The sequence below is a fragment of the Podarcis bocagei genome, assembly GCF_964188305.1.
Source record: "Podarcis bocagei genome assembly, chromosome: Z".
NCBI classification, from domain to species: Eukaryota; Metazoa; Chordata; class Lepidosauria; order Squamata; family Lacertidae; genus Podarcis; species Podarcis bocagei.
Genome location: NC_138140.1, coordinates 13,397,030 through 13,640,822, shown reverse-complemented (window position 1 = coordinate 13,640,822; position 243,793 = coordinate 13,397,030). Strand labels below are relative to the sequence as shown.

Here is a 243,793-nt window from a genome sequence, read left to right as displayed (position 1 = left end):
TTTTGGAACAAGAGGGGGATAAAATGAAATTGCAGAGTTTTGAAAAATTAAAGGACAAAGTGCGAAATTGGCTCCATTATTACCAAATAATGGAGGTTTTCAAGGTGGACAGGAAAATTGGCTTCCAGGTGGAAAAATCAAAACTAGAAACAAAACTGATAGAACCCAATACTAAGAATTTGTCAAGAATGTATAACTTGCTGTTGAAATGGAATACACAAGATGAAACAGTGAAATCAGCCATGATAAAGTGAGCACAAGATATTGGTCATAACATTATGTTTGCTGACTAGGAACAGTTGTGGATGAAATTTACGGCATGTAATACCTTAAAGGAAAATATTATGAAAATGATTTATAGGTGGTACATGACCCCAGTCAAGCTTGCAAAAATTTACCACTTTTCTGATAACAAATGTTGGAAATGTAAATAAATTGAAGGTACCTTTTTTCACCTTTGGTGGACGTGCCCAAGGATTAAGGCTATCTGGGAAATGATGTATAATGAAATGAAAAAGGATTTAAATATACCTTCCCTAAGAAACCAGAGGCCTTTCTGCTGGGCATTGTCGGCCAGTCGGTGCAAAAGAAAGACAGAACTTTTATTATGTATGCTACAACAGCGGCAAGAATACTCATCGCAAAGTATTGGAAGACACAGGATCTACCCACCTTGGAAGAGTGGCAGATGAAGGTGATAGACTATATGGGACTAGCAGAAATGACTGGCAGAATCCGAGACCGGGGAAAAGTGACAGCGGAAGAAGATTGGAAGAAATTTAAGAACTACCTTAAGAAATATTGTAAAATTTATGAATTTTAGAATAATGTGGCTTTTAAAACTAAATGGAGTACAGCTGTAAAGATTAAGTGAAAGGAAAGTAAGGATGATAATTAGATACAATCAAGGGTGAGGATTTGCTGAATTAAATTTTTGAAATGGGAATGCAGAAAGGGGAGGTATGAGGAGGTTGGTGAAATCAGTTTAAAGAAAATAAGGTATTGAAATTATACTTGTTCTTTTCATGTTATCTTTGTTTGTGTGTGTGTGTGCATTGTTATGTTTGTTATAATCTGTAAAATTTTAATAAATATTTGTAAAAAAAGAAGAAGATATTATCAAGAATGTATAACTTGCTGTTGAAATGGAATAGGATGAAACGGTTAAATCTGCTATGATTAAATGGGCTCAAGATGTTGGACATAATATAATGTTTGCTGACTGGGAACAGTTGTGGACCACAGGTATGAAATTCACGGCATGTAATGCCTTAAGAGAGAATATTATGAAAATGATATACAGGTGGTATATGACACCAGTCAAGCTTGCAAAAGTATATCATTTGCCCGATAAATAGTGTTGGAAATGTAAAGAAAATGAAGGCACATTCTTTCACCTTTGGTGGACGTGCCCAAGGATTAAGGCCTTCTGGGAGATGATCTATAATGAATTGAAAAAGGTATTTAAATATACGTTCTTGAAGAAACCAGAGGCCTTCCTCCTGGGCATGGCTGGTCAATTGGTGTTAAAGAAGGATAGAACTTTGTTTATGTACGCTACAACAGCAGCAAGAATACTCATCGCAAAGTATTGGAAGACACAAGATCTACCCACCTTGGAAGAATGGCAGATGAAAGTGATACACTACATGGAACTGGCGGAAATGTCTGGCAGAATCCGAGACCAGGGAGAAGAGTTGGTGGAAGAAGATTGGAAGAAATTTAAAGACTATTTGCAGAAATATTGTAAAATTAATGAATGTTAAAATGATGTTGGATTGAAATGAAACGGCTTTAGCAATAAGGTTAAAAAGAATATGTAAGAATGGATTGATAACTAGATGAAAATACGAAGTTATAATATGTTAAGATATAGAATTAAGATAAAAACAAAGAGGGAAGGGATTTGCTGAATTAACCATGTGAACTGGAATACAAAAAAGGGAGGTGTGAGGAGTGTTGTGACGTGGGGTTTGTGATTTCAGCTCTCTTGACATAATATGCTGGAGACAGTTCTCTAGTAACACTTCTTTATTAAAGCAAACAAGACTGAAGACTGAGGAGGGGAAAGCTACATTTATAGGGACAGGGGACTAGCTAGAAAGGATACATTTTGGAGGGAACAATATCAGGCAAGCACAGTCCTGCCTTTTGGAGGAAACCAATAAGACAGAGGATCCAAATACAGCAGCTTAAATGAACCAATAGTAGCTGTACCCTTTGAAACCAAAAGGCAGTTACTTTACCCTAATGCAAATACAGACAATAATAATACAGATATAAAATCCTTTAACTCAATACACAACAAGGAGGTCAGGAAACAAGTAAATGAAATATAAGACATGAAAATATTGATTTGTTTTTAATTGTTTTTTACTTTTCATGTATTTTGTCTTTGTATCTTTATATCTTTTTTATTATTGTTGTTGTTATTTTTTATTTTTTATTTTTAATTCTGTAACTCTCTACTGTCTGTAAAATTTCAATAAATATAATTTTTAAAAAAATAGAGTAAGATGCATCACCAAACCTCTTAAATCCGACATTATTTTTGCATTCAGGTACCTCAAAGCGACTTACACAGTAAAGCAACTGAGGGTGTGAACACACTACATTGTCAAAGCACACAATTTCCCCTTACCACAAAAACCTCTTAAATCCCACATTATTGGCTACACCAGCTCAGTTTCCTCTTCAGCTATTTGTCCGATCTAACCAACATCTGTTAGGATTTGAATGAGTACAAAGAATTTGAACCTGCTGTTTCTGGTAACAGTGATATCATCCCCACAAAAACGGACTGGCAAGCAAAAATGATAGAAGATCAAAATTTAAGATACTGACAGATGTAAAGGAAAGGGGTGGATTTGCCCTGCCAGACTTTAAACTTTATTATGAATCAGCAGCTTTTTGCTGGTTGAAGGAATGGCTGGTTGAAGGAAAACACAGACATTTTGGATTTAGAAGGTTTTAACAATGTATTTGGATGGCATGCATACTTGTGGTATGACAAGGTCAAAGCCCATAAAGCATTTAAAAATCATATTGTCAGGAAAGCTTTGTTTAACGTTTGGATAAGATATAAAGATTTGTTGGAAAATAAAACCCCAAGGTGGCTGTCACCAATGGAAGAAAAAGCTTTGAAAAGGCTCAATATGGAGGCCAAATGGCTGACATATTGTGAGATTTTTGAGCAAGAAGGAGATAAATTGAAATTGCAGAGTTTTGAAAAATTAAAGGATAAAGTGAGAGACTGGCTCCATTATTATCAGATAATGGAGGTATATAATTTGGATAAGAAAATTGGCTTCCAGGTGGAAAAGTCAAAATTAGAAACAGAACTGTTAGAACCCAAAACTAAGAATCTGTCAAGAATGTATAACTTGTTGAAATGGAATAGAATATTATGAAAATGATATACAGGTGGTACATGACCCCAGTCAAGCTTGCAAAAATCTATCATTTGCCCGATAATAAATGTTGGAAATGTAAGGAAACTGAAGGTACATTCTTTCACCTTTGGTGGACGTGCCCTAGGATTAAGGCTTTCTGGGAATTAAAGAAGGATAGAACTTTTTTTATGTATGCTACAACAGCAGCAAGAATACTAATCGCTAAGTATTGGAAGACACAAGATCTACCCACTCTGGAAGAATGGCAGATGAAGGTGATCGACTACAGGGAATAAGCTGAGATGACTGGCAGAATCCGAGATCAGGGAGAAGAGTCGATGAAAGAAGACTGGAAGAAATTTAAAGACTATTTAAAGAAATACTGTAAAATTAATGAATGTTAGAAAGATGTTGGATAGAAACTAAGCGGTTTTCAGCTGTTATGTTCTAGGAGATATAAAAAAAGGAGTATAAAATGGGTAAAAGTTTAATGGTAAGGATTTGCTGAATTAACAAATTGAACTGGAATACAAAGAAGGGAAGTATGAGGAGGTCGGAGAAAATAAGGGTATGGAAGTTATGTTATTGAAAATTAATATGTGTTTTTAATTGCTTATTATTTTGTATGTTTATTTTTTATTTTTGCTTACATTCAAAAAAAAATTTCAATAAATATCTTTATAAAAAAAAACACCAGAAGGTATTAGGAAGGTATCGGCCGGTAAAGAAACTAAAGTTAAGGTACTGACAGGAATATTATCGGGAAAACCATAAACTTGTTGATGTTTGTAAAATAAACTTTTTTTTTTGGTTCACTTTTTTATAAAAAATGATAGAAGATCTACAACTTGCCAGAACAACAGGGAGAATAAGAGGAAATTCAATACCAAAAGTTAATCAAGATCGGATAACATTTAAGGAAGATCTTAAAAATGAGTGGCAACGTTAATCTCCTGACAGACCTAGAATGAATCTTGGAATATGGAGAATGTACATAGTAAAAGTTTATGGGTATTAAACGAGAACGCTAAATAAGAAGAAAGAAATGTGTTTTGCCAGACCAAGTGTAAATAGCACAATGAGAAGATTCGGAAGGTAGCTACCTGCGCCTTCCTCGCCTTCTCTTCCTTCCCTCGATCTCCTCAGACGCGTCCCTTCTTCGCCCGGCGAGCGGAGGCGCCACCTCATTGGCCAGCATCGAGCGAGCGTCACCCGCCCTCCCGCCTCCCTCTCCCAGAAACCAGCTTCCCATTGGTCCAGCCGTGTCCCCCTCCCTTTCCGTCAAACTTAAGAGTCCCGCCGCCAAATTCGCGGCAGCGGCAGCAACAGCTGATCGCTGGCGTCCCCGTGCACGCGTTTCTTCCCTCCGTGTTGAAGTTTGCCCCGTTTGGGGACCGCGAATGCCGCCGGCCGCTTTGGCTTGCTGGTTTCGCTTCTGCAGCCCAGCACTTGAGCCATGGCCGAGAAGTTGCAGCCGCGCACTTTGCGGCTCTCGCCTCCCGGCTTGGGCTTAGTCGAGGGGCGCGGGGAGCGAGGGGCCGTCAGGATGTTGGGGGACATGGATGAAGAAGACGAGGCCTTCCAGCTTCCGACGGGAGGGTGAGAATGCGGCGCCTCTCTGCGTGGGGGGAGATGCGGGGTGTGCGGGTGTCTTTGGGTCCGCGTGAGGGGGCGGGGCTGTGTGAGGGGACCATAGCTGTGTGGGGGGCTGGGGCTGCATGTGGGGCTGGGGCTGCATGTGGGGCTGGGGCAGCATGTGGGGTTGGGGCAGCATGTGGGACTAGAGCTGTATGTGGGGCTGGGGCAGCATGTGGGACTAGAGCTGTATGTGGGGCTGGGGCAGCATGTGGGACTAGAGCTGTATGTGGGCCTGGGGCAGTATGTGGGGTTGGGGCAGCAGCATGTGGGGTTGGGGCAGCATGTGGGACTAGAGCTGTATGTGGGGCTGGGGCAGCATGTGGGACTAGAGCTGCATGTGGGGCTGGGGCTGCATGTGGGGCTGGGGCAGCATGTGGGACTAGAGCTGTTGTGGGGCTGGGGCAGCATGTGGGACTAGAGCTATATGTGGGCCTGGGGTGGGTGTGGGGCTGGGACTGCATGTGGTTCTGGGACTGCATGTGGTTCTGGGGCTGTATGTGGGGCTGGGGCAGTATGTGGTTCTGGGGCTGCATGTGGGACTAGAGCTGTATGTGGGGCTGGGGTGGGTGTGGGGCTGGGACTGCATGTGCTTCTGGGGCTGTATGTGGGGCTGGGGCAGTATGTGGTTCTGGGGCTGCAGGTGGGACTAGAGCTGTATGTGGGGTTGGGGCAGCATGTGGGGCTGAGGTGGGTGTGGGTCTGGGACTGTATGTGGTTCTGGGGCTGCATGTGGGGCTGGGGCAGCATGTGGGGCTGGGGCAGCATGTGGGGCTAGGGTGGGTGTGTGCAGGCTTGCGAAGGGTGATTCCTAGCACATGCAGAGGGGTTTGTCTGCAAATACCTGCTGTTAGGCGCTGAGAGAGAGGCGAAGTTCAGCTGAGCTAGGCGTCTTTGAACCAGCAAGGTTCCTTCTCTCTCTTTTTCCTTCTTTCTGTCTCTCTGCCTCACAGCGTTGCTGGTGAGGATGAAATGGGCGGGGTTTCGTACAGCTAAGGATGAAATGGGAGGCACTGGCTTGCATCCGACTAAACTATGCCTTGGTTACGCCCGCCCATTTCAGTGGACCTACTCTGAGCAGAGCCAGCATTGAGCTGAAACCGAAGTGCCTTGTGTTTTCACTGTTTCTTACATGCTTAGCTTTGGAGCATGCAGTGGCTAAAAAGCTCGCCTCTCATGATGATTGGGTGCGAGCAGCAGGGACCACTTCTTCTGTGCTAATGTTACACTAAGAGAGAGTCACAAAGTGAGCTTCATCTCCAAGTGGGGGTCTGCACCCTGATCTCCCAGGTCACAATTTGGCATTCTAACTCCTGCCCTAAAGTGGGTGCCAGTAACAGGACTGAATGGAGGTGTTTTGTGGTCTTAGATTCCTTCTACAAAAGGAACCCTAAGAAAGATTTCTAGTGCCCTTTACACTGTGACATTTTAGGTGTTCAAAATAAGGGCACTGCACTACTGCTTTTGGCAACGCTGGCAGTGAGCAAAGGTCAGAGTGACATATACCCAGTGGGAGTTGTAGTTCAGAAATTTATGGAGAACTGCAAATGCCCCCCCAATATTCAAAATATAGTCCGGTACCCCACAAGGTTTTGGGGACCATGGACTGCCCCCTGCTTATGACCCCTGATCTATGTCTTCCCAGAATGTCACTCTCCCCAGAAGGAGAAGCCAAGCTCACAATCTCTGTTCCGCTCGCTTCTTTTGGGAGCCCCTCAAACATGCATGTTTTCACTTGTGGTTTTTCTCTAGCTGTTTGGAGTGCTGTCAGGCATTTAAAATGGGCACTTCACCCCTTGCATATTTTTGCTTTCTGTTCTGTATAGCATGGAGTTTGGGTCTAAGGCTGGAGATTTAATGTTTGAAGATACTTGGCCTTAGTATGTGTGTGTTGTTTGTTTCTTTCTTTGTTTTAATCTGCAAGTTTCTAGCTCTCAAGTGTGCGGGGAAGTGGGCTAGGATGTGCGGTAACTGGTAAGTTTCTGCTTCCAGAACAACCCTGAGATGAGATACTTCTGAATGTCTGTAGGGAAAATCACTTGTGTTCAGCCAGGTTTATTCCCTCTCCCCACCTTCCTGGCAGTGAATCTCCGCATGTGGGGAAAGATAAACCGCAAGGGCAGGGCTTGTATCTTTGCAGTACAATAGTACCTCGGGTTACATACGCTTCAGGTTACAGACTCCACTAACCCAGAAATAGTACCTCAGATTGAGAACAGAAATCGTGCTCCAGTGGCGCGGCAGCAGCAGGAGAGGCCCCATTAGCTAAAGTGGTGCTTCAGGTTAAGAACAGTTTCAGGTTAAGAACAGACCTCTTCAACAAATTAAGTACTTAACCCGAGGTACCACTGTAATGGATACCTTTTAAATTTTTGTTTTGTTTACAGTGTCTTCTGGACATCTGTTCCAAAACCAAAGCATTCCAAAACCAAGGCATACTTTCCTATAGAAAGTAATGCAAAATGGATTAATCCATTCCAGACAATTAAAAACAACCCCCAGAATAGCAATTTAGCATGAAAATGACTATCTAATTATACTATTGATCCATAAAATGAAAGCAATAGACCAGGCTGCTATCTGCTAACCAGTATTAAAAACTGGCAGTGATTTACCCATTGCCATTGGAGGGATGAGTGCACGGGGTGTGTGATGGGGGAGTTCCAGTGGCGGAGGGGGGATGGAAAGGAAGGCAAAAGTCATCTCTCTGAGGAGCAAGTTGGCTTCTCTTCCTCCCCCCATGCCAGCCTTTCTAGATCCATCCCCCCACCCACCCAACCCGCCACTTGGGTGTGTGAAGAACTCTTACTGCAGTGGTGGCACCAGCATCCTGTCACGGCAGTCACTTCTGGGTGTGGATCGGTGGCAGCGAAAGCGGAGAAGGCGAAGTCGCTACATCATTAACGACACCCTTCTCTGCTTCCAGATTTCACTGCCGGCACCAACTGAGGGAAGGCCATGCCGCGCAGGCAGGGGGTGTCGCTGCCACCCTCTGGGCCCCTCTGCCACCACTGTCCTTGCAGCATCAGCCACTCCCTCCTCCGCTTTTGGGTGTCGCCCAGTGGTTGGTGCAGCTGGTGCTGAATAAGGGAAGCCCAGGTCAGGCAGCAAACAAGCAGGCAATGGAATTGTGGCACTCAAAACAAAAGTGCACCCCCCCCCCCACCGAAGTACGTCCAGATGCCAAAAAAAGTTTGAAAACCTGAACACTCATTTCCGGGTTTGAAGCATTCGGGTTCCAAGTAGTTTGTGAACTAAGCTGTTCAAAAACCAAGGTACCACTGTACTAGGTTCTATAAAAGCTTGGGTGCAATAATTGGGCAACAGCCTTTTCAGTTTTAGGGACTTTGTAGTTTAGACAAAAAGCAAGTAAGAGATAATATGATAGAAGTTTATCAAATTAGGCATGCCACGGAGAAAGTGGATAGGGAACAATTTCTCTCCCTCTTGTGAACATCTGATGAAGCTGAATGTTGGAAGACCTTCAGGAAAGGCAAAAGAAAGTACTTTCTCACACCATGCACAGTTAAACTACAGAACTCTCGCGCAGGAGGCAGGAATGGCCACCAACTTGGGTGACTTTAAAAGAGGATTAGAAAAATTCAGGGAGGAGAAGGCTAGCAATGTTTTGTCACCGTGGCTGTGCTCACCAAGTTGGTGGCAGCAGGGCTTCTGAACAACTGTTGCTGGAGACCACAGGAGGGGAGAGGCCTCTTGTGCCTGGGTTCTGTTGGCTACTGTAAGAACAGAATGCTGGACTCGCTGGGCCTTTGGCCAGATCCTGCAGGCTTTTCTTTTGTTCTGAAGAGAGGTTATAGAAACTAATAGGAAAAGGAAGGGATTGTCTCCAACTAAGTTCTGCTTAGAGAAGACCCACAATGCGTCTACTCCTTTAGTTGTGTGCATTAATTTCTTATGACAGCTCTGCCAGGCTGGTTACCCCCAAGAGAGACTGGGCAAAGCTCCCCTCGGCAAGCACCCCTAAGTGGGGTGGCCAACATCCTAATCCCTAACAGGATTCTAGTTTTTGAATCCATTACCCTCTGGTCTTTGGGGAAGGCTGCAACAAAATCGCCAACCTGCAGTTGGCTTGCAGATACATGTCTTGTTCTGTTCCTACCCGCTTGCCTCTCTGTGTGAATGAAGTGAATGGTTACTTTTCTCTCTGCCCAGGACCAGGCTGGCCTCTCTCTTTGGACAGGATCAGACAACTACAGAATCTGGAAATGTGCTCTTCCAATACATGCCACCCAAGCAGCCTAAAAAAGGTCAACCAGCTACTGGTAAGTAAACTGTTCACAATGCCTAGGAACATAAGACGAGCCCTTGTGGACCATCTAGTCCAACCTTTGGTTCTGAAGCCCCACAGAATCAACTGGGTTGGTCAACTCCCGAGTAGTGCTGGGGAGAGACCCCTGACCTGGGGCCCCAGAAAGGTGCTGGTGGTGTGTATTCACCACACTGGGGTAGATGGACCCAGTGATTTGACGCCATACAAGGCAACTTCCTGTTCTTATATAATTTTGTGAGAAGGGCACTATATGAAGTATGGGGGAGAAGTAAAATATCAGTAGTGACCAAAACACCATGGTGGCTGTCACCGATGGAATCTATGACAGTTCATAGGAAAAATATGAACAGTGATTGGTTAACATACAAGGATTTAGTAGAGGAAATAAGTAGCAACCCGAAAATAAAGGACCTAAGAGAACTGAAACAGAAGGGAATAACCTGGCTGGAATATTATCAACTAAAAGCCGCCAAACTATTTTTGAATTGGGAAAGAAAGGAGGAGGATATCAAAGAAATTACAGTAAAATGGGAGAGGGACCTGGGACATATGATCAAACCCAGTATTTGGAATGAATAATGGGCTAAAAAATCATGGCTGGCTTCCTTATAAGGGAAGATCTTATTAAAATGTACTAAAGATGGTACTTGACCCCCGTAAAACTAGCAAAAATAAATAAATCATATAATAAGTGCAGGAGATGTAAAGAACAGTTAGGAACATACTACCATATGTGGTGGTCCTGTCTAGAGATATAAAGATTTTGGAATATGATTTATAAAGAGATTGATAAGAACTACATTTAGCAAGAATCTGGAAGAATTTTTACTAGGAATGGTTTCAGATAATATTCCCAAAAACAAAACCAGGTTATTTATGTATGCAATGTCAGCAGCAAGGGTTATTGTGGCAAAACACTGAAAATATAAAAATACACCCACTAAAGATGAATGGGGAGTCAAATTATGCGAGTACTTGGAGCTCGTGAAGCTGACAGATGCAATAAGAGATAAACCTAAAAAGATGGTGAAAGAAGAACGGGAATGTTTAAATAATTATCTAGGGGATAAGGGTACATCAATAAAGACCTGGTTATGTTTAGAATGATACCACATAGGGAAATGTTCCCTGATACCAAGATGAGGGATTCTATGGAATGCAGATAGAGAGAATTGATAAGAAGAATGATCTGTTGTGATCTTGACGGAAGCATACAATGGACGAGCCTTCTTGTGTTTTGGCTCATTCCCCCCCCCCACTTTTTTCTTTTCCCTCCTCCTCCTCCTCCTTTCCTCTTTTTTTCCCTTCCCCATAATGGCTTATGTTCTATGCCATGTACTTTGATATTTTTTGTAGTTTTTTAGCTTTTTCCATTATTGTTATTAATAATTTTTCTTTTGTAATTGTGGTTGTTTATATTTATCTGTATTTGTTTAAAGCAAAAAAAAAGTATTAAAAGAAAAAAAAGTCAACTTCCTGTTTTCCATAAATCTGAGCTACTGGCTCAGACAAGGGAGCTAACTTGGCCTGATATTTGCAAGCAATGCTCTGTTTGCAACAGAGCACTTACCCTTCTCATGTGCTGCTCCAGCTGCAGGTCTGTCTACCCAGAAGCATCCTCCTGCAGCTGCTGCTGCTGCTGCACCCACTGCTTCTCCTGTGCCAACTGCAGCAGTGCATTCAGTCTTCTTCGCTACAGCTGTTCATGCATATTTGTTGTGAGTACTACAGCAGAAGGGATGAGCTGCAGGGTGTTCTTGCTACCAAAATCCTGTGCTCACATCTTTTGCAATCATCTCTCCATCTTGCCTGGCTTGTTTGGGAAGAGGTGCAGCTGAATAATAATAATTTATTTTTTATACCCCAGCCACTCTGGGCAGCTTCCAACCAAATATTAAAAACAGTACAGCATCAGACATTAAAAACTTCCCTAAACAGGACCACCTTCAGTTGTCTTTTAAAAGTAAAATAGTTGCTCACTGCCTTATTGCCTTGACATCTGCTGGGAGGGCGTTCCACAGGGCAGGTGGCACTACCGAGAAGGCCCTCTGCCTGGTTGCCTATAACCTCACTTCTCACAGCGAGGGAACCACCAGAAGGGCCTTGGGGCTGGACCTCAGTGTCTGGGCTGGACGATGGAGGTAGAGCAACAGTGGGGGGGTGTCAATCGGCGCGAATGGGGCATCCCTCCCCAACCTCAGCCTGCCCGCACCTGCCTGTTGTTGTTTTTTTACTTCCAGCCAATCAGGCTGTGGATATCATTGACTCTGGCTCTATGTGCTGGCTCAATTGCCGTATGCCATACCAGTGAAAGCAGGTCCAGTAGGACGCCACCCCCTCATTCTGCCCTCAGTTGGCTCCCACCTGCCTGCCTTCTTACGTCCAACCGATCCAGAGGGCAGGACTTCCTGTCAGCTTCCTCTTCCCCCTCAGTCTCCATGCTGCCATGGTAGAGCACAGCAGGGAGGAGGATGGGGACATCCCTAGACTTAGCTGGCCCTTCTTGTCGTTGGCTCTGGTGCCACCTAGAGTTGGGCTCCCTGCATTCACCCCATTGAGGCACCAGCCAACACTGAACTGAACTGAGGGTAGAGACCTCCTGGGATGGGGAGCTTGTGGGCTGATAAAATGTTGCTGGGCTGCTACCGCCCGCCCCCCACATCGCCCCTCACTGTTGGCCAGATGGCCTGGGCTGATGGGAGTTAAACAACCCCTGGGAAGTCTTTGTAAAGAGCTGCTTAATATAACCCATGGGGTTGGCATGGTGGCAACAATTGTGGGAAGCTAAGAGGTGTTCTCTTCTCATTCCAGTACCAATGGGAAATATGTGAAACATGGCAAGTATGGAGCAGCTGTAGTGGGCAGCAATGCAACCAAGGAGGTAAGAGGAGGAGGTGTGGTGTCTTGAAGTAGCCTGGCTTTCTGCCAACCTGCTGTCCTCCAGATGTTTGGGACTACAGCTGCTGTTGGTCCTAAACATCTGGAGGATACAGGGTTGATGTAGGTTGGGCTAAGGAAATGCTTCCCTTTGTCTGAATCCTGGTTTCCTGATGGTGTCTTACTCTGGAAAAAGCAAAGGTGCTGTTTTGGTTCTTGTCTCTTTCTGCCTAATCAGCTCACAAGGGTTATAGCTCCCATTTTTCTTATTCTGACCTCACTTCTCTACAAAAAGTATTCTCAGCAGGGAAGGGGCTGTCGCACAGCAACACAGCATCCAGTTTGCAGATAGAAGCTCCCAAATCCAATTGCTAGCTCCTCTGGGTAGGGCTGGGGACACTGCTGCCAGTCAGAGTAGGCAGTCCTGAGTTAGAAAGACCAGTGGTTTGATTCAGTCTGAGGCAGCTCCCTGTGCTCTTATGTAACTAGAACCATGTGGACTAGCATCTTGACAAAAGAAGGGCCTAGGGGGTATTGTGTGCGGAGTGGATAGAGGGAGGTGAGACGGTAACTTTGTCGTGGCTTGAAAAATCAATAAACGTTCCCACCACACTCAAAAAAGGAAGGGGGTTTCAGCAGCTTATGTTGGAAAAGGGATTCAGTTTTTCCAGCCTCTGTCCTTTTCAGTAGCTCTTCAGTGGTTTGTTCTGCCCCACTTTGCTATGAAAGGATTCACAGGTGTTTTACAAGCAACAGATAAAATATGTCAGGAAACATATGCGTTTATTCCAGGAAGACTCTGGTATGATTGCCTTGTCCCACTCCCCTGTTGCAGGTGAGGGTGGTGGGGACAGGATAAAACACTGGGCTGTCATTCCCGTTTAGCTGATTGGGCGGAAAAGGACAGATCTCACCCCTTGGTTTCTCCAGGTGTAGGGAGCCTTTGGTTCTCCAGATGTCGCTGAATGACTGCTCCCATCATCAGCCAATGGGTGTTGTAGCTCAGCACCAAAGGCTCCCCACTCCTGCTCCATTGTAACGAAGTCACTCCACATGTAACTAAGCCAGGCACCTGCAACCAAAGCAATTCCTACGATGAACACCTCTGATGTATTTATATGTTAATATGTCATTTGGCTGTTGGGGTGCTGTGGAAACGCTACCTGGTATAAGAAGAGCTCCAGGTGCTTTTGAAAACAGCCAGCCCCGTAGTTTTTGATTCCTCACTTTTGCTCTTGTTTTCTTCTGTCCTTCCGTCTCTTGTGGAATCCAGTACAGAGTGCTTCTCTATATCAGCCAGCTGCAGCAGATTGCGACTGCCAACATCCATGCCTGTTTTGTATTCACGGTAAGCTTTGACGTTAAGACCTGCAAGGACCATGGCATAGGCTGAAGCTAAGCAGAATTCTTTGGTGGTTGGAAATGCACATTGCATATGAGGTCTCAGCTGTGGTCAATTAATTTCAGTGGGTCTGCTTTGAGTGGGGCTAATGCTTGTTGCAGGAGTGCCTGGCATGCTCTGGTCCATGGGGTCACAAAGAGTCGGACACGACTAAATGACTAAACAACAACAACAATGCTTGTTGCAACCCATTAGATTTGAATGGTGTTAGAACCAGGGGGCCCCTCTATGGATAAAATGCTTACATGGAGGCAACAAAGTAAAGGAAATGACATTCTACCTACTGTAGCTAACATCCCTTGGGGTAGCCCTCCACCCCTAAATCCTATAGCATTTTTCCATTTCTAAACATGACACACTACATATGTTGATGTGTGTGTGTGTGTGTGTGTGTGTGTGTGTGTGTGTGTGTGTGTGTACTTAGAGTAGATTCACTGAAATTAATGCACCAAAGTTCATCATGTCCATCAATTTTCATGGGTCTGTTCTGAGTAGGGCTAACATTGGGACACAACCCAAAGTCTTTAGCAATACCCATCAGGAAGAAAGGTTTTTTGAGCAGAGGCTGTCTGCTGCTCAGAATTCCATTTTCTCCTTTCTCTTTCCGCAGGTGCAGCCCAACAACTACTGCACATTTTATGATGATCAGAGGCAGATTTGGTCCATCATGTTTGAATCAGAAATGGCGGCTGTGGACTTCAGCAAGCAGGTGCTAGAGGCGTGCATTGCATTGTGGGGTGGGGGGTGACTGTCCTGCAGACACTGAACTAGTGTTCGTGGGAGGTCAGCTCTCTTGCATCAGTCACCAGAAGCTTTCTCTGCCAACTACTAAGAAGTATCCAGGGAGAGCAAGGAATGGTGGTGTAGCCAGTTGGGGCCTTTTCAGGCCCCTGGGGTCTTCAGCCAGTCCTGCGCTGGGCCAGATTGCATAGGTGCGGATGACAATGCAGGCTAATGACACAAAGGGCCTTGGTTCTTCCTCCTTGCAGCTGTGCATTGCCAAGTATAACAGCAGTCGTTCTCCTGACTCAGTGCTGTGCCAGGATCTTGTTCTCGGAAACGGCCAAGGTGTGGCGACTGGAGATGTCCTGGGGATCACTTTTACAGGCTGGCTGTTCCAGAACGGTGGTCTTGGGCAGGTGAGACCTGGCAGAGGGGGTGGCTGGGGATGATGGGGGTTGAAGTCTCTAGCAGCACTGCATGGTCACAGCTTTCCCACTCCTGGTTTATAGATTGCATACAGCCCTTTTCTCCCACAACCCCATCCTTTTGCCTTTCAATAACATTGCAAGGAAATGAAACAGGAGAGGGACTTGGTGAGGTTCACCCAGCTTGCTTCACAGCTCAATGTGCATTTGACCCCAACCCCAATGGGCTCTAGCCAGTGCTTTTCCATGGGGGTTGCATTGGTTGCTCTCCATAGGTGGGGCCTATCCCAGCCTTGCCGCCCTTTCTCAACTGGGGATGCTGGAGAGGGAACCCAGGACCTTCTTCCTGGGAAGCACATGCTGTTAGGTCCTAAGCTACACCTGTCTTCAAGGTGTAGATCCTATTTCTCAACCATAATTCTACCCAATCTGCAACATGGGAGGCACCGCTAGGTAGGGGATTCAACATAGAAAGCTGCCTTGCATGCATCAGGCCACTGGTCTAGGTTGGCATCGCCCACATTGAGTGGCAGTAGCTCTCCAGGCTTCCAAGCAAAAGCCTTTCCCTGACCTTCCTTGGAGATGCCAGGATTGAACCTGGAGCCTTCTGCCTGCAAAACAGGTCTGTGTCCCTGAGCTGTGCCCCGTCCTTCGGTACTCATTGCTGTTGGCTCAGCAACTGGAGTAGCGGAACGTGAACCTATTACCTTCCGCATTAAAAGTAATTTCACCTCATCGACCTTCCACTTTTGGAACAGGTTTTCGACTCAAATGTAAATAAAGAGAAGTTACTCCGTCTGAAGCTAGGCTCTGGCAAAGTCATCAAGGTAAGATGGCGCTATCTTCCCCCCGCAGTGCAAGAATTCTTTCTTCCACTTCCACATCTAAGCAGAGTTCAGCAGCCCGGGATGTGTGGAAGGCTGAATAGCAGTGATGTTTTTTGAGCTCAAACCCTGATCAAATGGCTTCCTCAAGAACGGCAGGCAGGTAACTGTCCCAGCTTGTCTACGCTTGCCAGGATCTGCTGGAGTGGGAGACCCAAACAGAGTACCTCGATCCCTGCAAAATTCCTCATCCTCCCCTACTGGTCAGTCAGGCTTGGCCTTTCTTTACAGGAGGGGTGGGGAACCTCAGGCCCAGCAGGGACTGAAACTGGCCCTCAGGATTCACCCCAGGCCATGCCCCTCGCCAAGCCTGCTCTGTGGCCTGGACCAAAAGCAGTCCTGGACTTCCAATTTTGCCTCTTGCTGTCCTGGATGAGAGGCAGAGGGGGGAGTGTGAGTGGGTGTCTAAGGTAGCCTATTGTACAAAGGGAAAAATTACATTCGTTGCCCCTCCCGCTTTCCCCTCTAGCCCCGCCCACTCCTGGCATGCTCCTCCCCACCAAGAAGGTTTCCCCAGAGGGAATGGTTTTCATCCCTGCTTTAAACTACAGTACTGTCCTCAAGAGTGCAAGAGATGTGTCAGTATTCCTGTGCCCTGCTCTCGACCAGCCTTTACCAACCTGACAAACATACACACAGATCCTGTGGACTCCAACTCCCATCATCCCCAGCCAGCACATGCTGATTGGAGTTGGAGTCCCAGGTATCTGGATGACGTCAGGTTGGCGAAGGCTGTGTGGTTCTGGCACTTAGCGAAGGTGGTCACCTAAACTTGTTTTTGCTTGGTTCTCCATTTCTGGAACTTGAAGGGCTGGGAAGATGGGATGATTGGCATGAAGAGAGGAGGTAGGCGGTTCCTCCTTGTCCCGCCAGCATTGGCTTACGGGCCTTTGGCAGAAGCTGAACGCATTCCTCCGGACTCAACTCTGGCCTTTGAGGTGGAAGTCAAACGGGTGAGTGTGTCTTCCTCCCAACGTGTTAGCAACCAAGAGAACCTCAGAAGGTTGTTGGGTGGTCGGTCTACCGCCTGGATGAAGTTCTACAAATGGAGGCAGTGGTTGCCTTGACCAGACTCCATGATGCCTCTTTTTTGCTCCCTTAGGTGAGGTTTGCAAAGGGTGCTGACTCCGCCGGACAAAGCCTGGGCCCAAGGGACTCCCTCACACCTTCATCAGCACCACAATCAGAAAGCCCCGCTACAGACCCAGCCTGGCTGACTCCTCCTACTCCCGCTCCAAAGCCAGGGTGAGAAATAAATTGAGGGTGCCCTTAGCTTTGAAGCCTTCCATTCTCCCAGTTGTCGCATCCTAACTCTGTATAACCTCAGCTGCATAACTCAGACCCCATCTGCACTGTACCACCTTGGGATCTACGGATGAAGTCTGGTATACAAATTCAATAAATCACAATAAATCATAAGTTCCAAATAGCGCCATGCCATTTTCAACAGCTGTGGCTTCCTCCAAAGAATCCTGAGGGCCACCTTTTCTCATAGACAACCTGGCAGGGGCCACATTCCAGGGCTGGGCTGGGGCTCCAGTGGACAGAGCAACAGATGCTGCTCCTGCCTTCTGTGCAGCCAGAAAATACACCATGTGGGGCTTCTTTCTGCACACACCTCTCCCTGTCCAGGGAAGCAAGGTGCACTGTCACAGTTCAAGGACATATTCCAGCCAGGCTCAAGCTCCCTTGGGGAGGTAATGAGGTGGGGTAGGTGAGGGGCTTGGCCGAGGCAGAGTCCCAAAGGCCACTTGAGTATCCTACCCCTTAACTGACTCTTCCTACTGTGCTCAGGTTTGTTAACTCCCTTCCTTCTATACTGCAGGGAGCCAGCTGTGCGTACCAAATCAAGCTCTATTAGCAAACATCTAGCGGTAAGTCCCAATTGAAGCCAAATCTGCCTATAGATTGTATAGTTCCTGTTGAATGTGACCAAAGCAATGAGAAGTAACTTGGTCCTCCCATAGAGAGTGGGATCCTTATTGGTGAGCATTTTTTGAGAAACTCAAAAGCTCCCACATAATAAAAGTACCGTATTTTTCGGTCTATAAGTCTATAAGACGCCCCCTATTTTTTGGGACTTTGATTTAAGAAAATGGGGGGAAATGTATCCGTGTATAAGATCCCCCCTAATTTTGACATTATTTTTAAGAGAAAAAGCCTAGTCTTATACACGGAAAAATAGTGTGTCACAGGAAAAGCATATCATCAGTAACTATGAGTAATTAACATTTGATATTGTGCTTGCATAGACTTCTGAGATGGGTTTCTAAGTGGTTTTTTTTTTTTAAATATGCAGTTTTAAAGTTCTTTCATTAATAGTTTTAGAGTGAAAATGTAGCAAGGAAATGGTGTGTTCATGAGGGACCCCCCCCCTTTCTCTTTCCCTGGACAGTTTCAAAAGTGAAACTGATTTCCCGTATGGCGAAGATGGGTCAGCCTATGCTACCTGTCCCATCCAGCACATTTGCACCCCAGCAAGACTCAGCTGACAAGGAGGTAGAGGTGTGTTAGCTTCAATTCCCAGGTTCTTTTCAGTGGGGTTTGTGTGTGTTGGCTGTTGCTGAAATTCAGGTAGGTTGGCAGGATGACTGTTGAGGAACATAGCAAGCTGCCTTATACCAAGTGAGACTGCTCATCCACCTAGCTTCCTACTGTCTACACTGACTGGCAGTGAAGGAGGGGAGGCCCTTTTTTTTAGTTGATTACAAACCTACCTGGTTCTCCAGGGTTTCAGACAGGGGGCATTCCCTGCCTACCGGGTATCAAACCTGGGGCCTTTTGCATGAAACTGAGGGTCTTGCCCTCCCCAGATCTAGTAGTCACCCCAAACTGGTTTTGGGTGTGAATCTTAATTTGCGGGAAAGCCTTGTAAGGATCATCAATCATTTTATTTGTATGTCGCCTTTCCCAAGTTAAAACAATGCTCAAAGCGGCTTACAACGTATTAAAAAAAACCCATAGCTACAAATGTTCTGGCATGCCTCTCTCTCGTTAATGTGGGATTTGAAGCCTCCAGGGTCCCTTTCCACTTCCCAGGAGGGTTAATTGTGCATTGTCTTCTTCAGGAGCCGCATGTCATTCAAGAATTTTCAACCTTCTGTCTGAACGACTACCGTCCAATGGCCCCTCCTCAGTGGGCAATGCAAGGTAAAAAGTGTGTTCCCTTGTTGTGCCTTGGTGATGGTCACCAACTTGGGTGGCTTCAAAAGAGGGTTAGGCAAGTTCATGGAGGAGAGGGCTGTCAGTGGCTGGAAACCGCAGGAGGGGAGAGGGCTCTTGCGCTCAGGTGCTGTTTGCAGGCTTCCCATGGGGGCACCAGCATCTTAAAAAGCAGAGACATCACCTTACCAACAAAGGTCAGTATAGTTAAAGCCATAGTTTTCCCAGTAGTGATGTATGGAAGTGATAGCGGAACCATCAAGAAGGCTGATGGCTGAAGAATTGATGCTTTTGAATTATGGTGCTGGAGGAGACTCTTGAGATTCCCATGGACTGCAAGAAGATCAAACGTATCCATTCTTAAGGAAACCAGCCCCGAGTGCTCACTGGAAGGACAGATCGTGAAGTTGAGGCTCCAGTACTTTGGCCACCTCATGAGAAGAGAAGACTCCCCGGAAAAGACCCTGATGTTGGGAAAGATGGAGGGCACAAGGAGAAGGGGATGATAGAGGACGAGATGGTTGGACAGTGTTCTCGAAGCTGCAAACATGAGCCTGACCAAACTGCGGGAGGCAGTGGAAGACAGGAGTGCCTGGCGTGCTCTGGTCCAGGGGGTCACGAAGAGTCGGACATGACTAAACGACTAAACAACAACAACATGGGGGCACCTGGTTGGCCACTGTGAGAAGAGGGTGCCGGACTAGATGGGCCACTGGCCTGATCTGGCAGGGTTCTTCTTGAGTGCAGTGGCTCTACTCAGTAGAATTTAGTTGGACACAACCCAGAAGCCAGCATGATGATTGTGCATAGAAAGCGGAGGAAATCTGGATGTGTGGGGATGGGGGGAGCAGTGTCCTTCATTTGCTGTAGATCAGCTTGAGCAGAGTCTGCATCTGTCACTGGCATTGTGTTTAGATGCTTGAATTGATCTGTTTGTGTGCTGACTCTTCTGGGCTCCTTTGGGTGGAAATAGAGACAAACATTTTGATGTTGATGATGATGACGATGATGATGGACTGCTTGTATTGAGATGGGCAACGCTGATGCCTCTGCTTTCTTCCTAGCTCCTCATCCAGCTGTGTTGGGGCTCCAGGTGCCTGCTGCCCCCCAGCCACACCCACCTCTTTCAAGAACCCCTCAAAACTGTCAGGTAAGGAGTCCTTTGTAGGCAGGGAAAGGTTCTTTCATAGGCTGCCAGGTGAGCCACAACATCATGCTCTGTTCCCTGGTTTGCTCAAGACAGGGGCATGCGACTAGCAGGCTTGACTAAGTTTCCTCATCCTTTTCTGTCAGTGTCAGGTCTTCATTTGCAAAATAGGGAGGGTGCAGCATAACCATGTAGCCTTATTGGAGTTCACCGATTGGGTCTGCGTTGCTCCGGGACAGGAGGAAGGAAGTCAAAATGACACCGAGGTTGGTTCAAAGAAAGAGTTTATTCTGCTCTCCGGATAGCAGAAGGCACTTGCGTGATTAGTCCCCAGCAAGTCCAAAGAAATGACAAGTTTCATGCAGTATATATATCCTCCAGGCACCCTCTCCCTCCTTCCAACCACATCAGCCTTTGTATGCAGGTTAACATCACATATGTTCCTGCTCTGGTACTCTCAACCATAAAAGGATCTTCCTTCCTGTACTTCTGACCATATCTGGGAAGAGGTAATCATCTCCGGGAACACGCTCTGGTGTTTGTTCCCGGACCTGGGTTTGTGTGTCAGAGTGTGTCCAGGACGTAAGATAAAGCACAGACGTGTCTGCTCTCTGTTCTGTTCTACTACTGGTACAGTGAAGGCCATGGTTGCCGTCACAACTGATAAAGAAGAGGGCTCTGAGCACTTGTCTATACAGCCGGGCTTTTGTTTATGCATTGAGCTCTGCTGGATGAGGCCAATGGCCTATCTCACCCAGCATCCTGTTCAGATGGGGGCACCAGTTCTCAGTGGCTACCTGGATGCCCCAGTGCAAAGTGCACAAACAGTGCCTGCATGCAAGAGCTCTTTCCCCTCCTACAGTTTCCAGCAACTGGCATTCAGAAGCATTCCTTCTTCCAGCCATTAGCTGTCGAGGCCAGTAGCCATCAATAGGCGCCTACCCATGGATTTGCCCAATCCTCTTTTAAAGCTATCCAAATGGTTGTCCATCATTGCCTTTTGCAGGAGAGGATCCCTTGCAGTCCTTGGCCTTTGGGTCTTCTAGCCCTTGAGAGCAGGCTTAAGCAATCCTGCTGTTTTAATGGGGGACCTTGTTGCCGTCTGTTTGGTCAGTGTGACAAGTCACCTGACTCTCCTTTCCCTCCCCCACCTGTGTTCTCAGCCTTATGCAGGGATGCCATATGCTTACCCCCAAGTGAGTGCCGCAGTTTCCCAGCTCCAGCCTGTTGGGTTGTGCCCAGCTCCTTTCCAAGGTATGTTCAAACTGTGCACTATGTAGCTTTGGGAGCTGCTTCCAAACATTAACTTTTTTAAAAAAGCAAACCCCTTTATTAACATTGTTGACAACCCAAAGGTCTGGTAGCAGGCTTGCCATATATGAAGAAAGCAAACAATAAATAATAAGAGAAAGCAATGGTGACTCACCAGGATTAATTAAGACACCCATATTTCCCAAACTGGTACGGATAGGGAATCTTGAGCATCTGCCTCTGTAGCCCAGGAAATGAAATCCTACCTGTTGAGCATTAACTCAAGTTAGAAATCCCCCTGTTCAGAGCATCACAGCCTACTGGATCAGGCCAGTGACCCATGTAGTCCAGCATTTTCTTCTTACAGTGGCCAATCATTATGCCTGTGGGAAACCCACAAGCAGGATCTGAGCACCTTTCCCTTCCTGTGCTTTTCAGCAGCTGGTATTCAGAAGCATTTATTGCCCCCAATTGTGAAGTCGGAACATGGACTCATGGCTAGTTGCCATCAATAGCCTTCTCCTCCTCCGTGAATTTGTCCAATCCTCTTTTAAAGCCATCCAAGTTGGTGGCCATCACTGCCTCCAGCAGAAGAGAGTTGCTCGGTTTAAGTCTGCACTGTGTGAAGAAGCATTTCCTTTTGCCTTATTCCAGCCGTTTAAAAGCTGGGAAGAGGCAGCTAAGTTGCCTTAAAGTCCCCCACCCTAGAAGATTCACGGCTGCTTGTTAAGATGCTCAAGGACAACTGTGTTCTTTTCTCCCTGCCCTTTCTTATTGGTGTGACCCCTCTTGTCCCGCCCTGTCCACTTCTACAGTGGTACCTCGGGTTAAGTACTTAATTCGTTCGGGAGGTCCGTTCTTAACCTGAAACTGTTCTTAACCTGAAGCACCACTTTACCTAATGGGGCCTCCCGCTGCTGCTGCGCGGTTTCAGTTCTCATCCTGAAGCAAAGTTCTTAACCCGAGGTACTATTTCTGGGTTAGCGGAATCTGTAACCTGAACCCAAGGTACCACTGTATTTGCTTCTGCTGGCAGTCTCATTTTGAAACAACAATAACAAACACAACCTTGCAAAGTCTTCTTTCCTGTCACAGCAGCTGGAGACCTTGGTTCATTCCTGCTGACAGAGACCCGGCAGCAGAACACAGAGATCCGCCTGGCCGTTGGGAAGGTGGCTGACAAGATGGACCAGCTGTCAGTCAAGGTAATACAGAACTTTCAGGATAGGAAGCTGCTTAAGAACTGCCTTGCTAGCACTTTCCAGAAACAATAGGAAGGTGTTTTTCTCGCAACAGGCTTTTCCAGTGGGCTGAAAAGCTCCCTCCCCTGAGGTGTTGGTTTTGTATTTTTGATTATTTTATTTCATAAAAGAACTCAAAGCACTTTACAAAAAGAATAAAACAATAGAATTATTAGTAAAAACAATTTAAATATTCAAAAAATTAAAACCAGCGATAAACTAGAAACCTATCAGCATTCTAGAAATCTAAAGAAGCATGTGCCGAAAAGGGTACAGGCGGTTCCCCATTTACACGGGGTTTGCGTTCTGAGGCACTGTGCATGTCAGCTTGCCCCACACCCCTGCAGGGCCAAAACTGGTGCGCCCACAGATGGGGAGTTGCCGGTACAGTGAAGGTGCCTGCCTCATATTGATAGTTGTTGTTCAACTGTTTTAAGGCTTTTAAACAACTTTGGCGTTTTATCTTCATTAAAAAATACATATATCAGGCAGTATATACATTTTCTGAAATAATAAATCAGTCTACCTTCAGGTTTTGCTTCTGTTTCATACTGTTTGGAGAACTGTATCTAGCTGTTTTTATAGTAGGCTTGTGAATTGCCTTTTTAATCTCTGATGGGGAGGGAGGTTTGGGACGAGGGAAGTTGCTTCAGCTAGGTGGTGGAGCACCTTTTTGCATGCAGAAGGTTCCATGTTAGCTCCCTGACGTCTCCAGGAAGGACTGGGTGACTCCCCAGTCTGAAAACCCAGGGAGATGCTGCCCGCCAGTGTTGACAGCACTGAGCTAGTGGTCTGATACTGAGCCAGGTTCCTGTGCTCCCGGCAGTTTCTCTCCTTGGCAAACAAGTGAGCAGCTCAAAGGGCCCAGGCCTGATCTGGCTTCTTCTCTCCCATGTGCTGATGCTTCAAGCTGCGTCTCCTTTCTCTCCCCACATCCCTTGCAGCTGGAGGAACTACGGAAGCAAAACTCTGGCCCCGGTTTGCTGCCAGGCGTCTCTTCTGTTACCATGGAAACCTCTATGATCATGAGTAACATCCAGCGTATCCTGCAGGTAAAGAGCCTGTCTACCTGAGAGCATGAAGACTAGAACCTTGCTTTTACCTTCAGGTGAAGGGTCACAGCTAAGCGGCAGAGCATGTGATTCGCAGGCAAAAGGTCTTGGGTACAGCCCCAGTGGTGTCTCCTGGCAGGGCTGAGAGAGACCCTGTGCCTGAAACCCTGGAGGAGACGCTGCCAGTCAGTGGGGAGCCTTGGGCACAGATGCTGCCCTGTCCTTCCCTGTTCCTGCTCTGCACCTTCCTTGAGTTCTTTTGGCCAGCTGGAAGTGTCTTTGTTGCTAGCCTGGATGTGGAGCAATCGGTGTAGAGACTTCTAGTCTCCTGTATTATAGCCACACCTGTTGCTCCACCCACTTTTGTCCCTAGCCCCGCCCACACCTGGACAGTTGATCCAGAGGCAAGGCAGCCTTTGGACTGGCAGAGGTTCTTTGCCCCTGTTGTAGGCTGCACTGAGCTGGATACACGCAACTATCTGGCTTGAGCTAAGGGAGCTTCCTCTGTTCCAGTTCCTCTAAGGCTCCACTAGCAATTGGGCTTTTAGTATTGCAGCTCCAGACAGTTTCCAGCCCAAATCAGACCAGGGCCTAGTGTGACGCTGTTCAGATGCCTCTTGAAAGCATGCTTGCTTTGGAGGGCTTTCCATCCTGAGATGTCAGTTATGCAGATCAAGTTTTATACCTGCTGAAATGGTGTTGTTTTTTAAAGTTGAGTAGAATAGATGGGCTTATTGTATCAGAGTTTGTGAAACTGATTTTATTCATTCTCAGAGCTTGGATTTCTGTGTTGTATTTTGCTTTTACCATGTATCTTGCTTCCATGGCTTCATGCAGTACAGCTGTCTCACAATTTGCTTACTAAATAAAGTTTACCTAAGAGGCTTGCTAAAGGGGAGCAGCTCCAAACTGCCCATGTTCTGTCCATGACCATGGCGGAAGACCACAATGATTTCTCTCCTCAAATCTGGGTCCCCGAGAGAGGTTGGGGAAGAGATTGTGGCTGGAGATTGTGAGAGTTGTAGAGGCCAGGACTGCCTCTGACACATTCCGTTTTGCTCTTTGTGCAACAGGAAAATGAGAGGTTGAAGCAGGAGATCGTTGAGAAGAGCAGCCGCATTGAGGAGCAGAACAAGAAGATTGGTGAACTGATTGACCGCAACCAACGGTGAGGGAGACTCTTGCTCACTTTTAATGCTCTGTGAGAAACAGCTGGTATTTGTGGCTGAAGCCTAAAGCTCAGGTGGCCTGGCTCAATCCCCAGGCACCCCAAGACTTTTGCCAGTCAGAGTGGACAGTACTGGGCTGGATGGACAAATAGAGGAATACAGGAATATAGCCAGTGTGGGGTAGCAGTTAAGAGGGTCTGTCAGAGTAAGATCTGGGAGACCAGGGTTCCAATCCCCACTCTGCCTTGAAGGTGACCTTGGGCCAGTCACACTCTCTCAGCCTAAGCTACCTCACAGGCTTGTGAAGATAAAAAAGGGAGGAAAACTATATACCAGTATTTGAGCTCCTTGGAGGAAAGATGGAACATGAAATAAGAACTATTCTGATTCTGATATAAAGGATAGAAGCTCTCCTAGGGTGGCTTTTCAAAAGTGAGATCTACATATGATACTGCCTTGATTTATGCCTTGATTCACGTGTGTAAAAAACAATTCTTCCCCCAGCTATGTGGAGCAGAGCAACCTGATATTTGAGCAGAGCAACAGCTCACTGCAGAGGACCATGGAGCACACCCAGGCAAGGGTCCTACATGCTGAACAGGAGAAGGTAAGCCCTGGCAGTGTGGCAGCCACAACAGGAAGGCCAAGTGACTGAGGCTGTGGGGAGGGCAAGTGCTATCCCAGGAGTTTACAATCGCTAGTGCAGGTCACAATTCCCCTTTGCCTTCAGGCCAGAAATAAGTTACGTTTCTGGGCAGCAGCAACAACAAAATAGAACAAACGACTGGCTAGGTATACATGCACATACAGGTAAAAGATTCATAAGCTTCAGGTAATCCTTTGAAAAGCACCTCAGGTTGGCATGACATGAGCAAGCACAATGAATGTCCCCCTCACTTCCTCCTATGCAGCCAAGAAGAAGAGTTTCCACTTCTAGGTAACTGCTGCTTCCTCTGTTGTCTGGACTGAGAACAGCCATTAATGTTAAGCAGAATTAGTTTCTGAAGTTAGCTTATAGTAACAGACATTTGAAGTTGGTGTGTTTGATATTACCCATAGTTGATGTTAGCTGCAGCTCGTTGTCCCCGGCAACACAGTAAACCATGGCTGGGCATAAGTGTCAGGGTTCCTGGCCGCATGAGAGGAGGAGATGTAAGGGGAGAGCATGCAAGTCCAGGTTTGCTGTGGCCTGTTCTTGCTTCGGCATCAGCGTGCAAACCCTGCCATTAAGGGATCTTCCATGCATCTTACCCTGAGGCCACTGGGATTTTGAGAGATATAATCAGCGCTTGGACCACAGAATAAGCAGAGTGCTCTTAACCCAGAATGCCATTGCCTCTTTTGATAAAACTTTCTCCCCTCTTGCTGTTCTTGCTTCTGGTGGTGTTAACTCTCCTCTCCTTGTCGCCGCTTTTCCCTCTAGCACAGGCCGCCACTGGATCACTTGCAATTCCCAGGAACAGCATGCTGTCTACAACAGTGGAGGGAGACCCTAGCCCTTGTGGCTGCTGGCTGTGTATAGCTTTTCCTGCCCCATTGTTTTGTCTAATCCGCTGCTAAAGCCATCTAACTGTTTGGCCTTCATTTTATCTTGTGGGAGAGAGCTCTGCTGTGTGAAGATGTCCTTTATTTTGTCTGTCCTGAATTTTCTGGGGAAACCTTTTCTGCTCTCCATTTTATGCACCTTTGTCGTGCATGCTTTTTGCTGAACTAACTAAAAATCCCAAGGCTTCTGCCTCCCCCTGCTCCTCATAGCCTTGCCAGTAGACCAGTTCTTCTGGGTGTTTCCTGGGAGACTCATTCTTAGCATTTGGGTGCCTCCAAAAGCACAACTCTTGCATCCTCCCAGGAAAGGTCTTGTGGGCTCTCCTTCCCCATATGTTCTCCTGTCTCTTCTGCTCCTTTGCGTTGCAGGTCAGGATCAGCAAGAAGCTAGCGGAAGCCACGGCGCAGATCACCCAGCTCCAGCTGGAGTTGACCTGTCATCAGAAGCAGGAGATAGATCTCCACTCCCAACTGAATGAAGCCCTGACAGAGTCGGAGAGGCAGAAAGCCCAGGTCAGCCGACTGCATGCACAGTTGGCAGGTAAGGGAAGCTGAGAGGAGGTGCTGAAATGGCAGAAGAGCACTATCCAACCACATGCAGAGTAGTTTTATCATCCTAGGAAATTCTTTAGCTTGCGGGTAGGGAGCCTGTGGCCCTCCAAGTATTACTGGCCTTCACCTCTCATGAGCCCCAGCAAGCGTAGCCAGGAATGATGGGGTTGGAGTCCAGCAATCTCTGGAGGTCCTGCTCCTTAGGGCCTCCTGCAGTGTAGCTGTTAAAAACTCAGACACACAATCTCCAAAAAGACTCTTGACTTTAATTCCATCTGTTTAAAAAAGGCAAGCTTCTGATCTCTACAAACTTGATTGATTATATTTCTATGCTGCTTTTTGTTGAAATGAATCTCCAGCTTACAAACAATAACATAATGTAACATAATAGAAAATGGGTTTGTGCAGATTCTGCACCTTCCTTGCCCTGCATGCAAGAGCAGAACAGTGTAAGAGTGAGAAGAAACATGTGATATGTCTTTAAAGTTACACGGAGGCCCCATCCACACTATACAGCAATCATGCCACTGCAGTCAGGCATGGCTTTCTCCCAAGGAATCCTGGGAAGTGTGATTTTTTCCCCAGCTGCCAATACAGTGGTACCTCGAGTTACAGACGCTTCAGGTTACACATGCTTCAGATTACGGACTCCACTAACCCAGAAATAGTACTTCGGGTTAAGAGTTTTGTTTCAGGATGAGACAGAAATTGTGCTCCGGTGGCGTGGCAGCAGCAGCAACAGCGGGAGGACCCATTAGGTAAAGTGGTACCTTAGATTAAGAACAGTTTCAGGTTAAGAACGGACCTCCAGAACGAAGTAAGTACTTAACCTGAGGTACCACTGTAGTTGTATAGAAGTGGAGAGCCCTGCTTAAGCAGCCATTTCCAGCATAGTTTAACAGTCTGGGAATTGTAGTTGGGGGTGATGGCAGACTGGGGTTTCCCACCACCTCTCAGCTCCCTTAACAGAATGTTCTCAGTTCATAGAATGTTTTGTGGGAAGCTGTGAGTGTTTAAAGCATGTAGTGCAGATGGCGCTGTACTTAGGCTTAGCTACAGCAGTGGATGGAAACAAGGACATGCATTGTAACTGGCTCTGTGGCCCACCTCCACAGAACTTCAGAAATCGTCTGACGACATGGAAAGCAGATACCAGGAGGAGAAGCTGAGTGGGAAGAAGTTGGATGAGAAGGTGGCAGCCCTGGAAGAGGAGCTGGCTGATCTCCGCGTTAAGAAGGAGAATATGGAGAAGGTAGTGCCCAGGGGTGGCAAAAGTCATCACCCGAGGCCAGAAGTGGCTCCCTGGAAAACTCTCTCTGACCCTTAGGATTCTCCCAGTGCCACCCCTCCCCCCAGCTTTGCACCCTTGACTGTTCTTGGCCTCCCTGGAAGATGCCCTTGAACTCTGATCATGCGTCTTCTTTCATTCTTAAAGGGAGGATTGAAAGGGACAAGTGGGGAAATTAACGTATGTTGCTCCACTACCATCATCCCTCTTATATCATCTGGGTTATGACACTGCCCTTGAATCCTTGAGGCAAAGGCTTTGGGATATCTCACATAGGGACCTGCGATCCCGATCTTATGTAATTTGTAGCCTGGTCGCAGCTGGAATTCAACGCGGGTATGGCTATCAAATATCCTCATACCTTAGGAATTTGTCTGTACCTACCTATCGGCATTTATTTACCAAAGCCAGACTAAATATAGAGGCATCCTCTATCAGAATAGGCTTTGTTTATGTTCTGCAGACATCGGTTGCATGAACACGCAAGGGACCAACTGATCAATCCCCTACTGGCAAATTTTCCAGGAAAATCTGAAGCCTCCCATATTAAATACCTTTCGGATGACAGGTCAAATGATATTACACTGGCCGTGGCAAAGTTTCTTTCGGAGGTTGTAAGAAACAAAGATCATTATGCCCTAGATAAAACAAATGACTGCCTTGGTTTCTTCCATCTGTCTGTCTGGTTGTTTTAACTGTATCTAGTTTAGAAATTGTTTTGTGGATCTTTGGACCACAATAAAGGATAGATAGATAGATGATAGATAGATAGATAGATAGATAGATAGATAGATAGATAGATAGATAGATATCATTATGACACCACAGTCTACACTGTGCCTCATTTCCAAAGAAACACAGACTAAGTGCCTAGACCCCTGGAGATTGGGGTGGCATTTAGCCCCATATTACTAATCATGGGAGCAGCAAAGAGGGTGAAGCCCAGCTCTCTAGAAATAACAGGTTGTATCTAAGGTACTACAAAGTGAAAGTCACTTAGCTGTGCCTGTGTGGCTGAGTAGGGATTCAAACCCTGGTCTCCTGAGTCCTGGTTAGAGACCAACCATTACACAGTACTTTCATCAGGGGCTGCAGTCGTTTTTGTGGCAAATAATCCCCCCTCCCCTCTACTTGTTCCAGACAACAACTCTGCAGCTGCTGGAGAGTCAGGAGGAGCAAAGGGGGAGCAGCAGCACCGAGGAGGAAGGACCTGCGGGAAGGAAACAGCCAAGTGCCGCACCCCTTTATGGGGATCCCCACAGCAACTCTCTCCGAGAACCAGCACCAGTGGCATCCCCCGCTCCTTTGGCTAATCTGAAGGAAAGCTCAAGCAGTCCTCCATCCACCGCTCTCGAAGGAGCCCAAGACAGTCTGCTTTTTGCAGCTCCTGAGGCTCATTCTTCGGAAGCACCGGTTGAAGAAACACGTGCAGCCTCTGCTTAAACTGCAAGGCCGCCTCTCAGGCTCTCCGCCAGAATTGAGAAGGAGAGGCCAAGCACTCAGGGTGAAATGGACACAATAGAAATAATTTTGAAATAATTTCTTTTTTTTTTTACTTGCATTTTCATTCTTTGGGTCTTTGGCTAATATTTTCTCATTTGCTTCTATTTCCTTTCTAATTTGATCGAGTTTTTCCTCTCTAATTCTTTTTTGTATCGCATCATGTTGTATATAAAAGCCTCTTATGAAAGGTTTGCTTGCATCCCATATCACTCTGATGTATGTTTCTTGTGCCATGTTTATTTGAAAAAATTCCTTCAGAAGTTCTTGTGCTTTGTTCATTATCTTTTCATTGTTTAAGATTTTTTCATTCATTCTCCATCTTCGGTTACGAATGGGATCTGTGCTGGAGCCTGGCCACATCCCAAAAACCTTTGAAACTGGAGATGCCCTTCTGTGCATGGGCACAGCTCGATTGAGCACTTCTGTGCATGACCACGCAGTGAAACCCGGAAGTATACACTTCCAGGTTTGCAACCCAAGTATTACATTGCCCAAAGGTAACATAACCTAAGGGTCAACTGTATTTTTCTGTTGTTTCTTAACTCCATCATAATTGAATTATGGTCTGTTATTGATTTAGGTTGTATTTCTACCTTTTTGATTTTCCAAATTAAATTGTTTGATATCCAAATTCCAGCTATTCTTCCTGCCTATTGCTTGGCCTCAGAATAATTAGTGTATTATTTTTTCATTTGGGTATCTGTCTCCATGCGTTTTTTAAATTTAAATTTTCTGCCATTTGAAAAAATGAATATGGTAATCTCCCTTCTTTTGATATTTCCCCTCTCTCTGTTCTAATTCTATTGAGGTAATGCCTGAGAACCTGAGATCCAGGCATACCCCTGTCACGCAAATATAGTCTTTCACACTTACTCCCATCTCAGTACAAAGGAAAGTATTTACAGCTCCTTGGTCCCTGAGTCAAATCAAATACACCCCTCTGTCTTGTCTGGCTTCATCCCACTATAGGATGGATAGGCATTGTGACTGAGGTGGTTGGATATCACTGGCCATGACTCCTTGGGAAGGCCCTGCATATGTGTCTGTACATCTCGGGGATTATGGTGGGCTCACTCACCCCTCCCCTTATACCTCACTTCCCTGGGTCCTAAATGCCATTGGAACGGAGATGATTGATACAATGAGTGATTTCCGATGAATTTCTAAAGTTTTCCCATTGAGCCAGTGCATAAATACATTTATCAGTGAATCGCTCCCAACCCCTTCTTTCCTGCTCTCAAGAGCTGGGACTCATGATTTTACAGCTTTTAATTGGAATTATATATTGACAAGACACTGGCTTTTTTGCCATCTATTAATTCCAACTCTGGGGAGTCCAACTCTCCCTCCCACCCTACCCCCAACACTTTTTCTGTCATGCTGGAGGAATATGTTGACCTGACTGATATTTTGGGAAATGGTTTGCCCATTTACCCTCTATACAATTGGAGAACTCTCCATTTATAATACTAAACTTGGCATGAGGGTTCCCAGGGTGGGGCAGCAGACCTTATTGCTGTTTGTATGCTGGGTGCCATTTTGAATCAAGATGGCAGACTGAAATTTCAGTTTGAAATGACTTTGCCCGTTTTGTGGCATATCTTCAGCCACAAGTAGAGATATGATCGCTAGATTCAGCTCAGGAGTGCTCAAGGTGTGTTGGTTGGGGGGGTCTTCATTGATGTTTGGATGTTGGGTGCCATTTTGAATCCTGGACAGTACCTGTGTCTGTGATATTAGTGTGGGGGGTGTTAGAGGAGAGGTAGTACCTTTGGTGGAGGACACACCATGCTCCTTCTGTGGTAGTTTGTTCTCAGCAAGCCAGCCAGCAAGAAATCATACGGAGTAAGTGAAGTTAACTCTTTATTAGAAGAAAAAAGGCCTGCTTGCTCCCTTCATCAAAGCAAGGAGTTAGACGTGCTCTTGCGAGTGGGTCAAGTCTGAGGCCTTCTTCTGACATTAGAGCTGCTGAGGGATAAAAATAATTACGCTCTCCGCAGTCCCAAACATGGTTAGAAACGAACAGCTTGCTTTAGTTCTGCTAAACACTTGCTGGGTGTGAACAGAGAGCCAAAACAAACTTCTGTCTTACCTTTCTGGCTCTGAGCTGGAGGAAGATGATGCAGGTGCAGAAACAGGGAAAGATACCACACCCTTGCATCTTTGTCCTTCATCTTACTCCATCTTCCAGTGGTGCAGCAGACTCTTTGTAGCAAGGGCATGTTCTGGTGACCACAAATTTTGAATTGGCTACCCAGGTTACACTAGCTTTACAAGCTCGTTATAAGACATTGTAGAAAAATCAGCAATGCTTCTGTTCACTGATTCCTGGAACTTTCTTGAAATGTAGGCTTCAGCTGCAAACATTACTGGAGCAGCGTGTGGGAATGAAAGGCACACCACTTGTTCAGTGCAAGAATCAACCTCAAGAGATGATCCCAGAGTTGGATTATTTTCTACGACATGTCATGGGTGTTTAGAGTAAGATGCATCACCAAACCTCTTAAATCCGACATTATTTTTGCATTCAGGTACCTCAAAGCGACTTACACAGTAAAGCAACTGAGGGTGTGAACACACTACATTGTCAAAGCACACAATTTCCCCTTACCACAAAAACCTCTTAAATCCCACATTATTGGCTACACCAGCTCAGTTTCCTCTTCAGCTATTTGTCCGATCTAACCAACATCTGTTAGGATTTGAATGAGTACAAAGAATTTGAACCTGCTGTTTCTGGTAACAGTGATATCATCCCCACAAAAACGGACTGGCAAGCAAAAATGATAGAAGATCTACAACTTGCCAGAACAACAGGGAGAATAAGAGGAAATTCAATACCAAAAGTTAATCAAGATCGGATAACATTTAAGGAAGATCTTAAAAATGAGTGGCAACGTTAATCTCCTGACAGACCTAGAATGAATCTTGGAATATGGAGAATGTACATAGTAAAAGTTTATGGGTATTAAACGAGAACGCTAAATAAGAAGAAAGAAATGTGTTTTGCCAGACCAAGTGTAAATAGCACAATGAGAAGATTCGGAAGTTAGCTACCTGCGCCTTCCTCGCCTTCTCTTCCTTCCCTCGATCTCCTCAGACGCGTCCCTTCTTCGCCCGGCGAGCGGAGGCGCCACCTCATTGGCCAGCATCGAGCGAGCGTCACCCGCCCTCCCGCCTCCCTCTCCCAGAAACCAGCTTCCCATTGGTCCAGCCGTGTCCCCCTCCCTTTCCGTCAAACTTAAGAGTCCCGCCGCCAAATTCGCGGCAGCGGCAGCAACAGCTGATCGCTGGCGTCCCCGTGCACGCGTTTCTTCCCTCCGCGTGGAAGTTTGGCCCGTTTGGGGACCGCGAATGCCGCCGGCCGCTTTGGCTTGCTAGTTTCGCTTCTGCAGCCCAGCGCTTGAGCCATGGCCGAGAAATTGCAGCCGCGCACTTTGCGGCTCTCGCCTCCCGGCTTGGGCTTAGTCGAGGGGCGCGGGGAGCGAGGGGCCGTCAGGATGTTGGGGGACATGGATGAAGAAGACGAGGCCTTCCAGCTTCCGACGGGAGGGTGAGAATGCGGCGCCTCTCTGCGTGGGGGGAGATGCGGGGTGTGCGGGTGTCTTTGGGTCCGCGTGAGGGGGCGGGGCTGTGTGAGGGGACCATAGCTGTGTGGGGGGCTGGGGCTGCATGTGGGGCTGGGGCTGCATGTGGGGCTGGGGCAGCATGTGGGACTAGAGCTGTATGTGGGGCTGGGGCAGCATGTGGGACTAGAGCTGTATGTGGGGCTGGGGCAGCATGTGGGACTACAGCTGTATGTGGGCCTGGGGCAGTATGTGGGGTTGGGGCAGCAGCATGTGGGGTTGGGGCAGCATGTGGGGTTGGGGCAGCATGTGGGATAGAGCTGTATGTGAGGCTGGGGCAGCATGTGGGACTAGAGCTGTGTGTGGGGCTGGGGCTGCATGTGGGGTTGGGGCAGCATGTGGGGTTGGGGCAGCATGTGGGGTTGGGGCTGCATGTGGGGTTGGGGCAGCATGTGGGGCTGGGGCTGCATGTGGGGCTGGGGCTGCATGTGGGGCTGGGGCAGCATGTGGGACTAGAGCTGTATGTGGGGCTGGGGCAGCATGTGGGACTAGAGCTGTATGTGGGGCTGGGGCAGCATGTGGGACTAGAGCTGTATGTGGGGCTGGGGCAGCATGTGGGGTTGGGGCAGCATGTGGGACTAGAGCTGTATGTGGGGCTGGGGCAGCATGTGGGACTAGAGCTGTATGTGGGGCTGGGGCAGCATGTGGGGCTGGGGTGGGTGGGTGCAGGCTTGCGAAGGGTGATTCCGAGCACATGCAGAGGGCTTTGTCTGCAAATACCTGCTGTTAGGCGCTGAGAGAGAGGCGAAGTTCAGCTGAGCTAGGCGTCTTTGAGCCAGCAAGGTTCCTTCTCTCTTTTTCTCTCTTTTTCCTTCTTTCTGTCTCTCTGCCTCACAGCGTTGCTGGTGAGGATGAAATGGGCGGGGTTTCGGCCAGCTAAGGATGAATTGGGAGGCGCTGGGTTGCATCCGACTAAACTATGCCTTGGTTACGCCCGCCCATTTCAGTGGACCAACTCTGAGCAGAGCCAGCATTGAGCTGAAACCGAAGTGCCTTGTGTTTTCACTGTTTCTTACATGCTTAGCTTTGGAGCATGCAGTGGCTAAAAAGTTCGCCTCTCATGATGATTGGGTGCGGGCGGCAGGGACCACTTCTTCCGTGCTAATGTTACACTAAGAGAGAGTCACAAAGTGAGCTTCATCTCCAAGTGGGGGTCTGCACCCTGATCTCCCAGGTCACAATTTGGCATTCTAACTCCTGCCCTAAAGTGGGTGCCAGTAACAGGACTGAATGGAGGTGTTTTGTGGTCTTAGATTCCTTCTACAAAAGGAACCCTAAGAAAGATTTCTAGTGCCCTTTACACTGTGACATTTTAGGTGTTCAAAATAAGGGCACTGCACTGCTGCTTTTGGCAACGCTGGCAGTGAGCAAAGGTCAGAGTGACATATACCCAGTGGGAGTTGTAGTTCAGAAATTTATGGAGAACTGCAGATGCCCCCCAATATTCAAAATATAGTCTGGCCCCCCACAAGGTTTTGGGGACCATGGACTGCCCCCTGCTTAAAAAGTTTGCTGACCCCTGATCTATGTCTTCCCAGAATGTCACGCCCCAGAAGGAGAAGCCAAGCTCACAATCTCTGTTCCGCTCGCTTCTCTTGGGAGCCCTTCAAACATGCATGTTGCCACTTGTGGTTTTTCTCTAGCTGGAATCCTATAAGAACTGCTTAGGGATGATACGGGATAGATTTTCGTATCTCTCACAAGGTCATGCAGCTATTCCAGAGGATTGCTGTTGTGCAAACGCAGAATTGCCTTTGGAAACCTTAGCTGTTTAATTCACCCCCCACTGCCCACGCCTTCCTTGGCTGATGCTTCAGGATGGAAAAGAGAGGGGACGGGTAATGACACGAGAAAACAGCAGCCAACATTGAATGGGTGGGAGCTGGAGAACCAACTGGGGCACTTGAACCCACGGCAAACAGAGTACCTTTGGCAGGCAGTCCACGGGTTTGTTTCATTCGGACCATCTGTTTGGGGTGCTGTCAGGCATTTAAAATGTGCACTTCACCCCTTGGTATAGCATGAAGTTTGGGGCGAAGTCTAGAAATTTAATGTTTGAAGATGTCTTAGTGTTTGTTCGTTTGTTTTAATCTGCAAGTTTCTGGCTCTCAGGAGTGCAGGGAAGTGGGCTAGGATGTGGGGTAACTGGTATGTTTCTACTCCTAGAACAACCCTGAGATGAGATACTTCTGAATGTCTGTAGGGAAAACCACTTGTGTTCAGCCAGGTTTAGTCCCTCTCCCCACCTTCCTGACAGTGAATTGTCCCATGTGGGGAAGGGTAAACCGCAAGGGCTGGGCTTGTATCTTTCCAATAATGGATTCCTTTACAATTTTATTTTTGTTTACAGTGGTACCTTGGTTCTCAAACTTAATCAGTTCCGGACGTCTGTTCCAAAACCAAAGTGTTCCAAAACCAAGGTGTGCTTTCCCATAACTAGACTATTATTTTATTTTTATTTTTTATAAAGTTTTTTTATTGGGTTTTAACAAGGACAAGGACAAGGACAAAGAAAAAAAGATATAAAAACACACAATACATTAAACACTAAAATACAAAAATACATAAATACATAAAAAGAAAAAAACGCATATACAAAAGACACAAAAATTCCCTCTTTCTTATTTTATATCTAAAATTCACATATTTTCCTGACTTCCTCACATCTCCCATTCTTGTATCCCTTTTAAGGGTTGGTTCAGCAAATTCATAGCCCTTAATTTATCTAATTATTGGTTTGATCTTAAGTTTTTATCTTGTTACTAGAGCCTCCACAATTCATTTCAATGTCATCAACATTCAGAAATTTTACAGTATTTCTGCAAATATATCTTAAATTTTTCCCAATCTTCTTCCACTTGGCTCTTCTCCCTGGTCTCGGATTCTGCCAGTCATCTCCGCCATCTCCATGTAATCAATTAGTTGCATCTGCCAGTCTTCCACGGTGGGTACATCTTCTGTCTTCCAATGTTTTCTATAAGGATTCTTGCTGCTGCTGTAGCGTACCTAAAGAAAGTTCTATCCTTCTTTAACACCGATTGGTCGACTATACCCAGGAGAAAGGCCTCTGGTTTCTTCAAGAAGGTATATTTAAATTCCCTTTTCAGTTCATTATATATCATTTCCCAGAAGGCTTTAATCCTCGGGCACGTCCACCAAAGGTGAAAGAATGTACCTTCAATCTCTTTGCATTTCCAACATCTATTATCGGGCAAATGATATATCTTTGCAAGCTTGACTGGGGTCATGTACCACCTATACATCATTTTCATAATATTCTCTCTTAAGGCATTACATGCTGTAAATTTAATCCCAGTGGTCCACAACTTCTCCCAGTCACCAAACATAATATTATGGCCTATGTCTTGTGCCCACTTTATCATTGCTGATTTTACTGTTTCTTCCTCAGTATTCCATTTCAACAGCAGATTGTATATTCTTGAAAGTATCTTTACATTGGGTTCTAACAATTCTGTTTCTAACTTTGATTTTTCCACCTGGAAACCAATTTTTTTATCCAAGTTATAAACCTCTCTTATTTGAAAGTAATGTAGCCAGTCCTGCACCTTCTCCTTAAGCTTGTCATAACTCTGCAATTTCAGTTTGTCACCATCTTGTTCTAAAATTTCCCAGTATTTTGGCCATTTGGCTTCCATGTTAAGTTTTTTCAAGGCTTTTGCCTCCATAGGTGATAGCCACCTTGGAGTTTTATTCTCCAAAAAGTCTTTATACCTTATCCAGACATTAAACAGTGCTTTTCTGACAATATGTTTTTTAAATGCCTTGTGCGCTTTTACCTTGCCGTACCAAAGATATGCATGCCACCCAAATACATTGTCATTCCCTTCAAGATCCAAAACATCTGTATTCTCCAGAAGTAGCCATTCTTTCAGCCAGCAGAAAGCTGCTGCCTCATAATAAAGTTTTAAATCTGGCAGGGCAAACCCCCCTCTGTCTTTAGCATCAGTGAGAATTTTAAATTTTATTCTGGGCTTTTTGCCCTGCCAGACAAATCTAGATATATCTCTTTGCCACTTCTTGAAACAGTCCATCTTATCAACGATTTGCAATGATTGGAATAAAAATAACATCCTGGGCAATACATTCATCTTAATAACACCAATTCGACCCAGCAAAGAAAGCTTCAAGTTCGTCCAAATTTCTAAGTCTTTTTTCACCTCTGACCAGCATTTTTCATAATTGTCTTTAAAAAGATTTACATTCTTAGATGACCCCCCAAGTATTTTACCTTCTTTACTATTGTTAAATCTGTCTCATTCTGAAACCTTTCTCTTTCTATCGGTGTCAAATTTTTCTCCAAAACCTTAGTTTTCAATTTATTCAGTTTAAAACCTGCCACTTGGCCAAATTCCTGGATTACTTCTAAGGCCCTCTTAGTACTAGGTATCAGCTCCTGTAATGTCATAACAAGATCATCTGCAAAAGCTTTAAGTTTGTATTGTTTAGCTCCGACCTGGATACCCTGGGTCAACTGGTCCCTTCTAATCATGTTTAGGAGAACCTCCAGGACTGAAATAAAAAGCAATGGGGAAATTGGGCAACCTTGTCGTGTCCCTTTCTCTATTTTAAACTCTTCAGTAACCATGTTATTAACTATCAATTTGGCTTTTTGTTCAGAGTATATCGCACCTATACCATTTCCAAAATTCTGTCCAACCCCCATCCCCTGAAGATTTTTCTTCATAAAACTCCAAGAAATGTTGTCAAAGGCTTTCTCCGCATCTACAAAAATCAAAACTGCTTTAGTATTGATGATCAACTGCAACTTTTCTAGAATATTAATAATATTCCTCGTGTTGTCCGATAAGTGTCTTCCAGGGAGAAAGCCAGCCTGGTCTTTATGTATTATCTCTGCCAAAACTTTTTTCAATCTTCTAGCCAAAATATCAGCAAAAATTTTGTAATCCACATTAAGCAGGGATATGGGGCGGTAGTTCTTAAGTTGTGTCTTCTCAGACTCAGTTTTCAGTATAAGTGTGATGTAGGCTTCTTTCCACGTCTCAGGTGCCTTTTTCCCTTCCATAATTTCATTGCAAACCTCCTTCAAAGGTTGAATTAGCCAGTCTTTCAAAGTTCTATAGTACTTGGAGGTAAGTCCATCAGGTCCTGGAGATTTGCTCAGTTGCATATTTTGGATTGCGCCTTCCACCTCTTGTTCAGATATTTTATAGTTCAAAAAGTCTTTATTTTCTTGAGAAATTTTTTGTAATCCATTAGTATTCAAAAATTGGTCAATTTTCGACTCCATCTGCGGCCCTTGTGTATAAAGCTCTTTAAAATATCTCTGGAAGCAGCTTCTAATCTCCTGTGGCTTCTGAATGTTTTTTCCATCCACTTCAAGGTTAGTTACAGTATTTAGTTTTTGTCTCTTCTTCAGTTGCCATGCTAACAATTTCCTACATTTGTTAGCTGATTCGAAGGTTTTTTGTCTCATCTGCTTAACTTTCCATTCAATGTCCTGGTTTATCAATTTCATATATTGTACTTGATGTAACTTAATTTCTCTCAGGATCTATTGGGATTTTGGATTAGTCCTAAGTTTTTTCTCTCCTTCTGTTATTTTCTCCAAAATCATCTCCTTTTTTTCATTTTGAATTTTCCTCTTTATTGCATTTTGTTGTATCAAAAACCCTCTCATCATAGCTTTACTTGCGTCCCAGATTGTTATTTTTTCCACTGTAGTCTTCAAATTTATCTCGAAATAATCTTTTATAGTTTTTTGGGCCTTCTTGATGATTTCTGAATCTCTAAACAAGGTGTCATTCATTCTCCATCTAAAGGATCCAGTCACTGTTGGTTTCATTTCCAACTTTACAGGGTTGTGGTCGGAGCATGTTTTTGGGCAGATTTCTGTTTTACGGATCTTGGGAGCCATTCTTCTAGTTATCCAGATTTGGTCAATTCTTGTCTAAGTCTTTTGGGCTTCAGAAAAGAAAGTCCCTTCTTTTCCTAGGGGGTTCTTAGTTCTCCAAATATCAAATAAGCCCATATTGTCTGTCATTTCAAAAAAAGTTTTCGGTAGTCTTCCATCTTTTGTCACCACTTGCCTTTCCGACTTATACATATTTGTGGATACCACTCCATTCATATCTCCAAGCATGATAATGTTTAAGTCCATATAGTCCAACAATGTCTCATGCAATTTCTTGTAGAATTCTGATTTCCCCTCATTTGGTGCATATATCCCTATTATCAAAAATTTCTCACCTTGGAATTGTATTTCAATGGCTACATATCTTCCTTGGTCGTCTTTAAATACAAATTTAGGTGATAGATTTTCCTTTGCATAGATCACCACTCCTCTCTTTTTGACCTTGTCTGATGAGATAAATTCTTGTCCTAATCTTTTGTTAATTAATACTTTCCTGTGTAGTCTGGTCACGTGGGTTTCTTGTAAGCATATCAAATCCAATTTTTCCTTTCTCAGCATATGAAAAACTTTTTTCCTCTTGTCCGGGGAATTCAAACCTCGAATATTCCAACTTAATACTTGCAGAGACATTGTGAAGTTATTCTGCTCCTCCTCCAACTGCTCCCAAAGCTTGTTCTTGATCTGTGGGTGGTATCACTTTTGGTTTATCCTCCAATGTTGGCTTTGTTAAGTCCAAAATTCCGGGTTTCGGCCTTGGGTCTCTGTTGTCCGCTTCCTTGTATAGATCTTCCTCGTGAACTTTCAGAAACTTCTCTTTATCCTCTTCGGATTTTATCTTGACCTTTTCCCCTTTATAAGTAAGGGACAACCCCTGAGGGAATTCCCACCGGAAGACAATGCTGTTTCTTCTTAACAAGGTCACCAGGTCTCCGTATTTTCCTCTAAGATCCAGTAGATGTTTTGGGATATCTTTGTAAATTTCTATCCTTGAACCCTCTATTTCCAGTGTTTTTTGATAGTGTAGGCTCAGTATTTTATCTCTCTCTTCTTTAGATCCAAACGTAACCAAACAGTCTCTTACCTTGTTCTTTCTTCCCTCTTTATTCCCTCTGCCAAGTCTGAAAGCTGTCACTATCTTGAAATCTTTCTCTGGATCAAGGCCCCAAAAGTCTTCGAATTCCTGCGAAAGGAATTCACTCAAATTCCCTTCTTCCGATTCCGGAACCGCCCTGATCCTCAAATTGGCCTGTTTATCTTTCAATTTCAGTAGGGACAGTTGTGCCTTGTAGGGACAGTTGTGCCTATTTGCTTGTTAATTGGTTGCAATTTTCCTTCTACCACCAGCACCTTTTCTCTAGCTTCCTCAGCAATTTTCTTTGTCAATTTAGATTCCTGAACCAGTCTGTCGATTGCTTGTGTATTGGAGCTAATAGTTGTGGTATTTAAATCAATTTTAGCTGATAGTTTTTCCAAAGCTCCAAATATTTTATCTAATGATGCGGTTAAATTCTCTTCAGCAGCTGTGCTTTTTACAGCAGTCTGTCCTGTGTCCTCTTTTTCTGTGACAGGAGGTACTACTATTGATTGTTTTCGTTGCTGTTGTCTGGTTTTAATTCTTGTTGGCTGGGGCTTATCCTGATTCATTGCTTTGTTGTTCAAAAGTTCAAGGTCGCTTGCGCAGTTCAAATTCCTTTCCTATGGGAAAGTTTCCAGACCTTGTAATGGAAAATCCCCAGCTATGTTCTTAGTCTCCTCTAGGGGAGCACCTTAGCAACAATGTTTTTTTTTAATTAATTTTTATTGGTTTTTCACCTTTTATGAATACATAACACACACAGAAAAGACAAAAGACAAAAACATGTATAATTTCAGAAAATCCTACTTTCTTAACCTTGTTCCTTGACTTCCCCCCACCCCCCTTCATGCATCCCCATTCCCATAATTGTGTCAGCAAATTGGTATTTCTCCTCTTAACCATCTTAATATTACCTCTTTTATTTAAAAAAAAAAGTTTTTTCTAAGTTGGACTCAAATTCCCTTCCATCGATTTCCCATTTTGTCTTAGGTAAAGGTCAAATTAACTAAACCCAAAAATCCTGAGTGTTTTTAACGTTCTATTTTTCCCTCCCTCCCATCCCCGATTTTCGTCCCTTCCCCAGTACATGTCCAAAATAACAGTTCTTAGCCTGGATTCCTCACGTCCGAAGCTTTCAAGTCTCTTTCAGTCCCTCTCCGCCGGTCTTGTTGGTAGTCCTTTATATTGGTCGTCGAATCTCGAAGGAGTTCTGTCCCCATCAAACCAGGTTCTCTTCCCACAAGGACATTTGAAAACAACTGCTGCAAAAGTTCTGCAGGCCATGCATCTTCAGAGTCAGAGTGAAGGCCCCAATCATATTTCTTCTTTATTTTAAGTTCCTGTATTCCATATACTCCTGGGGCCTCCTCCTTCGTCTTTTGCATCTTTCGCAGATTTGTAGTCAATGTAATCCAAAAGTCTCCTTGCTTATATTCCACTGATGTAAGCTTCTGGTTGGTACTTTCCATCTTTGCTTTCTCTTTTCCTTGTTTAGTCTCCTCCACTTCTTGAGTTATCATTTCCGATTCAGCTGCAGATTCTTTCTCATTCAGGTCCTCAATACATTCAGCAGAGCTGCTTGTTCCAGAGGTCAAGGTCATGAGTTGTTTGTTCATAGCCAGACTCTGCTCTTGTAAGATTCCCACCAAATGAAACATTCTTTCAATTTCCACTAGTAACTTTCCATCCACAGCCATTGTAATGTCACAGAGTTCCCCCTAGAGGGAATCTGGTTACTTAATAATCTTTCTCCAATAACCCTCTAACTTGTTGTTGTTACTTTGTTTCCAACAATTTTAGTTCATTTATAACTGATTTTAATCCAGAGGGATCTTAGATAACAATTTTTCAACTTTAAACTGTCCGTTTGACAGCTTTGACAGCTGTCAAACTCCGTATTCTCTTCCACAAGCTCAAACACAGGACGCTCCCGGGCCCGGGAGGGGGGGTTGTATACAACAGAAAAAAGCTTCTAAAATTCCACTCTTTCACTCCAGCTCAAAATTTCTTTTTGCCAAATCTTGGAAGTTAATGTCTTTTTTAACTCACCCCACAAAGGGTAGGCTCTCCAGCTTAGTTCTTCTATTGTTGCTTTAGATCGTCTGCAAGAGGGGGGGTGCGGACTTCCTTTTAGCACACCTCCCGGTCGTCTCGAATTCACAGGAAAATATTCTTAAAGTCCAATTCCATCTTACTCACGGGTTATTCTTTTTCAGTCCAAATTTCAAGGAAGGAAGTCAGCGCTCTCCAGTCATGGCTCGCGGCTCCACTCAACCGAGGTAGCGATCGACTCTCAGCGCCACGCCGCCCTCCGTACCCTCTCCGCAGCCTTTAAAAAGGCTCTTCGTGGGTCGGGGGCGCTTAAGGCGCCCACCGAGTCTTCAGTCTGCAGGCTTCAGCGCCTGCGGTTTCTAAGGGTCCCCGCGTCGCCGGCGCGGCAAGACCCGTCCTCAGTTGAGCCGATTCCCTCCGCAGCTCGGAGGGAATCCGCCATTTCCAGATCGCGCCAACCCGGAAGTCTCCCCTTAGCAACAATGTTGCTTTCAAAACAATTTTCCAAAGGCAGTCCTGTCCTACTTTCACTTTTCAATAACAGGTAACAGTTACAGAGAGTTCTTCCAATTCCAACTATTTCAGAAAGTCCTTTCCAATTCAGAAACAGAGTAATCTCAAACAGTTACTAATCTTTATAAATGGTGCAACACTTTCTTATTGTCTCTGGCAGTCCAATATCAGGGATTAGGCAGTGGTCTTCTTTCTTTTTCCCCTCTTTTCAATCTCAAGTCCAAAAAATTCTCCTCTCCCCCTCACTCCGGGGGGGGGGAGGGTTCTTACATCAGACATTGAAATCTGAGTCTTTTCAATTTGGTTTCTATGGCTCTAGCTTTGAAAGTCTTTGCTTTGTTTCTATCTACAGGAGCGGAAGATGGACTTCCTTTTTGCGTCTTTCCCGCTTCAGTGCCAAGTTCAAAGTCTTTTTTCCCGATCAAAGGTAGTCCAATCCTTTGATCACTTAATTTAAAAGTCTTACTCATGGGTTGTAGTTTGTAATCCGAATTTCAAAGGAAAGAGTACAGCGCTCTCCGGCAACAGCTGTGTGGCTTCACTCCACGGAAGTAGCGATCGACCCTCAGCACCGCGCTACCCCCGCTCGGCTCCGGAGCCCCTCGCGGTGTTCCCTTGCTAAATGGGGGAGCGCTTCTGGCGCCCGCCGGGTCCCACGGCCGCAGGCTTCTACCGCCTGCGGTTTTTTCCGGGTCTCCGCTGCGCCGTAGCGGTCAGACTCCCAAATTCCACGGAGCTTCTCCTCCCGTTCAGAAGGAGACCGCCATTGCCGTTGGCGCCGCCTCCGGAAGTCCTCCCCATAACTAGACTATTAAAAACTGGCAGTGATTTACCCATTGCCACTGGAGGGACAAGGGTGTGTGATGGGGGAGTTCCAGCGGGGGTGGGGGATGGAAAGGAAGGCGACTAGTCTGGGCAACAGCCACACGAGAAATATGTAAAATAACTAAGCAAGTATTAGACATCACCCCAGAATTGGCCCTACTAAACATCTTCCAAGAAAGCAATGCCCATTTACACCACAAAGAACTCATAACCCACCTATTTTCAGCAGCCAGAAACACCATAACCAGACACTGGAGAGACCTGTCAGGAGTAAGCATGGACCAATGGTACCAAATAGTATGGGAAACAGCCGTACTAGAAAAATTAACCAATAAACTGAAACTGACACGGGGACAAACAGAAGAAGACGCCTTTACCCCGGTATGGCTCCCCTTTATCACGTACACAGCCCAATAAGACAATGACAATAATCCACCAACAGCATATAAATCAATATGACTAACCTGATCCAAAACACCCACCCACCCCACTCACACACGAAAACAAAGATCACCACAGCCAATCACAAGCAAACAACCACACCCTAGGCCAACCCCAACCTCTCTCACCACCAAAGGAACACAAGTGAACAGCACAAGAAACGTTGACACCAAACCCTACATACATTAAGCATAATAGAAACATCACCACCTGACCACACCCCCACCCATCTTCCCCCCTCCACCCTTTTTTTCCCCTCCCCCTAATGTCTCAACAAATGAAACAGATTTGTAAAAATGTTACATGGAAAAAATACGAGAGACATTACACATACTTCTGTAAAACAAGAAAATATTTAATTAAAAAAATAATAAAAAATAAGGGAAGCCCAGGTCAGGCAACAAGCAAGCGAGCATTGGAAGTGTGGCACTCAAAACGAAAATGCCCCCCCCCCCACGAAGTACGTCCAGATGCCAAAAAAAGTTTGAAAACCTGAACACTCATTTCCGGGTTTGAAGCATTCGGGTTCCAAGTAGTTTGTGAACTAAGCTGTTCAAAAACCAAGGTACCACTGTACTAGGTTCTATAAAAGCTTGGGTGCAATAATTGGGCAACAGCCTTTTCAGTTTTAGGGACTTTGTAGTTTAGACAAAAAGCAAGTAAGAGATAATATGATAGAAGTTTATCAAATTAGGCATGGCATGGAGAAAGTGGATAGGGAACAATTTCTCTCCCTCTTGTGAACATCTGATGAAGCTGAATGTTGGAAGACCTTCAGGAAAGGCAAAAGAAAGTACTTTCTCACACCATGCACAGTTAAACTACAGAACTCTCGCGCAGGAGGCAGGAATGGCCACCAACTTGGGTGACTTTAAAAGAGGATTAGAAAAATTCAGGGAGGAGAAGGCTAGCAATGTTTTGTCACCGTGGCTGTGCTCACCAAGTTGGTGGCAGCAGGGCTTCTGAACAACTGTTGCTGGAGACCACAGGAGGGGAGAGGCCTCTTGTGCCTGGGTTCTGTTGGCTACTGTAAGAACAGAATGCTGGACTCGCTGGGCCTTTGGCCAGATCCTGCAGGCTTTTCTTTTGTTCTGAAGAGAGGTTATAGAAACTAATAGGAAAAGGAAGGGATTGTCTCCAACTAAGTTCTACTTAGAGAAGACCCACAATGCGTCTACTCCTTTAGTTGTGTGCATTAATTTCTTATGACAGCTCTGCCAGGCTGGTTACCCCCAAGAGAGACTGGGCAAAGCTCCCCTCGGCAAGCACCCCTAAGTGGGGTGGCCAACATCCTAATCCCTAACAGGATTCTAGTTTTTGAATCCATTACCCTCTGGTCTTTGGGGAAGGCTGCAACAAAATCGCCAACCTGCAGTGAAACATGAGTATCTTTGGGCTTGCAGATACATGTCTTGTTCTGTTCCCATCTACTTGCCTCTCTCTGTGAATGAAGTGAATGGTTACTTTTCTCTCTGCCCAGGACCAGGCTGGCCTCTCTCTTTGGACAGGATCAGACAACTACAGAATCTGGAAATGTGCTCTTCCAATACATGCCACCCAAGCAGCCTAAAAAAGGTCAACCAGCTACCGGTAAGTAAACTGTTCACAATGCCCAGGAACATAAGATGAGCCCTTGTGGACCATCTAGTCCAACCTTTGGTTCTGAAGCTCCACAGAATCAACTATGTTGGTCAACTCCTGAGTAGTGCTGGGGAGAGACCCCTGACCTGGGGCCCCAGAAAGGTGCTGGTGGTCTGTATTCACCACACTGGGGTAGATGGACCCGTGGTTTGACGCCATACAAGGCAACTTCCTGTTTTTCATTAATCTGAGCAACTGGCTTGGTCCCAAGACAAGGGAGCTAACTTGGCCTGATGTTTGCAAGCAATGTTCTGTAACAGAGCACTTACCCTTCTCATGTGCTGCTCCAGCTGCAGGTCTGTCTACCCAGAAGCATCCTCCTGCAGCTGCTGCTGCTGCACCCACTGCTTCTCCTGTGCCAACTGCAGCAGTGCAGTCAGTCTTCTTCGCTACAGCTGTTCATGCATATTTGTTGTGAGTACTACAGCAGAGAGGATGAGCTGCAGTGTGTTCTTGCTACCCAAGTCCTGTGCTCACATCTTTTGCAATCATCTCTCCATCTTGCCTGGCTTCTTCGGAAAGAGGTGGAACTGAACAACCGTGGGGGGTGGTCAATTGGGGCAAATGGGGCACTGCCTCCCAAACCTCAGCCTGCCCCCACCCACCTGGTTGTTGTTTTTTTTACAATGAATCAGGCTGTGGATATCATTGACTCTGGCTCAATGTGCTGTTGATTTCCTTGCCTTATGCCACACCAGTGAAAGCAGGTCCAGTAGGAAGGTACCCCCTCATTCTACCCCCAGCTGGCTCCCACCTGCCTGCCTTCTTACGTCTAACCGATCCAGAGGGCAGGACTTCCTGTCAGCTTCCTCTTCGCCCTCAGTCTCCATGCTGCCATGGTAGAGCACAGCAGGGAGGAGGATGGGGACAGCCCTAGACTTAGCTGGCCCTTCTTGCTGTTGGCTCTGGTGCCACCTAGAGTTGGGCTCCCTGCATTCACCCCATTGAGGCACTAGCCAACACTGAACTGAAATGAGGATAGAGACCTCCTGGGATGGGGAGCTTGTGGGCTGATAAAATGTTGCTGGGCTGCTACCGCCCACCCCCCACATTGCCCCTCACCGTTGGCCAGATGGCCTGGGCTGATGGGAGTTAAACAACCCCTGGGAAGTCTCTGTAAAGAGCTGCTTAATATAACCCATGGGGTTGGCATGGTGGCAACAATTGTGGGAAGCTAAGAGGTGTTCTCTTCTCATTCCAGTACCAATGGGAAATATGTGAAACATGGCAAGTATGGAGCAGCTGTAGTGGGCAGCAATGCAACCAAGGAGGTAAGAGGAGGAGGTGTGGTGTCTTGAAGTAGCCTGGCTTTCTGCCAACCTGCTGTCCTCCAGATGTTTGGGACTACAGCTGCTGTTGGTCCTAAACATCTGGAGGATACAGGGTTGATGTAGGTTGGGCTAAGGAAATGCTTCCCTTTGTCTGAATCCTGATTTCCTGATGGTGTCTTACTCTGGAAAAAGCAAAGGTGCTGTTTTGGCTCCTGTCTCTTTCTGCCTCATCAGCTCACAAGGGTTATAGCTCCCATTTTTCTTATTCTGACCTCACTTCTCTACAAAAAGTATTCTCAGCAGGGAAGGGGCTGTCGCACAGCAACACAGCATCCACTTTGCAGACAGAAGCTCCCAAATCCAATCGCTAGCTCCTCTGGGTAGGGCTGGGAACACTGCTGCCGGTCAGAGTAGGCAGTCCTGAGCTAGAGAGACCAGTGGTTTGATTCAGTCTGAGGCAGCTCCCTGTGCTCTTATGTAACTAGAACCATGTGGACTAGCATCTTGACAAAAGAAGGGCCTAGGGGGTATTGTGTGCGGAGTGGATAGAGGGAGGTGAGACGGTAACTTTGTCGTGGCTTGAAAAATCAATAAACGTTCCCACCACACTCAAAAAAGGAAGGGGGTTTCAGCAGCTTATGTTGGAAAAGGGATTCAGTTTTTCCAGCCTCTGTCCTTTTCAGTAGCTCTTCAGTGGTTTGTTCTGCCCCACTTTGCTATGAAAGGATTCACAGGTGTTTTACAAGCAACAGATAAAATATGTCAGGAAACATATGCGTTTATTCCAGGAAGACTCTGGTATGATTGCCTTGTCCCACTCCCCTGTTGCAGGTGAGGGTGGTGGGGACAGGATAAAACACTGGGCTGTCATTCCCGTTTAGCTGATTGGGCGGAAAAGGACAGATCTCACCCCTTGGTTTCTCCAGGTGTAGGGAGCCTTTGGTCCTCCAGATGTCGCTGAACAACAGCTCCCATCACCCCTCTCCTCTGGCCATGCTGACAAGAGCCAATGGGTGTTGTAGCTCAGCACCAAAGGCTCCCCACGCCTGCTCCATTGTAACGAAGTCACTCCACATGTAACTAAGCCAGGCACCTGCAACCAAAGCAATTCCTACGATGAACACCTCTGATGTATTTGTATGTTAATGTGTCATTTGGCTGTTGGTATAAGAGCAGCTCCAGGTGCTTTTGAAAAGAGCCAGCCCCGTAGTTTTTGATTCCTCACTTTTTCTCTTGTTTTCTTCTGTCCTTCCGTCTCTTGTGGAATCCAGTACAAAGTGCTTCTTTATATCAGCCAGCTGCAGCAGATTGCGACCGCCAGCATCCATGCTTGCTTTGTATTCACGGTAAGCTTTGACGTTAAGACCTGCAAGGACCATGGCATGGGCTGAAGCTAAGCAGAATTCTTTGGTGGTTGGAAACGCACATTGCATATGAGGTCTCAGCTGTGGTCAATTAATTTCAGTGGGTCTGCTTTGAGTAGGGCTAATGCTTGTTGCAACCCATTAGATTTGAGTTGTGTTAGATCCAAGGGGCCCCTCTATGGTTAAAACGCTTACCTAGAGGTAACAAAGTAAAGTAGATGACATTATACCTACTGTAGCTTACATCCCTTGGGGTAGCCCTCCACCCCGAAATCCTATAGCATTTTTCCATTTCTAAACATGACACACTACAGACGTTGATGTGTGTGGTGTGTGTGTGTGTGTGTGTGTGTGTGTGTTCAGAGTAGACTCACTGAAATTAATGCACCAAAGTTCATCATGTCCATCAATTTTCATGGGTCTGCTCTGAGTAGGGCTAACATTGGGACACAACCCAAAGTCTTTAGCAAGACCCATCAGGAAGAAAGTTGCTTTGAGCAGAGGCTGTCTGCTGCTCAGAATTCCACTTTCTCTTTTCTCTTTCTGCAGGTGCATCCCAACAACTACTGCACATTTTATGATGATCAGAGGCAGATTTGGTCCATCATGTTTGAATCAGAAATGGCGGCTGTGGACTTCAGCAAACAGGTGCCAGAGGCGTGCATTGCATTTTGGGGTGGGGGGTGACTGTCCTGCAGACACTGAACCAGTGTTCGCGAGAGCTCAGCTCTCTTGCATCAGTCACCAGAAGCTTTTTCTGCCAACTACTAAGAAGTATCCAGGGAGAGCAAGGAATGGTGATGTAGCCAGTTGGGGCCTTTTCAGGCCCCTGGGGTCTTCAGCCAGTGCTGCGTTGGGCCAGATTGTATAGGTGCGGATGACAATGCAGGCTAATGACACAAAGGGCCTTGGTTCTTCCTCCTTGCAGCTGTGCATTGCCAAGTATAACAGCAGCCCTTTTCCTGACTCAGTGCTGTGCCAGGATCTTGTTCTCGGAAACGGCCAAGGTGTGGCGACTGGAGATGTCCTGGAGATCACTTTTACCGGCTGGCTGTTCCAGAACGGTGGTCTTGGGCAGGTGAGACCTGGCAGAGGGGGTGGCTGGGGATGATGGGGGTTGAAGTCTCTAGCAGCACTGCATGGTCACAGCTTTCCCACTCCTGGTTTATAGATTGCATACAGCCCTTTTCTCCCACAACCCCATCCTTTTGCCTTTCAATAACATTGCAAGGAAATGAAACAGGAGAGGGACTTGGTGAGGCTCACCCAGCTTGCTTCACAGCTCAATGTGCATTTGACCCCAACCCCAATGGGCTCTAGCCAGTGCTTTTCCATGGGGGTTGCATTGGTTGCTCTCCAAAGGTAGGACCTTTCCCAGCCTTGCCGCCCTTTCTCAACTGGAGATGCCAGGGAGGGAACCCAGGACCTTCTTCCTGGGAAGCACATGCTGTTAGGCCCTGAGCTACACTGTCTTCAAGGTGTAGATCCTATTTCTCAACCTCATTTTACCCAATCTGCAACATGGGAGGCACCGCTAGGTAGGGGATTCAACATAGAAAGCTGCCTTGCACTGCATCAGGCCACTGGTCTAGGTTGGCATCGCCCACATTGAGTGGCAGTAGCTCTCCAGGCTTTCAAGCAAAAGCCTTTCCCTGACCTTCCTTGGAGATGCCAGGATTGAACCTGGAACCTTCTGCCTGCAAAACAGGTGCTGTGTCCCTGAGCTGTGCCCCGTCCTTCGGTACTCATTGCTGTTGGCTCAGCAACTGGAGTAGCGGAACATGAACCTATTACCTTCCGCATTAAAAGTAATTTCACCCCATCTACCTTCCACTTTTGGAACAGGTTTTCGCCTCGAATGTAAATAAAGAGAAGCTGCTCCGTCTGAAGCTAGGCTCTGGCAAAGTCATCAAGGTAAGATGGCGCTATCTTCCCCCCGCAGTGCAAGGATTCTTTCTTCCACTTCCACATCTAAGCAGAGTTCAGCAGCCCGGGCTGTGTGGAAGGCTGAATAGCAGTGATGTTTTTTGAGCTCAGACCCTGATCAAATGGCTTCCTCAAGAACGGCAGGCAGGTAGCTGTCCCAGCTTGTCTACGCCTGCCAGGATCTGCTGGAGTGGGAGGCCTGCTCTGTGGCCTGGACCAAAACAGTCCTGGACCTCCAGTGCTGCCTCTTGCTGTCCTGGATGAGAGACAGAGGGGGGAGTGTGAGTGGGTGTCTAAGGTAGCCTATTGTACAAAGGGAAAAATTACATTCGTTGCCCCTCCCGCTTTCCCCTCTAGCCCCGCCCACTCCTGGCATGCTCCTCCCCACCAAGAAGGTTTCCCCGGAGGGAATGGTTTTCATCCCTGCTTTCAACTACAGTACTGTCCTCAAGAGTGCAAGAGAACTTTCAGTATTCCTGTGCCCTGCTCTCGACCAGCCTTTACCAACCTGACAAACACACACACAGATCCTGTGGACTCCAACTCCCATCATCCCCAGCCAGCGCATGCTGATTGGAGTCGGAGTCCAAGGTATCTGGATGACATCAGGTTGGCGAAGGTTGTGTGGTTCTGGCACTTAGCGAAGGCGGTCACCTAAACTTGTTTTTGCTTGGTTCTCCATTTCTGGAACTTGAAGGCCTGGGAAGATGGAATGATTGGCATGAAGAGAGGAGGTAGGCGGTTCCTCCTCATCCCGCCAGCATTGGCTTACAGGCCTTTGGCAGAAGCTGAACGCATTCCTCCGGACTCAACTCTGGCCTTTGAGTTGGAAGTCAAACGGGTGAGTGTGTCTTCCTCCCAACGTGTTAGCAACCAAGAGAACCTCAGAAGGTTGTTGGGTGGTCGGTCTACTGCCTGGATGAAGTTCTACAAATGGAGGCAGTAGTTGCCTTGACCAGACTCCATGATGCCTCTTTTTTGCTCCCTTAGGTGTGGTTTGCAAAGGGTGCTGACTCCGCCGGACAAAGCCTGGGCCCCAGGGACTCCCTCACACCTTCACCAGCACCACAATCAGAAAGCCCCGCTACAGACCCAGCCTGGCTGACTCCTCCTACACCTGCTCCAAAGCCAGGGTGAGAAATAAATTGAGGGTGCTCTTAGCTTTTAAGCCTTCCATTCTCCCAGGTGTCACATCCTAACTCTGCAGTAAACAGGTTGCCACCTCTGTGTTTGAGGCTTTCGGCCTTCACCTCAGCTGCATAACTCAGGCCCCATCTGCACTGTACCACCTTGGGATCTACGGATGAAGTCCGGTATACAAATATAGTAAATCATATGTTCCAAATAGCGCCATGCCATTTTCAACAGCTGTGGCTTCCTCCAAAGAATCCTGAGGGCCTCCTTGTCTCATAGACAACCTGGCAGGGGCCACATTCCAGGGCTGGGCTGGGGCTCCAGTGGACAGAGCAACAGATGCTGCTCCTGCCTTCTGTGCAGCCAGAAAATACACCATGTGGGGCTTCTTTCTGCACACACCTCTCCCTGTCCAGGGAAGCAAGGTGCACTGTCACAGTTCAAGGACATATTCCAGCCAGGCTCAAGCTCCCTTGGGGAGGAAATGAGGTGGGGTAGGTGAGGGGCTTGGCCGAGGCAGAGTCCCAAAGGCCACTTGAGTATCCTACCCCTTAACTGACTCTTCCTACTGTGCTCAGGTTTGTCAACTCCCTTCCTTCCATACTGCAGTAAAGCTCAGGTGGCCTGACTCAATCCCCAGGCACCTCAAGGCTGCTGCCAGTCAAAGTGGACAGTACTGGGCTGGATGGACAAATAGAGGAATACAGGAATATAGCCAGTGTGGGGTAGCAGTTAACAGGGTCTGTCAGAGTAAGATCTGGGAGACCAGGGTTCCAATCCCCACTCTGCCTTGAAGGTGACCTTGGGCCAGTCACACTCTCTCAGCCTAAGCTACCTCACAGGCTTGTGAAGATAAAAAAGGGAGGAAAACTATATACCAGTATTTGAGCTCCTTGGAGGAAAGATGGAACATAAAATAAGAACTATTATGATTCTGATATAAAGGATAGAAGCTCTCCTAGGGTGGCTTTTCAAAAGTGAGATCTACATATGATACAGCCTTGATTTATTATTATTTTTCACATGAAAGGATGGAAAGTATCAAATCATGCAAACATTCACGTGTGTAAAAAACAATTCTTCCCCCAGCTATGTGGAGCAGAGCAACCTGATATTTGAGCAGAGCAACAGCTCACTGCAGAGGACCATGGAGCACACCCAGGCAAGGGTCCTACATGCTGAACAGGAGAAGGTAAGCCCTGGCAGTGTGGCAGCCACAACAGGAAGGCCAAGTGACTGAGGCTGTGGGGAGGGCAAGTGCTATCCCAGGAGTTCACAATCGCTAGTGCAGGTCACAATTCCCCTTTGCCTGCAGGCAAGAAAGAAGTTACATTTCTGAGCAGCAGCAACAACAAAATAAACAAACGACTGGCTAGGTATACATGCACATATAGGTAAAAGATTCATAAGCTTCAGGTAATCCTTTGCAAAGCACCTCAGGTTGAATATGAGAGAACAACAGAATGTCCCTTTAAAATCTAACAGAGTGGGTAAGGGAAAAAATGCACCACATTGGTCTACAGTAAGATCTCATTGGCTGCATTCACATGTCATGCTAAACTGTGGATTGGGATGACGTGAGCAAGCACAGTGAGCGTCCCCCTCACCTCCTCCTATGCTGCCAAGAAGAAGGGCGTGAGAGTTTCCACTTCTAGGTAACTGCTGCTTCCACTGTTGTCTGGACTGAGAACAGCCATTAATGTTAAGCAGAATTAGTTTCTGAAGTTAGCTTATTGAAACAAACATTTGAAGTTGGTGTGTTTGATATTACCCATTGTTGATGTTAGCTGCAGCTCATTGTCCCAGGCAACACAGCAAACCATGGCTGGGCACAAGTGTCAGGGTTCCTGGCCGCATGAGAGGAGGAGATGTAAGGGGAGAGCATGCAAGTCCAGGTTTGCTGTGGCCTGTTCTTGCTTGGGCATCAGCGTGCAAACCCTGCCATTAAGGGATCTTCCATGCATCTTACCCTGAGGCCGCTGGGATTTTCAGTGATATAATCAGCCCTTGGACCACAGAATAAGCAGAGTGCTCTTAACAAAGAATGCCATTGCCTCTTTTGTTGTTTTCTTTTAAATGATATTTATTAAGTTTTCAAAGGAAAAAAAATTACATAAATAAAAAAAAGAAGAAAAACAAAAAAAGAAAAAAGAAAAAAGTACAAAATAGAGAAAAAATATAAAAAACATTTAAAAAGAAAACACATCAATCTTTCCATGTCATATATTCATATCCTTGCTTCCCTGACCTCCCCACACCTCCTTTTTTGTATTCCAATTCAATTAGTTAATTCAGCAATTTCTTTCCCTCTTTGTTTTTATCTTAATCCTTTAACTTAATATAATATAACTTTGAGTTCTCACCTGTTAATAATCCATTTTTCATACACCTAAAACATTACTGCTTAAACCACTTAACTTCATTCTGACATCATTCTAACATTCATTAATTTTGCAATATTTTTGTAAATAGTCTTTGAATTTCTTCCAATCTTCTTCCACCGACTCTTCTCCCTGGTCTCGGATTCTGCCAGTCATTTCCGCCAATTCCATGTAGTCCATCACCTTCATCTGCCATTCTTCCAGGGTGGGTAGATCTTGCGTCTTCCAATACTTTGCAATAAGTATTCTTGCTGCTGTTGTGGCATACATAAAGAAAGTTCTGTCCTTCTTTGGCACCATTTGGCCGACCATGCCCAGGAGAAAGGCCTCTGGTTTCTTCAGAAAGGTATATTTAAATACCCTTTTCAGTTCATTATAAATCATCTCCCAGAAAGCCTTAATCCTTGGGCACGTCCACCAAAGGTGAAAGAATGTACCTTCAGTTTCCTTACATTTCCAACATTTATTATCGGGCAAATGATAGATTTTTGCAAGCTTGACTGGTGTCATGTACCACCTGTATATCATTTTCATAATATTCTCTCTTAAGGCATTACATGCCGTAAACTTCATACCTGTGGTCCATAACTGTTCCCAGTCAGCCATCATTATGTTGTGTCCGACATCTTGCGCCCATTTAATCATAGCAGATTTCACCATTTCATCCTGTGTATTCCATTTCAGCAGCAAGTTATACATCTTTGACAAAATCTTAGTTTGGGGTTCTAGCAATTCTGTGTCTAATTTTGATTTTTCCACCTGGAAGCCAATTTTCTTGTCCAAATTATATGCCTCCATTATCTGATAATAATGAAGCCAGTCTCGCACTTTGTTTTTTAGTTTCTCAAAACTCTGCAATTTCAGTCTATCTCCCTCTTATTCCAAAATTTGCCAATTCCCATCTGACCTCCATATTGAGCTTTTTCTGAGCTTTCGCTTCCATCGGTGACAGCCACCTTGGGGTTTTGTTTTCCAATAAGTCCTTATATCTTATCCAGACATTAAACAATGCTTTCCTGACAATATGGTTTTTAAATGTTTTATGTGCCTTTACCTTGTCATACCACAAATATGCATGCCATCCAAATACATTATTAAAACCTTCTAAATCTAAAATGTCTGTGTTTTCAAGAAGCAGCCATTCTTTCAACCAGCAAAAAGCTGCTGATTCAAAATAAAGTTTAATGTCTGGCAGGGCAAATCCACCTCTTTCATTTGCATCTGTTAGTATTTTAAATTTTATTCTAGGCTTCTTGCCCTGCCAGACAAATCTAGAGATATCTCTCTGCCACTTCTTGAAACAGTCCATTTTGTCCAAAATTTGCAAAGTTTGGAACAGAAACAGCATTCTAGGCAATACATTCATTTTTATCGCAGCAATACGGCCTAGCAGTGAAAGCTTCAAATTTGAACAGATTTCTAAATCTTTTTTCACTTCAGCCCAACATTTTTCGTAATTGTCTTTGAATAGGTTCCCATTTTTTGCTGTCATGTTAATCTCCAGGTATTTCACTTTCTTAACCACTGTTAAACCTGTCTCATTCTGAAACCTCTCTCTCTCAATCGGTGTTAGATTTTTCTCTAAAACCTTGTTTTTTAACTTATTCAGTTTAAATCCTGCAGCCTGACCAAATTCTTGAATCAGTTCCAATACCCTTTTAGTACTAGATTCTGGCTCCTGTAACGTCAATACTAAGTCATCTGCAAATGCTCTCAACTTGTACTGTTTAGCTCCAACTTGTACCCCTTTAACCAACTGGTCCCTTCTAATCATATTCAGCAGGACCTCCAGGACCGATATAAAAAGCAATGGGGAGATTGGGCAACCTTGTCATGTCCCTTTTTCTATCTTAAATTCTTCCGTCACCACGTTATTTACAATTAATTTAGCCTTTTGTTCTGAATAAATTGCACTTATACAGTTTTCAAAGCCTTGGCCTACCCCCATCCCCTGTAGGTTCTTCTTCATAAAACTCCAAGAAATATTGTCAAAGGCTTTCTCCGCATCCATAAATATCAAAACTGCCTTAGTGTTTATGTTCACTTGTAATTTTTCTAAAATATTGATTATATTTCTCACATTGTCAGACAAATGTCTACCGGGGAGAAAGCCTGCTTGGTCTTTATGGATCTCTTCCATTAACACCCTTTTTAGTCTTTTAGCCAAAATGTCTGCAAAAATTTTGTAATCCACATTGAGGAATGATATGGGGCGGTAGTTCTTAAGCTGCGTCTTTTCAGTCTCTGTTTTCCGTGCAAGTGTAATATACGCTTCTTTCCACGACTCTGGTGCCCTTTTCCCACCCATTATTTCGTTACAGACTTCCTTCAACGGTTGTACTAACCATTCTTTTAAGGATCTATAATATTTGGAGGTCAGTCCGTCCGGTCCTGGAGATTTACCTAGTTGCATATTCTGAATGGCACCTTCTATCTCCTGTTCAGTTATTTTATAGTTCAGCATTAATTTATTTTCCTGAGAGATTTTTTGTAATCCATTTGTTTTCAAAAATCAATCTAAATCAATTTCTTTCTGTGGTCCTTGTGTATATAATTGTTTAAAATACCTCTGGAAACAGTTTCTAATCTCAGCTGGGTTCTGTATGTTCCTTCCTTCCACTTCTAAGTTTGTAACCGTATTTAATTTTTGTCTTTTTTTCATTTGCGAAGCCAACAATTTCCCACATTTATTAGCCGACTCGAATGTCTTTTGTCTCATTTGTTTGATTTTCCATTCTATCTCCTGATCCATCATTTTCATGTATTGTACTTGGTGTAACTTTATTTCTCTCAAAATCTCTTGCGACTTTGGTTTTGCTCTCAATTTCTTTTCACTTTCTTTTATTTTCTCCAATATCTTGTCCTTCTTCTCATTTTGGATTCTCTTCTTTAATACGTTCTGTTGTATCAAGAACCCTCTCATAACAGCTTTACTTGCGTCCCAGATTACTCTTTCTTCCACATTGGTATTCAAATTTATCTCAAAATAATCTCTCAAGGTTTTTTGGGCCTTCTTAATCACTTCTTCATCTCTGAATAAGGTACCATTCATCCTCCATCTGAAGGAGCCAGTTGGTGTTAGTTTCATCTCCATCTTCACAGCATTATGGTCGGAGCAGGTTTTGGGCAAAATTCCACTTTTCTTGTCTTTGGAGCCATTCCTCTAGTGACCCATATTTGGTCAATTCTTGTCCATGTCAATTTGGCTTCAGAGAAGAAGGTTCCCTCTCTGACTAAGGGATTCTTTGTTCTCCAAATATCAACTAAATCCAAGTTGTCTGTCATCTCAAAAAAGGTTTTCGGTAATCTGCCATCTTTAGTGACTACCTGTCTTTGTGCCTTGTCCATATGTGTAGATACCACTCCGTTGATGTCTCCCATCAAAATCACATTGTAATCCAAATAGTACATCAAAGTCTCATGCAACTTTTTAAAGAATTCAGATTTCCCCTCATTTGGTGCATAAACTCCTACTATCAAAAATTTCTCTCCTTGTGTCTGTACAGTGGTACCCCGCAAGACGAACGCCTCGCGAGACGAGAAACTCGCAAAACGAAAGGTTTTTTCGTTTTCGAGTTGCCTCGCAAGACGAATTTCCCTATGGGCTTGCTTCGCAAAACGAAGCTTGCCCCGCAAGCTCCGGGGACAACGGCTCTTCCCGCTGTCCCCAGACCTCTTTTGAAGCAAGGGGCGGCATGGAGAAGCAATCTCCCCGCAGCCCCTTGCTTCAAAAGAGGTCTGGGGACAGCGGGGAAGAAGCGATCTTCTCCCCGCAGCCCCAGGTCCGGGGACAGCGGGAAGCGCTTCCCGCTGTCCCCGGACCTCTTTTGAAGCAAGGGGCGGCGGGGAGAAGCGATCTTCTCCCCACAGCCCCAGGTCCGGGGACAGCGGGAAGCGCTTCCCGCTGTCCCCGGACCTCTTTTGAAGCAAGGGGCGGCAGGGAGAAGCGATCTCCCCGCAGCCCCTTGCTTCAAAAGAGGTCCTGGGACAGCGGGGAAGAAGCGATCTTCTCCCTGCAGCCCCAGGTCCGGGGACAGCGGGAAGCGCTTCCCGCTGTCCCCGGACCTCTTTTGAAGCAAGGGGCGGCGGGGAGAAGCGATCTTCTCCCCACAGCCCCAGGTCCGGGGACAGCGGGAAGCGCTTCCCGCTGTCCCCGGACCTCTTTTGAAGCAAGGGGCGGCAGGGAGAAGCGATCTCCCCGCAGCCCCTTGCTTCAAAAGAGGTCCTGGGACAGCGGGGAAGAAGCGATCTTCTCCCTGCAGCCCCAGGTCCGGGGACAGCGGGAAGCGCTTCCCGCTGTCCCCGGACCTCTTTTGAAGCAAGGGGCGGCAGGGAGAAGCCTGCCCCCGCCGCCCGGCTTCGGAACGATGCTCCGAAGCTGGGCGGTGGGGCGGGAACACCTTCTGAAGGCTGGCGGGGGGCAAAAGTCTTTGTCCCCCCTTGCCTGCCTGTCCCGGAGGGCTTTTGAAGGCAGGCGGGGGGGGAGCAAAGACTTTCGCCCCCCGCCCGCCTTCAGAAGAGGTCCAGGACCTCTTCTGAAGGCTGGCGGGGGGCGAAAGTCTTTGCTCCCCCCTGCCTGCCTGTCCCGGAGGGCTTTTGAAGGCAGGCAGGGGGGAGCAAAGACTTTCGCCCCCCGCTCGCCTTCAGAAGAGGTCCAGGACCTCTTCTGAAGGATGGCGGGGGGCGAAAGTCTTTGCTCCCCCCTGTCTGCCTGTCCCAGAGGGCTTTTGAAGGCAGGTGAGGGGGAGCAAAGACTTTCGCCCCCCCGCCCGCCTTCAGAAGAGGTCCAGGAGGGCTGCCTGTCCCGGAGGGCTTTTGAAGGCAGGCAGGGGGGAGCAAAACATTCGCCCCCCTCCCGCCTTCAGAAGAGGTCCAGGACCTCTTCTGAAGGCTGGCGGGGGGGAAAAGTCTTTGTCCCCCCTGCCTGCCTTCCCAGGGGCTTTTAAATCGCCCCAGACAGCGGAGAAGTCCTCCGCTGTCCCGGGGCGATTTTAAAATGCCGCCCGCCAGCATTTTAAGATCGCCCGGACAGCGGAGAAGTCCTCCACTGTCCCGGGGTTTTTTAAAATGCTGGGGGTGGGAAGAAAAGCCCTTGTCCCCCCCCCCCAGCCTTCAGAAGAGGTCCGGGGACAGACTGTCCCCGGACCTGGTCTGAAGGCGGTTTCCCTAGGAACGCATTAATTGATTTTCAATGCATTCCTATGGGAAACCGTGCATCGCAAGACGAAAAACTCGCAAGACGAAGAGACTTGCGGAACGAATTAATTTCGTCTTGCGAGGCACCACTGTATTTCAATTGCCACAAATCTTCCTTGGTCATCTTTGAAGATAAAAAATTCCGGTAATAGTCTCTCCTTTGCACTACCCCTCTTTTTTTAACCTTGTCTGAAGAAATAAACTCCTGGCCCAGTCTTTTGTTGATCAATACTTTCCTGTGTAGCCTTGTTACATGTGTTTCCTGTAAACAAATCAAGCCATTGCCTCTTTTGATAAAACTTTCTCCCCTCTTGCTGTTCTTGCTTCTGGTGGTGTTAACTCTCCTCTCCTTGTCGCCGCTTTTCTCTCTAGCACATGCCGCCACTGGATCAGGGGTGGGACCAGGTGAGGCATTGTCCTTGGGTGTCCTGATCACCTGAGCACTTCCTTATTCCTTTCATACTTTCCAGGTCAACCATTTCATACTTTTAGCAGGGGAAAACCCCACGCCTTCTGCAGGTGTCTCTCGTTGCGAAGCCTCTCTGTGCCTTGGCATCCCAGCTTCAGTGACAATGGGTTTTCCTAAATCAGGGGTGGGGGGACTCCAGGCCCCTGGACCAAAGGCCACCTTCCAAGCCTATGTGCCTGGCCCTCAAAACTCCTTCCAAGCCACGCACCCTCACCAGTCCTACATTGCACCCTCCTTGAGTGCTTTTGCCTGGCTGGATCGGGCCCAAAGCCTGTCTTATTCTCACAACCAGATGTCCCAAAAGGGAATTCTACAAGCAGGATTTGTGCTCACCCCACTTGCAATTCCCAGGAACAGCATGCTGCCTCCAATGGTGGAGGGAGACCTTGTGGGTGCTGGCTGTGCATAGCTTTTCCTGCCCCATTGTTTTGTCTAATCCGCTGCTAAAGCCATCTAACTGTTTGGCCTTCATTCTATCTTGTGGGAGAGAGCTCTGCTGTGTGAAGATGTCCTTTCTTTTGTCTGTCCTGAATTTTCTGGGGAAACCTTTTCTGCTCTCCATTTTATGCACCTTTGTCGTGCATGCTTTCTCCTGACCTAACTAAAAAGCCCAAGGCTTCTGCCTCCCCTCGCTCCTCATAGTAGACCAGTTCTTCTGGGTGTTTCCTGGGAGACTCATTCTTAGCATTTGGGAGCCTCCAAAAGCACAGCTCTTGCATCCTCCCAGGAAAGGTCTTGTGGGCTCTCCTTCCCCATATGTTCTCCTGTCTCTTCTGCTCCTATGCATTGCAGGTCAGGATCAGCAAGGAGCTAGCGGAAGCCACGGCGCAGATCTCCCAGCTCCAGCTGGAGTTGACCCGTCATCAGAAGCAGGAGATAGATCTCCACTCCCAACTGAATGAAGCCCTGACAGAGTCGGAGAGGCAGAAAGCCCAGGTCAGCCGACTCTGTGCACAGCTGGCAGGTAAGGGAAGCTGAGAGGAGGCGCTGAAATGGCAGAAGAGCACTATCCAAGCACATGCAGAGTAGTTTTATCATCCTAGGAAATTCTTTAGGTTGCAGGTAGGGAGCCTGTGGCCCTCCAAGTATTACTGGCCTTCACCTCTCATGAGCCCCAGCAAGCGTAGCCAGGGATGATGGGGTTGGAGTCCAGCAATCTCTGGAGGTCCTGCTCCTTAGGGCCTCCTGCAGTGTAGCTGTTAAAAACTCAGACACACAATCTCCAAAAAGACTCTTGACTTTAATTCCATCTGTTTAAAAAATGCAAGCTTCTGATCTCTACAAACTTGATTGATTATATTTCTATGCTGCTTTTTGTTGAAATGAATCTCCAGCTTACAAACAATAAGTAACTTTAACATAATATAACATAATAGAAAATGGGTTTGTGCAGATTCTGCACCTTCCTTGCCCTGCATGCAAGAGCAGAGCGGTGTAAGAGTGAGAAGAAACATGTGATATGTCTTTAAAGTTACACGGAGGCCCCATCCACACTATACAGCATTATCATGCCACTGCAGTCAGTCATGGCTTTCTCCCAAGGAATCCTGGGAAGTGTGGTTTTTTTTCCAGCTGCCAATAGTTGTGTTGAAGTGGAGAGCCCTGCTTAAGCAGCCATTTCCAGCATAGTTTAACAGTCTGGGAATTGTAGCTGGGGGTGATGGCAGACTGGGGTGTCCCACCACCTCTCAGCACCCTTAAGAGAATGTTCCCATTTCCCAGAATGTTTTGTGGGAAGCTGTGAGTGTTTAAAGCATATAGTTCAGATGGCGCTGTACTTAGGCTTAGCTACAGCAGTGGATGGAAACAGGGACATGTACTGTGGCGCAGGCTTCATCTGTCACTGGCTCTCTGCCCCACCTCCACAGAACATGAGAAGTTGTCTGACTTGAAACGCAGATACCAGGAGGTGAACCTGATTGCGATGCAGTTGGAGGAGAAGGTGGCAGGCCTGGACGCAGAGCTGGCTTATCACCGCGTTGAAATTGAAAATCTGGATAAGGTAGTGTCCAGGGGTGACAAAAGTCATCACCAAGGCCAGAAGTGGCTTCCTGGAAAACTCTCTGAGATCCTTAGGATTATCTCAGTGCGCCCCCCCCCCCCCAGCATTGCACCCTTGACTGTTTTTTGCCTCCCTGGAAGATGCCCTTGAACTCTGATCATGCGTCTTCTTTCATTCTTAAAGGGAGGATTGAAAGGGACAAGTGGGGAAATTAACGTGTGTTGCTCCACCTACTTTTACTCCTGGCAGGCGGCCCCCAAGAAGTGATAGTCAGTGGAGTCTAGTCTATTAGGCAAACAGGGCACTGCCCTCACCCAGCCACCACTGGCTTGCCTTCTTCCTTACAGCCAATCAGGATGTGGCTCTGCCTGTCATTGGACTCCTTGCCTTCTGCCCCACCCACCTCAATGGGCAGGAGCCACCTATCCTTGGAACACCTCTGCTCACTCTGCTGGGTTCTCATGTCTGCCATAGGTCTCTCTGCTTACTGTTTATTACAAGGGCTCCTGAACTGTGGTCTGCAGACCACCACTTAGTTAATGCTGGTTTCCTGCTAGCTTTCCCTGCTTAAAACCACAAGAAGCTCAGGGAACGAGAAGCTGTCACCACAGCAGGAACAGCCAGAGCCTGTGAAAGGCAAGGTCAGTGGGGCTCTCTTAAAACATCTTGATGGAGGGTCTGCGGTTCTAATGTGTCCCACAAGCTTGTTACACATCTGTGCTGTGAGCCAGTGTGATGCCGTTTAGTAATGCAGAGACTGAACTGCATTACTGTATATAGAGGTTAGCGTTAGCTGAAAAAGCAACTCATAAATTACATGTTGTCAAAGGCTGGAGGACCCTGAAAAATTCAATGCAGGCAATTGGGTGGGATTTTACCTTGTATACAATCTGTAGAGAGAGACACTTGACTCCCTGTCCACAGTACAGTGTGAAATGTGGCTTGCCTAATTGGTCCCAAACTTTTGGAAGGGCACCAGGTTGGCAGAGGCAACAACAGTTAACAACAGTTTAAAACAGTTTACAGTCTCACAAATAAGGTATCTCCTAAAAATACACACAGATGTGTTCCTCTCTCTGTAACAAACCGTGAAGTGCTCTTGAAATAACAAGTGTTAAGGAAAGTGGCGGGGGGACAAGCAGTAGAGAGAAATCTTAATCACATTCAGCAAAAGCAATGGCAAACCACACTTCTGTAACTTCAATCGGGAGTTGTTACCCATTGTCCTTTCTGATGTTGTTTCCCTGCCTTCTGACTCTTTGGCATCATCCTGCCCCACGTGAAGATCATCATCAATGAGGTCTTCCAGTCCCTGCGGGGCCAGTTCAACTTGGAGGAGTCCTATACTGGCCAGGAGGTCCTGGGTATCGTCCTGAACACCATCAAGGTACAGCCCAGGGCAGATGGATCCTGACACATGAATAAAATGCAGATTGAGTGAACTGGTCTATCATTTCTCTTCCTTTTTGTATGGTTCCAAATGTCATGAGTTTGGGTGCCAGAGTTTTGGGTGCAAGGTGCCCATAACTACTGGGTTTAGTAAGTGTTAGAATTTAATCACTGCTTGGAGAGTGAAACTGAAAGTCAGACGCTTAACGGCTGGACTCAGCTTCCTGTGGTGAGGAGATTGCTTGAGAGGTGGGCCATTAGAGAACTAATAATGAAGATGATGATGATGATGGTAATGATGAAGATGAAGATGATGATGATGATGATGATGATGATGATGATGATGATGATGATGATTTTATACCCAGCCACTCTGGGTGGCTTCCAACACATATATAAAACATATTCAAACATTAAACATCTTTATAAAATGGAACACTTCACCAATTTGCAGAGGCCATGCTAACCTCTTTATCAATCCAATTTTAGTATACAGTATGTGCTGCAGACAGAAAGATGGGCCATCAGCAAGACAGACACTCTACCAGCCAGCAGATGGGTGAAGCCCCACCCAGAGCTTTGAGATAGTGAGTTTGAAGACAGTGCCAATGTTTTGGTTAGGAGGAAGTTTTAGGATTTCAGTTGGCTATGGTGTGATCAAAAGAAAAAAGGCTTTCAGTCTGTTAAATGCAGCAAGCTGGAGAGGCAGGATCAGAGCACAATGCAGACTGACAGTTTGAATTAGAGGTTGCAGCAATGGGAAAAAAGGGACTCTCTTGGAGTGTATGCTCCATTACAGGCTCAGGTGTAAATAAACTATATATCATTATGACACCACAGTCTACACTGTGCCTCATTTCCAAAGAAACACAGACTAAGTGCCTAGACCCCTGGAGATTGGGGTGGCATTTAGCCCCATATTACTAATCATGGGAGCAGCAAAGAGGGTGAAGCCCAGCTCTCTAGAAATAACAGGTTGTATCTAAGGTACTACAAAGTGAAAGTCACTTAGCTGTGCCTGTGTGGCTGAGTAGGGATTCAAACCCTGGTCTCCTGAGTCCTGGTTAGAGACCAACCATTACACAGTACTTTCATCAGGGGCTGCAGTCGTTTTTGTGGCAAATAATCCCCCCTCCCCTCTACTTGTTCCAGACAACAACTCTGCAGCTGCTGGAGAGTCAGGAGGAGCAAAGGGGGAGCAGCAGCACCGAGGAGGAAGGACCTGCGGGAAGGAAGCAGCCAAGTGCCGCACCCCTTTATGGGGATCCCCACAGCAACTCTCTCCTAGAACCAGCACCAGTGGCATCCCCCGCTCCTTTGGCTAATCTGAAGGAAAGCTCAAGCAGTCCTCCATCCACCGCTCTCGAAGGAGCCCAAGACAGTCTGCTTTTTGCAGCTCCTGAGGCTCATTCTTCGGAAGCACCGGTTGAAGAAACACGTGCAGCCTCTGCTCAAGCTGCAAGGTCGCCTCTCAGGCTCTCCGCCAGAATTGAGAAGGAGAGGCCAAGCACTCAGGGTGAAATGGACACAATAGACACCGCCATTCTGGCACCTCCAAATCCAGCGGTGGATGAGATGGCCCCTGCAATGGAGGGGCCCACAACGGGTCCAGAGGGCAAGGAAGAGAGTGGGGCAAGTCAGCACACTGCTGGCCCCACTTCTCAAGCTGCTGTAGCCGACAAGCAGCAGGACTTGGCTGGAGCCTCACAGCCAAGACCAGCGTCCAGCCCCATGGAAGCGGATTCCAGGTCTGTGCCAGGGCGGGAGGGGGACGGGAACTGTACCTATGATGGGTCTTATGGTACTCAGTGCCTTGTGTTCTGATCTGGGGCTGATCTGGATGGAGATGGGGTTTTTCTGTGAGCCTCCCCAGATGCTCATTTGGGCTGAGGTCGTCTTGACTTGTGGTTTTTGAGGCTGCTGGCAGGAAGAGGAGTGACACTATCTCTCTCTCTGTAGCAAATGTCAATTTGGGACTTTGTCTGGCTTCAAAGAACTGACTATTTAATTCACCACTGCCGAACACACCTGTACCCTACACGCTTTTGACCCAGCTGCTGCTGGGAGTAGTGGTGGGTATCACCTTGTACAGCTCCTCCCTGTGGAAACCAAACTTAAACCTATTGCCATAGCTCACCTCCAGTTTTGAACCTTGGCAAAACCGGATCTTGAAAATAATAATAAAGTGCAATTAAAATAAATTAACCCTGTTGCCTCAGTTCTTTCACTTTAGCAAGGCAAGAAGGGGAGGGGTATTTGCGTGGTTATGTATGCCAAAAACCCACTCACCATTTATAGGGCACCTTAGGTGCTTCACGTACATACACCCGATACGGTAAGAATTAGCACCAGTCCTGTGAGGGAGGCCAGTATTAGTAATCTCTTCGTATTGCAGGTGCGGAGGCTGAAACAGAGTGAAAGTGGCTTGCCTAAAGGTTGAATGGTGAACTCAGGATAGGCACAAGGCAGTGCCTTGGTCCTTATCTCGACTTGGAGGCCGTCAATGTAGCACCTGCAATGCAGGAAGCCATGGCCACTGCAATCTCCCCCACAATCCAGCCTCTGCATAAAGATTTCCCGGGAAGGAGAGCCCACCCCATCCTGAGGCAGGTAGTCCCACCATTGAACAGCTAATACAACTTGAAGATTCTCCCAGTTGAGCTGTAAGCTGTCTGCTACCTCTGATTGCTGGCTCTAGTCTTTCCTACTAGAACAACCAGAACCAATCTGCTGCAGCTTCTGTGATTGAAGGGGAAGCTCTAGCTCCCAGGAGCCACCTGCAGCTCTCCTTCTGATCCCCTTGAATCTCCTCAGTACACCCACCTCACTGGCTCTACTTCATATATTCACTGAGCTGGGATTTTGTTTGCCAGCCTGGAATGAGGCCTGATGTTTAGATAGATGCCACAAAGCAGCTTTTACAGCATGTGAAAGATTACATAAATGCAAAAGTGAACACTTTTTATTTATTACATTACAGTTCTATCCCACCTTCCAAAGGAGCCCAGTACAGCAGACAACAAGGCAATAAACTGACACACAAAAATTTAGAACACCTAAAAACATTTTTTTTTATTAGCCACCTCTCCTCAAGATATCAACATGTGTTTCAGTACCTCCTGGAATGCTGATGATCAGGGAGGCAGGCAAACCTCACACTGGGGATAGAGCAATTTTGGGGAGCCCCTTTCCTGAACTTAAGGAATCCGTAAGAACTGGCCTGACACATCCCTGTAGTCACAACCTACATTTAAAGCGCTCTGATGCAGCAATAGTTATTTCTGGGAACTGTAGGAGACCCATTGTTCTGTTCACAGTTCAACAGTGGGCAGAGTTCCCTGTGAAAAAGGGGTTTGTTGCAAAACAGCCAGGCAATTGCAGCTCTTTCAGGGATCTCCTAACTGCTTTCTGTGGGGATGGGTACCATAGTTTAAGGATGTGCTGTGTAAAGTAGTACTTTATTTTGTATGTCTTGAATCTGTTGACATTTGGCTTTATTGGGTGCCTATGACTTCTAGTATTATGAGACATTACTTGCCTTTTCCCTACATGAAAAACTTGCAAATGCTCCAACTTTTAATGGCAGTTTCCAGTTCTTGCCTTCAGCTGTTCATTAGGGCTTGCAAACCCTGGTACCATACATATACCTAGACAGATGGTCAGATAGCTATAAGTCAAGAGATCATGGCAGGGATGAAACAGCCTCTCCTATCAAATGCTGCCATAGGCTACACTCAACCTGGGCTTATCACATCACCAAAACACCAACCCTGGGCAGGAGTTGCTTGATTACAAAGCCGGTTCCCTCTCCTGCTGCTTAGAATCTGGACCCAGATCACCTTTTCTTGTTCGCTATGCTGTATCTTGGAATTGGGGCCAGCCCAAGACATTTTGGCATCTGAAGCGAACCGCAAATAGTGCCACCCCCTGGCCAGGGAAGAAGGGGTGAGTGAAGTTCTGCATCAGGAATAAGAAGTGGAATAAAGATCTACCTTTGGAACAAGTGGGGGAGTCAAAGCAACCTTACCCAACTGTTGAAGTGGGACTCAAAGGCCATCATGGGCAGGAAAGGGACACTTTCTGAATCACGTTGGCTGGGTGCAGAGTGCAGGATACCCCAGAGAGCAGGAAGGAGTGAGCCACAGCTGTTGCTCTCACCACAGCACCAGCAGCAGTGGGAGATGCATTCCTTGAAGGTTGAATCTGCTGCCTCTGTGGATCCTGATGCCCTAAGCGGTTGCCTCACTTTGTCTCCTGGGCAAACCAGCACTGCTTGGAATGTCCAGGATAATGATGCTGCCGATTCACTCTATATTTTCCCTCAATAGCTGTCTGCCTTTGCTTCTTGGTAGATGAAAGCAAAGCACTTTGGAAGCCAGCTGGGCTCTTTACAATATGCCTTGTGTGACCCATGCAGCTAGATCGAAGCTGGGTTTGCTGGCAGCACCTTGGTGCCATTGCAAAGAAAGTCTGCAATCCTAAGCATACTGACAGCACCTAATGCATGGTAAACCAACAGGGCTCGTTTTGAGTAAAACCATTAGAGATGGGGCTGCTGGATAAAACTTATCTAAACCCCCAAGTAAGTCCAAACTACAATCCTGAGAAAGCATTGGATTAAAAAAAAAGAAATGTTGCTGGAAAGCTGCATACAGATGCCTAAATTACTATTTTTATTTTTATTAATTAAATGTATCCCTCTCCTTTTGGCAACTCAGAGCAGCTTAGAGAATGACTTGCATAAAAACCCTATACATAAGTTAAAACCAGGGGGGAAAGAAAAATACAACACATTAAACCATCAAGCCATTGATAGTTAAAAGCCGAAGGCCTGGTTAAAAAGGAACGTTTTTGTCTGGCACCTGAAGAGATGTAAATATGGTACCATGCTGGCATCTCTGGGGAGAATTGTCTCTGTGTACTAAGACCCACAAAGTGCCTCTTCCTCTTGGCAGAGAACATGTCTTCCCCAGGCTGCCTTCCCAGCCTCCCTACTTGAAGAAGACCAGCGCAAAGAAGACTGAGACAATGAGGAGAATGATGGTCACGGCGAAGCAAAGCCTCAAGTTCTCCACAGACGCAGGAGCCTCAGAGTCTCGGGAGGAGGCTCTGTGGGGAAGCTCTACCAAGACAGGGTTCTGCACTTCTTGCACATGGAACCAACTCCGGAAGCCCGGTCCTGAATGGAAACCCGTTGCTGGATACACCGGCACAATGCCACTGACAGTGAAGATAGGAGAGCCGGTCCGGTAGTTTAACTCCATGTCCAGAGTCAGGACTGAGTCACTGAGAGGCAGGTCCAAGGCACCCGGGGAGTCTTTGCTGTCTCCCAGTTCCTCTCTGTCCTCCAACTTCCACTCTCTCTGGGGAGCTATCTCACGTAGAAGGGCTTCATCGTTCCTCAAGGCCTGGAGCCCCGCTTCCGGCACAAGGGTCACCATGCGGCAAAATGGGCAGACCACGAAGGAGAAGGCCGTGTTCTGGCAGACCAGTTTCCTCAGGCAGGCTAGGCAGAGCGAGTGGCAGCACCACAGCAACTTTGGCACTTGCCCACTCGAAGCCTCCTTGTAGGCCTCGTAGCAAATCCCACATTCTACCATACGCGCTTCTGGCCGCAAATCAATGGCAGGAAGCAAAAGCGCCATCTCCTCTCTTTTCTACTGCCTTTGAGATGGTTTCTTTGCCAGCTCCCCTGCTTTAGGATTCTGACTGAGAACCCCAAGACCACAAAGCCAGAGACCCCTGAGACTCAGGAGCCCTCTGCCTGTCTATCAGCTCAAATAGTTCAGAATCCAGGGAGAGACTCCTTCCAGGTGGCTTTCAAAGACTTCTGACCCAGCTAAATACCAAGGGCAGTGCCCCAGTGTGCTAATTGAGGGCTGCTGGCTGGCAGATAAGGGCGGGATCTTTGTATTCCAAAGTGACACCAAGGCTGAACTTTAATCCTTAATTGATGACTTGTTAACAGAAACCAGCTTGTTTTGTTTGTGAAGGGATCTCTCTCCATGGAGCTGGGGTGGGGTCAGTGCTGGGAACTGGCTCTGAGGCATGCCAGCCTAGGAATATCATTCATTGCTGTTGTAAACAAAAATTGCCCTTTTCCCTTATGGGGTAATCCTAGAGTCCTTACATAGGTTCCCTATTGGTAGGAGAAAATAACAGAGGCCAACCAGAGAATATTGAGAAGCAAAGCAGCTAGTAAGCTTGATCTTTATTGATCTGTTGCAACAGGGTACTCCCCTCACACGCAGGAGAGGAAGAGGACCCCCAAAATTGCTGTGCAAGGGCTTATAAAGACTTTTGAAATTCCCATCCTCTAGATCAAGACCACCCCCAGAAACATTATGCATACATCACAGAAGGGGTGTAACCTAAGACCACCCCTCAGATACATCTCACCTACATCACAGAAATTTAAATGTTGTTTTTCTCTTGTCCTTGTTTATCTCCTGTCTGGCAGGTTACTTGACTGGATTTCCTGGGGAGCCTGGCCATTCTTTTGTAGTGCTAAAATATTTAGTTCCTGGGCCATGCCACAGGCTCACACCCTATTCATATCTTAAATGTGCCCTTAAGACAGGATTTGTGAGGAAAGAGACAATGGGGAGGTTTCCCACTTTGACCTTGTAAAGAAAACATTTACTCAGTTTAGGAATCAAAATGGTTCCAGGTGGTCTTCCTGTGCTGATCTATGTACGTGCTTGGTTGGTACACTTATGAACATTACCATATATCTAAGACCATAAAATTCCTATCACATTGCTTCACAGATTTAAAAAAACCAAGAGCATGCTACTTCCTTCAACCACATGCCCTCCAACATTTCTCCGATGAAAATAGGGACTTCTCATTCCATAATGATAATTTTACTATTTATACCCCACACATCTTACTGGGTTGCCCCAGCCACTCTGAACAGCTTCCAACATATATAAAAGCATCATAAAACATTAAACAAACTTCCCTATACAGGATTGCCTTCAGATGGCTCAGGGGTCGGATAACTCCATCCCCTCCAACATTTCTCCAATGAAAATAGGGGCGTCCTAAGGAAAAGTGGGACATTCCAACATCAAATCAGAAACCAGGATGGCTTCTCTAAATTAGGAACGTTCTGTGGGATGTGAAACACATAGCATTCAAGTAATAATAATAATAATAATGATTTTTATTTATACCCCGCCCTCCCCAGCCAAGGCCGGGCTCAGAACAGCTTACAAGCAATAATAAAAAGAAGTTGAATGATTACAACTTAAAAATAAAATTAAAATACATTAAAATATTGAAACATTAAAATATTAAAATGTAGCCTCATCGCAGGAGGAGAAGGAAAAGAAAAAAGAAAGAGAGGGAGGGAGGGAATCAAATTGGCTCCAAGCCAAAGGCCAGGTGGAACAACTGTCTTACAGGCCCTGCGGAAAGAAATCAGATCCTGCAGGGCCCTGGTCTCATGAGGCCGGAGCCAGAGTTGAAAAGGCTCTGGCTCTGGTTGAAGCTAATCAAACTTCCTTAGGGCCCGGGACCACTAGGGTGTTGCTGTTTATGGACCTTGAGATTCTCCGTGGGGCATACCGGGAGAGGCGGTCCTGTAGGTACGAGGGTCCTAGGCCATGAAGGGCTTTAAAGGTCAAAAGCAGCACCTTAAATCTGACCCTGTACTCCACCGGGAGCCAGTGCAGCTTGAAAAGCACTGGGTGAATATGCTCCCATGGCAGAGACCCCGTGAGGAGCCTCGCTGCAGCATTCTGCACCCGCTGGAGTTTCTAGGACAGCTTCAAGGGCAGCCCCGCGTAGAGCAAATTACAGTAGTCAAGCCTGGAGATGACCGTCGCATGGATCACTGTGGCCAGATCGGGGCGGGAGTTCCGATTTTTTTGTGGCGTTCGTACGGAGCCCCCGGTCGTCTCACGGACTATTGACCCGTACACCACTAATCCGCTGCCACCAACCAGGTCCTTCCTGGTAAAATCACTTCAGTCTCAGTCAGCTTTTCAATTAATAAAGAAGAGTGTATTTTATTTCAGACATAAACAAAACTTTTACAGCATTCCAAACGGTGTTCCTCTTTACTTTCTTACTCTTATGTTCCTCTCTCAATCTCTGCTACCTCCCCAAACTCAAGGACCAACTGCCCTAACTGTCTCTCTATTACCAACTGCCTTTCCCAACCAGCCAACCCATTAAATCCAACCAACTACCTACCCACAACTCCCAACGGACTCTCCCAGAACTCGTTTCGTACAACATTCCTAGAATGAACATACTAGGGGATGCTTCCTGTTTCCTCCTGAGCTGGGACAAACTTCCTCTGCATGTCACTAGAGGTGAGCGTGGCCTAACCTGGACAGGGGAGCACACCTCCTTCTGTTGCTTCTTCTCTATTTTTGTTTCTCTACGTGCGAGCAGAAGTGACTGCTTGTCACTTGGGACTAACTCCCTTATTGGATAGTTACACACACACACACACACACACACACACACACACACACACACTTTTGTAACCTAAGTCTGCCTTCAGGGATCCAACTGTGAACTGAATGAAGTGAGTAAACTACTTTAATAATATTGTTGTGTCTATTCTTTTTAAGAGGGACAATAAGGGATCTTACCAGGAATCTTATATAGAGAGGCTCAGACGAGCCTGCAATAAGCAAACTGCTGTGTGGTGTAGTGGTTATGAGCGGTAGTCGCGTAATCTGGGAAACCGGGTTCGTGTCTCCGCTCCTCCACATGCAGCTGCTGGGTGACCTTGGGCCAGTCACACTTCTGTGAAGTCTCTCAGCCCCACTCACCTCACAGAGTGTTTGTTGTGGGGGAGGAAGGGAAAGGAGAATGTTAGCCGCTTTGAGACTCCTGGAGTGAAAGGCGGGATATCAAATCCAAACTCTTCTTCTCTTCTTCTTCTGCTGTGTGTTTAAAGTGGAATGTTTAAACTTTGCTAAAATATAGAACTTGCTAACACAGGTTAGGAAGGATATCATTAAACAATATATCCTCTCCTACCTCCCTGAACATTCCCACACGTTCCTGGTAAATATGGACACTTGGAGGTTCTGCTACCAGTACTATTTTTCTAGAAAAAGATGTGCCAGAACTCACCATGAGCACCTCCCACATTCTCTTAGAATGGCAATGGTGCCCAGAGGCAGAGCTAGCTGCTCCAGCACCTGGAGCACATGCTGTGAACCCTGGAGCAGGGCTAGCCGCCCACAGGGATAGAGCGAAGCATCCCAGGGAGGCGGCACAGAGATGTCACCCCCCCCCCTCAGGGATGACCATGGCTGTCAACTTTTCCCTTTTTTATAAAATATTTATTAAAGTTTCACAAATTATACAGACAAACACAACAATACAAACAAACACAAACAAAAAAAGAACAAGTATAATTTCAAACCCTTATTTTCTTATAACTTACTTCTCCGACCTCCTCATACCTCCCCTTTCTGCATTCCCATTTCAGATTTTAATTCAGCAAATCCTCACCCTTAAATTTATCTAATTTTTAACCTTTCTTTTCTTTTAACTTAATCCTTACAACTGTAATCCACTTAATTTCTAAACCAGCATCATTCTAACATTCATTAATTTTGCAATGTTTCTTAAGATAGTTCTTAAATTTCTTCCAATCTTCTTCCGCCGTCTCTTTTCCCTGGTCTCGGATTCTGCCAGTCATTTCTGCCAATCCCATATAGTCTATCACCTTCATCTGCCATTCTTCCAAGGTGGGTAGATCTTGTGTCTTCCAATACTTTGCTATGAGTATTCTTGCTGCTGTTGTAGCATACATAAAAAATGTTCTGTCTTTCTTTGACACCAATTGGCCGGCCATGCCCAGGAGAAAGGCCTCTGGTTTCTTAAGAAAGGTATATTTAAATACCTTTTTCATTTCATTATATATCATTTCCCAGAAAGCCTTAATCTTTGGGCACGTCCACCAAAGGTGAAAGAAAGTACCTTCAATCTCTTTACATTTCCAACATTTGTTATCAGGCAAGTGGTAGATTTTTGCAAGCTTGACTGGGGTCATGTACCACCTATAAATCATTTTCATAACATTTTCTTTTAAGGTATTACATGCCGTAAATTTCATACCAGTGGTCCACAACTGTTCCCAGTCAGCAAACATAATGTTATGACCAATATCTTGTGCCCACTTAATCATAGCTGATTTGACTGTTTCATCCTGCGTATTCCATTTCAACAGCAAGTTATACATCTTTGACAAATTCTTAGTTTTGGATTCCAACAACTCTGTTTCTAATTTTGACTTTTCCACCTGGAAGCCAATTTTCCTGTCCAATTTATAACTTTTCCCTTTTTTAAAGGGAAATCTTATTCGGAATAATAGGATTTCCCTTTAAAAAATGGAAAAGTTGACAGCTATGGGGATGACACCTGGGGAAAGCCACACCCACTGCACCCCCCTTCCTCTGTCAGTGATGGTGCCCACCTGAGACATACCAGAACTGAATTCCAGCAAGTTCCAGCTGAAAAAAGCCCTGCTTCCAACATTATAATTATCGTACCAAAGAGCTTCGCAGCTTCTATCTCTCTCTTTCACATACCCCACCTGTCACACACTCCAAACTTACATAACAGCAAAGGTTATTCCCCAGGGTTGCCAGTTCAGGAACATTCCAGACCCTTCCATTTCAGGTGTAACAGGGAGTCCTTGGAGCACCCCACAATCACCTAACCTTGATTCCCATAGGTTCAGGTTGAACGTCACAAGCAAGAGACTTTAGCCAGGTGATAGAAACAAAAGAGCAGCCAGTAGGCCTGATCTTTCTTGTTGCAACAAGACTTCCCACGGCCGCAAAGACAAAGCAGCCAGAAGCCCCCATCAATAGTTACATCCGTATTTTAAAGTTTCCCATAAAACATCTCAGGATGCATCATTAAGACATCATAGATCTGTCACAGAAAAGGTGTGGTCTCAGGTAGAACCTGAGATCCAGGCATACCCCTGTCACGCAAATATACTCTTTGACACCTACTCCCATTCCAGTACCAAGGAAAGTATTTACAGCTCCTTGGTCCCTGAGTCAAATCAAATACACCCCTCTGTCTTGTCTGGCTTCATCCCACTATAGGATGGATAGGCATAGTGACTGAGGTGGTTGGATATCTGTCTGACACTCTTGGGGCAGGATATCACTGGCCATGACTCCTTTGGAAAGCCCTGCAGATGTGTCTGTACATCTCGGGGATTATGGTGGTCTCACTTACCCCTCCCCTTATATCTCACTTCCCTGGATCCTAAATGCCATTGGAACTGAGATGATTGATACAATGAGTGATTTCCGATGAATTTCTAAAGTTTTCCCATTGAGCCAGCACATAAATACATTTATCAGTGAATCACTACATTTGGTATTGACACTTTGCCTTGTTTTCCTTTGTTGGAGACCTGGGGCCCAGCGGGGAGTCAGAGACGCCTGAGCTGAGCTTCCCTTGCAGATGCAATGCCTTTGCAGATATGTTGCTGTTGTTTTCTCTTGACACTAGAGGATTTGGTTTGACAGGTGAAAAGGCAGAGAAATACCTCAATACCTCGTGTGTGGTATGTGTGTGAGTGAATTGTTTGCTGGTGTGCAGTGGAGACTCTTTATCTTTGTCTCATGGTGTGGAGTCGCAAGGCTTGTGAAGGGTGGGAGGTATCTCACCCCCCTTCCCATTTCCCACTAACACAGGGCCCAAACCTGAGATGCAAAGGCAGTCCCTGGTGATGTCACGAGGTGTGCCCTGGAGATGGAGGTCAATTGAGAGAGGAGAGCAGAGGAAGGCAGGTGGGGACAGGCTGAGAGCAGTCTGAGGTTGGTGGGGCAGTGTGCCATTTGGCCTCATGAACCTGTTTCAACTGCTGGAAAGTTAAATCACATCGATTGGGCACAAGCAACGAGGAGCATTCCAGGCAAAAAAAGACACACCCCTTAAGTAAGCATTATTCTTTTGTGGCTGACAGGAGGACGTTTCCCAGCTGCAACTGTTGTACTCAGTGGCTTGGCTGGAGGACAACTTTAGCATCTTTGTGTAAACAGCAGTGAGGACCTGAGGCAAAGGGCAGTTGGTGGTGTTTGGCACCTAAATAAAGAGGACAGTCCAGCTTCCCAACCAAGCGTGAAAAACTGGGAGAATGTGGTCAAGCAACTTTGAGGCAGCTTCCCAACCCCTTCTTTCCTGCTCCCAAAAGCTGGGAGTCAAGATTTTAAATGAAATTGACAAGACACTGGCTTTTTCTGTCATCTATTAATTCCAACTCTGGGGAGTCCAACTCTCCCTCCCACCCTACCCCCAAGACTTTTTCTATGTCATGCTGGAGGAATATGTTGACCTGACTGATACTTTGGGAAATGGTTTGCCCATTTACCCTCTATACAATTGGAGAACTCTCCATTTATAATACTAAACTTGGCATGAGGGTTCCTAGGGTGGGGCGGCAGACCTTATTGCTGTTTGTATGTTGGGTGCCATTTTGAATCAAGATGGCAGACTGAAATTTCAGTTTGGCATGACTTTGCCCGTTTTGTGGCATATCTTCAGCCACAAGTAGAGATATGATCGCGAGATTCAGCTCAGGAGTGCTCAAGGTGTGTGTGGGGGGGTCTTCATTGATGTTTGGATGCTGGGTGCCATTGTGAATCCTGGACAGTACCTGTGTGTGTGTTATTAGTGTAGTGGTTGTTAGAGGAGAGGTAGTACCTTTGGTGGAGGACACACCATGCTCCTTCTGTGGTAGTTTGTTCTCAGCGAGCCAGCCAGCAAGAAATCATACGGAGTAAGTGAAGTTAACTCTTTATTAGAAGAAAAAAGGCCTGCTCGGGATACCAGGCCTAATGAGCACAGCAACTCTTCTCAATAGGTCATGCCCCTGAGGCTGCCTAAATTTCCTCCTTCCCTGGATTCTTTTAAAGCAATCTGAGACTTTGCTGACATGCCTGTGTCTGCTCCTCCCTCTTCATATCTCTTCTGGTTCTGGTAGACCAGGGAGGTGGGAAGGGGAGCTAGTTCCTCAGCTCTGAAATAAATAATTCTTTTTCCCTTTTTACAATATGAAACTATTTATTCATTTAAGGTTCAGCCTCACTATCAGTCTCATGGATCATCCCATAAAATGCTGCAGCTTTGAGCCAAGGGTTCCCAAACTGGGTTCCATGAAATTCATTCAGTTGGCCCATAAAACACAGGTTGAATTCAAATTGAAATGCAATAAAATACAATGCAAGAAACAAAAGGAGCAATATAAATACAACAAAAAAACACAACAAAAATGTACAGCACTGTGCATTACAGCTGCTACAGCAGGCAGGAAGACCATCAAGTGGTCCACTGAGACTGTCAGCACTTTTCAAGTGGTCCACAGGGGGAAAGTTTGGGATCCACTTCAAACACACCTCTTTCTGCAGTTGCATCCAATGTAGCACTAGGTAACTAATTCAGCTAGCACAAGGTTTCATGCATGTTCAAGAACTTCTCCCCCTCCCTTTGCACAGTGTGTCCCCTAAATCTGTTCCAGGGGTTCTGCCAACCATTGGATACCTGCCCATCCGTCTACCCTAAGGGAACAGGAAGAGACAATGCAGTTTGAGTTTCATACCCAGTTTTTATTTCTCTGCTGGATACATGTGAGACAATCACATAAAAACAGACCAACACTGGGGGAAACAGAGATTCGTGCAAGACGTGCAATGATGGCAAAGGGGTCGTTGCTCCAGCTAAGCCACTGCCTGAGTCCCTGGCAGAGGCCAATGATCCTTTCTACCAAGGGCAAAGCAAAAGTGGGCCATAGGCCTATATCTGATTTACGTGTACAGTGGCACCTCAGTTTAAGAACAGTCTGGTTTACAAACTCGCAAAACCAGAAATAGTGTCTTGGTTCGCAAACTTTAACTCGGTCTAAGAACTGAAACTGAATGGTGGAAGGGCACCAGTGGCGGGAGGCCTCATAAGGGAAAGAGCGCCTCGGTTTAAGAATGGTTTTGGTTTAAAAACGGACTTCCGGAACGGATTAAGTTCGTAAACCGAGGTACCACTGTAATGGTGTCTTCTTCCCCCAGGGCACCTCTGCAAATTTTGGCTCTGTGAGTGGGTGGAGGGTGAAAGAAATCCTCTCTGCACCCACCGAAAAGGGCAACAGTGTGCAAAGTTCTTTGGGAGAAAGTGAAGGTCCCAGCATAGGCACCCTGAACTTGTGAGTAGAGGGATTCGAACTCAGGCCTCAGGGTGGCTTCCTACTGGGAAGGGAAGGCAATTTTGAAGCACCGACCCATTGACTGGTAAATAACATTATAATAATTTATTATTTATTTGCAACCCACCAAACATTTCCCTATAAGGTCTGTTCTTCAGAAGCAAAACTAATTGGTTTTGTCTTGAGGTGGGAGGAGTATAGGAAGAAGAGGCATGGCTCACCTGACATGGAGCTGTGGAACCTTTGGCCCTCTAGAGTGCATTGCACTACAATTCCCATCATCCCTTGCTGTTGGCCATGCCATGCTGGCTAAGGCTGATGGGGGTAGGAGTCCAGCAACAGCTTAAGGGACCACAGGCTCCTCACACCCCATGGCCTACCACTTGCAATCCCACAGAACTAGACCCCAAGGCATAAGACTGAGAAACCCTCCCTAGAGGCCTTGCTGTGCTCCTCACCCCACAGCAAATGCCCAGGCAGTGACCCATCTCTCCTTCACTGCTTTGGGAGGGCCCAGACCCCCAACTAATCTGTGCTGCCCACACCGCACACCAACTGCCACACAGGTCTGTCTGGCCTTGCCCCTGATTTCTCAGCGGGGTTCTTTGGAGATGTGGTGGCAATGGGAGCACAGCAGCATGTGAGAGATGGGTGAAGCCAGCACAATCCCATGCTGCAGCCCAGAAACATCAAACTAGGGTTGTGAAACCTGGTGGTGGGGAACTTTTGGCCCTCCATATGCCGCTGAATGAGGTATAGTTGAGGGAGCTGGGTGCATTTAGCCTGGAAGAGACTGAGAGGAGATACTATAGCCATCTGCAAACTGCAAAAGCCACATGAGATGTTTGTCTGCTAGACAAACCTAACAAGTGCACATTCTTGCTAGTTAGTATGAGAAGCGGTTAATACCACAGAGGTGTATTACTGAAAGGCAGATACTCAGACCATAGAAATATAATTGGCTGTGTGGTGTTGTTTCCGTTCCTCTCCTGGATAGGAAGCATATAGTACTTCATGTAGCTCTCGCCCTCCCTTTGACTAGTGATGGATGCAGACATGCTTCTGCTAGCTTGAGTTTTAGGCACATGCATGAAGCTGGTTATACTGTAAATATACCGTATTTTGCCTGCATGGTTTTTACTGCCACTGTTGCTGTGAACCTATGCATGATTATAAAGTAAGTAAATCTTACTTTACAAGTTGCTGCCTGTTTTTTTGTTTAAGTGGGGTAAGAAGGGGGAATCCAGCTTACTTTGTTAGCTGGACTTGCTCAAAACAAAGTTCTATAGACTAATTCCTATGCTTTATTTTGTTTCAGCCCACAAACATGGGTGTGTGGAGGGATATATTGCAATTAATATATCCTCTGCTACCTATTAAAACCCAGCCCCCACAAATACCAGTAGCTTCAAGAAAAGAGACTGACATCAGGAGGAACTTTCTGACATTTAAGAGCTGTTCAACAGTGGAATGGTCTCCCTCAGTACGCTGTGGACTCACCCTTTACTGGAGGTTTTAAAGCAGAGGTTAGATGCCCATCTGTCGTGTATGATCTAGTCGAGATCTTTGCATTGCCAGGGTTTGGATTAGGTGACCCTCTGGGTCCCTTCCAGCTCTACAATTCTGTGGTTCTGTTCTATATTTGTACCCTGCTGTTTCTCCTGACAGGGACTCAAGGCACCTTATCCCTTATCTGGAAGGGGAACAAATCACCCTGAGCAAGGAATTGTGGGTAGGTAGGTGGAGACGGATTACTGAGGCACAGCCTCCATGACCAGGCATAGGCAAGGCCTCCCTTACATAAGGTTTCTGCCAATCTCTCCCCTCTTGGTTTTCCTTGTAAGTTTTCCTTGTAAGCGTGAGGGAACTTTACACTCTCCAGACATTGCTAAACTACAGCTCCACTCAGGCCCAGCAAGCATGGCCAAAGGCCAAGGATGATGACAGGAGTTGTAATTCAGTCTCATTTGGAGTGGCAAAGAATCTCCACACCTGCACTGGGACTAAGGCTTCCTGGAAGGCAAAACAACACTTCATTCTTCTGGTGCATTTTACCTTTTAGTTATAAAATATTTGCGGATCCTTTTGGAGAAAACTGATAGAATAAAGCACTGTACTGCTGATCATGTTAGCTGACTTTGCGAAAAAGGACAGACCTCACCTCTTGGCTGTCATGTAGTTCAGATGTAGGGAGCCTTTGGCCCTCCTGTTGTGGCTGAACTACAACTCCCATAATCCTTGGGTGCTGGCCACACTTGCTGAGGAAGTTGGGAGTCGTGGTTCAGCAATGCCAGAAGAAGCCAAAAGGTTTCCTCACTCACCTGGCTCCAAGAGAACACAGGATGATGAATGTGAGTGAGCGGTCAGGCAGTGAAAAAGGCTCAGGGGCCTGTTTCTTGGAAGTTGCAAATACGAGTGTCCACTTTCTCCTGCCAGGAAACCTGCCAAGCAAAACCGGGTGGAGGCTGGTTTCTTCTGGAGGAGATGTTGCCTTGGCAGACTATCAAGGTCAATTACTGACCAGTGAACCGAGAGGGATGATGAACCAAACACACACATACTCCACTAGCGAAAAACGTGTAGTGGGTGGGACGAGACCTCCACCCAACCAGGGCTCTTGCTTGACTTACCCACCCACCCTTTCTGGGGTCCTTAATGCAGTCATCCCAGCTAGAGGGCACCAGGTTGGGGGTGGCAGCTTTAAAACGCTGGCCTGGAAAGAGTTCAAAGTGGTCTAGATTGGGAGCTGGATGCTGGATGGCTGGGAATCACCAACCACTCTCTCCCAGGGTGACAGATGGGACAGCTTCCAGGCACTTTTGCTCCACTGGGTGCTGCTACAGCTCAGCCAGTAGTGGCCTAAGACCCAGCCACAGAAATACATACATATATATATATGGACTCTCTTCTCCTGTACTGAAGCTCCTAGAACCCACTCTGCCCATAGGTTGGGACTGGCATCTTTAAATAACCCCTGCCAGGCTGCCAGAGAAGATGTGGTGTTTGCCTGTTCCCCAAAACGTGAGAGTAGCTTTTCAGGAACTGCAAGCACTGTTCTGCCCTCAGCCCGGAGATGTGCCTCCATCTTGGCCTTAGAGCAGCTACAAGCCAACAGCTGAGAGTTGGGGAGGGGGAGAATTGCAGCCATGCTCTGTGAGCAGAGGATGGTGATGGTTACGCAGACAAAGAGCAAGGAGGTAGTGCATATCCCGGACTGGCCTACACAGCACACCAAAAGAACCATTGACCCCACCCCACCCCTGGCAACCCAGTGTGCAAGGTTGAGGGGGAAGAAGCGGGCACATGATGGGAGTGACGCTGTCCCCATGTGGGGCTATCCGCTGTGGAAAAGACGGATGCGCTGGACGATATCCTTGCGGCACAGCGGGCAGGTGCTCAGGGCCTCAGAGCAGGTCTGGCAGCAGCAGACATGGCCACAAGTCAGGAATACCACCTGGGCCTGGGGGGGAAAGAAGAGGAAGAGGCAAATGCTAGGACCACAGCTCTTACCAACAGCAGGGCCTCCTAACTACCTCCCCCTTGCACACATGTCATCAGAGATCAGGGTTTTATTCCAAAGCATTCTGATCCTGCGCTTCATCCTCATCCCCATACCTCCACAACAAAGCCTGCCAGAGCATCTGACAAACAAAACAGTTTCTTCTCTCAGGTTTGACATCTAAGACATGACACACAAGGAAAAAAGGATGGGAAGGAGGAGGAAAAAAGCAAGTTCAGGCACAAGATAAGAACATCATCAGAGGATCCCTGCTGGATCAGGCCTTGAGAAACATCACAGATTAGGACTGATGGGTCTTAGGAAGGCCTTCTATAGCCGTGGCATAGAGATGGAGTAGCATTCCATTGCGTCACGCTAATTCCCTGATGCCTCTGAGGATCACTGACTCTGCCTGACATGCAGGTTAAGCTTTCAAAACTCCTGGGTGGAGGTCAACCTACCTCTCGCTCCATGCAGACCACACACTCACAGCGGTGCTCTTCTGGTGGTGGGGCAGAAGGAGCCATGGCGGTGGGGGGCTCTCTGCTGGTCCCCGGAGCAGCAAGCTCTGCCTCTTCTGTAGGCTTCAGCAACTCTGCAAGTAATTGGAATGAGCTGGGCACTGAGAACAAGCAATTTTATGCAGAGTGGATGCTTTGCTGATAAGCTGGGCTGAAAGTCAGTGGAAGAATGCCAAACCCCCACTCTCCCAACAAGCTCATGAGAGGTGGCGAGGGGAATGGAGCTTGTGCCAAACCTCAATCTCTGCTCCAACTATACAAGGCAGCTTATGTCCTTAGGAGAGAGGATCCAGCAAGTTACCTGGGATGGTTTCAGCCACGGCGTGGATCTCTCGGGCCTTCCGGATGATGGAGTGCTGCAGGCCTGTCTCTGTGATCCCCATCTGGAAGAGGACATAAGCAAATGGCAGAGCGCAGAAAGGAGCCTTCTGAACAGCATGGTTCTCTCCCAGGTTTACTTTTATCCATTTCACTGTGTGTGGAACTTCTATATCAGTACAAATTACGGTCCAGTCCAGTGAAAAGTGGCGGGTGCCCATCGAGACTGGCAGGGAGCCCAAACGGTAGGCGGAGCCAGCTCATGCCTGCCACAGCCAGAGCCAATCGCAGGCAGAATCAACTCATTTGAAGGTTGTCCCCATCCTCCTCCCTGCAAGGAGCAACCCTGAGACTTAAGAGCAGGGTGAAGGTGAGAGGTTGTGTCACCTCCACCCCCTGGACTGGTTGTGAGAAGGTATGCAGGTGGGGGTTGGCTGAGTGAGGGCAGATTGAAGCTGGGGGGGGGGGGAGAAAGCACCCCACATGCCCAGGCTCCAATGGTGCAGCCCAGAGGAAAGTTCTGAGGGCTGAACAGAGAGGCCCTAAAGGAAGCACCCAGCCCCTGGACCTGAGGTTCCCCACCCCTGCTCTAACCTTCCCCACGTACCTTGGCCAAGTCACTTGGGACCATGGCGCTTAGCATTTTGAGCGAGATCCGGTGATGTGCAAAGACGGGCGTGTACTGGTCGGCTGACAGGTCTGCCAGGAGCTTCACGAGCTGCCGTTCCAGTCCTTCCTCCTTCAAATAAAAAGGAGAGCAGTGTTGCCAGGTGGCCTCTTGACTGGGAAACCCAGACCCAGGAAGCCTGGAACCTGCCACAGGTGAAAGAGGAGGCCAGAACCATAAGGGGCTGCCAGAGCCAGTGAAGCCCATGGAAGAGACAACCTTCTTCACCCCAGCACTTCTGCTAGCCAGTCACCTGCAGCCGGAGTGAAAGGGGCTTCTGGTCCAAAAGCCGCTGGTACTGAATCAGCCAGTAATTCTCTTGCTTTGTCTCACTCTTAGCTTCCAGCTCCCTCTGCAAGGAAGAAAAACAGAGAGCCAGGGTGGTGTAGTGGTTAGGAGTGTCGGACTAGGATCTGGAAGAGACCAGGGTTCAAATGCATGCCTCCCTTCAGCTTCTTGGGGGAAAAGGTGGGATATACAAGCAAACAAAGGATCATCATGTGCAGCTTTTGCTGATTCCAGGAGTGTAGCCTGACACCTGGCCTCCTCCAAAGCACCTCTGAGAGAGGGGCAAAGCCACCAGGTGTGGAAACGGGCAGAAGGCTGAGCCTGTGTGTGTGAGTGGGAGAGAGAATTAGCCCCGCTTACAGGTGAGTTGTCTCCTTACCAAGATGGCCTGCAGCTCTTCCTCCCGCTGCCTCTTCTCCTTCAGCAGCTGCTGCAGCAGGTAGGTGAGGGCTTGCCGCTGCTCTGTGATTGCCTCCTGAAACGCAGCACACAGGCATTAGGAAGCATGCACCATGAGGACTGTGCAGCAGTGGAAGTGGCTGCCCTCAGAGGAGGCAGCTGGCTCTTCCTCTTAGTGCAAGCCTTCCAAAGCAGAGGCTGCTCCAGCCACCTTTTGGGGGATGCTCAAGCCTGCATCCACAATGGGGAACCATAGGCCTCCTGGGGTCTGAAGGCAGCCCTCCAGGTGTCTTTACCTGGCCCTTGAGACTCTCCCCAAGCCGTGCCCTATTTCCCCAGGCTGCATCCCCCCACCCCAGGATGTGCCCATGAACTGGGATATAATGCTTCTTGCTTGCCTTGATGGAGATAGAAGGAGGGAGGTGTCTGCGTGTGAACCTCTGACTTTTCCCGCTACTCGAATGTAGCACATTGAACAAAGAGTCACACCAGTTGCTCCACCCACTTTTGTCTCTGGACCTACCCACCACTGGCATTTGGTCCCTGGAAGGCTGCCCATGAAGCAGCGCTGCTGTAAAATGTTCCCCACGCCCAAGGCTAGAAGGCGGCGTGCAAACATCGTCCTAGCTCTAGGGTCTGAAGTTCGACCTGGACCATCCTGGATGCACCCTCCCCCCATCTCCATATTCCACTGCCTGCTCCCCAACTTCCAGATGCAGCAGCAGAGATTCAAAGGAGCTAAGCTGGGTCACAAAAGCACCAGAGGTTCCCTCACCCTCATACAGAACCTTCTGTTTGAGGTTTGTTTAAAGCAGGTGGGGAGGCAATTTGTTGTGGCCCTCCAGATGTTGCTGAACTGTAACTTCCAGCAGCCCCAGCAGCCAGCAGGGCTTCCAGCCAGGAGGAGATGGGAGCTGCAGTCCACCAACTTCTGGGCCCCCCTAAAGGTTTCTCTCTCGCCTGGTTTACAACAAGGATGGCTAATGCGGAGTCCCCCAAATGGTTTTTGGCTACTCCCAAATTCTCTGCCCTCACTTGAGTGGATGGAAGCCGAAATTCTGCATCACTCCATTTGTTCTGCTAGCCACGGGGCAAAGCGTTGCTCAGTTTGCTCAGCTCCTGCCCTGGCTTCAGAGATTTCAGCAGGCTTTGACCAACCCCCCACTTTCGAACATCTTTCTGCAACTCTGAAAACCAGAACCTTGCTTGGATCCCCCCAACCCACCACTTTCCCCCACCTTGCAAAATAAAAGCAGGGATACTAATTGTGATTAATGCAGCCTGTCCTCCGCTGGCTGAGGAGAGCAAATGGAGAGGATGGCGTGCTCTTTGGGGATGTTGCTTTTGGAGTGGAGATTTGAGAACAACCAAGAAAACAAAATAAAACACACTGAAGCAAAACCAGCAAAAAAGAAAGAAAGAAAATAATTCAAATTTAAAAATGCAGAAAATGTGGAATGCTCAGCAGATCTCAATGTCTTTTTCCTGCCAGCCCACCCACCACTTGCCCCTCTGAACACTACAGCAGGCTATTCCTACAGATCCCCAGGTCTCCAAAAGCAGTAGCGTTTGCAGAGCGTGCTAAATGAAGCCCCAGGAGGCAGGAACCAGGGAATCCCCCCATCCCACCCCCCAAATTCCTGCCTCGAGCACCAAGACACCTCAGAAAGCAGAAGGAAGAGCAGGGCGGGAAGAACGTGAGCCGAGGGAGAGGTCCAAAAGAGGCTGACGTACCTGCAGTGCCTCTGTGTCCAACTGCTGCCTCTTTAACTCCAGCTGGGTCAGCTGCAGTAACTCTCTCTCTATTAACTTAATCTAGGCAGAAGATGAAACAAGGAGGGTAGGGGGAGGTTTGTTTGGTTTTTACTTGCATCAGGAAGGACTCCACTCTCTGCTGTTCGCACCCTGGTCCTATAACTGCATCGCTGTGGTTTCTAGCCCTCATTTGGCCCAAGAAGAGTTAAGCTGAGCACCTGGACGTCTCTCCCACAGAACCCTCCTTGCCTGTAACTGGTGTGGGGCCAAGAGGGGTTTCATTCTGGGGAAGGGAGTCCTCACGGTGACCAGCTGGACACTGTGGTGTGCAAACTGCAGGTGGGATCCTCAAGAACAGCCTTCACCCACCTGAAATCCCCCAGATGCTCTGGACCACAACTCTCATCAACCCTGGCTAGAGATGTGGGGATAAACAAAGCCCGCTGCAAAGAGTCTTTGGAAATGCAGCTTAGTCACCTCCCCTGACAAATCACGATGAAATACCCTGCTCTCCTAAAACCAAGGGGAAATCTTATCGTGGGAACTGAGGTGCTCTTTCCTCAAAGGCCAGGTGCAAGCCTTCAGCTAAAGCAGGGCTGGGGAACTTTTGGCCCGCAAGATGCTGCTGAACTACAACTCCTAGCAGCCCCAGCAAGCACAGTCGGGGCAGAGGAGTGATGGGAGTTGTGGTGCAGCAACATCTGGAGAGCCACAAGGTTTCACACACCTGAGATAAACCTGGGCTGGGGGAAGCTGTGGCTTTCCAGCTGATGGCAGAGTACAACTCCCATTGTCCCTTACCACTGGTCATGCTGGCTGATGGGAACTGGGAGTCCAGCAACAGCTGAAGGGTCACAGGTTGCCCCAGCCCTGCGATAAAGACACGCCCCACTTCACTCTAGAAGTGGAGGTAGCTTAGGAACATAGGAAGCGTCCTTATCCAAGTCAAACCGTTGGGTTCCTGTAGCTCAGGATTGTCTACACTGACTGGCAGCCGTTCTGCAGGGCTGTAGGCAAAGAGTCTTTTCCCAGCCCTACCTGGAAATGCTGCTGGGGATTGAACTTGGGACCTTCTGCATGCAAAGCAGGTGCTCTGCCACTCTGCTATGGCTCTTCCCACTAGTTAGCTGGCCAGCCTAGGATCACTCGTGAGCCACTGAGCATCCAGGAGGCTTCTGAGAGAAACCGGATGCAGATTCCAAAGCCTGTTACAGTTCAGCAAAGCCACCAGAGAAGAGGGAAGACCACAAACACCAGCACCTCTCAGGAAACCCTCTCCCTGGGCAGAAGAAAAAGCCTTGGGACCCCAGCTAGCCAAGTGCTAAGGGTCAGGTGGGGGGATAGCGCCGACAACCTTGCAAACTCTACCACCTCAAACCACTGGCAACAGCTCACTGCCCCTGGTGGGGGACAGCCTGACCTTAAGAAGCAATGTGTTCCATGTTGGCCGGAATGGATTTGACAAGCAGGTCAGAAACAAATTAAAATGAATGAAGAAACTTATACACGACAACCACTGTAATAATGGAGATCATGCTGTTCATGGGCTGCCGTGGGATGGAAATGCAAATGGAGCCCCTCCCCCCCCCCGAGATGAGGCAGACCTTCCTGGGCCTGAGGGAGGTAGGGAGAGGATTCCGCTGTCCAGAGCCCCAGAGAGCTCCCCTTGTTCCAATGGCTTTGAGAAGGAAGCTGGACCATGTGAGAAACTGTCAACTGTTCATCCCACCCAATCCCAGTCCCTGCAGACCCATGACTTCCACTCACCTGATTCCTGATCTGGCAGTGCATGAGATCCCTCTTCACCTGGAGGGCTTCAAATGCAGCCTTCTGCATATCACTCTGAAAAAACAGAGCATGCAAGTTCACGAGAGCACACCTGGCCAGTTGGGGAACATGTTCCAACTGGAATAACATCAGCCCCCATTGTTGTGGGCCTTGAGAAATCGCCTAAAGATTTACTCCAGTTGCCACAAACCTTGCCTACTTGTAGACGTTTTCAACCACAACTCCTATCAGTCCCAAACATAATGGCTTCATAGGAGGCAACTCATACATTGAAACCATTATTTCAGAACAGGAGAGAAAACACTGTGTATATAAGCCAAAACAGAGTGGTGGGCTGTGATGAAAAGGGGCAAGGGAACTCTTTTGAGAATGCTTCCCACCCAGGAGTGCTCCAAGAGTAAACTGGGTCCAAAGCACAGAAAGAGCTAACAACTTAGCTAGATGGACTTGGTATGTATTGCAGGGGGTTGGACGAGATGTCCTTTTGTGCCCCTTCCAAGTCCACAGCTCTGATTCTCCCGCTCCCCCTGCCATACTTTGCTTTGGCTCCCCCTCTCCCATCCTGCATACAGAGGTGCTGCCCTTTTTGCACCCATATCCAGCAAAATACCTCCTGTAGGATCTGGCTGATGGCTTTGTTCTGGTCCAGCTCCTGCCAAGCTAGGATTTGCTGGAACTTCTGGTCCATCTTGGCTAGGCTACAAGAGAAAACATTCCAAGGGTTACCACCATTGCCTCTCGGGAGACAGAGGCAAACTGAGGGTGAGAAGCGCTTTGGAAGACCTTTAGAGGCTGTCAGGACAGGAGCCACTAGTATCAGTACATTTGGAAAAAATCAAAGCCTGTCAGAGGACGGAACCAAACTAACTCCAGTGGGTTTAGGGAACAGAGCCAATATCCCAAGCGCACACACTCTCTCCCCCTCCCCCCTCCCTCCACCTTTCTGGCTTACTCTAGCAGGGCCAGTGTGAGAATGGTGTTCTTGGGTTCTGGCACATGGGGATGGAGGGACCCCCCACCCCCATCCACACCCCCATGTCAGACTTCCAATCGCTCTAAATGGCAAGTGATGTCAGCTGATCAACAGGTACCAGAATGGCATCATGGGCCAAATTAGACTCCCTAGACTGACCCATGTGCCAGAGGTTTCCCACCCCTGCACTCACATAATCTATACGTTGCTGTGATTAACAAAACAGAGGTTCTATTTATGTGGCAAAACATTTCAGCTTCCACCTTTGCCAGCTATTCCACTAAAAACGAAAGCCTGCCGTTTCCAAAGTGGCACTTACAGAGCTTTGAGACTGAACGTTCAGAAGGGCTTCGTTTGCAGAAGCTAAGTGATGCTGGTGTTGTTCTCCTGGTTGAGGGCATGTGGTGGCCAGTGCGCTCTTTGCTAATCCTGTGGCATAATTTCTACTGCTGCTACTGACAAGTCCGACAGACTGCAGCCCTCAGAATCGAAATGTCTAAGCCACTGGTTGCTCCGCCTTTCCAGCCAGAGCAGCTAGTGAGGTGAAAGCAGAAACATTTCACCTCATGGATAAAACCTTTTTCTTGTTAATCACAGCAATACACACACACACACAAATAAAAACAACAGCATCACCACCCTTTCTACAAGCACAGTGTTGTGGACAGAAAGTCAGCCTGTGGGAGAAGAATCGGGATCAAATCACCCTTCAGCTACAAAGCTTGCAGGGTGAGCCTGAACCACTCATTCTCTCTCAGACAAACCCGCCTCGCAGTTGTGAGGATAAAAAGTGGAGGGAAAGCACATTACGCTTCTTGGATGAAAGGTTGGATTTTAAATAATAATAATAATAATAATAATAATAATAATAATAATAAATATGGTCTCCTCCCCACAAAGCATAGAAATGCCCCATTCTCCCTGGGAGTACCTGGAACAAGTCTGGTTGACAAGATCTTGCCGGCGTGACTCGTAAGCCACCTGCAGGAGCTTGTTCTTATAGGTCTCGGCCAGCATCTGCTGCATGGCCGCTGTGGAGGAAAGAAAATGCAGGAAGTCAGGGCCCTGGAGGCTTCTCCTGAGCTTATAAGAGCCTGTTCAAAAACTGTCTCATCCCACACGTTAGAACAGCACCAAAATTTTCCAGAGATCAGGAAGCAGCTCAGGAGGCTTCCAAATCCATTCCCTGCCTCCAACATTCCACAATTTAGCAGAGGTAGGAAAACCTGGGGGGGGGGGTGTACCGGAGAGATGAAAGAGCAGGACTAGGGGTAGGTAGGGAAGCGTTGTGCCTGCTTCCAGGGAAGGAGGAACCAAAATGGCAGTGCCTTTGTTGTTGATGGGGGAAGAAATACAGAGTACATAAACCTCAATGGTGAAAAACCCTGGAGAGGTTTTGGGGATTCGTGCAGAATTTTGCGGGCAGCGCTCTCACTTAAGATTGGATTGAAAGCATCCTAACAATCTCTCCCATGCACTAAGCCAGGGGTGGGGAACCTCAGGCCCAGGGGGCTAATTGTAGCATCCCAGGTCTCTCTGCCTGGTCCTCAGAATCCTCCCCAAGACACAACGTCTTACTCTGGCCCTCTTCAGGGGCTTTTGCCTGGCTGAAGTGTCTCCTTGAATTCTAAAAATACCTCGTTTGTCATGATGGAGGACAGAGAGGGGATGTGTGTGTGCATGCGTATGTAAAAAAATAGGCTATGGTACAAAAGGAAAAAAATACATTTGTTGTCCCACCCACCCTGGCATGTGGCCCCCAGATGGCTGCCCAGTAGAGAATACAGCCCTTGAGTGGGAAAATATTCCACGTTCTTTCTGTAGAAATCAAGATAGTCAGAAGAAGCAGTTCTATGCCTGGGGTGTAAAGGCTCCCACCCAGAACTCCCACAGCCGCACTCACAGGCCACTTCCTTCCTGCGCAGCTGCTCAGCCTCCTCCTGAGTAATGGCCATCAGCTGCTCCATCCGGATCCTGGCAGGGGAAAAGGGAGAGATTCAGCCACTGCATGCCCTTCCCTCAACTGTCAGCCAGTGGCAAGGCCTGTCCTGCCTCTTTCATTGTTTAGATTAGACTGAAGGCTCATCAAACCTAGTGTTCCAGTTTCCAGCAGGGGGCAGCTGGAAGCCTCTAGGAAGCCTGGGCATGAAAGCAACAGTCATCTCCCATTTTTATGCATAGCATGTGAAATTTTTCAAGAGGATAAGACAAACTCTTGGATGAAAACATAATAGGAACTGAGGAGGCCACCTTACGCCGAGTCAAACCTTCGGTGCATATAGCTCACTATTGCCTACAATGACTGACAACGACTCTCCAGGGTTTCAGAGAGGGAGCTTTTTCCAACCCCACCTAAGGATGCCAAAGATGGTACCTGGGACCTTCTGCATGCAAAACAGGTGTTCTACCACTGAGCTACGGCCTTTCCCTGGTGGCAATCAATGGCTACAAGCTACAATGGAGGCAGCATGCCTCTGAATGCCAGGTGCTGGAAACCAAGTACAGAGAGATGCATCTGGTCAGTCACTGTGAGAACAAGATGCTGAACTAGACCGCCCATTGTCCTGACCCAGGCAACACTTTTTATGTTCTCATGCAAAGGCATCACCCTCCCCACTCCTTACCCAGCCAAGAGCATCTGGGACACTCACCGGTCATTCTCCAGAGATTTGAGAATCTCAGAGCTCTGCTTTTGCCTAGAAAGAAAGCAAGGAGGGGAAAAAACGCCAGAAGGCATTATTAGTCCTCGTTCAGTTCTAAGAGGAGGGGGGAAGCTCATGCAACCACCTGTCTGGACGAGCGCCTGGCTGAGAACCAGCATGGAGTGGAACCTGTATAAAGTCCTATATAAACTCTCCACCTGAACCAAATCATAGCTGAAGCAACAGTGTGAAGGATCTTGGTAAAAGATAGCGAGAAAAAAACTCATTCTGCTATGAAGGGTCTGGCTTTTCCAGACCACGACTCTTGGGATTTACTTTCAAAGGAAAAAATCCTGGACCAATTTTGCTAACATCAGGGATGTCCTGACAGGGCTACTCCTGTTTGACCTCTTAACTTGAGAGCTGGGAACCTCAGACCCAGAGGCTGAATTTGGCCCTCCAAGCCTCTCTGCCTGGTCCTTGGGACTCACCCCAGCCAACCCCCTTGCCAGCCCTACTTAAATTCTTGAGTGTTTTTGTCTGGCTGGGATGTGCCCCTGAACTCTGATAATGCCTCTTGGTTGACTAGATGGGAGGATAGAGAGCTGTGTGTGTGAGTTCCAATATAAAATTTGCATGTGATGCTCCACCTATTTTAGCCTGTGGCCCCACAAACCACTGGCAAGTGGCCCTTGGAAACCTTCCCAGAAAGAAACATGATCCTCCAGCTAAAAATGTTCCCCAACCCCAACTGAACTTTTTGTCTGGAGTCACACCATCAGATCTGAAAATCCAGCCCAGGTGTCTTTGAGCCTTGGTGCAATAAACCCAGCCCGGGAGTGAAAACAGTCAAGAGTTGCAAGCATAGCTCCCGTGACTATTGCTCAACACCACCTCTGACCTCTGGTTCTCTTCCAGCAGCTTCTTGATCCGACCGGACACCCCTTGCTCCATCTGCTTCAGCTGCTCCAACAGCTTCATGCGTTCTTCTCCCAGGCGCTCCTGGTGCCGGGTCAGGCCCTGCTCCAGCCTCACCTGCTCCTGCAAGCAGAGAGCAGAACAGCATCAAAGGACCATTTCACTTGATCTCCAGGACAGCCTTATCTCCCACAGAGGCCTCCCTGGACCTTGCAACCCGAGGGTAAGCCTACATCCGGATTCCTCAGAATGGCACATTTTCCCAACCACAATAAGCAGATGTATGAACCTCTCTTATGGGCAGTGGAGGCTGGTCCATTGGGGTGAATGGGGCACTGTCTCCCCAGCCTACCTGCAACCAGTTCAACAGGTAGCAGCACCGCCTGCCAGCTTCTTCCTTCTTAGTCTCTGGGTGGCCCCTTGCAGAACTCAGCAGTGAGGATGAGGACAAAAGTACTTAGCAGTCTCCACCTGTCATTGACTCTGGCGCCATCTACTGTTGGGCTCCCTGCCTTCCGCCCTACCAGTCTCAAAGGGTGTCAGTCATCACTGCCTACAGGGCAATTATCAATCCATCCTAGGATGACCTATTTCATTTTCTTTTACTTAGAAATATTTTTGAGCAGCTTAACCACGGAGCAACAGAAGGGTCCAGGGTGGTGGTAGAAAAGGGAGACAGACAAGATACCTCCTTCATGCTTTGGAGGATCTCCCCTTTCTGGGCGTGGCTCTGGTGCATGAGCTGGGCTTGACCTCGCTGCTCCAGATCCAACCAGCGCTCAAACTCCAGCTTCTCCTGCATCTTCTGCTCCTGGGAAGGACCAACAAAAAGCCTCATCAGCACACACATGCAAACATGTGGCTTGTAGTGTTCCTCCTGGTGCATGACGAGAGACAGGGCTTGTGTGTTCATAAACAGCAGGTGGAAGTGAACAAACCTGTGTTTGGACTACAGACTGCAGGTGGCGGCAAGGGGGGGGGAGAGCTTGCCTAACTGAAAGCTCACCCACACAAAATATAGTAAGGGTTATCCCCCTGCATGTTTTTTGCTTCTTGTTATCTAATCTTACAAATAAAGTTTTTTGGAAAAAAAAATCCCTCCCAATAGATAATCCTCATGCATGTAGAAATCTAGTATGCCATGGAAAAGCTAGGCTAGATAAGCTACTTTTCTTGGGTGGGGGGGGGGAACGGGGTGTGTGTGAGCAGAAGAGTAATTAATTGTATGAGCTAACACCTGCAGTTTGAAGTGGTACAGTCCAGACACAACTCTGCCACCTCATCTTCCACTGAATTTTCCTCTCTTCTTCGGCTGCCACCCAGTGGGCAATTAATCCCTCAAGCTAGAGCATAGAGTAAGATGGGACAGCAGGTGCCCACTCCATCAATTCAGCTGGCAAACCAGCTCACTTTGGGCTCCTCCTCTCTCCTTAAACCTTTTCCTTTCCAAGCTGCTTGTTATGATAACTTTGTAAGAACTAATGCATGAGCTTACTTGTTTGCCTCTTCTCTCTTCATTCCTTTTGTGCCATGTCTTAGATTATACACCTGCAGGTTAAGGACTGTTTGCTACTCGTCTTGTGTAAGGTGCTCTGGCTACCATTCTGGCTGAAGCATTTTTATTATTTCAACACTTTACACTGGGGGGGACGGGACCTGTGGCTCTCCAGATCTTGCTGGACTCTTAACTCCAATCAGTCTAAGACAGAATGCCTAATCCTCAGGGATTATGGCAGCTGTACTCCAGCAACCTTGAAGGGCCAAAAGCTTTCCCATCCTGGCTTTAAAGCAAAGGAATTTGCTGACTGAGGAAACTGAGCCAGATCTATTTTTCTTCAGATGGCACTATCATCATCATCATTATTATATGTGGGCCACTCGTGTACGTAAACAATACTTCCCCACAGAAATTGGCGGATCCAGTGAAGAAGTGGAACAATCTGAGGGAGCCATCTGGAGGGCATAACAGTTTTCCAAAAGGGAGAAGGGCTGAGCAATGGGAAATGTTTCTTACCTTCCGCTTCTCGTAATCCATAAATTTGTTCTGAAAAAGGAGGAACAGAAGAAGAGTTTGGATTTGATATCCCACTTTATCACTACCCGAAGTGGAGTCTCAAAGCGGCTAACATTCTCCTTTCCCTTCCTCCCCCACAACAAACACTCTGTGAGGTGAGTGGGGCTGAGAGACTTCAGAGAAGCATGACTAGCCCAAGGTCACCCAGCAGCTACATGTGGAGGAGCAGAGACGCGAATCCGGTTCACCAGATTACAAGTCCACTGCTCTTAACCACTACACCACACTGGCTCTCACAAAAGGAGCATGGATTTAACTGGCTTTAACACAACACACCCACTCATTCATACAAACAAACACAGACACACACACCCCACCTCTCACAGTTCAGGGGAGCCAGTGACCATTATTAGGTTGAAGGCAGGGCTGGGGAATCTGTGGCCCTCCAGATACTGTTAGGATGCCCAACTCCCATCAGCCCCTGCAGCCGGCATGGCCAGTTGGTCAAGGGCGATGGGAATCCAGCGACATCCAGAGGGTAACACACTCCCCATCCCTGACTTTGAAGACCACTGCCTGCTTCTCAGCAATTACCTGCCACTGAGCCTCATTCTCCGCATATTTCGTGACCATCCTGCTGACTCCGTCCACCGAAGTCTCACCTCCGTCACTTTCCAACACTGGGAGTAAATACTGCGAGGGAGGATTGTACTCGATTCCTAATTCTGGGAGAAACCAGAAGACAGCACGGGCAGGTCAGTTATTGGCAGGGTTCAGGTGTCACACACCTAAGTGTGATGCACTGGGCAGAGCGCTAAAAATGAGTCAGGGAGACCTGAGCCCTGCTTGGCCACCAAGCGCATTGAGGTGGCTCTAGAATTCAGCAAGCATGTTTTCATAGGAAGCGGCCATATACTGAGCCAGACAGTTGGTCCATGTAGCTCAGGGCCATCTACACTGGCTAGCAGCCCCTCTTCTCAATTCCAGACAAGGTTCTCTTCCAGCCCTACTTGGAGATGCTGGGCATCGAACCTGGGACCTTCTGCATGCAAGGCAGATGCACTTCGATTGAGCTACAGCCCCTCCCTAGGCCCTTCATCCCAGGAGAGGAGTCTCAGAGGCATCAGGCGCTGTTGGGCTGGTCCTCTCCACCCTGCTTGCACTAGGCAGGCCCTCTGCTCTGCTCACCTCCACACAGAAACTGCTGGATGGCCTCTGTGCCAGCGCTGCAGATGTCATTGGACGGGTAGGACATGGACACGGCATCCAGGGTCAGTGTCTGCAGAACAGACAGAAATATAATTATTTTAGAAGGTAAGAGGAGCCTGGCTACTGGATCAAGGCCCATCTAGTCCAGCATCCTGTTCTCACAGTGGCCAACCAGATGCCCCAATGGGAAACCCACAAGCAGCATCCAAGTGCAACAGAAACACTCCCAAATTCTAGCAGTGTGAGAGAGGGAGGAAACCACTTTCTCTGCATCATGCATAATCTCATATACCCCTATCATGTCCCCCTCCTGACATTTACCTGTCTTTCCTCTAACTAAAAAGGCCCAAATATTGTAACCTTCCCTCACAGGGGGGTTGCTCCATCCCTTTTATCCTCCTAGCTGCTAATTTCTGAACCTTTTCTAGCTCTGCAAAATTCTTTTTGACGTGAACAAAAAAAGGTTCTTTTGAAATGCATTTTGACATCATCCAAAATGCCTTCCTCCAAACTGATCCCAGGACGGCGCACAATAATGATGATGAAATGCAATGAAAGGAAAAAATATAATCCCTCAGAAAACAAGAAAACTGACTGAAAGGCAGCCACATAGAACCCAAAAGCTGGCTGAAAGCAAACAGAACCCCTTTCAAATTGCCCTGGTCAACAATAAAGTCTTAACTAATTGCTGGAAAAATTGCAAGGTCAGTGCCTATCGAGCTCCTCTAGGAAGGGCATTTTAAAATCAAGGAGCCACTGCCAAAAAGGCCATGGCTTGTCTCCTGTACTAGTCCTACTCAGAGTAGATGCCTTGAAAGGTAACAAATGACTATGACCCATTGATTTTCATGGGTCTATGAGCAGAACTTAGTTGGCTACAACCTCTTCTCTTCTGTGCAACCCAGAAATGCAGTGGTCCAGTCATGGAAGGTTGAAGATCCATTACTATTCCCCCCCCCATCATGGCCCCAGTCTCCAGTGTCACCCAATCCACATAAAAGGGGGTGTTTTAGCCACTGGGAAGAAGTCTTAGCCTTTGTGTTGATTTGAGCCAATCAGAATGAAAGGAAGGGGAGTCATCCTCTGAGGACTGGCTCCAAGGATCAATCTGGAGAAAGCAAGCAGGGAAAATACTGAGGAGAAAGAGTTATGTGAGCTCCAGAGTTAACCATTTAGGAACCCTGAAAACAAAAGCTGCTTTGGTTTCAAGAGAATAGTGTGCAAGTTCTGTTAGGTACAATGGAACTTCCAAGAGAATCACAACTTAAATCACTCTGAGAGAAGATGTTGGAGGACTCCAAATCATTTGCACAGCAAATGCACAGTAAATGGAAGATCTAGCTGAAAGGCAACAAATGAAGATCTGCATTGATTGTTGCAATGCGTCACTAATTATTACTACTGTATAATTATAAAACTGTTGCATTTTAGAAAGGGATCTAGCTGTGAAGGGGTGTGGCTTTGACCATCAAGAAAGGACCCTGCACTTCTGAACTGGCCACTAAACTACTGATGTAATCACAACACACTTCAGCAACAGACGGCACTTGGAGGAGGGTCTTAGTTGATGAGCAATGCAGGAGAAGTCTTGAGATTCATGCCCTTTGTAGAAGGCTAGATTGGCACACAAGCTTCCCAGGAAGAGAAGAGTTGCTTATACCCATCCTAGTATGATCTGAAAGAAGCAAAGCTTTCCTTTCCAGCTCCATATTGTCAGGGAAGAGTTAGAAGTTTTCAGTTTATCAGAGGGAGAAAGCATTCCCCAAGGGGGGAGGGAGAGCAGTGAATCTAATAGAAGGGAGCAAGAGGAACAACAGGGAGGGACCGGCTGTTCACAGGAAAGGCAAGGGTTAAGTTCCAGCTCAGATTCGGAGGAGGGGAGATACAGGTCAGCTCTAGCCAGGAGGGTAGGAAAAAGAGCGGGAAAACGAAAGGAAAGGCGCCTTCGCCATTTTGAGGGTGACTGGTCATGGAGAAGCAGAGCTCAGAATGTATCTGAAAGAAGTGACTCTGAGGAGTAATATTTAAGAATCATTTATAAGAATGTTTTGTTAATACACAATAAAAGGTTTTATAAAAGAACAAGAAGCATTTGTGTGGTGATCTGAAGAGGATGATGACCAGTCCTGACACATATTGACCTCTTCCTTCCGCTCAATATGAATTTTGCACCACACACACACAAACAAAGCAAAAACTTCTTTGGGCACATACCTCCAGTGTTCGGATGTGAGCCAGTGCCTGCGGCAACTCCTGCACTAGGTTTTCGCTGATGTCTAAGGTCCGTAGGCTACGCAAGCCACCCAGGGAGGCTGGCAGTTCCTTCAGCTTGTTGCCTGCCAGAGAAGGCAGAATGTGCCAATTAACATTTGTAAAAAAGCCTGAAGCATTTCTGTTAGGGATTGTAGGAAAAGACCTGCCAAGGAAATTGAAGAACATATTCATGTATGCAACAATGGCGGCAAGAGTCTTAATAGCACAAGGATGGAGGAATGAAGAAATCCCGACAAAAGAACTGTGGCAAGAGAAACTGATGGACTATGCAGAATTGGCGAAATTGATGCACCAACTGCATGATAAGGACAACTGTGATTTAAAAGAAGAATGGGAACCTTTTACAAAGTAGTTAAGGAAACAACAAAATGAACTGGACTCCTTGGCAGGTTTTGAATAAACATACACAAATTTATTATGGGTAACATAAAGACAGATAATTTAAAGATCTTAACAATTTTATAATATGCAGAGAATAGCATGTACTGAAAAACCAGAAAGAGGAGCTGAGGGAAATCCGGGGGTGGGGGGCTTTTTCTGGGGAGGGAAAAATAGGGGGGGAGTGAGGAGGATATGTTTTTGATAAATTGTTATGTTGAAATTTTGAATAAAAATTACTTTAAAAAAAAGAGAAGGCAGAATGTGCAAGACGCAGATATTAACACACTTCTTGGATATATGTGTGTGTGTATTTGTATAATGGCTTGATGATGTCAGAAGTTTTATTTTCAATTCTTTTCCTATCGACCCCTAGAATGGAAAATGCTGCCATGGGGAAGTCCAGTCTGGTACCAGCCTTGTCACTGATGGGCACCAGGCAACAACATTCTTGGTTACCCCGGGCGTTTGGGCAGATGAAGGAACTGGATGTTTTTACTACAACTATTTATAAAACTAGATTTAAGTGTTTTTATTACTGTGAAATATGTTCCCCTATCCCTGCGGATTGCTGCCTGAGGCATTTCCTCCTACCTTTCAGATTAAGCGTCTGCAGCTGGACAAGGTCCCCTATAGAATCTGGAAGGGCCTTCAATAGATTCTTTTCAAAGTTCAGGACCTATCAAGGACAGAGAGCAGAAACAAGAGGGGTCGGTCTCCTTCCTGTTCCATTAGAGAGAGGCAGTAGGAAGTTCCTGTGAAATCCAATTCAGAGGGTGCACTTTACGGAGTGCTGAGTCTCTTGAGTTCAGCAGGCTGGTCTTGAGGGCAGGAGACAAAAATGTCTTGTTTTGATGACCCTGCTAAAACCTCAGGTGAGCACTTGTAAGGGAGCCAGCCAGCAATAAATCACACAGAGTAAATGAAGTTAACTCCTTCTTAGAAGAAATAAGGTCAGCTGAGGGGTGTCAGGCCTAATGAGCACAGCAACTCTGCCTCTATGAGGCAGTTGTGGAGGCTGAAGGTCCCCACCTTCCCACAGCTGTCTAAATCTCCTCCTCCCCTAGATTCTTCCCAAGATATTTCCCGAGCAATCTGAGATTCTCCCAATGCACCTGTCTCTGCTCCTCCCTCTTCGTGCCTCTCCTGGTCCTGGGAGACCAGGGGGAGAGGAGCAGAGCTTGTGGCAGAAGGAGGGGGATACATCCTGGTATCTTCACCAGCCTGACTCCTCTCTACCTCTTGGTCTTCTTCCTGTCCTGTTTCTGCCTCTACTTCTGATTTTGGACTTCTCTCTGTCACACTCTCCCTGCTCACTAGAGCCTGTTAGCGCTTCAGCTTTCAACACCTCCTCCTCTAAGCTTCTCCCTCTGACCACGCACTGTCGTCCCACCACCAATCCCAGACTCTGAGAACTCTGTCCCTTGGGGGTTCCCCAGCAAGTGCCTCCCACCATTCCTCTGTGTCCAGCCAGTCCATGGCATCACCTTCTCATGGTCCAATCAACATTGGAAGCATTGTTTGTGGTGACACAAGAAAGAAACTGCACCCTGATTGTAGCATTCCCTCCCAAGAGAGGTTATACTAGCTCCCTCTTTGCCATCCTTCCACCAATAGACTAATATCTTCATGTTCGGATGGACTTTTGGAAACTAAGGTGCAGATGATACTGATCATTCAGCTGCTGTCAGGGCAAATTGGATTTTAACTGATGGTTCTAATTGTGTTTTGATGTATTTAAGCTATTTTTTAAATTGGTCTGATTTTATTTGTATTTTACAATGATTGTTTTGAATGTTGGAAGCCACTTTGAATCCCAACTTGAAAGAATGTCAGGATATAAAAACATGAAAACAAACAAAAAAACAGGAATGCCAGGCTCTTGGTATTCATAGAGACCTGGCCAATCAGCAGGTTTCACACTGGCAGCCAGTCACACGGGCTGGTGTTCCACACAGGTTTCTCTCTGTTTCTGCTCTGTGGTAACTAACCCAGAAAGGTCCTAGCCTCAAGCAATAAGAAGGCTCTCCATTCAGCCCTTGGTTTCACTATCCCATTTTGAGGGGCTAGTCTGAGCCTTCACGGTCCCAAAAAAGATGGAAAAGTTCCCATACTTTCTGAGTCACCACACTGACACTGCACACGAGAAACAATTCAGAACAGAATTCTCCCCCAGGATGTGTTTTGTCTCTTTCACCTGGAGAGATGTCAGTTGGCCAATATCAGGAGGAAGTGAGGTCAGCTGGTTGTCATGTAGATCTAAAACCTGGAAGGGCAGAGAAGGAAAATGGCCGTTCATTTAGCTGGTAAGCCTTCATAGCAGGGCTGGAGAACATTTTTTCTCTATTGAGGGCCACACTCCCTCAGCACTAACCTGTTAAAAGAGGCCAAAGCCAGTGGAGAGCGGACCACTCACTTCTCTGTCTCTGACAAACTGCTTCTTCCTCTTTCTCTGTCCTTGGCACCCCCTCCCTCCCCTCCCTCCTCTCTCTCTCTCACACACACACTTCTCTGTCCCTGACATGCCCTTATTCCTCTTTCTTGGTCTGTGACACCCTGCTTCTCTCTTCCTCTCATTCTTCTCTGTGTATCTCTGACACCTTCCCCTTCTCTCTCCGAGGTCTCTCGTATATTTAAAGAATACATGGAACAAAATCACATAGGAATGGGACCTGGTTTCAAGAGCCCCCCTTCTGTCAACACACACACAGTGGTTCTGTGCCTTCTTCACTATCAGGTCCAGAAGCTTCCACTCAATGATTCATTCCTACCTCTTGAGTCATTTGCAAAAAAAAAAAAAAAGAGTTTCAAGTTACCTTCACAGTTAGGAGATTCAGGATGCTACAGGATTTAGGGGTCAGAGATGTCAAGCAATTGGTGTGAGCAATCAGCACCTAGGCAATGAAAGAAGCAGAGAGGATATTATCAGAGTGATGCTGGGAGCCATAATCAAGGTTTGTTCTTGGCTAACTCACTTGTGGTTTGCTTGGAGAGAAATAAATGGTGAACCTGGGTTCAGAGGTAGCGCTAACCCAGACTTGTTTCCTGGGAGTGGAGTCAGAGAGGCAGAGGGAGTGAAGTGCCTGCAGTTTCAGTGCACCCATATAAATCATGGTTTACTGCCACTATGATTTGGGAAACCAATGCAACAAGTGATCTGGAGCGGGAGGCAATGAAGAAATGGACCTTGCCAGCAAGACACTGTATAGGCTTGAACTGCTTTTGCTCCCAGAAAAACCCTCCAGGGTGTTTGAGGAAAGTTAAAACACAACAGGGAGAGGGAATCGCTACACATTCAAAAGCACATTGACCAAGACTCAAAGGGTCCCATTTCTGCCCATGGACATATGAGGCTTTGACTATTGTTTGAGGCCACCAGCCATTTCTTGCTCTGTGTGGACAAGAGGGTTCTCCAGCCTCATAAATTGTTTAGCAGGGGAGGACACAGGAAGAGTCTGATGCATAGAGAAGCCACCACCTATTTTTATGATATTGGCCTGTGTGTCAACATGAGCTTTGTCAACCTAATGCTCTCTGGGTATTTTGGCCTACAACTCCCATCAGCCCCAGTCAGCAGAGCCATTTTGGACTACAACTCCCAGCAGTCATGGCCAGCACTGCCATGCTGGCTGGGGCTGATGAGAACTGCAGGGAAACAATGTCTGGAGGGCTTTTGCCCAGTGGACAAAGCCTGTACTAACACATTGAAACATGTTCCTTACCTTCTTCTGCAAGACTTTACAGGTCGCCAAGGCTCCATACGGAATCTAAAAGCAGGCATAGGACAAAACCAAATGCTGCTCAGATAAAATGTTATTGTGAGAGAGAGGGGTGATCAGAAAAAAAATACAAAAGAAGAATGGCAGATGAAGTTGATGGACTATATGGAACTGGCGGAAATGATTGGCAGAATCCAAGACCAGGGAGAAGAGTCGGTGGAAGAAGAATGGAAAAAGTTTAAAGACTATTTACAGAAATACTGCAAAATTTATGAATGCTAGAAGAATGTTGGAATGAAGTTATATGGCTTTAGTAGAAATGTTGTAAGGAATTAAGTATAAATAGATTAATAGAATATTAAAGGAAAAATAAGGTTAGAATGTATTAAGATAATTATAGGATAGAAAACAGAGGAAGATGGAAAGGAATTGCTGAAACATCTAATAGAAGTGGAATACAAAAAGGGAGGTGTGAGGAGGTCGTGGAAATAAGTGAATGAAAGATAAGATACTGAAATTGTTTGATGTGTTTTAAACTGTTTTTGTTTGGCTATGTTAGTTTAATGTGTCAGTGTTATGTAGTGTTTTTGTATTGTATTGTATTGTCCTTTTTTGTAGTGTTGTGTTTAAATTGTTGGAAAAGTAATAAATATTATTTTCAAAAAAAAGAAAAAAATACAAAAGAGATACTTTATGCAAGGGTCATTTTGTCTTGGGGCATATTACCATTATTTATCAGATTTATAGGCCCCCACTTTCTGCCCAAAGGAGCCCAGGGTGGCAAACAAGAAGCACGATAACCATTAAACTACATAAAAGCAATTGAAATGCAGACACAGATGGGGAAAGATCTCTGCTTTAGAAGGCTTGTTGGAAGGTCATCACAGGCACAGAACAGACAACAGAGGCAGCGCTTGTCTGATATTTAAAGGAAGGGCATTCCAAAAGGCCCTGCTCCTGTATTGTGCAGAACAGACCTCCTGGTGATAAGAATGACAAGAAGATCCACCCAGGGACAGAGACCCTGCAGCCTTCCAGATAACTGTTGGACTACAACTTCCATCATTCCTCACCATTGGCCACACTGACTGGGGCTGATGGGCATTGGAGTCCAACAACATCAGGAGGGTTGATGCTCCTAGTCCTTGATGTCAAGATACAACACAGATTCTATGTTGATGGGTGTCAAGTGCAGTTATTTACACATTTCTGCCTCTGAAACAGATGGAAAGAGGAACCCACTCCTGCATAACATCTTCTGCTGAAGGATGATAATAAAAGGTATCACTCTTCAGAATGTGACACCACAACCCAAAGATAATGCCCAAAGAATGGGGGTTTTTTTAGTTCCAAAGCAATGCCCAGAGGTGAAACCAGCAGAGCTTTTGATCCTTAACCATCACTGCAAATAAAGCACTTCTGCATGCAATGCATAGTAACTGTGGAACTCCCTCCCACGGGAGGCAGTGATGGCCAGCAACTTGGAAAGATTTAAAAGAATATTAGACAGATTCATGGGAGAGAAGGCTATGCATGGCAACTAGCCATGGTGGCTATGCTCTGCCTCCACAGTTGGAGGCAGTAATGCTTTTCGATGCCGCAGGAGGAGTGGGTGCTCTTATGCTCAGGTCCTACCTGCAGCTGTCCCATTGGGGCATCTGGCTGGCCATTGTAAGAACAGGATGCTGAGCAAAATGGGGCATTGGTCTGATCCAGCAGGGCTCTTCTTAGGTTCTGATGTCAACAGCATGTCTCCCACCCAACCACTTGGCCAACATTTGGGAGTCAGCATCACCGGAAACGTACCTCTAAGAGTTCACATTTGGATATGTCAAGTATATCATCAGCTCCGGCTTCCTTTGCCTGTTGAGAGACAGACAGGTGAGCTGCATTTGCAAAACTGAGAAATCAGATGGTTGCCGGCCTTATCTCAATTGCTCACTGAATGTAATCAAAGTAATAAATATGTATATTTAGGGAGGGGCGCGTGAGTAAGCCCCACTGCGCCCATGTTGCTTACAAGTCTCCAGTTGTCAGAGGTGTGCTCCAAGCCCTGCCAAATACTTTGGGGAAGGGCTGTAGCTTGGTGGCACAGCATTTCTTCTGTATGCAGAAGGTCCCAGGTTCAATCCCTGGCATCCCCAGGTTGGGTTGGGAGCACCCCTTCTCTGAAAACCCTAGAGAGCCACCATCAGTCGGTGCAGGCAATACAGATGTGGTGTCCCAACAGGGTGAGTCCCAATCAGAGGTGGGTGTCATGCCTTGACAGTGTGACTCCTCATCAGAGAAGGACCAGGAGGCTCCAGCCTTACACCAAGCCCTGGGTCACGCTCCATCAGGGGGTGAGAAGTGATGAGGCCTAGGACAGATGACCAGCACCAGGGGCGAGTTTGGCCTCTGGCATTGAGGTTGGACATGTCCTAAGCCCAAGGGAAAGCCTTAAACACCAGGTCCATCCCAGTCCATCTGGAGAAGTGCCCAACTACAGGCAAGGTCTCCTTGGGATGTAAAACCATCTTCTCAAGCAGACCCCTGGAACAGGAGGGAGATGATAGGATTCGGCTGAGGTTGGGGTGTGCTTACACCAACTCCAGCTCAAAAACCAGCGCAGGACTGGAAGAGCTACTAAGAACATCTATATACCAGCTCGGTGCCCTGCCTGCTAGCCAAGCTTCTGCACAGGCCAATCTGATCTTGGAGTGCTCTAACATTGCCTCTCACCTGATCCTTGTTGGGAACTCTGCTGGTTTGGTTCCCCACTCCTGGTGGAAAGACTCTTCTGCAGAGTTTTCCACCAATAAGGGACATGTTTTTCTGGGTGGGCGGAGTAGGCACCCCTGAGGGTCTAGGACCTGACCCCCTAAACCCCCCCCCAGCTGCATCATCCCAGAGTTGGCACAGTTTTATGAAACAAATTATCACATGGCGGAAGGGCATTTATACTGTGGATCTGCTACATCCATCCAGCCTGCTTAGGATTCATCTGTAACAAGGGCCAGAAAAGACCAGGTGATGACATTCTTTCATGGTTCCAGAAGATTCCTCAGAACCTTAGTGGAGCCCCCGCTAGCCTGAAGAGTCCCAGCAGCTGGCCCACCTAGCTCTGGCCGACTTACCAGGCACATTTGGTACTCAAGGCGCTTGCGGGCTTCATCGCTGGGTTTCCTTTTACGGAAGAATAGTGGCATCTTCCTCTTGTCTTCCCTTTATCCCAATTCAGAGATGGAAAAAGGAAATGAAAGGCAGGAAGGCAACCACAACCTGAGCAACAGGAATTACATCTCTGTCAGCCTGAGAAGAAGCTGCTCATGTCGGACGAGTTCTGCTCAAGGTGCTGCCCTCTGGAGAAGTTGGGGGCGGGTGGGGGGAGAGAATAAATTTATGAATTTTATTTTTCATAACCCTTCTGTAGTTCAGGGGTGGAGAAGCCTTTTTTGGCTCAAGGGCTACATTCCCTTGTGAGGAACCTTTCAGGGGCTGCAGTGGTGGGGTGTAGCCAAACAGATACCACGGGCGAACCTCCGTCACATAAAATTGGCCAGGGGGTTGTGGTGGTGCAGAGAGGCCTGGCTTAAGGGGTGTGTGGCCTGGGATGAGTGCAGAGGGCCATACGGACACCTAGAGGGCAGTATTTGGCCTCTGAACCCGAGGTTTTACATTCCCTGCCCTGTCCTGGCACCTCAGTTACACAAGCTGGGACATTTGTATAAGAAAGGGGTCAGCCACTGATAGCCACTGGACCAAAATGTGCCTGTAATCCTCCCAGTACAATAAAGGCAACTAACTCCTGCTGTGTGTGTGAGCTTCCACACACATTCTCACATGCAGGAAAGGAGATAGTGGCAATGCTGAAGACTGCCATTGTTTTATCAACAGCCTGGGAAGGTAGTGAGTCTAGAAAATTCATCAGGTAGCTCATTGCCCGGGGCACTGAGCATGGGGTTGAGGTGCAGAGTCCAAAGCGTGAGAGTTAAACTAGTGTCTTTAACACCTGTCTGAAAGTCAGAAATTCAACAGGGGCAGCTTTTCATAGCATGGGTGTGTACTGACAGGAAAAGCTCCCATAATAACATAGTGAGCTGCCTTATGCTGAGTCACTTTGATTCCTCAGTCTCATTATTGTCTACACTGACTGACTCTCCAGGGTGTCAGATAGTACACAACCAAACTGAACCACTTCCACAAAAATCATCCTAAGACCTAAAATAGATATATTTAAAATTAATATAAATAACAGCAACAAAAAATCCTAAACAACACCCTAGCCCAAGTGTCAGTTCTTCTGTAGCTGGAGTCAGTCAGGGCCCCATCCTCTCAGTCCACACCCCTGCTCCCCAGAGAAAAATATGAGCCACAATCCTGAGTGCTATCAGCAGACAGGCATTTAACCAAGTAATTCCCAGCAGTGATAGGCAATGCTGGATCTGACCTATCTCCATCTATCATGAAGCAGGCAGCACTACGCTACTTCAAACTGCAGGAAGGTCCTGACTTTCTCCATTCCGATCCCTGAATGTAGGGAACCTGCCAGAACGTTTCTACTAGACTATTTGTTAAAGAATATACTGTATTCAGCTTTTGGTTTTTTCAGTGGAAGAGCATCACATCGTAAGTGTTCCCCAATATGGTCTAAACTGGCGCAGCAATCTTTCCTGACTCCCCAAAATCTCCATGAGAACTGTGCCCTTGAACACTTTGTTTATGTAGCTTTCGCTTTTAATAGAAGATTGCAAACATATCAGAAGAGGAAGAAAGTTAAAATCTTCCTAGCTTGTATTTACATGAAGAATATCCCCTCAATTCTGACTTAACCATCAAAGATTAATATACACAGTCCATACATCCAAACAGGTGTCTAAATGAGATGGACAGTTGTTAAGTTATGGATTCAAATGGGATAGAAGCTGGGTTTCTATCCTGTGGGTTCAAACCAAATTTCGTCAGATCCACTGCCACCACCCCATGCCCTACAAGGACTCGCGCTTCTGTTTCCTAGGGAGCCCCCGCCTTGGGCCGCATGCAGAGCTTGGGCTGTTCATTGAAGAACATAAGGTGAGCCCTGCAGGATCTGGTCCAAGGCTGGCCAGAAGCCCCAGTAGGAAGCCCGAAAGGAAGCCCCGGTAGGAAGCAGGACCCGAACGCAACAACCCTCCCCGCGCTTGTAGTTTCCCCAGCAACGGGCAATCAGAGGCAGCGGGTGAAAAACAGGGTCATGAGGACTAGTAACTTACCTGGGAGAAATCCCCATGGGGGGGGGAGACGAGGGTGTACTGTGGGGTTTACTTCTAAGTAAACATGCCCACTGCCCAGGGCTGCGCTTGTCACTCAAGAGGCGCTGGAGGGCTCGACGGGTAGGCAGAAGTTCAACAGGTGCGGCTTTGCCAAGCCTGTCATGCTAGGGGGTGTGGAGAAGGAGCCCCAATGGCAGCCTTGCCTGCTCTCAGGCAATCATTGCAACACGGCGGGGGTGGGGTGGGGGAGAGAAACAGCACCTCCCTTGGCCACACCCAGAAGTGCGGGAGGGAGGGAGAATGCTGAGGAGTAGCCCCGCCTCCAGCTACGCCTTAGCCACGCCCACCTCGACAATGTCCCCTCCCGCACCCTGTATTCACCGGCTCATACCGTTCCCTCACCACGGCCAAACTCTTTGTCTTTCTCCCTGCCCACTTCTCTTCCGTAAACGAAGAAACAAACATCGAACCGGCTCAGGAAATATTCGCGGTCTGTTACACAGAGGCTACACCTTAGAACGATCTCTTGTGCCTACAGACTTCGGTCTCTCGCCCACACCTAAAATGGAAACCGTAGCCTCGCTCCTCCACAGTGAATGCCCATAGTGGACATGGCGGCAGGGAGTTTTGAGTCTCGCGAGGTTGTGGCTGGAAGAGCAACGCTGTTTATTGGACGGCGGGAGGGTTGGTGGGCAAATACGTAGCAACGCAAAGTAGAGATACTAAAGTGTAGAGAAGCACTACGTACTATGAATTCGAAGAGAACACGGTAGTTTTTCAGTAAAGGACCGGAAGTTTGGTCCGTCCCTCCTGGCCAAACCTAAGATGACTTCCTTTGACTCACCCTTTAAAGCCTCAGAGGACGGGTGAGTGTAATCTCGCGAGATCTTAGATATTATATCCCGCGGGATCGCACGCAATCGGTCCTTTTGCCACTTCGATCTTACGGGCGAGGAAGGGTTGGTCGCTCTCCTGAATCCGACGCCATCCTCCTTGGAGCTTAGCTTGGCATCCAATTCGCAGTCATGCCGCCTAAGTTCGACCCCAACGAGATCAAAGTCGGTAAGTCTTTCGGCTCGAAGCCTTTTGGAGGACCGCTTATTTGGGGTTGGGGCCCGATCAACTCGCTTGGGCTGGCCTATGGAGTGGTAACGTCTACATCTCGGTGGGGGCGGGGGGCCGATTGGCACGTGTAAATGACGTGTTCAGCTTGCTTTTTAGCCTTTATTTGCTATGCTTCTCCACAGAACCTTCCATGCCCCTTTTTAAGTTTGTGGCATATTTTTAAAATTACCTAGACCGGTGTTCTTTCATCTCATTCAAATGCCACCGGTACTTTAAGTAGATAGATAGATAGATATAACACATACAAAATACATCATAAATGATAAGTGTATTGTATTCTCGGTTTTTAGGTTTTCCTCCCTGTTGTATTTTTGTTTTATTTTATCTATTCTTGTATGCATTTGTATTGGTACCTGTACATGACAGTGTACAAGCTCTGCGTTTATTTTCTGTACTATGTTTATAGTTTCCAATCTTTGGAAATTAGATACCTTGCACCACATCCAAGAGTATTTATGTACTCAGACTGGCAAACCGCACTGTGACCTGATTATTATAACTCTGGAACACCAACGACTGAATATTCTCACTTTCTGTGTTAAGTGCATTAACAACACTTACATGAAAATCAAGGAGTGCTAAATCGTTCGGGAGTGGTAGGATTCATAGTCTTGATTAAAATTCTCTAAGTTATTCAGCTCTTTTGATATATTAAGAACATAATACTAGCCCTATCTAGTCCAGCCAACAGGATTTGCTTCACTTTTAACCTTTCTACAAAGGCCCTGAAGCAGCATATTGATATGGTTCTTTTTACATGCATGCATTATTTTTATCTTCAGAACAACCCTGTGTAAATAGGCTGTGCTGGAAAACAAGTGAATGTCAGACTGAAAGTCACCTAGTTTTGTGGCTTAGCTGAAATTTGAACATGGTTCTTAGAGTCATAGAATTATAGAGTTGGAAGGACACCAAGGGTCATCTAGTCCAACCCTCTTCAGTGCAGGAATCTCAGCTAAAGGGAAGTAAGACCTTGCTTTTAGGCTGAAGCTCTTACCATTTTTCCAGCAGTTTATCCCCTGTATGAATTTTTGTATTGGTGTTTTGCCGTGATACGACAGTGACTTATAATTATATTTAAAGTGCTGGTTTTCTCCCCCCCCCCCTCCCTTCTTACAGTTTTCTTAAGATGCACTGGGGGCGAAGTTGGTGCCACTTCAGCTCTGGCTCCAAAAATTGGGCCTCTGGGTTTGGTAAGTCAGTTCTTATTCAACCACAGAAATGCTAATGGGTAGAGTGGGAATAGAGAGCCACATGCGCAGGGGCCAGGTGCAGCTATCCAGACCTCTGTTCAGAACCCAAAGCCTTGTGATGAAAACTTTGTCCAGTTCTGCTGCTGAATGCAAGTGGTGACAATTCAAATTCTGAAGGCAAAGTAGCACTATTGGCCCATTTCCTATGGAAGGCTCTTCCCATAGAGATTCAGCAGGGTACCTTTTTTAAAGTTTAAACACGTGCAGAAAACTTTTCGGTGCCAGTTGGCTTAGGCAGGCAACTAAGCCAGCTGCACATTTTCTGCAGTGCTTCTGCTGTAAATTGTTTGGATTGTTTAAATGAAGTTGTGGTACACTGGTAAGTTAAATTCTTCTTGCCCAGCAGTTTCTTAATTTCTGTTTTTATGCAACTTGATTTGGGGGGTGGAGATACTTGAAGTATAACTATACATACCTGCAGGCTTTTAAATTGCCTATTTGCTGGTTTTGGTCACCCCTTTAGGACACAGTAGGCAAGGAAGCTCTTCAGAATTTGTTTCCCCTGCAGTTTCTCAATGCAATGTATCACCAGATGAGGCTCAGATAATATCTTGTGGACTAGATAGATATTTTGTTTATATTATACCCCACCCTATGATCGTTGGGATAGCATAGAAATTTAATTAGTTAATAAATAATAACAAATAGAAACCTTAAAGCTTGTTTGCAAGACAAGCATTGTATGTCTGGAGTGCAGGTTTCCCACATGTGTTGTTTGGGTGCTGCTGCAAGGCTTGAGACTTAAGGAGGCAGAATGTAGTTAGTGAAGCACCTAAATCTGTGGTCAGTTGCTGGATTAGAGGGGAGGTTTGGGGGGACAGGACTTAAGTATCCCATTGGTTATACCTGTTGTTGTTTTTTCTTTTAGTCTCCCAAAAAGGTGGGTGATGACATTGCCAAGGCTACTGGCGACTGGAAGGGCCTGAGGATCACGGTTAAGCTGACCATCCAGAACAGGCAAGCTCAGGTACAGACAACGCCACAAAGGACGGGTCTGTGGCCAAAAGCACTGGCATTTGAAAATGCCCTGCTGTGCTAGTGCCACAGAGCCATGATCCTGGCAAGGTTGACTCAGCCTTTCATCCTTCCGAGGTCGATAAAATGAGTGCCATGCAGCTTGCTGTGTGGGAGGTCTTTGGATCCAGACCTTAAAAACACGGTCCTGGTCATTAGGCGGTCGCAACGTATCCAGATGTTGAACTACAGTTCCCATCATTCCTAGCTAGCAGGACCAGTGATCAGGATTTATGGGAGTTGTAGTTCATGATATCAGGAATGTCAACCACTATTCTATGTTAAAGTATATTAAAATAATTGATACCATGCCGATTGATTGTTTACTTGTGCTATGTGGAATTGGGTGATTGCAAGCTCTGGAAAGCAGCTTGTCCAACCAAGAGGTGTCCAACCATTTTCTGGAAGTAGATCACAGTCTTTTGGGAGTTGGACGTCCCTGATTTAGACTATTATTATTTTCCTCAACTGCGCTCATTGACTTGAATAAGTGTCAATTAAAGGATTTTAGATAAAATTGCTATAAGGTTGTTTTGTTTTCTGGGTTTTTGACATTTAATCTGAAATCAAGCTAGATTTAAGCTTGTTGGTGTCTCTGGTATCTTCTCATGGATGTTGGCTTACTTTACAGATCTATGATCAATATTATTTTATTAATGCAATTGCTATAAGTTCGTTATGGCCTTTGGCTAGAGAAACTTTTGAACTTGACTATTGGTCCCCAAATAACATTTCCCCTTAGCTCCTAGCAATATTGGCATTTATGCTGCCTTTTTTTTAGCATTGGCATCACTTTTTGTAACAGCCTTGTGAGGTAGGCCAGTCGTGTTCGTCCCTTGCTTTACAGATGTGTACCTTGAATCAGCTCTGAAACGTGATATACCCTGGATTAGAGCTAAGACCCTGGGGGGCCCTGGGCTTTCCTGACAGCCACCCGCCACCATGCCTTTCGTGCAACAGTGACTGGCATGTTCCAGTGGTGAGCTAATATAATAAAAACCCCAGCTTAGGAAGCAGAACTCTTCTATCTGACCCATGGAGAGTCCTGTGCCGAAAAACTGGGGACACAAACCTTACAGAAGAGGATAGTTTTGTTTCATGATAAGTTAAATTCATATTAAAAAGTTTTAGGAGTGTATATGTGAAATAATGCTTTGTCATCCAGCGTTCTACGAGCACAAGGTCTTCTGCTTTTGCAACAGAATGTCTGCTCCTCATGGGCCCCTGAACAGATTGAATAGGTGCTTAGGAGGCAGAAAGAAGGGGGGTGTTCTGTTGCACAAGCAGAAGTCCCTATGTGAATGAGACAACTTTGTTAGATGCAGCCCTGGGAGTTGGGAGGAGCTGTGGTGGAGGGTGGGATTTTTCTTTCCATGCCAGGTTTTCTGTAGTCAGTGTATTGCTCCTCCTTCCCACCCCTGCCTCACATGAGTCTCAGTCTGGACTGTTTTGCTTTCTAGATCGAGGTGGTCCCATCAGCCTCTGCCTTGATCATCAAAGCTCTGAAGGAGCCTCCCCGTGACCGCAAAAAGCAGAAAAACAGTGAGTGTCCGGTGGTGGTGGTTTGCTTAGGTGCTGAATTGCAGCTGGGCAGTTATAAAGATGGAAGTAGAACCATGGTTTGTTTTGCAAAGATTTAGGGTAGAGTGATTAAAAAAATTAAAATTCCCAGCTAGCTCTAAGAATCAGGAGGTTCTTTCAAGGAACTGTACTAGTGTCCTCAATCATGCTCATAAAAAATCTGGTTTGTATGAGGGTAGATGGGAAATTTTGAAAGCTACAGCGCCAAAACAGTTGAAATATAATATGAATCAGTGTGATGCTGTAGTTCTGTCTGCAACAGCCACCCGCCACTGTGCCTGCCTGATTTCATCTGTGGCTTGTACATTCCAGTGGTGAGCTAAGAGGAAACCCCCATTCAAGGAAACAGGGTTATTTCTCTTCATGGGTAACTCTGTGCCGAAGAATGGGAACAGAGCAAGAACAACACTGCCACAGTCCCTTTTTATTTTTTAAGAGGACTGGCTGATGAGGCTCTCTGTGTTTGGCCTTTGGTGGTCTGCTTCCAAAGCCTGACTAATGTGAGTTCTCTCTTTGTTTACAGTTAAGCACAGCGGCAATGTCAGCTTTGAGGAGATTGTGAACATTGCCCGGCAGATGCGGCACCGATCCTTGGCCCGGGAACTCTCAGGTAAAAGCAGGGAAGGTTAGGGCGGAGGGTCTGGATGTATGACAAGCTCATGAGTTCCATGTAACAAATGCTGAAGCAAATGAAGCTGCCTTTTATTTATTTGGCTCCCAGGCCCCCTTGTACCTCACTATTACAGCCCCCCAAGTTTTGCTTGATTTCTTTGAATGTCCTGTGAGACTCAAGTTACTGCCATCATCCCCAGCCAGCATGGCCCTTCATCAGGGATTCTGGGAGTTGTAGTCCCAACAGCAATGTCTAACCATATTCACTTCCCATACCTTCCGTAAAGTTGGAGCTGGAGTGACTCCATTCAGGGAGTCTAATCTGGATGAAGCTATGCTTTGCTGACCATCTGGCAGAAAAGTCATGAGCGCAGCAGCCATCATGGCATAATGTACTTTCCTGTCCCATCTACAGGAACCATTAAGGAGATCTTGGGAACAGCCCAGTCTGTTGGCTGCAATATCGATGGGCGACACCCTCACGATGTAATCGATGACATCAATAGTGGTGCAGTTGAATGTCCTCCAGTAAGTGCCTGCCTTCCCATGAAACAGGCTGCATATGTTTTTTTTCTCCTTACCTTGTACCAAATTGAATTATCTATTTCTAATTCCAAACTTATTTCCTTCCCTACAGAGCTAAGGCTGCTACCTGAATGGACATGATGCAACTTAAGCAAGTTCTGTATGGTATATGGTGAATATTGGTAATAAATGCAGTTTCACACTTGTGGTGATAATGGCTCTCATTCTGATGTGTACTTCTATCAAGAGTATTTCTCGTGTTAGAGGTTCTGCTGCTATTCTTGCTGGGTTTCTTCACCTAGAGTGTGAGCAGGCTTTTGTTTATACTCTGCACTTTAAAAATAAAAATGTACACCAGATGTGTAAGCCTGTAAAAAATAGTTACATCAACATGATTTCCTTGCCATTTATAGGACCACAGGTTGCTTTAACACCATGGGTGATTATGGAGTTTTGGATCTGGACCCTGGAAATTAGGGCTGATGTCCCCACTCAGCCATAAAATTAATTTGTTTTTACTTTTTGGACAGTGTCATTTCTGCGCGGTGAAGCACTGTTGTTAGAAGGTCTTAAGACAGGAATGGGGAAAAGAAACAGCCCCACAACATCACGGTGGCATCAATAGTCTCACTGTTGAACTTCAACTTAAGTTGTGGAGCCTTCCAAGTTATAAAACTCTGCAGCTTAAGTTGAATGGTATATATTCTGATCAGACTTTACAGAGTCCCATCACCCCACTATTTTTTAAGGAGTTGCTAGGGTGGGACACTGCAGGAGCAGAGATTGAGGAAGCTGATTTTGTAAAGAAAAAAAAGAATGAAATTGTGTTGGTCCTTCACAAATAAGATTTCTCTGCTTTGCTGTTGAATTAGTATACCCATGCAGCTTCTTTTTTAATTTATGTACATTATTCCCCCTCCCATTAATTCGGGTTAGGTGGATACCCAGATGGCTAAGATAACAGGATTTGTGCTTTTAAGAAGTCTGAGCCTGTATTGAAAGTTGCAAGAGCTGCCTGGAATGTTAAACACTGGGCAGAAATGGGGCATGCAGCTTCAGGGCAATCAGGCTTTTAATCACACTCCTGGTAGGGGGGGTGTCACAGCGTTGAAAATGGCCCTGTCTCGTGCTTCTTGGGTCGCCTCACGCCTTGGATGAAGAAGCTGGGGGAGCAAGGTAGGCGAGCGATGTGCCCTCTCTCCACATTGTAAGTGCCGGGACCAGGGGTGGTGTCTGCAACCAAGGAAGAAAGTGGAAGAAGGTAACTAACTGAATGGCGGTGGCCAGAACTGCACACATAAATGTTTTGGGGCTCAGACTCAACAAGCAGGCATGGCAACAGCACCAACTGAAGCTTTTAACTATAAAAAACGTAACCTCCTTGCAAAGGTTAGTCTGGTTTCACCTAGCCTGTCTATTTGCTAAACATTTTAGAATGGGTGGGGAAACTTCTGCTGGTGCTTTTGGATTGCAACTTCCATCACCCCTGCTCATTGGTCATGCTGCCTGGGGCCGGTGGGAGTTGGGAGTCAGAAGAAAAAAAGGAACATCACACCACCATCTAAAAGTTTGCAGAAGTCATAAGAGCAGCAGTACTGGATCAGGCCAAAAAGCCCTGTCTGGTCCAGCATCCTGTTTTCATGGTGGCTGATCAGATGCCTCCGGGAACCTGCAAGTGGGATCTGAGAGGAGCAGCACTGATTCTCAGCAACTGGCATTCAGATACATACTGCCTCTGACAGTGGAGGGAGAACATAGCCTTATCCTCCAGAAGTGTGCATGCACACGAAAGCCTTATACCAAGAACTAACTTAGTTGGTCTTTAAGGTGCTACAGGAAGGAATTTTTTTATTTTGACTATGGCAGACCAACACGGCTACCTATCTGTAACTTATCCTCCATGAATTTGTCTAATATATATATTTGGCAGTGAACCAACTGCTGGGTGATGCTTCACTTACAATAAATAAATAAAATTTTATTTATACCCCGCCCTTCCCGGTTCAGAAAACCTGGCTCGGGGTGGCTAACAAATTTAAAACTTAATTGTAATAAAACATAGAAGCAGCATAAAAGACAGTATAGAAGCATGAATAACAATAAAGTTCAAAAATCAATTTGGAGGAAATCCATCCAATAAACATTAGATAGTCACCAGGGCTAGCTGGCTGAATTAGTGAATTCAAATTAAAGGCCAGGCGGAATAGCTCTGTCTTACAGGCCCGGCAAAAGGAGGTTGCCGTATTTTTCGCTCTATAGGACGCACTTTCCCCTTCAAAAATGAAGGGGAAATGTGTGTGCGTCCTATGGAGCGAAGACTCCATAGCCCCGCGACACTCTCCTGGCTGGAGAGGTGACGCGCAGCTATGGTAGAAACCTCTACAGCCCCGTGTCACCTCCAGCCGGGAGAGCGCGTGCACGGGGCTAAAGCAGCCCCCCCCCCCGACCCTCTCCCGGCTGGAGAGGTGACACGCGGCTTTAGAGGCTCCTGCCATAGCCGCGCGTCACCTCCAGCCGGGAGAGCGCGAGCAGGGCTAAAGCAGCCCCCCGCAACCCTCTCCCGGCTGGAGAGGTGACGCGCGGCTATGGCAGGAGCCTCTCCGCTGCGCCTTTCCGCTGCTCCCTGACCTGCTCTTTGGGGCTGGTGGTGGGCTTCCCCCCCGCCAGCCCCAAAGAGCAGGTTGAAAGGAACCTGAAGCCTGGAGAGCGAGAGGGGTCTGTGCACACCGACCCCTCTCGCTCTCCAGGCTTCCAAGGTAGCCGCCTGAACGCACCTTGAACGGCACCTTGTTTTAGAGCGGGAAAACAAGAGGGGGAAAGTTCTCCCCCTCTCTGTGCAGCGCCTCCTGTCGCTTCACTGAAGGGGCGCTGGGCAGAGAGGGGGATAATTTTTTTTTCTTGTTCTCCCCCCTCTAAAACAAAGTGCGTCCTATTGTCCGGTGCGTCCTATGGTGCGAAAAATACAGTAAATCCTGAAGGGCCCTAGTCTCATGGGACAGCAGGTCGGAGCCATCACTGAAAAGGCCCCGGCCCTGGTGGAGGATAGTCTGACTTCCTTAGGGCCCGGGACCTCTAAACTATGGTTCTTCATGGACCTTAAGGTCCTCTGTGGGGCATACCAGGAGAGGTGGTCCCATAAATAAGGGCCCCAAGCCACAAAGGGCTTTAAAGGTCAAAACCAGTACCTTGAACCTGACCCTAACTCCACCAGGAGCCAGTGCAACTGGTAAAGCACCGGGTGAATATACTCCCATGGCAGGGACCCCGTGAGGAGCCTCGCCGCAGCATTCTGCACCCGCTGGAGTTTCTGGGGCAGTTTCAAGGGCAGCCTTATGTAGAGCGAATTACAGTAAAGCACGGAAGTGACTGTGGCCAGATCAGGGCGGGAAAGGTAAAGGACCAACTGCTTGATGCGGTGAAGGTGGAAAAATGTTGCCTTGGCTGTTGCTGTAACCTGCGCCTCCATGGAAAGGGAGGCGTCAAGGATTACATCCAAACTCTTAAGAGAAGGCACTGGCACTAATTGGGCCCCCGCAAGAGAAGGGAGTTGGTCCCTCATCCCCATGCCATCCCGACCCAGCCAGGGGACCTCTGTCTTCGAAGGATTTAATTTCAATCGGCTCCCATGAAACCACCCACCACAGCCTCCAAGCATCTGATCAGTGTGTCAGGGGCCGAGTTGGTGTGGCCATCCATCAGCAGATAGAGCTGAGTGTCATCATAATGTTATAATGGCAGCAATGGTCAGGGGTACTGCTAACTCTTCAATCTCTGCCCCTTTATATACAGTCATACCTTGGAAGTCAAACGGAATCTGTTCCGGAAGTCTGTTCAACTTCCAAAATGCTCGAAAACCAAAACACAGCTTCTGATTGACTGCAGGAAGCTTCTGCAGCCAATTGGAAGCAGCAGAAGCCCTGTTGGATGTTTGGCTTCCAAAAGAACGTTCGAAAACCGGAACATTGTTCAGGAGCCAAAATGTTCGAGAACTAGGCTGTTTGACTTCCAAGGTACAAGTGTAGGTGTGCAGCGCTCCCTCTCGCTGTTCTAGCTTCTGGCTTAGCCACGTGCAGCCTCTTCAGGGCAGGGGGGAGCCGTTATCCTGCTGCCCTGAAGAGGCTGTGTGGCTATCCCAGAAGCCAGAAGAGCAAGAGGTATCTGCGCAGTGATCCCTCTTGCTGTTCTGGCTTCTGGGATTCGGAATAATTTTTTTTCTTGTTTTCATCCTCCAAAAACTAGGTGCGTCTTATGATCTGGTGCATCTTACAGAACGAGAAATATGGTAGTTAAAAGAGTGGTGGGAGGGAACCTGTTACCATTCCTTACCTTTCCTGGCCCACTTGTGCATAGTGTTTCGTGCAGGGCTGATGATGATAGAGGGTGATCTAAACATCACATGTTTGTATGCACTTTCTGTGTTGTACTTATTGGGTGCTGGATCCATCATATTATCTAGGGAAGAGAAAAGGGGTGAGAGAGAAGCCGGCCCAATCTGTGGTGCCAGATACTAATGGAGAGGGAGGGGAGAAGTTGGCATTGCCAGGCACTGACTTGAAGAGCTGCAACCCGACAGAGACCCTCTTGGATATGCTTAGCATAGCTCCCTTTACTTTTACTGCCAGGAGCAACTTATGCTGCTCTTGCCCACCCCCCTTGTAGTGTTGAGTGGACCCAAGTGAAGAGGTCAAGTTAAATGGGCAGTGTAGATACCATATGTATTTATGAAACAAAAATTATATACAGGCAACCCCCCACCACCACTGTTGCACACATTCAAATAAAGCTTGACCCTACACACGTGCATCCCTGCAGCCTGGAAGTGGCTGGAAAAGGGGACAGAATGGGGTAGGGGCCTAATGGGTTGAGCAGGTTTACATGCCTACATGCATGGTCAGGAATGCAGCCCCCACACAAAACAGTATTGTTTGAACGTAGGAAAACAGCTAAATAGCTTACAAAAACAGTTTTAAAATATTGAGGAATAAACAGTTAAAACCATGTACGTAATTTAAAATTCTGTAGTTAAAATTAACAGTAAGAGATTAGATCTTGTCAGCATCCATGTTTCTGGTCAGGCTGGCCTAAACAATAATGTTTTGAGCAGGTGGTGAAAAGAGTACGACATAGGTGCCTGCCTGGTGTCAATAGGCAAGGAGTTCCAAAGTGGGTCCCATAACAACAAAAGAATTATTTTCTTGCAAGTGCAGAACAAATAGGTGGCAGCTGTAACAGTGTCAGATCTGCAAATTGAAGCGGTCCAATGGGTTTATATAGAGAAGGCAATGTGCAAGTAACTGGTCCCAAATAACTTGGCCTAGGAACAAATCTTTGAGCAGAGGTGTTAGCTACTGGCAATGTCTCACTAAAAAGGGAGGAACCCTACCGAAGGCAAATTTCTGGTAAAAATCTGGAGTTTGCACTCAGCAAGTGCTCAGCTTCCTGACTGGCAATAAAGGGCGAGAATAGAGTCCTGGGGCACACCTTGACCCAGATAAGGATAATAGCTCCATTGGTAGAACATGAGACCCATAATCTCAGGGTCATAGTTTTGTGACCCATATTTGTAAAAAAAATATAAAAAATTACATTGCAAGGATTAGGGCTAGATGACCCCCTGGATCTCCTCCAACACTACAATTCTATGAAATAAATACCTCTTGATAACCTAAGGCACCCATTATGTTCTTACTTTTGCTGACAAGAGTGAACTCTCCCTTCTGTCCCATGGTGAAATGGGGGCTGTTTGGCAGGTTGGCTGGCTTGACATCCAGGGGCTGGCCGTAGTGGAAAGGAGAGGGCCACTGCAAATAACAGAGGGACAGCTGAGCTGCATGATCCTTCCTGGGGAGGGGGGCCCACATAGTGGAGGAGCATAAAGGCTATATGACCAGTGAGACCCAACAGAGCTACATTTCCCAGAATGCTTTAACCATCAATCCTTCCCAGGGAACTGTGGGAGTGGTAACTCTGACAGGGAGTAGGGGGCCTCCTAACAACTCTCAGCATCCTTAATGAACTACAGTTCCCAGGATTCCTTTGGGGAAGCCATGATATTCTAGTGCTTTAAATGTATGGTGTTAAAGGGACTCCAAATCTGTGGTTCTAAAGCAGCCTTGCCCAACCTTTGGTCCACAGATGCTCCCATTATCCCCAGGGACTGGCCCTGGTGGCTTGAAATGACGCTTAAAAGAATTCTATGGACAAATTCAAAGAGGATAAGGTTATCAATTGTTACTAATCATGATGGCTCTGCCCTGCCTTCCACAGCTGGAGGCAGTCATGTAACTCAGTTACGTGACACCCCAAGCCAAGGTGATATGTAACTTTACAATCTTTACAAGACATCTGAAATCAGCCCTGTATAGGGAAGTTATTTAATGTTGAACGTTACATTATGTTTTTATATATGTTGGAAGCCGCCCAGAATGGCTGGGGCAACCCAGTCAGACGCATGGGGTATTACTATTATACTATTAATTAGGATGTATCTATTTTCCTTGGAGAAATGTTGGAGGGTATGAAAACTAGCTGCTGGAAATTGCAGTAAGAGAGTGCACTCTTATGCTCAGACCCTACTTGTATGAGGTGCTTCAAATGCATAGTGCAGATGGGGCCTTTAATTTCTGACTGCTTCCAAATACAACAAGGCCACCACTAGCATTTATACAGTATACAGCTTGCTACTTGATCTTTGCAACATGGAGACTGACCCCGGGACCTGCATCTCTTGATTCTTTATATTACACTTTATGGATATTTATGGAGTTATTTATTTATACCGTTATTTTATTTATGTTTTGCATGTTGTCAACTGCTTTGATGCACTTTCTGAAAGGGAGGGTTGTAAATATTCCATTTAATTAATGAATGAAGCATGTGCTCTTGTCACTGAACTATATGAATTGGGTGGGGCATAGCACAAATGGACACCCCCATGCGTGACACTTACATTGGTCTCGTTGCTAAAATCCACTTTCTTAATGAACGGGTTATTGCTCAAAAACCAAGACTTCTGCCAAGAACGCCGCCCTCCGCCCTCTGGAGAAACAGAACAGACAAGGTTGAGGCAGCATCAGTGTTGTTACAGAGCCTTGAACTTTGAACCAGGCCCCCAACTGTCATCCCAAGAGACTTGGGACCCAGCCTGCATAGAGCCAGCCCAAGACACTTTGGCAGCTGAGGCAAACCACAAAATGGCATCCCCTCCCCAACCTGGGATGAAGGGGTGAGTGAAGACTTACATCAGGAACATGTACAGTGGTACCTCGGGTTAAGCACTTAGTTCTGGAGTACTTAAGTACTTCATTCCGGAGGTCCGTTCTTAACCTGAAACTGTTCTTAACCTGAAGCACCACTTTAGCTAATGGGGCCTCCCTCTGCTGCCGCGCCGCTGGATCACGTTTTCTGTTCTTATCCTGAAGCGAAGTTCTTAACCTGAGGTACTGTTTCTGGGTCAGCGGAGTCTGTAACCTGAAGGTATGTAACCCGAGGTACCACTCTATGATCTAGTTGAGATTCCTGAGTTGCAAGGGGTTGGACTAGATGACCCCTGGGGGACCATTGTAACTCTATAACTCTACAATTCTAAAGAGCTACAGCAGGAAGGGGGGAGGAGAGCAGTGCCATCTGTTCACCAAGAGGCTGCTGTAGAGGCAGCTTTGAGGGTGGGGCTGCTAAGGAGACAGCAGATCTCTATGAAGCATGCCACAGTCAGTGACAGCAGTGGCAGCAGAAGTGGGGTTGGATGTTGCATTCCTTGGTGGCCACATCTGCTGCCCCTGTGGATCCTGCCGCCTGAAGCAATTGCCTCATCTTGCCTCATGGGTGGGATGACCCTGAATCTACTCATGTAACAGGGTGAGGTGACAGAAAGCAGGGCTGAACAGGCCTTTCCATTTCTACATGCTGGTAGAATAAGCTATTCATTTGTTTTTTGTTACAGTAAGTCTATGTCACATCCTTTGCCATTGTAGCCCCCAGGAGGTTGCCTGCTAGAAAATGTGGCCCTCAGGTTCCCCACTTCTTGGGGGAAAGTGTGACTTGTGAATATACAGTATCCAGAAAGTAGGCCTTACCTGTTGTAATCACACATATTCTGCCCCCACAAGGGTCAGTTATTTAGGCAGTGCTTTTTTTCTAGGGGGACCCAGGGGTACGCAACCCCTAAGCATTTTGTGAATCTAAGTTTGGCCTCATTGAGGGGCAGTATTTCAACATGAGTAGGAAAAAGAGAGTACTCCTGAACATTTTTTTAAAGAAAAAAAGCACTTGTATTAGGTAAAGGTATAACAATGCTGCTCCTTTAAGAAAAGATACAGTGGTACCTCGGGTTAAGTACTTAATTCGTTCCGGAGGTCCGTTCTTAACCTGAAACTGTTCTTAACCTGAAGCACCACTTTAGCTAATGGGGCCTCCTGCTGCCGCTGCGCTGTCGGAGCACGATTTCTGTTCTCATCCTGAAGCAAAGTTCTTAACCCGAGGTACCATTTCTGGGTTAGTGGAGTGTATGTAACCTGAAGCGTATGTAACCTGAAGCGTATGTAACCTGAAGCGTATGTAACCCGAGGTACCACTGTAGTGCCTTTCCCCCTTTTTTAGACCTCAAGGCAGGTTGGGAAATGTAGGCACAACAATATGATAGTTTCTATTGGCTCTACCCAGAGCAAGAAAATTACCTCCCTTCTCAAAGTCTCAGTTGCAAGCATCCTAGCCCTAGGATTTCCCCTACCCTCTGCATTGGAGAAATTGCATCCAATAAGCCATTTTTCTTAGGAAGCTCTGCAAATTCATGCAACGCTGTAAATGAATAGCCTCATCTGTAACAACACACCAAGCGATATTGGTAGATAAAAACAATGAAGTTGTTTGTGGTAGAAAGTACGTAACTCAGACAGAAGAGTTTCTAATCCTGAACTAACTAACTAGCCAAGAGGAAACAAAGGCTTGTGCTTTTCTTCTCAGAGGATAGATCCAAGATGGCCTCTCAAAAATGTTGAAAACCTCTGGTCTAGTGGCTTAAACACAAACCATATTGATTCATGAATAGCTGGAAACTGAAAGAATGCTCTCTTAATCCCTTCTCTTCACTCGCACCTTTAGAAGGTGACTTCAACCCAAAGGTGTAGGATGGAGCACTGGTTTGCCGGAAGTTCACACTGCAGGCCGAGTAAGCTGCTGGCCCAGGGCTGTCCGTGTTCACTGCCATTGACAAGCGGCCTTCTGGGGATATGCGACCACCTGGAGCAAAGAGCAGATCATTCAGCTGATGCAGGTTGGGATCTGAATGCCCTGCAAGGAGGCTTCCTGGCTGCCCCTGCCCCAAGAGCCTGTCCTCCTGCCCCTATGCTTTTAACATAAGAATGCAAAATCTGTGGTCCTGCATATGTTGCTGGACTACAACTTCTGTAATCTATGAGCCTTGGCCATGTTTACTGGGACTGTTGAGAGCAGGAGAACAACCACATCTGGAGAGCCACAGTTTCCCCAGCCCTGGACCATGATAATAATAATAATAATAATAATAATTTTTTATTTATACCCCGCCCTCCCCAGCCAAGGCCGGGCTCAGAGCGGCTTACAAGCAATAATAAAAACAAGATGAGTGATTACAACTTAAAAACAAAATAAAATACAACATTAAAATAATGGAACATTAAAATATTAAAATGGAGCCTCATTGCAGGAGAAGGAAAAGAAAAAAGAAAAAGGGGGCGGAGGGAATCAAATTGGCTCCAATCCAAAGGCCAGGCGGAACAACTCTGTCTTACAGGCCCTGCGGAAAGAGATCAGATCCTGCAGGGCCCTGGTCTCATGAGACAGAGCGTTCCACCAAGTTGGGGCCAGTGCTGAAAAGGCCCTGGCTCTGGTTGAAGCCAATCTAACTTCCTTAGGGCCTGGGACCACTAGGGTGTTGTTATTTATGGACCTTGAGGCTCTCCGTGGGGCATACCAGGCGAGGCGGTCCCGTAGGTACGAGGGTCCTAGGCCGTGAAGGGCTTTAAAGGTCAAAAGCAGCACCTTAAATCTGACCCTGTACTCCACCGGGAGCCAGTGCAGCTTGAAAAGCACTGGATGAATATGCTCCCATGGCAGAGACCCTGTGAGGAGCCTCGCTGCAGCATTCTGTACCCGCTGGAGTTTCTGGGACAGCTTCAAGGGCAGCCCCGCGTAGAGCGAGTTACAGTAGTCAAGCCTGGAGATGACTGTCGCATGGATCACTGTGGCCAGGTCGGGGCGGGAAAGGTAAGGGACCAACTGCTTGATGCGGCGAAGGTGGAAAAATGTCGCCTTGGCTGTTGCTGTGACTTGCGCCTCCATGGAAAGGGAGGCGTCAAGGATTACACCCAAACTCTTAACGGAAGGTAATGGCACTAATTGGGCCCCCGCAAGAGAAGGGAGTTGGTCCCTCATCCCCATGCTATCCCGACCTAGCCATAGGACCTCTGTCTTTGAAGGATTTAGTTTCAATCGGCTCCCACGAAACCATCCAGCCACAGCTTCCAAGCATCTGGTCAGTGTGTAAGGGGCCGAGTTGGTGTGGCCATCCATCAGTAGATAGAGCTGAGTGTCATCAGCATATTGATGACAGCCCAGCCCAAAGCTCCGGATAATCTGAGCAAGGGGGCGCATAAAGATGTTAAAAAGCATTGGGGAGAGAATTGCGCCCTGCGGCACTCCACACACCAAGGAGTGGCGTGACGACATTTCCCTCCCTAGTGCCACCCTCTGTCCCCGACCAGAGATAAAAGAGCACAACCAGTTACGGGCTATGCCCTGTATCCCCACGTCTGCAAGGCGATGGTCCAGAAGATCATGATCGACCATGTCAAAAGCTGCTGACAAATCTAAAAGGATCAGCAGTCCTGACCCGCCTTGATCCAGTTGTCTACGGATATCATCTGTTAGGGCAACCAGAGCCGTCTCCGTCCCAAAACCAGGACGGAAACCGGACTGAAATGGATCTAATGCCGATGTTTCCTCCAGAAACCTACCAAGCTGTTCAGCAACCGCTCTCTCAATTACCTTACCCAGGTATGGAAGATTTGAAACTGGGCGGTAATTGGATAGGTCTAAGGGATCTAATGAAGTTTTCTTTAGGAGTGGACGCACCACTGCTTCCTTCAGTTCCCCTGGGAATGTCCCCGTGTCAAGGGACAAATTGATAATTTCAACCAGGGGGGTCCGCGCAACATCTGGACACTCCCTAATCAGCCAAGACGGGCACGGATCAAGGAGGCAGGTGGTGGGCCTACCAACTTGGAGGAATCTATCCACATCAGTAGGGAGTATCCGATCGAAATGGTCCAACACTGGACCTGAAGTCAGTCGAGGGGCCTCCAGTTCAGTCACTGTATCTAAATTGGCAGGGAGGTCACGGCGGAGCAACAGGACTTTCTCCGCAAAAAAGCTCGCGAATGCCTCACAGCTGTGGGTCGAATTTGTGCTTAAATTTGGTTGTCCTCCTAAGGACGTTATTGACCTAATTATTCTAAAAAGTTGTGCCGGGCGAGAGCTAGCGGATGCAATGGAAGCTGCAAAGTAAGATTTCTTAGCAGCTTTCATAGCCATCTCATAGGCTTTCATAAGCGTCCTATAAGATGTTCTTGAGGCTCCGTCACGAGTCCGTCGCCATACTCGCTCTAGCCGTCTGAGATCCCGCTTCATTTTCCGGAGCTCCTCAGTAAACCAAGGGGCCCGGTTTCGACGGGGTCGCAGAGGGCGCTTAGGCGCGATCTCATCAATGGCTGCCAAGAGCCGGCTATTCCAGTCCTCAACAAGGTCATCTAATGAGTCGCCAGGAGGAGCAGGGTTCCGCAAGGCTTGTCGGAATCTATCAGGATCCATCAGTTTTCGCGGACGAGCCCAAATAGGTTCGCCACCCGAGCCGGGGAGGAGCGGGAAGTCAATCTTGGCTTTTAAAGCGTAGTGATCAGACCATGGCACTTTCACAGCGGGGAGCATGATCACATCTATGCCAGCCCCAAAGATCAGATCCAGCGTGTGGCCTGCTTGATGAGTGGGGCCCAAAAGAAACTGGGAGAGCCCTAGTGTTGCCATGGAAGTCACTAGGTCTAGAGCCTGTGAGGAGGGAGCGGCATCGGCATGGACGTTGAAGTCTCCCAAAACCAGTAGGTTTGGGAACTCCAAGGCCCAGCCCGCCACCACCTCCAGCAGATCTGACAGGGTGGCTGCAGATGTGCTGGGTGGTCGGTACACCAGCCAGACAGCCAAGCTCTCCTTGGTGCCCCACACGAGACCAACACATTCAATGCCGGAGATCGCCGGTGATGGCAGAGCTCTGAAAGAGCAATCCTCCCGGAATAACAACGCTCCTCCTCCCCCCCGACCTACAGTCCGCGATTGATGGAGGACAGAGAAACCTGGGGGTGTTATCTCATGTAGGGAGACTACTTCGCCTTCCCGTACCCAGGTCTCCGTCACGCAAGCCAGGTCAATCCCCTGCGAGACAAAAAAGTCACGCATGGTGGCAGTTTTGTTGCCTATGGACCTGGCATTGCACAGCACCAATGACGGAGGTGTGTAATCCTTGTTCTCCCTACCCTCATCCCTTGGGATGGGGCGTAGATTGGAAGGGGTTCGAGGATCACTGCATCTCGAAACCCTTCGCCGATAGAGATATCTAGCCCTACCGCCATTCCTCCCTAGCCCTTCAATTGTGGAAATCCTAGATCCCATACTAGCCTCCCCAATAGATGGGTAACATCCCCTCAATAACAAGTCATCCTTGGGCCAGGACTCCTGGGTCAAAATGGTATGGGAAAGAGGTGGAGGTCTGATAGGGTAAGTATCCCTAGAAGATAAAACCCAACCAACCGCACCCCAAGCGGGGGGGACAGTCCCATGGTGTTTCATTAACTGTCAATCCCCCTCTCCCTCCTGGGTTAATTGGAGGATTGTTGGTTCTATCTGTGGCTGTGGAAGTATTAATGAGGTATGTGTTATAAAATGTGGATCACTGGCCAACAAAGAGCCAGATTCGAATTCGGAAGATCTGTCCATCCTGTCTCGCCAGGAGTACAGTAGAGAAGGCTGATCATTCTGATAAGTTTTTGGAACATTAGGCAAAGGTCCAGATGTAGAGTTGGTGCTGGATATCTCCAGATTGTCAGCAACATAGAATTCTTTAGGTGTTGTTGCCATAGAAATGTCGGAGGTGCCAAATTCCTCATCTAATTTGGTGTCGTTTGAAAAGGGAACAGGGAGTTGCACTGCTGTCTTTCTATGGGATAAAGAGCTATTGGACGTCTTTAAATATTGTGCTCTAGGCTCTACTGTCCTTATATTTTGGGTAGAAATCTCAGTCTTTATACTCATTAGCCTCTTCTTCAGGTCTTGTAATTCTAGGCTTACAGAGTTCTTTTCTTCCTTCGGGCAATTAGTATTTCTAGTGTTGAGCTTGGTTTCCTTTATCCGCATTAGCTTTGACTCTATGCAAGGGACCAATTGCCTCCTTGTTTCGTCTTTAAATACCCTCACTGGGCGGAGAGAGTGGGACCACCATAGAGTATCCTTTATCTCCATGAGTCGAGATGGGAGGGTTGATGACCTAAAGGTCATAAATAGGCGCATGGTGTTTCTCAAGGTAGGCAGGAAGTGGAAATTTTCTAGATCTACATTTCGGTAATGGTAATTCAAGAGCTGAGACAAGGACATAGTAATTTGTCTGCGGTTCATCCACCTATGAGTGTATCAGTGAATCTCAAGCATTATCTGGTTCGTTTGCAAGACTTGACAGGACCTCACTTCATCCATAGTTTGAGTTGGTGAGTTGTTAACAGAGTCATTTCTTATCATCCCTTGGGCATTTAAAGGGGAGGAACTAGTATCCAATTGTTTCTCAATGTTCACTATTCTGGTGAGGATTTCATCCAGTCTTTGGAGAACCAGAACCATAGTATCTGCAGACAACATGCAAATCTCTTGGTAGGGGTGCGTATCCCGAATTGGTTGAAAGCAGGCTCCTCTGCCTTCTAGAGGCATGGGTGGGTCAGCGTTAGGAGTGGGAGGAATCCCTCCTGCTCCTGCTCTTGCCCTCTTGGACGGATTAGCTTTCTCTGGGAGGAGGAGGGTCGGGTCATTGAGATCCTCCTTAAGGGGGGGTGAGGTTCCCCCAACGTTGTTACTCACTGTTTGTTCTATTTGCTCCATTTGATGCATGCGTTACATATTTGTACTCCATAAGGCCAGCTTCTGAGGCTTTGCTTGCTTTACCTACCATCAAGGTCCCTCAGCTCTATAAACAGGGCCTTTTTAGTGGTGACCTAAGAGAAATATGTGGTGTTTGCCCTACCATGTTATCTGTTGCTGGTTTTACTGGTTACTTTTAAGCTGACCATGCCATGCAAGAAATACAGTACTTGCTTCTGTCAGTCCTGCTGCAGGGCTCTGCAGATTTGTCTACCCATCAATGCAATAGGTATTGCAAGTGTCTAAAATAAGGAAGACAGAGAGGCCCTTAAATTGAGAGAAAGTGTGGCACAATCAGAGGCTGAGCAAGGAGGGTGTGGCCCGCCCTGGGTGACATCACCTCCCCGACCCTCGCCGTGGGCGGCGCCCTCCCAGGATGCTTGAGGCGGCCAGCAGCCCCGCCCCCGAGCCTTGCGGCAGTCGGCAGATCCCCTGGGACTTGCGCCCTGCTCCCCTGGGATGCTAGCTCCGCCCCCTGGGTGCATGCCGCTCTGGGTGCTGGGGCAGTTAGTTCTGCCTCTGGGCACAATGGCTAGACTTGCAATGAGTAGACTTGCATTCAGAAATCTTCTCAGACATGAAATGCAATGGTTCATCTTTGGTGAGTTACTGTGTCTCAGTCTAATCTACCTTGCAAGGTTGTTGTGAGCTAAAATGTGGATTTTGTTAGTTCAGATTATTGGCATTTGTCTGTCTCAGGAGACTGGAGAAGTGTGCCTTTAGGGATGAAGTGGAACTGTTGAAAGGTTACTGTGCCTGCTGTGGCTGTAGAGACCAATATGGGAATGACAGGTCTTCTTGCTACTGGGGCAGACGAAGGCTTCTAGTTGCCAATTTTACCTTACAGAATTACATTGAGACTGCACTATTGGTTTCCCTATTGGGCACCCACAAACCAATGGGGAGAAAGCCTTGGATTGCTCTTTTCTCTCTCTCAGACCTCCTTCCTACTTACTGCTCTGCTTTCCAAACTGAATTTCTGGGAGGAACGGTGCTGAGCTAGATTCCCTGCTCAGGCGACCCCTGAGAACAAAACACAAGTAACAAATGAGGAGAGGCTGTCCCAGCAGCTGGAAATGGAAGGAAAAAGTAAATGCCACTACTGGTGCCAGTAGTGGGCGAAATCAGGCATTTGCTGGATCCCACCATTTTATTTAGCTATACAGTACTGAAATTTATTCCCTATACTCCTGACACTCCTTATGTAAGCACGTAAGACAAGCCTAGATGGATCAGACCAAAGGCCCATCTAATCCATCACTTTGTTCTCACAGAGGCCAGCCAGATGCTTGTGGGAAGCACTCCAGGCTATTGACAACATTTTTAAAAAAGAATGGCAGCACAGTAAAAACAAATTGAAATAGAAAGAATGCATCAGTATTATTTGCACTCAGGTTCTGCTTGTGGGATTCCCATAGGCATCCAGTTGGCCACTGTGCTGCAAGATGGGTCAGAGGCAAAAGAGGCCAGTTTCTGCACAAACACCCCCCTCTATCCTCCATTCAGGCAGGCAAGAGGCATGATCAGAATTCAAGGACACATTCCACCCAGGCAAAATCACTGCAGGTGGGTGCGATGCAGGGCTATTGAGGGAGGGTATGGGGAGGGTATTTGTGGCATGTGGGGAGTCTTGGGGGCCATAGAAAGAGGCCTCAGGGGCTGTGTGTGGCCCCTTACCCTGAGGTTCCCCATACCAGGACTAGATGGACTGTTGGTTCTGGTCCAGCAAGACTCATCCATCCCATTTTAACTTAATGGGGTTAGGTGAGAATCTGGCCTTGTGGGGCATGCAGTAGGGGATAGCCTGAGGCCTTCTCTGCCTGCATTACCGGTGCAAATGGTGGTGCCTCTTTAAAAGCAACTGAGATTTGGTGTTCCTTTTCTGGCTGGTATCCAGGTACATCTGGGCCATGAACTTGATGTGTTTCTGCTGGAACTCCATTTTCCACAGCTGGGCAATGTTGACTCGCCCCATGCTCCCCCTCTGGCAGAATGGTTGCTGCACGTTGTGTGACATCAGTGGGTTCTCTCATTCCATGGCTCCATGCGTTCTGTGCTGTTTGATGGCGGTGTCTCTTTTCCCCAAGGGTGGGGAATAGATGAGGCGGGGCGGTCCAGCTAGGTGCAGACCTATGATCAACAGAGGTTGGTTCTTTTGGGCTAATGGGGGGTGGGTGGTCACTGTTCTACTAACCCCAGTCTTCCCCCAGCCACCTGCCTCCTTCTTGCTTAAAACCAGCCCAGGAGGTAACACTGGCTGCCTGTTTCCTCCTCAGGTTCAGTGTTGCCATTGCAGGGAGGAGGACGGGGCAAAACTATAATTTAGGCCTCATTCACATCTTACACTGTGATACCATATTAAATGTTTCCCTCAAGGAATTCAGGGGACTGTAGTTTCATAAGGATGCTGAGAGTTTATTGAAGACCCCCCTCTGAGAACCATTCTGAGAAATTGCTTTTTAATTCACTCTTTATTGGTTTTCTATTAATTCAAAATATACAAAGTCAGTCACAAAACATTTTCTTGCATGGTGATAATGATTTAAGGGTGGGTAAACACCTAATCCCTAGAAATTAATAATTGCTAGGATTTTGATTATGTGGGACATGAAGGGAGAATGCAAGCTGCATGGGAATTCCTATGGCTGAGCTACTGCCATCAAGGAAATATAGAGAACAATTGAGGGACATTAACAATACAGTGGTGCCTCGCAAGACGAAATTAATTCGTTCTGCAAGTCTCTTCGTCTTGCGGTTTTTTCGTCTTGCGATGCACGGTTTCCCATAGGAATGCATTGAAAATCAATTAATGCGTTCCTAGGGAAACCGCCTTCAGACCAGGTCCGGGGACAGTCTGTCCCCGGACCTCTTCTGAAGGCTGGGGGGGGGACAAGGGCTTTTCTTCCCACCCCCAGCATTTTAAAAAACCCTGGGACAGCGGAGGACTTCTCCGCTGTCCGGGCGATCTTAAAATGCTGGCGGGCGGCATTTTAAAATCGCCCCGGGACAGCGGAGGACTTCTCCGCTGTCCGGGGCGATTTAAAAGCCCCTGGGAAGGCAGGCAGGGGGGGGACAAAGACTTTCGCCCCCCGCCCGCCTTCAGAAGGTGTTCCCGCCCCCGCGCCCGGCTTCGCAGCAGCGCTACGAAGCCCGGCGGCTGGGGCAGGTGTCCCCCCCGGCTTCGCAGCAGCGCTACAAAGCCCGGCGGCTGGGGCAGGTGTTCCCCCCCCGCCCGGCTTCGCAGCAGCGCTACGAAGCCCGGCGGCTGGGGCAGGTGTTCCCCCCCCGCCTGGCTTCGCAGCAGCGCTACGAAGCCCGGCGGCTGGGGCAGGTGTTCCCCCCCCCCGCCTGGCTTCGCAGCAGCGCTACGAAGCCCAGCGGCTGGGGCAGGTGTTCCCGCCCCCCCACCCCGCTTCGGAGCAGCGTTCCGAAGCGGGGTGGCTGGGGCAGGTGTTCCCGCCCCCCCGCCCGGCTTCGCAGCAGCGCTACGAAGCCCGGCGGCTGGGGCAGGTGTTCCCGCCCCCCCCACCCCGCTTCGGAGCAGCGTTCCGAAGTGGGGTGGCTGGGGCAGGTGTTCCCGCCCCCCCGCCCGGCTTCGCAGCAGCGCTACGAAGCCTGGCGCCTGGGGCAGGTGTTCCCGCCCCCCCACCCCGCTTCGGAGCAGCGTTCTGAAGCGGGGCGGTGGGGGAAGGTGTTCCCGCCCCCCCCCGCCCCGCTTCGGAGCACCGGGAGAAGCGATCTCCCCGCAGCCGCTTGCTTCAAAATAGGTCCGGGGGCAGCGGGAAGCGCTTCCGCTGCCCCCGGACCTCTTTTGAAGCAAGGGGCGGTGGGGAGAAGCGATCTCCCCGCTGCCCCTTGCTTCAAAAGAGAAGACCCGCTGTCCCCGGGGCAAGCTTCGTTTTGCGAAGCAAGCCCATAGGGAAATTCATCTTGCGAGGCAACTCGAAAACGAAAAAACCTTTCGTTTTGCGAGTTTTTCGTCTCGCGAGGCGTTCGTCTTGCGGGGTACCACTGTATAAGAGAACTCCTTCCCCCTTGCCCTGAGGTGTGAACGGAGGCTGGGGGTTTGGAAGGTTGACAGGGTAACTGCTCTGGGAGCAAGGGTGGCTGGGAGGAAGAACAGCTGAGATCCATCTTGGGCAGGATGGCTGAAGGCTGGCTGCTTTGCTGTGGGGTACCAGCCCCTCTTGGAAGGACCTGCTTGGCAGAGAGAGGGGCAGGCAGCCAACTTTTGTAACAATATATACAAAATATAACAGAATCTAAAATTTAAAATGAATCTCAGTAGGATATGGTATTAACTACTGAAAATTGTAGCTGTGTAAGGGTAATAGGGGGTCTCTTAACAACTCTCAGGACTCTAATAAACCACAGCTCCCAGAATTCTTAGAACATAGAGTGTTGAGAAAGAAAGGAATCTGTGTGCAAGTTGGATTGAATTTGGAAGAAAAATATTTCAAGCTCCTTGCAAAACTCTGGAAAAATAATGGAAAAAGAAAATGTGGAAATTTGAATTTTTCATTAAAAAAAAAAGGATGGATAAGTATGGTTGACATGAAAAGAGACTGGAAGCCATGGACTTGGATTTGGATTAAGGACTGTATACTAATCAAATAACTATGGATTGATGCTCTAATACATAAACACAATGAAGAAATCTTGGAGAAAATAAAGAAGGCAGATTGAATCTAATATTGAACGTAACATTGTGATGCTGAACTGGAGGAGAGCTATTGTAAACTATTATAATCTTATCTAGAGAATATTCCTTGGACTTCTTGCATTAAAATAAATGAATGAAGTATAGAGTCCCAGATCGAAGACCGGAAAATTATAGCAGAGGGGAAACATTCAACTATTTTGATGAACTATTGTATACGTTTATAATTGACAGATGGATAGCTGGAAGGCCTTTATACCCTTTTTTTCCTGCTTTTTTATTCCTTTCTTCTGTTTTCCTTTCTTTAATTTCTGGGCCTGGGTAGCGCTGTGGTCTAAACCACTGAGCCTCTTGGGCTTGCCGAGTGTAAGGTCATCAGTTTGAATCTGCAGAACAGGGTGAGCTCCCGTTGCTCTGTCCCAGCTCCTGCCAACTTAGCAGTTCAAAAGTATGCCAGTGCAAGTAGATAAATAGGTACCACGGCAGTGGGAAAGTAAACAGCGTTTCCGTGCGCTCTGGTTTCCATCACGGTGTTCCATTGCTCCAGAAGCAGTTTAGTCCTGCTGGCCACATGACCTGGAAAGCTGTCTGTGGACAAACGCCAGTTCCCTTGGCCTGAAAGTGAGATGAGCGCCGCAACCCCATAGTCGCCTTTGACTGAACTTAACCGCCAGGGGTCCTTTACCTTCACATTACCTTACCTTACCTTTACTTTTTTTAAATACTTTCTTTTATTACTGTATTTTGAAAAACTCTAATAAAACTATTAGACATAAACAAACAAACAAACAAACAAACAAACCCAAATGAGAGAGAGAGAGAGAGAGAGAGAGAGAGAGAGAGAGAGAGAGAGAGAAGACAATCCTGTGTGAGAGGCGGGGTAGAGAGGATCTTTCAAGGTGGGAGATTGAGAGAAGGTGGCAAAACTCCCACATGAGAGCTGGGAGGGTCCATCCTCCTTGGAATAAAGGTTAAGATATATTGTTTATATATTGTATATCAACAATATAAGATATATCAACAAACTATGTTCTGTTTTATGGGTTTCCCCTTTTCTTTTCTTTTCTTTTATCTTCTTTTCTCTTTCTTACATCTTCTCTTTCTTATTGTTTACCTTCTCTTTAGATTAGTTTGATTTTCTGGTATTTTATGCTGAAAACTTTTAATTAAAATTTTTATTTTTAAAAAGGAAGAGGCCTCGCTGCTTCTCTCTATTCCTTGGGAGGCGATGCCTTTTCAGACATGGTGCCTTCTGAAACACCTATACACACTTCCCTGGGAGTAAGCAATGGGACTTATTTCTGATCAAATATGTATCTTACCTCTCAGGAGGATATGTGATTGCAGCTATCACTGAGTTGTTTAATCAAGTGATATTTATATATATATGAATGAGAGAGAAATTGGGGTTGGCAGTTGGCTTTTAGTATGCAATTCCTCATCAAGGGATTCAATGTCATCCATTATTGGTCAGAGAGAAATGAGTGGAGGCAGGAACCAGTAGAAGAAAAGCAAGACCTTTATTTTTCTGTTACGACAGCGTCCCATCCCATCAACACCCCCACTCCTTATATGCAGGTGAAGACCCAGAGAAAGATGTGTAACAGCTTTTAAAGGCTTTATGAATTGCCCAACCCCTTAGCCAAAGGCCACCCAAAAGTATCATACAAGGAGTGTATGATTTGTCTCCTTTCTCTCAACATACCTGATAATGCTTGCTGATTGCCTTATCCTGGCCAGTCTTGAGGCACTCTTTTGAAATGGTAAATACTCTAGTTCTTGAAACCATTGTCACAGACCTCCCCTATTTTTACACAAAATGTAGTCTGCTTCCCTTTTTCCCTGACAGAATTACCGCGCCCAGTGCTGTCACCACCCGGAGGTCATAAATGACAATTGAACTTTGAAAGACAGAATATACAGACTTTGTCAGATAACACAGATAATGAGTGTCCCAAACGAAGAACTGCCATCATTGCAAGAGAGCTGTGGCATTTTAATAGGGGATTGAGATATGGATATGCTCGTACCCCTTCCAATCTGCGCCTCATCCCGAGGGACGAGGGTAGGGTGAGCAAGGATTACTCACCTCCGTCACTGGTGCTGTGCAATGCCAGGCCTATAGGCAACAAAACCGCTACCCTGCGAGATTTCTTTATCTCGCAGGGGGTCGACCTGGCTTGTGTATTGGAGACCTGGGTGCATGAAGGGGCAACAGTTACCTTACGAGAGATGGCGCCCCCGGGTTTCTCCGTCCTCCACCAGTCGCAGACTGTGGGCCGGGGGGAGGGGTGGCATTATTAATCCGGGAAGATTGTGCTTTCAGGGCTCTACCATCGCCATCGATCCCCGGCATTGAATGTGTTGGCCTAGTGTGGGGCTCCGAGGAGAGCTTGGCTGTCTGGCTGGTGTACCGGCCACCTAGCGCACCAGCAGCCACCCTGTCAGGCCTATTGGAGGCGGTGGCCGGCTGGGCCTTGGAGTTCCCTAACCTATTGGTATTGGGGGACTTCAACATCCATGCCGATGCCACTCCCTCCTCACAGGCTCTAGACCTGGTGTCTTCCATGGCGACTCTAGGGCTCTCCCAGTTTGTTTCGGGCCCCACACATCAAGCAGGCCACACGCTGGATTTGATCTTTGGCGTAGGTATGGATGTGATCATGTCTCCTTCGATGAAGGTGCCAAGGTCTGATCACTACGCTCTGAAAGCCAGGATTGACTTTCCACCCCCACCCTGCTTAGGTGGCAAGCCGATTTGGGCTCGCCCGCAGAGGCTGATGGACCCTGATAGATTCCGCCAAGCCTTGCGGGACCTTGCTCTCCCTGGCGACTCATTGACTGAGCTTGTTGAGGGCTGGAATACCCAGCTCCTGGCTGCCATCGATGAGATCGCACCTAAGCGCCCTCTGTGACCCCGCAGAAACCGGGCTCCCTGGTTTACCAAGGAGCTCCGAAAAATGAAGCGGGACCTCAGACGGCTAGAGCGAGTATGGCGGGGTGCCCGTGACGGAGCCTCAAGGACATCTTATAGGGCTTTTATGAAAACCTATGAGATGGCGGTGAAGGCTGCTAAGAAGTCATACTTCTCAGCCTCCATTGCATCCGCTAGCTCTCGCCCAGTGCAATTATTTAGTATAATCAGGTCTTTAACATCCCTTGAGGGACAGCCAAATCTAAATAACAATTTGACACACAGCTGTGAGGCATTTGCGAGCTTTTTTGCGAAGAAGGTCTTGTTGCTCCGCCTTGACCTCCCTGCCAATTTGGATACAATAAAGGAACTGGAGGCCCCTCGACTGTCCTCGGGTCCAGTATTGGACCACTTCAACCGGATATCCCCAGCCGATGTGGACAGACTCCACCGAGCTGGAAAGCCCACCACCTATCCTCTCGACCCGTGCCCGTCTTGGCTGATTAGAGCGTGTCCAGACGAGGTGTGGGCCCTCCTGGGGGATATCATCAATTTGTCCCTTGGCACGGGGACATTCCCAGGGGAACTGAAGGAGGCAGTGGTGCACCCGCTCTTAAAGAAAACATCATTAGATCCTTTAGATCTATCCAATTACCGCCCGGTTTCGAATCTTCCGTTCCTGGGTAAGGTGATTGAGAGAGTGGTTGCTGAACAGCTTGGTGGGTTTCTGGATGAAACATTGACTCTGGATCCATTCCAGTCCGGCTTCTGCGCTGGTCATGGGACCGAGACGGCTCTGGTTGCCCTAACAGATGATCTTCGTAGACAGCTGGATCGAGGCGGGTCGGGGTTGCTGATTCTTTTAGATCTGTCAGCAGCTTTCGACATGGTCGATCACAAACTTCTGGACCACCGCCTTGCCGACGTAGGGATCCAGGGCACAGTCCTTCAATGGCTGCGCTCGTTTCTCTCTGGTCGGGGACAGAGGGTGGCGCTTGGGGGCGGAATTGTCATCGCGCCACTCCTTGGTGTGTGGAGTACCTCAGGGTGTGATACTCTCCCCCATGCTTTTCAACATCTTTATGCGCCCCCTCGCCCAGCTTGTTCGGAGTTTTGGGCTGGGTTGCCATCAGTATGCCGACGACACCCAACTCTATCTGTTGATGGATGGCCATCCTGACTCGGCCTCAGACACACTGACCAGATGTTTGGAAGCTGTGGCTGGAAGGTTACGTGGGAGCCGGTTGAAGCTAAATCCTTCGAAGACAGAGGTCCTGTGGCTGGGATGGGACGATATGGGATGGGGGGGGGCAACTCCCATCTCTTGCGGGGGCGCAATTAGTGCCAGCACCGTCCGTTAAGAGTTTGGGTGTAATCTTTGACACCTCCCTTTCCATGGAGGCGCAAATTGCAGCTATAACAAAGGCGGCATTTTTCCATCTGTAAGACAGAGCTGTTCCACCAGGCCTTTGGCCAGGGCACAGCCTGACTCCCTCCCTCTGCAATCTTCGCGGAGCTCTGGCCCAATGGTTGCCGGTGGCTTGAATTAATTAATTTTATAATGAATGATTTTAGAGTGTTGTTTATGCTGTACTTTTGTACTGTTTTATTGTTGTTAGCCGCCCTGAGCCCAGCTTTGGCTGGGGAGGGAGGGATATAAATAAAATTTATTATTATTATTATATTGCAGTGTTTCAAGGAACTCAAAGAGCAGGTAAGGGACAACTGAAGGAAGAAAAAGGAGGCTACACTTTCTTCTGGAAAGGTCTACCTGAACAAGAATGTCAAATACATGGAATAGGCTTTGCTATGAAAAAACAATCTTGTGAAGCTCTTGTCAGAAGTCTACCTGCATTAATGGGCGACTTTCAACACTTTGAATAAAACTCGCTAAAAAACCAACAGGCTACTAGTCTAAGCACTTACGCACCAACACTGGATGCTGATGAAAACATTAAAGAAAATTTTTACTCTCAGCTGGATAGCATCCTATCTGGGTGAGATTTTGATCTGTGGCCTGGGACTATTGGGAAAGAAGGAATTGGCAACAGCAACCAGAACAGAATCTTACTTCTGATTATATGTGCAGCACACAACTTTGTTATTATCAACACACTCTTTCATCAAAAAAATAAATTGAAAACCACTGGTACCTCTGACTTAGACTATGTAATTGTCCAAGCATAAGATTGCCGTGATGTGCTCCTTACCAGAGCTATGACGAGTGCTAACGAATGCTGGACAGATCACTGATTAATATGCTCCACAATGGCTATCAAGCTTGTACCTCAACACAGGCATCAAGGAAGGGAACCAAGGTACAAAATGAACACTCAGTCCCTTCAAGATCCTATTAATGGGATTGCTTCTGAATGATTCTTAAGGACCATCTGCTTTTGGAGTTCCCTGATAACATTGAGGAACACTGAACCAAGCTAAAAACATCCATTACTGCAGCCTGTGAACAAACTATTGGATACCAAACCAATAAACACCAGGACTGGTTTGATGAGAATGACAGTGAGACTGAATGCATGATTGACAAGAAAAGAAAGGCCTTGCAGATCTGGCAGAGATGGAAACTGTGCCTCTAAGAAAAAAGGCTATGCTAAGGCTGAGGTTCAAAGAAGAACCTGAGAACTAAAGAACACCTGGTGGATTAAAAAAGCTCAAGAAATCCAGCACTTAGCTGACTCTCATGATGCATAGAGTTTCTTTAAAGCCACAATGACCATCTATGGGTCAATAAATAATGGAATATACTCTCTATGCTCAACAGACGGTACCACACTTCTAAAAGATAAAGAAGCTATTGGACAGCACTGGAAAGAACATTACCAGCATCTCCTAAGCTGCAACTCCCCCATAGCTGCTGATGTCCTCTCACAAATTCTGCAAAAACAAATTAGAGATGAGCTTGCAGTATCTCCAAATCTGGGAGAGCTGTGTACAGCTATTAACCAAATGAACAACAACAAAGCCAGTGGACCTGAAGGAATACTTGCCGAAGTCTTCAAAGTGGACGGAATTGAACTTACACAACAACTTCACAAGCTCATGGGAGAGAGAGATCCCAGCAGACTTTAGGGATGCCAAGATATTTTTTTTAAATAATATTTATTGAGTTTCCAAAAATTTAAATTTAAACACTACAAACAAAAAAACAAAAAAGAAGAAGAAACAAACAAACGAAAAACTACACAATATCATACAAAAACACTACAAAACTAACACATAAGACAAATAAAACAAAACAAAAACCATTTAAAACATATTAAACAATTTCAATGTCGTATCTTTCGTTCGCTTATTTTCACGACTTTCTCACACCTCCCTTTTTGTATTCCACATCAATTAATTATTTCAGCAATTCCTTTCCATCTTCCCGTTTTCTATCCTATAATTATCTTAACATATTCTAACCTTATTTTGTTCCCTTTGATACTCTATTGATCTATTTATACTTAATTCCTTATAACATTTCTGCTAAAGCCATATAATTTCATTCCAACTGTGTTCTAACATTCATTAATTTTGCAATATTTCTATAAATAGTCTTCTTCCACCAGCTCTTCTCCCTGGTCTCGGATTCTGCCGATTCTCTCAGCCAGCAAAAAGCAGATGATTCACAACAAAACTTAGGGGTCTGGCAGGGCAAGTCCACCTCCTTCTTTAGCATCCGTTAATATCTTAATATCTTAAGTTTTACACGGGGCTTCCTGCCCTGCCAAACAAATCTAGAGACGTCCCTCTGCCACCTCCTGAAACAATCCCTCCCATCCAAAGCTTGCAATGTTTGAAACAAAAGCAACATCCCCAACATCACAGCAACCCTCATCCCCACCACAACAACTCGGCCCAACAATAACCACTTCCAATTTAACCCTGTTTCCAAATCCCCCTTCTCTTCAAGCCAATATCCTTCACAATTGCCCTTGAATAAATTCACATTTTCCTCGGGTAGGGCTCTGATCCTCAATTTCATCTGTTTCTCTTTAAGTTCAGTCATAACCAGGGTCGGCTTGAATTCATAAAGTTGTCCTTGAATGGATGGGACTCTCTGCAGTTGAATTACTTCAGCAGCAAGGGTTTTCTCCTTAACTTCATCCGCAGTTTGCCGTATCAGGATAGATTCCTGTATCAATTTCTGGGTGGTTTCTATATTAGTATTCACAACATCCACTTTCATATTTATCACGTCCATTTTCTTGTGAAGTTGTTCCAGCGAGTCATTTATTTTCACTAATACAACCACTAAGGTCTCTTCTGGCGACATTCCGTCTTTCACATCTGCCATAACACTCAAGAAATTCAAGGTCAATCTCACAGTCTCACGGGTGTTATCTTACCGCTGGAAATTTCCCAGCCCAGAACTTCCACTAGAGGGAAACAGTTTCTATTTGTATTGATACATAATATCCTCTTATAGGCACAGTTGAAACGACCCAAAACTAATTTCAAAGTTACTTTCACTGCTGGAGACAGTAGAAACAATGTATCTTCTCTTATGCTAGCTGTCAATGAACGATCCAAAGGCTGTCAATAAACATCCCACCAATCATCGGACCTACTAGCATCTCGTTCCCAGGGTCCGAGCGGCGGTATTTTGCCTCTCTTGGTCTCTTCCGCAGGCAAACTCAGTCCACAACTTCCCCTCCCCTCTTCTCCTGCCTCCAAGGGGGGGGGGATTATATTCTTTACTTATGGAAATTTAGTCTTTACAAAAGGCTTTCCAAGACTTCAGCTTGCAGCCTCAATTGCTTCAGTCTATTTACAAAAGGGGAAGGCGGACTTCCTGTATTGAACCTTCCCTGTTTCGATGCCAAATTAGATGTTTTTAAAAATCCAATTTTCCCGATTAAGCTCTACTCACGGGTAGATACTTTAGAGTCAAATTGTCCACAGGAAAAAGTCAGCGCTCTCTGACAACAGCTATGCGGCTTCGCTCTGTGGAAGAAGCAGATGATTCGAAGCACCGCACTGCTCACCCAACGTCGCTCCGGATCCCCGAAATTGGGTTTCCCCATGAGTGGGGGAGGCGCAAAAGGTGCCCGCCGAATCCCACGCTCACAGGCTACTCCCGCCTGTGATTTTTAACGGGTCTCCGCCTTCGCCGTGGCGGCCAGACCCAGATTTCCACGGGGCTGATTCCTCCCGATCAGAGGAATCCAGCCATTGCCGGAGGCGCCTCCCCGGAAGTGTTCGGGATGCCAAGATTTTCAATCTCTTTTAAAAAGGTGACACAACGGATTGCGGGAACTATCGAGGCATCTCTTTATTAGCTGCAGCTGGCAAAATTCTTGCAAGGATCGTAGCAAACCATCTCTTAACAATATCCGAAGCTACCCTTCCTGAATCCCAAAATTATTTTAGACCTTCTAGGGGTCTAAAATTTTCACCGCTTGACAGCTTCAAGAAAAATGCAGAGAGCAAAGCCAATCTCTGTGTATGGTGTTTACTGACCTAAGGCCTTTGACACTGTAAATCGTAATGCCCTGTAGACTGTCCCTCTGAAAATTGGCTGCCCAGATAAATTTGTGAACATCATTCGGCTCTTCCATGATAATATCACAGCAACAATTGCAGATAACAATGGCTCTCAAAGTGAACCATTCATAGTGGGATCAGGTGTTAATCAGGGTTGTATTATTGCCCCAACTCTATTATTTTCATTGCCATGATCTTACACTTTGTCGAAGGGAAACTCCCCACCAGAGTAGAAATCATATATCAAACAGATGGAAAGCTCTTTGAGTAGGCTGAAAGCAAAGCGTAAGGTTACCTTAACTTCTTTCACAGAGCTTCAGCATGCTGATGACAACGTAATGTGTGCACACTCAGAGGATGACCTCCAAACCATCCTAAATATCTTTGCAGAAGCTTATGAAAAGCTTGGCCTGTCACTCAACATCCAAAAAACCAAAGTGCTGCACCAACAAGGACAAGACAACCACTCTACAGCACAATAAATCCAAATCAATGGTGTAACGTTGGAAAGTGTCTATCACTTCTCCTACCTGGGCAGTTAAATTTTCACAAGGGCAGACTGGTGATGAAATCCAGCATCGTCTGAGCTCTGTGAGTGCAGCTTTCTTCTAAATGAAGTGCAGTGTCTGAGGACTGGGACATTCGCAAGGAAACCAAAATGCTTGTTTAGAAAGCTGTTGTGTATGCTTGTGAAACGTGGACCACATATAAATGCCACCCCCAACTGCTTGAAAGATTCCATCAACAGTGGAAAGATTCCAAAAAAAAATTGAACATAACTTGGGAAGACAGGCGAATGAATGGCAGTGTACCGGATGAAGCAAAGATCACCTGTGCTGAAGCAATGGTTCTTCAACATCAACTTCGTTGGGCTGGTCATGTTGTACGGATGCCTGATTATCATCTTCCAAAGCAACTACTCTATTCCGAACTTAAAAATGGAAAGCGTAATGCTGGTACTCAACAAATGAGGTTTAAAACTGTCTCAAGGCAAATCTTAAAAAATGTAGTATAAACACAACAATTGGGAAACACTTGCCTGTGAGGGTGTCATGGGCTTTGAAGACACTCAAACTCAGGACACAAGGGAGAAACGTGCTAAGAGGAAGGCACACTTGGCAAATCCACACCGTGATCAACTCCCGCCCGGAAACTATGTTCCCACTGTGGAAGGATGTGTGGATCCAGAATTGGCCTCCACAGTCACTTACGGACTCACTGTTAAGACCATATTCATGGAAGACAATCTTACTCAGCTACAAAGAAGAAGAAGGTGGGGATCCCAGGACTAGGTCAGAGACAATGTGCTGGAGAGGAGTCTCAATGAAGAGTTTTTAACCAAGCATCTATTTTTCTTTATTATTTTTTAAAACTTATTGATTTTTCACAAAAAAACTTTACAAATGTTAACATAAACTGTAAGTTACTTTATGTATTTTCTTCTCATCCTCCCCTTACATGGTTTCCATATTTACCCATCTATATCTATATCTATATCTATATCTATATCTATGAAGAATTCCAATTATAAAGAAATAAATTGATACAAAGGAAAAGTGTGTGTGAGGGGGGAGAAGAACAACAATGCATATAAAAAAGAAAATGATATTTAAAAATGCAATATAATATACCGTACTCTCATACATTCTTACATAAATTGATAGTTATTTACCCTTGAATGTGGCATATTTCTCCTATACTATTCAATACATTCATTTCAACCTTCTCTCTTTTTTAAGCCTGATAGCACCCTCTTTAAGATCAAGGAGTTCCTTGTATGTGCCCCAGTTCTTGTTCACATTTAATTTATTGACTGGCCTTGCTTCGATGGGGGACACCCACCATGGTGACTTTTTCCCTAGGACATTTTTCAGTCTTGCCCAAACACTATATAAGTTCTTCTATAGAACGCGGATGAGGAAGCTGTTGCTCATATTTCAAGTCCTGCTTGCATTTTAACCTTGCTGTAGTAAATACTCAGCAAAAAGTCTCTAATCCCCAGTGTCACCATAAGGGTGTGGATCGAGGTTGCAGACGGCGTCTTTGCTGAGCCTCCTTTCCCAGCAGATGACATTCTTGTGTGGGTCTTCTTGTTTCCGGAGGCCTCCTCTCAGGCTCCAGTTGATAGGCTGCCATTTTCCAGCGTGGATTCATCATTTCATGCAGGAAAGACAGAAAGGAGGTTCTGTTAGAAAGGTACTGAATATCAGTAATGTTAGATCCTCTTGTTGCTCCAGAAATTATCACCATTGATAGTGAATAAATTATAAAAAAGAAGGCTTTTCCCCACACCCAATAATTTTTATTAATTTTTTTCTAAATATCTTAAACACAATACAGCTTAACAATATTATTCTCATTTAAATCTATATCTTATCCTTTTTTATAAGATATTTATTAAGATTTTTTAACATATTACAATAAAAATGGAAAAAGAAAAAGAAAAATACAAAATAAAAACAGTTAAAAACACATTAATTTTCCGTTTCTTATTTTCCTTAAGCTTATTTCCCCGGACCTCCTCATACCTCCCTTTTTTGTATTCCACTTAAATTTATTAGTTCAGCAAATCCTTACCATTAAGCTTTTACCCATTCATAAGCCTTTTTTTCATATTCTGAGTGACCCTCTCCTTCATCTCTGACCGGTGGAGGTGCTGCTGGAGGCCTTCCATAAGATCACTCCGAGGTCTACAATGGAGGGCAGAGAAGTGGCCATCTTAGCTTATCATCACCTGGAGAAAGTGGTTGAATACCTCCTCCAATTTTCTTTCACGTATGAGGCACTCAGGCTTCTACCGGCCTAAGAGAGATGTTGGGAATCTCCCTGTGGGGGGAGGCCAGGCAGCTGGAGAACCCGCTCCCCACAGGGTCAGCAGCCAGTCTCCAAATCTCTTCCTCCCTCTGGATTCCCAGCTGATTTGCTGCCTCATGGCAACAGACAGAGGATTTGGAGGGCTCCCGCTGTGGTACCATAGCCAGGATTAGGTCCTTTAGCAGGAAGAGCAACAGAGCAGAAGCCGAGAAGGCAGGGACAGGCCTCTGTCCTCTAGGCGAGGCAGCAAGGGGTGAGATTGGTGCAGGTTCCCCCTCTCTTTTTGCCATCTGCAGAGATGCAGCAGCACAGAGGGGCTGATCCAGATCACCGAGGGATCCTTCTGGAGTGCAGGAGACCAGGGAAGACCAAGCCATTTCCTCTCTGTGGCATGGCAGCAAGCAGTAGAGTTCCTGATGGAGCCGTACCACCTGTGGAGGGGTCAGGTTTAGAGGCAAAGCGCCTTTCTGGTCCCCGCACCACTGCCCAGAGAACCAAATGGTCCCCTCCCTGCAAGAATGTGCCATCCCTGAGCCAAGAGATCTGACTGTTGCTGTGCCTGCGAGAGAATATGGCAGGAGGTTTTGGCTGACCAAGAACAACTACTCCATCTGAAGGCTGAGCAGCTGCATCAGAGCCCCTTGGCAGAGTCTGCTACCGCCGTGGTAAGGACGAATCCCCTGCTTTCTGGCTTCTTCTCCCCAGAGTACAGTGGTGCCTCGCAAGACGAAATTAATCCGTTCCGCGAGTCTCTTCGTCTAGCGTTTTTTTTTGCAACCCTATTAGCAGATTAGCGCTATTAGCGGTTTAGCGGCTATTAAAGGCTTAGCGGCTATTAAAGGATTAGCGGATTAGTGGCTAAAAGGCTGTTAGTGGCTTAGCGGCTTAGAAAAGGGGGGGGGGCGGAAAAAAAATCGGAGCACTTGCAAGACGTTTTCGTCTTGCAAAGCAAGCCCATAGGGAAAATCGTCTTGCGAAGCAGCTCAAAAACGGAAAACCCTTTCGTCTAGCGGGTTTTCCGTCTTGCGAGGCATTTGTCTTGCGGGGCACCACTATAATATCAAGGGGTTTCTGTATTCTGCAGAAAAGCAGGGAAAGTGACTTGCACCTCTCTCCCAGCAACACCTGACCAGCCTGTTGCACACCATCCGCAGGATGGATGAATACAAAGTACCTGTGCGCCATCACTTTCCACAGCTGCTGATAGCTGCCAACTTCCTGCCTGCCCAGGAATTCCTCAATTCGGTAGTGCATTGCAAAGGGACAAATTGAGTCCTTTTTCCTTCAGCCTATGGTGTTTCTGGTCCAGCTTGATTTTCCAAGGGAGACTATCCTTCAGGTGGCTACTAGGGAGCAAGGATGTGGAAGGAATTTGATTCTGTTTGCATGTCAAGGCAGATCTGCATAATTCATAATTTCTGGAAATATCAACTTCTGGGGGAGCCTTGTAAATGTGGTTTTCCAGTTTGGTTCTTAGTGTTCTGGTATGTGGTACTGACACAGGAGAAAATGGCTGGAGCAAGGAGGCCCCTGCTTGGTTTCGACTCTTTTGTTCCCACCAACAGCAGAGGGTCCCCCAAGGCCCCATTCTTGATCCCTATGCCACAATCATGCCATCTTTGGCTACATTGAAGAGACTGCAAAGCCAAGCAAGGTCTCTGCCCAATAGAACGTAGCAAAGGCATCTTTATTGATGAGATCTTTGCCAGTGGAGGGGCCATTGTAATTTCCTACAAAAGGCCTTCCAGTAACGTTGTTATGGCTGGCTCCAAGAAATATCGTTCCCAAGATTCCACATTTAAAGTCTTTCCTCTGGATGCGGATAGCAGACATCCACCCTCCCCAATTTAGACGGCAACCTCAATGGGGGTTCCCCAACATGCCCCCTTCAGAATTTGGACCTCACCCCTACTATGTATTCATTTACCTTAAATATTCTGTGGCTCATGTCCAGGTTACTTAGGTCCATTCACTTCAGTGGGTTTGCTCAGCGCAAAACATAGTTGGATCCAACTCTCCATCTGTAAAACTACAGATGGTGGATAAAACGAGAACCTGTCTAAACCTCCATTGGGAAAGCATCCTATCCCGTCACCAAAGAGTTTCTTTCTCTTTGGGTCTCTTGAGCTGCTTAGCTACCAAATGTGAGTCTATCCCTGCAAGGAAGCACTGGACCACCTGCTCACCTGGCTGCAGCATGATCACCCGCAAGTCTGGAAACTCAGCCTCAGAGGGATATCCCCGCTTTTGGATTCTGACATGGCAAGTGATGCTCAGAGGGAGAGGGAGGGATTTAGATTCGAATCACAGCCAAGCACTGTTTGCAGGCAGAATGGTGAAGGGTCAGTGCTAAAAGAAAAACCGTTGGACTTTTCAGATCTTTGAAAAGATTCTCTCCTTTGTATAGGACCCTTTGGCTCGGTGGTTGTTACTGCTAGATTTCCTCCCTTATGCAAAATAATCATAATACTTATACCCCGCCCATCTGGCCGGGCCCCCCAGTCACTCTGGGCGGCTTCCAACAGGGTATTAAAAACGCAAGAAAACTATCATGTTAAAAACTTCCCTAAACAGGGCTGCCTTCAGATGTCTCCTAAAAGTCAGATAGTTGTTTATTACCTTGGCATCTGGTGACATACTTGAAAAGCTGATGTCCTTGCAGAGCTGATGCACCCAGTAGAGCTAGCCAACCTCTCCATGGAGCTGGGGGAGGAATACCTGAAGATGCTGGCTGAAAGCTCCTGTGGTCTGCGTATTATGGAACAACTGCTTTCTGGATTGCACATTACATAGTAGACTGCATCTGGAAAGGTCACTTTGCTTTGTTTGCAGCTTTGCACAGAGTTATCCCATTTCATCTTCCCAACAACCCAGTAGAGGTTAGTTATGATCCTCTACTGAACATCATAGCCATGGCACAAAACTGCATGGGAAGTTACAATATACGAAGCACAAAATACATAATAAAAATAATCAGTGCACAAAATTCATAACAACAAATAATAAAAATAAAACAACAAGACTAATATATACACACTGATAAACCATAAAAAAGCCCCTAAACAATACTCCAGACCACAAATCCAAATTGACATACCACGTTTAAAACAATCCCACCCTTTAAATCAAGCAGCACCCACCCCCATTAAAATAATAATTTTAACACAAAGGGGCTGACCCATGCCCTCATTCCATCCCTGCAGTGCCACCACCAAAGGGACAAACTCCTTTGGTGTTGCCACTTTGGTGTTGCCCCCACCAGGCAGGGAGACTTCATGCAGCTGCCCCAGCTGTTGGTGTATGCCTAGCTGGGGCAGCAGGTGTCGCCAATGCTGCCTGCCCGCCCAGGGTCCTGGTCCTTGCAGGACTCTCTGCAATCCTCTTGAGTGGGGGAAGCAGGCAACCCCCCCCCCACCCCAAGCAGAAGTTTGGTTCCCTTTCTCCATTATAAAAAGCCTCCTTTTTGTTTGATAACATCTCTTGGTACTTTATGAAAAAGAATTTGGAAATGATGGTTCTGGGGGAGAATTTTATGAAAGGAATTGACGTAATACATAAAGAGCAGTACAACAAGCAGTACAATAAAGGAGTACGACAAGGCTGTATATTGTCTCCCTGCTTATTTAACTTATATGCAGAATTCATCATGCGAAAGGCTGGGCTGGATGAATCCCAAGCCGGAATTAAGATTGCCGGAAGAAATATCAACAACCTCAGATATGCAGATGACACAACCTTGATGGCAGAAAGTGAGGAGGAATTAAAGAACCTTTTAATGAGGGTGAAAGAGGAAAGCGCAAAATATGGTCTGAAGCTCAACATCAAAAAAACGAAGATCATGGCCACTGGACCCATCACCTCCTGGCAAATAGAAGGGGAAGAAATGGAGGCAGTGAGAGATTTTACCTTCTTGGGCTTCATGATCGTGGCAGATGGTGACAGCAGCCACAAAATTAAAAGACGCCTGCTTCTTGGGAGAAAAGCAATGACAAACCTAGACAGCATCTTAAAAAGTAGAGACATCACCTTGCCAACAAAGGTCCGTATAGTAAAAGCTATGGTTTTCCCAGTAGTGATGTATGGAAGTGAGAGCTGGACCATAAAGAAGGCTGATCGCCGAAGAATTGATGCTTTTGAATTCTGGTGCTGGAGGAGACTCTTGAGAGTCCCATGGACTGCAAGAAGATCAAACCTATCCATTCTGAAGGAAATCAGCCCTGAGTGCTCATTGGAAGGACAGATCCTGAAGCTGAGACTCCAATATTTTGGCCACCTCATGAGAAGAGGAGACTCCCTGGAAAAGACCCTGATGTTGGGAAAGACGGAGGGCACAAGGAGAAGGGGACGACAGAGGACGAGATGGTTGGATAGTGTTCTCGAAGCTACCAGCATGAGTTTGAACAAACTGCGGGAGGCAGTGGAAGACAAAAGTGGCTGGCGTGCTCTGGTCCATGGGGTCACGAAGAGTCGGACATGACTAAATGACTAAACAACAACATAAATAGCAGAATGTGAAACTCATTGTAAATAATGTATTATCAGAGAGTTTTCAAATATCAAAGGGTACCAGACAAGGGTGCCCATTGTCGCCCTTACTGTTCATATCTGTGGTTGAGGTATTGTTACAAAAATTAAGACATACAAGAGCTGTTACAGGAGTAAAATTAGGAATAAAAATAATATAAGCTGAAGGCTTTTGCCGACAACCTAGTTTTAACATTACAAGAACCCCAATTGAGTGGGATAGTAGCGCTGCAAATAATTGAAGAATTTGGATCTCTAGCAGGATTTAAAATTAATAAATCTAAAACAAAAATGATGGTTAAAAATATGAATGAGGAATTAATAGACCAACTACAGAAGAAAATGGAAATCAAGGTGGTAAAGAAAGATAAAAATTTAGGTATATGGTTATCTCCAAAGAATATAAATCTATTTAAAGACAATTATGTAATAATATGGAAAGAAATCAAAATAAATTTAGACATATGGAGTAGACTGAAAGTGTCATTCTGGGGAAGAATAGCCGTGGTTAAAATACAGGTGCTATCCAAACTATTACAGTCCTTACCACAGCGGTAGCAGACTCTGCCAAGGGGCTCTGATGCAGCTGCTCAGCCTTCAGATGGAGTAGTTGTTCTTGGTCAGCCAAAACCTCCTGCCATATTCTCTCGCAGGCACAGCAACAGTCAGATCTCTTGGCTCAGGGATGGCACATTCTTGCAGGGAGGGGACCATTTGGTTCTCTGGGCAGTGGTGCGGGGGCCAGAAAGGCGCTTTGCCTCTAAACCTGACCCCTCCACAGGTGGTCCGGCTCCATCAGGAACTCTACTGCTTGCTGCCATGCCACAGAGAGTGGAAATGGCTTGGTCTTCCCTGGTCTCCTGCACTCCAGAAGGATCCCTCGGTGATCTGGATCAGCCCCTCTGTGCTGCTGCATCTCTGCAGATGGCAAAAAGAGAGGGGGAACCTGCACCAATCTCACCCCTTGCTGCCTCGCCTAGAGGACAGAGGCCTGTCCCTGCCTTCTCGGCTTCTGCTCTGTTGCTCTTCCTGCTAAAGGACCTAATCCTGGCTATGGTACCACAGCGGGAGCCCTCCAAATCCTCTGTCTGTTGCCATGAGGCAGCAAATCAGCTGGGAATCCAGAGGGAGGAAGAGATTTGGAGACTGGCTGCTGACCCTGTGGGGAGCGGGTTCTCCAGCTGCCTGGCCTCCCCCCACAGGGAGATTCCCAACATCTCTCTTAGGCCGGTAGAAGCCTGAGTGCCTCATACGTGAAAGAAAATTGGAGGAGGTATTCAACCACTTTCTCCAGGTGATGATAAGCTAAGATGGCCACTTCTCTGCCCTCCATTGTAGACCTCGGAGTGATCTTATGGAAGGCCTCCAGCAGCACCTCCACCGGTCAGAGATGAAGGAGAGGGTCACTCCGATGGAACCAGGAAGTAGGGCTGTCTCAGGACCCTTGGGCTGAGGTTCTTGTTCTGACATTGTGAGGCCCCTCCCAACAAACATGTGTCATGGCCACCCAATGGCATGGGGTGGACTCCCCTACTTCAAGGCGGAGATTCTTCTTTCCTACCCTGGCAGCATGCCGCTGAACTCTTGCAGCAAGTGGGAGATGTCCAAGGGCTCGAAGGTGCTCTCAGCAGGAAGGTCACTGGCCAGGAAGCACTTGGCCTCCAGGAGCTGCTCCGCAGGAAGGAAGGTGACCTGAAACAAGACATGAAGGTCAGAGAGGTCCACAAGGAGAACACATTCATTCATTCATTCATAGCATTTGTACTTTTCAGCCAAAAGGGCTCTGACAGAGGCTTATATGAAATATGTTTTCCCTTTTCCCTTTTAAACAACAGTAAAGTGGTACCTCGGGTTAAGTACTTAATTCGTTCCGGAGGTCCGTACTTAACCTGAAACTGTTCTTAACCTGAAGTACCACTTTAGCTAATGGGGCCTCCTGCTGCTGCCACGCCGCCAGAGCACGATTTCTGTTCTCATCCTGAAGCAAAGTTCTTAACCTGAAGCACCATTTCTGGGTTAGCGGAGTGTGTAACCTGAAGCGTATGTAACCTGAAGCATATGTAACCTGAAGCGTATGTAACCCGAAGTACCACTGTACAAAGTTAGTATCCATTATGTAGAAATATCAATTAACCCTTTCCTAGATTTACATAATATTTCTTTAATGACAAACAGCATATAGAATGCTATTTAAAATAAGATTCAACCAACTACAATATAGATGACTAAATTTTCCTTTACAGCATTCATTCTCCCCTTCTAAAATATTTGTCCAAAAAGTTTTCTTTGATCTTTGATAGCTACGGTATTTGCCAGACTTGGTGATACCATTATTCTACGTCCTAAAGCTAAGTCCCCTGGAAATGCCAACTTTCACTTACCCCCAGGAGTCTTTGAGATGCCCTATTCTAATCCAAATAAGCAAGGGTCACTACAGCAAACCTCTGCCAACCTCTCCACGCTGAGGATGCCAGAACCTCAGTTCAAACAGCCTCCGTTTCTTGGTGACATGGAACGCACGGCCACCATGCCAAGATTCCAGGAGAGTCCATGTGGCCGAGTGGTTAGAGTGCTGGGCTTGGACCTGGGAGAGCAGGGCTCAATTTCCCGCTCAGCCACTGGGTGATCTTGGGCTTGCCACTCCCTCTCAGCCTAACCGGCCTCACAGGATTGTTGTGAGGAGAAGATGGGGAGAAGGAGAAATACGCACGTCACCTTGAGCTGCTTGGAAGAAAAGGGGGATCTACTGTAAATGTCATAAACAAATCCATAAAATACCAATTGTGAAAAGCTGACCCATACCAGTCGCACAGTATTTCTTCAACAGGATTTTGTACAGTAGCACCTCGGGTTAAATGCTTAATTCGTTCCGGAGGTCTGTACTTAGCCTGAAACTGTTCTTAACCTGAAGCACCACTTTAGCTAATGGGGCCTCCCGCTGCTGCCGCGCCGCTGGAGCACAATTTCTGTTCTCATCCTGAAGCAAAGTTCTTAACCTGAAGCACTATTTCTGAGTTAGCGGAGTCTGTAACCTGAAGCGTCTGTAACCTGAAGTTTCTGTAACCCAAGGTACCACTGTACTTTCGATTCCTACACCAGACGGAGATCACTTCCAACTTGCCTGCATTTGGACTCAGCCGCAAGATAGAATAGCCGCAAGAAGAATAGTAAAAAAATAAGTGAGTAATAATAGAAAAGGTGTAAAAGTGAATAAAAAAATAAAATTAATGAGTGAAAAAAGGGGTTTGTGTATATAATTAAAGAATGTACTGGTAGTAATTTTGACTCACAGGCCATTTTAATTTCACTGGTTGTCAGATACCTGGGTAAGGGCTAAGGCGGTATTTCCCTTCTATGGTTCAGGCCTCCTGCAAGGGTGCTTTTACAGCTCTTCACAGAAAAAAAAAGAAGAAAAAGAAGAAATGATTTAAAAAACAACAACCAGGATAAATATTATAAAAAAGAAAAACATATATATTAATAGCTGATACCATGCTGTGTATGTTTTCCCCTGTGGTGGCCTCTGGTGTGCAGTTTCCCCCTGAGCCCCGGCCTACTCTTGTCAGGCCAGCTGCCAGAAAGTTAGGCCTGGATCAGGTCTAGGCTACGGCAAGCAATTATTTGTGGCCTTCCTGGCCCTCCTGGTACTTTCCTATCTCCTTTTGGTGTTGGTGGAGGCTGCAGCAGTGGTAAGCTGGTGTTCGGCTGGTGGGGGACTACTTTTTTCTTTCTGCTTTGTTCAGCTTCAAGCCCCAGAGCTCCGCTGGGCTGTTGGTCAAGTGCTCCCAGTTCCAGCACAGCCTAGGTCACGGGGGGGGGGGGCTCTGGGCGACTTTCCTGGCTGACGCACCAGACGTCCCCGGCTCCCCTCTGGTGGCGGCGGTTTGGACAGCTTGGGGACCAGCCAGGCAGCGCAGTTGGTGTTGGCTGTCCTCAGGAGCTCCACACACTCGTGGCACCTGCCATCTTGCCCTGCTAGAAGTCCTTCAGATATTTTCAGATATACTTGATAGTTTCCTACGCTAGACGGAGAAGATCACTGCCAACTTGACTGCATTTGGATTCAGCCGCAAGATTGAAAGCATCTGCTTTATATTAACCGCATCCTAGTATGGGAACAAGCCTGCTTGTTTCAACAAACGCTACCACCCTCCATACCATCCAACATTTCTCAGATGAAAACAGGGACTTCCTATTATACATGGGTGTCTCCCCCCAGCCCACGCCCCCTATGTGTTTTATCAAACTGCTGGTGGAATATGGGGGAAAGAGCAGGGCTAGCTGAGCTGCCCCAGTGGGACTTACTTTTAAGTAAGGTTCAAAGCCTGGTTCAGAGTTTGAACTTCAAACTGTGCATTGTTCAAGCTGTAAGCTCCAGTAAGTTCAAATGCAAGCATGCTCACGTCTGAAATCTTGTCCCATTCAAGTCAGTCAGAGAACACAAAAGTATCTGCAACCCTTTTAAACAGTTAGAAGTAGGATAATTTAAAAACCCACAGGCTTCCAAGGAATAACACTAAAAATGCTGGTTCTGACCTCCTTAATTTCTGCTTGTCACACATCAGTTAAAGGGACACTAACTCTGCCGGTGCATCAGGGTGGGGGTGGAGGGTGGGGAGAGGTGCCAGTCTATACGCTCAAGGTTACCTTTGCATATGTATACACATCATGATGGCATACATACACACATGCTAGAAGGGGATTGACACAGGCAACACGCCTACAGCTCAGTTGCCATGCCTGATTCCTATCAACTGAACTCAGACGGAAAACACACACACACACTTCTGAGTCTGTTACAGCATCCTCATGCTCACAGCCTTGTGTTAGCACTTTCAAAGACTAACACATTTATTTGCAACCTCAAAGGGAGTTAATTAAAAAGCTCAAGACACTTATTCACAACACCAGCCCTACAGATATTATGCAATGGCCAGTCTTTTAAAGACCCACAAAATGTAGAATCATAGAATCGGAGAGTTGGAAGGGTCCCTGGGGGTCATCTAGTCCAACCCCCTGAAATGCACCAAGAGCTGCAGTTCTGCAGCACGCAGGGAAAATAGAAACTAAATCCCCACTCAGCCATAGTGGTCACTAAGAGATCTTGGGCCATTCACTCACTCTCAGATGAACCTCCTTCACAGGCTTGTTGGAAGGATAACAGGGCAGGAGGAAGCTATAGATGGCCCGCTGAGTTCCTTGGAGTTCAAGGAGGAGCATAGGAAGTTGCAGTGTTCTGCAGTGTTTGAGGCAAACATGAAAGCAGCACAAAAAGGAGACCAATACGGTGCCATGGATCAAACGTGGGACTTTATGCATGTGAAGCAGGTGTTCTGCCATCACGCTTTGCTCTTTCTTCGGATACATGGAATTTTGCATTTTGGTTGGAAGAGACCCAGAGTGTCATCTTGTCCAACCCCCTGCAATGCAAGCCTCAATGTATTCAATATGTGTTTCTTAAATACAGTGGTACCTTGGTTTAAAAACAGTTCTGTTTAAGAATGATTCACTTTACGAACTCTGCGAAACCGGAAGTAGTGTCCCGGTTTGTGAACTTTACCTCAGTCAAAGAACGGAATCCAAATGGTGGAAGGGCACCCGTGGCGGGAGGCCTCATTAGGGAAAGCATGCCTCGGTTTAAGAATTGTTTTGGTTTAAGAACGGACTTCCTCAATGGATTAAGTTTGTAAACCGAGGTACCACTGTATGCATATTTTAACTGCTGATTTTATTAATGTTTTGAATCTTTTAGGTCTATTTGTTTTCAACTTCTGGCTTCTTTTTGGTTATTTAAATGTATATATTTTATTTTATACAGATAAGGGTTGCTATTTACAAAATATATTCAGCACAACTAACTAAATAAAAGGTAAATGTAAACAGTATTACAGTTCTGCCAAACATTAGCTTTCTTAGAATTTGTAATCCACAGTTAAGACTTTTAAAAAGTGCTGATCTGTACAAAGAAAGAAAACCACCTCCCTCCCCACCTCAAGTCTAACATACGATATTAACTCTCTCTCTCTCTCTCTCTCTCTCTCTCTCTCTCTCTCTCTTTCATGAGTTAGCATCCCATTCATGAGTTAGTTAGATGTCCAACTATTGCTTGCTCATAACTGCCAGCTCAGCCAAAAAATACTGAAATAGGAAGCAGTTCCTAGCATTTTTTAAACCAGCCTGGTGATTACAAATGCATTTACCTAGAAGGCAAACTTCCTCCTAAGTAATCTTTCAGTTTTCCAGAGAAATGCAAAAATGTGCTCTATTCTTAGAGGAAGCAGTAGAATGTTTATTGTTTTTAATTATCTCCTTATCCCCTTACTCATCCTCATTTGGCTGCGCAACAGGACAAGAAGGTGGAGGAAGAAGAGTTGGTTGTTGTGCTTTAGGCCAGTGTTTCCCAACCGGTGTTCCGCGGCACACTAGTGTGCCGTGAGACGTTGCCTGCTGTGCCGTGGGAGGGAGGCGGGCGAGTCGGGCGGCGAGAGGCAGGGCGGCGGCGGCGAGGAGAGGCCGCCCAGCGCGGGGCTCTTGCCGTCTGCCTGCCTGCGTGGCGCTGACGTCCCGGGGCTGTAACGTGCCCCACATAGGCACACGCGGGGCGGCGAGCTCCCTCCCTCCCACATCCCATCGCCGGCTCTGCACCAGGCGGTAGAGCTCGGCGAAGTCGCCGCGCTGAAAGGCCAGCAGCGCGCGCGCCTTGGCCAGGCTCTCGCCCGCCTGCGCCTCCAGGCACGGCGCCTCGGCGTCGGGCAGCAGCGAGCCCAGGAAGCGGCCCAGCCGGCCGGGGTCGCCCGCCTGCAGCAGCGCCTCGCTCCCCGCTCCCCCCCAAAACCATCCCCAGTACCGTGTCTGGCTGCAGCAGGGAAGCAGACCCAGAACCGCTAGCCTACCCAAGACCGGACGCTGCACAGCTGCTGATGGCGAGGCGGCTGCCGCCGCCTCTTTCTCCGCCTTCCTGCTATTCATTGGTGCATAAAGTGGGATTTATTTTCATAATGAAAAGAGAGAACGAGGAGGGAGGAGCGCAGATGCAGCCCAAGTCCCGGCGACCCGGATTGCGGCGGCTTGGAGGAGGACCATCGGGGGGCAATAAATAAATAAACTGTAGATAAAACTCTAAAGCGACTCCCGCCCGCCCCAGAATCTCTCCTATTCTGCCCCTCGGGCTTTCCCAGGAAAGTAAAGTTTGCAGGAATTTATTTATTGGATCCCCAGTTGGGTGAGGATTGGGGGTTGGTCAAATCCAGGCGTACACCCCGCCTCCAGCTCAAGTTCCTGTTTTGCACAGGAAATTTCCTTTCCTTCCCTTCCTTTCTTTGCTTGGCTTGCAAAAACATCGTCCTCTTCCTCGTGTCTCCATCGCGGGAGGAAATTTGGAGGCGAGGAAAACCATATTGTGGTCAGCGGCAGTTTCACCCCTCGCTTTCCCTTTGCCTGATGGCCCGTTTTTTCCCCTTTTCCTTTTTGCAAGCGTGCGGAGTGGCTGCGCCCCGGTAGCAGTCCCTGCTAACATGCAAGATGAGAAAGAATGCCTCTATCTACCATTACCTTCTATGCTGTTACTATTTTTTTTTATTTTTTTTTACATAAGTAAAAAGTGACCTTTCCCCATCTGGCATGGTGGTGTGCCTTGAGATTTTTTTCATGAAACAAGTGTGCCTTTGCCCAAAAAAGGTTGGGAAACACTGCTTTAGGCTATGGCATAGTCGGGGGGGGGGGCTAACTTCTTGTGGCCCTCCAGATCTTCTTGGACTCAAACTCCCATCAGCCACAGGCAACATAGCCAATGGTCAGGAGTGATGGAAGACGGGAGTCCGGCAATATGTGAAGGATCACAGCTTAGCTGATCCTGGCCTAGATATGAGCAATTCTAAGGAAGCAACAGAAGGTTAGTCCATGTTCTGCTTCTGCTGCCCAGCTTAAGCATGGCTTAACAACAATGATAAAGGGGCTAAAGAAGCCTGCACACTGAATGCTGGGAGCTTCTCACTTGGCAGCAGATGCATATTTTCTACTTAGTGTACATCTCACATTTACTTCTTGCATATGCTCTATTGTTTCATTGGAATTTGCATAGACTGCAACTTTAAAAAGGTAAAGGTAAAGGACCCCTGACAGTTAAGTCCAGTCACGAACGACTCTGGGGTTGCAGCCCTCATCTCACTTCCCTGGCCGAGGGAGCTGACGTTTGTCCGCAAACAGTTTTTCCGGGTCATGTGGCCACCATGACTAAGCTGCTTCTGGTGAAACCAAAGCAGCACACAGAAATGCCGCTTACCTTCCCGCCAGAGCGGTACCTATTTATCTACTTGCACTTTGACGTGCTTTCAACTGCTAGGCTAAATACAAAATAGATTCTAAATGAGAAACCACACAGATTCCAGGACAAACTTTGTTTCTGAAACTTCAGAATGAAGTGCTGGCTAGGTTACCCTTGGAAGAAAACGAAGAAGACCCACTTTAGATCCGAGAACTATTCTAACAAATAAAATTGAATGGGTACCTTAGTGCATTACATTTACATATCATTGGGTGCTAGCACAGCAGAGCAGAAAGAGTGAATGAAAGTCAGCCTTATTCTCAAAGCATTCGTTCAGGATTCTGTTTAACACAGGAAGTGTAGAGATTTGTATTCCAGAGGATGACAAGGAAAGGCTGAAAGATAACTTCAGCATAGTGGTAGATTTAAAATTGATTAGAGTTAAATGGGAAAGAAAAGGAGGGGAGGGGTGGTGAAACATATTCTTTTATACAGTGTGCATGTGGGGTTTTTTGTCAGCATCAACTGGGTAGGTTCTCTTTCTATCCGCTTATTACATTTCCTTGGTGGTGAGAGGAATTGGTGGGGGGCATTTCCTCATTTTGAAGGACAGGGATTGGTTTTCTGTGGAGTGTGGCCCGTAATGTGTGTATAAAATAATTAGAACAATGTCACAATCTATTTTATCGGTGCACACTAAGATATATGGCGTAAATTTTACTTTTTATAGACACGCAGTAATACGTACAGGATTTATATAAACAGAGAGAAAGATAAAATATACCGTATTTTTCGCCCTATAGGACACACTTTTTCCCCTCCAAAAATGAAGGGGGAAAGTGTGTGCATCCTATGGGGCGAATGCAGGCTTTCGCTGAAGCCTGGAGAGCGAGAGGGGTAGGTGCGCACCAACCCCTCTCCCTCTCCAGGCTTCAGGAAGCTATCCGCAAGCCGTGGGAGCCCGCAGGAGTTCCCCCGGGCTCCCACGGCTTGGGAAGAGCTGCCTGCACCCCGAAGCCCCGACTCGCTGAGCAGTCGCGGAGGGGCTTCGGGTAGCTCTGCGCAAGCAGTGGGAGGGCTCCCCTGGCTTGCGCAGAGCTGCCTCTTATCCCGACGCCCCGGCGCGCTGAGCAGTCGCGCTGGGGCTTCGGGTGGCTCTGCTCAAGCCGCGGGAGGGCTCCCCCGGCTTGCGCAGAGCTGCCTCTTATCCCGACGCCCTGGCGCACTGAGCAGTCGCGCCGGGGCTTCGGGTGGCTCTGCTCAAGCCGCAGGAGGGCTCCCCCGGCTTACGCAGCACTGCCTCTTATCCTGAAGCTACCTGAAGCAACTGCTGAGCGCGCCGGGGCTTCGGGATAAGAGGCAGCGCTGCGCAAGCTGGGGGAGCCCTCCCGCGGCTTGCGCACGCTGCCTCTTATCCCAAAGCCCCGGCGCGCTCAGCAGTCGTGCCGGGGCTTCAGGTAGCTCTGCGCAAGCCGCGGGAGGGCTCCCCCGGCTTGCGCAGAGCTGCCTCTTATCCTGACGCCCTGGCGCGCTGAGCAGTAGCGCCGGGGCTTCGGGTACCTCTGCGCAAGCTGCGGGAGGGCTCCCCCAGCTTGCGCAGAGCTGCCTCTTATCCCGAAGCCCTGGCGCGCTGAGCAGTCACGCCGGGGCTTTGGGTAGCTCTGCGCAAGCCGTGGGAGAGCTCCCCCGGCTTGCGCAGAGCTGCCTCTTATCCCGAAGCCCTGGCGCGCTGAGCAGTCACGCCGGGGCTTTGGGTAGTTCTGCGCAAGCCGCGGGAGGGCTCCCACCGCTTGCAGAGAGCAGCCTGTTCTGGGGGCTGGGGTTGGGGCAAGCTCGGGCTTCCCCCGCCCCAGCCTTGCACCTTGGGGGGAAAATAATTTTTTTTCTTTATTTCCCCCCCAAAAAACTAGGTGCGCATTATGGGCCGGTGCGCCCTATGGGGCGAAAAATACGGTGCTAAACGTGCAACTAAATTATTAGTTAAAAACATGAAGGAAGAAGAAAGAACCGAATTAGAACAAAACATTGAGATTGAAGTCCATAAAAAGGTCAAATATTTAGGGATTTGGTTAACAAAAAATAACTATGAAAAAATAACTAACTTTAAAAATAACTATGAAAAAAATTGGCTTGAAGTAAAAATAAATTTAGAAATATGGAGCAGAATGAATCTCTCAATGTTAGGAAAAATATCGGTGATTAAAATGAATGTGTTGCCAAAAATGCTATTTCTTTTTCAATCAATACCAGTTATCCTGAAAGATGAATGCTTTGAAAAATGGCAGAAAGAGATTTCAAGATTTATCGGGGGGGGGGGGGCAAAAGGCCAAGGATAAAACATAAAATACTTACAGATGTAAAAGATAGAAGCGGGTTTGCCCTCCCAGACCTTAAATTGTATTATGAATATTCTTGTTTGGTATGGATCAGGGACTGGATGAGATTGGACAAGCAAGAGGCATTAGAACTAGAAGGACCTGGCACGCATACTTATGGTATGGGAAAGGGAAGGTTCATAGAAGTTTTTACAACCATATAATCAGGAAATCACTAATGAGAGTATGGGAGAGATACAAAGACTTATTGGAACAAAAGACCCCGTGGTGGCTTTCACCACATGAAGCATTACTGCTCAAACCACTTGGAAAGAAAGGAAAATGGCTCACATATGCTCATTTATTAAAGGAACATGATGGAAAATGGAAATTAAGAGATTATGATGAGATCAAAGACCACTTTCAGAGTTGGTTGCATTATCAACTATATGAAATACACAAAGAAGACAGCAAGAAAGGATTTAGTTATACAGTGGTGCCTCGCAAGACGAAATTAATTCGTTCCGCGAGTTTTTTCGTCTAGCGAATTTTTCGTCTTGCGAAGCACGGTTTCCCATAGGAATGCATTGAAATTCAATTAATGCGTTCCTATGGTCAAAAAAAGTCCAATCAAAGCCAAATTTGGTACAAAAAGAGTTTATTAACTGCTCTTTAAAGTCACACATACTTTAAAGAGCATATCAAAAATTGAAGGAACAATAAATTAAGTTTCTAAACATGACAGGAAAAACATTTAAAAATCAAAAAAGGGTACATTACATTTTCTAAGACTCTGGGGGACCACTCGAAGAAGGTTCCTCTTCCACTCTTTGCTTCTTGCTGAGGAACCTGTCCATGGTCTGCTGCTTCATCCGCCTTTTCAGCAGCTCCTTGAGAGGCAACATGACCGTCATATCAAAAGTGTTCGCTTGGTCATGTGCCACGTGCTTCTCAGGGTGGTGCCGCTCTGCAAAAGCCTGCACCTCCTTCCACTTCTGGCAAATGTCCCTCAGTTCTTTGGAGGACGGCCGTTCCTCAGTTGCTTCCTCCTCTTCCAGCGAGGCCTGCTCCTGCGCAACCTCTGCCTGCAGTTCAACCAGCTCCTGGGTGGTCAGCTCGTGGTCGTGCTCCTCCACCAGCTCGCTGACGTCCTCCTCTGTGACCTCCAGGCCCATGGTCCTCCCCAAGGCAACAATGTCCTGCACCACTGTTGACTCTGGTGCATCAGAGTCACTTGGTGCCACACAGTCCGGCCACAGGCTGCGCCAAGCGCAATTCAAATTTCTCTGGCTGATCCCGTTCCAGGCCGTGGTGATCATCTTCAAGCAGGTGACGATGTCGAAGTGGTCCTTCCAGAATTCCCGCAGGGTGATGGTGGTGCAATCAGTCACCTCGAAGAATCGCCTGAAAAGCTCCTTGGTGTAGAGTTTTTTGAAATTGGCGATGACCTGCTGATCCATCGGCTGGAGCAGTGGCGTGGTGTTAGGCGGCAGGAACATGATTCTGATGAAGCTGAACTCCTCCAACAAGTCCACCTCAAGGCCTTTAGGATGAGCAGGAGCATTGTCCATCAGAAGCAAAGCCTTCAGCGGCAGGTCGTTGTCCAGCAGGTACTGTTTGACAGCAGGGCCAAAAGCAAGATTGACCCAGTCCATAAACAGCACACGTGTGACCCAAGCCTTGCTGTTGGGTCGCCACATGACACTCAGCCGCTCCTTGTCGACCTTGTGTTTCTTGAAGGCCCGTGGGTTCTCCGAGTGGTACACCAGCAAGGGCTTCATCTTCAGGTCGCCGCTTGCGTTGGCACAGAAGAGCAGGGTCAGACGGTCCTTCATGGGCTTGTGGCCAGGCAACTTGGACTCCTCCTGTGTGATGAAAGTCCTTTTGGGCATCCTCTTCCAAAACAGCCCGGTCTCGTCGCAGTTGAAGATCCTCTGTGGAACGTAGCCCTCCGTCTTCACAACCTCCAGGAACTCCGCTGCAAAGTCTTCAGCCGCAGGAACATCAGAACTGGCAGCCTCTCCATGCCTGACCACGCTGTGGATTCCAGATCTTGCCTTGAACCGGTCAAACCAGCCTCTGCTTGCCTTGAAGACTTCTGGCTCGCCTGAGGTTCCTGGCTGTTCCCAGATGAGGTCTGCGTGCAAGGCCTTGGCCTTCTCACAAATGACGGCCTCAGTCACTGTGTCCCCTGCACGCTGCTTCTCTTCTATCCAGATGAGGAGCAACTTCTCGACCACCTCCAGAACAGCTGGGCGGTTCTTCACGATCCTGGTGACCTCCCTTGGCTGCATCGGTCGCAAGGATCTTCTCCCTCATCTTCAGGATGGTCCCGATGGTCGATGGGTTCCTGCCGTACTCCCTGGTGAGGTCTGTCACACGCATTCCACCATCGTGCTTCCAGATGATCTCCTTCTTCATTTCCAGCGTCACCTTCTCCTTCTTCCTCTCGCCGGCCTCCGCAGCAGCAGCAGTCTTCTTGGGTCCCATGGCAGCACAGCTCTTACCTTCATACACTCAGGAAAAAAAATAATCAGCAATTCAAACCCAGAACCAAGTCCTTGAATTCCAAACACCCAACCCAAAATCCAGAAAGCCCCAAAAAAGTTTTAAAAGTTTAACTTACGAAATGACTGCAAATCATCAAAGTCTTCAAAATCCTCAAATGGCTGCAAAAGAAGTTTTGGGAAAGCTTTAAAAAGCACCAAAGTCTTCAAGAACCTCAACTGTTCCCCCAGCCCCTCCCCAACTGTGGCAAACCCCTCCCCAACTGTGGCAAACCCCTCCCCAACTGTGGCAAACCCCTCCCCAGCTGTTCCCCCATCCACCCAGCACACAGAAATTCAAACCCAGAACTTTTTTTCGGAAAAAAATAACATGGCCCAATGGTCACAGAAAACCATAAAAATTCCCCCCCCCAAAAAAACCCCACACAAGCTCCCAGATTCTTGCAAACCCCTCCCCAGCTGTCCCCCCAGCCACCCAGCACACAGAAATTCAAAACCCAGAACTTTTTTCGGAAAAACAACAACATGGCCCAATGGTCACAGAAAATCAAAAAAAATTCAAAAAAAACAACAACCCACACAAGCTCCCAGATTCTTGCAAACCCCTCCTGAACTGTCCCCCCAGCCACCCAGCACACAGAAATTCAAAACCCAGAACTTTTTTTCAAAAAAACAACAACATGGCCCAATGGTCACAGAAAATAAAAAACCCCCCCCAAAAAAACCCCACACAAGCTCCCAGATTCTTGCAAACCCCTCCTGAACTGTCCCCCCCAGCCACCTAGCACAGAAATTCAAAACCCAGAACTTTTTTCGAAAAAAACCAACATGGCCCAATGGTCACAGAAAACCATAAAAATTCAAAAAAACTCCACACAAGCTCCCAGATTCTTGCAAACCCCTCCTGAACTGTTCCCCCAGCCACCCAGCACACAGAAATTCAAAACCCAGAATTTTTTTTCAAAAAACCCCCAACATGGCCCAATGGTCACAGAAAATCATAAAAATGCAGAAAAAAACCACACAAGCTCCCAGATTCTTGCAAACCTCTCCCCAACACCAAGTCCTTGAATTCTAAACACCCCAACCCAAAATCCAAAACCCCCCCAAAAAGTTTTAAAAGTTTAACTTACCAAACAGCTGCAAAACAAGTTTTAGAAAAGCTTCAAAAATCAGCAAAGTCCTCAAAAACCTCAGAAAAGGCTACCACACTGAGTGCTATGTGTTGCTCCTCGAAGTCAAGTCGCAACTGCACCTCTTCCAGCAATGCACCCTGGGTATTAACAGTTTTACGAAAAAGGAAACAAACTTGCAAGACATTTTCGCCTTGCGAAGCAAGCCCATAGGGAAATTCGTCTTGCGAAGCACCTCAAAAAACGGAAAACCCTTTCGTCTAGCGAGTTTTTCGTCTCGCGAGGCGTTCGTCTTGCGGGGCACCACTGTACTAGATCTAGGTTTCAAACGGAAGTGATTGAAGGGAAAGTGAAACTACTGAAGGCCGCATACAGCATACTATTAGAATGGGAGACGAAAGATGAAGAGGTAAAATCAGTTATGATTAAATGGGCACAAGATGTAGGTCACAACATTATGATGGAAGATTGGGTTAAATTATGGAAAACTGACTTAAAATTTACAGATTGTTCCCTTTTGAAGGAGAATTACATGAAGATGATGTACAGATGGTATACAACACCAGTGCAGTTAGGGAAAATGTACAAAACTAGTTCAAATATATGTTGGAAGTGTAAGGAAAAGGAGGGGACATTTTATCATATGTGGTGGGATTGTACGGTAATTTAAAAATTTTTGGAAAATGATATAAAACGAATTGAAGAAAATGTTCCATTTAACATTTGTTTAAAAACCTGAGGCATTTTTGTTGGGGATTGTAGGGAAAGACCTGCCAAAGAAGTTGAAAAACATCTTCATGTATGCGATAACAGCCGTGAGAGTTCTGGTAGCACAAGGATGGAAGACTGAAGAAACCCCAACTAAAGAATCATGGCAAGAAAAATTGATGGACTATGGAGAACTGGCAAAACTGACATATAAGCTATGGGACAAGGATAACTGTGACTTTAAGGATGAATGGGAACCCTTTACAAAGTATCTGAAGACGCAACAAAGCGAACTGGACTCCTTGGCAGGTTTTGAATAAACATTCACAAACTTTTTATTGATAATAATCAGCTAAATAGTTTGAGGATCTATACAACTTTGTGACATGCAGAAAATAGCATGAAACCAAAGGACTGGAACTGAGGGTGGGTGGGTTTGGTGTGGGAGGGGGGGAGGAAAAATGGGGGGGGGGAACAAGGATGATATGTTTTTGGATAATATGTCTTGTTATAATTTTGAATAAAAAAAAATAGATCCTTGGGAAACAACCAAATAATAATAATAATAATAATAATAATAATAATAATAATAATAATAATAAAAAATATATTAAACGCGCACTAATATGGGGTACCCCACCTCGCAAATAATCTCTCTCTCTCTCTCTCTCTCTCTATATATATATATATATATGGGACGTGCCCTTTAAAAGGCGGAGGAGGGAGGTTCTCCTCGCGTGCTCAGTCGTGCCCATTCGCCGGACGGGAGAGAGAGAGAGAGAGAATTCCCGCGAGTGCGATGTGCGTCATCGGCCGCCGCCGCCGGACACGTGACGCGGCGCCGCGGCTGCGCTCGGTCGCGCCGGGCGGCCCTCGGGCGGGTAGAAATGACGCGGCGACGCGGCTCGCGCGCTGATTGGCGGGCTGCGGCTTCATATTGGTGGGGGAGGGGGGAGGAGTTGGTGGCGGCGGCAGAAGAAGAGAGCGGCAGCATCAGCGGCGGCGCCGGCGGTGCGCGCTGCCCCGCCCCCCGCTCCCCATCCTCCTGCCCGAGGCGTGCGCGAGGCGGCGGCGCGTGGCATCGGGGTCTCCCTCCGGCCTGCGCCTCTTCCTCCCCTCCTCCTCCTCCCTCTTTCCCCTTTCCCCCCTCCTCTCCGCTCCCTGCCAGGCCAAGGCCATGACCGACTTCAAGCTGGGCATCGTGCGGCTCGGCCGGGTGGCCGGCAAGGTAAGCGTGGGGCCCCGTAGGGCGGGGCGGAGTGGGAGAAGTAGGATTTGCGCGTCTGTATGCGGTGTGCGTGTGTTTCCGTGCCCGCGCGTGTTCTGTGTTGGGAGACCCGCGCCCCTTCCTCTATCACATTACCGCCCCCTCGCGCGTCTGACCTGCTCCGTTACGTCACACAGGACCCCTCTGTGACGTCACTGGGTTCATTGTGGTTCTATGAGCCCATTATTAGTATTATTAAAGATAGAAGGATACGGGAGGCTGGTTTTAGTTTAGAGGTCCCTTTTCTCTTTTTTACTCTCTTTGCATCTATCCCTGTAGAGGGGTAATGAGCTGTTCTGTGGAGCACTTCCCGCTGGTGGACCTCAAATGGGGAGATTTCTTTCTTTTTATATCCTTCGCATTCAGGCTATAAAGGGGCCCATAGCTCACTGGCAGAGCACATGGAGGTGGCATCTGCAGTTTCAAATGGTTACAGAGCAAGTGTTCTGAGAGGTTTCTTTCTGCTTTGGAGTGTGCCTACTGGTTAGACTAGGTGATGCTGACAGATTTATAGTCTGACCTGATCCTAAGTAGCTTCCTATTTTCTTGTGCAGATTTGATACATATTTATTGATACATATTTGTTGTAACTTTCTTTTGTTGTTGTGCTTTTCTGTTTTTGTTTTTTGGAATAAGCATGGACCACAAAGGATGTGTACCAATACTTGGTGCAATGTCTTGCTTTACAGGTTGTTTGGGTTAAGTTTTGTATGTTAATCTGTTATAGCAAAAACTGAAACACAAAACTGCCCATTAAAGGCTAACTGATTTGTGTGGTATAATCTATATTGGGCCAGAGCTGCCCCTCTCAGTTGCAGATTTTGGTCTCTGAGCAAGAACTTGCATTTTACAGTTCTTTCTTCCTCTCCTGTCCTACTTCCAAAGGCAAGAGAAAGGCAATACACCCCTTTCTGGCATTTGGACTTCCCAGAAGGCTTGTGGACACAATGGTAGGTAGAGATCCCAGAATGCTCAAGGCTAACCCTGGAGCAGCTTTCCCCTGGTTTAGACAAGTGTACGAAGTATGCCCAGTCAGATTAATGACTTATTTAAGGTGTAAAACTTCTCTTTTCAGTGTAAGATGTGCCCTGGAGTAGCTTAAATTGTTGTTTTGCTGAAATGAATGAAGAGTGCCTTGCTAGGTATTGGAAAAGTATCCGCAATATAAAGTATTTAATTACCCTTCCTTTTTTATTCTAGACAAAGTACACACTGATTGACGAGCAAGACATTCCACTTGTGGAGAGTTACTCTTTTGAGGTAAGAACCATGTTATCTACCTTATTTCCACATTCCAAGTGTTGAACTCAAACTCCCATCAGGTCCAGTCAGCATATTCAATGTCTGAAGAGCATTGGGAGGACCACATGTCAGCTATTATTCCTCTTGATCAGGGATGGGGAACCTGTGGCTCTCCATATGAACCCTGACCTGACATGGCCAGTAATTAGGGTAGATCAAAAACAGGCAGGTTGACTGTCTAATGAACCTGCTTTAATCTAACTCATGAAAGCCGGTGGTCTCATATAATGACTATCTGAATAAGTTGGCAGAGAGAGAAGAGGAGGCATTTTCCCTTGAAACAGCATGTGGGTCATAAAAAGACTCAGCCCGATCCAGACATCTGGATTTGGGAAAGGACTTGTATGAAAAGTACCAAGTTCTCCAAAGACTCAAACTGTTCTCTGAAGTAGGATAGCCAGGCAAGTTGTCCTTCACTTGCAGAATCAGGAGTTGCTTTACTTTAGAATGAATTTTCTTTTATATAGGCTTCATGTATTTTTAGATTGGATTTTGCAGAGCTTAATAAAAAATGTATTGCTCTTGGAAAAGGGGCCGATTTGAAATACACTGACATTACACTTTCACCCATTCATTTACCTGATATCAACAGGTTCTGCACAAGCTTTTGAGGTGTCTGGGGAAAAAATAGAGACTCGACATGGTTTATATATATCCTCAGGCTCACTGAACAAGAAGGCTCTGATCTTATATAGAGTGTCTGTTAACTCACCACAGAGTGACTCAAGCACAGAAACTGGGTTCCTGGGGCAGAGCATGCATCTCACCTGACATTTCCCATGTCCATTATTGACCCACTTTCTCTCGTCTGATATAGACCTGACTGATTTTGAACTTTAGAGGCTCTACTCAGAGTACCTCTGCCTTCAGATGTTTGTTGACTGGGAACAGAGTCCCTTGTCTGGTAGCACCCTTTTTCTGAAACATTTTCCCTAGTCATAATTTGCATAGCACCATCATTTAATATCTTTTATGTGACAAGAGAAAACTTTTATTAACCCAAATGTTTAATATTTTGCCATTTATTTGTTTTTTAACATTTCTGTTACTTGGGTTGCAGTTTTCTGTTTTAATTACTGTTACGTTTCTGTCCATTAATAGTTGTACTTACATTTTACTGTGTTTTGTATTTGAAGCTGCTATGATGATTAGATGAGCATACAAATATTTTAAACAAAATGTATGAATAGATGTGTTCTCTGTCTTTGGCCAGGCTCGAATGGAGGTCGACGCAGATGGAAATGGTGCTAGAATATTTGCCTTTGCGTTTGACAAAAACCGAGGAAGAGGCTTTGGACGCCTGCTGCACGAGTTACTGTGGTAGGTATCATTATGCAGGGGATAACATAACTGCAGGTTTCCAGACTGCTGAGGCATGTGTATGCATAGTCTTTGGAGATGGACAATATAATGGCAACTCTCACATGTCAGGGTAAGCCATAAGCCGTGGTTTGCTGTGCATGAGCAGATAGCGTCTGTCTTACCTCTCTCCATTCATGGTGGGAAGAAAGAAACCACAATCCCTGGCTTGGCATTGTGTCCAAACCAGGGGTTGTGGTTTGCTTTTCTCCTGACAACCCACAGTGTGTAGCCAATGTTTGTTTTTACGATACGATATCTTGATTGTCATTGTCCCATGCAGAACAATGAAATTGAAAAACTACAAAAAAACCTACATAAAACTACATAAAACATTCAAAAACACCTAAAAACTCTGAAACCCCATTTTAAAATACACTATACTATAGAGACCCCTTATGCTGCGTTTAGAACCAGAATTGCATTTGTGTAGAAACTGTTTCTCAGGCAGCTAGTCCTGGCCTTTATAACCCTATACCTTCTTCTAGAAGGCAGAAGCTGAAAGAGATCATTTCCAGGGTGCGTACTATCCTGCGCTATCTCTGCCGCTTTCTTATGGCACCTGGCAGCATAGATTTGATCTAAGGTGGGAAGAATGTACCCAATTATTTTCTCTGCAGTCTTTACAATCCTGGATAGCATTGTTTTTTCCCTGGCCATGCAGCTCCCAAACCACACACACAGACCATAAGTTAACACCCTCTCCACAGTGCAATGGTAGCTTTCTGATTGTGATTTGCTTGTGATCTGATTGTGATTTTAGCTTTCTGATTGTGATTTGTTGGAGGTGAAACAAACCATAGTCCCTACTTTGGACACATCTTCTAAACCCAAGGGATCATGGTTTGTTTTCTTCTAGTAGGGGCAGAGGGGAGACAAATACATTCACAGTAAACCATTAGCTAAGGTATACTGTGATGTACAAACTGAGCCACCATGTAAAAGGAAAGTGGGCTGTGTTGTGTGTTAAAGTATCTTTACCCCCTCCCTTTTTCTCTCTATAATTTGAACATACAAAACTGCCATGTATTTAGATCTAGGTTGATCCATCTAGCTCTGTGCTGTCTATGCTGACTGACTGACTGACAGCAGCAGCAGCTTTCCTGGGTTTCAGGCAGGGGACATTCCTGGTCCTACTTGGAAATCCTGGAGATTGAACATGGGACCTTCTGCATGCAAAATGCTCCAACCCATCCAAGTGCCACAGGGCTACCCACAACTTGAAGCCAGGGTTCCAATATCGAGAGACTCTACTGCTGAGCTACAATCCTTTCCCTTTAACAGCTTGGTTGACTTAAAAGAAAAAAGAATTTGCCTGCTACCTAGAAGATGCCAGGTGTATTTCTAAGGCATTTCCCCTGATCACCACCCAATTTACAGTGGTACCTTGGGTTACAGACGCTTCAGGTTACAAACTCCGCTAACCCAGAAATAGTACCTTGGGTTAAGAACGTTGCTTCAGGATGAGAACAGAAATCATGCAGCAGCGGCGCGGTGGCAGCAGGAGGCCCCATTAGCTAAAGTGGTGCTTCAGGTTAAGAACAGTTTCAGGTTAAGAACGGACCTCCGGAACGAATTAAGTTCTTAACCAAAGGTACCACTGTATCTCTAATTGCAGGGATGCCTGCAGAAGGTCATCAGCAGAAGATCTTAAGAACTGGACAGGGGAGTGGGTGTCCTTTATGCCTTGGGTCCTAAGCCGTGTAAGGTTTTAAATTTTCAGACCCAGCACCTTGAAGTCAAAGTAAGCTTGTTAAGCTCTTTTGAGATGTGTTGTCTCCAATGACCTGCTCTGGTTAGAACCCTGGTAGCAGCTCTTTGAGCGTGTTGGAGTTTCCATACTGCCTTTCAAGGGCATCCCATGATGTATTATAGGAGTCCAAGCAACAAGAAGCATCTGAATGCTTCCTTTCAGGAATTGCAGGTGGCTCGTCTTCTCTTTCAGGGAGAGGCATAGGGGGGGCATCGCCCCTGGCTTTCAAGTCGTGCATCTGAATGCAGTGACAGTGGACAATCGTCTAGACAACCTGCGATTGGTTCCATGGGGATGGAGGCCCAAAGCCGAAGAAATCTCTAGTAAACAAAGGTAAATTCTCAACAACAATATCACAGGCAAGAGGGACAAAAGGGGCTGGAAGTCAAACAACCCCAGAACTTGTTTTTTGGCATAGCCCCTTGATGATTTTTTTTTATGTGTGTTTCTTTGCATCTGAAGAAACTGTGGTGCTACGTTCTCTCTGACCTGGCCATAGAGGGGAGGATATGTCTCCCATCCTAGGTTATTTATTCTACTCACGCAGCAACAATTCTCAAGAATTCCCCTGAATGAGGAATCAGTTGTTAAACTACTATGGTAATTGTATGCCTGCTAGCGAGAACAGGGGCCTTATAACAACTTTCAGCACCCTTAACAAGCTAAAGTTTCCATAATTCTTTAGGGGAGGACATATCTGTTTAAGGCTGTATCAGAGTACTTTAAAGGTATGTTGTGATTGTGGCTACTGTCAACTCTCTGCTTTGAGAGGGTTGGAGTTTTAACATGTTGCAACGGTGCAGCACAAGCTTGCTGCGGAAATATTTAATTTGCTGTTTTTTTCTTGAAGGGAACAAAGCTTATACTGGCTGGCGATCCAGCAGCTTCCCACAGACCCCATAGAGGAACAGTTTCCGGTGCTGAATGTGACACGCTATTATAACGCTAATGGGGATGTTGTGGAAGAAGAGGAGAGTTCGTGCACATACTATGAATGTCACTACCCTCCCTGCACAGTGATTGAGAAACAGGTGCGTTCAAAACCAGAAGCAAGTCATGGATAAGACCGTCCTTGTTCTAGGCTGGCTGCTGCAAGTTCACCCTCTTCAGTGTGGTTGCTTCTTTTAAAAAAATCAAAAGTCCTTAGGCACAGCTAGTGTGTTCTTTGTACCCCCTGCAAGGAATTTCACTGCACCGTTTTTAGCCTAAATAGTTATCCTGGCCAGCGGCTTCCAAGCTTCAGACACGTCTCTCTCTCAGTGGTGTTCTGTGAAGTACAACTGACTTTGTGCTACCATTCTATTTGGATAACTTCACCCTACCTCTCGGTGTGGAAAAGTCAGTGTTGCCCATAGGCCAAACCCCTCTTTTCCTAGCCCACTTTTTCTTAGGACAGGGTCATGGGGAAACAAGATCAGAATGAACAGCTCTGGTTTTAAACCTCACTGAAGTAACTTTGTTGTATAGAAGGATGGATAGAAGTCACCCGAAAAGATAACCTGTACAAAGGGAATCTGTTCCTTTGATGACAGTTTTGGATGCTTTTGTGGAGGAAAATATGTAAATAGGTCTGTGAATATAGAAGGGTCTCCAACTCAGCAGGAGAGCATCGGTTTTGAGTCCTAGGTTCAGTCTCTTGCTAGAGCTGTGAAAGATCCCTGCTCGAAACTTTGGATCACTTCTTCTGTGCAACATAGGTGGTACACTGAACTGGGCCATACTAGTCTGATTTGGTGTCAGGTAGTGCTCTATGTTCCCAAGCCATAGTTATAAACCCAGGGGTGGGGAACTGCAGCTCGAAACTCCCTCAGCCCCAGCCAGCCTGGCCAGTGCAGGAGGTGGGGGTGGCGGGTGGCACAGTTCCCTATCCTTGTTGTAGACCATGAGGGAAAGAAATTGAGAGTGCAGTCCTGTACATGTTTACTCATTCCCATTGAATTCAGAATGTCTAAGATTGAGTGGGGGTAGAGAAAAAGAAGATGATACTCATAATGAGACCTTCAGGTTCATAAACAAGAGAAGTGCACCAGTGGGGGCTGGATAATATTTTATCCACAATGAAAACCAAGGCAGCATTTTGTAGGGTTCCCAGGCTGTTCTACCCAGATCCTGACCAGGCCTGCTTTAGTTCCTACAAAGATTGCCCTGGGACTGGCCACCTTAGGACCCTTTTGGTTGGCTTGCTTTTGTGGGGGATGGTTTTCTTTCTCTAGGGGCCTTGAAAAGGGATACTGATTTTTGTCCCGTACTCCTCTCTCCAGTTACGTGAATTTAACATCTGTGGGCGGTGCCAGGTCGCACGGTACTGCGGCTCGCAGTGCCAGCAGAAAGACTGGCCGGCTCACAAGAAGCACTGTCGGGAGAAGAAGCGAGTCTTCCAGCAAGAGCTTGGACCAGAACGATGACCAGCTGGCTGAGGCCTTAGCCCCACAGGGCACCTTCCCAGAAGGTTAAGGAGGAGGTGCCCACTTTGCACGAACTGCTCACTTGAAGCCAGAGGCACTGACAAAAAGGAGAGAGAGAGAGGAGAAATTTTTTATATATATTTGGAAAGACAAACCAATCCCTGTGATGCTTGAGGAAAGGGACTGACTCTTCCCTTCCAGTTTTAAAAAAAGAAAACGTCTGAAGCAAAAAAAAAAAAAAAAAAAAGACTACTGGGGAAGCTCTCCTGCTTGGAAGCTTTCTGTTATTTATATGTTAATATGTTTGTAAAGTTGTGTACAGAGTTTTTGGTTTTTTTTTGTGTTAGAAGTTCTCTTGCATAGGACTCATTTACTGTAATGTTCAAGTGAGAACACATTGTTGGTTGAAATAACTGTCCAGTAGCAAAAAGAGTAACAAAAAAAAGCTTTTCCTCCCCCTGTGGCTAGGAGAAGGCCTGGGGAGCTAGCTCAGAACATCAGCAGTTAAATCTGAACAACTCTGCATGGAAAGTTGTGTTTTCAAGTAAAGGATTGGAATGGATTGGCTGCCTTTTTTGCTCTTTTAAACACTTGAGCAGCTGTGAATGATTGTCCACCACTATCAACATCATGTTGCTGGTCTGTCCCCACCCCCCACCCCGTGAGTGATACTTTCCTCTGAAGATTGCAAAAGCCGCTGAGCTGCTTAGCTGCTTCCTATCACTGTTCTTCCCATCTGTTTGTAGAGGCAACCATGCCCCCCCCCCCGCATCCTGGTTGTCATAGTTCCTAATGATATTTCCACCACTCTACAAGGAACCATGGGCAGTAAGGTAAAGGTGCAAGCAGGCTTCCATGAGCAGAGGTTTGGGATTGGTGACTGATGACCCCGTTTCTCATTGAAAGGCGTACAGTCATGGGAAAGTCTATATTGGTCCTCCCCTGCCCTTTTGTCCTGCTGTAATCTTTTAAGATGAACAAGGAATAGTTTCTTATTGCAGCATCTATGTGCCAAACCATGACTCTGCCGTACTCTTGCAGACCTACTTGGTGGCTGCACCTCCACATCTCTCCTCTGTCCCCCCCACCCCCACCCCGAGTTTAGGGGTAGGGAATCTGCCCTTCCAGATGTAGTTGGACTCATCAGCTTCAATCAGCATAGTTGGGGATGGTGGGAGTTGTAGCCCAACAACGTTTGGAAGGCAACAGATTCCTCATTCCTGCCTCTGGAGACCTAAACCTTTTAAAAGTAGTGTTAAGACTTTTTTTTAAGGCAAACTTGCTTTGAGTAGTCTAAGTAGGTAGAATAATAAGCTGTGTATTCTCTGAGACAGTCCAGTGGTCCAGTGAAGGGATGCCACTACATTTCCCAAAGCAAGGTATTTTAAAGTTACAAAAACTAAGTGACTCTGCACGTATCTATGTGGGGAACTCCATGAGACACTTGACTTAAAACCAGGTGTCTGTGTGACAGGTTCTATTTATGTCCATACCAATATATGGCTCAGAATTGGGGGTGGGTGGAAGAATGTAATTGTTTACCACCATCAGCAGTAAGTGGAAACAGACCTGATATTTGACCCTTAGTGCAAGGTGGACTTGATTTCTTGTGTGTAAACATAGAAGACCCTGTCCATGCAAATCATGGGGAGAGCATGGTTCCTGTTGAGACTGCCTCCACCCAGCCACAATGAGCCCATGTGTTTCTGTTTGCTATCTGGATCCAAGGCAGGTAAGTCCAGGTAGGCCATTTTCTAAGTCCAGAGTAGGAACCTATCCTTTTCATCTATCTATAGTGTAGGGATCAGTAACTGAAAAACCTGTCACCAATTCAGTCTCCATGAACAGTACCTTGTGGCCCTCCTAGCAGCAACCTGGATGTTAGACATGTGGATGCAGTGACAACTAGGAGGGTTTTTGGCATTTCACTGTGGGCTGGGGTGGTGGTGGCCTAGACGTGTGACCCACCAATAAAAGTACAGTGGTACCTTGGGTTAAGAACTTTATTCGTTCCGGAGGTCCGTTCTTAACTTGAAACTGTTCTTAACCTGAAGCACCACTTTAGCTAATGGGGCCTCCTGCTGCCGCTGTGCTGCCGGAGCACAATTTCTGTTCTCATCCTGAAGCAAAGTTCTTAACCCGAGGTACTATTTCTGGGTTAGCGGAGTCTGTAACCTGAAGCGTCTGTAATCTGAGGTACCACTGTAGTTGGTAGGCAGGTCTGTACTGCAACCTTAGCAGAGTGGTTTGTAGGCAGCTTTCCATGATGATGCATCTTCTAGCCGTTGTGGACTAGAGCTTAAATCAACTGAGCCCTGCCAGCTGGGGCTGATGGGTGTTGTAGTCCAAAGCAGCTGGAGGGCATGAGATTAAGAGCATAGGAAGAGACTGCTGGATCAAGTCAGTGACCCATCTACTCCAGCATCCTGTTCTCACAGTGGCCAACCTGATGCAAGCGGGACTCAAATACAAAAGCACTCTACCCACCTTTGGTTTCCACCAGCTGGTATTCAGAAGCCTTCCTGCCTTTGACAGCAGGCAGAGCATAGAGGCATTGTGGCTAGTAGCCATCAATAGCCGCCTCTGTGAATTTGTCTCTAATCACATTAAATTGGTGGCCATCACTGCCTTCTGCGGAATCAATGATGTGGAACGCTAGTTTAGGCACTCCTGACAGTGGCCAATATTTCTCTGCCATGAAGCGCCCCCAATTTGAGCCTATTTTTCAAGACTTATCAGTCAAAGGAAATCATTGCTTCTTGGGTATACTTGAATCTGGCCAGTTATTTCTGTGTTTTGCCTGTAGCTATACTGAACAAGGGAAATGCGTCGCTTTTCTCTCCCACCCTTTACCAAAGGGATACTTGAGTGGCTAACAGAAGAGCAGGATAAGCAGAGAAAAGAACAGCTGCAGCTATCAAAACTCAAAATACGAACAAGAGAGTTCTGAAGTCAATACCTTTTTGTTTTCAGTGCATCCTCCCATACAACTGTATTTAGTATATAAACATCATTGTCTCTTCCATCTCATTTTAAAATTGTTCCACATAGGCTTTGTGCCTTCCTCGCAGGTGCCTTCATATCTACGCTTCCAAGCAGCAGTTGTTTGCTCCACCTCATATGTACATAAGCCAATCTTTATTGATTGACCAACTTATGGTTGTTTGTTGAATTTTGTGTTAAAGAGACTGAAAAGAGGCCTGTGTTAAGGGTGTGGCATTTCTGCATTTGTGAACTGGTGTATTTAATGCAACCTTTGCCAACCTGGGAGTTGTAGTCCAAAATGTACTAAGAGGGCGCCAGGTTTGCAAAAGCTGGTTGGTCTTTACCTGTGCTCCTTGTATAACATGTGCATCACCTTCTTTCTGCCCCATGCCTGTTGTGGGTCGGTAGGGAATGGGTTTCTCCTTTTGCATGTGTATTTTAAAGCACCTACAACCACCACCGCTACAAATCTGCTAAGCACTCACACTTGCCTTGTTTAGTTTGAACAGTTCTGCTGCCTGAATTCTTCCCATCCAAAAAATGTCCCCATGGGACTGTTTCCTCACACAATAGATTTAGGAAGTTTTTTGTATGCATGTTCTAGTTACGTGTGAAAGCAGCTCCACCCTGAAACATGGTTTTTATGGTTTTGGTTCATAGGATTGCTCTCCCCGTGCCCTTACAGCTCCTCTAAATTTTTAGGATTTGTGGCCAGGGTGGTGTAGTGGTTATAGAGTGTTGGGCTAGGACCTGGGAGATCAGGGTTGAAATCCCCACAGTGGATGTCACAGTCACTGCCTCTCAGCTAATCTACCTCACAGGGTGGTTGTGTGGGGATTAAAGGAAGAAAAGGAAAGCCATGTAATGCCACCCTTCGCTCCTTGGAGAAAAGGTGGGATATAAATGCAATACAGTTATAGAAGCCATAAGTAAGCCACTGTGAGCAATTCAGGTGAACACAGTAAGTACGGTACCATATGGAAATTAATATGTGGATTTGCTCATGCAAAGCAGGCATTGTCCTGATCCACTTTTGATCTGATTTGATCACACAAAACAATGTGAATATTTACCTATTCACCATATTTACACAGTGCCAGTGTGGTTAGAGTGTCAGACTAAACCCGGACTAGGGTTCGAATCCCCACTCAGTCATAAAGCTCACTCTGGGGTCACAGTCACTGCCTCTCAGCCTAATTTATCTCACAGGGTTGCTGCATGGGGATTAAATGAGGAAGGGGAGAGCCATGTACACCACCTTGAGCTCCTTGGAGAAAGAGGGGGGAGTATAAATGCAATCAATCAAATTAAATTGTCTGCGACATTATTTGAAATTAATGGGGAGTGGAAGACTCCTGAAACATTTCGCGGATGGGCTGAAGAAGCTGAGACACTGAAACTGTCCAAAATAAACAAGACCCATTGAAACAGGTGGGACATGTGGCTCTAAAACGTCATCACATTGATTTCCACAAAAATGGAAAAATGACCCCCCCCCCCATAACTTAGGGGAAACCATCTTAATGATAAAACTTACAGTATGAGAGAAACACAATAGATAATAAAACAAATTTATTGAGAGGTTGCATTTGTGTTTTACATTCTTTGAATGCTAATCCTCTAATCTATTCACCATACTTTAGAGTTTGGGTTATGTTTGTTTATTTTTTTGCTTTGCTGTCCTTTTCTCCTACATAATGTCATTTATTTCCCTCCTTTTCCACATCGGCCACCCGGGGATCGTCAAAATGAAGGCGTTGGCTCGGTGTTGCATCTGGTGGCCTAACATGGACAATGCCATCACTTTGGGGGTTGCCTCCTGTCAAGCATGCCAAGAGTCGAGACCTGCACCGCCGGCAACTAAGGGCAACACCTGGGAGATGCCCAAGGCACCATGGTCGAGGGTGCACATCGATCTTGCCAGCCCCTTTCCTGGCCGGACTTTTATGGTAGTGGTGGACGCTTATTCCAAATAACTGGCGGTGGCCCTGATGCCCTCCACCACTACCAAAGCCGTCATCCGGGTGCTGCGGGGCCTCTTTGCAACTCATGGGTGTCCTGATGTCCTTGTCTCGGACAACGGACCTCAGTTCACGTTAGGCACCTTTGAAAGGTCGCTCTTGGGGCTGGGCATCCACCATGCCCTCATGGCAGCATTTCACCCGGCCAGCAATGGGCAGACAGAGAGAATGGTGTGCTCAGCAAAAGAGGCACTGGTGTGCCTAGAACAGAGGGACTGGCACGAGCGGGTCACTGAATACTTGATTGTGCAGCACATCACCCCTCATGTAGCCACAGGGCGGAGCCCAACTGAACTGCTCATGGGCTTCCGGTCTCCGCTTGACCAGCTGCACCTGGACTTTGGTATGGCCGAGCCCTCGGGCTGTACTAACATGCCATGGTCCTTTATTCCGGGGAATCAGGTTTTTGCCTGGAACTTTGTGGGGGATATTCCTTGGGTGCCGGCCACGGTAGTGGGAGTCACGGGGCCCTGTTCGTACCAGGTGGCACTCCAGAACGGACACCTGTGGTGCCGGCACATAGACCAGCTAAGGCACAGGGTTGGGGATTTGGACATTACCACTGTGCCCCCAACTGTGGCTCCAGCTCCGGAGCGGTTGCTAATGGAAGGTGAGGCTCCACCTACATCTTCCTCACAAACAGGGCATAGAGCCGAGCCAAGCCATTTTGGTGGGTCTGCCTGGCTCTCCAGAGATTTGTACCACTGCCGTGCCTGACCGTCCACCGAGTCCGCTTGTGGCAGTTCCTTCAACAACAGCAGAGCCAGGGAACTCGGGCTCAATGCCACATTTGGTTGCACCACAGTCACAGCCAGAATCGGGCGGCCACCCTTACTCTGGTACTGGCCCTTGGTGGTCCGACAGGGTTTCCAAGCGCCCAGTTTATTTAAAAGACTATGTTCACCAGACCAACTGCACATGTAAAGCTATATGATGAATAGGGTCAATTAATATGCTTATGTGCCTTAAACCAATAAGGGTATTGCTGTATGTAATGGAACCACTATGATTGTAACTAATGCCTTATCTCGGTGGGGAGGGGTGTTATGTATTGAAGTTCTCACCCTGGCCACCAGGGGTATTGTGTATGTATACAGTTTTCACTCAGGTCCACATCAGTTAATTTAGGCGGGAAACCCTGGGTTGTTGTTACAATGTTGACAGCTGGCTGCCTATAAAAGCAGGCCAGCTGAACTGTTTGCTGTTCAGTTCAGTTCCAGCTTACTTATAAAGAACTACTTGGAGAAATCTCTGTGTCATCTGCTATGTCCACAGACTATTTAATATAACTTGCTTTATTTTTTATTGATGAAAGATGTATAACAGTCTTGGCTACAAAGTACAATAATATATTAATAAAATTATAAACACATACTCACAACAATATATAAACATATTGGAACATTGATTTCCAACAAGCCTACACCATGCAGAAAAAGTCTGTGGAGGGGGGAAGTTCTAGTGGGGTGGCTCCCAGGCCCCATTTGAGCTTCCCAACGTGGAGCACATGAAATATGGCCCTTTTATTGCTTCTATCCTTTTTATTTTAAAAATATTTTTATTGATTTTTAAAAATGAAAATCTAACAATTAAAGATGCAGCTCACTCATAAAGTTCAAGAATCTGCAGTAGAAAAATATCAGACCCTCCAAATGTCCCTATTTTCCAAGGACAGTCCCAAATTTACAGAAGATGTCCCTGTTTCTGATTTGACCTCAGAATGTCCCGCTTTTCCTTAGAACTTCCCTATTTTCATTGGACAAATGTTGGAAGGTATGGTAGGATGTCCCTATTTTCATCAGAGAAATGTTGCACGATATCGAGTTATCTGACCCTTAAGCCATCTAAAGGCAGTCCTGTATAGGGATTTTTAAAAAAAATGTTTAATGTTTTTTATTGTGTGTGTGTGTCTGTGTGTGTGTGTGTGTGTGTGTGTGTGTGTGTGTGTATCTATCTATCTATCTATCTATCTTGGAAGCCTCCCAGAATGGCTGGGCCAACCCAGTCAGATGTGTGGAGTATATATAGTAAAATTATTATTATGGAATAGGATGTGCCTACTTTCATTGGAGAAATGTTGGAGGGTATGAAATATGCAGTAAAACAAAAGAATGGTCAGGGTTGGTCGGGGGGGGGGGAGGGTCCAATTAGAAGCAAATTAGAAGCACATTTATATATTAGCAAGAAGTAGATGCCATGTTTTGAGTTCAAACATTGGTGTATACAGAGAGGGATATCTGTCGAGATGTGGGATTTTCATTTGTACTGTATTTCCATTCAGTCAGCAGTAGACTTCTGAATGATAGATGTGGATTCTAAATTGCGCGAGTCATCTGCTATACATTCTGTACACTTAATTTGACATCCTGCCATATGACAAAAAAAATGTGTCCTTTTGTCCTCCTGCTACTCTTTAAACAGGCAGGTCCCCCCCCCCCAATAGGGTTATTCCCCACACTTCACTGTGCCATGTTTGAGGGTTGTCTCAATAAAACGGCCGCTCTCTGACCAAACTGGCTGGCAGTGCTCCAGGTGCCACATCATACCCATTTCCCACATTGGCTTAGTACTTGGTCGCTTCGGGCGGGCAGCGCCATCACTTGGGGAACTCCCTGCCTTTTGAGATCAGGCAACCTTCGGTCTTCGCCTTTCTTCGGCGCCTCTCCCTGTTGAGGCAATACCTTCCCCAGTCTCTTAAAAAGTTGGCGCGAGTTTTTAACGTGTTGCACTGTTGTCTGCGTTAACTAGGATTGTGAATTTTTTTCTCGATTCGCTGCCGTTTCACCTTTTTGCAAACCGCTTTGGCGGATTATTTTTGTGTAAAAAAACGACAACACAATCATGTGGTGCATTCAATTTTATTAAACAAACAAACAATAAAACAATACAAATAAAAAAGAATTGTTTTAAATGTTGAAACCCGCCCTAGGGGCCTTAGGGTTAAGGACGGAAAATAACAACAACATCGGTGGTGGTGGTGACGATGGTGGAGAGAAAGGCGGCCGAGCGAGTGAGCCCTCCCCACAATGGCCACCTTCCTAGACCGAGGGAGAGGAGGAGGAGGAGACGCTTCAGGTCGTCTCAGGCCTGGAGAGGAGGAGGGAAAGGCCGAGGGGGCGGTGGCAGCGAGCGAGCGAGCGATCGTCCTGACCCGGCCTCGCCTTCCCTTCCCCGCCGCCGCCTCGCCTCATTCACTCCCTCTCAGAGGCGGGGAGAAGATTGTGGGGTGGCTGCCGCGTTTCCGCTTCGCCTCCGTCGGGAATCGGGACGGCCGTGAGGTGGGACATGCTGTGGTGCTGATGGGGAGGCTGAGAGGGGCTTCTTCACCCTCGACCCACGGATAGCCTGCGTGGTTTTTTTGTGGGGAAACGGGGTGGGGGTGGAGGATTAAGAGACTGGCCATCCCACCCCCCACCCCTGCACACGTTATGTGGGGCTTTCTTGATGTCTAGTGTGTGCGGGGGGGTGTATTATAGTTTTTGTTTGTTACCACGTTATGTATTTTTGTGTTTTAATATTGCAAAAGCGCCCTGTATTCCTCGGATGAAGGGCAGTCTAGAAATGTCATAAGTAAAAATAAAATTGTGCGGGGCTCTGCCGCGTGAGGAGTGCGTTGAAAGAAGGGGAGTTTTAAAGCCTCTTTCTCCTGGATTTCAGGGTGTCTGAAGTAGTTGTATGTGTGTTTGTGTGTGACGGATTAAGGAGTGTGTGCCCCCCCCCGCTTCACACCCATTATCCATGGGGCTTTATTTATTCATAGCATAGGGTTCTGCTGTGCTAGGGTGGATTAGGAGAGGGACTTTGCAAGTCCTTGTGGATTTGAGGGCGACTGTCAAGTAGTTTGTGTGACCCCCCCTTCCAAACACAACTTTCCCACCCACAATATTTCAAGCTTCTTTATGCCCAACAGATGGGGGGTCTACTGTGTTGAGGTAGGTTAAAATAGGGAGATTGTAAATCCTCACACCCTCCAGGAGATGGCTTTGAGGGTGACTGTGAGATAGTTTGTGGGGTGGGGGAGTATTAATTTTCTTTTGTTGGGGGCGGGGAGGAGTGTTCAGAAGGGGACAGAGCCTCCTTCTGAGTGCCTCTTCTTCCAAACATACAGTTGCCCTCAATATATAGTCTGCAGGTTATGGAGGATACATAGGTGTGTGGGGGAGTATCTCCCTCTTTTAACCTGTTGCTGTTGGGGATAGAATGAGTTAAAAAGAGGGACTTCTCCCAACCACCTGGAGATAGATTCTATGTAAAGTGTGAAGTTGATGCATGATGTGTAAAGTGTGAAGTTGATGCACAATTTGGAATGTCAGGGTTGCTGATTCTGCTTTTCTTGTGCTTCCCTTCCTTCCAGACCAGGATGAGTGTCCACTAACATGGCTCTGCAGTGTAAGATTCAGACCTTGCAGGTGGTTGACACAGAATACAGTGCTGATGCCGTAGAGTGGTGCCCTGTGGAGGGCTGGCACAGCATCCTGGCATGTGGCACATACCAACTCAAGAAACCTGACAGCAGTGTGAGTGGCCCATTCTGGTGTTGCCTATGCAGTGAAAAGAGCTCCAGCAGTTTCAAGTTAACAGTTCCTTGAAGCATATTTTGGGGTTGTTGTTAAGGTGCTTTGATGTTAAGGCTTAGGATGGATTGTCTATAACTTGTTTTCTCATTCTTCCCACTTTTGGCTCATCCACCTCAACTCCATGCAGAATGAAAAGTTGATTCTGCTTGCATACAGCAGTATTGGGGAACCTTTGGCTCTCCGATATGTTGCTGAACTACAGATTCCAGCAGCCCTAGCAAATGTGGCGAGGGATGATGGGAACTGCAGTTCAGCAACATTTGGTGGGCAAGATATTTCCTATGCCTGGGATACTGTCCTTCTGATTCAAAACCTTGCTTGGGTCAAAACCCCATTTATAATCCAACACTACTAAATAGTCCAACAAGAACATCAGATACTACAGGATTAAACTAGCGTACCTGCTGCTGTATTGTTTTAAACAGGATTCAGCTAGATAAAATACTGTAATTTCGAAGATAACCAACCACTCAAAACACATTAAGATTGTAGCTTAAGGTGCTCTTAAGCAAACCATTTTTCTTTCATCCCCTCTTGAATAAGAATATGTGTGATATTGAAGTTTCTGTTGCAGGGATTAATGAGATAATATTGAGATAATGTACAAGAAAAGACTTGAACACTGTAGATATGCTAAGTTTTAATCATTTTGACAGGAAGTGTATAGCAGTAGTAGTTTTTATTCAGGCTAGAATAAAACTGGTTTTCTATCTCAATTGGTTTTCCATATCTTGGCTTGTCCCAAATAACTCCCAAATGAGTTTAAGTGAGCTGTTCACCTCTCCTTCCCACCTAGGTGTGACAGTGGCCTATGTCTTCTTTAGCAGAGGTGACAAGAGCAATGGGGCAAACTTCCTGAGGGAACTGATGCACAGGAATTTCTTATGTTCTCTAGCTGTGCAGTTGATGGGTAGTTCTGGGACAGCAGGTAGTTGAATGTGGGAGAGAGGAAGAGATGGGGTGAGGCAATGTCTCAAAGTGATAGTTTTTGATTTTGCTTCCCATTGCAGGCTGGTGAGAGCCCTGAAGGGAACAATGAGCCCCATGTGCGCCTGGGCCGCCTCTACCTGTATTACTTTGGAGAACAAATTTTCACACCACTGACTGAGATCCAAAGGCTGGAAATGGCTGCCCTGCTGGACATTAAATGGTAATGCTGGAGACAAAGACCAGACCAACACCTAAGCAGTTCTTCCTCATGTTGTTTGGTAGCATATGCAGGGCCGTCTTAAGCATATCCAGCACCATGGTGCAAAGCTTCCTCCAGCACCCCCCATTTCCCATATTTTTTTTAGGGAGGACGGCACTGCTGGCAGGGCTGGAGGAGGCGTGCAGCGGCTGGGGGGCAGCTCCTCTGGTGGGGAAGAGGCGGAGGCTGGACACGGCGCCTCCCGGCTCAGCTGTCTGCTTCGTTCCACAGTGGCCACGGCAGACGGAGGCTCTGGGCACAGCACTGCTTTGGCGTGGCATGGTGGAGGCGGGTGAGGGTGGCGAGCCGATGCTGGGGGCCACTGCATCCACCCTCCACCACTTCCCTGGTGCCCTCCAGAATGTGGTGCCCTTGCGCCCCACGCCACTAGCCTCTATGGGTAAGACGCCCCTGAGCATATGCAAAGAGGTTTTTTCCCTTGGAGGGGAAATGACAACTTTCCACTAAGGGCACTATACCCTTTCACCAGTAGACTCTAGCTTATGGCCTTGGTCATGTCATCCTGGTTTGGTTCCCCATCTATAAAATGGGAAGAGCAGTGTCCAAACTTGCAGTATCGTTGTGAGGGCAAGCCTGTGGCTAAATCGAAGTACTCCTTTCTGTTGAACCCATGTCACCACTACACAGTGCTTTTAAAAAAGAAAAAAGGTGCTGGTATTCACCATGAAGTTGTTACAGTAAGTGCCACACCATTTAACATTTTGGGGGGAAGGTGCCAGTACTGCATGCCCTTGAGTACCCTCAGAAAAAAAGCGCTGCTGCTACACCTTAACAGTGATGCAGATCGGTGGTCTTTTTCAGCCTATTTGCTCAGTATGATATCTACTGAGCTCAGGACATGAAAAATTACCACAATCCAATACAACTGATCATAAATATTACATTACAATGTGAATATTATATAGGCAGGTTACAAAAATTAAAATAAGTACGATTCGTAATAAAACAGGAGGAACAAGAAGCTAGACCAAAAAATTAAATGTATTACCGTATTTTTCAAAGTATAAGATGAGGCAATTCCCCCCCCCCAAAAAAAGCTTAACAACTCTGGGCAATTTCCCCCCATTTCCTCAATTTTGAGTCCCCCAAAATAGTCATCTTATACACAGGGGTGGTGTTATACATGGTATATACCGTATTATCCTGAAAACTTTCCCCCCAAATTTTGACGGTGAAAAGTTAAAGTGCGGCTTAAATTTGCGACCCTACAAAAATTGGCTTTTACTATATCACTGCTGAAACAGACATATGGTAAAATGGAACAAAAATGTTTTATTGCCAACTTGCGAGCTTAAGACTGTTGTGCAATTAATTCTAATGCCATTCATTGCTTTCTCCGTATTTTACAGTGCAGTATTGATTTTTTATTTGCATTTACTGTGCTACGAACAGGTGTTTAACCCACTTGCGGGTCCTCTCTAGTACGCATAGGATTTTCTTCTACATTTGTCATTTACGGGTGTGAAGGCCTGTGGAATTTTAAGGGAGCGGCTTTATATTTGGGTACATTTGTCTTTTTTTCTTTTTTCCCCTTGAATTTTAAAGGTGCAGGTTATATTGGTGTGCAGTTTATATTTGGGCCAATACGGTAGATCTCTTACTATACTGCATTTGAAATGGAGAAGTGCTTAAACACATGTTAATATTTCATTTATAAAGAGAGGGCTCAGGGACTTACTCTTCTGAGGTATTTATTATTCATTCCTCTTCAAGGTGCCACGTTCCAATTGCAGAACATCCTGTTCTGGGCACTGCAAATGCTAAGGGAGCAGTGGAGCTCTCCCGCTTAACAGGAAGTGAGGTAAGTGAACCGGAATTGAGCTTCATGGTTAGAGTGTGAGCCATAGCTATGCAAAGCGGTTCCTTTTATAGACAGGTATAGGATGTAGCTCTGTGTGGTCATTCCACTTCAGCTTGAATGTATTTTCATGTTAGGAAAGGTAATACAATTGAGGGTGCTGACTTTATGTTGCAGGCATTGAATAACTGGGCATTGTCTAAGCACAAGGTTCTTAAGGACAAAAGGACAGTAAAGAGGGAGAAGCAAGGGACAAATAGAAATGTACTGTTATTATTTATTTAAACAAAATACAAGGGTAGTTGAAACTGCTGCAAAAACCTTGGACGTGAAGGCTGGCATGTGAATAGGACTTGAGAGAACAGTCTCTCTTGCTCACAGTGACCGAAATTGTACACATGCTCTGAATTGCCTGAAGAAACTTAATCTGCAGTGGGGTCCAGCTGTATTTTCTTAACTGAGTGTTGGATCTGATGTTCCTCCTTGGGCCTGTCTGGCCTTGATCAGTTTTCTTTTCCCTTCAGTAGAAGAGCTGCAAGCTGGAACCATTGTGCAGCGCTGACCTGGGAGCCGAATGCCTTGCCTTATCTCTTGATTGGTCCACAGGACGAGGGCAGCGGTGAGCAGAGGCCAGTTAGCTAGACATTGGCCCAGTGCTAGCATTGCTGTGTTTTAAAAGTTGGAACAAAATCCCTGCTGTGGGAGGACTGTCTGACAGCTGTGTCTAATGGGAGTCTGCATAAGTTTGTGCCTGGAGTTTGCCTTTCCATGCTCTGTTTTGGGGCTTTGCAAGGGATCTATATGCAGTCACTGAGGGCATATATATTTCTAGTCCCCTACTCCATTCAGCCTATTTTCTGCCCACACTGAGCAGAGCAAGGTCTTGCACTTCTCAGAGTGCATTACCCCATTGCCTTTATCTTAGGAATCAGGAGCCTTTATAGCTGCTTTCGTTGCTGTTTGGGCTGTGGGTGCCTTGGGAAAGGCACAGCTGTTACACACACACACACACACACACACACACACACACACACACACACACATCTTATCCAGCTTGCAGATGTTAGGATACCCTGTTTTCCCCCACAGCGCCTCACAGTGCAAACATTATCAGGGTTTTAAACTGAGTACTCTGACTGCTACTGACCACTTATAGTGGATCTGGGAAATGCTTTAAAATCCAGTTATCTTCTTTTAGTGATGGTTGTGACAGTTTCTGTGGAAGATTTTAAAAAGATTGGCCTTGTGCACAGGAAATTCCCCCTCCTGCTAAAGACTAACCTGTCCTTTCTATTTTGCACTATTTCCCTTGTAGTGGCTGCCCACTGCAGTTGATCAGCAGTGATTCAAAAGGGAGGCTGAACTTGCTGTCCGTTGATGAATCTGCCTCCCTGCACATATTGGAACAGTGGAAGGCACATGACTTTGAGGCCTGGATTGCAGCATTTGACTACTGGAACACATCTATAGTATATTCAGGTCTGCATCTGATGGCGGTAAATGACACATGGGAAGTGCTTAGTTTTTTCTCTAATGCTCACCAAACCACTGTTGCTGGCAATAATGTTGGGTGATTTTTATGCTTCATGTGCATTAGCAGCAAGGCTTGAGCTGGAAACAAAACATTTCCTGCCTTTGGAGGTCTATCTTCTAGCCTTGTGGAGTGGCTCTGTGTCACAGGAAAAAGGTGTCTCATCTCCAGCTATCTATACCATCACACAGCTTGATCAGTTTTCTCTTTGTTTCAGGTGGAGATGATTGCAAGCTACGGGGATGGGACATCCGGAGCAGCCCGAGAGCTCCCATCTTCACTAGTGAGAGGTAAACAGTAACCTGTCAGATGAGGGTGCATTGCTCATCTCTCCTCACTGTTTGGGCAGTTGTCTCAAGCAGATTCAAACTGGTGCATCTGATGAAGGTTCTTGCTGCCTAACCTTTGACTTGCATTCTGTGACAGGCATTCAATGGGAGTGTGCAGTATTCAGAGCCATCCACTCCGGGAGGATCTGCTGGCCACAGGAAGGTGAGTTTCCCTGAGATATATCTTGTTATGTACATTTGTCTGGGTTAGTTATAGACGAGTGAGCTGATGGTTGTTTGTGTGTGTCTGTGCTAGAGACTGTGGGAACTTACGGATGGGACCCTGGGTGCCTGAAAAAGAGCATGGTTTGGTTCTAGCTTGGCCTTTGTCTTTATTGATTGCCCTGCAACAGTTAAGTAAGGGTTAGCTAGGAATCTGAAGTCCTCTATTGTACCCTTGAAAAACCACCTCTTGTGGTTTTCTGAGGACTGTTTTTGTTTCTCCAGCTACGATGAACATGTCATGCTGTGGGATACCCGGAATATGAAGCAGCCACTGGCGGACACCCATGTGCAGGGTGGAGTTTGGAGGTTAAAGTGGCATCCAACACAGGAGCACTTACTGCTGGCAGCCTGCATGCACAATGGCTTCAAAATCCTCAATTGCCAAGGCTGTATGGGTGAGTGCTTTGATCTTGGTAGCTGGCACCTGGGATGTGTGAGAAAGGCTCAGGGGCTGGCTGAAGCCATATACCTGTGTTTTTAGTACCTTCTTCTGGCGTGAAAGACAAAAGACAATTTCCAGAGTATATGAAACATTCTTATTCTATTCAGCTACCAACACTCCTAACTTCATCTTGCTGATGAGATCAAATGCTTAAATAATACTCCCAAGGAGCTGGTTTGGTGTTGATCCGTGCTGTTTGCTTGGAGATGCTTGAAAAGGAAAATGCAAATAGGTTAAAGAGGATGTCATTTATACATTCTACCTGAGAATAGATAACTGGGCAGAATATAGTTTCATAAGAACATGATTTATTTTTCCTTAATCAGTGGAAGGTAATATGGAGTAGCCATTAAGTTGTTCCTCCTGCCCAGCAGCAAGAAGAGATGAAAAGTTTAATTCCTGCTAAAAACAGTAGTTGAGAGATAAATTATTTCCTATTTTACTTAATGCTTGACTTGTAATGTAAGCTCTTAGAGCAGGGGTCGGCAAGCTTTTTTGAGGGTGGGCTGGTTCACCACACCACAAACCTGGTGCATTGGAGTGTGTGTGTGTGCGCATGTGCATGCGCACACGACAGAAGGGACTTCTCTCTCCTCCAGCCCGTCCCCCTGCCTACCTAGGGTGCTGCCGAGAGGCAGAGGCTGGCGCCGTCAGCTTCAGAGGAGGAACGAGCAGCCCAAAAGGACTGCTTTCGGGCTGCTTGTTCCACCACCGCCGCCGCCACCACCCTCTACCACTCATAAGGGCAGGCACAGGAGCTGCGCTTGGCAGAGTGAAGATGGCGGTGGCAAACAGCTTGCTCCAACAAGGGGCTGCTGGAAATGCTCTTGGCCAGATAAGCCCAGCCCCCTTCCTCTTCTTGGCCATGTGCAGCCGCCGCTCAGTCATTGGCCAGGGCCTCAAACCTTAGTATGCGATTGGCCAGCGATTTGCTATACGAGGAGGAGGAGGGAGGAGATTCTGCTGCAGTGAGGGAAAAGCGGGGAAATGTTGGGGGGGGGGAATGGTGCCCGGGCCCGAGAAAACCCCCATGGATTCCCCTCACCGATCCATGGAACTGGCCATGGGCCGTATCTGGCCCATGGGCCTTAGGTTGCCAACCTCTGTTTTAGAGCATTGTGGTAAACTGGAGTAAAAGCCTATTTAATAAAATTTAAAACTGAATATGGCTACATTGTTGAAAATGGTGATTACTTATGCAACTTAATTGTCATCTAACATGTGTCTGTCCTTTCCTTTCTTGTCCCTCAGTGGAGAACAAAGAGGAATGCACTGTTCTTTCCTCTTATATCTTGCATAATTCCTTGGCTTATGGAGCTGATTGGTCAAGGCTTTCTCTGAGCGACCCCCTGGAGCTATCTGCAGTGATGCCTGTAGTTCCTATGGAGCAAGAAGCAAGGCGAGTGGATCTCAAAGCCCAGAACCTGAAGATAGTTTATGAATCCCCTACGGCCACCTTTGATGTGGTGTTGGAGGAAGAGGATCAAACCCCTGGCTTGCCAATCCAAGAAGAAAGTAGCTTTGACCTGCTGGGACCACGTACTGATGAAAAAGGTTCAGAAACCAAAGCACACAGTGAAACAGACTTGGTCAAAGTCAAAAAAGAGACCAGCCTCTTAGCAACATGTTCTTTTTATGATAATGTCCTACATGTTTGGAAATGGGAGGCTAGCCAGACTGCTACTTTGTCCTGAACATTGTGCTAATTAAAGTTATGGTATGCCTGCCTTTTTCAGTAGCAGGCCTTTTTAGTATTAGGGTTTGAAAGACAGATATAGATTTTTGGTAGGAAGGCCCTGATGGAGTTCCTATCACCTCTTCTATATCAGATTTCCAGCTTTATTCCTGGGAGTCTTTCATCGCTCTGAGAGCTTTGAAGACTCCTCAGACACTTCAGGGATGTGTTCTCTCCCTTCTCCATCCATTTTATTCCTTGCTGCAAAAATAAGATTACTACACTGATGAAGTTCTCTTATTCCACTATATATTCTACAGACAGCAGTTCCTCTTAGTTTGGGGTTAAAGTAGGGTTTCCATATTTCAAAAAGTGAGAATCTATACAGAAAAGTTGTTGAGCTTTCTTCAGGCCAAAGTTGTTGAGCTACTTTTAAGGGAAATTGCCAAAAACAACACTGCCATACGTCTGATTTTCCCGTGCGTTTAAGCGATTTCCGCCTGGACACTGTTTCTGATGGCCAATTACCACCTATGTCCGGGAAATTCTGGATGTATCGCAACCCTAGTTAAGGTCTCTCTCCCTATGTGATCAAGGAGATCTGAGGATGAGCAAATAAAAGTTATGCTATCAGCTATTCTCTCCTATTTTTCCAATGAAGTAAACTTGACTTGCTATCTATTATGCAGCAAGGAAAGCTATTCCATACTACTTTGCCCTTCTTGGGGTAAACACATCCAGGCTACTTTACTCTTGACACCAGCTGAAAATAAGTGGCAGCCTGTGTGTGTCTCTTATCTTGCCTCATTGTTCAGTAGCCATCTAAATGGAGAACTCTTCTCAGTTAAGAACTTGAGGAGGGAGGGGAAATGCTAAAATACAGAGCAGCACTTGTTTCATGCTTCTATTGTCTACCTCCCCCTCACAGGAAAGGCAAAGTATCACTCTGGCTTTATGCTTCAGGTTTGGTTGAATATGTTACTGGGAACACATAAGCTAAGGGGAAAAGGGATGCAAATTACTCATGCATTTCCATATCACAGAAGTGAACAACACCAGCAACAAAGTGGGGGAATGGCCTGAAACCCTGATATGGCCCTTGCAAGTTCCTCAATGCTGCATAAATTCATGCTGAAGGAGACTTGTAATTTGAGACACTACAATGTAGGGTGTTTGTGTATAAATACGCACATCAGTATTGTAAACAAAATTAAAAAATATTTTTGATCTTTTTAAAATAAAGAGTGATGTCTTTTGTTGGTTACAACTTTCCAATTGTTCATTTTTTTAGTCTTTGGGTGTAGGACCTAAGTTAATGTGAGTGTTGGGGTTATGTTTGTATTGTTGCTTGCCGCCACATGATGCCTTAAAAGGTAAAGGGACCCCTGACCATTAGGTCCAGTTGCGGACAACTCTGAGGTTGTGGTGCTCATCTCACTCTATGGGCCGAAGGAGCTGGTGTACAGCTTCCAGGTCATGTGGCCAGCATGACTAAGCCGCTTCTGGCAAACCAGAGTCAAATTAATGCTATAATTTTTATTTTATACATTTACATATTGCCTTTATTCCATTATAAAACCCAAGGTGGCATACTTAGTTCCACTCCTTCAGGCCCTCACCAAAGTCTTGTGTGCTTTCAGACAATGTCTCATGTGAGACATTAGCCTGCAAACTACCGGTAGTTCCTTGCTGCTGCAGAAGCAGACTGGCCCTTTCCTCCCTAATGGAGCAATGCACAGCAAGCCAGGCTTAATTGTGCTATTAGTGTGAGACTTGTACGTTGCTCAGTGAACCAATGGTGTAGCTGGCATTACTGCAACTGTAGTGGGCATCAGTTTTGATACCAAATATTTTAAAAATGAATAGCTTTTTTGCAGTTCTCCACTTAATTCTAATTTACATTCAACAGTCTACTTACTATAAGATAGCTCTGGTATTTTAACTGTAAATGATAATAAATTATATTTGGTGAGGCCAATGCTTCCACATTAAAAATAAGTCCTCCCATAACAATAACAATGGACTCCCAAGAATTATTTTCAGGAACACTGCTTCTAGAGCAGGATTATCCCATTGTTAAGTAGATTGTGTCACTTCAATCAATTCAGTGGTCAGGAAGACATACCTTGAAGGGCTTTCCTGAATAGGCAGCTTACCTAGTTTATTGCCTGCTATGTAGCAAAACAAATGTTTAGAGCCTATACAGCCATTTTGTGCAGAGAAAGAGAATGAGCCTCCACATTTTATAAACTCTTTATTTAAACAAAAATATGACCAATGTTTGCTGCCTGCTTCCTCAGTCTCTTTAATATCTATCTATGATAGGAGGCCTAGATTCACATGCCAACTATACATGCCAACTATACATGCCAACTTCCAAACAATCCAGTAAAATTGAAAATTGTTCCACTGAGTAGCATTTCCAAAAACAACGGAAACGAAAACCACCAACACTTGGGACTTGCATAAATTCTTCCGGCTCTGCTTGCATGACTGTGTCCACAAGATTTGGTATGTGTGTGATGTATCCCTTATAGTTTTCCAACAAAGCAGCTGGCAAAACTGCGGTGCTCTTCTGGCTTTCTACATTCCTTGCTTGCTTGCCCAGACCTCTGAGATGGCTCAAGCATCAATGAAAAGAAAGCAGGAACTTATTGAAGATACCCCAGAGTTTCCACTTAGTTCCAATCCTTTGGTGTCTTGCTCCTTTTAAGAGATGAAATGTTTTGCAAAGAGTGAATACTTCAAGTGTTGTTTTTTTAACTTTTCTTAAATATTTTGTTGCTTAATAAATGTGTGGAAGTCCCCCCCTTCACACCAGCTTTCCTTCCACTTGCAACCAACGCCGTCCTAGCGCACGAAGTTCTTGGGGAAGAGCTGAAAGAGTTTGCCTTCCTGGGTCGGCTCGAAGCCGTACTTCTCCAGCTGCTGCAGGCTGAAGGTACCGGCCTTGACGTCCTTCTCGATCTTGGAGGCGACCGTCTGTTGGAAGAGGGCGCGGGCCGTGAGGGGCTGCTCGCTGCCGGCGGGGGCCCGGTAGGAAACATAAGGCCTCAGCTTGAAGCCGCTCAGGTCCGGCACCACCAGGCGCGGCACCTTCTCCGGCACCAGCTTAAACTTTCGGCTGCACGTTAGGTAGCCCAAGGGGTGCGCGCCGCGGCTCTTGTAGAAAGTGCGCGGGCCCCGCTTGCTCGTCCAGGCGGCCGTGCGGTCTGCGCCGCGCACCAGGCCCCGCGTCACTTCGCTCAACAGCCCCATGGATAGATAGGCAGGTGCTTGCTAAGGAGAAATGAAAGTACCTGAACCTCGTTGATCTCTGGCCTACTTTACCTCACAGCACTACTCCCCCTTCTCTCAGGCACACATCAATGCCGCTCGTTCTCATTGGCTAATAAGCGCATAGCCAATCGCTGTCTTCCATATTTTCATTTCACCAATTAGGGGATTGGAGGGGAGGTCCAATTCTCTGACAGATTATTGGAGGGGAGGCTCGGGACCAATCAGAGTCAACATTTACTTAAAAGGGTCTCGGCCTGGAGGTTTCTAGGAAGGAGGGGACGCACAAGGATTACAACCTTAAGGATGATCGCAATTTTGATTGGCCAACGTGACTCCTCTACTTGGGCTGATGGGAAATGTAGTCCCAAAAAAGTCAGAGAGCGCACAAGCTTGGGAAAGGTAACTAGTGTAGTACGAAACTTTCTGGACGGAAATGACGTTAAAAACCCCCCAAACGGAAGTAACCCCACTTGACCTCCGCTGTGAACTTTGCCCCTTGACACCGCCCCCGCCCGCAGGGCTCTCTCCTCAGGGAAAAGAACCGTTAGCGCCTCCTCCTCTTTTACTCCCCACCTTTCCATTCTCCCCTCCCCGGAGGCTGCTTTGGCTGCCTGTGGAGACCCAGCCATGGAGAGCGATGACATCTGCTCCTCCCCTCCGCAGGTACGTGGCCTCCTCCCTCAGCGCGGCGCCCTTGTCCGCGCTTCGTTTCCCTTCACGGGCTTCCTCTCCCCCCCCACCCCGCATCCGCACGGCTTTAAAGGGCTCCCTTGAGAGAGCGGAGGGGGGCAGCCGTCGTCGAGGTTGTGGTGGTTGTTATTTAGGAGCGTTGGACCGGGGAAAATCTGCGTTCAAATCCTCACTCAGCCATAGCCGCTCAATTGGGTGTCCTTTGGCCAGTCGTTCTCTTTTAGCCTACCTCACAGGGTTGTTGTGGGGGATAAAGTGTGCATGTGCTTGTTGGCTGAGAGGTGAGGGGAGATCACTAATGGAAGTTACGTTGCTGTTGTTCCATTTATATCCTGCTTATTTCACAAGATTTGTTTGTAGTAAAATGAATAAGACAATATTATTACCAGTAAAACATGTTTAAAAGCATTGAAAAGATAATTGAAAACAATGATAAGTTAAAAGGCAGATATCATTCCCTTCCTTTCAAGGAGTCCACGGTGACAGATACATCAGCCTATTATATAAGCAATTAAACGTTATAAAAACAGTTAAAAACACTCTCTGAACTAGTGGTGTTTGGGTTGCTATGAATAACATCATTCAGGTATAGTTTCACTCAGCCATAGGCATTTTTGCACATGTTTTAAACTCCTCCTGAAAGTTAGTTACAAGGGAGACAGAAGCACCTCACCAGAGAGGGCATTCCACAAATGGGGAACTGCCACAGAGAAGGCCCTGCTATGGATCAATGCCAACCAGGCAGTCTCAGCTTTACATATGTGGCAAAAAATTTTTTGGAAAAGGGCATGGGGTTCCGCAAAAAATGACTTTGGCAATCCCACCTGCCATTGAACCCAAAACAGTATACAATTTTGGCTTTCGGCAAGATTGCTGGAACGAACTCCTATGTAAGTTGCAGGCTTACTATACTATTGTATACAGTTTTCAAATTCAGAGGCTGTATGCTACTTAATGCAAGTTATTGAAGAGAAGCAGGAAAGGAAGTTGCCTTCAGGTCCTGCTTTAAGATTTTCCTGGAGGCAAGCGCCCTAACTTAGTGCTATAGAATGTGTGTTATATCCAATATTGCTTCTGTTCAGAATAGGTTCATTGAAATTGATGGGCATGACTAATATTGATTTCAGTGGGTTCACTCTGAGTGGCTAGTTACAACCTTGTTGTTTGTATGCAGAAGGCCTTAGGTTCAATCCTTGGAATTTCCAGTTAGGCTGAGAAGGACTTTGGTCTGAAACCCCAGAGATCTGTTGCCACTTAGTGTAGGCACTACTAAGCTGGGTAGACAGATGGCCTGACCTGGTGTAAGGAAGCTTTTCATGTCTCTGTGAACTTTAGATCTGATTCATGATTCTCTTAGGTCCTTAAAGGGTGGCTCTATCAGCTGCCATTAGCCAAACCTCCATGTTTCATGATGGTCTAACGAGGAGTAGTTCAACTCAGAGTACTTGATCCTGGGATCATAAAACTGGGGAGAATATTGCATTCAATCCTTGCTTGTGAACGTCATTGAAGGCATTTGTATGGTCTCTGTTAGAAGAAAGCTGGTGCTCTAGTTGAAATTTGGATCTCATACAGCCAGAAAGTTGTCACTTCCCAGGGAGTTGTTGTTTATTTCTATAACACTGCTTAATATACCAATTCATTTGCAATATCACTTATCCTGAGGCACCCACACTTGGCTGCCCATTCACCATTGTGAGAGCATAGAGAGTAACCCCTGTCTTCCGTTCTCACATTTGAATACTGTCCAGAGGCATTTCTGCTGTCTAGATGTGCTTAGAGGAGGGATAGGGAACATGTGGCTCTCCAGATGTTGTTAAACTCCCACTAGCCCCTATCAGTATGGCCAGTGGTCAGGGATGATGTGGGCAATGGGCCCAACATTATTGGAGGGCCACAGCTTCCCCATCCCTTGCTTATTGGTTCCACTGTTGATATCCCTATTTTGGTTCTTGTTCCCCTCTTGCTTCCACCCACCTTTCAGATGGTCCTAATCTTTTTGCTCTTGTATTTTAATATGTCAAATGTCCCATGTTTCATCTGTTAGGGACCACTTTTGTTTACACTGAAAATGCTCCCCCTATGCTGTATGAACCTGCTTCTGATGTGTATCACATATGAACCTAAAACTGAAGTTTGCTTTCTAACTGTCTTGGTGTGATGGCCACAATGTCTTGCCATCCAAGAAAGTGGAACTCATAACTTTGTTTACTGATGGTTTGCTTACTCATGTTACTCAAAAAACTGTACTTGCCCCTTTAGTGCTCTTTGGAATTGTCTTTGAGAATGCCTCTGACTGGCCAATCTCTTTCCTTTTTCATATTCCTCCTCAAAACCCACTTCTTCTGTGAATAATTTGGTATTTACCTGCTAGTAAATACTATGTCTTATGCTTGCTAAACCTAAGTGCATGTAACTTCAATATTTGCTTATTCTTCCCTCGTATACATGTAACTGGAATAATTGCCTATTCTTCCCTGGTTCAACGCTGCTTCCATTTCCCCCTCCCCCCTTGCCTCTGTTGTCTTCTTTGTGTGATTTTACAGATTTGTAAGCCCTTTAGGGCAGGGACCTGATATCTCACATTTAATAAAGTGCCATGCACAGAGGTGATATTGTATGATAATAAAACATACAAATGAATGAACCTAATGGTGTGAGTGTGTTTTCTGAGTGTTATCTTTTAGATCCAACTTACTGCTTGAGGAATATTTGGTTTCTAAATAAACATCCTGATATGTAAAATCTTGAGGCTTTTCTCTCCCCCCCCTAACTTGCTGTTTGCCATCTTTTAGATGAACAACTTGAAGCTATTCACTCTGTGTTTAGTACTGTACACATTGAGGGTTAGTGTGTGGATTTACCATGCTAATTTGTACCAAGTCTTTGGGTGGGTCCAAAATAGCTATTTAGATCTTGTCCCAGGTCTCCATGCTGGAAGGGAAGGAGAGAACATCTTAAACTCGCTAACCTTCTTGTTCCAGAATCCAATCACTTCCTCATTTTTGATGATGCATCCTTGGTATAGACCATAGCATAATAATAATACCACAGTGACTGTTCTAAACTCCAAGACAGCTGAGTACCAGCCATCATTTTTTTTTTCCTATCCTGACTCCAGCATGAGAGGGGGACAACATCATTTAAGGCAGATGGTTCCCTTCTCTCCCTCCCTAACACAACATTAAAGCAACTATGAAAGCATTAGCACAGGGTCTGATTTTCCAACTATTTGGATTCTTTTACTATCAGGGAATGGCTCTAGTTCTCTTTAACTAGAGAGCTCAGCCAACATGTGCTTTGTAAACTCTCATTTAGACACATCTCTGGGGGATGGGGAGCTGTTGCCTTCAATCTGTGTTATACCCTTGGTGTTCTTGTCCTTTAGGTCAACTCCTCAAGTTTAGACCTAAGAACGCAAGTTCTTCAGTTCGTACAAGATCGAATGCAGACTACTATGGTAACGTTTGAGCCTGTGTGTTTGTTTAATTTGGATGCTTCTGAAAGGCACCAAAGAGCTTAACTGGGTCTTGATCTGGCTTCAGGTTTCTTTTATGCAGTGTCTTGCACTCCCCATTTTTCATGCCATCTTACGTATTAAGGTAGCTATATTGCTTTTGTGTCTCCTCAGTGGTGTAGTGGTGGCTGGTGCACATTGGAACTGGTAGAGCAGAAGGCAAGGAGCCCAATAGTAGGTGGAGCCAGAGCCAATGAGACACAGAACCAGCCAGTTTTGTCCTTCTCCTCCTGAATTGGTTCTAAAAGGGCAACACTGCGACTTAGGAGGATGACATAGCTGACAGGCAGTGCCATCCCCTGGACTGGTTGTAAGTAAGAAGGCAGGAAACATGAGGGCTGTCTGGGCAGACTGAGGTTCATGAGGCTGTGCCTCATTTGCTCTAATGCACCAGCCTTTAGTATGGTAACTTAATCATAAGTTCTTTTGTGGGAAAGCTGAGGAGTGTTATGACTTACTCTTTTTTTTGCGGCCCACATTGTAACTGGTGGCCAGCTCAAAACGTTTAAGTCATGACATTCTACCAAGAGGAGGCTTGTGTGCGGCCTTCAAGCTGGGGCTTTCAAAATGTAGCACAGGGTCAGGGACAGTCCCCTGAATCACATTCAGAACTAACCTAAGAAAATTGCTGGATCAGACCAAAGGCCTATTAGGTCAGTATTCTATTCTCATGGTGTTCAGATGCCTGTGGGAAGCCCGCAAGCAGCATATGGGTAGCAGTGCCCTCCTGCTGCAGTGTACCCCATTCATAAATATTTAGAGGCATACTGCTTCTGATCATGGTGGTGACACACAACCATCATGGCTAGTAGCCATTGCTAGTCTTATTCTTCATAAATATGTCTAATCATAAGAATGTTACATGAGTCTGCAGCCGGAATAGGCCATTGGTCTGTCTTGTCCAACATCCTGTTCTTCCAGTGGCCAGCCAGATGCCTGTGGGGAATCCCACAAACAGGACCTGAGGAAAAGAGCAATCTCACCTTCTGCTATTTCTAGCAAATAGTATTCAGAAGCATACTGCCTCTTACTGTGGAGGCAGAACATACCCACCATGGCTAGTAGCCATTGATAGAATTATCCTCCATGAATTTGTCCAATCCTTTTTTAAAGCCATCCAAGTTTGTGGCCTTTGCTGCCTCCAGGAGGAGCACACTTCATAGTTTAATTATACATTGCACAAAGAAGTACTTTCTTGTATCTGCCCAGAATGTCCTAACATTCATCTTTATTGGATGTCCACGAGTTATAGTGTTATGAGAGGAGAAAAAAATTCTCTGTCCCCTCTTAAAGCTATCTCAAATTGGCAACCTGTCGTTATGAAAGCCATAATTTCACACTGTGTGAAGAAGTGCTTCTTTTTCCCTGACCTAAGTAAACCAACATCCCTGCCCTGCCCTCCAGTTTTAAGGCTGAGGAGGATGGCTGAAACTTGTCACACTCACCAAAGCACAACAGCACAGTCAATTCTGACAGTCAGTTATGAAATGGTATTTAGAGGGGAAGTGCAAAACTCAAGATGACAAAACAATAAATATAGGGTTGTATCCAATAATGGCCTAAGTGTCACATGTCGCTGGCATTTGATTCCCAGAAGGTTGCCCAATAGGGAATGCAACCCTCTGGATGAAAAATGTTATCCACCATGTTTCAGAAAGACAGATGTGTAAATGACCCTGACACCTCTCTTGATGAAGGATGGTTTAGAAATCACACTTTAATAAATGAAACAAATAATAATTAGTTGTTTGGTTGACTTTGCCAGCTGCAACAGATGTTTTCCTCCCCAGAAACGTTGTGTTCTTAGTACGGCTTGAGGAAAGGGCTTAGGTGGAGAAGAATGTCAATGCCTAAGACTCCCCTTGTCTCTTCTTCCCACAGTTAACTGGAATAATCATTGGTGCAACAGTTGCCCTGCTGCTCATTGGGATCGTTGTGTATTTTGTTTACAGGAAGGTGAAGCAATCAAGTAAGTCGGATCACTTTGGATGAGAGCTGACATGCTGTCATAGAATTTGGGGGGTTTGTGTGCAGTGTGATCCCATATTAATGCTCAAAAGAGCATGTCAATAAAGCACGGAGCTCCACCACCCACTTGTTGAGTAAGTGTGGGATTGAGTCCAGCTTCTCTTCAGGCCAGAGGAGGTTTCAGTGCTCCCCTTTGGTGCTTTTTATCTATTCAAGATGTGCAGCTAACAAAAACATGCTGTGAATTCTTACTATAGGGGTAACATAAAAAAGCAAACAGCATACTACTTCTTACTTTCTTGTCTTCTTATCTACTCTCCGTTTATGATCAAAAATAGGGGTGGGGAACTTGTAGCCCTCCAGATGTTGTTGAACTACAACTCCCATCATCCCTGACCCTTAGCCATCCTGGCTGGGGCTGCTGGGATTTGGAGTTCACACCTCTGGAGGTAGCATTAAAAACCATCCTATTAGGAGCATGCCCTGGAAGTGTGCTTTCATCATAAACTATGGAAACGTAGTGGTAGGGTCTGGCCTCATTGGGCACCTGGAGCTTGGCTCATGACTCCTCCATGCTGGTCCTCCTGCCTCTTTGCCTTGCTGATGGCACCTGTGTACCTGCCCTTTTCTGAGCATGTAGGTGGTAACAAGAGTGAGGAAACAACACCCTCCATGTGCCTTGGTCTCTCCATCTGGGCAGTTTTATGGATTGGGTCCAGAAGAAATAAGCAAGCAAATAGGCGGTAATGACAGTGGTGAGGAGGATGTCTACTGAGGGCATCTTGTCAGAAGCCCCCCCCCCCCAAATGTTGGAGCCTACAAACATCTCAAAACATAAATGGGCCTCCCAACATTCTGCCCCAGGGGGAGAGGTTAGAGTATATTGGCCTGACATTTCTCTCCATCGAGGGCAGTGGCTTAGCTGTACAGGGGTAAGCAGGCAAGCTGCGCTTGTGTGTTTTAGGCTCTCACTCTTCACAAAGGGACTACAGGATGATGAGCCTTCTCTCTTTCAGAGCAACCTCAGCCACATGTGCCTCAGTACAGGTTCCGTAAGAGAGACAAAGTCATGTTCTACGGCCGCAAGATCATGCGCAAGGTAAGGTTGCTGGTGACCAGCTGGAGGCTAACAGCAAGCTCAGACTGATGATGCTCTTGTCTTGACATGGGGCTGGCCTTTGCTGGGTTCATCATGCATGTTTCTGTCCCTGTCCCATATCTCTTCTAGAGGTAAAAAAAGTGCTGAAAGATTGGCTTTGTGTCTGTGTGCTGTCCTGGTGAATTGCACTTTGCTCTCCACTGACTCTGCTATAATACTTCTGCAAACAGTCCAGCACCCAGCCCTGTAAAGCGCTTTTCGGTAGGACACCTCTGAAAGGAGGGTGGGGAGAGTCTTTTGAGTTTATGTTCAGCCCTTGTAATTTAACTACGGAAAGCATCACAGAGAACTCTTAGAATTATGAAGGGGAGGGAGTTTGTAGTTGCTATGTAACCAGCAACATTATTAATCTGATTGCACACATACAGTGGCACAGGGGAGAATACAGGAGGATTGTGCACAGACATGTATCCCTGGGATTCCCATGAGTTTCCAGGCCCTCTATATGCAGAATGTGATGGAACTCAAATTGGCAGCTAGAGGGAATGATGGCTGCTTCAACTACAGTGGTGCCTCGCAAGACGAAATTAATCCGTTCCGCGAGTCTCTTCGTCTAGCGGTTTTTTTGTCTTGCGAAGCAACCCTATTAGCGGCTTAGCGGCTTAGCGCTATTAGCGGTTTAGCAGCTATTAAAGGCTTAGCGGCTATTAAAGGCTTAGCGGATTAGCGGCTAAAAGGCTATTAGCGGCTTAGCGGCTTAGAAAAAGGGGGGGGGCGAAAAAAAATCGGAACACTTGCAAGACGTTTTCGTCTTGCAAAGCAAGCCCATAGGGAAAATCGTCTTGCGAAGCAGCTCAAAAACGGAAAACCCTTTCGTCTAGCGGGTTTTCCGTCTTGCGAGGCATTCGTCTTGCGGGGCACCACTGTACTAAATCCCCCAAGTTGTTAAATCTGGGAGCTCAGCAGTCAACCATGAAGCGCTTCTACCTCTCCTCCCTTTCGACTGTTGCTCACAGGCTGGCCTTCACCAAAGCGAGGTTTAACGTTTTTCCCTCCAATGTCCTGAGACATAGATTCTCAAAGGGCCAAGCCTCCGCCATGTGTGTATGTGATAAGGAGACGCCGGAGTCGCTTCAGCACATTATGTTTACTTGCCCCTTGTTTAATGTGCCACGGGCAAATTTGTTGGGACCAATCATACAGAAGCTAGAGGGTACCCCACCAAAATTCCATCTTGCCCAAATCCTGCAGGATAAGGATATCCATACGACCCTGAGAGTGGCTAGGTTTCTGGTCGCTGTCCTTACCCAAAAGCGCTGCCAAGGTGCACTACAAGCTAATTAAGGCGCACTATGTCATTCCATCTTACAGTATTTTATTGTTATAGTGATGTTTTAGCGACTGTTTTTTCCCACGTGCACAAGCTGTTATTTATGTCTTGTTTTTTATCTGTATGGGCCTATGGCCGTAATAAATATCTATTCTATTCTATTCATGAAGCGCTTCTGAAATCCACATCAGTGTTTCTATTGGTAGATTTTTTTTTTTTATTAGGGCAGAATGAGCCTGGGAAAATAGGTTAGTAGATTTGCCATGGCAGCCTGCTTTCATTTGCAGTACACATGGCACTCCAATAGATGGTGCTCAATATATTACCATTGTTGCAGTTCCAAGCAGATGGCCTTGGTTGCGAAAGGACCCCCTTCGCAGGTAACGGTTTGCCGACATGCTGCTGAAATATCATCTATCAATAATGCACACGAAGGAGAAATGTCCTCTAATGCTGGAAACTCAGTTATGCCTCCAAAGCCATGGATAGAGAGCATTGTTTGGGAGGAACATGTCAAAATCAAACACACTGCAAATATAAGGCCTTAATCAACCTTGGTCAGCCTGGTACACTCCAGAGGTTTTGGATTACATTTCCCAGCAGCCACAGCATTCACCAGGGAGTTATTTCTTGAATTATCACAGCTATAAAACTTTACCATTCCATCGCTGGGCTTCTCGTTCTTTCAAGAAGGGCTGTACCTCAGTGGTATGCATGAGGCCCCAGTTCAATCCTTAGCGGCATCTCCAGCTAGGATTTAGATAAGACTTCCCGCCCGAAACCCTGGGGAGTTGTTGCCAAGTCAGTATAGACAATACTGAGCAAGATCTACCGGTAGTCTGACTGGCAGCTTCCTATGTTCATTCTTCCAGTTTGCTCCACCATCTCTTCTTTCTGCAGTTTTCTGCCATCTCTTTTTTCCTCTTTCTGTTATAAGTTGGACCAGGTTGTGCATATCTCAGTTAGGTTCATTCCTTTTAGTGAGTCTACTCTGAGTAGAATTGAGTTGGATGCATTTCTCTGTCTGGAACTTTAGATCAAGGAAATGTCCTGTTTTCCGTTTTTTGCTTACCACCATTGTTTCAGTCCTTTCTTTATTTGTACCAGGGACAAGCTGAGGCTCTAATGCCTTGGGGTTGACTCCAGTTAAGTTCTCCTTGTGGTAGACACATTAAAATGAATGGATCTTAGTTAGACCTACTTAGGGTAGATTTATTGAAACTAACACTGAATAGAGCCCGTGGTAAAATCCCAGCTTGGTTGCCTTTTTCCTGTATGTTCCTCTGTGGGTTGAGATCTCTTTCCTTCAGGAAACCTTTCTTCCTTTCCAGGTTACAACTCTACCAAATTCTCTGGTTGGAAACACGGTCCCTCGGCAGCGGATGCGGAAGAGGGCCAAAGTATTGTCCTTGGCCAAGAGGTATTGGGGGATGCAGGGACCTGTGGGTTGTGTGAGTTTAAATGGGGAGGAAGAAGATGAAGGGACCTCTTTCCCCCGATGGCCTTGTTTCGAGGTGAACCAGTTCTGCTTTATTCCCTATAGGATCCTGCGGTTCAAGAAGGAGTCCCCCACCCTGCAGCCGAAGGAGCCTCCACCCTCTCTGCTCGAGGCAGATTTAACGGAGTTTGACGTGAAGAATTCCCACTTGCCCTCCGAAGTCCTTTACATGCTTAAAAATGTCAGGTAAGGGCAAACGTGATGTGAGAGCTGGGCTGGTGGGGGCTGAAGAGAAGCGACTTCCCTACCATTAAAGAGTTTGCAGAAAGATTGGATTTGACATGTCCTCAGTTTGAGGAGAATAAGGATTGACACACCGAGACCATTTAACCAGCTTGCCATGCTTACCAGCAATGAGCAGGCCAGCCTCTCTAAGAAGTTCATTAGTGAGGCACAGTGGCAGCAATGTCTGCATCTTAACCCCTTGCATCTGGTTTTCTCCTCCTAAAAATAGGCTTTGGGCTGCTCTCTAACTTAGACTAATAGAGGCCGCCAGTGAATCCTTCTGCTGTTGCCCCTGTTACAGGCAACTCTCTGTTTGCACAGGGGTTGCGATTTGGGTCATCACACATGTTGGCAAAGCATGTGTAAGCCCGCCCCACCCTTCCCTGCCCTGTACTGCCCCTGCCCCCTTCTGGGGGTTAAAAATAGTGCACGCATTGGCCGTCACTCGCCAATCAAAACACATGCAAAATGGTCACCACCTGTACTTTCAATGTAGCAGCTGCGGCAACCTCCTGTAGCAGTGAGTTTTCCCCTCTATGGACTCATTGCTGTTTCAGGCCAGGAGCAGGATGACTGGTCCATGAGCTCCTTCTCATCTCTTTCCCTGCAGGGTCCTTGGCCACTTTGAGAAGCCTCTCTTTCTGGAGCTCTGCAAGCATATGGTTTTTGTCCAGCTGCACGAAGGGGAGTACATCTTTCGCCCGGGGCAGCTGGACAACAGCATCTACGTGGTACAGGATGGAAAACTGGAAGTCTGCATCCAAGAAAGTGTAAGGATAGCTGACAGGTCATCAACATACATGGCCAAACACTGCCAGTTAACACAGTATCAAGCAGTAAAGCATATTGGATAAGGAGCAAATAATAACAAAGTCCCCTCTTTGCTTGGCAGAGTCAGAGTAGACACTACTGGGCTGCAGAAGTGGAGGCATGCTCTGACCTAGTGTAAAGAAACTTCTAATTTTTCTGTTGAGAGGCCTGCTGGCTGTATGATCGGTAGCTACCAAAGTTCTGCCTGTCTTCGTTTAGATCTCATATAACCCCTGTTTTAAAACAGCTGCACTGGTTGCTAGTTCGTTTCCAGGCCCAATTCAAGGTATTTAGGTTAGTGTTTAAAGCCCTAAATGACTCAGGCCCCAAATACCTGAAAGGCCGCCTTCTTCCCTACAGACCCTCTTGGGTGATAAGATCAACAGAGATTACTCACTTAGTTGCTCTTTAGTTTTGGCCTGCAAGAGGGTATTCTCTGTGGCAGCCTTCCCACAGAGATGTACCTGGCACCTTCATTATATAGCTTTTGGCAAAGACTAATAAGAATGAGGCGTCTTCCCATCCTTGGGGTGGTGGTTATGCCTCCTAGGTCCTGCAGAGTGTGGGTGGTGGGAGCAAGTCCCATAAGCGTATGCCAAGCTGAGCTTTGTGTTGAAAGTTGCCTCAGCCACAGAGTTTGTGTCTGCCTTATTTCTTCTGCTTTTTTATTACTTGCTTTTCAAGGCCAGTCCCTCCCAGAGACACACACAGAGGTCTTTGAACTTAGCTTGTAATTGTGTAGCTGAAATGTGGTCTCATTCTCCCCCCCCCATCTGCAATAGGATGGCACAGAGGTGGTGGTCAAAGAAGTCTTGGCGGGAGACAGTGTCCACAGCCTCCTCAGCATATTGGATGTCATCACGGTAAGCCAAAGCCCATGACTCTGGCTCCTGGATGCCTTTATCCTTTGATACAAAAGTGGGGAACTATAGGCCCAGGAGCTGAATGTGACCTTCTAAATCTCTCTGGTTCTGGGACTGTTTCAGGCCACATCCCTCACCAGCCTTGTGTTACCCTCTCCTTGAGTGTTTGCCTGCTCCTGCTTTTCATTTGCTTGGATGGAGACTAGAAAGGGGTGTGTTTGTGAGTGAACTTTAGGCTTGTAGAACCCCCCCTTTTTTTCTTCCTCCTCCTCCTCCTGGATCACTTAGGAGGTTTATTTTGACTTTGTGTGTTAATTTGCAAAAAAAGTTAGACTGATGAATGTTTTTCTTGCCTAGATGTAGTCATCGGGTCATTTGTGGCTCCTTTTTGACTTGGAAGGGAGAACATGTACTCAGTTTCTTTCATTGTGTGCATTTTACCCTCATAAATTTGCCACAAAGCAAGGCTGGACTCGCCATAGGCAAGTGATGCTCTTCCAGACTGCATCACATAGCCCAAATGTCTGCCTGGTGTGTTTAAGATAAGTGCATTACACTAAGCAGCCCTCTGCAAGCCAGAGTCTTTCGCCTCTTTCTCCCTTTGGAGCTGCCAGCAGGGCTTAAAAACTAAGCCTCCCAAGTTCCTGCCCTGGGTTGTGCTTTTTAAAAACAAAACAAAAAAACCTTATGTAATTAAGAATCGATCAGCCAGTTGGGAGCTGGGCAGGATTACTCAGATGGATTACTTTTTGTTTCCCTTCACTAGCTGTGGGAAGAATGTGCTCTGAAGAGGGTTTTTTTCTTGGTGTGGGGTATGGTGCTAGGGGATTCAGGGGTTAGATGCTAGGAAGGTCTGATGATAGTGGAGGCAGAAAGGAGAGAGGGCTTACAAATAAGTACAAAGGAAGTTGCTTTCAAGTAGTGCCAGCTGATTACAGTTTTTGGGTTAGGGAAGGGATGTTGCTATTATTTGTATTGTTTTTCTGTTCCTTATTAATTTATATACTGTATATATACCAAATGGCTTCTAAGCAGGTTTTTCCCCCCTTCCAACTATAGTATCAATTAAAATACATGACAACAATTCCATTGGGGGCACTAAAACTTCCTTAATTTAACACACACAAGAAAACAAACTATTTAAAAAGTTTGTTTGTTTGTTTATGACATTTATATCCCACCTTTTCCCTACAAGAATCTCAAGGTGGTACACGTGGTTCTCTCCCTCCTCATTTAATCCCCACAATAGCCCTGTATCTTCCAGGTCCTATTGTGACACTCTGACCATTGCACAACACCAGCTCTCAAAATCCATTCCTCAATACATAAACTCCACATGGACTGGTGGCAGCCCTCTAGAGTTTCAGGATTGAACCTGGGACCTTCTGCATGCAAAGCAGATCCTGTACCACTGAGCTACGACCCCTCCCCAGTTATTTCAATAATGATAATTATGATAACAACAATTAAAGGTAAAGGGACCTCTGACTGTTAAGTCCAGTTGCACTGGACTGATTGCTGTTCGCGCATGCGCAGGAGTGGCGATTGCCATTCACACATGCACAGAAGCAGGCAATCGCCACCCGTGCACAACGGCGCCTCTCCCAGCGACCTGTTTCGACCTCTGGACAGACCTCCGGAATGGATTATGGTCGCAAATAGAGGTTCCACTGTATTTCCTTTTTGTCAATAATTGTAATGTATATTTTATGTTATTTGTAAATGTTTTATTTACACTTAAGCAGCATGTACATTTTTGCAATAAATAAAAATACAAAATTGCTGCATAAATATTTATTGTTAACATTTGATTTAAATGGTACTGAACCTGTTTCCCAGATTTACCAAAGTGTTAAGTGGAATACTTGTTAAGGGAATACTTCATTTTAATTAGAGTTCTCTCAAATTCCTGGAAGGGCAAGGCATAAACTTTTACATGAAATGTCTTCCTTTTTAGGGTCATCCTGCCCCATATAAAACAGTTTCTGCTCGGGCGGCGATGCCTTCGACGATCTTGCGCCTCCCAGCCAATGCATTCCAGGACGTCTTCCAGAAATATCCTGAGACCCTTGTTAGAGTTGTGCAGGTGAGGCTGGTGTTGTTATGGGAGGGAGTCCTCTTAGCTTTAAGGCAGGTATGGGGAATCTTTGACCTTCCCATCATTGTTGCTTAATTGCTGCTCCCATCAACCCTAGCAAACATAGCCAGTAGCCAGGGGTGATGGGAATTGTACTTTACTAACATTTGAAGGGCCACAGGTTTTCCACACCTGCTTTAGAACAATGGGTGTGGAAATGGCCTGAGAGTGAGGCAGGGTGTCTACCATAAGTGTCCGGATTGGAGGCAACGACACAAAGATGTACTGTATTTTTCGGTGTATAAGATGCCCCCATGTATAAGACACCCCCTGTTTTTGGGGACTCCAATTTAAGAAAATGTGGGGAGATGGCCCAGAGTTGTTCAACTTTGCGGGGGGGGGGGGGTTGCCCAGAGTTGTTGAGCTTTTTGGGGAGGGTTGCACAGAGTTGTACGCTAAGGGTCTGCCCGATCGCCACCAACAGGTGGCAAACGCACGCACAATTGCCACAGCGGAAGCCAATCCACAGCAGCCCTTGCTGCAGCCACCAATCACCAACCCAATTGCCAAAGCATCAGCCTATCCAAAGCAGCCCTTGCCGCAGCCACAAATCATCCACCCAATTGCCGCTGACAACCTCCTGCTCGTGGCTGCAACCATTCACCCGTCCCCACTCTGCACTATCCGTGTATAAGACGAGCCCCTATTTTGAAGATTATTTTAAAGTAAAAAACCATCATTTTATACACGGAAAAGTACAGTAGGTTCCTTGGGAAGTTCTATCCCCTTTTCCTCTTGGGGGCAGGGAGGTGAGATATGAAAATGCCCCTGTGCTCTTCTGAGAATCCATCTCAATTCCTCTCTCCAGAAACAGACTTTGAACCTAACTATAGTCAGGGTTTTCCTTGAGTCCAGGTGTGGCTAACCATTTGTCTGTACTTGATCCTCCTGCTCTTAGATTATCATGGTGAGGCTCCAAAGAGTGACCTTCCTGGCGTTGCACAACTACCTTGGACTGACTACTGAACTCTTCAGCTCTGTAAGTGAAGACTGCTCAATTAGAAGCAAAGAGAATTATATACTTCCAGTCAGGCAAACACCAGCTTAGTCTCATTTTTTGTACTGAGACCCAGCATGATTCAGTGGTTGTTATTTGTTTGTTTAAAGCATTTTTATGTCAAACCAGCTCCTGAAAGAGCTTGCCTAAAATAAGTGCAGTCAAGACTGTGCCTGCCCACAAACTTGCATTTTAAAATACACAATGCAAAAAGAAAATCGGGGCTGGGGGTGGGTGGGGAGGATAAGATGCAAACTTGGAACCTGTTCTTAGAATTAGTGTTGGACTCAGGTGGAAGAGACTTGGGTTCTGATCACTGTGTGACCCTGAAGACCTTATTTCTCTACCTAGTCTACTTCACAAAGCTTTTATGGGGATAAAATAGTACCATCACCACCACCCAGAGGATGTTAAGGAAATAAGAAGAGCCTTGCTGGATCAGAGCAATGTTCCAGCTCATCCAGCATTCTACTTCCTGCAATGGTCAGCAAGAAGCCTCTGAGAAGTCCACAAGCAGTGCAGGAAAGCAACAGCCATTCTCAGTTTTGCACCCTGGCAACTGAATACTACATGAATTTTTCTTGGTCCTCAAGCCCATGATCATCTTGAATTCTTGTGGCTGTGAGTTCCATAGATTAATTCTTCCTTGTGTGAATAAGTCCTTTGTCTTGTCCATCCAGAACCTGCTACCAAACAATTTCATTGTCTGATGATGCCAGGTTCTGGCATCCTAAGGAAGAATGCAACTTTACACTTCACACGACATGTGCTTTTACGAAATGCCAGTCATGTCCCCCCTTACCTCTCCCAGCTGACTGGGGGTGAGACTCAAATGCAAGCAACAAACCCATGTAGAGACTTGTGCTAGGAAAAAGGTGTCATAGGAAGTGTTAATGAGCCATTTTCTTCCATTAGTGAGCTACAGAGCCCATGATGACTCCTATATTCCTTTAATCCAGGGGTGGCATACCTTCTGCATGTGCTCCCCTCCTTGGCCTAGTTTTATGCAAGTGGAGAAAAGCTCCACTTCAAGCAATCATTTCAGACCCCTGGCAAGAATGATTTGCCTCTTCTCCTGGCAGCAAATTCCCTGGGCAGGGCAGGTGAGAGAGAGAGAGAGAGAGAGAGAGAGAGAGAGAGAGAGAGAGAGAGAGAGAGAAGACTGTGGTTCCCCCTCCATCACCAGCAAGCAGATTAACTCCAAGGGACCCTGGCCCACAAGAGACTCCCCACCCCCCAATTTGTGTTACAGTAGCTTTGGCTGAATCTGCTGCTTAGCCCAGAGAGTGATGTAGACACCCATTCCTCTGAGCACAGGCCATCAACGCCTGTGGGACATCCTACTGGTGTGAGATGAGGAGATACATTTTCCTTAATAGTTTTCAGTAGTATCATTGAGTTTAGGAACACAGCATAAGAGTCCATTAGGTGCAATAATGTCTATACTGACCACCAGGAGCAGCAGCTCTATGGTGTTTCAGACCAGGAGTCTCTCTCCAGGGATTGAGCTTGGAACCTTCTGCATGCAAAGCAGGTGCTCTATCCCTAAGCTCTTGGACTGTGGTGCTTCCTGATCTGAATGGTACCTTCTTGGGTCTCTGCATTCTGCCCCTGATAGGAGAGCCAGGCCATCCCACTGGTGTCAGTTGCGAGCGTGACCTCTGGTGCAAATGCTGGCAGAGCAGTGAAGAGGCAGGTGTCCAATCTGTCGGAGGAGGACCGGGTGGAGAAGCTGGAGAAAACAGGTTCTGTAGAGACGGGTAAGGATTACCTAAGTGGGAATTGCTCTTGGGAACAACCTTGAGGGACATGGTTTTTCAGCTCTGTGTCAGCAAATACTCCTTTCTTAACTGGGGGTGTGGAACCTTAGGCTTGGGGCCTGGGGCAATTCAAGCCTCTTTATCTGCCCCTCAGGATTCTCTTCAGGTCAGGCTCCTCCCCTCATGCCACCCCTCTTCACCAGCCTTTCTTCATGCCCTCCTTGAGCTGCAATGTGTCCTTGAGCTCTGATGATAAAGTGCCAACTTCCTGGGGCCTTGGTTGCCAGAGCACCCACAAATTTTCCCATGAAGGGGCTGAACACCCACAAATTTCAGTGCCAGGGCCATGCATGCTGCGTGGCACCCACGGCCTCGGGCACCCACGGTCACAGGGCTAAGCTGGCACTCCTGGCTCTGATTAATGCCTCTTGTTTGCCTGGCTAGAGAACAGATTGTGTGTGTAGAAACTAGCCTACTATAAAAAAGGTAAAATTGAAAGTTGTTGTTCTGCCCACTTTGTCTCTGGCCCTACCCACTCCTGGCATGTGGCCCTCGGAAGTTTTCCCCGGAAGGTAATATGATCCTCAGGCTGAAAATTGGAAATGTTCCAATTCCTCAGTGGTAGCAATTAAAACCATTCTGTTAGGAGCAGGCCCTGGGAGTGTGCTTCCACCATAGACTAGGGAAGGGTGGAGCCAAGGATAGGCATCATCCGGCACCTTCCGAGAACTGTGCTTTGGTAGGGGCTCCGCATGTGACTCTTCTGTGACTCTTAGTTCCCCTCCCTTTCCTCAATGCACCTGCGCATCAAGCCCACACAGCTGACCATGGAAGCCAGGCAAAAAGCAATTTGTTAGTATATTGTCTATTGTTGTGTTCTGTATTGCAGATGCAGGGAGGCCTTCCATATCTGAGAACCCTCTCAAAAGGAGCTTGTCCTTGACATCATCCTCTGGATATTCTGAAGGTGAGTGTGAACCATTGAGGGGGAAACAGCAGGTGTGGGGAGCTTCACCATGGCACTGAATGCCTCCTAAGTTCACTTCTTTTTAAAGAATTAAGATTTTACTGTTTTGTCATATTACTAAGCAACAAGATACAGTATAGAACAAAATATACACATTTTCTGTAGATTTGAGGTTGGCTTGTATAGGAGTTCAAATTGCTTAATTTGTCACATTTCCAGGTTCATGGCAGTTCCACTTCCCACATAGAATCACAGCAACCAAAGACCTTTGCAGTGAGGAGGAGCCCCCACCTTCTCCTTTTTTGCAATGAGCATAATAAAAATCTACCAGTTCACAAACAATGTGCCTTTTAGTTTCATCCCTTGCTATTTTCAGTTTAGTGGTTAATTTTTCTATCAGCGCTAATTGCCAGATTTTTAAATATATATACCTTGCGGTCAATGCTTCACCCTCTGAAGATTTACAATAACTGTCTATCAGTAGCGTGGCTGTTCATAACAGAGGGTCAGTACAATGCTTACAATGAAGTTTCATATTGTCTCCTTGGTTAAGATTAAGTGCTGCCTACTCTGGACCTTTAACCACGTTCTGCCCAGTTATCTCTCCAATTTCTTTGAATACTTCATCCCAGAACATGACCACCTTATCACTGATCTGCCATATGTGCTGAAGTGAACCCGATGTCATGGTGGGCAGGGCCAATGTGGGCCTCTCTTCTGAGACCAAACTGATCCTAAAACCACTGCCACAGCCTTTAGCAGGGTGGGCCAAGATGCTGTAGATCCATGGTTCCCAAAGTGGGCAGTACTGCCCCTGGGTGGGGGTGGGTTTACCTAGGAGGCACTAAGAGGCAGGGGGGCACTGAACAGGGTATGGGGCACTGGGGATGTGTCTATGGGATCTAGGTGGTTGTGTCCAGAAATTGTTTGGGAACCACTATTGTAGAGGGTGATGTCTTCTCTCCATCTTCCCTCTGCAGGAAGCTTGACTAGCAGCAAGCTGGACTTGGACATGGCCTACGAGAGAGCCAGAGTTGCCTCTTCTTCCTCCTCTTCAGAAGTGCTTTCCAGCAATGTCACATGCAAGGTAGATTTTCTGAGCCTTCCTCCTCCTCCTCCTCCTGTAGAGGCATTGGCTAGCTTCACAGTTTTTCCTGCATCATGATTTTTGCATAGCACACACACATATCATGATTCACGATATATTGCTGGGTCAAAAATTATGAAACTGATATCACGGTATGGATTTCAAACCGGTTTTGGACGATATATCAATAAATCATGCAGCCATAACAATAGCATACCCATTAAGCTGCCCTGTGTATTTGCAGCGACTGGAAAGAGCCAGTCCCTTTGTGGCCTTCACAATGTTTGGTGAGAAATTGCTGCCATTGCCTCTTGAATTGGATTGAGTGAAAGAAAGATTGAATCCTTTTGCCATTAAGCAGGGTCGCCATACAATGGTACCTTGGTTCTTGATTCTTGATCTTAATCCATTCCGGAAGTCAGTTCGACTTCTGAAATGTTTGAAAACCAAGGTGCGGCTTCTGATTGGTGCAGGGGTCCCAGAAACTATAGCTGACAGCTGCATCAGATGTTCAGCTTCTGAAAAAAGTTTGAAAACTGGAACACTTCTGGGTTTTCGGTGTTTGAGAACCAAGGTGTTTGGGAATCAAGGCGTTTGAGAACCAAGGTACCACTGTATTTCAAAAAATAAAAACCAGGACATCGTAAAAGTTGACTTGCCTAAGACCCAGTACAAAGTGCCACCCTTCAGAAATTCCCCCCAGATATCAGTTCCTGGTAATGTCCGGGAAAATCCAGATATATGGCAGCCCTACATTAAGCATTCTTTTTGGGGTTTACATGTAATAGGGGAAGTGAAGGTTAAGGAATGAAGCAGTTGCAAAGAAGTCCCATGCAGGGTTTTTGGTTTACGTGGCCACAGTGTGCCAGGTGGTACTCAGCACAGCGTGGAAAACTTAACCTCTGGTGTTTCTTCTTCTTTAAGTCCATCTTGAAGAAGACGGTGACAGTGACAGAAATGCCCTCGGCCATCTTCCACTATACACAGGACCACCTCTCAGCCCAGGAGCCCAGTGCCAGGAAGCAGTCTGAGGCCATTTTAGAAGCTGCCAAGATGGACCTTTTAACCTTGATGAAGTTGGATGTGAGTCATGGCGAGGGCCAAACTGGGTTTGCATAATTCCACACTGTAATGACAGGCAGTCCCGAGCGCAGCCATGGAGAAAATGTTTATCCAACCTCTGCTGGATGGGGAAATGAGCTTTGTCAAAAAGTGGCTTTAGTAATGATTTAAAAAAGTGGGGAGGAGATCTTTTCAACCTCCAAGAAATGTAGGATTTGCCATGCTTCATCCTTCAATCTCTTTTTAAACTTTGTAAGAAACATGACCTGCAATAAAATGTTCAGGGTTTCAGCTTTTTCATGCCCTTCTCCAGCATACTCCATTCCTTCCCTTCCTCCAGCAACACACAGTCAGCATTCTTCACTACTGAGCATGCTTAGTCCTCACTGACATGCTTTGAGTCGTTTCTTCTTCCCCTACCCAATGACTTTTTAAAATATTACCTGCAAACTCTGGGATTTTCCTCCAGGCCTGCTGATACCTCAGTCTCTGCACAGATGTGGGGTTTTTTTGCCTATGTAAGAGGGAGTTTGCACTGGTCTTCAACTGGTGGATTGGGACCCACTAGTGGGTCATGGCCAGATCTAATGTGTGGGTCACAACAGGAGGGCAATGTATGGTGGAATCTCAGCACAGCTGTGTGTGCCATCAGTGAGGATTGGGCCTTTGTGCCCAATGTTGCATCACTCCCTGTCACTATCTGAGCCAGCACCCAGAACTTACTCAATTTGCTATGGCTTTTAATGCCACTGTCTGCAACAACCCCAGATTAAAATTTAGTGCCTAGGAATGTTGACTGTGGGTGTTTCCCTCCACTTCTTATATATGACAAATAGATTATTTTAATCCAAGTCCACACACCACAGTGAGCAACCAGGACATCTTGGGAACTTAACTAGCCAGGATGTTGTTACCTCTCCACATCGCTTTTGATTTGCCAGCTTTCAATTTGACTGTGTGTGTCTCTTTTCTCACCCTCTTAGGACCCCTGCCTTTTGCATGGGAAAGTGACCCTGCATCAGGTTACCGCTGGGACAGTGGTGTCGAGGCAAGGTGACCAGGTGAGTCCCTGCATGCCACTTTCCTATGTGAGTCAAAACGTGGCTTGTGGGGAGCTTTACCTTCTCTGATCTCTAGGGTTCATTTTGAGTTGCCACTGTGCAGCCACATGAAGCTCCATTCAACCAGATCTTTTTTTTAAATGATATTTATTAAAAGTTTAACAATTACAGAAAAAGAGAAAAAAGGAAGACAGTAAAAAGTTACAATACAATACATCAAAGGAAAATGAAAACCAGAATAAGAAAGGGAAAAAAAAATCAGTACATCGAAGCAAAAAAGCAAAAACATTTAAAAACACATCCAATATTCCATATCTTTACTTTTCATTTACTTGTTTCCTCGACCTCCTCACACCTCCCTTTTTGTATTCTAGTTCAGTTAACTATTTCAGCAAATTCTTTCCATCTTTCTCAATTTTTGTTCTATAATTTATCTTAACAGTCTATCCTTCAATTTTTCCATTTTTGCCCATTATCAATCAACTTTTACTTAATTCTTTATTACATTTCTGCTAAAACCATATAACTTCATTCCAACATCCTTCTAGCATTCATTAATTTTGCAATATTTCTGTAAATATACTTTACAGAGCCAGTGTGGTGTAGTGGTTAAGAGCGGTAGTCTCGTAATCTGGAGAACCGGGTTCGAGTCTCCGCTCCTCCACATGCAGCTGCTGGGTGACCTTGGGCCAGTCACACTTCTTTGAAGTCTCTCAGCCCCACTCACCTCACAGAGTGTTTGTTGTGGGGGAGGAAGGGAAAGGAGAATGTTAGCCGCTTTCAGTGGCGTAGCGTGGGTTGTCAGCACCCGGGGCAAGGCAAGTAATTTGTGCCCCCTAACCCATGGATTTGCGCCCCCTAACCCCCAGATGTTGCGCCAGGTGCGGCCGACCCCCCCTGCACCCCCCACGCTACGCCACTGCTCCCATCCTCTCATAGCTGGAGGTGCCGGCGACTCAACCTGGGGCCTTTTGCAAGGAAAGCAGCGCTCTCCCATGCAGCCACGAACTGTAGTAGACCGGCTCCTTTGAGAAGCAAGGCGGCCTCGGCTGAGGGACGTGGCTGGTCTCTGCAGGGGAAGGAAAGGAAGAGACCGCGGGGTCTTTTTCTTCCAGGCATCCGTCCAAGAAGGAGCGCCTGCCTCTGGTTTAAACCTCGCTCACCAGAAGAGTTGCAGATCCAGCCGGGGCCGCGCGCGCTTTCCTGAGCGGGAAAGCAAATGCGGGGGAAAGTCTCCCGAGAGGCGCCCTCCCTGCTCTCAGAATGGCGGGATGATGAGAGGCGCCCTCTAAGGGACAAGAGACCCGGGAAATCCACCTCCCACTGAACTGAGCTGGGGTGGGGTGGGGACTTAATTGGAAAGAGGATCGCAGCTTCCTCGAAGGGAGCCTTTGACCTTGAAGCTTGCTGCTGGCAGGGTGGCTTTTTGTGGTCGCCCCAATTTGGGGCGCAAATACCCGGTGGCTTCGCCCCCAACCCCCGCGAAGATGCGGCTTGGGGGGCGCGCGCGTTTCCACCTGACTCTCTCCCTCGCCCCCTCCCTGGAGCGTTGCAGTGAGAAAGGGAGAGTCTCCCGCTCGGCTGCCGCTGTTTCTCTCCACGTGTCCGCCGCCAGAGGCAGCAGCGTCGGCGGCGGGCGGCCGTGCCTGTGCGAGTAAGTCTGGCGACGGAATGGTGGCGAGGTGCTGCGGCTGCCGCTGGGCCCTGGCGGTGCTGCCTCCCGGCGCGCTCTGCCTGGGCGCGGCGCTTAGCGGGCTCTTCAGCTTTGGCTTCTTGGCCGCGGCCCTGGTGCTACAGCCTGCGCCCGAGGCTCTTCGGAGACTCCGGAGGCGGCGAGCGCGCCCCCTCAGATGTTGCGCCCGGTGCGGCCGGCCCCCCCTGCACCCCCCACGCTACGCCACTGGCCGCTTTGAGACTCCTTAAAGGGAGTGAAAGGCGGGATATCAAATCCAAACTCTTCTTCTTCTTCTAATTTTTTTCCAATCTTCTTCCACGACTCTTCTCCCTGGTCTCGGATTCTGCCAGTCATTTCCGCCAATTCCATGTAGTCCATCAGCTTCATCTGCCATTCTTCCCTGGTGGGTAGATCTTGTGTCTTCCAGTGCTTTGCAATAAGTATTCTTGCTGCTGCTGTAGCATACATAAAGAAAGTTCTATCCTTCTTTGGCACCAATTGGCCGACCATGCCCAGGAGGAAGGCCTCTGGTTTCTTCAGGAAGGTATATTTAAATACCTTTTTCATTTCATTATAGATCATCAGTTTCATTACATTTCCAACATTTGTTATCAGGCAGATGATAAATTTTTGCAAGTTTGACTGGTGTTATGTACCACCTGTAAATCATTTTCATTAAATTCTCTTTTAAGGTATTACATGCCATAAACTTCATGCCAGTGATCCATAACTGTTCCCAGTCAGCCATCATGACAGGGCAAATCCACCTCTTTCTTTAGCATCTGTTAATATCTTAAATTTTATTCGAGGTTTCTTGCCCTGCCAGACAAATCTAGAGATATCTCTCTGCCACTTCTTGAAACAATCCATTTTATCCAAAATTTGCAAAGTTTGAAACAAAAACAGCATTCTTGGCAATACGTTCATTTTTATCGCAGCAATTCCGGCCTAGCAATGATAACTTCAAATTTGACCATATTTCTAGATCCTTTTTCACTTCAACCCAGCATTTTTCATAATTATCCTTAAATAAATTCACATTCTTAGCAGTCATATTAACCCCTAAGTATTTTACTTTCTTAACCAGTGTTAATCCTGTCTCTTTCTGGAACTTATCTCTCTCCATTTCCGTTAAGTTTTTCTCTAAGACTTTAGTTTTCATCTTACTCAACTTAAATCCTGCTACCTGACCAAATTCTTGAATCAATTCTAATACTCTTTTAGTGCTTGATTCTGGTTCCTGTAAAGTCAATACCAAGTCATCAGCAAATGCTTTCAATTTGTACTGTTTGGCTCCCACTTGTATACCTTTTACCAATTGGTCCCTTCTAATCATATTTAACAAAACCTCCAGGACCGAAATAAAGAGCAATGGAGAGATTGGGCAACCTTGTCGTGTTCCTTTCTCAATCTTAAATTCTTCCGTCACTACGTTGTTCACAATTAATTTAGCCTTCTGTTCTGAGTAAATTGCACCTATACCGTTTCCAAAACCTTGACCAACCCCCATCCCCAATAAATTCTTTTTCATAAAACTCCAAGAAATGTTGTCAAAGGCTTTCTCCACGTCCACAAATATCAAAACTGCTTTGGTACTTATCTTCACTTGTAGTTTTTCTAAGATATTAATTATATTCCTCGTATTGTCGGACAGGTGTCTGCCCGGGAGAAAGCCCGCTTGATCTTTATGAATTACTTCTGTTAGCGCCTTTTTTATCTTTTAGCCCTCTGGTGCCCTTTTCCCTTCCAATATTTCATTGCAGACTTCCTTTAAAGGTTGTATTAACCATTCTTTCAAAGATCTGTAATATCTAGAAGTCAGTCCATCCGGCCCTGGGGATTTACCCAGTTGCATATTCTGAATAGCCCCTTCTACTTCCTGTTCCGTTATTTTATAATTCAACATTAGCTTATTTTCCTGGGAAATTTGTTGTAGTCATTTGTTGTAGTCCATTCAACCAGATCACATCGCTGCCCCATCTTGCTTGGTATTTGCTACTCTGACAGGTGGCTACTCCAGGGTCTTGGGAAGAGAAAGGGATTTTTGTCTGCTGCCTCCTGGTCCTTTTAATGGAGAGACGGTGGGAACTGGACTTTCTGCGTGGAAAGCAGATGCTCCACCACTAAGCTCTGACCCTTTCCCAAAGTACATAAGAAGCTGCCTTGTATAGGGTCAGACCATCAGTCCATCTAGCTCTGTGTTGTCTACACTGACCAGCAGCAGCTCTCCATGGTTTGAGGCAGGGAGTCTTTTCCCAGACTGACCTGGAGATACTGGGGGTTGAACCTTGGAATATCTGTGTGTAAGGCAGATGCTATAGCACTCAGCTCTGGGCCTTGGCCTAAAGATGAAGTAAGAATTTAGTCCCCACAGTCCTGTATTTTACATAGGAACCTCTTAGGCTGGCTCATCTTGAGCCAGAGCATTGGTCCATCTAACTCAGTTCTGTTTATACTGACTGGCAGCAGCTCTCTACAGTTTGAGGCACTGAGTCTTTTCCCAGCTCTGTGTGGAAATGTTGGGGGTTGAACCTGAGTCCTTCAGCATGTAAAACTTGCACTTCTTCACGGAGCTATGGCTCTTCAACTCTTAGAATAGATATGGGGTAACCTTTAGCCCTCTAGGTGTTCTTGGACTGCAACTCCCACTGTAACACCACTCCCCCCATATAATCCACCCCTGGCTTTGACTTTGCAAACATAGAAACAGGTGGTACCTGATACAGAGGAACAGACTCTGCTTCTGCCCTTGCAGGATGTCAACATCCGATTTGTGATCTCAGGAATGCTTCATGTCTATCAGCGGAAGATTGACTCAGAGGAGGAGACCTGCCTGTTCATCACTCACCCTGGGGAGCTGGTGGGGCAGCTGGCTGCCCTTACGGGGGAGCCCCTCATCTTCACCATCAAGGCCAATCGCGATTGCAGCTTCCTGGCCATCTCCAAGTCGCACTTCTATGAGTGAGCCTTCTCCCCCATCTCCTTTGATGTGTTTGCAAGTATTGCTGGAGGAAGCTAGGAATTCTAAGCCTTGGTTGAATGAATCATACCTCTAGGCCAGTGCCCTCTTGATGCTTAAGACTGCAACTCCCATCAGTCCCAGCCAGCATGAACAGGGTTGGGGATGATGGGAGCTGAGACTCCTGTAGCATCTTGAGGGTATCACAATGGCTACATTAAAATCTTAAAGGCATAAAAGAATCAGGGTCGAGGTTAACAGCAGCACAAAACAGCAGGGCAGGAGTGAAGAAAGTCACCTACGTGACCAAAGGCACGAGTAAAGAGTTGTCTTGACCAGTTATCAAAAACCATTCAGTGACGGTGCAAGGTGCACTTTGGAGGAATCCTGGTTGCTCCTATGCACATAGCACTTCTGAGGTTTTTGCCAGGTACTGCTTAGGCACTTTCCAACCTATCTTTCCAACCTTAAGGACTAGCACCTTGCTTTTATTTATTTAAATGCCAGAATGCCAGATTCTGTATGCAGTGTTGTTTTCCATACGTGTACTGAAGCATTTACGTGTACAACGCACTTCATATGAACCTGATCAGAGCTTTGCTTGGCTCCCCTTTTGGTCTAGCTGCAGCCAATGCTCTGCCTCCCGAGCTTGAATGATGACCCATTCCTCTCCCAGAAAGCTTCTCCCTTCCCACTTCCTTCTTCCCCCAGTTGAGGCAAGGCTAAGTGCTGTGAGGGGGTAGTGGGAGGAAACAGTTCAAAGCCAGCCCTTGTCTCCAGCCCAGCTGTGGGACCAACTAAGGCAGCAGCCTGTTAGCAGTACCACGGCCCATCTTACCCTCTTGTCAGGGAGCTCTGCCACTGGGTGTGCCCCTGCCGTGGGATTTAAGTACCGGGCAGATGCCAGCTAATTACACCATTTCCCTGAACTCACAGCTGTGATTCAATAAATAAATGCTGGGTAGCATAGGGCAGGGGGCTTTTGAATCCCCCTTCCCAGTATCCAATTAAGCCATCACTAGGGGGCGTGGGAGCCACCAGGGAAGGCGGGAAGTTGTGAGATGTGTGGTGAGTTGCAAGCAAAAGGACCAGGAAGCCTTGGATCATGCCTTCCCCAGAAACCGACTGGTGGGAGCTTCGCCTTTTTATTTTTAAAATTCTTTCTATTAAACAACGAAAACAGACTATATGCAGAACAGGAAAAACAAACAAAACATTAACAATAAAATAATAATAAATTAAACACAAAGAGCTTTTGATGCCATTTTTGTCCCCCCCCCCCGTTTCTTTCAATCTAAGTTGCATTTTTATACCTCATTTATAATTTAATAATTGTACCCATCTCATTTACTCCTGATTTTTTCTTCTTCATTGGAGACTGCTGCTCCTTTTTGTGCATTGAGGATCATGACCCCCCCTGCCCCTCATCCTTTTCCTCTCGTAATTTGAGCACTGAGAGTGTGGCACACGCCCAAGTCTCTTAGTAGCCAGTGGCCATGAAAGGAAGCTGACTTGTATGGAGTCAGACCATCAGTCTATGTCTAGCTTAGTATTATCTACCCTGACCAGTAGTGGTAGCAGCTCTCCAAGAAAGTCTCTCCCAGTCCTGTCTGAAGATGCTGGGAATCAAACCTGGTAACTTCTGAATTCAAAATGGATCCTCTGTCACTGAGCTGTGGCTCTTCCCATATCTCCTGTGGTAAAGGATGCTGCTGCCTTGTTTTCTAGTATGTGTATGTTTACAACCTTACAGGCCGCAACCCTTTTTTGCTTTTCCAATTAATATAAATGGGTTGTAACAGAGTGAAATTTGAGACAAGCATACTTAAAAGGATAAAACAAGCCCCTGATTATTTGAAATGTTTATTGGCTGGTTTCTCATTCTACTCTGTATGCTTGACCTTAAAAAAACAAAACAAAACACTTCTTGTTTTTTTAAATATTTTATTACTGCATCTGCCTTAAGGGCCCCATTCAGTTTGAAAAGCAGAGTAATAACAGGGAAAGGAAAGGAAAATAAACGTAGCCCTTTCCAAAACGGTTCAGAATGCACTTGCCTCCCAAGCAATCCAGCAAACAGAAGTCAGGGTGACTCTGCCAGAGTTTAACTTTTTGAGGGGTGGGTGAATAGTGGAATCAAATTACCCAACAAAGCTAACAGAAGAGTTTTGGACTGGGTTTTTGGACCCTTCCTTCTCTTCCCTCTCTCCCTCCCACCCTCCCTTCCTTCCTAGGCAAATGGTGCAGTTAGCCATCTCTGTGCCCTCTGAGGCCCAGCACTTCCTAACTGCCAGACCTTGCCTTTCAGGATAATGCGGGAGCAACCCACTGTCGTGCTGGGTGTGGCTCATACAGTTGTGAAGCGGATGTCATCTTTTGTGAGGCAAATCGACTTTGCTCTGGATTGGATGGAAGTAGAAGCGGGACGGGCTGTTTATAGGTAGGGTGCATGCAAAATGGAAAGCTTGTGTACCCCTTTGCCCCCTCCCCCTGCAAAATGGGGGAACCTACCAAGTGGTCAAGCTTTTCTGTCCCTTGCAGGAGGCAATAGGGTAGATGTGGGGGAAAGCTGTGCAGAATAGGAGCATTTCCACATGAAAGTCTATAGAGAGGGGACTGCTATGAACACAAGCATGTATTGAAATACTTCCTTGCTTTAAAACCTCTTGAGCAAATTTGCCTAGGGATATGCTGAATGTCAAAAGGTGCATTAGTTTTGGCTTATTTTTGTTGCTCTTGTTTTCAAGCCTTTTGCATTTTGTGCATTTAAGGGAATTGTAATAAAAATTGTAAATTAAAATAAACTTGTGCGTGGAAAGCTAGTCTGTTTGTAGGATTCTGCCTGGGTCTTTTCTCTGACATCCAGGTTTTCCATGTGCAGGGAGTTCAAATACTCCCATGTATGTTTTTAAACAAAAATAGGAGGAGGTAGAAAAGTGACACAAACACGCAGTGGTCAAAAGCAGTACAGTCCCTGCAGGTTAGCTTCCTGTGGCTTTTCTGGCCCAGTCTATTGAATATTCCATAGACCTAGACTGCTCTGGGCCTGCCAGTAATCAGGCCAGAAATGGAGATTGTGCTTTTAGGGTCTTTCCCTCCTGTAACTGGTGTGTCCTTCCACAGGCAAGGGGACAACTCAGATTGCACCTACATTGTGCTGAACGGGCGGCTCCGCTCTGTCATCAGGATGGATGATGGGAAGAAGCAGCTGACGGGGGAATATGGCCGCGGTGACCTGATTGGCGTGGTAAGTTCCTCCTGGCTTGTGAATTAGATTGGGATTGAGACCTGTTTGAACTAAACCCATTTTCTGAGTTGTTGATGGCGCTGGAGGCAGCAGGTTTCAGTAGGAGCCTAAGCAGCTTGGCCTTTCCCTAAGGAATGAGTTGTTCAGGCTGAGGAGCCTATCCAGCTTTATAAAGCCAAATGGAATCCTATTGGTTCCCTTTGGGCCACCTGACCAGCCCCCAACAATGATGGGGAATCTGTGGCCCTCCAGATGTTGCTGGGCTACAGTGCTCATCATCCCTGACCACTGACCTTGGCTGAGCACGAATGGGTAGTTTTGCATCTTGTACGACTGGAACATTCAGTCATTTCCAGAACAAATGGGCAGTTGAGTAACCTGCCTTGAGAGGAGGCTGCTCGTTGTGTCACTGCATGGCTTGCTGTTCTGGGCTTTTCTTCTCCAATCAGGCATTCCCAGAACAGTGACATAAAGAAACTCAGGGCTTGTGCCAAGTAATAGCCTTCCTCTTTTGTGTTCTAGAGGTGAACCTCTTTGGGTTGTAAGAGTGAAGTCTCCATTTTGTTTGTAGGAACAATAGAAACTGCCTTATATTGAGTCGGCCCATCTTGCCCCGTAGTGCTGACTTGGCAATTGCTCTCCAGGGTTTCAGACAGGATCTCTCCCATCACTACCTAGAGATGCTGGAGATTGAACCTGTGGCTTTCTGCATGGTTTTAAAACATTCTTATTTTATATTTTAAAATCATACCTCTTATTGCCTGTGTTCTCAGATGTGCATTAGACTTCTAGAGATATATCCAATTAATGTTGCTTGGCTGCTGGAATCTACAATTAAACTTTGGGTTTTTTTTAAAAAAAGGCATGCTTCTTACATCTTAATAACCCCTTTTCAAAAATAACAAGCTCAAGCCTGACATTCTGGCTATAATATCTGTTCCAACAAGAGGTGTGCAATCTTTATAATGCGTCATGATCTTTTAAATGCCTCAACTCTGCTGGCAGCAGAATTAATTATGCACTGGAAGCAGGAATGGCGATTTTTCTTTTGCTTTAGTGGGCTGCGGAATTTATCGTATACTGCTGTGGAATATTGGTGTGTATGTGTGTAAAATTCATATAATTTCAAAGCGCAAAGTACTGCTGTCCCTGACAGCAAACTCTGAAGGAAAACAAAAGGTTTGAAAGGCACTTCCAGAGCAGTATTCAGCCCAGGAGCTGGTGATAAACTGCCACAAAGATTAAATTAAATTAGCAAGTACTGCATTGAGCCAGCTTGTGAGGCAGTGAATTTCATTTTACGCTTCAAGAGATAGAGGAGTATTATAGCCTGCTCTAAACATTCTGGTTAATTCAACTCATAAATATTAGCATGATGGGACAGCGCAGAGAGAGCAAGAACTGGCAGATCAGGCCATTCAAACTTGTTTTGGCCAGAATGCAAAGATCCACACTGCTAGGTCTATGCCCTGAAGATGAGGTTCCTTAGCTCATCCAGCGGAGCTTTTTTCCACTGCTGCCACTGAAGTGGGATTTAAGAATTAAGTTTGAGTCAGCACAGTTTGGGTCTAAAGTAGTTCATTGGAACCAGGCTGTGGAATGTTTTTGGTTTTTTTAATGGTTAAATTAAAGCATGTACCTCTCATCCGGTTACTGTTTTTATATCATTTCTGAAATCACCTCTCTTGGGCCATATTCACACCATACATTTAAAGTGCCTTTGTTTTTTGGGGTGGTGAGAGTGTTAGGAGATTCCTATACCCCTCACAGTGTTATAATTCCAAGAGCTCCCAGGAAAGAGGGATTGACAGTTAAAACAACTTTGGGAATTGTCCTCTTGCTGGCTTCTGGTATAGCAGATACAAGATGATCAAATTAGCTTCAGTTTAGAACTATGACATCCCAACAGAAGTGCAAATGTACAATGTATAAAACATTTGATGAGCTTGTATCTCATAAACTGATACAAAAGTTGGATCAACCATACTTTGTTATTACAGCAATCACAGTAGCAGCTCTCACCCTGAGGGTCAGTTAAAGCATCACAAAATCTAGATAAAGCTAAAAGCAGAAGGCGTGAATATGCTTTTCTACATCTGTTAGCTAATTATCTCAAAAATTTGACAATGTTTTTCACTATTCAAGAAACAGGGAGGGCTATTAGCTGATTTAAAGAATTTGTAACGGATTGGTTTTATTTCTGTAGTCTAAATAAACTAGCATAAAGCCAGAACTTCAGTAGAGATGGTACTTTTGAGAAATGTGGGAGAACATTAAGATAAGCACAAGCTACTTCTAATTTTAGAGAGATTTTTTTTAAATTTTAATCATTTTTTCCAGTAATGGCCAAGAACTAATATAGCCATCAGTATACAATAGAACTTTGCTAATGAAGAGTTGTCCCTGCTGGTTAATCAGCCGATCCTTTAGCGGACTAGTTTGCTGATCTTACCTTTTTTAAAAAATAAGTTTTTAAGGTGTACAGCCTTAGAGATAATCTATGATTCCAATTCAATCCATGATAAACTAATTGTGGTATTAATTCATTTTTTCTAATTTCTGATGAAATCCAAGCAGGACCAGTAGCTCAGACAGTCAAACTATCTTATTCATGAAAGGATGGGGAGATTAGCTCAACCCTCTGTGTGCCTGTTTAAAAATATATATTTATCATTCTGTTTTTGGCTTGGCACCCAAGATTTCTGAGCAATGAGCAGAGTTGATACTATAGGCAGTTGCAAAAGTTGTGCCCCTGCTATCCAAAGAACAGATTTGTTTTTAGGGCTTTTTATATTTTTAAAAATTGCTTCCAAATTCATCCTCTTTGTCCATTGTCGTCCTGATTTCAATGGAGAATCATAGAATTGTAAAGTTGGAAGGGATCCTTCAGGTCATCTCATCCAACCCCCTGCAATGCAGGAATCTCAACTAAAGCATCCGTGGCAGATGACCGTCAAACCTCTGCTTAAAAAACCTCCAAGGAAGGAGAAGGACAGGTGGGGAATTTCTGTGTTCCTTCAGATGTTGCTGGACTGCCAGCTCCCATCATGCCTGACCATCAGCTGCACTGGCTGGGCAACAACATCTGGTCTTGCTGCCCCTGTCACAATTCCACAGGTGTGCAAAATACTACTACTAGAGTGTTAGTGTGAGAATCAGTATGGGCTGTGGCCACTCAGAATATGGTTCTGTGCCAAGGTTTTTAATGCAGGAAAGTTGTGGGGGTCATTTTTGAGGACGAAATGCGTATACAACTGGGGGGGACCAAGTGGGCGAAGGCTGGATTAGGATTTTGAAATAGTGTATGTATATAATAAATCAAATTAGTCTTCATCTCCTGTTGGAACAGGGTAAACAGACCCAAATGGCAAGTGACGTCCATTCACTTAACAGAATCCATTAGTTGCTAAGCGCTGGACTGGCTCAAGTGTTCTTTCTCTCCATTCTTTCTGGGCTGCTACCGCTTCTCATGGGGCAGCCTGCCACCAAAAGCCAGGTCAGGTTCCGGCACTAGAAAATGTCAGCGCTTCCCTCAGGGCAGGGAGCAATGTCACTTCACTTAGCACGAGGTCTCATTAAATGATGACTCACTCTGTTCCTAGGTTTGAAAGTGATAAACAGGCAGTGGGAGCGCCATTTTTTTGTCGAAAGAAGGCATGGCCACATCTCTTCATTTCCTTAAAAAAACAGCATTGATCCATTTGATCTAAATGTTGGGTTATTGAAGACCTTTTGGAGAAGAGAGGCCTCCCCAAATGTGAGGTGAATTAGGCAGTTCTGCTGGCTCCTGTCAAACAGAGGCTCTTGTGAGTAAGAAATAGATCTTTATTCAGGAACGTAATGGTGTAGGTTCAGCGGCAGACACAGTCATGATTCAGAAGCAGGGCAAGAAGTTCAGAACTGGACAAAAGTGACACAAAATGTCCCATCAAGTTCCATCCCTCTTTCCACCAAGTTTTTAAAGACGAAGAGGTTCTCAATAGTGAGACTCTCACCTTTCAATAATGTTGTTCTTGCAAGTGTGTTCTCTGTCAGGGTGGATGAGTCTGCTGTCATCTGCAAAGGTGGTGCCAGGTTCTAAGTGACAATGCTTCACACTTTGGTTCAGTCATAACCACCTCCTGTCCAGCCCACTTCCCCTATCAACTAATCAAAGCCCTCTCCAGCCGCCCCAGGGGCTAGTATTCCTGCTCCATCTTGTTTCTCCTAACTTCAGAACATACAGTTTCCTGCGGTTTCAGGCAAGTATCTTCAGGCTTCTCAGACCCAGGACCCACTGTTAACCCAGGAACGCATTTGGGGACCCATTTCTTAATCTTTGACCATATATTTGCACGGTGGCAGTACTTCTGTTTTGACCCAGCTTGGATCAGGCCGCAGCCCCTAGCGCATCCTGATCAGTTGAAGACCTGTGGTTTAGGGCATTGCTTTCCAAACTTCTGATAGTTGAAGGATACTCACATGCATGTGGAGGATTCTCCCATCTCAGTTCAGCTTCCAAAGTCACACTTTGCTCTTACATTCGAGATGGTTTACCTGTAGAAATTGTGCATGGTATGTAGGAAGTGTACAGAGAAATTTCTCCCATAATGATAAAATGCACAGGAAACCACTTCTATACTGAGTCAGAACCTCATTGGTCCATCTATCTCAATATTGTCTGCACTGACTGGCAACACTCTCTGGTGCTGCTAGGGATTGAACCTGGGACATTTTGCTTGCAAAGCAGGTGTTTTACCCCTCAGCTATAGCCCTATCCCATGAAAGAGTTACACTATGAAATGTGATGAGAAGAAGGATTCAGGACAGCCAAAAGAAGTGACATCTTATAGTGCAAAATAAATGTATGGAGTTTGCTGCCCTCAGATGTGGGGCGACCCGTGGCTTTGAAGCAGAGATTAGACAAAGGAGGAACAGTCCATCAGTGACTATTAATCACAATGGCTGTAGGCAGTATTCATGTCCAGAGGCAGCCTAAACACCAGATGTGTTGGGAGAGGGAGCGACAGCAGGAGTGCATTGCCAGGGCGCTTCTGAGTTGGGTGGCTATTATAGGAATCAGGATGCTTACTGGATGGACCTTTTTGGTGTGATCCAGCAGGTCTCCTCTCGTATGAAACAGGAAGAACTCTGCACTCAGAGGAGCCATCCTTGCATTTTTGTGTGAATCTAAAAGTTCTTTACAGTACTTATTTTATTTTTGTAAATTGCTTCCCAATTTTTGAAGGAGCAGTGACTCAGAGGGACTCAATAGGAAATTTCCTCTAGGCCAGGGTTTTCCAGACTTGGGTCTCCAGCTGTTTTTGGACTATAGTTCCCTTCATCTCTGTGAGAAAGATGGGAAGAATTTGCTGAAACAATTAATTGAACTAGAATACAAAGAAGGGAGGTGCGAGGAGGTCGATTAAACAAGCAGGTGAAAGGTAAAGATAGGGAATATTGGATCTGTGTTTTAGTGTTATTGTTTCTTTTTGTTGTACTGTTGTATTGTTTTTCTGTGTTTTTCTTTTTATGTATTGTAATGTATGTCCTGTTAAATTTTTTGTTGTCTTTTTTGTAATTTCTAAACCTTTAATAAATATCAATTTTTTAAAAAAATATATAGTTCCCTTCATCTCTGACCACTGGTCCTGCTAGCTAGGGATGATGGGCATTGTAGTTCAAAAACAGCTAGAGACCCAAGTTTGGGAAACCCTGCTCTAGGCAATTTTGCTGCATCTCAGGATGGGGAGCAATTCTTATACTTGATGTCATGACTGGGCTCAATTACCCATTTCCCTGCAGAGGCTGATGGGAAAGAGGCAAGCCCAGGGCAGTGAACTATGTCAGAAGACAGCAGGCAGGACTACTCTTTTAGGAAAGAGGAGCATTGGTTTATTAAGAAAGAATTACTTAAGTAAGCCCCCCCCCCCTCAATACACGGTTTGAATACTTTGGGCTTGGGAGGTAGGATAGGGCTGTGCATATTACTGAAATCAAACAAAACTTCACTTCCTTCTCTCTTATGAAATCAATCAAAGATGGGGCAAATGAAAACAGAGAACTGAACAAGTTCAGCTAGAAGCAAAGGTTACCCCTGCTTTGTGCTATGTTTTGGTTTGGCAGTGCTATGGCAGTTGCTGGTACCACAGCAGCACTACGGCGATTACCAGTGCCATCTCAGCAGCAACTTTCTCTTCTCTCTATCTTAGGTTGAAGCCTTAACCCACCAGCCCAGGGCAACAACAGTACACGCAGTTCGTGATTCTGAGCTGGCCAAACTTCCAGAAGGAGCGCTGACTTCGATCAAACGCAAATTCCCCCAGGTAAGCTAGTGGGCTCTGTCATAGCACAAAACACTCCTGTTCAGCAAGGTAACCACCATTTTGTCTTGTGGGCATGGCTTAGAGTAGCCTAGATTGCCCTTTTTGCCTCTAATGCCTTCCAACCCCCAACCCCCTTTTTTTGGCGTTTATATCCCACCTTTCCTCCAAGGAGCTTAATGTGGCATACATAGTTCTCTTCCTCACCATTTTATCCTCACAACAACCCTGTGAGGTAGAATAGGCTGAGAGGCAGTGACTGGCCCAAGGTCATCCAGTGAGCCTCATGGCTGAGTGGGGATTTGAACCAGGGTCTCCCACCAGGTCCTAGTCCAGCGCTGTAACCACTATACCACACTGGTACTCAATATCAATTGTTGGGGAACATAGTGAGAGAATGAGACTGCCCTTGTGTCCTGCTTGTGGGCTTCCTAGAGGAATCTGATTGGCCACTGTAAGAACAGGATGCTGGACTGTGATGGTCCAGGGCTACTAATTAATGCATTTAAATGCATGCAGTTTGTGGAATCCAGTTTTTCTAAAGCAAAATTTGAAGTATCCTCTAGACTGTAGAATTTATTTATTTTTACATTTGCATTACCCACAGTTTATTAATCCTGCTATCCCACCTGTTTTCCAAGGAACTCAGCATGCCATCTAATGATTCTTCACCCTCACTCCCCCCTTAACCCTCATGAGAACCTTGTGAGGTAGGTTACATTGGGAAATAGTGACTGGCCCAAGATAATCATTCACTGAAGTTTCTTAGGAGGCCAGTACCTGGTGTCACTTGGGAATTCTAAGAAGACCAAAAAACATTCAGTTTTGAAATCAATGAAGTTTTTGAGAGGTCCAGCCTGCCATGTTGATTCAAAACGGCACCCAGTTGTATCCAAATGTGGATGAAAACCTCACCCTTGCTCTCAGAGACCATCATTTGATTATGATATCTTAAGAAGCATCCAAATATGTAACAAATAGAGAACTTTCCCAAACAAATTGCAGAAGCAGGGATTTGAACCATTGTCTCCCTGGGCCTGGCTTGACGCTTGATATCGGAGTCCAATGTCTATATCCTTCTGGCAATGCACCTTTATGTTCGGTTTATATTAAGGGTCTATTCCTTTGGCTTGCCTGTTCCTTTTAATTTTCTTTCTAAAAGGTGACTCGGTGAAGGCACACTTGTGCTTTTCAAAAAAAGGAATCCAAGATTTCCCCCTTGGGTCTAGTATGCGCCTTGTGCTTTTAAATTGAAGTGCAACTTACTGTGAAATTCAGCAGCTGGGCTATCAAAAACCACCTGCTTGATGTGATGATGTGGGCCCAGCCAACCTTGCCAGGAATGCAAAAAACATTCCATCTCAAGGTGGGTGGTCAGGCTCTAGATTCCTCCTTCTCCTCCTCTGCATCCCAGCACAGTGTGTTACACAATTGTCAGACAGAATAAAAACACATGTGCACATGTATCTAGTTCAGTATCGTCTGTGCCAGAGTTGGTCCTCCAGATGATGTCTGATTCCAGGGCCACATTCACATGATACATTTCAAGCACTATGGTAACACTTTGAAGAGTTATGGCTTCTCCCAAGGAATTCTGAGACGTATAACTTATTAAGGGTGTCAAGAGTTGTTAGGAGACACCTTATTCCCCTCCCAGAGCTACAGTTCCCAACTTTTCCTGTGAAGCGGGATTTATTGTGAAGCCACTCTGAGAATGGTAGCTCTGGTAGTGGAATAGCGGGGTCTCCTGACAACTCTCCGCAGCCCTGAACAAACCGCAGCTCCCGTAATTCCTCGAGGGAAACAATTATTATTCAATTACTTTAAATGTATGGCATAAATGTGACCCTACTCCCATCATCCATGACTATTGACCACACTGACTTGGACTGATGAGAGCTGGAATCCAACATCCATTGTAGGGCCACAGATTTCTCCACCCTCAGTCTATGCTGATTGGCAAGAGCTCTCCAAGATTTTGGGCATGACTCTTTCTCAGTCCTTTCTGGAGATCCTTGGGATTGAATCTGAAGACCCTTTGCATGCACAGCCGGTGCAGTAACCAATCAGTGATGGGCTTTGTGGACATCTCCAGGCCCATCACTTGAGTCGTAGGCAGGAGGAGTTGTTGAGATCATCTGCTTTGATGCCAAAAAACTTTTGACTTTTTCTCCCACTGCCCCCATGGAATTAGCTCAGTTTGCCTAACAATACAGGCATCTCCCCAGTTACACGCAATTGACTCACACGCGACTGTGCGAGTGCTGGGAAATCAATCAGTTCAAATCAATTCAAATCTGGAAATGGCTGGAGAGAGCTGGAAAGTCCTTGTGGCTTGAAAGGATACCCTCCCCAGAGCACAAAGAGGCTTTAAAGGCTAAAAAAAGAGAAAAGGACTTATGGGTTCCAAAATGGCGCACGGAAGCTCTTGCTGCTTCCTGCTCTACCCTATTCAACAGTTGTTGGGTGAGAAGCTGTATTACAGTGGGCTGAAGCGAGCTGTTCCCTGCCCTTTCTGACGATCTTGAGGCAAAGGTACAGTATGGGTTGCTTTTTATTAGGCAGGGTTCCGAAGAGCTCTGAACCATTTTTGTTGTAAAAGAAGAAGAAATCGCCTTAGTTCCCCACTCTGATGAGGCTCCTTATTTACAAGCATTTACGTAATCCCTGCATAAGTGGGGAGTCGCTTGTACATAATTATGTGTTGGTTTTAAAGAGCTGCTCTCTCTTGGTCCCCTCATTGATGAAATGCTTATTGATCACAGTATGCAGGACCAGAATTGATTATATTGGATCTGGAAGGCAGTAACCTTTTGACTCTTGTCTGACCTTTTGACTCTTCCTGACCCCACTTGATGGCATTTCCCCTCTGCTTTCAGAGTTTCTGCCTGCTGCTGTCCTGACTATTAACTTGCAGACTTCCCTTCTCTTCTGTCTCTCCCTCTCTGTCTCCCCCCTGCCTTTGTTTGTGTTTAAAGCCTCTTTTGCTCCTCTATATTTAGAATATAGCTCCATCTGTGTATTATTTGCCAGCAAGACTGTTATTGTCTTCATATGGAAATAGGGCCATGGAACTAGTTTTTGGGCTTTTTTTTTAGCTTAATAGGCAGTGGAGGTTGGGGAAATTCTTCACCCCAAACCAGATCTGTTTTGGGTTTTTAAAAAGTAGGTGAATTACAGGTGCTATGAAAAGCAGGCTGTCAATCAGCCTGTGTACTGACAAGCATTTGAGATTAGCTTAGGGGCAGGGGTGAGTAGCCTTTTTTCTGTCAGGGCAGGGGGACTGAATACCAGTGCTGCACAGGACTAGGATCAAAGGTGGGAGGGGGGGGTAACCAAATCCAAAAAATAGGTTGGACAACCCCCCTCTCTTTTAACCCCTTTTCTCTATCTCTCTTTTACCCCCGTAGCATCTAAAGGAATGTGAGAGCCACAGGCAGCCCTAGGGTTACTGAAAGGGGCATTGGGCATCTGACTTCCATGCAGAAGGTCCCAGGTTCAGTGCTTCAGGAAGGGCTGGGAATTTCTCCTTCCTGAAACCTTGGAGAGCTGATGCCCATAGGTGGACAATACTGAGCTAGATGGACCAGTGGTGTTGCATGCTAATAGGCAGCTTTCTTTACTCCCATGTAAGGGATGTGTAATTTTTGAAATAAAACGCAGTTAACTGGTTAAGATAATACTACATCAGACATAACTAGGACCCAAAACATTGGACAATATCCAACAGTGGACCCATTGAAATTGATGTACGTAGAATCATAGAATTGTAGATTTGGAAGAGACCCTGGAGGAAATCTAGTTCAACACCCTGCAGTGACTAACTTTGGTCAATTAATTTCAGTGGGTCTACTCTGAGTCAAATTTATATACATCTCTTAATGTACCTAAATGGTGGTGGTTTAGAGAGTGGCCTTTGGATTTGGGTTCAAATCCAGACATGGAACGTCTTTGGGTGACCTTGGATCTGTTGCACCCTATTCCTATCTTCCCAGGGTTTTCAGGATAGTAATAAGAGACAGCTGTTGCACTTGCTGCCATTCCATGGAGGAAGAGGTTGCAGGAGTGCACATGGGATAAATAGTTTCAACAAAATTCCCATCATGGGCTAGGAAAACTAGAAGGAATCAAAGGAAACAAAACCACAAAACCCTTCTACTACCAATTGATATCCCCTTCCTCACAGAGTGAGTGTGTTCTACCTTGCACCCTGAATGTTAATGGGTCTTTCCAAAGCAATATTTTTTCTTAAATTTATCATTTGAAAGCTTACAAAGGGAAAGAAACAGTAATATGACAGCACTACCCAGAACAGAGAATGGAAGCAAAAATAGGATTTAGAAATCAGATGTACTGAAATCATGAAGTCCCAAGCAATATGAACGGATTTACATTGTCTTGAACCTTGTTAGACCAAATTGCTTATTATGGGATTCCATTTTTCTATTAAGAGGTTATCAAATTGCCTGCCTTCTCTGGTTCTCACAACCTTGGTAAGCTTTATCACGTAGACAGCATCCCAGATTTTAATTGCCCGATCCTTTATGGGTGGTGTCCTGATTTTCTTCCAATTACTCCAAAGCAATATCTTTTTCTTTTCAAACAAGTCTTGCTTTTTTCTCATGGTAGTTTTGTTCATGGTCAGCTCAAGAGGGGTTTTTGGTGCGGAGCAAGTCCACCCTCAAGAAAGCAAGGAGAGACATTGGGTCTGGGGTCTTGACGGGTCATGTACTTTCTGCTTCGCAGGGTGATGTACTTTGGCTCTCAGTTGGACTGATGAATGGCTTCTCATCTACAGTATTTGCATTTTTCTGAAGCTGGGGACTTGACCCACCTCTGGATCTGTAAAGGGGTCTGCTTAACAATTAATCTTTTAAAAAATTACACTTTGAGTACTTTGTGCCTGCTGTGCATAAGTCCAGAGGCATCTCTGAGGATTGTGATAAATTACCTCTGCTGTTCCCTGCCCCCGGACAAGGGCCTTTGTCCTTGAAGTGCTGCATGGTTGCTTGGGTCTTACAACATAGGCACTGTGGTTGCAATTGCAGCCTCAGTTTTGGCACTGCAGACATGTGTGGGAAAAGTGAAGCTTGGCTTCAGAGTGATCCATTGCTTCCAAGCCACCCTTAATCCACCCTTAATGAAAAGGGCAGTAGAAACTATGAAGGGGTCAGAGCACTGCTACTGCAAAGGAAGCAAATGGATTTGACACTTCTTTCCCACCCTCAGCCTGTACAATTGTAAGGGAGTAGAAACTTCATTTTGATTTTTAAGTGGGAGTAAAGATAATCAGAATGTGGGTGCCATCCCAGGATTTCTGGAATGTGTGTGGATGAAAAGAATGAATGTGGATCTATTCTTGCAAGTGGCTTTAGGTACAAGGGAGATGTATATGAAGTTATGGATGCTAGGAATTATGGATTTCCCCCTCCTACTTCATAAAAGCTAGAATTTGGAATTGCCCAGATTGAAGCTTCTCAGCACTTGTTTCAGGGCCAGACAGAAAGAACTACCATTTCTGTCGAAGCATCAATCCCTTAAAGCTGTTTGTCTTCAGCTGGTGGGTCAAAGCCCACTGTTGAGTTGTGACCTGAGCTAAGGTGGGTCTCAGCACAGTACAAATATAGCATTCAAAAGTAGGTCCTCAAATGTATGTATGTGTTAATACTAGATCACGGGTGTCAAACACAAGGCCCGCGGGCCGAATCCGGCCCGCCAGACCTCATCATGTGGCCCGTGTAGCCCCAGCCCGCTATTAGAAGCCCAGTCGCTTCCCACCCGCCCATCGAGCAGGCTGCTAACGCGACGGCGCATGTGCGCGACGAATCCTCCCGCTAACGCCAATATCATAAAGGAGATTGCTTACCCTAGCGGCCTTTTTTGAGCATGCGTGACGTCGGGCGTCCAACGCGCATGCGCAGGCGGGGAAGGATTGGGGGGAAAGCTCCGCCGTCGCCGCCTCTGCGCTTGCGCGCTTAAGTGAGCTTCTGGGGAAAGGAGGCGGAGGTCGCGTGCGTGCCGCCTTCCCCGCGCGTGCATAATAGCTGGCAACCTGTCAGCGCCCGGCCCGTGGCACCCGTTTGCCATTGCTGTGGAAGCCGAGGGGCCCTGTGAGAGGCCCTGGCTGCGAGGCCTGCCGGAGGACAGAGCCTTCTGGGAACACGAGTGGCAGCTCGGCCGCTTTCTCCTCATCGTTGCCTTCCCCCTCCCCGCCGCAGCCGCTCACGCTGCTGGTGATGCAGCCCTGCGGCGGGGGCGGGGAGGCGGTGGGCGCCTTGCTGCAGCCCCAGGTGGTGCGGCAGCCGCAGCCACCGTTGCGGGGGGCCTCGGAGGCGCCCTCGGGCCTCATGGTCTTCTACGAGCTGGGCCCGGTGGCGGGGGGCGACGCGGACGGCGACGGGGGCGGAGGCAACAACGGCGGCAGCCCCGGCGGAGGCCTGGAGGATCTGGGCGACAAGGAGGAGGGCGTCGCCCAGTCGGGGGGAGGGGGAGGAGGCGGTGGCTGCAAGAGCTGCACCTACAAAGGCTGCAGCGAGACCACCACGCAAGTGGCCAAGCAGCGCAAGCCCTGGATGTGCAAGAGGCACCGCAACAAGATGTACAAGGACAAGTACAAGCGCAAGAAGAGCGACCGGGCCTTGGGGGGGGGGCGGTGGAAGTGGCGGAGGCGGAGCTGATGCAGAGGGAAGGCAATTTCAGGAGGGATGGGAAAGTGATAATAAAGAGTGGACACATAGTCCACAGATACAACCGGCCCTTTGAGGGTGACCAAACTGCTGGTGTGGCCCCCGATGAATTTGAGTTTGACACCCCTGTACTAGATCATTAGTCTAAAAAATATTTTGACTTAGAGTAGGTGTGGGGAATCTTTGGGCCTCCAAATGTTGCTGAACTGCAACTCCCATTGTCCCTTGCCATTGGCCATGCTTGCTGAGGCTGATGGAAGTTGTAGTTCAGCAACATATGGGAGGACCAGAGCTTCTCCACTCCTGGCTTAGAGAATCCAGTACCATGATATGCATTGGCTCTTTAAAAAGCGTAGGTGATAAATGCACAGAGGGCTGGCTTATCGCAGCTGTTTAATCATGGCAGTGAAATGCAACCTACATGTATAGCAGCAGTGTACTACTGAATTGTTGGCGGGTGGGGGGTGGGGGTGGGGTTAAGCAGCAGAGGCAAATAATCTCCTTTGTCCCCTGCTTATGACCTTCCCAGAGTATCTGGTTGGCCACTGTTTGGCTTGGAACCCAATTCACAAACTTTTTTGCATACTCCTGTGCAAAAATGTGCTGGAATTCAAGTGAGTAGCTTAGCTGGAAAGATTTGTTTGTTTTAATAACTTCTAATATTGCCAACCACCAGTTTTCAAAGGAAGCTCATGGCTGCTAGCAAATCCAGACATCACGTAATATTAAATATATATATCTCAGCCTCCATTCCTAGTTTCATTCATAAGGCCTAAATAATGAAATACTAAAAAGTCTAAGCTGCAATAATGATGTTCAAAACAGCCATAGGAAATTTAAGTGACATCAGGTTGGCACTCTCTCTTTTCCAATTGGCTTTACATTGTTCCCCCGCAGCTTTGTCTGAAGACATTATTTGCTTCAGTGGGAATCTCTCATATGGCGTTTATTCCAATATCAGAAGAGCTCAAGCAATTTGGTTTGTTTTGGTTACTGGCATCATAGAAATATAGTAGAACTACATTCTCTCTCTTTATATAGAAAAAAAAAACACCTGTGTACCCATATGTGTGTGTGTGTGTGTGTGTGTGTGTGTGTGTGTGTAAGTGTAAGAGCGAAGTGCTCAGCGTGCTTTTAAAACTCCAAGGAAATCATATGCTGCTCGCCTTGTTCAAATCCGAAATTGATGTTCCTGGTGCGTCGCCATGGCAGCGCCAGTGTGACTCAACCAGTGGCAGTAAGCAACCTGCTGTGTGCTCACTCAGAGCTGCATTTGGGATTTGTGTGTGTGTTTGTGTGCGCGCCTGTTTTTATAGCAAGTCACATGAAGGAGCGCAGCTTCTGGCAGAGGGCTGCAAACTCCTTCCTCCATGACCCCAAGGTCATGCTTGGGAGGTTAATGGGCAGGGCTGTGAATATGCTGTGCTTTTAATTCTTTGCCTACCTACCAACATAAAAATCTTAAATCAAGGTGAAAAGTGAAATAAGAAGTTGCACGGGGTGGAAAGAAGTCCTAGGGGGTTAATGGGGGGAAGGGTTAATATGGGGGGAATGGCGGGAGTGGGTGGGTTGGTGAGTAGAGTGAGCATAGGCACAACAGTGTGTGTGTGTACACACACACATGTATATGCCCACACCTATAGAGGTCTATGCACCTATATTATTTCCAGTTTTGTCCTGCATAATTTAAGCTGCTACCTCAGGGGAAAGAACAAGGGCAGCTCTGAGAGTGTACAGAATGGGCTGTGGCTCAGTGGGAAAGCATCTCCAGAAGGTTCAGTTCAGTCTCCAGCATCTCCAGGTGGGAGCCCTGGAGAGCTGTTGCCAGTCAGTGCAGAAAATACTATGCTAGATGGGGCAGTGGCCTGACTTGGTATCAGGCAACTTGCTGTGTTCCTGGGAAGGACCATAGTACAGTAGTACCTTGGAAGTCAAACAGAATCCGTTCCAGAAGTCCGTTCGACTTCCAAAACTTTTGGAAACCAAAGCACGGCTTCTGATTACTGCGGAAGCCCTGTTGGATGTTTGGCTTCCAAAAATAGTTTGCAAACCGGAACACTCACTTCTGGGTTTGCAGCGTTCGGGAGCCAAAATGTTCGAAAACTAAGCTGTTCAAAAACCAAGGTACAGCTGTACAGTGGTGGAACATCTACTTTGCAGGCAAAAGGTCCCAGTTGCAATCTCCAGCATCTCTAGGCAGAGGAGGAAGAGACATCCCTACCTGGGAGAAATCCTTAGGAGCTGCTGCCAGTCTGTGTAGAGACTATACACTGAGCTAGGTGGACCAGTGGTCTGATTTGGTACAAGGAAGCTTCCTTTGGCCACCATAAGTTAACCTTGACCTTCTCTTCCTCCCTCTATGGTACAATGGAATAACTATCAAGCCTAAGATCCAGGTTCAAAGTCAGGTTCAAATTACAGCCACAAAGCTGACTCTGGGCCAGATATTTCATCACAGTTGCTCTGTCTAACTTATACCATGGAATTGTTAGGTTAAAATGAGCAGTGCATCCCATGTGTGCTCCATAAGAACATAAGAAGAGCCCTGTTGGATCACCCATCTCATTCAGTTTCCTGTTCTCACAGTATCAAAGCTCCCTCCCCTCTTGCAGTTTTCAGCAACTCACATTACTGTCTCCAACTGTGGAGGCAGAGCATAGTTATCATGGCTAGTAGCCTTAACTTACACAATTTTTTCTAACCCCCTTTTAAAGCCATTCAAGGTGGTGGCCATCACTGCCTCCTGTGGGAGAGAATTCCATAGTTTGCACTGTGTGAAGAAATGCTTTCTTGTCTTTACACACACACACACACACACACACACACACACACACATGCCCTTTGAACAAAGTTGAAAGGGTTAAAACAGAGCCTTCAAAGCAGGAAGAATGCATTTCTGGGGGAAATCAACTTATTGCAAAACTTTAGCAAAGAAACCATTGTTTCCCTTGAAGCTTTTCTTTTGTATCAAGGAGCCTCCAGCCTCTGAGCATCTTGGCTATGGTCCATTTACAATCCGTCGTGTGTTGTCCCCCCCCCCCCCCAATAAATCTTAATGCGGCTGCCTGTTAAAGACACTTCTGCCATCCCTCAGCACTGTTTGGTCTGATGTTTGTGTGTCTCTTGCCAGGTTGTGACTCGGCTTATCCATTTGCTTGGCGAGAAGATCCTTGGCAGCCTTCAGCAAGGGGGTAGGACGATGCATCCTTGCCTCCCCTTTTTCCCTTTCCCATGCGTTGGGGCTTGGCAAGGTGGAGAGGGATTGGCTGTTTCCACTTCCACTCCTTGGGGTGGAACAACCATCCAATTGGCTCTTTAAGGTGATTAAGTGGAGCGCTGCTATTGGCTGGAGAGATGATTGCACTGCTGGAACTGTCCTTACACTGTAGTTCTGAGCTTTGTACAGTCCAGCATTGACTGATCCATGTTTATTACATTTCCCTCCACTCTTACCCTTTTTCCACTGTTTCTATTCTTCCTTTTTCTGTGACTGGAAACTTGGTGCAGAAATGAGCTAACCTTCTGAACAACAGACCCTAAATATGTGGCTAAGAATATTTCCATTCAGGAATTTATTTCCAGGCATTGACATTGCACAACAATTGTTACAGAGGCTGGACTGGCCCACAAGCAGAAATCAAGCATTTAGTGTTGCCAGCCTAGTACTGTAGAACACCCCTCTATCAGAGATGTGACAGGCCCCCTTGCTTTTGACACTCTGACATCTCTTGAAGACTTGATTTCTGCCAACAGGCCTGAATGATTGTATGTATTTTTAAAAATAGAATTATGTTATAGCAGTTCTGAAGTATTCCTATAAATAAATAATGGTAAATTCAGCAACTAACAGCTTGTCCCTTTCATGACACTAGGAATTAATTGCCTGATTTTTGTATTTTCTTATACACTTGTGAAAACCAATAAATAAAATAAATAAAAAATAAAATAGCAGCCACCTAAGGCTTCACCCTGCCCAAACATTAGAGCCAGCCCTGGCAAGTGCATGTGTTTGTGTGTGTTTGGGGGTGGTGTGGATAATGTGCAGCTTTCTGAATGGCTGTTCTTCACAGCAGGTCACCCACTTGGACTGCATGCCTCTGGGAGCAAATGGGATGCCAGCAACCCTGCTAGCAACCTCTCCACAGTCGCCATCATGCCTGTGTCAGAAGATGTGCCTCTCTCCACCTTCACCCTGGAGCTCAAGCACGCCCTCTGCGCTATCGGTAAGAGCTCTCAGCAGGTGATGTTGTTGGCCCCATGGTTTGGACCTCTTTTCTGCATTAAATGGATGGGAAGAAGGGGCAGGGGGACATCCAAAGGCTGTATTTGTTTATTTATTTGATTTAAAAACCTTTGTATATGACTTAACTCCAAATAAAACCTCTAAGCAATTTGCAAAACACACACACACAAAATATACATTAAAACTATCAATGAAAGCCAAAGTTAAATTATCAGATTAAAAGAAATGTCGGCCTTTGCATGTCCGGGTAGGATTGGCTAAACAAAGACTGTTTTAAGCAGGCGACGAAAGTAGTACAGTGAAGGTACTTGCCTGTTTTATCGATAGGCAGGGAGTTCCAGAGTGTAGGTGCTGCCATGCTGAAAGTTCTCTTTCTTACCAGCACAGAATAAATGTTTTGTGTTAACCAGTGTTACATTATTTTGCATCCAATGTACATCCTATGCGGAGGAGGCCCATTTGAAACTGACGGGTGTGACTAACATTAATTTCATTGGATCTAACCTGAGTAGAGCTTAGTTGGATACATCCCAAAATATTTGACAGGGGGCCTCATATTCTGGCTTCCAAGATCCAAGGGTGAATTAGAAAGATACTGTGTGTTTGTGACTTGAACTTTTCTCTCTTCCCAACATTTTCCTCTCCATATTCAAACCTTTTCTATCCCTTGATCTGTGTTGGGCAGCTGAAGCACTGCAGGTCAGAGTGGCAAATCCTGGCTGGCCCCCAGCTAAGACTCAGTGCAAAGCCTCTGCTGGGACATTGACCAGGAATAAGACTTGCCTGGGCCACAACCGAAGACAACACTGACCAAAGTGATGATCAGCTCATAAGGGCAATGTCCAAGCAGTGCCTGAAATCCTCTCTGCCGGGAAGTCAGGTCAGCAGGTTGAAGAAGCAGAAGAGGATAGGTCTGTAAAGGAAGGCAGACTGGCTGTTGAGCAACAATGGGGAAGCACCAAGAAACAGGGAGGCACTGGCTGGGGCTTATGGGAATCATCATCCAATTCATTTCTGGGCCCAATTCAGGTTGCTCATGTTTGTATTTAAAAGCCTTAAGTGACTCAGACTGGAAAACCACCTCCTTCCTGACAGACCTTCTTGGACTGTACTACTTTCATTGCCTGTTTAAAACAGTTTTTGTTTAGCCAAGCCTACCCAAACATGCAAATCTAATATTTCTTTTAATCTTGATAGTCCCTCCATCCTCAGAGACTGGGGGTGGGGTGGCCTGGAAGAGGGCCTTCTTCGTGGCAGCCCCCAAGTTGTGGAACTCCCTTCCCACAGAGCTGCATCTGGCACCTTCATTATACATCTTCCGGCAAATGCTGAAGTTGTGCTTCTTTACCTTGCTTGGCCTTTAACACTTTTTAAAGGACCCACCTTATTTCTGTGATTGTAAGTTGCTGTGAACTATTTTTAATTCTGCATTTTAATTGTTGTAACCCACCCTGTGAACTGAGGGTGAAGGGCAGATAATAAATTATTGAAGGAGGGGGACGCTAGAAGGGCAAAGGCTGGGCTGATATATTTAGCCACATTCAAATCCCAACTCAAAGACTCCAGCCTTTCTCCTTTATCTTATTCATCCACCTCTTAGCACAGCAGCCCCACTCTGTTTCATCCAATTTCTGGCTTTCTGACGGCTTTTGCCACAAAAGAGCCATAGCTCCTGTCCTGCAAACCTTCTACCCGTCAATTTTTTCAAAAGGCTGAAAGGCTGCTTTGTTTAGTGAAGCCATGCAGGGTTTCCACCCACCCACCCCTTTTGAGTGTTGTCTGGCAAGCAGCACAGTGCCATTCTCGTGCAGAGAGGGCCTTGTCACCAGCGCTGTTTGTGTGGATGGATGACGTCTTTTTTTGTGAGGGGGTTGGGGGGCACAAATCAGTGTTTGCGGAGACAGCCCTCAGCGAGCCTCAGCAATGCTGGTTTCTTTGCTCTCTAGTCCTTAATATTCCTGTGCCTCTTCACTCTTGCCCTGTTAGAAACAGTGCTGGTCTACATGGATCCTTAAGCTAGATTAGAAGCATCAAAAGAGACAGTGGAACAGTCTCCCTCAGGAGGTTGTGGACTCTCCTTCCTTGGAGGTTTTTAAGCAGAGGTTGGATGTCCATCTGTCATGGATGCTTTAGCTGAGATTCCTGCATTGCAGAAGGTTGGACTAGATGACAATTGGGATCCCTTTCAATGCTATGATTCCATGTTTCCATGATTCTAATGGTCAGGCTCAGGGATGGGGAACCTCAGGGTTGCATGTGGCCCTCCACACCTCTCTGTCTGGCCCTTGAGACTCTCCCTAAGCCAGATACCCCTCACTCCAGGTCACATCCTGCCTTTGAATGTGGAGATTCCATTCAACCATCAGTGCTAATAGCTATTGACCAAAATACGTTGAGTTTGTTATTTCACCTCTTGGCCTGCCTTTTCACCATTTGCCAAATCCCTCTTTAAAAACTTAGGAACATGCCTTATACCGAGTCAGAACCTTGGTTCATTTAGCTCTGTATCCTCCACACTGACTGACAGCAGTTCTCCAGGGTTTCAGAAAGGAGACACTCCCTACTTGGAGATTAAGCAGATGCCCTGCCACTGAGCTACTGCCCTTCCCTGAGGTGGCCACACCTACATTTTGTGGCAACGCATTCCACAGGGTAATTGTACAAATAATAATAATAATAATAATAATATAAATTTTATTTATATCCCGCCCTCCCTGGCCAAAGCCGGGCTCTGAATGGCTAACATCATAGAAGTAAGACAATGCATAAAACAAGCGATCAATAAATTAAGATACATCCCACAATTAATTAAAACAAATTAAAATTAAAACTGGACAAGTAGCAATCTTCAGGTTAAAATTAAATGCGGTTACCAACTGTTTCCACTGATATTATAAGCACCTGTGAGTGGCTGGGAACCTCCTTCGTTCTTGTTCTTAAACAAGGAGAAAATGAGTCAGATTGAATCCTGCCCAAAGGCCTGGTGGAACAGCTCCATCTTACGGGCCCTAAGGAAAGATGTCAAATCCCAGAGGGCCCTAGTCTCTTGTGAGAGAGCGTTCCACCAGGCCGGGGCCACGGCCGAAAAAGCCCTGGCTCTGGTCGAGGCCAGTCTGATCTCTCTGGGGCCCGGAATCTTTAGGATGTTGTTATTTGCAGACCGTAAGATCCTCCGTGGGGCCTACCAAGAGAGACAGTCCTGTAGGTACGAGGGTCCTAAGCCGTATAGGAAAGGTTAAAACCAGCACCTTAAACTTGATCCTGTACTCCAACGGGAACCAGTGCAGCTGGTATAGCATTGGGTGAATGTGATCCTGCGGTAAGGACCCCGTAAGGAGTCTTGCCGCAGCATTCTGCACCCGCTGGAGTTTCTGGGTCAGTTTCAAGGGCAGCCCCACATAGAGTGAGTTACAATAATCAAGCCTGGAGGTGACCGTCGCGTGGATCACAGTGGCGAGGTAGGGGCGAGAGAGGTAGGGGACCAACTGCTTAGCTTGGCGGAGATAAAAAATGCCACCTTTATTATAGTTGTAACCTGTGCCTCCATAGAAAGGGAGGCATCAAAGATTACACCCAAACTCCTGACGGAAGGCGCTGGCACTAATTGCACCCCCACAAGGGATGGGAGTTGTCCCCTCAACCCCATTTCGTCTCGACCCAGCCAAAGGACCTCTGTCTTCGAAGGATTTAACTTCAACCGGCTCCCACGTAACCATCCAGCCGGTTGAAATAGCTTCCTTTTCTCTTCTGGATGTGCTGTCAGCCCATTTCCCCTCGAAGACCTATTATTATTATTATTATTATTATTATTATTATTATTATTATTGGAGACTCTCACAAATCCCAAAATGGAGAGTTGGGGGGGTGCCACATGTTTGTGATGAGAGGTGTTTGAGAGTTTACCTGCTTTAACAAATCTTATGAGAATGTGGAGTGGAATATAAATTTAAAATGCAGCATCTAGTTAACTTATGGGACTTGCTTCCACAGGGGGCAGTGATGGCTTAAAAACTTTAAAAGAAGATTAGACAAATACGCGGAGGATAAGGCTTTCAATGGCTGCTATCCACAGTGACTGTGCTATTCTTATGTTCTTAAAAGAGGGTAATGGTCAAAACACCTAAGAAATAATCTTCCATGGAGCAGTTAACTTCACTCACTCTGTATCTCCTTTTTCAGAAATCGGTGTGGGGTCCTAAATTCTGAGTCAGGTTGCAGACCTGGGTTTCCTTCTAACAAAGTCCCAGAACAGCAGCCAAAACCGCCTCTGCACTGTAATGAGGATGCAGTTGAGTGTGCGAGAGGCACATGCACCACTTTGCTTCAAGCATCAGGATCTGTGACTCATCCCAGTGCAGGCTAGAGAAGTGTGTTTGTGTGTGATAGAGAGAGGCAGGGAAGGTTGTTTACCAGGAAAGGATGATTTTCTGTGTCCTCTAGATGCTGTTAGGGGAAGAGTTGTCTGCTGTGTGTTGTTGAAGCTGCTTGGTGTCAATGGCCAAGACAGATCCCCGTCTTTCTCTTTTTGCTGATTAAGAGCTTAGTGACTTAAACAGCCACATGGATGCTGTGAGATGGGTAGAGGAGGTGCCTGTCCTGTTGTGTGTGTATGGTTGGTTTTTTTTATAAAGAATATAGGTAAAAGTAAAGGGACAGCTGACTGTTAAGTCCAGTCGCGGATGACTCTGGGGTTGCGGTGCTCATCTCGCTTTACTGGCTGAGGGAGCCAGCGTTTGTCCGCAGACGGCTTCCGGGTCATGTGGCTAGCATGACTAAGCCGCTTCTGGCGAACCAGAGCAGCGCACGGAAACACCATTTAACTTCCCGCCGAAGTGGTACCTATTTATCTACTTGCACTTTGACGTGCTTTTAAACTGCTAGGTTGGCAGGAGCAGGGACCGAGCAACGGGAGCTCGCCACATTGTGGGGATTCGAACCACCGACCTTCTGATCAGCAAGTCCTAGGCTCTGTGGTTTAGACCACAGCGCCACCCGCATCCCAAAAGAATATAACTTCACTGCAAAAAAAGGCTGATGCTTAGTATCTTTTTGGGAGTGCTATCACTTTCCTAATTGCAGCTGAGAGACATTCTGGGTTCACAGAATGTGTAAGGAAAGTGACATCATTTCATGCCATTCGGTTAATGTGTGGGATTCTGTACTGTAACGAAGTTGATCCTGTTGCTTGCCCATGCCTGCCCTGCAGCAAATCTACCCCAGGAGATTCCTGTCTGTGATGGGTCTTGTGGAAAGTGCACCAGACTGGTGAAAATGAGCTGAAAAGTTGCAGTGCCACCAAATCTAAAATCAGTAGCAATTGCATAGAAAAAGAGGAAGAATGAGAATAAGGGTGTTGAAGAGGAGCAGACCAGGCATCTGGTAATGTGAAGGCAGCAAAAGTGTGGTGTTTTGATTGTTGTTGATTTATAAAACACTTTCTCAAAACAATTTACACATAAGATAATTAAAAACATTTAAAAACACAAATACAAATTCAGCAATACATTTGAGATGAGACTAAAAACCTAACAAGTGGGACAGTTGTAGCAAAGACCCATTTATACAGCTGGGAATGCTGTATAACCTATTCTGTTGTTTCCGGAAAGTGCGGATAGTGGGCACCCGTTGTTTCTTGAGAGGAATGCTGTTCCGGAAAATAGGGGCAGCTACAATGAAAGCCCTGCTGGCTTCTAAGATCTTTGGAACTTGCAGGAGAAATTCTCCCACAGATATATTTTGCATCACACATACACCCCATTGCAAATATTTACCTACTCATTTGTGGCTGGGGTGTCAGACTAGGACCTGGGAAACCAGAGTTTCAAATCCCTACTCAGCTATGAAGCCTCCTGGGTGTGTCCTTGGGGGCCAGTCACTGCCTCTCATCCTAACCTCCCTCATAGGGTTGTTGTATGTGGATTAAATGAGGAAGGGGAGAACCATGTACACCACCTCTAGCGCCTTAGAGAAAAAGGGGTGGGATATCAGTGCAATAAAGTCACCCTTTCCCACTTATGATCCTCGGCAACTTGTATTCAGGGGAATGGTGGTAGATCTTTCCTGCTTTGATGTGGTGACACATGAGCATCAGAAACAAGTTTTCAGAAGAACACTGCTGCACTATGGCCAGGAGACCATCACTCTCATGGCCTCATGTGCCCTCCTCTTCCCTCTGCCATCCACATCCTATATGCATGGTGCTCATTCAGGCGCTGAGCAACTGGTTCCTCTAATTTGCAGCTGGGCCGGCCTTTCGTTAATAGGAAAATGAGTTATTTTGCTCTGTGCTGTGATTCTGGCAGGGTTTATATTTCATACTTTGCTCGGTGCGAGCACTTCTGTCAATACCACCCGTGACCTTTCTCTTTCTGGCATGACATTAATCCCTTGCTTTCTCTCTCTCTCTCCTTCCCTCCCTCACTTCTCACCCCCCCCTCCCATCTGATGTGCCTTACAGCCGCAGTTACTCTGGGGGGGAGAGCTTTGGTTCTTTGTTGACATTTATAGCAGCAAATAAAAATAGGGCCGAAAGGCAGCTGCAGCAAGCAAAGCGGCTTTGGGCACGAGGTGAAGTTGTTTTTTCAGAAGCAGGGTTCAGGGCCTCTGTGGAGTGTTCAGAAGGGTAAAAAAATATATCCAGAGGCCTGTGTCTACAGAGTCAGTGAGCTGAACAAAAGATACAAGATAAAGAGCTGCGTGTGTAGCTCTGCTTCTTTGTGACTGATTTTCAGGTTTACTAATTAGGAGGGTAAATGCTTGTAAATGCATGCACCCATGGCGAGTTAGGAGCCTTCTCCAGGCAACCAGTCAGAGGAGCATATATTAACTGGAAAGGAGCTGTGTGCTTGTCCCAGGGGTGGCCATCCTATTTTACCACCTGAGGCAAACCAGGAATGTGTTGCCCCTTGCCCCCCCCCCCGCTGCTGTGTCCCGTCTGCCTCACTACTTTCACTGCTGCCAGAATGTCCCCTGCTTTTTATATGGTTCTTATTGCATGAGTTTATGTACAGTTGTAAACCACTCTGATACATATTTTTGATGAAAAGTGATATATATATTTATAAATAAATATATTCTCTTCTTCTAGGTCCTGCTCTGGTCCTCACCAGTGACAACATCAAACAGCAACTTGGTTCTGCAGCTTTGGACAGGTAACTCCTGCATTGTCTCTTTAGTGTTGTGGAGGATGTTTTGAGCTTTTCATCATTTTAGCACCAGACAAAGATGTTTTTATTCACCTGGGCATTTGGATAGCCCTAGCAGTCTGTTTCTTGGTGGTTTATTTTTGGCATTCTTATGTGGGTGGGATGGGCATTTTATAGTTCTGGGTAATTTTTGTACATGATTTTTGGGTGATTTAAAAAATATTTATTTTGTTTTAATGTAGTTTTTCTACCCTCATATTTAGTATGCTGTTGTCCGAACAATGTAAAACGATACATAAAATTGATTTGAATTCAATTATCCTGCCTCACAAGGATGTTGTGTGAATGAAACAAGGTGGACCCCACCAACACAGTATACATCAGTGGAAGTGCAAACGGGATTTTAAAAAATGAAAATAAACCCTAACTGCACAAGTTTAGGATTCTCCAGTCTGGGATTGGCAGGGAGCTTGAATATTTAAAACTGCCATTAAACAGAAAAGAAAAGAGGAGGGGGAAACACCCTTAATTTCCTTTGGGTTCATTTTTCGCTCGTCAAGCCCCTGAAATATCAGGCAGCTGTCAGGTTAATTAGCCCTGCTTTTGAAGGCGTTGGATGTTTTTGCCTCCTTTTCTGAAAAGTTGTCATGAAATGTCTGATTAATGGCTGGCATCTGCACATCCTGTGTCTATTGACACAAAGTTCCTGGGTGGAATCGAAAGAAGGCAAAACCCACACAAATAGGAAGTGAGCAGGGGAAACCCTCTGCTGAAGGGGATGGGTTGTGCTAAGGTAGGAGATTTGGATCCTGAGGTTTAGAGGGTGAATAGCATTTGGTCATATAGAGTGTAGGAAGGAAGCTTTCTGATAAAGCCAAATTACACTGCTAGTCCTATTCAGAGCAGACTCATTGAAATCAGTGGACATGACTTACTTTGGCTCATTCCCTTAAGTAGATCTGCTCTTAAGAGGGCTTAGTTGGGAATGAAGAATACAGTCACTCAGAGAGAGCAGATGTCCAAATGGTACAGTGCAGTGCCGTGCTCATTCTGATGCAGATCCCCCCCCCACACCACTACCCCTCTCTATTCTGAAAGAGCTGCTTTTAATGGGAGAGATGGCAACTCACATATCCCAAGGGA

The 243,793-nt window shown here is 46.5% G+C and overlaps 9 protein-coding genes, 3 long non-coding RNA genes and 1 pseudogene across 25 annotated transcripts in view; 7 read left to right on the top strand and 6 right to left on the bottom strand.

Moving 5' to 3' along the window:
• Nucleotides 1–4,841: 4,841 nt before the first annotated feature.
• LOC308578948 (FK506-binding protein 15-like) lies at nucleotides 4,842–29,730 on the top strand. Its single transcript, XM_081179551.1, has 22 exons — nucleotides 4,842–4,991; nucleotides 9,201–9,310; nucleotides 10,910–11,036; nucleotides 12,130–12,199; nucleotides 13,469–13,543; nucleotides 14,208–14,306; nucleotides 14,587–14,736; nucleotides 15,504–15,572; nucleotides 16,439–16,582; nucleotides 16,732–16,874; nucleotides 17,455–17,503; nucleotides 17,994–18,134; nucleotides 18,698–18,779; nucleotides 19,856–19,941; nucleotides 21,102–21,192; nucleotides 22,267–22,394; nucleotides 23,375–23,482; nucleotides 24,556–24,650; nucleotides 25,156–25,273; nucleotides 26,566–26,737; nucleotides 27,864–28,000; nucleotides 29,177–29,730. Exons 1-22 carry the CDS (start codon nucleotides 4,849–4,851, stop codon nucleotides 29,477–29,479), a joined length of 2,640 nt encoding a protein of 879 aa, XP_081035677.1. The 5' UTR covers nucleotides 4,842–4,848; the 3' UTR covers nucleotides 29,480–29,730.
• A 3,078-nt stretch (nucleotides 29,731–32,808) lies between these two features.
• Nucleotides 32,809–65,128, top strand: LOC308578939 (uncharacterized protein). Of its 2 annotated transcripts, XM_081179532.1 has the most exons (16): nucleotides 32,809–33,092; nucleotides 45,445–45,554; nucleotides 45,896–46,019; nucleotides 46,807–46,876; nucleotides 48,148–48,222; nucleotides 48,790–48,888; nucleotides 49,169–49,318; nucleotides 50,086–50,154; nucleotides 50,864–51,007; nucleotides 51,157–51,299; nucleotides 52,390–52,492; nucleotides 59,250–59,282; nucleotides 60,139–60,310; nucleotides 61,215–61,348; nucleotides 62,634–62,735; nucleotides 63,890–65,128. In XM_081179532.1, the coding sequence occupies exons 1-16, from the start codon at nucleotides 32,950–32,952 to the stop codon at nucleotides 64,559–64,561; spliced, it is 2,343 nt and encodes a 780-aa protein (XP_081035658.1). In that variant the 5' UTR covers nucleotides 32,809–32,949; the 3' UTR covers nucleotides 64,562–65,128. The 2 variants fall into 2 exon arrangements, with proteins under 2 accessions (XP_081035658.1, XP_081035659.1); XM_081179533.1 differs by lacking the exon at nucleotides 59,250–59,282.
• Nucleotides 65,129–67,728: 2,600 nt separating this feature from the next.
• Nucleotides 67,729–68,337, bottom strand: LOC308578686 (E3 ubiquitin-protein ligase RNF183-like; the record flags this gene model as incomplete). Its single annotated transcript, XM_081179158.1, has 1 exon — nucleotides 67,729–68,337. One exon carries the CDS (start codon nucleotides 68,335–68,337, stop codon nucleotides 67,729–67,731), a length of 609 nt encoding a protein of 202 aa, XP_081035284.1.
• Nucleotides 68,338–76,320: 7,983 nt separating this feature from the next.
• LRSAM1 (leucine rich repeat and sterile alpha motif containing 1) lies at nucleotides 76,321–106,289 on the bottom strand. 5 transcript variants are annotated; one of them, XM_081179535.1, is made up of 25 exons: nucleotides 105,903–106,289; nucleotides 103,407–103,631; nucleotides 102,097–102,153; nucleotides 100,294–100,338; nucleotides 99,388–99,465; nucleotides 98,769–98,837; nucleotides 97,166–97,250; nucleotides 96,134–96,255; nucleotides 93,899–93,989; nucleotides 93,305–93,435; nucleotides 92,711–92,740; nucleotides 91,385–91,507; nucleotides 90,680–90,819; nucleotides 89,788–89,832; nucleotides 89,040–89,110; nucleotides 88,068–88,167; nucleotides 86,774–86,861; nucleotides 86,143–86,217; nucleotides 84,355–84,435; nucleotides 82,601–82,696; nucleotides 82,187–82,285; nucleotides 81,874–82,005; nucleotides 81,250–81,331; nucleotides 80,889–81,022; nucleotides 76,321–80,388 (listed from the first exon to the last, which is right to left on the bottom strand). In XM_081179535.1, the coding sequence occupies exons 2-25, from the start codon at nucleotides 103,476–103,478 to the stop codon at nucleotides 80,263–80,265; spliced, it is 2,172 nt and encodes a 723-aa protein (XP_081035661.1). In that variant the 5' UTR covers nucleotides 103,479–103,631; nucleotides 105,903–106,289; the 3' UTR covers nucleotides 76,321–80,262. The 5 variants fall into 5 exon arrangements, with proteins under 5 accessions (XP_081035661.1, XP_081035663.1, XP_081035660.1 ...); XM_081179537.1 differs by having other exon boundaries at nucleotides 103,407–103,551; XM_081179534.1 differs by lacking the exon at nucleotides 105,903–106,289 and adding an exon at nucleotides 105,522–105,778.
• A 134-nt stretch (nucleotides 106,290–106,423) lies between these two features.
• Nucleotides 106,424–111,846, top strand: RPL12 (ribosomal protein L12). Its single transcript, XM_081179548.1, has 7 exons — nucleotides 106,424–106,583; nucleotides 107,766–107,839; nucleotides 108,768–108,866; nucleotides 110,374–110,455; nucleotides 111,018–111,104; nucleotides 111,522–111,634; nucleotides 111,744–111,846. Exons 1-7 carry the CDS (start codon nucleotides 106,547–106,549, stop codon nucleotides 111,747–111,749), a joined length of 498 nt encoding a protein of 165 aa, XP_081035674.1. The 5' UTR covers nucleotides 106,424–106,546; the 3' UTR covers nucleotides 111,750–111,846.
• Nucleotides 111,847–112,685: 839 nt separating this feature from the next.
• On the bottom strand, nucleotides 112,686–127,859 carry STPG3 (sperm-tail PG-rich repeat containing 3). Its single transcript, XM_081179539.1, has 7 exons — nucleotides 127,669–127,859; nucleotides 126,795–126,862; nucleotides 120,725–120,868; nucleotides 118,581–118,669; nucleotides 117,321–117,432; nucleotides 115,958–116,083; nucleotides 112,686–112,864 (listed from the first exon to the last, which is right to left on the bottom strand). The coding sequence occupies exons 1-7, from the start codon at nucleotides 127,854–127,856 to the stop codon at nucleotides 112,731–112,733; spliced, it is 861 nt and encodes a 286-aa protein (XP_081035665.1). The 5' UTR covers nucleotides 127,857–127,859; the 3' UTR covers nucleotides 112,686–112,730.
• Nucleotides 127,860–141,719: 13,860 nt separating this feature from the next.
• LOC308578949 lies at nucleotides 141,720–144,731 on the top strand. Its single transcript, XR_014004224.1, has 2 exons — nucleotides 141,720–142,379; nucleotides 142,834–144,731. It is a non-coding gene; the product is annotated as an uncharacterized lncRNA (long non-coding RNA).
• A 3,084-nt stretch (nucleotides 144,732–147,815) lies between these two features.
• Nucleotides 147,816–149,706, bottom strand: LOC308579226. The gene is made up of 3 exons (XR_014004374.1): nucleotides 149,529–149,706; nucleotides 148,620–148,959; nucleotides 147,816–147,930 (listed from the first exon to the last, which is right to left on the bottom strand). It is a non-coding gene; the product is annotated as an uncharacterized lncRNA (long non-coding RNA).
• Nucleotides 149,707–162,118: 12,412 nt separating this feature from the next.
• Nucleotides 162,119–169,812, top strand: ZMYND19 (zinc finger MYND-type containing 19). Its single transcript, XM_081180368.1, has 6 exons — nucleotides 162,119–162,392; nucleotides 163,632–163,691; nucleotides 164,947–165,053; nucleotides 167,038–167,178; nucleotides 167,696–167,876; nucleotides 169,107–169,812. The coding sequence occupies exons 1-6, from the start codon at nucleotides 162,342–162,344 to the stop codon at nucleotides 169,248–169,250; spliced, it is 684 nt and encodes a 227-aa protein (XP_081036494.1). The 5' UTR covers nucleotides 162,119–162,341; the 3' UTR covers nucleotides 169,251–169,812.
• The window catches only part of LOC308579373, an 88,539-nt gene continuing 14,320 nt past the window's right edge, over nucleotides 169,575–243,793 (bottom strand). The window contains exon 2 of the long non-coding RNA XR_014004452.1: nucleotides 169,575–171,342. This is a non-coding gene — a long non-coding RNA (uncharacterized lncRNA). The remainder of the gene's footprint in view (nucleotides 171,343–243,793) is intronic.
• Nucleotides 177,211–243,793, top strand: part of PNPLA7 (patatin like domain 7, lysophospholipase) — a 115,340-nt gene continuing 48,757 nt past the window's right edge. For 3 of the 8 annotated variants that reach the window (XM_081180358.1, XM_081180357.1, XM_081180356.1), the window contains exons 1-22: nucleotides 189,816–189,985; nucleotides 193,401–193,472; nucleotides 195,411–195,498; nucleotides 196,514–196,596; nucleotides 199,258–199,346; nucleotides 199,470–199,610; nucleotides 200,260–200,419; nucleotides 201,242–201,322; nucleotides 203,280–203,408; nucleotides 204,358–204,438; nucleotides 206,075–206,216; nucleotides 207,106–207,183; nucleotides 208,164–208,270; nucleotides 209,195–209,353; nucleotides 210,316–210,393; nucleotides 214,824–215,029; nucleotides 217,336–217,467; nucleotides 218,151–218,274; nucleotides 224,466–224,579; nucleotides 234,393–234,453; nucleotides 235,336–235,485; nucleotides 242,593–242,656. In XM_081180358.1, coding sequence (XP_081036484.1) covers nucleotides 189,950–189,985; nucleotides 193,401–193,472; nucleotides 195,411–195,498; nucleotides 196,514–196,596; nucleotides 199,258–199,346; nucleotides 199,470–199,610; nucleotides 200,260–200,419; nucleotides 201,242–201,322; nucleotides 203,280–203,408; nucleotides 204,358–204,438; nucleotides 206,075–206,216; nucleotides 207,106–207,183; nucleotides 208,164–208,270; nucleotides 209,195–209,353; nucleotides 210,316–210,393; nucleotides 214,824–215,029; nucleotides 217,336–217,467; nucleotides 218,151–218,274; nucleotides 224,466–224,579; nucleotides 234,393–234,453; nucleotides 235,336–235,485; nucleotides 242,593–242,656 — 2,375 coding nt within the window. In that variant the 5' untranslated portion in view covers nucleotides 189,816–189,949. Of the gene's footprint in view, nucleotides 177,535–178,610; nucleotides 178,774–179,843; nucleotides 179,984–181,756; nucleotides 181,845–182,368; nucleotides 182,461–183,156; nucleotides 183,321–183,589; nucleotides 183,663–183,798; nucleotides 183,865–184,148; nucleotides 184,360–189,815; nucleotides 189,986–193,400; nucleotides 193,473–195,410; nucleotides 195,499–196,513; nucleotides 196,597–199,257; nucleotides 199,347–199,469; nucleotides 199,611–200,259; nucleotides 200,420–201,241; nucleotides 201,323–203,279; nucleotides 203,409–204,357; nucleotides 204,439–206,074; nucleotides 206,217–207,105; nucleotides 207,184–208,163; nucleotides 208,271–209,194; nucleotides 209,354–210,315; nucleotides 210,394–214,823; nucleotides 215,030–217,335; nucleotides 217,468–218,150; nucleotides 218,275–224,465; nucleotides 224,580–234,392; nucleotides 234,454–235,332; nucleotides 235,486–242,592; nucleotides 242,657–243,793 lie in introns of those variants that run through there. The other 5 variants (XM_081180354.1, XM_081180355.1, XM_081180353.1 and 2 more) reach the window with 3 other exon arrangements.
• Nucleotides 188,285–189,391, bottom strand: MRPL41 (mitochondrial ribosomal protein L41). The gene has a single exon (XM_081180367.1). The coding sequence runs from the start codon at nucleotides 189,299–189,301 to the stop codon at nucleotides 188,894–188,896; it is 408 nt and encodes a 135-aa protein (XP_081036493.1). The 5' UTR covers nucleotides 189,302–189,391; the 3' UTR covers nucleotides 188,285–188,893.
• On the top strand, nucleotides 230,813–232,169 carry LOC308578657 (annotated as a pseudogene). The gene is made up of 2 exons: nucleotides 230,813–231,265; nucleotides 232,160–232,169. The product of its transcript is annotated as an uncharacterized misc_RNA (transcript).

What these genes read in the sequence shown, in the direction of transcription:
- STPG3 (XM_081179539.1), bottom strand. Translation starts at nt 127,856, where the DNA reads ATGTCACACAACGTGCAGCAACCATTCTGCCAGAGGGGGAGCATGGGG. An exon ending in AGGCACCACCATTTGCACCG is followed by an intron (nt 126,863 to 127,668) that starts GTAATGCAGGCA and finishes TTTTGTTCTCAG; the next exon opens with GGGTCGCCTGAGCAGGGAAT. An exon ending in ATTTTAGCAACGAGACCAAT is followed by an intron (nt 117,433 to 118,580) that starts GTAAGTGTCACG and finishes TGTTATTTGCAG; the next exon opens with TGGCCCTCTCCTTTCCACTA.
- LOC308578939 (XM_081179532.1), top strand. Translation starts at nt 32,950, where the DNA reads ATGGCCGAGAAATTGCAGCCGCGCACTTTGCGGCTCTCGCCTCCCGGC. An exon ending in ATGCTTGCTTTGTATTCACG is followed by an intron (nt 48,223 to 48,789) that starts GTAAGCTTTGAC and finishes CTCTTTCTGCAG; the next exon opens with GTGCATCCCAACAACTACTG. An exon ending in GCTCTGGCAAAGTCATCAAG is followed by an intron (nt 50,155 to 50,863) that starts GTAAGATGGCGC and finishes TGGAACTTGAAG; the next exon opens with GCCTGGGAAGATGGAATGAT.
- ZMYND19 (XM_081180368.1), top strand. Translation starts at nt 162,342, where the DNA reads ATGACCGACTTCAAGCTGGGCATCGTGCGGCTCGGCCGGGTGGCCGGC. An exon ending in CTGCTGCACGAGTTACTGTG is followed by an intron (nt 165,054 to 167,037) that starts GTAGGTATCATT and finishes CTTCTCTTTCAG; the next exon opens with GGAGAGGCATAGGGGGGGCA. An exon ending in GCACAGTGATTGAGAAACAG is followed by an intron (nt 167,877 to 169,106) that starts GTGCGTTCAAAA and finishes TCCTCTCTCCAG; the next exon opens with TTACGTGAATTTAACATCTG.
- LOC308578948 (XM_081179551.1), top strand. Translation starts at nt 4,849, where the DNA reads ATGGCCGAGAAGTTGCAGCCGCGCACTTTGCGGCTCTCGCCTCCCGGC. An exon ending in ACTCCCGCTCCAAAGCCAGG is followed by an intron (nt 16,875 to 17,454) that starts GTGAGAAATAAA and finishes TCTATACTGCAG; the next exon opens with GGAGCCAGCTGTGCGTACCA. An exon ending in CTGATTGACCGCAACCAACG is followed by an intron (nt 24,651 to 25,155) that starts GTGAGGGAGACT and finishes TTCTTCCCCCAG; the next exon opens with CTATGTGGAGCAGAGCAACC.
- LRSAM1 (XM_081179535.1), bottom strand. Translation starts at nt 103,478, where the DNA reads ATGCCACTATTCTTCCGTAAAAGGAAACCCAGCGATGAAGCCCGCAAG. An exon ending in CCAAATGTGAACTCTTAGAG is followed by an intron (nt 100,339 to 102,096) that starts GTACGTTTCCGG and finishes GCCTGCTTTTAG; the next exon opens with ATTCCGTATGGAGCCTTGGC. An exon ending in TGGATTACGAGAAGCGGAAG is followed by an intron (nt 91,508 to 92,710) that starts GTAAGAAACATT and finishes GGTCCTTCCCAG; the next exon opens with GAGCAGAAGATGCAGGAGAA.
- RPL12 (XM_081179548.1), top strand. Translation starts at nt 106,547, where the DNA reads ATGCCGCCTAAGTTCGACCCCAACGAGATCAAAGTCG. An exon ending in AAATTGGGCCTCTGGGTTTG is followed by an intron (nt 107,840 to 108,767) that starts GTAAGTCAGTTC and finishes TTTTTCTTTTAG; the next exon opens with TCTCCCAAAAAGGTGGGTGA. An exon ending in CTTGGCCCGGGAACTCTCAG is followed by an intron (nt 111,105 to 111,521) that starts GTAAAAGCAGGG and finishes TCCCATCTACAG; the next exon opens with GAACCATTAAGGAGATCTTG.
- MRPL41 (XM_081180367.1), bottom strand. Translation starts at nt 189,301, where the DNA reads ATGGGGCTGTTGAGCGAAGTGACGCGGGGCCTGGTGCGCGGCGCAGAC.